General features: G+C 48.2%; 3 protein-coding genes, 1 long non-coding RNA gene and 3 other non-coding genes across 7 annotated transcripts; 2 read left to right on the forward strand and 5 right to left on the reverse strand.

Moving 5' to 3' along the window:
- The first annotated feature begins 4,382 nt into the window (after window positions 1-4,382).
- B4GALT5 (beta-1,4-galactosyltransferase 5) lies at window positions 4,383-44,085 on the forward strand. The gene is made up of 9 exons (XM_072879316.1): window positions 4,383-4,658; window positions 30,199-30,333; window positions 34,764-34,877; window positions 35,734-35,858; window positions 36,554-36,670; window positions 37,525-37,712; window positions 37,940-38,062; window positions 38,578-38,679; window positions 40,992-44,085. The coding sequence occupies exons 1-9, from the start codon at window positions 4,532-4,534 to the stop codon at window positions 41,137-41,139; spliced, it is 1,179 nt and encodes a 392-aa protein (XP_072735417.1). The 5' UTR covers window positions 4,383-4,531; the 3' UTR covers window positions 41,140-44,085.
- Window positions 44,086-76,007: 31,922 nt separating this feature from the next.
- On the forward strand, window positions 76,008-204,484 carry KCNB1 (potassium voltage-gated channel subfamily B member 1). Its single transcript, XM_072879167.1, has 3 exons — window positions 76,008-76,085; window positions 77,279-77,944; window positions 202,463-204,484. Exons 2-3 carry the CDS (start codon window positions 77,378-77,380, stop codon window positions 204,482-204,484), a joined length of 2,589 nt encoding a protein of 862 aa, XP_072735268.1. The 5' UTR covers window positions 76,008-76,085; window positions 77,279-77,377.
- A 31,838-nt stretch (window positions 204,485-236,322) lies between these two features.
- On the reverse strand, window positions 236,323-249,106 carry LOC140659415 (somatomedin-B and thrombospondin type-1 domain-containing protein-like). Its single transcript, XM_072879074.1, has 5 exons — window positions 248,813-249,106; window positions 245,086-245,280; window positions 244,065-244,143; window positions 242,068-242,244; window positions 236,323-237,279 (listed from the first exon to the last, which is right to left on the reverse strand). The coding sequence occupies exons 1-5, from the start codon at window positions 249,039-249,041 to the stop codon at window positions 237,162-237,164; spliced, it is 798 nt and encodes a 265-aa protein (XP_072735175.1). The 5' UTR covers window positions 249,042-249,106; the 3' UTR covers window positions 236,323-237,161.
- A 21,898-nt stretch (window positions 249,107-271,004) lies between these two features.
- LOC140659583 (uncharacterized) lies at window positions 271,005-275,360 on the reverse strand. Its single transcript, XR_012045162.1, has 3 exons — window positions 275,190-275,360; window positions 273,003-273,147; window positions 271,005-271,572 (listed from the first exon to the last, which is right to left on the reverse strand). It is a non-coding gene; the product is annotated as an uncharacterized lncRNA (long non-coding RNA).
- On the reverse strand, window positions 273,219-273,309 carry LOC140659696 (small nucleolar SNORD12/SNORD106). The gene has a single exon (XR_012045192.1). It is a non-coding gene; the product is annotated as a small nucleolar SNORD12/SNORD106 (small nucleolar RNA).
- On the reverse strand, window positions 274,216-274,306 carry LOC140659697 (small nucleolar SNORD12/SNORD106). The gene has a single exon (XR_012045193.1). It is a non-coding gene; the product is annotated as a small nucleolar SNORD12/SNORD106 (small nucleolar RNA).
- Window positions 275,361-275,377: 17 nt separating the features above from the next.
- On the reverse strand, window positions 275,378-275,466 carry LOC140659698 (small nucleolar SNORD12/SNORD106). The gene has a single exon (XR_012045194.1). It is a non-coding gene; the product is annotated as a small nucleolar SNORD12/SNORD106 (small nucleolar RNA).
- Between the last annotated feature and the right edge of the window lie 7,266 nt (window positions 275,467-282,732).

Raw genomic sequence — 282,732 nt, forward strand, 5'->3', positions numbered from 1 at the left:
AGCCTCATGTTGCAAAGAGACTTTTAGTAAAAAATAGAGGGAGCACATTGCTTTTGCAAAGCCGAGAGCTGGTCAGCATGCAGTCCACCTCAAGTCTCTGTCTCTCTCTGAGCACCACAGCTCAGGTTCCCACTTCGCTCACAAACCGTCTGGCAGCAGAAACTCCAGGGAAGATCCAAAGCAAACAGCATTGCCGAGCATCTGGAGGGCTGACACGGCGCGATGCTGACTGTCCTCACCTTTATAAACAGAGGCATTTTCCTAATCACAGGATGGAGTCTTTATTCTGGAAAGTCTCTACCACTGGTGCTGAAGGTGCCAGAAGCTCCAGAGACTGTGACAAAGTCTGCAAAATGCTAGTGAGGGCTGTGACATCCATGCTACAATCTGTCCTTCGCCAAAGTGCCAGAACAAAGATTATCCTCCCAGATTAGGTAGTCCACCTTGGGCCTCTGCGTAAAGTGACAATAAGAGATGTGCAGTCAGAGCGGAGCAGCCCTTTCATGACCATTTCTGACCCCAAAACTGAGGATTACATTCTCCACAGCAGCCCTTTTACCTGGCTGCCAGCTCTGGGATCAGCTCCTGTGTAGGGCTCTGCTGCTAACCCTGCCGGGCAGCACTCCCCAGCCCTGCTGGCTTCCCGCTGCCCCTCGGGAGCACGCGGCACTGCCCGTCCGAGACCTTGGGGCGCTTCCTCGGCAGGAGGGTTTGCTCCTTGCAGGGTCCAAGGCAGCCCTGGCCGCTCTGTCCCGCGGCGACTCCGGCGCTCTTGCGGCTGGGTGCAGGATCTGGCCTGCCAGACGCTCAGCCTGGCCGTGCCAGCATTCATCGGGAGTGAACCATGATAGTTGCCAGGTTGGTCTCCCACACACAGCACTTGAGCAACTGTGTTGGTGCCACTGTGAATATGGAGCTCCAACCTCTCAGACTGCGCATGGTGCAATAGTGTCCGTATCCTCCCTCCGAGCACCACGCTCGCGCCGGGGCACCCCGAAGCCATCAAAACAGAGCTCTCCTTCCAGTGATGCAGAATGCCTTTTATGTGGAGACACGCTCTAAGGGTGCAGCTACATCTTCTTGCGAGTGTAGGCGCACTGGCAGGACCTGTCCCTCCATTCCTGCTCATGGCCACGCACCAACAGGCCTTACCTTCCCCTTCACGCTGTTGGCAGAGCTGCGCATACAAGCCCTCCTTTAGGGTGTCTCAGGCATCATCAGTAGGCTAAACTCTGGAGAAAGTGGGTCTTTGCTCATCCACCCCAGGGTGGGAGGGCTGGAGTAGCTGGCGCAGGCTGGAGCACAGCAGGCAGAGGAAGATGGTGGGGCAGAGCCAGGACCCCCCAGGGATGAGCCACCCATACGCTCCCTGCAACAGCCCTGCTTGGAAGTGCTCTCACACCGAAGTCCTAACCTGGCCCTATGGAACGACCCCAAACTTTTAAACCCCTCTTTCTTTTTCATCTTATTTTATTTTATTGGAAGAGGGTGAAGGGAGGGAGAATGGCTTTGGCTGGTGTTTCTAACCCCTTAGCTAGGACGCAGCCGAGGGGCAGGGTAGGGAGAAGAGGGGAAGAGAGAGTAAGCAAAAAGAAAAGGGGGAAAGTGAGGTAGATTGACCGGGGCTGAGCTGAGCTCTGGGAGAGAGGGAGAGAGGAGGTGAGTCAGAGCCATGGCAGCAGGGCAGGCATGCCCCGGCGTGACTCCAGGGCTTCCCTGACTTCGCTCCTCTGTGACAGTCCTTATTGCGGCAGCCTGGGCCTGGGAGCAAGTTTCTGGGTGGCTCCTGCAGCAATGTCATTGCTAATTAAGTATATTCAAAAGGTTAGATTATTGTTTGTGACGATGTCTCACCTTTTACCATGTCTGTGCAAACAAATCATAAACCAAGCAAGAAATCTGCTTGGGTTTCCTTGCCCAAAGCATCCTTTTAGGAGCTGGATAAAAGCTGTTTTGCGAACAGCAAACCCAGCCACCACTTGGCCATGCAGTTCTGCTGGAGTATTGTGGGCTCCCAGAAATTAATAGGGCTCAGGATTTAATTTATATCAATGAAGGTGGTGGTGGAGTGGCAATCCTGGAAAACAAGAACAAGTACCAGTTTCCTTGTTCCTGAAGTTAACACAGCTCATGCAGCCTCTCCAGGGAAATCCCTGCTTTCTTCCTCAGCCTCCCAGCTCTTGAGGATCCTCTGTCCTTGAGATCCTTCTGCGCCTTGGCATAGTAAGAAAATTAATGCCTTACCTTTTAAAGAGTGATTTCTACTTTTCTGCTAATCCCTGCTCTTTTTTGCTTTATCTTCGTTTTTATCTCCTCCCTCCTCTGAGAATCTATATGTCTAACAGGAGTGTGTTTCGTTCCCATTTGTTGAACGTGGGAACTATTTTCTTTATTTGCCCTTACTGCATCCAGGCTGGAAGGGGGGCTAATCCTTCCCGGGATTACTGTGCTACACAGCTGTACCTGGAGAATCCTTTATCCCAGCGTCTGGCCCCAGGCTGACGTGGGGCCGGTGCTGGGCACCCCCCAGCCTGCAGCTAGGAAGTCACCAACTGGCTGGGTGGGAAGTTTGGATTGAGCAATGCCTGGTTGCCTGCTGGGTAGAGGCTCACCCCTGGGGTGCGGAGGCAGTCAGGGACACAGCGGGAACGTCCTGGCAGATGGTCTGTCCCCATCTCCCACGCCATGGCCCATCGTTCCTGGAGGTGCTGCTGCCTTCACTGCCCACCCTGGGTGGAGGCAGCCGGCCCCTACCTGCGTGCCTGGTCCACAGCCCCACTTCCCACCTTGGGCCTGGAGCCTGGACTTGGTTTTCTCAGCTCTATCTGTTGGTGAAATAAGGAATTAGCTCTCCCTCTGGCCTTCCCTGAACAAAGTCTGAGTTGCACAGATCCTGCAATCATAAATGAGGCAAAAAACAGCTCTTATGGGCTGGACTGGGCCCCATCTGCTCTGCAGCTACTTCTCCTGGCTCCCTGATGGGGATGGCGTTTCTTCTCTCTCACTTTTTCATTTTCAGGCACCTCCGTATCTCCTTCCAACTCCTCCTACACACAACGGAGGAACTGCCCACAAACATGTGCAAAACTACTTAATTACTCTTTAACCGACTGGGCTGCTGATTGCTGCTATTGCTGATTATTGCGTTGACCGTGATGACTTCGCTTCCTCTTCACTTCCACCCATCTGTGCCCATCACTTCCTCTCAGGCTGCGCCTCCTCCTGCACAATGTCTGGGGGGGCACCCAGAACTCGTCCAAACGGACCCCTGCTGCCTGGTGGGCTGGGGGGTTCAGCCCTTGCTCTCCTGATGGTGGGCGTCCCAGGTTCATTACTGGGTGTAACGAACCAATGGCTGGGTGCCCTGAGCCATTGCTGGGTCCTCTGGGCCATGGCTGGGTGTCCCAGGACCATGGCCAGGTGCCCAGAGCCATTGCTGGGTGTCTTGGGGCCATTGCTGGGTGTTCCTGGAATATGGCCGAGTGTCCCTGGATCATTGCTGGGTGTCCTGGGCCATTGTTGAGTGTCTCGGGGCCATTGCAGGGTGTGCCAGGGCCATTGCCGTGTGCCCGGAGCCATTGCTGAGTGTCCTGGGGCTATTGCTGGGTGTCCCAGGACCATCAGTGGTACCCCATGACCGTGGCCGTGTGTCCTAATGTCATTGCTGGGTGTCCCAGGACCATTGCTGGGTGTCTCAGGACCATCGGCAGGTGTCCCAGGACGATGGCCGGGTGTCCCGAGGCCATTGCCCGGTGTCCCAGGCCCATCAGTGGTGCCCCAGGTCCATGGCTGGGTGTCCTGAGGCCATCGCCCCATGTCCCGAGGCCGTCAGTGGTGCCCCAGGTCCATAGCCAGGTGTCCCAAGGTCACTGCTGGGTGTCCCGAGGCCATCAGTGATGACCCAATACCACGGCTGTCTGTCCTGAGGCCATTGCCCAGTGTCTCAAGACCATCGGTGGTGCCCCAGGTCCACGGCCAGGTGTCCCAAGGCCGCTGCTGGGTGTACCGGAGCCATGGCCGGGTGTCCTGGGGCCACGGCCGAGCGTCACGAGGCCATTGCTGGGTGTCACAGGTCGACGGCCGGCTGCCCTGGGGCCACTGCCCGGTATCCCAGGCCCATCAGTGGTGCCTCAGGTCGACGGCCGGCTGCCCTGGGGCCACTGCCCGGTATCCCAGGCCCATCAGTGATGCCTCGGGTCCACGGCCGGCTGCCCCAGGACCACCGGCAGCGCCGCAGGGCCGCAGCCGGCCGCCCCGGCGGCCCCGGGAGCGGGGCGGTCTCTGCCGAGGATCCCTGGGTGCCGCAGCAGCGGCGGCGGCGGCGGGAGTTTGCAGCCGGTCCCCGCGCCGCCCCGCCCCGCGCCGCCCGCCCCGCCCCGTCCCGTCCCGCCGCGGCTCATTCATGCGGCGGCGCTGGGCGCGGGCGGCGGCTCGGAGCGGCCCCGGCGCGGCGCCTCCCGCCGGGCCTCGGCGCATGTGAGCGGTGCGGCGGCAGCGGCAGCAGCAGGGCGGCGGCGGCGGCGCATCGGCCATGCGGTGGCCCCGGGGCCCCCGCGGCGCCTGGCGGCTGCTGCCCCGGCGCTCGCTGCTGGCCGCGCTCTTCCTCTTCTCGCTCTCCTCCTCCTTCCTCTACTTCGTCTATGTGGCGCCAGGCATCGGTAAGCGGCGGGCCGAGGCCCGGGGCGGGGGCACGCCGTCTCCCGCTGGAAACGCTGAGTAATCCGCGCCCGGCCGGCCCGGGGGCCGCGGCATCCCCGGCGGCCGCTGCCCGGAGAGGGGGCGGCCCGGGCCCCGCGCCCCCGGCGGCGGCGGCGGCTCCGCGGGGCTCGGCGCCGGGCAGCGCGTCTCCGCCTCCCGCCGGCGCTGGGGGAGAGCCCGCAGCCGGGGGAGGGGGGCTTTTTTTTTTTTCCCGGGGGGTGCCCGGTGCCCATTCGTGCCCCTCGGGGCGGGCACACGCGGGGGTGCCGGTCCCCGCTGCGTGGAGAGGCCGCGGGAGGTGCCGGCCGCGCTCCCCGCGGGGCTTCCCCGGGCTGGCGGGGCCCGAGCGGTGCCGCTGCCGGAGCCGAGCAGGGGGGCAGCGAGCCGCCTGCCTGCCTGCCGGAGAGTTTGTTTTGAAGAAGTGGAGTGTTGTCCAAGTGTTTGTGGTCTAAACTCGCTCTCTGGCAGAAATCCTACCTTTTTGTCAAGTGGGAGGATGAGAAGTGTGTATTTTAGAAGGAGAGCCTACTTGTTCCTATCTTCTTTTTCATAGTGGGCTTCACAGGGGACTGGAGCAGCCGTGTACCAAAATGGCTAGCACCTAGTGCCGGTGCCCGTGCGGCTGCGTACCCGTCTCCCGTGAGATACGGGAAAGCTTGTGCCTCGGAAAGCAGCTGTTGTCTTCGTACAGTGTATCTCGTTCCTGCGAGGAGCCAAGACTCGCGGTTTGGCCTTCAATCAAACTTTGACAACAATTAGTTTTTTCTAAAAGCAGTCCTTTGAAAACAAAAAAATCTTGCGAATGGGAGTTTCTCCTTGAAATGTCATTGGTATTGCTCATGCCATCCCTAGCTCGGACATCCCAGGGAGACCTGTGTGTGCTTTTCAAGGTGACTTCTGTGGGTTTTATTTACAGATTATGTCCCAGGGCTGCTGCTGGGCTTTGGGAGCCTTTCGCAGGGCTGAGTAGGGGTTGGCTGGTGCGTGAAGCCCTGCTCGTGGGGTTCGTGTCCCAGGCGCAGCCCAAGCGAGGACACGCATCCTGGGCCTCCCCACCGTGCTCCTCCCTGGCTTGGTGGCCCAGGGCTTTGCTGTCCTGATGGGCTGGCCGGTGTCCTGCAGGCTGGCCTCGGAGCTGCCGAGCCACTCTCTTGCATCCGTTGGAGGACAATTTCACACTGGTGCTAACGGGTGGCGCAGCTGCCGCCTGCTCCCTCTATAAACACAGCCTGACTCATCCTGTTCATGTGCTGCCATGGGGCTGGCAGTTCTTTTATCAGATGCATCCTGCAGCCCTTTGCAGGGCAGGCGCAGGGGGTATCCTCTTCAAGAGCCGTGGCGTGGCTGTGGACAGACTTCCCTGGGCCCAGAGGGGATAGCTGTACAGTTTCAGAAGGAAACTTCTCTTGTAAGGATGATTTTGTTTCGTTTTTAGAGTTGTCTAATTCATTTTGTGCCGCTTCTGTGGGTCACCGGTCCTAGAGGTGCTGGGGATGCTGTAGGGTATAAAATGCTGTTTAATACCCTGTGCCCAGAGGCCTTTCCCTACGGGGACCTCGGATAACACAGTGACACCCTGCCCCATGTTCTCGCTGTCTGTGATGCTGGAAGAGAGGGCAGAGAGGTGAAGGTGGTCCCTGTCCCCGTCTGCCCATGGGTGTCAGTGATGTTCTGAGTCATGTCCTCATCGGGTGACGAAGAGCTGCCTTTTTTTTTTTTTCCCCCCCTCCTCCCTCTTTCAGCCTAAAATGTTTCTGTCGTGAAAACGCAGCCCAGTGTTCCTGGGGTGGCTGGGCTCATCCTCCCAGCTCTTGGAGGGAGTTTGTTTTCAGGCCAGAGTGGTAAGGAGAAGCTTGGAGGAAGAGCGAGTGAGATAAGACACGAGCAGAGCTGGGGATTTTAATAAATCGACCATGCGGCGTGTGATGGAGAGATACTGTCAGCGGGTGGTCTGGGGGCCTTTGGCCTGCCCGCCGCTGCCTTGTGCGGTGGGGTAGGGCTGGGCTGGGCTGGTTTTCTCTGGCTGCTGAAGGGCCTGAAGAAGCCTCTGCCCTAAAACTATCCCTTGCAGGACATGTTGCGGAAGCAGCTGAAGAAGGACTTGCAGCTCATCGACTGAACCATGGGCAGAGGAGTGATTAATCCATTCCTTGATAGTACCTTAATTAAAAAAATCCAAATAAACGGGACCTGAAGCTGCAAGCGAGCTTGAACCAGCTGGAGACTGGGCCTTGGAAGGGGTTTCATCTGCTTGGTGCCACAGCTGCTGGGAAGGGACTCCTACAGCAAACCTCTGCTCATGGGGGTCAGCGGTGCCAGGGCTGGAGCCAGCCTGCCCTGCCTGGGCAGTGTCAGCCCCTCTGGGTTGGGAACGGCCCTGTGGTGGGACAGCAGCGAGGATCTGGGCATCCCTGTGGCAGGGTGTGCTGTCACCGTGGTGGAGGGCAGAACTGTGCCGAGCCTGTCCCTGAGCCCCTGGTTTGAGGGGGGAAAAATTATTTGGCATCGCTGAGGCTTGTTGTGTTTGAGCAGTGGTATGCCAGTGCCAGGAGAAAACTGGGACAGTTGCACTTCTGGGTGCTGTCTCAGCACATTGGCGTGGAACTGGCACGCTTGCTGGCTCCCTTGCTGGCTGGAAAAGCTGGAAAACTGCTCCTGGTGCCCTTTGGGGATGGGGAAGGGGAGCCCAGCTTGGGCTCCGGCCGTTGTGTTTGGCTCCTTGCAAACCAGGTAATGCCAGCGTGCCCTTGGTCTGCTTGAGACGGAAATGCAGGAAGAAGTTAATGTTTACTGTCAGCAAATCACCGCGCTTGGTACCCACAGGGAGCCCAGAGCTTTTGGGGCTTTTGCGTTGTGCCCTGGTTTATGCGATACCTGGGGTAGCTCCTCGCTTCTGTTGTTCAAGGTTTCCTCCTAGGAACTGACATTTTCTTGTGGCCGCAAGTTTGTGCAGAGCGATCCAATGTAAACAGCCAGCGCCGCCTCCCTCCCAGTGCTCGCATCCAATACCGGTGTGCCCTCCCCACACACCACCCTAACAATTTACATCCCTGGGCTTCCAAAGCCACCTTGGAAAGTAAATTGTCAGAGACCCAGCTGATGGCACAAATACAGCAGGCTCCCCTTTTATTCGACGCTGTTCCCTGGCGCCCGCTCGCTTTTGTCCCTGCCGTGGCTGGGGTGATTATGTGGGTCTGTCTCATCGTGGCCATTGTGCGTTGGATGAGGCGACCGATTGTTCTGCTCCGCGGTGAGCTGGGGCCGAGGCGCAGCGGGGCTGGTGGAGATGCAGCGGCTCCAGGAGATGCTTTTGTATCTGCACGGGTCCCCGCTGCCTGTCAGGGAAGCCCTGCGAGGCAGCAGGTACGAGTTGATGCTTGTACGGGTGGGGACGTTGCTTTTGCTCCCTGCCTTGCTTGGAGGCCTTGCAAGTGGCAGCAGCAGGGTAAAGGGCTGCGAGGCAGACCGTGCTTTAATTTTGTGCAATCGCACTGGCCTCGTCTTTGGAATAAGCAGAGCTTGGCATGGGGCGAACTGTTTTGTCCTGCTCTGGAATCCAGTGTGCACTTCAGCAGGGTTTTTTTTGCGAGGCTCGTTCTTGGCACTGAGGCTCTCTCCCTCCTGGGACAACCGCCCTGCGTGCCTCTTGCTTCTCCAGAGGGGATGTGGAGAAATGGGCTTGCCAGAGTTATTCTGTCTGTGCCTGGACCCTGGTGTTGGAGCAAGGGTCCTCCAAGGAGCTAAGCTACAGTCCCTGAAAACGTCTTGTCTTGCTGGTTTTGTGCTCTTTTAACAGGACCTGGGAAATCAAGGGAATTCCTTCCTGCAGCTGAAAACCGTAATGCTTTTACAAGCTGCTTGCACTCCAAGTTGCCGTTTCATCTTGATAACTCTCGCTGCAACAGTAGGAATTTCTCAGACCTTGGACTTGGTCCTCGTGGAGAGGGTGGTTGCTGTGTGGCTGGGAGGAGGGAGGTCGGGGCCTTCCCTGGTGCTCGGGTAGCTGCTCTTGGCTTTTCCCTTGTTGTCTCTCCAGATGTTGAGCCTTTTTATTTTATTTTTTAAAATGTAGGTTTGTACAGGAGTCTTACTTGGTTGGATCTGATGTAGGAAAATAATGCAGAGAATTTAAATTATTGGGTGAGAGATTGTTACCTTTGTGAGAGAGCTGTAATTCACTGTGGCTTTCCTTCCTCAAAACTTATCAGGAATTGCTCCCGACCAGTCATACAGGGCATGAGGTAGCAGTGTTAGCCCTGAATTATATTTATGGCGCAAGAACTTGATTTTGATAGGCAGGGGTCCTTTGAAACGCTATTTCTTCACGCTGCGTTTTGGTGGACAGCAGAGCAGTACTGTGGAGACCAACAGCTTCCTTTGCACAACTCGTTTGCTGCTTTGGTCCCTTGCAAGAATATTATATGGCCGAATGTGGCTGACCCAGTTTGGTTACTTAATGCCTCAGCCTGGCAAATCTTAGCGCTGAGGAGTTCCCGGGGTGAAGATGGCAAAAGATTTTGCTACCGCCGGCTTGCCCTAGATTGAGGGGACCATGGTACTGTGGGAAGTGGTTGAGTTCCTCACCACCAAGGGCAACAGAGGAAAAGTGGTGGCTGTGGTTCTGGGAAGGGCGATGGCACTGTGGGGGGACAGAGCCGGGGCTGGTGAGTCCGGGTGAGGGGAGTGGGGAGGTTGTATGGGGGAGTGGGCAGCTGCTGCTTTTGCCTTCTGTGCACTTCTCATGGGGACGTCGGCAGGAGGAGCCTGGTCAGACACAGTGGAGAGAGGTGCCGAAAGGAGACGGCAGTGCAGAGTCCCGAGCGAGGGGGCCGGGGATGCTGGCCGCAGTGGGGTGCTGGTGCCCGGCTCATGCGAGAAGCACACTGGTGGGCTGCGGTGGCCTTGGCAGAGGCTGGGCGCAGGTGTCCTTTCGGGTTTGCCAGTGGCTTGCTGGGTGGCTGGGCACTGCTCGAGCAGGGACAGAAGGCGAAGGCGCAGCTCAGAATAACAAAAGGAGGTTTGCACTGTTGTAGTCCTGGCTTTCACGTTCTAGGTCTTCCCTCTGCAGTGTAAGGGAGTGTGGTATCTTACTTTGAAAACACCAGCAGCGCTGCCCTCCTTCACCTTTCTCTCCCTGAAAGATCTGCCAAGCAGCATCTCACAACCTAAGGAAGGAACAGCCCAGTTCCTCAGCATATCTTGCTGAGGTTTTTGCAGTCATCAGATCTGACAGTGACTGGGGGTAGTAAGAAATCCTCGAGTGCTCCTTGATAGGAGAACTTGAGCTCAGGATCTCCTGTGCTATGTGTGGAAGGAGACTGGTGGCAGCTGTGGGAAATAGCTCCTTTGGTAGCACCGCTTCCTTCCAGCGCTGAGTCTCCTAAAAGGCACAGCGGCAGGACAGGGCTGCTCCTGTGCCAATGCATCTAAGGCGCTGGTGGTGCAGAGCATTGGTCGGAGACCATGTTTTGGTGAAGGCTAACAAATTACAAGGTTTCTTTGAGGGTAGGTGAATTACTAGGTTTTCTTTGCCTGTAAGCACCTGTGTTGTCTGTCAGGCATGTCTGGTTTGGGTTATTTTGCTGATGGCTCCCCGGATGTTGCAACTGCAGAGAGTATGCGAAGAGTTCATGTTTCATCCGTCTACCTCTGCAAGGCCTGGTTTGGGGAAGCTGGTCAGCAGTCACAAAAGGTTCCACGTACCAGTTCATTCCTGCAAATTAAATGCTTCAAAACTTCAGTGATCTGCAATGGATGAAACCTTAAAGCAAAACCATCAGCGCTGTTAGCCCAGACTTCCAGGAGACCTGATCTTCATGGGACTGGGAAGCCGTGGAACGCCAGGGCTTCGGCAGGAGCTCAGTCTCTTCAGGTGGCTGCTGGCTCTGGTGGAGATAAGGGCTCTGACACTGCTGCTTTGTTTCCTGAGCTGATCGTCTGCCTCTTTTCCAGGTGGACTCATTAATTGCATTAACTCAGGCAGCATCTGCTCTGCAGGGTACGATGAACACCCTGGGGACTGCTGCAGGGAATGGAGATAAGCAATGTGGGGAGCTGTACGTTTGCACTTGTTCCTATTTGAATGCTGTTACTTGTTGGTGAATTTTAATATCCAAGCAGCGCATGGAGTCTTTAAATGCTTAATTTTATTGAAACTTCTGGGGAACCTCACAAGGGTGCCACCGGTGACCCTCAACCAGTGGTGCTGGCTGGGGCCGATGTGCTGTCGGCTGGGTAAGGCTCTGCAGAGCCCTCTGCTCTCCCTCTGCCAGCACCAAGGCATGACTAGTCTGGAAGAGAAACTGGCACGCAGCTATACAGAGCGAGAAAATCTTTCCCTGAACAGCTTTATTTTTAAAGCATCATTGTTACAATAAAATGTGTGTCTACTTTGACAAAACCTTTACTGGGTTATTTTAGTAAAGTTTATTTTCATACTGGCTTTTCCTTCTCCTTTGCATTTGGGCTGTTGTTCTGACCATGGTTTTGTCTGACAGCATTTTGAATACTGGTGCGTTAGGATAGCTAATGTGTTTGAAGGTTTTTAGCACCTGCTGTAAATACTGTGGGTGTTAGTCCTGTTTTGAGAGATGGAGCAAAAAATGTATAGTGGACTGTGCTGCTGAAGTGCAAAAAACCCCCCTAAATCAGAAATTTGAGATGTTTGTGGGTGTGTTTTTTGGAGAACATGAAATTGAGAACATTAAAAATGCCAGGGCTTTTAGCATTACTCCAGAGCTGCTATTATTTTGAAAGGAAAGGGAGACCGAAAAGCTGAGGGGTCATGTCAGTTCCCAGCACAAAAACCACTCTTGGCCATCCTCATCTGCTACTTGGAAGGGTCCCGGGGTGGCGGAGGGACAGCAGGTGTAACCCCCGGCCCGGTGGGAAGCGTCCTCGTGGGTGCAGCTATGGTGTGGAGTGGGATGGGCAGGACGGTGGGACCCTTTTTCTGTTACAAAAGGAATTTTCTGGGGCTTGCTGGTTGTTTTTTTTTTTTTAAACCCAAAGTGAAGGATCGGGCTGTTGTGCCTGGGGGGCAGGCAAGTTTGGGGGATCCCTTGTGCTCTGTAGTGACTGCAGATATTTTGTATAAGGCCACAAGCTTTAGTGCACCTGCTCTGGCACTTTGTTTTTCTAAGGCATGTAAGTATGACTTCAGGGGTGCAAGAAGCTCGGTTTGAGCTCCTGCCTCACTCCCGGCTGCGTGTGGGAAGCGAGGGGGGTTAGCGCTTGCTTGGGCTGGGCTTTAGCTGAAAGTGTGTGGCCACATTGTGTGTGACTTCCTAAAGCTCATTTTTCTAGGTTTTTGATTTTGAGGCGCAAAACTAACGGCCTCTTCCCTTTGCAAGCCTCTGGTTGTGCGTGGCATCCCCGGTCTGACCCAAACCCCTCCAGAGCCCTTGCCCTGTGTGGGTCTCATCTCTGGGCCCCTCTGAGGATGCTGTGGGGGTGCTGGCCAGTGCCCCTTGCAGTGGGGGGACCCCATCTGGGGCACCCGTCCCCCCACCTCTTGCTGCAGGGGAGAGGCTGCTTCCAGGGGACGTGGGTTCAAATAGCACCATGTTTTTTTTCCTCTGGGTTGTGCCTCAGTTTCCTTGCTCAGTGGGAGCTTGCTGTGTTAGAAAACTGCTGTTTTCCTGCCCCGATGAGTGGGTGCACGTCTGTGCGATGCTCGCTTGGGCTGCATGCTCCCAGCCTGCTGCGGGAGGGCTGTGTGTGAGACAGCGCCCGCAAAGCTGTTCCCTCCCTGTGCCTTTCTAATCTGAAAGGTAAAGGTTGGGAAATATTTCTGTATGGAGGATGCCACTGCACACGTAATGGAAGAAAGCAAATACAGGCAAAAAGCCCTGTCGCACAGCTGTGGGTTGGACTATGGTATAAGCAGTCTTCAGCCAGTGTTTGTTTGCATATCTAGGGAATTTTATGGCAAAATAATTGATCGGTTTTACTTGAATGCTATCGCCATGGAACGATCAAAGGAACCTCTTGAATCCTGGCACTGCATTAGCCACCTCCTTTGCTTTGCAGAGGCTGGGGACCAAGCTGTGCTGAAACTTTAAATATGCTGATACGCTGCCAAAGGCTCCTGTGCAATGAGGAGGACAAGCTGGCGGAGGTCTGTGTGATGCCTGTGATAGGGGAGTGCGTACGCTTAATTTATGGTGTCTCCCCTTAGCAGCAGGTTGGGAGGGGCTGTGTCTCGAGCAAGGATTTTGGATGGAAAGTAGTGAAGATGGCTATGTGAAAGCTAATTTTTATAAAGTGCCTCTAAAAAAAAATGTACAAAGTGTACAGAATAAAAGAGGAAAGCAAACACTGCAGTGCACCAGGTCATCGAGTGCTAACTGATGGTTTTTTTTTTTTTCCTCCTCACCTACCTAGCAGGAAAAGGAAAGCATTTCAGATCCGTTCTTGCCTTTCGTGCCCTCTGCGTCAGCGGGCATGCTGGCAGGAGGCTGCAAGCTGTGGCGTGGGAGCCTTGGGCACGTTGCGCAAGGGCTGCTCTTGCTAAAATATCGGGGAGCGTGGCAGCAGCGTGGCCGGGGCTCTGCCGGGGCAGGGCTGCGGGGCTGCGTGGGGTGGCAAGCAAAGGGTGGAAGCTGCTGGGAGTCGGCAAGTGATGCACAGACCACAGGTAAATAAACCGGCTAAAATGGCTGTATTCCACGGCAGGAAAGCCCAGAGCTGTCGTAGCCAGAAACTAGTGCGGCCGTGCCCAAGGTGTGTGGCATTTTCTGCACTGGGGCTGCAGCAACCTGCTTCGGGAGAGAAAATAGTGGATATTAAGTTCCTGTCAGCCAACGGAGGGTTCCCTTGGAACTGGGGACCCCACAGGCGGGCGCAGGGTGGCCCCCGGCCACAGCAGCCCTGCGAGCGCAGCAGCTCCTGCAGGAGTGTGAAATGCTTCCACACATGCAGCTCTCTGTTATTCTGCAGTCATATTTTTTTCGCCTTCAGTGTTTTTCCAACTCATGTCTTGCTGCCAGAGTCCGTATTAATAATGTATGACTTTTTTTTTTTATGGTGCTTCCTTCCCGGCATCCCTTTCAGCTGCTGAGTCAGAGAAGATTGTTATAGCAGCAACCTCTGAAGTGGTGAAATGCCCCTGCAATGCTCAACTGCTGTCACTTATCCCAGCTCCTCTGTGGGCAGCCTTTTCCCTTGCCCGGCTCTGGGTGAGGATACCAATGCCAAAAGGCTGATTCCTGCTACGCAGCGGGTGACTAGCGAGATCTGCTCTGCTTGAGCCTTCCTGGCTAGTATTTGATTAAAGCAGATATTGCCTCTGGCTGCCTTTTTTTTTTTGTTTTGAAATCCTGTAAAGTTGTGTTTTTTGGTAGTTTCTTTTTTTTTTTCCTCTGATCTGCCAGAGACTGTGCTTTGGGATTGTGCCCAAGACTTTTTTTTTTCTCCTTACTAATTCTTAAACCAATTTTTTTTCTTCCTCCCTGCATTCCCCCCGAGATCTGTGCCTGGGCTTTTTAAGGTAATTGAGATGACAGAAGCCACATAACATGTTAACATGATTAAATTAACTCAGAATCCTTCCAGTGGCTGTTGAAACGTGCCTGGCTGCTGCAGGAAGCCTTGGAGCTGCTAATGCAGCATGGAGCAGGGATTTGCAGGGCTCCTGCCTCCGGGTTGGGATCAGCCTGCGGGGGCTCATCTCCCCATGGAGCCGATCCTTACCTGCTGGGTCCGAAACCTGGAGAGAAACAGGGAGCAAGAGTGCTTTTCAGGGAATTTGTCTTCTAATGACTCAAATAACAAATATGCTGTAATCTCAGGAGCAGATCTCTCGTGTCCCACATCCTAGCATGATTTTCTGTTTGAGTGGAAGTGGCTGCAGGGGGAATCGCTGGTGAGGAGCAGGATCACGCAGCCTCAGGCTGGGAGCGAGCATCATCAGGGCTGGGAAACAGCATCCTCATAGTCTTCCCTCACTCGATGTTCTGCCTCTGTGCGCTTTGAAGGACTCACCTGTAAATTTATACAATTGTCCCAGAGCCAAGCAGGAGAGGAGCAGGGCTCCTGGGGAAGCAGGATTTCTTCTTGCCAGACTTCCCAAACTGCCTTGTTCCCCCGTGTCCCGCTGTTGGGGATGGCACCAGCACGTGTGCACCCGCACTGGTGTCTGTGCTGGGAAGTGCAGAGAGGCAGCTTGGGACCCAGGCGGGAAGTGGTGCTGCTTTTCCTTGTCACAGCTGCCGCGAGCTGACCGGAGCAGCCAGACGGCGATGTCACCCTTGAGTGGGGTGTGCGTGTGAGGTTGACCCTGGCTGCACACCTCCACGTCACCCAGAGCCAGGCTCTTGCCTGTCCGGCAGCGGGGATAGTCGCTCTTGTCGTGGCGCGCTTCCCACTTGGCACCCAGGCCTTTCTGCTAAGGCTCTACCAATGCTGTGCTACCGATTCATTCCTCCCGAGGAAGGGGAAGCATGACTGATGCAGTGTGAAATTCCCCCAAAGCTGCAGTGCATCCTCCTTCCACAGTGCTTCTGGCTCCCTTGCTCAGGGTCAGGGATTTCTCTTGCCATGGATTTTTTTAGGGCTTTGCTGGCTGTCGGGGGCCTGCTGCCCTGGCTGCAGGGTGAGCCTGGAGGCACCCTACCTGTGCCCTCCAGGGGGGAGGTGGCAAACTCTTTCCGTGGGTGGCTTTTGCCCATTATGGGGCAAAGCTTTGCAGAAGGATCCCATGAACTTCTGTGCCTTGAAACCGTATGGGCTTGCTGGAGCGGCAGTGGCAAGCAGTGTGCCTTCTTGCTGTGGTTGCCATCTGCCCCGGTGCTTCTGCCTGCCTGGGATGTGCCCCCGAGGGGCACCTTCACCCTACAGGCAGCCCCGCTTGCCTGGCAGCGAAATGCAATGCCACCCACAACTACTGAGACGAGCGACTTGCTTCTCGGCTAACAAGATTTAGGTGGATTATGCTATGTATTTAATCAAGGGCTAAGCTCATTGCCTTATTTGAAATGGATCAAAGCCCTTGAAAATGCCGGCCTGGAGACCAGCTATTGAGCGAGAATATTATTCAGCCGTGTTTCTGTGTGGTGAGGCTTGCTTTTGAAGAAGCCGGGTAGTTCAGCAGGCAGGTTTCAGACCGCAGCAGTGACCAAATGCAAAACCAGATTGGAAAAGTTTGAAGCGATGAGGAGGTAGGAGCATCGAATGTTGTTAGTCATTCAGCATCCCGCATGATTTTGGGGAAAAAGGCTTCCTTTTCTAGCTTTCAATTTGCAACCATGTTTCCGGATATGTAAAACTCGTAGCTAGCAGGTAAGGGAGATACTCTAGCATTTGGCAGTCAGGCTTTCCCCTTCTAGAAAAGCAGCTGTGGTTTTTGTGTGAGCTTGTGTGGCTCTGCAGCAGGGACCAGATTCTCTAGCGCTTTCACAGGGGGCCCCGCACCCACCTGCAGTGGCCATCAGCAGCGTGGGAGCTCGCAAGGGTCTTGTCCTGGTCCCCACAGCAGCGTTGCCTTGGGACCCTGCAGGACTTTGGCTGTGGCAGCAGAGGAGCTTGTGTTGGTTGCAGAGGAAGAAAGCAGAGGATGCTCCTTGCTGCTTTTTTAGCCTAGAGGCGCTGGCTCCTTGCTCTGGCCTTTGCTGTGCTGGAGGCATGCTGCACGGTGGGAGCCCTCGTCTTGCAGCAAGAGCAGCTCTCCCCGTTTCCTGGGGTAGCAGGTTGCCGGCCGTGGGGCTCCCGCGCAGCTCGGCAGGGGCTGCCCGGCCCGCAGCTCGTCCCAGCGCGGGGCGAGGAGGTGTGGGCCCCTGCCTGCACCCCGGCAGCGTGAGCAGTGCTCGGGGTGGGAGGGTCCGGGGGGTAGACGCGGCAGCAGACCTGCTGCACGGGGTTTATTTCTGCGTGCGCGCCGAGGCGGGCGGAAGTGTTGCTGTAAGCAGATACTGAGGCAAGTTTAAAATTACGTTCCAGTTAAGAGCTGTTACGCTTGCCGTGGTCTGCCTGGAGTGGTAGGGCAAGGGCGTCCAAGGTGCATGGCTATCTCTTTCTTGCAAGATTAGGGGTTTTTTGCTGTGAGAGGTGTGTTCGTGCTCACATGTCCGCTGTGTCTGTGGTCAGCAGGCTGTGAGCGCACCCTGCGCTGCATGCGGTGAGCTGTTCCAACTTAGCTGAGCAAGCCATTGAAAATGTCAGCTATTCAAATCACCTTTCCTCTGTCTTAAAAAGAGTCGTTTATTCCAGTAACCACCTTCTATCTTGCTGCCATTTGACATAAGGAGGTCAGCCGCCGGTCACGGCTCTCCTGCTCCATGAATGTGACCCTCAGCGCTGCCTGCAGAACAGAAAACACCTCAACCAAATGGCTTGTCTGGAGGAGCTGGGGCTAGAGGACAGATAACCGTCAACTTCTGCTTTGAGGTGAAACAAACTGTGCAGTTCTCACGCAGCAGCGTAGGTGCCAGCACTCCTTGCAGCATCACCGCTCCTTCCCCTTTGCTTAAAGCAGCACTGGGGCTTTGCAAACTTCTGTCCCTTCCCATTCTCGGACCTCCTCATGTTTTTGCCTTGCTGCACGCTGCAGCAGAGATAACTCTGTGGTAAAGGCAGGGAGATAAGTTCGGCCATGTCCCCCCTGTGCTGCGGGTGTGGGGGTCCCTCCCCCTGGCTGCCCCGTCTCTCCTGGACGTGGCCTGAGCCCTCGTGTGGGGCTGGCCGAGCTTTGTGTGTGATAGCTGGGTGCAAAGTGTTCCCATGTTTAATTTATTGCGAATCAAACCTGCAAATGAAGCTTTACCTCGGTTCTCCTCCAGCCCAAGCCCATTGTGTGTCCTCCTGCCCTGACTTGCATTTATAATTACAGGTAAGGATTGGTCAAGCATCCTTTTGTGTTTCAGAGGCCTCGGCAGGCTTGCTAGCTTGCAATCATCCCGTCAGCGCCAGCTTTCTGGTGTCTTGCGTTGTATCAAATGGTCTTACAGTTTCTAGGCTGCAGCCGTGGGGTGTCTGCTGGTACCTGGTCCTGTTAAGCAGCTCCAGGGTTGCTTGTTCCATGAATCGGATTGGGAAGGGCCGTAGGGTAGGAGCAGGTGGAGGCAGCTGTTCTGGGGAGGGGGCTACTGGGCTTCAGGATGCTCTAGGTTAACCCTGCTTTTGCCTAAAAAAGAAAAAACACCAGTCAACATAGTAATTGTCTCATTTGCTGCTGCGCTGCAGAAAGCTGATAGCAAAGCAGGGCTCACAGTGGGTGCTGACACCAACCCTTTCCCCCCATGCTGCCCTCCCCCAGCCACCGTCCCCTACCCTGCCTTGGGCTGCAGCCGCTACGTCCCTGGGCTGTGCCGAGGGCACAGGAGGTTCTTGGTCATGGCTGGGGCTGTCGGTGTCACTTGCATTCGATGGGTACCAAAACCCCGCAGGTGGAAGTTCCCATGTGAGGCTTTGTCCTTCCATGCTGGCGTGGCAGCGGGCTCCTGGAGTCGGGGCTGGGGCGGGCTCCCCTGCCAGCTCAGCTCCTGAGCCTGCAAAAGGGCTAAAAACCAGCATTGATGGAAGAGGACTTTGCTACAGTCAGGGAAAGGCTGTACTTGCATAAGAGCAGCCTGTATTAAATTTCTCTGCTGTTTCCCACCTTTGCATGTGGGGCACTTCATCAGCACCTGGCTTGGGAGCGGGTCAAAAATCCCCCAACTTGCAGGATGCTGCTGAAGAGCTTTGTGGCATTTGTAGGGCTGTGTCTGCAAAGTGCTGCCAAGGGCTCTGCCGCGTGGAGGATAGGGGGAGCGGAGGAGGATGGTGTTTACCTGTAATACCTTGGAGAGGCGAACGTGACATGGACAAATCGGGTAACTTGAGTGGATAAACTGATGTAATCTAAAATCTTGTTATCCAGTGTGGAGGGAAGGGCTGGTACCTTGGTGAGGAGGAGGAGGGTGGGCTGCTGCATCGCTGGAGACTGGTGCCATGCTCGGTTGGAGGGGCTGGTGTGGGCAGGGTCCGTGGGAGTCCTGCCCTCACCGCCTGCCCAGCTCTTTCCCTGCAGCCCTCCCCAGCCTGGGGGTGTCTGCGATAGCCAACCCTGCCCATTTGAAGTGAGAGGATGTTTGCAGAGGGAGAGGAGAAGGTTGTTAAGCCCCTGACGAAGCTGCCTTTGCTTCCAGCCGTCCTGCATGGGGTCTGCTGGTGCCTGCCGAGGTGATGCCATGCTGCCCGGTGCCTGCGCCTGGCCCTGAGACCACCAAGGAGCCGCTCTGGTGCGTCTTCATGAGATGCACATCGAGATGCACACGTGGTATTTTGGTGCATTTGTTTAGCGTGCAAAGGAAACGTGCCATCCCCAAGACCTCATAGTATGCTTGATGCGCTTGCGAGTTTAACTTCCCGCTAGCCATGTGTGGAGTGGAGGCCAAGGAGACTTAAATGGGATCTGGGTGCCAGAGGGGACAGAAATCGGAAGCCGGTACCTCTGGGCTCTGTGTACGGCCACGGGGAGTTGCTTGGATAAGGACGGGGAAGCCCATGCCGGGATCACCGCAGCTTCGGGTGAGCGCAGGGACTTCCCTCTCTGTGTCTGAGGCTGAAAGCCCAGGGCAGGGAGATGCCATGGGGACTGGCACTGCCTCGGTGCAGGAGGTGGCCAGCGTTTGCTTTTAGTGGTCATATTTCCGAGCCGTCCCACCCTCCCCGTTTGCAGGCCAAGCGTCCCCTTGGGCTGCGGTGTCTCACCCTGCCTCTCCCATGGGATTTGGTCGTTCGGGAGCGTGCCAGCATGCTCCCGCCTTTCCCAGAGCCCGCCTCGTGCTGCGGTGGCGAAGCACCGGGCTGCTCCCCAGCTCTGCCTCGCTCTTGCCCACCCGGCTCCTGTTTGCAGGCTGTGGTAGGGGCTGGAGCAGCCTCTGGGCCCTGTGTGCCCACGCCAGCCCCCCGTGGATGGGCTTCCGGAGCTGCCGTGTCTAAACCCTGTTCCTGAACCCAAACCGAGGGACGTGCCTGCCTGTTAGAAATTAATTCCCCTCCTCATTTGCCGAGGGCCGCCTCCTTGTCCCAAGGAGCTTGTGCAGCAGGCAGGCTGGGGCAGTGCGGGCCGAGCCGGGGGGATGCCCCCCACACGGGCTGAGGAGGGCTGCTCAGCCCGGGGCTCCGGCCTGCTGCTCCCGGCCTGTTTATCTTTTCCAAGGTAGCCAAATGTCTGACTCTTAACTTGTTTGCAGAGCTTCACTTCTGGGCGCAGGCAGGCTGGAATTGATTAGTTTGTGGTTTGATGTCCCGTCCCGTTTCCCCCCCCCCCCCCCCCCGCCCTGTTGCTCGTATCGATGAGTGAGCGGTCAGATCCTTTGGTAAACACGCAAGTCTCTTAAAGAAACTGCTGCTGCTGTGTGTGGGGAGCTTAAAGGTGTTTCTGAGGCGGGAGGGATGGAAAAGAGGGGTTTGTGCTCATCCCCGATGTGCCCTTGCGCGTGCTGGTGCCTCTGCAGGGCTGTGAGGGGGGGTGATGCAGAACTACTTCGACTTGCAAGTCCCCAAGCCATTGCAGAGCCATGGCACCAGTGAGTGCCAGGGACCTGGGGCAGGAGAAGGCAGCGGTGGCCGCCTCCTGCCCGCGAGGGGATGGGCAGGGTGCTGTGTGCCCTGTGCTGCTGGGAGGCTGCGGGTGGCTGGGCTGGGTGCCCTGTCCCCACAGCCTGCTCGCAGGCAAGCGGCGCCAGGGGCTGGAACGCTGTATCGATGAACTTGCACTGGGTTTTTCCCCTGTTTGTATAAACCCAGCAAAACCCCCACAAAACCTGCAGTCTGGGGACCACAAGCATCCGGTCCCTTGCAGTTGGCGATGTCCCCATTGCCCTGTGGTGGATTCTGAACCCTGGTTACAGCTCAGGGCTGGGGACACTCTTATCCCTTGCTGAGCTCGCTCACTTAATAGCCTTGTTTCTGCTTATCTGGGATTAATATGTAACTTAATGGTAGCGTGTTAGGCACAATTCCCCGAGTGTGGTGCTTGTGGTAAAGGGCAGTGTGAATCTGGTTTCTGATGCCAGGGCACTTTATTCCCCCCCCACCCCCACCCCCGCCTCTGCTTTCCATGATAAGGTTTAGGGTTTTCTTATGACTGGCGCCAGGGCGGCAGCGCTGTTAGTAAATGTTTGCCATGGCTGGGCAGAGGGACGAGTCGTCAGAGGGAGGGAGACGAGGGCGATCCTGCGGGAAGCCACAGGGCACAGCGCTTCCCTGCCCTGCTGTCCCCGAGAGGGGTCTGGCATGTGCTGAGGCCTGGTCCCAAAGTGCATGGCAGAGGTCTGCGGCGCGGGGTGACGAAGAGAAGGGTTTTTCCATTTTCCCCTATTCAGGGCAACCCAAACTGCCTCTCGTGCCATCGCTTTTTCTGCTGACGCCCAGGAAGGTGTCACGCAGGCTGTGATGTGATATGTAGTCTCTTAGTTAAGTGCTAAATAAGTTCACAGATAGAGGGATGAATTATTTCCAATAAAGTCATTTCCTGCTCTGATAATGGAATTGGTTAATTTATTTACAGCAGCTGTATTACCAGTTTGCTTGTCAGGCGGAAGAAAACCATATCAAAAAATGTTAGGTATTCCAAGGCTACATAGCTCACAACAAAGCTAATAAATGTCTTAGGACATCAGAGTTCTTACAAAATCCCATACGTAATGGTCTGTATGCTGGAACTTCAAAGTTACATCCTCTTTCTGATAGCTTTTTTCGTCCTATAAAAACACAGTAGCTGTACTGACTGTTTGCAGCACAGTCTTTAATTATGGCAGACAAGAAGAACTCTGTAATCGTACTGCAGAGGCCAAGCTGCTGTGGGTCTTAATGGCACTGTATGGTGAAAGTACCCTTGGCAGGGAGCTCCGAGCTGCTGCCTTCTAAAATCTCGGACAACAATAATGCCACGTGATTGAAGAATTTCAGCTTGGAGAATTTTTTAGGAGTTGAAAGGGCTGGCGGGCTCTCCAGCAGACAAGCCAGGCTGATGTGTAGCGTGGAGGTGGGGCTGTGGCCGTGCTCCCTCCCTGGCTGCTGAAACGGCCGGTTTCCCAGGACCTGGCCATGTATGGAAAAGAAACCACAAAGGGACAGTCTTGGGGTATTGCTACAGGGGACTCTGTCTTAGATGCAGTCTCCACGGTGCAAATCATGCTTGCTGCAAAGCAGCCTTTACACTTTCAGGGCTGAAGCAGTTGCAGGATACTTTATTTTCACTAGCAGATACTGACAGCAATATTGCAGTGTGTGCTGCTGGCTCTGGGCTTTTTAGCCCCAGCGAGGAGTTGAAACACCCAGCGTCCGCTCAGACGAGAGCCTGCGTCTTCTGGTGGTGGATGTTGCCCTGCTGATAGTAGTCATCGTGGTGCTTGGGTATTACCAGGGTAAACGCCTTAGTACAGGCTGAGGGTTGCACTCGGCAACCTGCCTGGCACCTCCCGTGGGGTGGCCGGTGGCAAGTGTCCCCACCGGCGTGCCCTGCCCTGCCGAGGTTGGAGACACGAAGCAGCCAGCGGCTTGGCATAGGCAATCCCATCGTGGGGGTGAAAATCTCTGCCTTGGGTTTTCCCATTCCGATGGCAGGAAGCGGGTCCCCTGGGATGTGTGCATCATGGACAAACTAGGCAGGGAGCAGGACTTTCCCCACGCTAATTTTTTTCAGAGACAAACAAGATCTAAATAAGAGCTGGACCATGCTTTAGCCATAAATGGCAGTGGAAGATGTGCTGCAGGTCTTGCTGAATTGAGCGAAGAACGAATGCCGTCCTGGATGCTGTAAGCACAAATTCTGCGCCTGCATTGAAGCATGACAACAGGGAGGGCATATTGTTTCATGCCTGTTAACTGGGATGGTCCAGCCTGGTGTAAGAGGCAAGCCACTGACCAGAAACAACATCTCGGACCCTTGTTTGGAACAGCTCAGTTGCAGCAAACATGAGGCTGTACATGTGATAACCCTTTTTGTTCAGCCACGCTGAACTTGTAAAACATGCTTGAAAAATCAGGTCTTTGTCTCTTTTTTTGGGGATATCCTAAACAACGGTTCCATTCTCTTTTCCTCCATCAAAGTCAGGGCGTTAAAGCTTCAGACAGTGCAGCTTGTACTGTGTGAACTGAGTCAGTAAATCTGTGACTCTCTTAAGTTGTTTTTACCTTGACAATTTTATACTCTCCAGTGGGTATAGTTAATCTCCTGATTTGGAAGACTAACAAATCAATGATTTCAAAATCTATTTAAGTGGTGTGTGATGTATATAGAAATTTTAAATCTGAATCCAACCTGTCTTCTATTCTCTGCTGTGGCCTGGCTGTATTCTAGACTGCTTCAACTGGTGAAGGATAGCCCCGATGAAAACTCCCTACTGAATGCATTTCCTGGGCAGTACCACCCCATGTCCCCTTTATCCTGCATGTCCCAAGGCTGCTTGTTTGAGTAGGGTGCCCAGGTTGGTGGTCGGGGTTGCCTGCAGTAGAGGATTTCCTTTCTCTCCTGCAGCCGTACTGATTCCCATGACCTGGGAGACAAGGAGTTGTCCCGAGCAGCCCACATCCTTCCCTGCCCTCCTGCTTCAGCGGCAGCACTGGGGAGTATCTGCCTGCTCTTCCTCTCCCTTGCTTGTGCAAGCATTCACTTAATTCTTATTTATTATTTTTTTTAACTGAAGCTCTCCCTCTGTTTCCTCATCCTGATCCTACACGAGTGTCGGGCTCAGGCGTCAGGATTCCTGCTGCTTCGAGATGGTGTCCAGGATGCAGGAATTTCCACCACTTTGTCTCCTAATGAACCTGAGGAACAAACGCTGAACTGTAAATGTTTGCTGTTGGTAGCCAGCAGCAGCCTGCAAGTGCTGCCAGCCGGAGAGGTTAGCAACCATTTCGCTCCACCTGCTGAAGAGCCTTTTGTTGCGCATTTAACTGTGTGGTGCCCACAAGTGCTCAGTGAGTGCTGTGCTCTGCATGCAGAGAAATCTGCTGGCAGCTGATGCTCTTTTTCTCCTTGGAAGCGGCTGCGCTGACCCTGGCGAAGGGAGGCGAGATGGGAAGGGCAGGCTGGCCGTGGATGGGGAGAGCTGCCCATTGCTGTGAAGAGGGAGGGATGGAAAATAAACAGGAGATGCAGTCATGTGTGATTGCATCTCCTGAACTGCAATTAAAGTAGGAGAGTCTGAATCTCGCTAGGAAGGGTAATATTTAACTTGGGCAAATGCTTGTTATGCTCTATGCTCCAGCCTGCTTGTGTCACTACGCCCTTCCTCGCAAAGAGGAATTGCAGCGGAGCCCGGGAGTTGAGCTGCTCTTGGGATTTGCAAAGCTCTGTGTGATCTTACAGCCATACTCAGCATTACTGCCCTGGTGCACGGGTAAACTGTGTCTTCTGGTTTCCCCACCCACAGCACTGTCTGCGTGGAGCTGGGTACCGTGTGTGCCGGCGCTGGGCTGCTCGCTGCCCCGGTGGGGGTGACTGCGCCTGGGTGACCTGGGGCTCAATCCCACCTCCAGCCCTGGCTGCTGCCGGGGTGCAGGGCTCCTTCCACAGGTGCTTTGGTGCTGCAAACGCTCCGTGAGTTCCCTTGGCCTTCCGAGTTTTCCCATGTGTGCAGAGCATGTTGTGCTCCTCTTGCTGGGTATCCTAAAATCGGTGCAGTGTTCTTCAAAGTGAGTTGCACAAACACCATAGCTCAGCCAGCTGTGGGATTGCAACTGAAAGTTGCCATCTTAAATATGTACACTAAAAATGTAGGGACCATTAGAATAATCTGAATTTTCTTCCCCATTGCTGAAGCCTCTCCAGGGTCACGTTTCTCTTAAGACAGTTCAAATGCAAATTCCCCATATTCAGGTTTTGGTTGAGCATCACTGCAGTCTCCCGTCTTCCCCGCTTGCTTCGTGCACGTGCAAGCTGCGAACTTGCCAATCTTGGGGACGGGTGGTTTGTAATTACCAGCTCAGTGCTGCTGCTGCACTGTTAATTCTTAGGCCACTTATCGAATTATTCCTTCCTGTGCTATATATAGGCGAAGGGCTAAGTAACAGTGACGGCATTAATATTAAATTCTCTAAAACTAATAGAAACCTCATATTTAATTGTTCTGGCACTCCATATGCCTGGGGAATAAGGTGCCACTGGAAGGCTAGTAGAGACAGAGGTCTCATGGTGTATTAGCGAGGGGATGCTGTGAAATTTCCTAGTTAGGTTGTTTACAAGTTAAGACTCCCGTAACTGTCTATCTCTTCCTTGGAGGCTTAGTTTGATTAAACCCCTTTGTATTGCTAATGCTAGTGGAGCTGAATTGATGCTGGGGATCTGCTGGGAGAGCTTAACAAAAGGCTTAACATAGACAGGACTCTGCTGGTTTTGCTGTCTTGGGCCCTGCGGGAGGTGTTTGCAGCAGGCGGTATCTCCCAGCCCTGGCAGGGTGCTGCGGGTGACCTGAGCACCCATCCCCGCTGCCTGCAGGACCTTCACCCCTTCTGGAGTCTCTGTCACATCTCCCACGGACAGGCATCCTGCAAGCTCTGCTGGGCGCTTCCTACCCGCTCCAAACGTCTGGCAAAGTGGTTTGTTCAGCGGCAGTTTCCCTGGTTGTACCTTGATTTATGACTGTGTTGGTCGAGATCCTGGGGCAGGGCACGGGCTTGCCGTGGCTGCCCTTGCCAGGATGGGGTCCAGCTGCTCCAGAGCCCTGGCTGCCGGCAGGAGAAGGCTGCACATTGCAGCGAGACCACGATAAACTCAACAACAGCTCCTCTGCACTTCTGCAGTGCTGATGGACTAATGAACCAGGAAAAATGCTGAATGTGACAGAAAACCCTAAATCTCAAAGCAGAGGAAGACCCACTCCTTCCTCAGGAAAGCCTGGCTGCCGTGCTGGGCGCTGATACTGCTGCGGGTGTGCAGGGCTGCTGTGAACCACCTGGGCCCTCTTCCTGACCCCAGCCCCGGTGGCTGTCTCTCCCGGCATGGGGCTTGGGGTACCGTGCTGTCCCCTGTGCCGGGGGATGCTGGAGGAAGGTCTTTTCCGCAACTGGCGGAAGTGTGTTGGAGTCAGGAGCAAGGCATGTCAGGTCTGTCCCCTTCCTGTGTCAGTAGCTGGTGTGGATCATGCTCAGACCTCTTCCAAATCAACTCCCGAGCTGCAAATTACCCTGCTGCCTCTTCTAGTACATATCATCACAGTGAAATTAATTTTCCATGAGAGAGTCAGCTGTTTCTTGATTAGAAGTGCTCCGAAAATACCAACAGCGAAATGATTACAGGAAGCCTTCAACGCTCATTTGTATAATTGGACTTTACCTCCCTGGTTGAAGTTGTTGCATCCACTCCTGGCTTGGATGAGCACTTGCCCTCCCTGTTGCTTGTGAGCAGGGAGGCTGGGGTGCAGCATCCCAAGGGGTGCACCGGCCCTGGGGTGCAGCCGTGTGCCTCTGCTCAGCTGGTGGCAAGCTGTAGGTCTGATACCATGGTTTCCACATGTTTAAATCCCTGCAGGGTTGTCTTGTCCTTTAACAAACTAACAAGAATAATATTAAGGCAGTCGGGGCAAGCGGATTCTTAAATTTTGCTTGTTTTCTGTGTGGGTAGTGAGAGTCTGCTGGAAATGTGTAGGAAAAGGGGGAGATATATATATCCCCCAACAGCAGCTAAAGTCCCTCTCCCGTCCTTGTCCTGCTGCTCAGCGGCTGTAGCTGGGTTGTTATCACTACATCTATGTGGTCTGAAGTGCTGCGTACTCAAATGGAATAAAGGCAGAAGGCCAATGTAATTTTTGAGATCATTCTATGTGATTAGATTAGCAATGTCTCGCAACACAGAGAATTGCTTTCTGGCTGAACCCCGGTTCAGGCCGAGCGCGTGGCGAGCGCATGTGTGCTTGTTGCTCCGCTGGCAGAGGGCAGCGGCGGGGATGCTCAGCATCTCCTTCCTCGGCTGGTGGTGGCTCTGGCACTGTGGCGCTGGGAAATGCTGCCTCTCGGGTACAGAGGCCCTAGGCTCTGTAGGGTCAGCCAGGTCAGGGTTAATAAATCTAAAACGTGGCCAATTTGCTCATCAAAATTGAAATAAACTGAGGAGTGAGGTTTGAGTTTGGTACAGCGATTCCCAAATGTTGGTCCAGACCCAGCCCTGGCCATGGAGCTAACTTCAGCACCGTGTGGGTATGGGGAGTGAAATGTTTTCAATAATGTGTTTTAAATCCGATTTTCTGACAATGAATTTCATGTTCTGGATAAGCGTGGGGTTTGTGAAGCTTATCTCTCAGTGGTGGGTGGTTTTGGGAGCAGAAGGGGCTCTTGTCCCTGCGCTGGGGTTGGTGTGGTCGGGGGGGGTTCTCGGTGTTGGATGTGTGGCATGTTGATGGCACAGCTCGTACATGGCCAGGTATCTCCTTAATCATCTGAGGAGAGGGGTTAATATGTGAAAAGGCAACTGCTGCCTTAAACAAAGCCGGTGTTGTTTGTACTCGCGCTCCCCTGGGATGGTGGCTGCCGTGACAGTCTGTTCAGGATTCCCACTGCAGCTCCGTGCGAGTCCGACCCAGCAAGCCGTGTCATGTGGCTGTGGCGAGGCCCTGCTCCGTCTGCCCGCCGAGGGAGCGGGGAACAAACGGCGCTTTCACTGCGCCCGACAAACCTCCCTCTTCCTTAAATTAAGCAGGGATTGGATGCTGATTTGTGTGTCTCCTGTTCTTTCATGCTTCACCAAACCTGGTTCTGCTTTATCCAGCGAGTAGAAGGCATAATGAAGTAGAAAGCTAAATTACTTGTTCAGCATCAGCGAGTTACGCCTTGCCACTGACTCAAGCTCCACGCAAGCTGGAAGGTGCTTGCTGCCCCCCCTTCCCTTGTCAACAGCCTGGTTCTGATAAACATCTCAACTCCAGGGGCTTCAGCTACCCTTTGCTCTGTGCGAAGAGGAGAGCAGCTGTGCCCTGGCTCTGGATCAGCCTTTTGGGTTTCTGAAAAGGGGGCTGGGCAGTCTCGAACCCTCACTATTTGCTGATGGCCGTGGTGAGGCTGTGCAGCGCTGCTCTCCCTTATGAGTCTGTGCTCTGCTGTGCTTGCTTGGCTTTGGAGGATGCTGTTCCCGTTGCTGGATGCCTTGGTTTGTGCTGCCTCCTGGTAGGGCCTCGCAGTGCTTCTGGGGTGGATGCTGTCATTGGGGCAAGATGTTATAAATGTGTCCTTGGGAGCTGTATGCCCCACGCATCGACCCTTAATACGTCGCCCTTGCAACCCAGCTGTGACATGGGCTGATGAGCTGATGGAGAAGCGGCCCAACTTCCATGTCTTGTCGTGGTCATCTGGGACGCCTGCCCTCTGCCTGGCCTGCACAGGCAGGTCAGGCTGGAGCTGCCCTGTGCATCCTGCCCTAGACCCCAAAGCCGTGCCAGCCTGATCGCATCGCTTGCTTGTTCACCACTAACCCCTAAATAGCCCACTCTGCAAACTTTTTTTTTTTTTTTTCCTCAGGAACTCCCATTTCTCTGAGGCCTGGTTGGCAGCTGCCTGGCGAAGCTGGGGCTGTGACGGGGAGGGATGCTGGGGCTGGACCACTGGTGCTGGGAGGTGATGTGGTTTCATGCTGAGCTCCGAGCAGGAGATGAGTCCGAGTGCGAGCATATGAAGGTTTTAGGGCTGGGTATAAGGCTTTGCATGGGGAATTTCAGCTACATTTGTTTCTGGCCCATGGTTCCACGTTAAAATGTCAGCTTTTCCTCGAGCCTTATCCCCTGGGGGTCTGTTAGAGCGAATTCCCCATCTTTCTGAGCAGGAGCAGCCCTCCTGCCTCTCGCTGCCATTGCAACAGGAGTATCTTGCCAAGAAACTGTACCAGAGCATACTTTTATCTTGTAACTGTCACTAACCAACCTGATGGTTACCCTGGGCTGCAGAGCTGACCCCAGAAGAGGTGGGTGAGCAAAGAGGGTTTGGGTGCAGCTTTGGCTGAGGCAACTCCTGCTTGTTGCTGGTGTAACCGCTGGCTTAAGGTGCCATCGCTGGCTCTACCACGAAGGGTACATGTATGGGAAGGGAGAGGCTGGAAGTAGGCATTTAAAATTTGCATTTCAAGCCATTTAGTTGCCAAGCACTTAATGCAGCCAACCCCCTTCTTGCTGAGAATCTGGTGATTCCCCATGGTTCAGAGACAGGCTGGGCACCTGCAGTGCTTGGGCATGGCCTGGGGGCTCTGGGCATGGCGTGGGGCTCCATCGCCCTTTCAAATGTTTATTTAGCTGTGTGAAAACAAAATACGGTTGGGATTGGGAAATACATCTGGGCAGCCTTTCTGGAGGCTGTCTTGATCTGTGGGTGTAAAAGGGGAAAGCAGGGCAGGGAGGCTGGAGGCAGCGCGTCAGTGTGTGTACGGTGGGCGGTGTTTGGGGGGACCCTTACTCTCCGATAACGGTGCTGCCTCCAGGGTGCCCTGTGTAATCTGTGCTCCCCACCAATGACCGCACCTTCCTGGCACGGGCAGCTGCCAATTTCAGGCTACTGCAGCTTGTGATATGCCTGCTGTAGAAATGACCTGGCTGCTATGGATGTTTTCAGGTGACATTTCATCAGTTACTGCCCTCCTCTATGCAGGGTCTCTGTTTCCTTAGCCTGGTGCCCTCTTCATCCCTCCTGGAGTGTCTTTTGACCTGTTTTTTTAATTACTAACGCAGAATTGGCCTTTTAGATCTCCCCACCTCCCTATTTTCAAATCAAGATTATTTTTCCACTTCATTTTTAAGCCTAAAACTTCACTGCGGGGGGGCCGTGGCTGGCACTGCGATGCTGGTGAGGGGTGCTGTGGCATGCGTGGTGGCTGTCCTGCTGTCCCTGCGGGCACTGCCAGTGACGCAGGGCTGTGCTTGCTGCCGTTTGCTTTGGGGCCCATCCCTGCCGGCACGGGGTGACAGCTTAAACTGAAACCTAAGCTGGCTCTGACTGAGCGGTGCCAGGGCACGGGGTCAGCGGGAAAGGCGGGGGGGAGAAACCTGGCTGGGGGGCTGGCCCGGGGACCCAGGGGGCTTGTGCTGCAAAATGCTGCCTACCCTGGGATGCATGGGTTGCCGGTGGGCTCAGAGGCTGGCAGTGGGATGTTTTTTGTGGTGCCTGTTGAGGTACCTCTGCCAAACAAGTGTCAGCCCTTGGCGCTGCAGTCTAGGAGCGAACGCCCTTCTCCAGGCGTGCGGCTTAGTTTCCCGTTACAATGATATTTCCTAATTAAACATCCCTGCTTAGGCAACAAAAGGTACTGTTGTTTAAGCTGCAGTCCTGCATTACAGTCTGCATTGTCAGGTCTAGCTGGGTACGTTCCCCTTATTAACCAGCCGGGTTTCCAAACGTGCCTTACGCCTCTGCTTCCCGACTCTGTGCCCTTCCCAGCTCCCGTCGGGCAACCAAGGCACATGCGGCCCGGGGATCCTCCTGGTAGGAGGGAGCTGAAACCGAGCAGAAGGCTGGGAATGGTTCCAAAAGACTCCTATTTCTCTTTCCTATAAAAGCTGATGCTCATGGAAATACTCCTCTTTTTTTGCTCCCTTGCAGTGAACACCTACCTCTTCATGATGCAAGCCCAGGGCATCATGATTCGTGAAAATATGCGAACAATAGGAGCTCAGGTGTACGAGCAAGTGGTCCGCAGTGCCTATGCGAAGAGGAACAGCAGCGTGAATGACTCAGGTATTATTTGAATAATTGTTATTTTGATCAAAGGTTCCATTTCCATTGGAAATTGAGTTGACCTTAACCACTCTCGCGTGAAGGAATTCATTTATGCTGGTAAATGCAGGGTGGGAACTTTGATTAATTGGCTTCTTTTTTATTTTTTTCTATATATAAATATATATAACATAAAAATACAAATTATATGTAGAATTACTGTGTGTATATATACACTATATATATAAAAATTATATTCATTTATATATATATAAAAAAATAAAATTCAAATGCTTCTAACTTGTATAAGGGGTGAAAATCTTGAAAGGTCTCAAATGGTGGGATGTTGAGCCAAAAACTTCTCTGCTTTCCAGGAATTCAACTTGTTAGCTTCAACCAGTCTAAGGGTAAACACTTTCAAATTCAGTGCAAGGATCAGGTTTCGTATTTAAAAAATAACTTCCCGGGTGCACACGTGCACAGAGCCCTGGCTCCGTGCACGTGGAGGAGCCTGTGCTCATAAGCTCCACTCTTCCCATGCAAGGATGAACTGAGATGACTTGGCTGGAGATCTGCCACAACTAATATATTGAACTTTGGGCAGAATGCAGGGTGCAGAGTCGCAGGCTCCCACTCCCAGGCTATTCATCATCCGTAATATAAAGCTGATAAGAGTTACAAGGTTTGGTGTAAATATGGTACAGCAAAGCATAAACACACATGGCTGTGTGTAAGCCAGGGTGGAGCGTTGCCTTTGGGCTGGTGTGACACCGAGCGTGTACCTTCCCTGTTGACGTGTCACCGGTGCATCACAGTGGTGTGGTTGGCATCAGGCTGCAGCGGTGCCAGGGACCTCAGCTCCTCCGCTGCGGGGGTTATCAGTGGGGGCTCACAGAGTTTTACAAGGCAAGATTATTTCCTTATTAATAAAAAATACAAGCCACGTCCTTGCTGCCCAGCCCACTGAGGAGCGAGTGGTGCGGCCGCTGGTTCAGCTGTCTCTGACTGGGGATGGGCACGGGAGGGGAACGATCAACTTGCGCAAGAGATCGACGCCTCCTCTCCCCACCGAAGCTGGCCAAGGCTGCCAGCCCAGGCTATTTTTAAGGCTGGAAACATCAAGTAAAGCAGGCACAGGGTGAGGACGTAGTTGATCCCCTGAGGGGAGGAGGGTTAGATGCTCTACCGCTGCTGCTTGTGGTGGTGAGAGCCTCCATCCTGCTGCGGTCCTGGCCCTCAGGGCTCCGAGCCCTCCGAAAATCTGCTGCGTGCTCCTGCTGCCTGCAGCAGACAGGGAAGTGGTTACCACGTTAGCAGCAGCAATACTGGTACCGCTGCTGCTGAAACAACTGGCTTTCCTTGGGCCTCAGATCCATCCCAGCTCTGCAGGCGTGGGCTGATCACCCTCCTGCCCGAAGGGCTCTGGCTGCGAGGATGGTTTTAACATGTACAAGCACTATGCACCGTCCTTGGGCAACCTTCCCTGGCAGGCAGGTCAAAGCAGACGCATGATGGATGGCGGTGACATCTGGAAGGCACGTGGCGCTGCGGCCACAAGTATTATATTAACGCTGGGATCTTCCTTTCCCGGCTCTGTTTTTGGGCACCTCGGTGGGATCTGGGTGGGTGGCACTGCCTGGTTAGCGCATCCTCCCCACACTGCTGTAGGCAGCGTGGCAGTGTGATGGTCAGGAGAGCAAAACCCCCTGTACAGCTGCAGGGAAGGACCCAGCAAAGGCCTTGGCCGTCCCGGTTGTGACTCAGAGCTGCTGGGAGCAGCTCCTGGGCTCTCCTGCCCCCGTCCTACCCCGCAGGTAGCAGCGGGTGTTGCATCCCTGCACATCCCTGTATCCCCTCCCCTCTTCCCAGGTGAGGTGTGTGGAGCAGGGGCAGGGATGCTGCTGCCGGGGGTGAGCTGGTACAGGTCACAAACCAATTTGGGCAGGAGAAGACCCTGTGGCCCCTCTCTGGTTGTCCTTGCTGCAGCCACATGGCAGCTCCCAGGAAGCAGGAGGTTGCTGATGCTTTCTGAGCGGCAGCCTCTCCCGTGGGTCACACACGCCCCTGGCGAGGGGCTGGGGGGGAGCAGCTCTTTGTGCAGTGCTGCCTTGTATGTGTATCCTCCCGGGGCCTGTGGCTTTAATTTCTGGGCAGATTCCTTAAAAATGTGATATCTGGCCCTGAATGGCAAGGTGACCAAGCACAGGGGGTTCAGCTGCAAGCACAGTGTGCTTCTGCCCATTTGTCTGCATTTATTCTTTGCCTTTATCTCCCCAGCCCCTCCTCCCCCCCCTAAAATGAGGAAGTAATTTATAACTTTTTCATCATTTGCTAATAGATGCAGTAATAGGTTTCCTGTTTGGTGAGCCGAGAGGGGTCCCTTCTGTGCTTCCACAAGCAAAAAAGGCAGCCCTTTGTGCAAAAAAGGGGATTTGAGCTTCACAGTGTGTTGCCAGCTGGACTGAGTATTGAGAGCATCTCTGGCGATAGGATTTTAATGGGAATCTGGTTATTAAAATTTAGAGCAGTATCAAGCATCCAAAATAATACCTATCATACTTGAAAAGCCATTAGATTCTGTTTACAAGTCCATCTTGAGTCTGAGATAGTCTGGGTACCACTTATTTGAGCACATAAACAGTATTAATGACATGATGGTAGGTACTAGCACAATAAAGCAAGCTAAAATATCAGGCCAGCAATGAGTTGTCCCAATTGATTTAAATGAAAGATTTTGACCTTGCAGGTAAAGGCAACCTTCCCTGCTTTGCTTTAAAAGATTAAATTGTCACTAGGTTATTTTTTTTCTTCATATATCACTAATGTGATTATTAGATTTAGCCTTTCTGCTATGGAGAATATACTATGCTTATGCAATTTCTTAATTGTCCCTATCCTTAAATATGACTTAGATTCTTAACTCTTAATCTTAGCTGATTCATTCACTTCACTACATTGTAATTCTGGGTTTATTAAATTGCTCGCAGTATAAAATGTGTGAAACCTTTTCGCTATCAATATGTTCTTGAAACTAAATGTATGCTTAATTTGAAAGGTTATAGCTGCTGGTTTAAAAAAACCAAAATCTGACTTTTACACGGGATTCAGTAAAATAACTTAAAAATCTAGCTCCCTACTGTAAATCTACTGTTTGGTGATGGATCACCTGCAGCCCTTGTGTCCCAGGCTTTGCAGAGTTGCTTGGACAGCTCTCCAGGGGCGGCGGGGGGGACACTAGACCTTCTTTTGTCTCTGGGTGCCTGAATACCGGTTGGTTTGGACTGTGCTTGTGAGAAACCAGCTCTGCTCTTGCTCTGAATCAGACCAGTGAATGTCAGCCCCATGGCGTGCTCCGGCAGCCAGCTGCTGCAGGAATGCCTGTGCACGGTAAGGGAACTGGAAAGGATGAGCCCTTTTTGCCCTGGTAGGTCTGGGGGCTGCCCGTGATGGGACTGGGTGGCCTCGGCCCTAAACAGCCGCTTTCCAGGACCTCTGTGGGGTGTAAGGTTGGTGCTGCTGCCCTGGGTGCTGTGGGACCAAAAGGCCAACTCTCTGCTAAGCATCAGATGCTCGGAGAAAGTGGAGAGGCAGCTGATGCCTTACTGCAGGCAGGGAACTTTTTTCTAGTGCCTAAAATAAAGGTCATGCTTGGCTGAAGTTGCTGTATGCAAAGCTGGTGACTACTGTAGAAAGCAGAAGTTCGTGGTTATGTAAAAAGCTCCTTAACATCTACAGGTGTAAGAGGCTGGAGGGGTTTTACCCAGAAGGTAAAAGGATGCAGGGGAGTGAGGGGGCTGGAGAAATGTGCCGTGCTAGGCACTGCCGTGACTGCTGGGGCATGGGGGCTCCTCTGCTCTTGCGTGATGCAAACTGGAGGAGAAGCTGCGTGTAGTGTGATAGTTTTCATTGATCCTTTGAGGAGGACGCGAGGCAGGCTTTCCCTTTGTGGGCTGCTGCGCTGATGGTCCTTGCTGGCATTGGGACCTGCCTGGGGACTTCCTCTCTGAGCCTGCGTTAGGAAAGGACCTGCTGGAGGGGCACGTCCCTTCTCACAGTGCGGTCCTTCAGCGACAAAGTGCTCAGTAGCTTTTCCTTCCAAGGGCCGTGTGCTCCTTCGCTTTGAGCTGTTTGTGATACCTAAAGGTGACACTCAAAATTCCTCCTCTGGCCAGAAAATGTGAAAGTTTCTCTGGTATGGCCTCGTCTAAGGCAGCCAGAGCTGCTCCAGCTGTCCCACAGCCACCTGCCTGAGGATGGAGATGAGCACCCAGCTGGGTTGCAAGCCTAGGGCTCCTGCTGTGTGGGGACACCCTCATGCCATTGGGGAGGTCCCCAGCTGCAGGTGGCTGTGGAGTCTGCTCACAGTGGCACGGGGAGGTGGCTGGGAGTAACGAAGACCTGCAGCTCAAGTGTAGACTTTTCTCTTTTCTTTTTTTATTTCCCTTCCCCAGATTATCCTCTTGATCTGAATCATAACGAAAGCTTTCTGCAAGCCACAACATTTCTTCCTGAAGACTTTACCTACTTCCCCAACCACACCTGTCCCGAGAGACTCCCTTCTATGAGTGAGTAGCATCCCAATGGCCCCGTGCCCCTCTCCTGCTCCCCGTGGCGTTGGAGGGCACATCGTGGCATTCCCCCTCTTGCCGGCGTTGCACCTTTCCCCACCAGTCACCTGGGGATGAATGGGAGTTCTGTTCGGAGCCCGGTCCCCTCCTGGGAAATCATTGTTTACCCACTCACACAAATTAATCCCTGCTACGTTGGAGGCATGTATCCCTGCTGAAGCAGGAGCCCGTCGCTTGGCGAACGCAAACAAAAGAAGAATTGTGCAATGGGAGCCAGTGAAAAGGCTCGGCCAGCCCTTTTCCAGTGGCGAGGTGGCTCCCTTGCCCCTTGGCAGCGCTGCCGGTCCCAGCCCTGAGCTGTGCCGGGTACAGCTGGGCAGGGGCTGGTGCGGGAGACAGGCTGGACCCCCTGCAAGGGAGCTGCAGCCAGGAGAAATGCTTCCAGCAAAGCGATATTGCAGTGGAAAATTGGACTTTTGGGGGTAAATGTTTCCTAAAAGGGGGAAGTGGCTCTCTGCCAAGGTGTGGGGTTTTGTGTGTGCTGGAACCTATGTGGAGGAGTAAGGGGGGGCCCTGGCTGCTGCGGGTCTCTGATGGAGAGCTGCATCCAACAGTGGCCATGAAGGCTGAACAGAGCCCAGCTGCCAAGGAGATGGAGGTGTTAGGAGTCACGTCAGCAGCATTTTTTAATCATTTTCGTTGGTGCTTGGGGAAAAGAAGAGGCTGCCTGCATTCAGCGCTGGGGACAGCAGGCAGGGATGCAGCAGAGCGCTTCCCTGAGCAGGCACCGAGCTGTCCCAGGACCATGGCGGTTCCTGACCCCCTCCTCTGCTTCTCCCCTCTGTCTCTGCAGAGGGTCCCATCGATGTAAATATGAGCGAGATCACGATGGAGGATATCCACCAGTTCTTCTCAAAAGACCCTTCCATCAAGCTGGGAGGCCACTGGAAGCCGAGCGACTGCCTGCCTCGCTGGAAGGTAACCAGGGAGCTGGGGAGCCCCATGTCCCTGCTGAGCACGGAGGGTCCTGGGCAGGTGGTGGGAAGATGTTAATGGGAACATCTCTGATGTGCTGAAGGTCCAGAGTAATGGATATAAGGATCTCTGAAGTGTGGGGCCGCAGTGCCTGGGGGGCAAATGCTGAGCTCAGGGGCTGCTTTAGTGATGCATGAGTCAGCTCTGAGCTTCTGCACCGACTGCTAAGAAGTCGGGCAGGGAGCTCGCCTGCCTGCTTCCCTGCTGCTGAGCCTCCTGCTCTGCCTCCCTGTCTGGGGTAAGACTTGACCTGGAGAGGCAGGGTGGCACTGCTGGGGACTCCCATCCCCAGAGGGAGGTGGCTTAGGGCAGCGTGGTAGCAGGGCCTGTCCCCACTCCTGCTGTCCCCAGCGCTGGGCAGAGGCAGTGGAGGGGGGGCTGCTGGTCTCCCTCCCGCTCAAGGTTACGTTGAATTTCCCCAAAACAACGATTCCCCAAAAAGTGAATAGGAAATCCATGTTGTGGGAGTTGGAAGGGTTTCAGGCTGCTCAGCCCTACATGGGAGAGCCGAGACGCCACATTTAGTGCTGCTCCCCCTCATAACACCAGCCAGTCCTGCTCCCCAGCCCAGGGGTCGGTCGGTCAGCGGCTGGAGCTGCTGGTGCAGTGCAGTAAGAGCTATGTCCTCTCCCCATCAGGTGGCGATCCTGATCCCATTCCGCAATCGATATGAGCATCTTCCCGTCCTCTTCAGACACCTTATTCCCATGCTGCAGCGGCAACGTTTACAGTTCGCCTTTTACGTTGTGGAACAAGTGAGTGAGCCCTGGGGCGGTCGGGGCAGCGGCTGCTGGGGCGCGGATGTGCTGCACTAGAAATGTGTCTGCTGGAGCTTTGGCCGCAGCCAGAGCTGCAAGCGTTGCTCTGCTCTGTGTCCTGAGGCGTTTACCTACCGGATCACAGCGTTTAAAGGTTTGGGGGTCATGCTGCAATGTTTTAAGTTGTCCCATTCTGCCTAAAAGTGGCACAGCTGAGAGGTGTGCCCAAAAAAGACTGGTTTTATCTAAAAAACAAAGTAGAGATTCAGTTTTTTATAAGAATTCTGTATTGGAGGAGATCTTTTAAAAAAAGACAACTTTGAAACAAGTATTTACAGTTTAAATAATGCTTCTTTATTTTTGTATATCTCTGTAGTAGTTCCGGGGAGCATGCCCTAGGCACAGGACTGGCCTGACCAGAGTTACGCATTTCTTGTCTGGGCAGTGCCTAGAAGACTTTCACAAATGTAAAACATAAGACTGTCACTTGATGTGTACTTGAACCTGTCACTCAAACTATCTGGCTTCATCCACCCAGTAAATGTACTTCCATATTTAGCTCTGTCTTAAAAGAGACTGGTCAAAATTGAGTTTTGTTTTGGTTTGGGGTTTTTTTTTTAAGTGTCTGAGTAATAAAACTTTAGCATCTTTATTTTGGTCCTGCACAGTAAATTGAATATTTAAGTCTTGGTTGATCTCACTGGTCTGTCTGTTCCAATACATCATTTCCTTTTGCGGCACCGATGTGGGAGCTGGTTGCCCTCTGCAGTTTTCTAGACAAGACTGAGAATGCACATGCAGAGCATGAACTGCACAGGGCTCCCCTTGAGAAGGAACTTTCTCCCTCCTAGGCTGGAAACCAACCCTTTAACCGTGCCATGCTCTTCAATGTTGGCTTTCGGGAAGCAATGAAGGACTTGGACTGGGACTGTCTCATCTTTCACGATGTGGACCACATACCAGAAAATGACCGTAACTATTATGGGTGTGGACAGATGCCGAGGCACTTTGCAGCCAAGCTGGATAAGTACATGTATCTGTAAGCACTGTTCTTCCTCTGCACTACAATAATAGCTCAGGAGCCACTGTTAGGTTATTTTTTTTAAAAGGCAAAAGATGAACCTGGGTTTGCTTCTCAGGCTTTGTGCAAAGTGAACATGAGAGGGGAATAGAAGAAAGCATCCTCACAGTTCAGGCTTTCCCCATTGCAAGCGGGAGAGCTGCAGCACTGGCAGGCTCTGCCCTAACCCCTTCTCTCCCGCTTAGGCTCCCTTACAACGAGTTCTTTGGTGGGGTGAGTGGCCTGACTGTCGAGCAGTTTCGGAAGATCAATGGTTTCCCTAACGCCTTCTGGGGCTGGGGCGGTGAAGACGACGACCTCTGGAACAGGTACGGGCTCAGCCAGCGTCCCTGAACTCCACTTCTGATGGTGGTTCTGTGAGCCAAGCTTTGCACATACTGCGGGGGGAAGCGTTGTCACCTCTGCAACCGGCGCTGGGCTTGCTGTGTGTTTCACCCGGGCTGGGGAAGAGCCAGCCTGGCTGCCGTGGCTTGGTGGTGGGAACAGGGGCCACTCCAGCCTGCACAGGCAGTAGGTTGGAAGCAAACAGAGAAGTGCTGGTTGGCAAATTATTGGGTTTGTGTGCAATATCCCACGCTGCTGAGCTCAAACTGATCTCAGCTGAGCTTCTGAAGCCTTGAGGTGCCAAATGCCATGGGACTTACCTGGAGCCCAGGCTGGAGTGGGGAGGTTTGCATAGCTTATCTGCTGGGTAGAAAGGCAAAGCTGCGGTAGGAGCCCCAAGCACACTAACTGTGCAGCCCTGGCAAGTGCTGACGGCACAGCAAATGCAACGGCTGATTTTTTTAATTTATTTATTTTATTTCTTCCCTTTCTAATGCAGAGTGCAGTACGCAGGCTACTCGGTGACTCGGCCAGAGGGAGACACAGGGAAATACAAATCAATTCCCCACCACCATCGAGGAGAAGTGCAGTTCCTAGGGAGGCAAGTAAATTTTTTTTTTTTAAGAATCCCGAAGCCTTTCACAAAGAGTCTGTAGCATGTACAAGGCTCCCTGCAGCTGTTTGAGGGCCTTAACTCATGAAGGAAACTAACTGCGGGGAGACGGAGGCAGAGCACTGCCTGGATTCCTCCATCCTTACATTTTATACCCCGCATCCCTACAATGAGGGGTCCTTGCGTTGTGGCTGTAGCTGCTTGGATGCCATCCAAAAGAAGGGGTTGTCAGCATGGCAGGCTGGGGTCCTGTCCTGTATCTCCAGGGGGATGTTCCTAAAGGGGTGGCTAATGCCACATGTCAGAGGAGCTTCTATCTTTCTAGAAGAGCCTGATCTAAATGTTGAAGGAGGCATTGCTCAGCCTGGGGAAGGCAGAGGGCGGGGGCTCTCCTGGTGTGTGGCCACTAAAGCATCAGGTGTCCCTGGGAACACTAGCAAAGTCCAGTAGCAACACCCTGGGTCTGCCCTACAAAGGTGGTTGCTGTTGCAGAAGCAATGTCCCCCTGCAGTGTTGTTATTCGGTAGTTGACGCTTCGTCTTTTTTTCTCAAAAAGCTAAGTTCTCCCTGGAGCTTTCCAGGAGGGCTCCAACCCTTTCCTCTGGGAGCCAGGGTTAATTCAGGGAGTACAAGGGTTGGTCGAATGGCTGCTTTTGCCAGGGGACCTTGGTGGAATTGGAGTCTTCTGAAAACTATGCAACAGAAAACCAGAGAAATACCTTTCTCACAAACAACTGCAGGAACTAACACTCGTAGGTGACGAGCTGCTGGACAGCGCAAGCTCTGTTCTGCAGAGGGGCTCCTGGCCGCTGCTGGCCGAAGGGGCAGCAAGGAGGGTTTATGTTGCAGGTACCATTTGAGCTATCTGCTGGTCTCTTTTCACAGAAGACTCATTTTGGGGGCATTTTCCATTTGAGGTTATGTCATCTTTAGCCCTAGTTTTCATTTCTCTGTTGAACAGAATGCAGCCAGTAAGAGATGCTTCTCTCATTTCACTCTTGAAAAAGAGAAGTCCGTTTTGGCTTAAAACCCCATATTTAGTCAAACCCTTGAAGCGTGGAAGGCTGGGAGTGCAGTGGGATTGAGCTCTTTTTCCTAATGCTTCCCTGGTCTCCTCCTGGCCCCAGCCAGGAGCCCTGGTTCAAAGTCAGCAGGAGCTGTGGGCCAGTGCTGCGGGAGGGGGGGGTCTGTGGTGAAGGTGGCCAAGGCAGTGGTTTGCCCCAGTGAGGCCGATACCCGTGCTGCTGAGCAGTCCTGTGTGCACTGCTGCGTCTGGAGCCTGATGCCCAGTCTAGGCAAGGCTTAGCAATAGATATCCTCTGTGTCCTGCCTCTGAAGTCTCTGCTTCCCTCTGCTCTGCACTTGCCCACAGGCAAGTACTAACTGCTGCCATCTGAAAGCCCTGCTGCTTCTCCCACCCAAGCAGGGAGCAGGGGGACCTGACACTGTTCACTGTGGAGAAGGAAAGTGTTCATCAAGACACTAAGTGTCCTGCCCGTGTCCTGATGCTGTGACCTCTTTGAAGCCAGTTTTGGCATTTCCCTCTTTGCTTTGACCCAGTCTTCGCCTTCCTCCTGGCACATCCCTTCCCTGGTGCTTTTTCAGTCCCCAGGTCCCAGCCCAACTCCCACTCAACCTGGTGCTGCCAGGCCCCCGGAAAGTCAGTGTCCTGCCCTGCCGAGATGTTTCTACTTACATATTTTTTCCCTCCCCCCTTAGCCCTTACATCTCATCATGCTGCCCCTAAATTTGGTGAGGCTGTTTTGGTGCACCAGCTGCAGTTTCCTTCCCCAAACCATCATTCTTCTAGTTTTACTTCCTTGTCCCTCATCCCTTGGACTAAAATCATTAGTTCTGGTCTTGTTTGTGGTCTAATTTCTTAAAAAATGGAAAGGACCACATCACCCATCAGCTGCTTTTCTCCAGCCAAAACGTCCTGGTGAGGGCTTGGCAAGACTCCCCCCGAGCTCAGCCCCCTCCTGGGATCAGGACCCGCAGGCTTTGGGCAGGAGTTACAGGTGGTTTTGACTGCTGGGTGCTTGCTGGGCTGCCTGGTGGCACAGAGAGCATTTTGCTTTTCATCGAGCGATGGACTATAATTTTGTGATGTCTAGGATGTTTACCTGCCAGGAGTACAGAAACAAATGATGGTCATTTTCCTTAAGGGCTCAGAAATTTGTTGTTTTGTAGCTGCTGATGGGACTGGCTGTTTTAAGGGTGTTTTAGGCATGTTGGGTGGACTTTGCAGGGCTCTCTGGGATACGTGGAAGTGACTCTTGCCTCTGGTTCTCGTTGCACAGGTATGCCTTGCTGAGGAAGTCAAAAGAAAGGCAAGCCCTGGATGGCCTCAATAACTTGAACTACTTTCCAAACGTCACGTATGACGCCTTGTATAAGAACATCACTGTTAACCTGACACCAGAGCTGGCTCTGGTGACCGAATATTAAGAGGAGAAAATAACTTTGCTCTGCCCTTCACCAAGAAAGCACCATGCTAGACTTTCCTTTCCAAGGGTTATCAAGGACAAGCAACATTTTGTCTAATGAAGGATCACAGTATTTTGGAGAATAAGGCTGAAAGTGCACGCACAAATTGCCCTAGCTGTACCAATCCAGCCTGATACTCGTGCAGCGAGCTCAGCAGTCTCTTTTTTCCGCCACTTGCTTTCTGGGTTTCAGGACAATGGTTCGACCTGCTGCTCTCGTCTTCACATTCCTCCTCCAGCAATCTCCAGCACTGGGACTCACCTCGGATGCGCTTTTTCCTCTGGGAAGCGGCTCAGCTGAAGGACTCTGGCTTCCCGACGGTGAATGTCGGGAGCGATTCGGTCAGCAACTGCCCTGGTGGGAGATCAAACAACTTCTGATACCGTTCTTCTATGTCTGTGAGGTTTTTTAAATGACCTGCTTGAAGTATATACAACAGAATCGCTTCTTAAAGAAGTGTAAGTGTAAATATGCTGTGTAAATTGCCCCTTTTTATTTTTCTCCTATGGCTCAAATCCAAGCTAGAGGTTTACATATGGTCCCTCATTTTAGTCCTGAATTCTGTAAACACTTGTGTGTGCATCACTGTACTTGTGCAAGGTGTTCCCTTTTAAGCCAGTGAGACTGCTTGCATGATTTAAGCTGTGCATATGCAGAAATGTTCATGGGACAGGGCCCTAAACTTTCCAATCTAGTGGATGAGAAATACAGCCATATCATCGCTCATTCCAGAAACCACGGGGGTGGCTTTATCCAGGGAGAGTGAGGAAATGGGAATATTTATGGAAAAACTCCCCTGTCACTTTTGCAACATGATGTGCAAATGAATCCAAAAGCCATATGGAATAAAATCCCTGGCCTGTTGCTGTATATCCCACTGATGGCAAGTGCGAGCTTGGCAGATTGCTCAAGAGCTCGCATCCATGCTGCTGTGGGAAGCACAGCCCCAGGTTGGCTGCTCCTGCCCACGTGCTGTCCTCGGGATGGGGCAGCTGGCCACACCGCACCGAGCCTGCCCTGGACCGGCAGCACCCTGCAGTCACTCCTGTAATGTGACGGTATGGTTTGGGAGGTTGTTTTATTTTGTATTTATTGTGTAAATCTAACAGCACACTGCAGTGCTGTCAGTGAGAGCCAGGTAGTGCACTTGGTTATCACTGGCAGCACCTGGCAGCACTTGCACAAGCCCAGCTGGTGGGGCTGGTTGTTGCGGGTTAGTGAGAGAAATGAAGGACACATGAATCAAGCTCATGAAAAAATGAGGACTGGGAACCAGAGAGCTTGGTCTGATGCCCCATCCAACCATCCAAACTGGAATGCCCCCTCCCTTCTCCCATCTGCCATCCCCTCCTTCCCCACTGCCACTGTGGGCAGGCTGGGCTCCCGGCTCTCCTTCCCGCTGACAGTCAATCCAGTCCTTACACAGCACTGACACAGTCACTTTTACTGGACGTCTCTGACTTAAAAGTAAATACATTGGGGGTTGCTTTTTAATTTGTATTTATACATAACAACGGTGGGTACTTAACCTCTGAAGTACTTTAACTTTGGTTTTATTGCGTTGTTTGCCTTCGGTTTCCTTAACTTCTTGTGGTTTACATTGTTTTCTCAGTTCTGTGGACGTATGATCCCCATACACATCTGTTGTGGGTGTGACTGCCCAGGGCATTCCTACCCTGCATCCAGAAAACGTTAGTTTAGAAAACACGAGTTCTTGTTGTGTAGATCTTATCGGCTGGTATGAGAGGACAGCGAGCCTGCCCTTGAAAAGCGCTGATAAGTTTGTAACTTAGGTTTAAAGTCTTTGAATTTACATGTGCTTTAAACTTGCTTCCTGAGGGGATTCAACCTGATTATTTATAGACAGAGGTGAGGATTTGCTTTTTATGGCGCATATAGCAATAAAGACTTTCGCTTCTGAATCTTGATCTCTAATTCACGTGGACCCTTTTCAGATGCTGAACCCACATTGCCCTGCCCCTCTTTTCTTTCATCTTGAGACCTTGCTAGAAATCTGTCTTTGTTTAATGGTGCTTCAAACAAGGAATGTATTTCAACTAGTCCAAGTTCACTACCCCAGGAATCATGCATGTGTGTGTGAGTAGGTGTTAAACTACCTTAGTCGGGATCCTCAGCCTTCGATGTGTACCTGACACCCATCGCACCTTGTATTGAACAAAAAGCTGTTACCTCTGCTCAGAAATGCACTCTACGGTTGGCACAAAAGGGTCCATCCCCCCCCAGCAGTATCCCTCTTCATAGTTCCTTTGTTCTAATCACATTGAATTTTTTTCCCTTTTTAAGATGTGGAATATCTGAAAATGTGCACTGTTAATCTTATCAGCTATGTCGAATACTGTATAGTAAATGTAACTGTTAAAAACATACTGTCAAGCGCATGTGCTGTTATGGTGTAAAAATTCTCGTATTAAGGAGAACTTGTACATATTCTGGCAGCTGAAATTCAACAAGGCCACTCATTCACCCTTTCCATGTCAACACCATTGGTCAGCCCCACTGGAGGGCAGGTCCTGTTCGATGCTGATTACTTTTTTTTTTAATGAGCCATGTGGGTTTTATTTGCAAAACTATTTATTGATGGTTAATTATCTGTAAAGCTCTGCTTCTTTAAGGGAGGCACTGTCTGAGCAACAGCCACACACTTCGGGTCACTCACCATCAGAAGTGGCTTTAAACTCTAAAGTAGCTTTCCATCATCATGGCTTTTGAGCTTACTGTTATGTTTTTAAGAGGTGCCAGGGGGACATTTTTGCACTGAAGACTAGTGTTTTAAAACACACACACACTTCTCAGCAAAGCAATCCTTTGTGTCATTACATTTATTTACCCATGTGTTTGTACATTTTTGTATTTGTTAATTTATGAATGATTTTTTCAGTAAAAAAATACATATTCAAGAACAAAGATTGCAGTGGTTGCTTTTTTAATAGGAGGTTGGGGTGTGCTTTTTTATGGGAGGTGAGATCTGTAAGCCCAGAGGGGTAAGTGCTTGTGAGAGAGGTAAGTTTGAGTGGAGAAGGGGAGCCCTGGATGCTAAAAGCTGGTTAGAAGTTTCTCATTAGGGCTGACCAGAAGTAAATTGAGTGCAGAATGGGGATGCTCCCCAAGCTCTTACTACTCTGTATATGCGAAAGCCTTTTTTCCAAACATCTGCTTCATTGTAGTGCTGATGGAGGGGCTGGCTGCTTTGGGGGAGGTGGGTTTAGGAAGATACTTAGCTGGAGGTGGTGCAGGGCTTGGAGATGTCGGTGTGGAGGGTTGGTGATTAGATTTTTTGATCAACAAACCCAGACAGCCAGACAAGCTTCCTTGCAGCAGCTTTAAAATATCTTTCTCCTGCTCTGCAGCATACAGGCATGCTAGAATAAATAGCTGGCAGCCCTGGTTTGTTCTAGGCCTTGCCTTTATTTAGCTCTCTGTCTTCTGGGAAGCTTCCTCCCACCCACTGTGCTCAGCTGGAGCCTGCAGGGTGGCAGGCTCCTTCCAGCCACTGCCACCCGCCCAGGGATGACGGCCTCGCCTCCCCCTGCATTTGCAGGAGCGAGGGTGGGAGCCCGACTCGCTCCTGGCTGTGCACTGGTGGGAGTCCCCGACCTCAGTTTGGGGGAATGCCCACAGCCATGTTCCTCGCCGGGTAGCCTGGTTGTGGTGGTTTCATTGCCTGTGTCACCCCTGCAGCAGCTGGGCTGGGCAGGGGCTGGAGGAGACGGATGCATGTGTAGAAAGTTGGGGTTGCCCCTATTAGTAGGGTAGGGAAACCTCCAGCCTGCATCCTGGGTGCGTGTGTGGGACCCCCTCACTGAGGCCAGCTGCAAAAAGAAGAGCTGGGAGCACACGCCCTTTTGCATGGGCTGTGCCAGGAGGGTGCCAAAGAGAGGAGCCCTGTGAGGGACTGGCATGGCAGCGCAGCTCCAGCACAGCCACCGCTGCAAACCAGCAGCCGCAGAGCTGAGGCTTTCCTCTAGAGCAGCCCACGCCTGCGGGGGAGAACGCTCCCTGCTCAGGCTAGAAAATAGCTCAGCCTTCTGTGCTGCAAAATCCTCGAGCTTTTCTGCAGAGTGCATAAAAAAACCCCAACCACCAAAGCAGGGTGTTTTCTCCCGCTGCTTTCCCCGCTTCATCTCCGTGTGGCACAATAAACCTGCCCGGGATGGCCTGGGCTGGCAGCTGGAGCCACGCACGTCCCGGGGCACACGCAGCTGCAGGGCATCCCTGCCCGCCCGCAGCAGCCCCGACGTGCTGTCCAAGGCGATGCCCTTCATGGGAGCTGGTGGAAATGCTGGGCAGGAGCTTGGGGCAAGGGTTCCTCTCCTGTGTACGTGTATTTTTACGGCACTCCCCAGCCCCAGCGGGCTGGGAGGTGTGAGCATGGGCACGGACATGGGCTGGGGAGAGTCAGGGGCGCTGGTCCCTGCGCTGCAGTGACCACGAGGTAGAAGTGCAAGGCTAATGATGCTTCGCATCTCCTTCCCCTTCGGAGCACCTGCTCTAGAAATCGGGCTTTTTCTGAACATCTGATAAATACCACAAAAACCATAATGACTTTTTTTCCCCCTAAAGATTTGTGCAGCATAACCTCTTCCTGCCAGAGACAGCTCTTTACAGGCACCAGACTGGGGTGGCTGCGCCCATGCAACTAAACACAGGACTAGGAAAATGATGTGGCCCCTCTGGCCAGGCAGGTGGAGGTGAGTTGCTCCGGCCATACGTGAAAGGGGCTGGTGAGTGTCGACAGCGTCCGCCCTGGCAGGATGGGGCCGGGCTGTCTGCCCAGTGGACTGTGGCACAGCCCCGCTGCTGGCATGTGGCATCGACACGTCCCCTGGTTTCAGCCAGGCTCCTGCACAAGGTGACACCCCTGGTGAAATCTCAGTACAGCTTCAGAGGCTCCTCCAGCACTAGGTAGCTGGTTTTAGGTTAAAAGTTTCTAGTTGCAGCAATTTTCTTCCCCTTTAGGGTCACTAATTTCCTCCCAGGAACAGGTGCATTGGGAGACAGTGCTGTGAGCCACAGCCACGCTGGAGCTTCCTGCCGACGCGCTGTGGCTCTCGGGTTGGCCCCTCTCCCCTCGGCAGAGGGAAAGGTGACCACTGGCCATGGCCGGAGGTTCCACTGGCCCCCCGAGTCCCTGGGCTTGCTGCTCCGCGCATGCTCCCCACAGGAAGGGCAGGGTGTCCCTGGATATTTATTCTTCCCTTGGGCAAGCAGTAGGACAATATTGACTTATTAAAGAAGGGGTCTTGTTAGTCAAGAGGCAAGAAGAGAAGTGAACAGGAGCAGCGGGATCATGGAGGATTAACTGTCGCTTTTAGGCAGCTGCCCTTAGTAAATCCTGCTGGGGAGGACTTCCCAAAAAAATCCTTTCCTCTGAAAGACTCTCCCAGGTATGCAGTCAAGGGCTGCCAGCTGCCCCCGCTCCTCTCCCACGATCAGTACCTATAGCTCAGCCCCACGACCATGTCTGCCATGCCACTGCCTGCCCTTAGCATCTCATCTCCCACCACCCTGGTGCTCCCTTTGCCCACCCTGTGCCCTGCTGTGCCCCCAGCAGCGCCCACCGGAGCAAGGAGCCTTGGTGACATCCCTCCAGGGATTTCGGGCATCCCCTGGGCTGTGCCAGCACCCTCCTGAGCTCCCCTGGAGAGAGGAGAGTCCCCGGCCCCCGGCAGTGCCCTCCTGCACAGCAGCTTGGCTGCCAGAGAGAGTCAGGCCAGAGCTCCATGACATTCATCTGGGCTTGCAGGCTGCGCTGAGGAGCGATGAGCAGGGCCACAGGCACCAGCCCAAGTCATGGCTCCCAGGCTCTCCAGCACAGCTGATGGCACTGTGTGCCTGCTGAATTGATTTGGGATAAGAAAACAGCAAGAAGGGAAAAAAGCAATAATTCATCCAGTACCACCTGGGTGAAGCAAGAGCAAACACTCCCCTGTGAGCAGCAGGGACTCGGGCTGGTCCTTTACCCCGTTGACACGGCGGATGCCACCCCCTCCAGCGCTGGCAGGGATGCAGGACGAATGGGTGGGTGGTTGTGCCGCAGTGGCTGGGCCAAACAGGCAGAGCTGGTCAGTCGGGGATAACTATGGGATGCCTGGACATCCAGTTGAGAAATCAGCTCCTTAAGCACCATCTCGAGCCGCAGGAACAGCAGGCGGGAGGGCAGTTTCTGAAGGCCATGAATGTGGTGGCACGTTCGGGACTTTCTTGCACAAGCGCCTGCGTCACCAGGACTGCCTGCTCACTGGTGCGGCGGGTTCCCAGAAAACAGAAATGCTTCTTGGCCATAAAACTGCGAGTCACCTTGTGATAAGTGCCTCGCTGCAGGGACAGCGTGAGCCGTGGCGGTGCCCCGTGACCCGCGGTGGTGCCCTGTGACCCGCTGGTGGGACCAGGCGGATCGTCCCTCCCCTGCTCTGCCCAGGGAGGTGTTGGGGATGGGCAATGCCTCCTCGGGAGCATCAGAGTAAACCCAACGGCCTCAGCACAGTCTGTGCAGCCACATCTCGGCCCTGCTGCAGTTTGCATTTGCCTGCTGGACAGCCTGGGGACCCAGGACGGGGAGGTGATGCAGCCATCCTTGTGCTGCCCAGGAAGCACTCCCAGGCATCCAGGCTCCTGCCTCCCCACTCTCATCCCGGCACTCCGGCCCCTCTGATTGCATTAAAGCAGCTAATTGCGTTATATGGGTGATGGCCCGGGATCCATCACAGTGTACATGTGTGCCGGGGGCTTTGTTATCAATACCAGTGTCTCCAGCCCATGGCTGAGACCTAATCCCTGAGCCTGAGCCAAGACCTTCGTTTGACAAAGCAAATTCATTCATAATTCAGAGCTGCTTCTGTAGCTGGAAACCTTTCATAGGTGACCGAACGGCCTGGAGATGCCACGGCTCCCGGCAGCCAGCCCCAGGGCAGAGGGGGGACAGAATGCGCTGTCTTTAACAGAAATTATTTCTGCTGGGGTTTAGAGCCCATGTAGAGGGGGGTCAAATGAGCCAGGGCTGGGGTTTACAGCAGCTCGACGGCCAATAATTCTGTCTGGCACGGGTACAGGTGGAGCTTGGAGCTCTTTGCCTTGGGGGAGTGAGGGGGTTACTTGAACACAGGTCAGCTTTCTTGCCTGAGTGAATCCCTGCCAAGCTGCTCTCTCTGCTTCACTAAATGCCGGAGGCATTTAATCCCAACGAAAGCAACCACATGCTCTGCCGAAGGGGGCTGTACCCCCAGCTACGGAGCATGCACTGCGTGGCTGGATCTACCGCTCTCGGTCTCCTGGCCAAACCCCTGTTAGTCAGGCCCTGGGAGGAGGTAAAAAGGAAAAGCTGCAGAGGTTCAGCTCAGCCTCAAACCAGCCTGCAGGGAGGGGGGAACAGCCCCCAAGCCCCTTCACCCAGCTGCAGCCCTTATTGCAACAGGCTGCAAATAAGGCAGGTGCTTCAGCGCAACCCAAAATAGGCGCTGAGCAGTGGAGCTGGGGAGAGCAATTAGTGCTCCCACCTTAATGAGGAGCTGTGCTCCACAGGTCCCATCCTGCCCAGAGCAGAGATGGGCGGTGGGGCAGCGCCCCACAAGAGCCTGACCTTGCCCCTTCACCCGGGGCTAGCCTCTCTGGGGCAGGATGCTGGTGGGGCCGAGGGCATCGGGGTGGGGAGCGGGGGGCGCAGGCGGGGGGCCGGGCCCCGGGGAGGCCCAGAGGTGCTCAGCGGAGGGCTGGGGAGATGCTCTGCGAACAGCTGAGCCGGCCGACCCGCGCCGGGGCTACCAGGAGCCCACAGCTGAACTGCCAGGAGGGGGCCAGCGTGTCGGGCCCCGGGAGGAGGGGAGAGCCCCAGCCCCTCCACCTCCCAGCGGGGAGCACGGGGGGGGCCGTGCCGCGGTGAGGGAGGGGGGATGCTCCTGCGGGGCCCGGCGGTGGCGGTGGCAGTGGCGGTGCGGGGCCCGGCGGTGCGGGGCCGGGCGGTGCGGGCGGTGGCGGTGCGGGGCTCGGCGGTGCGGGGCCGGGCGGTGGCGGTGCGGGGCCCGGCGGTGCGGGCGGTGGCGGTGGCGGTGCGGGGCCCGGCGGTGCGGGGCCGGGCGGTGGCGGTGCGGGGCCGGGCGGTGGCAGTGGCGGTGCGGGGCCCGGCGGTGCGGGCGGTGGCGGTGGCGGTGCGGGGCCCGGCGGTGCGGGGCCGGGCGGTGGCGGTGCGGGGCCCGGCGGTGCGGGCGGTGGCGGTGCGGGGCCCGGCGGTGCGGGGCCGGGCGGTGGCGGTGCGGGGCCCGGCGGTGCGGGCGGTGGCGGTGCGGGGCCGGGCGGTGGCAGTGGCGGTGCGGGGCCCGGCGGTGCGGAGCCGGGCGGTGGCGGTGCGGGGTCCGGCGGTGCGGGGCCGGGCGGTGGCGGTGCGGGGCCGGGCGGTGCGGGGCCGGGCGGTGGCGGTGGCGGTGCAGGGCCCGGCGGCGGCGGAGCGCGGTCCCAAGGCCCCACCTGGCGGCGGGCGGGGGCAGGCAGCCCGCCCGGGGCCGGGGCTGCGGCCGCCCCGAACCCACGTCGTCCCCCCTCCTCAGGCACGGCTGCGGGCCCGGCGGCTGCTGGGGGCACCCACGCGCGTTTCCCCACCGACAGACGGGAGGGGAGCCGGCCGGCGGGCCACCCTGTGCCTGGCCTCGCAGGGTCCTTTCCCTTGAGGCCCCAGGAGCAAGGCCGAGTCCAGCTTCCAGCCCGGTTTGTCCACAGCGGCCGTGCCAAGCCGTCCCGCTGCCGTCCCCGCGGGGCCGGGTGCCGCGGCGGGTACCGGGCTGGAGCTGCGTGGTGGGAAAGAGCGAGCTCGGGAGGAGGAAAGCGGAGAGAGCCCGGGAGAAAGGCCCTCGGGCGGCGGGGGTGGGCCGCGGCCGGGGCAGCCTGGGGCTGGGGCAGTGAAGGGAAAGGAAAGCGCCGGCGGGTATCTTTCCATTCCCAGGAGCAAAAGTTTTCAGCCCGGCATTCCCGACGTTTGCTGATCAGGGCAATGATGCGAGGTGGACAAAATAAAAAATAGCTTGGGGAAAGACCGGGTCCAATTCCTGCGAGAGGGGGAGAAACCCCAGGTTTTCAGGGATATTTAAAAATGCAGAGTGAAAGCCAAGTGCGAGTCTCAGAGCGCGGAGGAGGCTGAGCCGCCGGGGCGTAAGCAGCTTTGGCTTTTGCTTCCTTGGCCGGAGATAAAGTCCGGCCTTGAGGATGCTCCCGGACATCCTTGTGATACTTTCCTGATTTCTCTGGGGGAGCTACCCCTGCTCTTGCAGCTGCCACTTACTACCAAGAAGAAATCATTGTAACTGTTTTTCAGTTGCTTAATTCCTTTCTTATGCATGGTGCCTGCCCATGGGACTGTCCGGTAAGGATGTCCCTTTCCACTGCCTCTCTGCGGAGCAGAACTGCTGGATCTGCTGTGGATTTTCTTGTCCCGTGACCAAAACCAGGGCAAGTTCTGAGCTGAAGAGAAACATTTGTCCTCAAACTCAGATATGATGTTTCGTGCTCATGCTGTTTTACCCTTCTATTTAATCCTTTTCTCTATTAATATTTATCAACATAACATTTTTCTTCTTTTAAACAAAGTCAAAGCTTTGCTTTAAAATACAAAAAAAGTAGAATAAAATTTTTTAAAGCTTCGACATTTTTCAGCTCCCCCTTTCCTCCTTCCCTGCCTGTTTTGGCCTAAACTGCACTCTGATTTTAATGAAACATGTTATTCTGTAGAAACATCAGATAAACGTGCCTAGCTCTATCGCTGTCAGCCTCCTGAAACGGAGAGCTGCAAGGTCTTCCTCACGCCAGGAGATGGACACAGGGAGGTGAAGCCGCTTCTCCTTCACAGGGATGGGCTTAGAAACCCAAGGGCTCTCGCAGCTGCTTCTGCAGGAAGGCACTAGTCCCAGCATCCCTGCTCTCCCGCTGGGGCTCAGCGGGGCTGGATCCCCCTGCCCTGCTCATCGCACCAGCCTTTCACAGCTGCCTGCCTCTGTCTCCCTTCCTCTGCCGCCGGCACAAGAGTGCTCCTTCCTCTGACTTGTGGAGAAGCACGGCGTCCTCCTGAGTGCCCCCAGGAACTGCCATGGCACTCCTGGCCCTTGGCCCCCCAGCAGAGATCTGGCCAAGCCCAGAAGGGAGCCGAAGTTCCCCGTGCTCTGACACCTTGTTTGGATAAACCGTTTGGCTTTTGGAGGGAGAGAGTGGGGAGCTGGGTCCTCCATGGCCGTAGGGTCTCTGCGGATGGTGTGAGCAGGTTTGTGACGGTCCGGCTGTCTGCCTGCACAGGAGGAGATTGGGGATATAAGTTGGGACAATTTGGGAAGGCATTTGGAAAAGGAGACAGGTGTTTCTGCATGTCCCATGAGTTTATCTTGAGAGTTTTTTTCCCCTGTGGGAAGTTCACAGGGAATAAAGTGTCTCTTGGAAAACCAAGGTGTCTTGAAGGCTTAACTTGCACATCCCTGCTCCCAAAGCCTGTGCAAGCCGGTGGCAGCGGCTGTTCCCCTGGAAGCATCTCCTGCCCCAGCTCCGGGAGCACTGGGTCCTCCCAGGTGCAGTTTAGGATGTGGTGAATTTTTAAACCTGATGCTGGACTCCTTTCAAGTACTGTCTCCGCTTGAGACGCTGCAGTTCATGTTTTTCTTAAGTATACATGAATATCACAAAGTCTGACAGTGGTTTATGTTGGCGGATTCCCACTGCCCTCGTGAATCTATCTTATGTAAATTAGATGATGTGAATCAGTTCTTTGGGTTTTTCATGTTCTTATTTGGTAAACTTAGGTTCGTGTTTTGGGAAACTCACCCCAGTGCTCTAGCATGGTCTGTGGGTATAAATTTACTTTGAATTAATGCTCATTGCCAACATTTTTCAAACTAGATATTGAATGAGAGAGGTTTTTAGTTAATATAAACCAGAGTCAATTTATGATGACAAAATATTGCTAGATGTGTTGGGGAAAAGACAATCTGCTGAAATGTTTGACTAAAGTCAAGTTGAAAACCGGAATGTTGTTCTTTGTTCAGTGGATTCCCAAAGCCCCGCTCTAGCAGGGTGGGGAGGTCGCTCGTCACCAGCCGCCTTTGCCAGCTCCCGGTTGTGTTTCAGGAGGAGGATGGAGACCGACGTTTTCAAACAGCCTTTGGCAGTCAGTGGTAGGTAGGGCCCTTCTGAAACTCAGCTGGTCTCTTTTGATGGTGGGTTTGTTTGGTGTTTTTTTCTTTCTTTAAGATATCTTGAGTGCAAAATGCGGTTATGGATATTTTGCTTGAGATGAATCTAAAAGTGCAGAGCCTTAGGCATGATGCTGTACTTAGATTAGTGACTTCCCACACTTTCTTGATGCAAACACCGAGGGTGGCAGCTTGGATGGGCTGTGACGATAGCAGCGCCCAGGCAGGAGCAGCTTCAGGGTCTGCAGCACCAGTCAGCGAATGGCTTGGCCTTGTGAGCTGAAGGTTGCTGAACCTTTTCTCTCCCCTGACACACGGTGCTTAAACTCACTGAGAGGTTTTGCAGCCTGAGGGGCTGGAGACCCAGCTGCTGCTCAGAAACACCTGGGTCCAGACCTCTGCTCTGCAGTGTCTGTCCGTGCCCCGTCGCTGTGTGGCTCAGCCGCTGAGCCTGGGAAGGCAGTGCGTGCTCTATGAAAAGGTCTGCTAGTGCTGACAACCTGTTCGCACATGGGTATTGGACTTCATTATATTTTAGTTCTCAAATAACTTGGCTAGCATGGGAATGCAGGGGTTTCTGTGGTCCTCGTTGCTCTCCTCACCCTTGCTCGAGGAGTTACTCTGCGAGAGATGGGACAGTCTTGTTAGCTAACAGCGTACGGTGACTTCCTCTCCCCTTCCCTAGGGCAGACAGAAGAAGACAACATACCTGTCTGTTTTTCCTTGGTTCTCTGCCTGAGGCAGTCATGGGGCTGTATGTGTATGGAGCAGGGAGAGATTTATTTGGCTGGGTGGGATATAACAAGATATCAGCATTACCATTGCCTTTCTTGATCGCTAAAGCAGCCTACAGCTAAAATCATGATGCTGATGCAGGTGTGCCAGGATTGCTGGCTGCAGGCAGGCCACTCCTTTGTGCCCTCACTCCCATTTCCACGCCTTCTGCTGGGGCTGCCAGGGCTCTGTCCCACCACGGAGTCGTCAGCCCTGCTGCGGTGAGCCCAGTTCAGCCTCTCGCAGGAGGCTCTGCTCCCTGCGGGGCATGCGGAGGGATGGAGGGTCTGAGGCCTGCTGAGAAATGTGCTCAGGAATCAAACAGCAGCCTCTGTTCAGGCTGGTACAGCTGTAGCCACGTGCATGGTTTCAACACAGGGTTTGAATGGAAAGGAGGAATCTCAAGCAATCGGATGAAAACCATAACCAGAAGTTATCAGAGGATTAAAATTGTGTGTATCAGAATACTTTTTCAAAACTCTCAAGGCTTGCAATATGCTTTGCACATCAGAGCCAAACGAGAGTTCACAATCTGAATCAGCACTCATCTGAGAGGTTCAGTAGCACTCAAGAGCAGATTCATACTCCCAGGGCTTGAATTTAAATAGTTAAATCCCCTTCCCTACAGTGCAAGTTTTCTTCCTTGCTTGCCAGCTGTCAGATCTTGTATTATTGTCTGTATGACATGCACTTATGAAATAAAGACATTAATAAGTAACAGAAACAATAACTTTTCCTTCTTTGCAGTGACACTGCTATGAACATGGAGCAGAGCTCCTCAGAGAGGCCCATAAATGTCTGCAGGAGGCTGTATGTGCTCTAAGCAGCAGCTCAGAGTTTCCAGTGTGAGGTTTTCCATTCAGAATAATCTAACCCATTTCTTATCCAAACAGGTACCCAGAAGAGTGATGGTGGAGCTGCACTTCTATATTATTTTATTTTTTTAAGGGGAAGGTGTGCTCGCCCTCAGACCCTTATTCAGGGCGGCCACTTTAGGCGTGACGTCCAGCCTTTGCACGTGTCCCTGCTGAGTGTGGCTGCCTCTGCCACTTTTAAGGGATTTCTGTAGTGTATTGAAAGATGACTGGGATCAAATTGTTGGCAGCTTCTGTTATAGTTTGGGTATTTGTGTGCTGAATCTCTGCACCAGACCGAAAATGAATTGGATAAGGCGGGGTGGCACTGGGGTGAGTCGAGTTCTGTCTCTGACACTGTGACCCTGGTTTCTGTCCAAGCCTCTGCGCAAGGTCCTGAGCCAGCTCTCTCTGATGGTGTGTCATGTTTTAACCCCAGCTGGCAACTAAGCCCCACCCAGCCGCTCGCTCACTTCCCCCCGGTGGGATGAAGGAGAGAATCAGAAGAGTAAAAGTGAGAAAACTTGTGGGTTGAGATAAAGACAGTTTAATAGGGAAAGCAAAAGCCACGCACACAAGCAAAGCAAAACAAGGAATTCATTCACTGCTTCCCATGGGCAGGCAGGTGTTCAGCCATCTCCAGGAAAGCAGGGCTCCGTCACACTTAACGGTGACTTGGGAAGACAAACGCCATCACTCCGAATGTCCTCCCCTTCCTTCTTCTTCCCCAGCTTAGCATGCTGAGCATGACGCCATATGGTATGGAATAGCCCTTTGGTCCGTTGGGGTCAGCTGTCCCGGCTGTGTCCCCTCCCAGCTCCTTGTGCCCCCCCAGCCTGCTTGCTGGTGGGGTGGGGTGAGGAGCAGAAAAGGCCTTGACTGTGTGTAAGCACTGCTCAGCAGGAACAAAAATGTCCCTGTGTTATCAACACTGTTCCCAGCACAAATGCAAAACATAGCCCATACTAGCTACTATGAAGAAAATTAACTCTATCCCAGCCAAAACCAGCACATGGTGGTGTGATGTGCTGCCATATGCTTGGACCATCCTGGGGAGAGAGGTCCAGAGCAAAGGCTGGGGATTAGCTCCCAAAGCACTGAAGTGGTAGTTGCTGTGTAGATCTGGGCACAGCAGTGTCTCAGCCATGTCGTTAAACTGTAAGATGCTGGAGAAGGGCAGAAAGCTTGTATAGGGCTGGCAGGACTGTCTCTGGGAGGGAGAAATTGTCCTCAAGGCTGTAACAGGCATAACAGCTACGAGTGAGTTACAAACCTGAAAGTCCTGAGTTAGAGGCTTGATTTTCTTATAATTTTTTTTTCCCGTCCTCCTCAGGCATGGAGGTGCCTTGCCAGGGGCTGAGCAGTCACAAGGTGATGGCTTTGCATGAGGCACAGAGGCAGGTCCCTTTGCCGTGGGATGCCACGGGAAGTGGGCACAGAGCAGAGACCGCTTGCTCGTCCGTGGGTTGGAGTGCTTAGCGTGAGCACCGTGGTATACCGAGTTAGTTGGGCTAAACCAGCGTGGTTTCATCTGAAAGACTTAATGCCGTACAGCTCTGGAAATCCCCTGGGTAAGCCCTGTGGCTCCGTGTGCCAAGGAGGATGCAAAATCATTCCCTTGGACACTACTGAAGTGGGGTGAAAAGAGCAGAGGGTTGGGTCTGGTCACAGCAAGTGGCACGGGGCCGCTCGTTTCTGTGTGGCACTTGTCCTCGCAGCCTCGTCAGCAGAAATGCCGAGCTCTGCCTGGAAAAGGTGTGCTGCAGCAACCAAACCTTTCAGCAGTGCCACGGTCCCCACCACCCTGATCACCAAGGAGCCAAGCCTGTAGCGGCCTCTCCCACACAGAATTCATCCCTCCCTGAAACATGGAAGTTGTTCCCTTGTGGAAACCAAAATATGAATATGCTGGGGGTGGTGGGTTGGGCTGTGTTCATCCTGCTGCGATGGCCGTGCAATGGCAGGTGCCAGATGGCCCATGTGCCACCGTGCTGTGTGCCAGCAACGCTCATTGCTGCTTCTCTGTGGAGGGAGGAGGGACATTTGCTGGAAGTTTTGGGGAATGTTTGTGGGGGTTGTTTTAACCAACCTGGTGTGGTTTTTTTAACCAGGAGTTCAAAAATGAGTAGAAGTGGGAGTCGAGAGCCACTGAATATCAAAATGCTGATGTATCAGGTGGAGATGTCCATAGAGTCAAGGCTTCACACCCTGCATTTAAAACAACACGAGCATTGATATGTTTTCACTCTTCATCTCAGGTAGAGCTGGGTACCTGACGCTGTCTGGCAATGATGGAGAAAACTGCGGTGGTCCACCTTCTCAAGCTGAAGACTGGACACATCTATGAGGAGGCCAGGAAAGCAGAGCAGGTGTGATGCCAGCCCAGCCCACGCTGACCGCAGGTCAGTGCCGGGGCCGGGGGCACTGCGCAGCTGCTCTCCTGCTCTCCCCCTTGGGCTGGGGCTGCAGGCTGACGGCCCAGTGGGATGCCGGAGATAACAACTCCCAAGTGGCTTTGCCCCTTCCCAGGTGGGAGACGTGCACCGGCAAGGTCAGAGCGGAGCTGTGGCCCAGGGAGGACAGGGGAACCTCTGACCCCAGGCTCTGATGGGGAACACGGCTCTCAGATATCACTGTTTCTGGGATTAGCATGGTCTACCACATGCAGATATTTTAAACATTAGCTGCTTTTCTAAGGCGGAGCAGCATGTGGGTTGATGGGCAAGCCTCCCTTATTCCCGCTGGTGGGAATTTGTCTTCTCCCTCTTCTCCCTCTCTGCCCGGAGCTGGCCCTCTGCGAAGGAGCCGAGCGTGGCAATAGATGGCACTGCGGGGACGGGCTGGAGCCTCTGCCCGCTGTGCCACGGCCCGCAGGGCACCGCTCTGCCGGGCTGAGCAGGGCTGGGGCCGCCGCTGGCTCCCGGCGTGCGTGGCCACATGCTCCGGGCTCGGTGGCCGAGCCACAGAAACATAAATTGCGCAAATCTGGTGCAAAGGGGCCGCAGCAAGGCTTTGCATTCCTAGCCGAACTTCTGCTGTGGCAAGACTTTATGCTAGCACCTGAATTTCTGCTTCTGTTTCCATGCAGTGCAGAAGGAGGCTGCCAGCATCAAAGAGCATCTCTGGAAACTTCTGTCTGTGAAAAGCCAGAGCGGCAAAGCAGCTGGGAGCTGCCCAGAGGAGCTGGGAGCAGGAGGGGAGCTGCAAGGCAGAGCCACAGCTCTGGTCCATGCAGGTAGATCTGCTCGGACGGGCAGAGAAGAACATGAGTCCTCTCTTGATGCTCGGTGCCACCAGGTTCAGCTGGAGCCTCTCCCTGAGCAGCCGCTGGTGGTCAGCACAGCATCTTGGCTGCAAAACCCCCCTTCGCTTTCACCTTGCTGGGTTATGGTCACCAGGCTGTTTCAACCCAAATATTCCTCTAATTTTCATTGAAATACTGTAATTTATGTGCTTTGAGGCACACAAAACCCACGGAAGAGATCCTCCACCACTGCAAGCTGTTGAAGCAGGTTGGGGCAGAGCAGCCCAGGATCTGTGCACGGACCTGTGCCTCGCAGCAGACCGTGCAGGTAAATGCTGGTTTCATGGTGCTGGGCTCTCAAGACTCAGCAGCTTAGGGTAAAAACCCAGGGATTTCAAAAAAATGAGTGTTGGATGCTTTTGATTTACTTCCTGAGCAGTAGAGCTTTATTTTGGGCTGGAATCCGTTTTGTGGAAGTTAGTGCTCACACCAGGGCTGAGGTTGCCATTTGCTGCTCTCACCTAGGCCAGATCCATACCCCACAAACCAGCTGAGAAGCTCCCATTGAGCTAGAGGTCCGGGGAAGGAGGGAGAGGGCTGTTGCCTGCAGTGTCATTAGGAAGAAAGCAATTAAACCCTTGGAAATAATCTGCACTCTGGTTATCCGCCTTCATAATATCCCTAATTGCCGGGGACAACCTGCTTTAAGACAGGCACTGAGGCAGATTGATTCTGCGTCGTGTTGGCTCTCCAGCACTTTGTTCTTTTTTTGGTTTGACCTCAGCAAATGCATCTTCCCCAGTCACTTTTTCTGCACGGGGGACTGAAATGCACTCTCATCACAAGATAGACCTGCTCGGCTCATTCACAGTCCCGGCAGTTTGCTGGGTGTAATCTACAGAAAGATGAAAGCTGCTTTATTCTTTCTAATGCATGACCAAGTCAGCTCACTTCAAACATGAATAATTAAAGGCCCACGTGCATTTGTAAATGCCTACATTTTAATTAAAAAGCAACCTCCTCCTTGAAAATTTAGGCAGCTAAAGTGGCATTGTGCTTACCAAAAGAGAATGAATTATTTATATGATATGCCCTGCTCTTTAAATTACTTGGGTTTAATGTACTGCATAGGCACTCTGTATTGATAACAGCGCTATTTTGCTTCCACTTAATCATCACAATTTTATTTATTTATTTATTAACAAGAACAAAAATACCCAACACTGGCCGATCTGATACTTCTCCGCTGCGCTGCTGATGGGCTGCATTTCCTCCCGGTCTTATGTCGCAATAATCGTGCTCTTGCTGTAAAGAGGCTGTTTCACAGCCCGCTGTAGTACTTGGTGCCGTGCGTGAAATGGGACGCTGGCGTTTGTCACCACAGTGGTGCTGATGCTGATTTGTGTTTTGCTCTTTGTTCTTTATGGGGGTTCTGCTGGTTCCAGTTCATCTACTCACCGTTTTAATAACTCTGACTCCTCTCAGGTGTTTATTTTTAGGGTAATGTAGGCCCTGCAGTTTTGTGGCTTCTCCTGTTTCTCCTAAAGCATCCTGCAGCCATGGCAGCAGTTCAAGGTGAATTAGAAAAAGCAGCTAGAAGCAGAGGACAAGCTGCGAAGCTGATACGTGGATGTAGCCAGGGGATGCTGGACAACACAGCTGTTCTGGGCTGGTGCACCTCTTCTGCATATTTTGGTTACCAATATCTCTGAGCTTCACTTTCCTAGAATTGAATTTACAAGAAAGGAAAACTTTTGGACAACTTAGGAGACTGTGTTCAAGGGGACTGGGTGCCTTGAATGGATGTGCTGCCCTGCGCCCGTGGTCTGCAGCCACTGCACTGCACGCACGGTCGTGTCGCTGTACGCAGAGCTGATGTGAGGTGCGAGGTAAAGAGGTTTGTACAACAGTTTTCAAGGGAAAAAGTGAGAGGTAAGCGTCGTCAGCTCCCGGGAAGTGTAACTCGTGCCCTGCTCTCCCCGTAGCAGCTGCAGAGGTCTTCCAGCCTCTCTTCTGCATCCCGGGTACAGCACGGGTACAGCTTGCCCCTTTCCTGGCTTACCTAACCCATAAATTGTCCTTTTTGGTATACAGCTGTCTGCCGGCACTCGCTGCACAGCGCGAGCACGCAGTGCTGCCGGGACCACTCGGCCCTGGTTTCATGGCATCACTGCACAGATTTAATGAGCACTTTTTGCCGGAGGCTTGCCCGGAGGAGGGGCAGCGCCGTGCCTGCTGAGCTGCTGCCTCCCCCAGCTGGGTCACAGACCTGGAAGCCCTGGCTGGGTGTTGAGGGCAGTTTGGATATGACTTTGATACAAAGCAGGAGGTTTTTGATAGAGCTGGGTAGAAGCAAACTTTGGGGCTTTGATTTAATTTATTTTTCCTTCCCATTTGGAATCAGACTGCAGAGTTACCAAAGTTATTTCAGATAAGGTCAGTCAATACTTTCTTGTGATAATTTAGAAAGATTTCATTTACATTTTGATTCCCCCCTTCATTTTGACTCTGTTTCAATGATCAGTTGTTGGGTTTTTTATATTTGCAGTTCAAATCAGTTGGGATTCAAGCTGCCCTGTTACTCAGCAGCCTCCCTGCTGGGATTGCTGGGTCGCTGTTAATGTGGTACCACACCCCGTTAGTAATTGCACGCTGTTCAGGCACAGCGGGATGCTGTGTGCAATCTCCGGACTTCTTCTCCACAGTCTCTTAGTAAGCAAAGGAATTTTGACTCCTGGTAAGATGCAATGAGCCACTGTTAATTCTGGAACAGGCAAGACTGTTTAGCAGAAGCTGCTTAGAAAACCAGGAATTGATGGGTTGCGGGAGAGGTGTTATTGCATTACAGCCATTTCTAAGTGCTGGGTCGTGTTTGATAGATTAATAACAGGTTTTGCTAGATTAAGGTAAAAGGACATCAGCTGGGAGGAAATGGAGCAGAGAGACCTGTGAATGCTGCTGCTGCTGGGGACACTGAGCTTCCAGGCTGGTGTGGCTATGAAAAGGCAAGCTGAAAATTGCTGAGTGCACAAAGTGAGGTGGTTCCAGGGGTGACACTGAAAACCTTAGCTGCCTTCTGAAATACCAGACCTAATTCTGGTCACTGCAATCCAGAAGACTCTGAGTGCTGTAAATGGCTGCTGAGGCATGTGTAAGATCAGTGTGCAATTGTAATGTACATGTGAGGTTCTCATAGAAAAATCACAGCTATGTACAGCAGGAAGGGACACAAAGACATAGCCTAATCCATCCTCCTGTATCAAGCCAAGATCAATGTCTAGACCATCCCTGACAGATGTTTAAACACCTTTTTCTTGAAAGTCTTAATGATGTCTCCACCCTCCAGTCTCCCTGGGCAATCTACCCCAGGGCTTTGCTGTACTTCTGCTTTGAAAGTTTTTCTCAATACCCATCGTAATTCCCCAATCCTGTTATTTTTTGTCTGATTCCCAGCAGATATGGAAAGTAAGTCATTGCTCTCTTCTAAGGGAACCTTTTATGAACAGAAAACTGTTACCCCACCTGTGCTCTGCCTTCCGTTTTCATGAGTTAACTGACCCGTTTCCCTCCGCCTCTCATTAGAGGCTGTTTTCTACATCTCTGGTCACTCCTCTTGCTGTCCTCTGGGCTCTCGCCAGTTGGGGCCGGTCTTTCTTGATGAACAGCACCCAAACTTGGATGCAGGACTCCAGCTGAGGCTTTAGTAACGGGGAAGGGAAGGTTTACTTCATGTGCCTCACATACAGCTTTTCTGTTTATGAATTCCAGCATGATAGCTGCAAAAAAAAGCAAACAATGTCCTGGTGACCCTTGAGGTTTGGGCATGGTGGAGATGAGGACCATATAAGTACATAGATGGATGCATGGATGAAACGCAGACTTTCACCAATCAGACGAAAGAAACTGAGCTTGGGGAAGTGGCACCGTGAGGGACAGACTGCTGCTAGCGTATGTGTGAGCCTCAGGCCTGCCCTGGTGAGGACCAGCGGTGGGTGCGGAAGGAGGGGTTCATTCCCACCCCACCGGGATGCACCCTGTGAGCACCTTGCCCACGTCAGGAGCCATGCGGTTGTTCCCCCTGGGGACACACCGGGTGGGCTTCATCATGCTGGTGGTTCCCAGCCCCTGTGGGCTCCATGAGCCACGAGGGTCTGAGCCTTTCTGCTGCTAGACTTGGCTTTCAGTGCTTGTATCTGGAGGCATATTTATTTAAGCTGTTCTTCTCATTTGCTTTTCACTTCTGGAGGAAAAAACTTTCTGTGAAAAGACGAGTTGCACATTTATTTTTCCTCCCTTTCAGCCCAAGTGTTAGGCAGGAGGCTGGTGAGTGATGCAAAGTTGGGCTCTGCAGAGGATGGCAGGGAGGCGTTCGGAGGAGCCCACGGTGGTGGCTGGAATTCCTGTTGCCATAACAACGCGATGCAGGCCTTAAATATAGAACCAGTTTTACCCCATAGCCCCTCTCTGTCCTTTCTTCTGTACCATGGAACACAAACAGGCTTTGCTTCCTTCTTGCTGCAACCTGTTAAGAGTCCGAAAGGTCAGAAATGGGGCCAACTCTACGGCAATGTAAACCCTGGTGAGTGCAGTGTGTGAGGTCGAGACCCACTGATAACAGCTTTGATGGTCCTGCTCCATTCAGAGCTTTGGTGTGTGGGCTCCAAATACTGGTCTAGCTCAGTGAAAATCCTCAGACAGGTTGGACTGAAAGAAAAAATCCCCTAGCAAGAGTGCAAAATATTTAACTGCTGAAGCAGCTGCTTCCCTGCTGCAGCTTTGGCCATGGCGGGTGGGAGCATTGCCGCTTTGGGGCTGGGCGAGGGGTAGAGCTGGGCAGGGACGGGGACAAACCACGCCAGAGCATCACATCAAGCTTACTCTGCGCAGGGACTTCTTGTAATTTTCCCAAGGAAAGCTTTGCTGAAGGAAAGGTTTTTTTTCCCTTCACAAATGCCATCCACAGGACTGTCCCCTCTGGGGTCTTCCTTCCTGTGACCCCTGCTGCTGTCCCATTCCCATGGGCACTAGGAGACCGCAAAGGATCAATGGCCATGCCCCTGCGTCAAGCACGAGCTGGCTGCACCAGGGACAGATCAAATAGCTGGGATATGACATTGTTATCTTTCAAGAACTTAAATATAGCAGATTCCTCCATGCAGGCAGCACCGAGAAAGTCTTCTAGAAGAGAGGAGAAAGGCTCAGTACTGCAGCGTGCCGTGGGGAGCAGGAGCGAGCAAGCGTGTTGGACAGCCGCGTGCAGTCAGTAGCGTCAAGCAGTGAGCGTGCAGCGAGTCTGCAGAGCGCGGCTCTCCTCCCCAGCGCGCTCCTGGTGATGGTGATGCTAACGAGTCCCGAAGAAGTCCCTTAGCCTGGGAGAAAGATCATCACATAGAAAATTCACCGGATGCCTTTGGTATCTCCAGTGTATGATTACACAGCAAAACCATCTGTTAAATTTATGTTTATTCCTCAGCAAACTGTATAGATGCTTTTAGAAATGCATATTTATCTTTTTCATTAAGTATTGGGTTTTATACCATAGACCAGGAGGAGTCCTAAACTGCGGGAATTATTTACTGGTGCAATATAGCGGGAGAGCTCCCAGGATCCTGACTCCACTGTAGTGTTGGTTTCATTCTGTCAGTTTAGTTAGTGTAATTTCATTCTCTTAGTTTATTATATTAGAAGGATATTTGGGTTGCAAAATCAAGCAGCTGATTGATATGGAATGCTAAAATTAAGGTTTTCCCATAAAATCCTAATTCCTCTCCCTTGTTCATCTGCAGAGAGGTGCAACCTGCAAATGTCAGATGAATCCTTTATTTTTTTCTTCTCCAATAACAATCTCATCCCTGTTAATGTTGTGTACTTTTCCCCTGATCTGGTCATTGAAAATAGCTAATTTTCCTGAAATTGCCTTTGATTCCTACTAGAGACCAACTAGAGATTCCTACCAGATTCCTACTAGAGACCAAAATGGTGTGGAAAATTCCAGCCTGAGCAGTTTTAATTTTGGCAAAGTTACAAGTGACTGAATACAGAATAACTTGGGTGGATCAAGCAGGTATCTTCCAAATACAGCAATAGAAGGCGGCTCTTCTGAATTGACTGTTTTATAATTTTAGATTTATTTTCCTCCTGTTGAACTCTTCTGAATTGGAGTTGAAAGACATCAGGTCACAAATCCTAGGGTTTAACAAGGAAAGATACTGCTTTGGGATGTTACAGCCAGAAAAGGACGTCAGGGTTCAATATGAATTGAAAATTGAGTAAAACAGCAAGGGCTTGCCTTCCATCAGCTGGTCATCTTCTTCCACTTCTCTGTATGCTTGTGGAGAGTTGTTACAGTGCTGCTTTTTAACCCAACTAATGTATTGACCAGTCCATTGGGATGAAGAACTGGTAGAAAAAATTGCACTCAAAAAATACCATTGCTGTACATCAGCTTTGTAGCTGTGAGACTGCAGCTCTGATGCTGAGTGTCTGAGGGTGCCTGGGGGGCTCCAGCATGCTGTACAGTCATTCTGAGTAACTAAACACTGGATACACTCAAAGAGAACTGCATCCTGGAGGCATATTTCAAGGGAAAACATAACTGTCAGAATCTATAGGATGTAACTTGCAATTAAGTTTGCACATTCATCCATTTTCTTGCAAATCCTTGGGTAGATGGGAACTAAATATAGCTAATGGACTCATGAGCTCAAGTACACACAATGCTGTGTTTTTATTTCTACAGAATGAGCCCCAGGGTCCAGGCAGAGGGTTGATGTTCCTTGACAGCAACATAATGAGTGAGAACTGGAAGGAAGATGCTCCAGAATGACTCAGCATCACGACTGTACGTATAAAGTGCATTAGTGCAGTATTTAGCTGCTGGAAAAAAGTCCTGTTGGAGTTTAGGCTCCCAACCCAAGCAGTGGTGGCCCAGAAGACCTGCACACAGCAAGGCTGGGCAGGAGATGCTCAGATGGGTGTTTAAAAGTTTCTGTTGTGTTTGTATTGGCATTTCGCAAGGGCTGGAGCTCTGTGCACAACCTGCCTGGCTCAGAGCACCTATGGTGCCTTCTCACAGCACCAAGGAGCTGCTGCCCTGTGCAGCTTTCCCCTGACAAACCATTTATGTTTGAAGTAGGGAAGAGGAGGAGACAGCTGATTTTATGACCCTTTATTCCAGACCTGGGCAGACCTATTTCTCTCTGACAGCCAAGCAGGACTTTCCAGTGCCTTCGGTAAGCCTGGTGGTACCTAGCGCGAAGGCACTGAATGACTAGGGTTTGCTTTGCCTGTAATTGCTGATGTTTATATGTGGTTCCTGCAAGGCACTGGCTGGAAAGTACATCTCCTCCCAGGCTGCAGCTTTCCAGCTGCTCAGTGCCAAGACAGCCTCCTGCTGTCTTTTGGGGGTGCTCCTTCAGGGTCTGGAATGGCTGCATTTAATCCTGGAATCCTGAGCAGGCCAACGGATTTGCTTGTATCTACAAAGTCACCCCCCCCCCCAAACTGTGCTTTAGTCCATATTAGGGCTGGAGCATCACATTTCTCCTGATCAAGCAAATGGTTGGGAGACTCAGTCTCAGGTTGCACTGTGAAGACTTGTAAAGCAAACTGCTGAAGTTCCTGGGATGGTTCCCCAGACATTGCGGCTCGTTTGTGCTTGTTCATATCCTAATTGATATTTTTCCACAGGGAAACCCTTGTTTTAGTCAATTTCTTGCAAAATTGAACTGGTCTTTCTTGGTTTACTAAATTGAAAACCGTGAAGATTGATGCCTTAAGAATAGATACTTTGAGACCTGTTGTTCACATTGTTGATTCTGACTTTACAGCAAGACAACTGGTGCACATCCTCTCTGCACACACATCGGTACATGATGATGCCAAGTTCTTCAGTAGGCAAGAAAGAGACACCAAGGGACAATGTTTCTAATGTCACATGCTCAGTGGTCTGGGACTGCCAGGGTGAGTCGTACCTGTCCTACGTTACTTCAGGCCTTTGCATGGCTGCAGTAGCACATGCTCCTTAAAGGACCCACTGATGGATCATTCTACAGGGACCCATCAGTGGCCAATGTCATGTCAGCAGCCACAGAGAAGAGGTGGAGAAGAGCTGCTAGCACCCAGCACTGCGGAAGCAGAACAGCTGAGCTATCCTCAAGTTATTGTTATGGAAGCTTCAAGGAAATCTAGTTTTTATTACAAAATAAAATTTATTACATTTATTACCCAGAAGAAACTATGCAAGCTCAAAAATTGTGCTTTTTACAATGCATCTTTATTGAATTCCCTTGTCTGCAGTGTTCCTGGGGGCTATTAGGTGCTTTAACTGGAAAAGCAGCTGCTGGGACCCTGGGCATTTGCTCTCAGAGGCGGTATGTTCCCTGCAGCCCCCAGCCCCTGGGATTCACTCAGCCCACATCAGCCTCTGAACTGCTGCCATCCATCTCACTTCCTCCTTTCCTCCTGAACCCTGCTTTCAAAGAGCAAAGACCAGGGCAGGAAGGGTTCGTGCAGCCACATGTGGCACCCCAAAAGTCAGTTCACATTTTACCAGGACATTTTCTGCAGAAAGGAGAAAAACAGCCATGCAGGACAAATAGCTCTGGGCTAGGAATAAATCATAGCTGCTTTATAGAGCTTAAGATCTATTGAAATGATACTTGTGTTGTCCTTGGTAATCAGAAGAGCTGAATTGCTGCTTGGCTTCCCTAAGCCCCCCCGTGCAGCCCTTCCTGTATCAAAGGGACTGATCTGGGCAAAGCAGGCAAAGATCACCCGCACACACACTGGGCTTGAGGAGGAGGCTTTGATGTGTTGCTGAGCAGAGGTATTTAATTAACCTCCTCTATTGATTTTGATGGAGAACCACCTTCACTTTTTATGTGCAAGAGAAAAAGAGACTGTCTGAAGAGCAGCCATCTGTAAGACGGCCAAGCGAGTGCTGGGATGGGCTCAGTTCAGTCACCACTGGTTTTCCAGTGCAAGACTATGGTCAACCTTTGCGAACATGCCAGAAAATAGAGACAGGGTGAGGGAGTTGAAGAAAACTGGAGAGAACATCTCCGCAAGCCTTACGTCCCCCCAGCAGGCAGGGTGGTCCAGGAGGTGTGTGAGGGGTGGAGGAACTTCCCTCTCCTCCCAGCAAGCGAGCAATGGCCTCCAGGCAGAGGCGGCACGTGCAGAGGACCTGCTCTGCAAGGGGATCGAAGGGAAGAGGGAAGGTGGACGTTCCCTGGCATCAGCTGCCAGGGCAGAGGATGTCCGTGCTTCCAGCTGTGGTGATCCCCAAGGCAGAGGTGTGAGTGGCCACCCCTCAGCTGCCTGACACAGCCCGCAGGGGGCCAGTGGCTGCCCGGGGCTATGGCTGGGTGCTCTGCCGTGTTCTGCATCCCATCAGAAGGGGGGGAGGTGGGCTGAAAATGCAGGCTAAGCTTGAACTTGAAAGGCCATCAAAAGATTTTGGAGAACAATTGTGAAATATTGAAATGGCGGCTTGCTCTTCAAACATGATGGTGGGTGAGAAGTTTGGGAGTTTGCTGGGATTTCCTGATTTACTGGGGCATAACTGCTTGAACTGAGGGCCTTTTAAATTTTGCATTGCGTTGGCTGGGTTGTTAATATTTAATGTATGGAAAAAGACAAAGGTAGGTAGCTGACAACTCTCTTAAAATAAAAAGCTCTATTATGATAATACTGAGGAATCTTTGCTATTGTTAGTACTTTGGTTACTGGAATGGCAGAATATAAATACTAGGAGCAGGGAGGGAAACTTCGCTGTGCCAGGGACCATGTGAATGGGGGGGGCAGAAGCTTGCAGTCTGAAAGACAAGAGAGGACATGGGGACAGGAGTGGCCCTGGTGCAGCAGTCCGCCTCAGCATGGCAGGTTTGTCCCCAATTAGTGAAGGCTGTGACCATGTCAAGTCCTCACATGTCATCACCGCACTTAAACCAGCCCTCCATGATGTGACTCTCTGGGCTGAGGACTCACGGCCCTGGGCTGGGCTGGGTCCCCCTGCCCCATGGGTGCGACGTCCTCTGCAGGGCACCTGTGACCTCCCTGCCGCTGCACGGAGCAGGAAAGCGTCCCAAGTTTGGGGTCGTGCTGCTGCTTTTTAACCTGGGGCCTTTCCTCCCCTTCCCTTCGGACCCTTGCCCTTCCCAGCCAGCAGAGATTTGACGAGCAGGCGGGTGGGGGTGCCTGGGACTGCTGCTCCCCAAAGGCACTCACCACCTGCAAAGCCACAGGAGTTTAGCCAGAGTGTGTCTTTTCATCTCTTTAAAACCAGGTGACAATAATTTCTGTCTTCCACGGTGGATCTGAGTTCTGCTCCCTCCAGAGCTGGCAGGAGCACAGGCAGGGATTTCAAAGGCCTCCCTGCCAGATCCTCTGCCCTTTCCACAGAAGAAGCCTAATGTGCTTCACAGAAAAGCCGCGTTGCAACTGCTTTTTGCAGAAAATAAAGCATTCACCAGAACTCTTAATTCTATGTTATCATGAGGAGATTGGACAGAAGAATGCTTTTTAGTGCACGCCAGTGCTAGGAGTTCAGACATGATAGCAAATCTCCATTTCTAAGTCGACCTTTTTAGATGTTTAGTCACACTGGAAACTGAGTCTCAACAGGGCAGGGACGGTTGGGTCAGACATTGTGGTAAAGATTTTGCTGCAAGGCTGTTGGGAATTTTGGTGTCTAAGTCTAAAGCAGTTGGGGGCAGGAGGTGGATTTGAGCCTTTTTGTGCTGAAGGACTTGAGCAGGCATCTCTGCTCATTGATGGGGTATTTCTAAAAAATTAAAAATCTGCTTTGCTCCCACCTTTTCCAGCTGCACCTTTGAAAAACAAAGTGACCAGTAAGGAATGCACTGAAAGATGCAGCACATGAAACTGCCTTTAGGAGAGGGTCTCAGACTGCAAATTGCAAGAGGAAGGAGAAATGTTCCTGGCTCCCTCAGAGAGGGGCCATCCAAGCATCCAAAAAATGTAATCTTAAGATGGCTCCATCCTCTGTTTTTCCTCCTGGTCAGCTCCAGATAACTCCTTGCTCCATTGCTGGCTCTTCCCAGTCCTGCTCTACTGCTCTGTGCTCCCCATGGGCACCGTGCAATAGCCTGGTGTCAAAATCTGGACCTGCAGCACCCTCCGAGCTGGGCACTGCAGCGATACCCGCTCTGCTCTCAGCACCCTCCGCTCCTGCAGAGATCAAGGAAGCAGAGCTGCACTTTCAGTAAGTTCTTGCAGTGTTTTCATTTTGTACGATTACATCCAGTTTGTTCTTTTTGGTTAGCTGGTGGTGGGTATTATTCCTCTGCAGAACTCACGCGTACAGCGAAAAGGGCATGTTTAGAAGAGCTCATTAAAATTCATGGGGAGTAGTGCTGTCCCATGTGAAGAAGTTTAATCCAAGACAGCCTTCAAGAATGGCTTATTGCAGCCTTCTGCATCACCCATAAACACTTTGGGGAAAAACAGGGAAGGAGAACAGAGTGTTAGATAAGCTGCTTTAAAATTATCTTCATAATCCTGTAAATTAAAATGTAGTATATTAAATACACATTACAGATGCAAAATAACCCAAGAAAGGCTGGAACTGACCCTTCCCAGAGACAACTGATGCTATTCCTGCAGCTGTGATGGCATGTCACTGAAATCAAAGCTCTCCCCCCTCTGAGGAACCAGCCCCATCAGTGGCACAAGATGCCCAGTCTTTCCTGCAGGACCTGTCCCCAGGGCAGCTAGACCCCCTTAGTACTAGAAATAACATTAAATAGTTGCTTGAAATTAGATTTGACCCCCCCTCATGTCACTTTGCAGCCATTGGCATGAAACTTCCTGACCCCAAAGCAGCTCCAGCTGTTAATGTTGAATGGCACAAAGGAGGGGAGAAGGAAGAGTGAGTTTACTCAAGGCTTAGGGCAGTTGAGATCAGGGAATGGCCAAGAAGGGCTGGGTTCATGCAAGTTTTTCAAATCCTGCCTATTTTCTGTCAGTTCCTCATAAAAGATGAGCAACAAAAACCTTAAACTGTTGGGTACCACCATCAGCCTTATTCTCACTGAGATGTGCGACTCTTGTAAAAGCTTCTGCCACTGATGGCAGGAACCTCTGACAAACGTGCTCCCTGTTAGCTGCAGTAACAGGGAAAAGGCAAACAATCTTGGTAGGAATCACTAAAGGATATCTCCTAAGATTTAAAGTACATTTAGCTGCTCATTCATCCCCCACCCCATGCAGCTTTTGGCAGATCGCTTTAATCCTTCTCTGTCTCAATTTCCCTCAGTCTGAAAGGTGATATTATGGTACTTTCCTCCCAGGAACCATCTGAAATTGCTCTCTGACTGCAGAGTCCTTTTAGGATCCACATATGCAAGAGCAGAGCAATTCTTACTCTCATTATCCTGAGAAAACTCACCATGCTTGAGGACATTCAAGTGGTGGCATTTTTCCAGCATTAGACCCCAAAGTAGATTTTATCTGTTGGCTGAGTTACGTGTTTGCTTTGCCTCTAAGGCTGAGCCCTCAGCCTGTGTTTGTTAAAGAGGAGCTGGGCAAGAGAAGCCAGGGATGGAAATCAGGTGACTGTGGGGGCAGGAGTGAATCCTAGCAAGAACACACTTCAGGTCACAGCTACCTGTTGCCACCTCCCCACATCAAGGAACCGTGTCCCCAAGCTCAGGTGGAAGCTGTTTAGGGAGGGAACCTGACTTTGCCTCCTCTGCTGCGAGGACGCTGTGAGCAGCCGCATCCTGGAGTGCCCTTCTGAGCCCCAGCTCCTCTGCAACATCACTTGTGTTTGCTTCAACCACGCGGGGAAGATGCTGCCAGGGACTGGAACCGGGGAGCTCTTTAGCAGGCCCAACTGCTAGCTATACTGCTTGGAGTCTCGTTGCCAAAAGCCTTTCCTGAAACAATTGAGATGGCATATTCTCTGTTAGGAGTTGGTGGAGTCTTTGTTCCCCCGCTGCTCTTTCTCAGCACTCCTGCCCTCCGCAGCAGGCGAGAGCTCCCCACCGCCTGTTGCAACATGCTTTGAGCAGGCTGGCTCTCCAAATGCTGGTTAAAGCAGTCAGGCTTCCTCCAACCCAGGGAGAGAAACAGCACCCATCACCTCTGAAAAGAGAGACTTGTGCGTAATGCGCAGGACTGGTGGCAAACATGGCAGGGTCAACGGTATTCATCTAGTTTCTGTTACACCCCTATTTATGTCTTCTCTTCAGAGCTGGGACTTCATCTTGTCAGCCGCTGCCCCATTGCATCTGCAGCCCCTCACCTGGCTGTGTGAGGGGTTTTCCCCACAAGCAAGCTCCCTCCATGGCTGGGATCCCTCTGGCAGCAGGGAGCTTAGGGAGGGCAGGCAGGGCCTCCTGCCCGTGAATTCCTGGGAATGACACTTCATCTAGGTCCTGGACCCTTGCTCTCCCAAAAGACTGCACAGTCTGCCTGCATGCAGCATGGGCACAGACCCCAAAGGGGTAAATGGCTGCAGGGCCATTTGCAGTCCACAGCAGTCCACAGCAGCTGGGTGGAAAGCGGCCCGGATGGATGGGCACCTGGTCACCCCTGCGAGAGACAGGTCACATCTCCACCGCTGCAAAGACGGGCCGACCCCTCTAGCTCTGCTGCCTTCCCTCCTGACTGATGGCGAGGTGACTAACGCGAGCCTCCAGCCCTTCAGGGCTAATAAATCTGCAGTTGCTGAATGACATAGCAAGTCCAATTGCTTTACAGAGCTCAGTCCTTAAAGCTAACTGTTAGATAACATATTATAGGTGGCTGTTTTTCCCTTGGTGCCAGCCCTGCCTGAACAGCACAAGACAGGAGGATAAAACGTCCCCCCGGCCCCTGCTGGGGCGGGGGGGGGGGAGTCCCACTGCCACCGGTCCCTCCTGGGCAGGATGGGGACCTGGGGCCCCAAGGATTTGGCCTATGGTATGATAGGTAGGAGAAAATTAATTTCTCAGGGTCATTTTGCAAATTCCCTAGCAGGTGGGTGACAGGGACAAATTGGCCCATTGAGGGCTTTTTATTCCTCAACCAGCAGAAAAGTTGGTGTATTTTTCCTCCCTGAAGTAATTGTATTTGTTCTCAAACCCGATGTGAACAAGACAGATGCAGCCAGGAGGTGATGTTTTACACACCCAACCACCTTAGGGAATAGGCTGGTGCTTCCACAGCTTTCAGTTAGTCCCCCAGACTCGCCCTTGCCGAGATGAGAGGAAAGGTGGGTCTGATGGAGCCATCACTGGGAAGAGGAGCCATGGGGTGTGTGCCTGTGGTCAGTGAGCACCGGACACAGTTAATAGATGCACGGGAGGAAATGCACATCCTGGGAAAGGCAGAAAGCTGGAGCCAAGGGGGATGGCTCTGAATGCGCTTTGTGGGAACCTGAACCAGAAACTTCTCTGATAAGCAATTTGCACTGGCGTGTTTCCTGCCCTCTTCCTGAAGGCAAAAGGAGCCCGAGGCTGACTAAGCACCAAGAGCCGTTCGCAGAGCGGTGCCAGGCAAGCGGTGAGGCATCTCTGGCCGGCCCCTCCTCGAGGCAGCAGGAGGGAAGCCTGCCTGCAACGCAGGGGACTTTGGGCACTCCTGGGACTTCAAAATGCTTCTGAAAAGTTTAGGTAAGCTGAAAATTTCAGCTTTTTACAGGACAGGGTCCCTATGTGGCTACTGTCATCCCAAACATGAGAGAGGGCTGCCCTTACCTGTCTTTTCTCTTCCATAGCTGAGACAGTCTTCAGAGACTTTGCCCTCTGCCAAGGGGCATTTGCCCTCTGGTGCCTGCTGAGACCTCTCTGCCCTCCTCCCTCCATCTCCCACTTTTGCAGATATCCAGTCCAGCAGCTCAGCCCTCCCAGATCCTTTGGTGCTTCTCTGAGGACCCAGAGAGCATGGCAGAGATCAGGCCCTGCTTTCTGGACCAACAAGCTGTTACGGACTTACAAATAGACATAAACAGTTTGGGAAAGGCTTTCTTTTACCACGGTGAGAGGAGGAGCTGAGCTGGTAGAAGGCAGGAGTGAATGGTGGAGCCTGCTGGGGGGACAGGCAGGGGCCAGGAAAGCCGTGGCTACCAAGGCTTCCCCCTTGCACGCAGAGCCCGCTCGCCCACGGCAGCCTCGGCCGGCAGCTATGGCTGAACTCCTCCAAAAGGGGATTTCAGCAAGGGAGCGTGTGATGATGGAGCCCAGCTGCTGCTGACATTGCCATCCAAGCTCTGCCAGGGTTTTTCGAGGAGAGCCTTGTCTCTTTAAGGTTAATTTTTGGATTGTATTTTGCTGTCTGCTTCCAGTATTTTTCCCTGGTATTCCAGTATTTCCATGCTTCTGGGCTCTCAGTAGCACAAACTACTCCGCACTATGTATCTCAGTTCTTTTTGCACTTTTCAACACTTGTTACAGACCTCTGCCAAGAAACCTGATAATTTTTTTTCCCATTTAAGGGAAAGGATTTCAGACTACAAAAGAGAATCTCCATTGTACCTAAAGTGTTTCTAGGCTGGAAAGAAAATCCCTGGAAACTAAGGGAATCCTTAAAGGGACATAATAGGAAACACTGTAACAGAGACAGCTTATTGTGTATGACTGTCTTTCCCACTCACGAGGACAAGTACAAGGCCCTTGGGCTGCAAGAACAATACGGGTTATTGTTACATCTTATAGCTCGTTTTAGAATATGAAACCCAGCATCTCCTCAGCATCAGGAACCAGCCAAAACTCGTGGGCCACCAAAGCTGCTGTGCCCATCTCTGCTGGAAACCCATTGTTCCACATACCATTGCTGTGACGGGGCTGAGCGCTTGTTTACGGGTGAGGAGCCTTCCTTTTCTCACAGCCCTTTGTTTCTCTGTGACCAGTAAAATGATGTAAATCAGCCTCCCCTCTTGCTTCGCAGGATGGACAGGAGGATGCCAGACTGTTGTATAGGCGTGGGTGTTTGTGAAGATGTGATACTTTTCCTTATGCACGCAGAGGAGTCACTGCAGATCAACAGAGGGATATTTCCGCATTTCGGCTCAGCCTATTTCCCTGTCATGTTGTAGCTGAGCAAACACTGTCTTACAGACCTTTTCTGCCTGGCAGGTGAAATCCAGATATGTATGTGTGACTGACTGCAAGCCCAGGAGAACGTATATTTGCCATACTCTGAACATTTCCCCTAAAGTACTTGAGGTTTAAGGTGTTTCCTTGTCAATAACTGCTGTAATACCTGGAAAGGAACAGGGTTTGCCACGGACTGCATTCAAGCATTTGGCTGGCTCCAGAGGCTGTGGAAATAACAAACCATAAATTAAGTTTGCAGAAGCTCAGCGCACAAAAATATCAATTGAAACGAATATCCAAACCAAGAGTGGGTTAGATAACCTTGGAGAAGAACGAGCAGGCTGCACACTTCTGCATACTCAGGCCTGCACTGCCCCTTGCTGACAAACTCTCCATCGTGGGACAAGAAATGCTGCAGGGAACAGACGTCCTGGGGGTGGAAACGTCCTCTCCTCTCCCCAGACTCCTGGATCACCCCAGGCACAGCCAGCTGGAGGGTCTGCCCTCGGCAGGGCTCCCTCTTGCAGCTTCTACCTGAGAGTCAAGTATGATTTTTCAGCACTGGCAGGACAGCGTGGGTGGAAGGGTGGGCACGCAGCAGTGGAGGAGTCTGTGCTTCCATGCTGCCCCTTCCCGTGCCCCCTCCACGGCTGGTTCTCCGGCCTCTTGGCAGAACACGTGAATGACATTGGCAAAGTAGCAAGAGTGATGCAGGAAGATACCAATGCCCTGCTAATAAACCTGAGTTGCCTCTCTCCCAGTGATTTAACTGCATTGAATCTGATGCATCTCCCTGCATTAGGCTACTTGTCATTTTCCCTCCCACCATCCTCTTCCTGCAGACGAGCAGCCTGCATTTGTCACAAGGGGAGATAATGTGCACTGGATGCCAGTGCTAACAAACAAATAACTTGCTCTCCTACAGCACCTGCCAGCTGGAAGTTTCAAAGCCCTTTGTAATCATTAACAGATTTAGCTTCCCAGCCCTGATCAGGGGTTTTCATCTCTGTTGTAAGAGGAGTAAAGTAGGGTCTGGTGGTGAAATGACAAAGTAAGAGAACTGAAGTGCTCTGGATGCTGAGTGTAGGTTTTCATGGGGTAGGGGGAGCTACTGCAGCAGAGGGGCACTGGGCTGAGATTAAGCTGGTGTCAACGGGGTTTATTCCCAATTCTTTCTTCCACCTCCCCTCTGGGTGATCTTGCTTTTCTATCTTTATTTCCCCATCTGCAAAAGGAAGGTAGTGACCTGCTTCTCCTTGTAAGAAATTCTGAAATATACAGATGATATACAGTTGTGGGAGGTACTGGAGAAAAAGGCCTGGCCACACAAGCACCCTTTGGGATTTCAGAAAGTCATCTCTAAGGAAGATGTGGACATTCAAACACCAAAGACAGTAGCATAACACTGACATTGTGTACACTGGGCAATGGGAGCCAGGTGGGAGATAAGCACAGAAGATGGGGAAAAGCAGCCCTGAGAGTCTTTTTGCCTGGTTAATCACACAAATCAGACGCTGGGCTCCTATTTTAGACACCTTGTAGTAGGAATTGTCACTAGAGTCCAAGAGCCATGGTCAATCAATGCAAGAGGAGAAAGGGCTAACGAGCATGGCTGTGTACCTCTGGTAGACCAGCCTAAGCAGGTGAACTGCATTAAGTGGTGCTAATGTACCCATTAAATGGTGCTAATGGAGCTCCAGGCTCCTGGTGAGGTTCATTTCCCCTGTCGGGAGAGAAAGAGGAAGAGAAGGAGGACAGAGCAGCAGAGGGATACTTTGAATGCTGTGCTGTTGCCTGGCAAGTTACCCTTTTCTTCATTTCTGCTGTGTTTTCAGGTTAGTAAATGCTCCTTTTTATTACATTTTTATCTCTAATCAGCAGCAGAGATCCACTATTATTCCTCCCATCTGTATCTGCACGTATATGCAGCCATCCTAAGAACAGTCTCTTTCCTCTGAGGAGGGGCTGCCAGGGTGAGGACGAGGGCCCAGTTCACTCTTTGCACGGAGTGATGCTCGGCCTCATTGAGCTCAGCTGCTGCTGGCTCAGCAAGCAGGGCCTGGGAAGCAATAGGGGCCCTGCTGGGCTTATCAGCGCTCTCTGCTCATCATTTTTCTCCTGGCACCAATCCCTGCTCCTCTTTTCACGGGTGTTACCACCGGGAGCTGGAGGATGGTGGGAATAGCCCCGTCCTTCCCCGTCCTCCTAAGGAGGGATGCTGCGGCTCTCCCCCGGTGCTAGGTCTGTTCCAGGCGCCTCCCCCGCTATAAATCAGCCCCGGGGCGGCGGGGCCCGGCCAGGAAAGCGTTAACCTTCCCTGCAATGCTGCATCCCAGCTCACGGTGGAGCTGCCTTCCTCTCTTCCACCCCCAACTTCCAATTCACTCCAAACAACTCCGGGACAGAATTGCAGGGAAAAGCCGGAGGTTCAGACTAGACTTGTTGATCTCCGTTCCCAGGCAGCAGAAGGAAGTACCGGAGCTTTCCTTTGTGTCTGCATGGAGAGAGGGCTGGGGGGGCGGGGGCAGATGCGGCTTCGGCGTTGACTGTGGGCAGGAGTGGGGAGCCGCAGCCGAGGGAAGGCCTTGGAAAGCTTCCTGCCGAGGGATCCGATTTACCTCCTTTCCTTTCCCTTCCCTTCCCCTCCCCCCGGGCTCCGTGGACAGCCGGGAGCGCGGCCGCCATCCCTCCGCCTTGAGGCTGCCCGCGGGGGGATGCGAGCGGGGCCGCCCCTCCTGCCCGCCCCGCCGCAGGATGTAGCCGCCCTCGGCCCCGCACAGCCCCGCACCGCCTCGCCGGGAGCCCGCAGGAGGAGGTAGGTGCGGGCCGGGCTCGGGCCGAGGGAGGGGAGCCTCTCCCCGCGTGCGGCGGCGGCGGCCGGGGAGCAGCCGCGGCGGCGGCCTGGAGGCAGCGGCGGTATTTCGGTTTTGGGGCTGGGGGGACCTGGATCGGCGGGGAGAGGGGCCGAGCCCCGGAGCTGTGCCGGCTGGGCATGGAGGAGCCGTTCCCTTCTGCGCCGGGGTTTCTCTTCGTGCCATCTTGTGTAAGCAACAGTGCTCAGGGCTGTCATAAGCCACCCGGCTTTGCAGGGAAGGCTCGGGGTTTTTTTTTTTTCCCCTTGTTCCGACTTTCGCTGATTTCCCTGTTATGCAGAGGTCGGCGTGGGGGGTGTGTGTGGGGCGCCCAGAGAGGTAGAGTGCGTCGTTAGAGCGGCTGGAAATACCTTCTTTTCCCTTCCCCAGCCCTTTCCTCGGGGAAATTTGCAAGGCTGGAGTTATAAAAAGCCTCCGCGTCTCCTTGCAGCCTGCACGGCTGGGCAGGGCAGGGGGCACGGCCGGCGCCGAGGAGGGGGGTTGCCCCGGCTGGGTCACGGGGGCGCTCGGGGTCCGGCGTCCGCGGTCCGGCAGGGCCCCTCCGCGGGAGGGGGTGGCGACGGCGGCGGCGGGGCCGGGCGCTCGGGGGACGGCGGCGGCGGGGCCGGCGCGCTCCCGGCCGGCCGCTCCGGGATGGGGGGGACGGCGTGCCAGCGCGCCCCCGGCTAGCGGCCCGGCGCCTTTCGGGGCGCACGGCTGAGCGGTGCTCGGGGGAAGCTCTGCGCCCTCCCCCGTCGGTCAGCGGTTCCCAGCCCGCTGCTAGCGGAGGCTCCCGGGGCCGCGCCGAGCCGCCGCAGCTCTCCCGGACGGCGGTGTGCGAGGGACCCTGCCGGGCGGCGGCGGGGCCCCGCCGGGGAGAGGGGCGCACGCCCGGCCGCCGCCCGGGGGAGCTCGGCGGCGGCGCCCGGGCCGGCACGTGGGAGCGGGCGGCCTTCAGCACCGCGGGCGCGGAGAGCGCCCGCCCGCCGGGGCGCGGAGCGCGGTTCAGCACCGGCAGGCGGACAGCGCCGCCGCCCCCTGAGCAGATTAGCGGAGCGGAGCGGGGCCGGCGCTCCCCCGCGCGCGGATAAGGCCGCGGCGAGGCGGCGGGCGCGGAGGTCAGCGGGCGGGGACCCACGGTTGGCCTCTCTTGCAGCTCTGGGGCATGGAGGGGAAGGAGAGGTGAGGAGAGCCGGCCCCCGCGCGCCCTGCCCCACGCCGCACCTTGGAGCGTCCAGCCTGAGGGGGACCAGCGATGCCTCTGGGGATGAATAAGCATGGATCTCGCTCTACTACCTCTTTGCCTCCGGACCCCACGGAGATCGTCAGGAGCAAGGCCTGCTCCCGCAGGGTCAAGCTCAACGTGGGGGGGCTGGCCCACGAGGTTCTCTGGCGGACCTTGGACAGGTTGCCGCGGACCAGGCTGGGTAAGCTCAGAGACTGCAACACGCACGACTCCCTCATGGAGATCTGTGATGACTACAACCTGGAGGAGAACGAGTACTTCTTCGACAGGCATCCCGGGGCATTCACCTCAATCTTGAACTTCTACCGTACTGGCAAGCTGCACATGATGGAGGAGATGTGCGCCTTGTCCTTCAGCCAGGAGCTGGACTACTGGGGGGTGGATGAGATCTACCTGGAGTCCTGCTGCCAGGCCCGCTACCACCAGAAGAAGGAGCAGATGAATGAGGAACTGAAGAGAGAAGCCGAGACACTGAGGGAAAGGGAAGGGGAGGAATTTGATAACACTTGCTGTGCTGACAAAAGGAAAAAGCTCTGGGACCTCCTGGAGAAGCCCAACTCCTCTGTAGCGGCCAAGGTAAGATCTCCACACTTCTTCTCAAGTCTTGTCTGTATTGGCTCCTGACTGTGGTGATGCTTACATGAGGTATTGCCCCGCTACCCTTGCTTTAGCATCTGGGCACTTGTGGCTGGATGGATGCTGTGGGTGAAGGGGAGAAAGGCCTCCCAGATGCAACAAGGTTTAATGTATCTTTCTTGGGCAGTTTGGAAGAGATCTGCTTTGGGCTTCCCAGGGGTGGTCTAGGCTGCTCAGTGTGGGAACAGCTCCACTGACCCCTGGGTCAGCATCTGCTGATTGCTGTGGCTGAAGGTTAGTAGACTTGTTATCCAGTGGCCTGTCTTGGTGCATTTTGCAATAGAGATTTCTTTGGGCCTAAACCTTGCATGTCTCCTACTGCTTAACCAAACTGGCTTTTAAGGAGGAAATCTGCTCAAACTCTTAGACCCAGGTCCAGTCATGAAATAATGCCTTCCTTTCTAGGGCTTAACTTAAAATTATGTGGTGAAATACATCTAGTTATTTGTATCATGCACTCCTAGGCTGCGGGTCTGCTAAAGCTAGCCTTTGAATTTCATCCTTTACCTGATTCCAGCCTATTTTAAGTCTCACCATGCAATACTGCTGCAGCTCTGTCCCTGTTGAAGTACTGCTTACTCCGAAGTTGTGCCAGTGCAACAGATCTATTTGAAGGCATTTGGAAGATAAGATCCATGTTAGGAGAAACCAATGTCAGAGTTGGCTCTGATAATTTAGCTGTCTCATGTTAGTCATATATTCTTTAGTGAGGAAAATCTGAGAACACAATGATTCAGTAACCATGGGGACAAAAGTGAAGGGGGAGAGGTTGAAAACTGTGGGATGAATAACTGAAAAGCATGCAACACTGAGCAGTAGGGACCAAAACTTGAATTTTCTATGTACTGGTGTCCTCATACTATGGCAAAGAAGTAGAAAGGGGCCCCAGCTACATCTTTAATGTCACCTCCCTGTTGTACTTATATTTGCAAATGCAAACCTTAGCTCCATCCCATAGGAAGTCTGGCTTTGGTGGGCTACTTATGAGAACAAACTACTTCTTTCCCTCTCTTTTCTCTTACTGAAATGTTGTGCATCATGAACCAAAAGCATGTACGAAAGTTTGGGGAAGGGATTTTATGAAGTGTGGAGCTAAATGGCTCATTCTGGCAGGGGAAGGGAGAGGCATGGTCGGCTGTTGAACCGATTATCACTTTTTTAATGACAAACGGAGCCCCGGAATGTCTTTTTCTCTCCAATGGCACAGATGACACTGCTGAATGCATTAATCATTTATAAGGCTCCTTTGGCACAGTCCTGGAATCCTGAAACACAGGCCCCAGGCTTTGCTGTCTGTGGCACAGACTCAAAATCCATTAGAGACTGTTGATGCTCGTGATTTATTGTATATGAGCAGGGGTCATTCTTGCCAAATAAGTGTCTTTTGTGATTTATAAATGAAATGCACTCTAGCTTCATTTTCTGAGAAAATTCTCAGAGTGAGTGCATTCGGCATTGCAGGCTCTGGATTAATTGAGACTGAATGGTAATGCATTATTATCCTTCCCATTTAAAGCTACGATTCTGTGACTTCATTACTGTAATGAAAATGGTGCTCTATGTTCTCAGACCTCAGATATTCCAGCAATTCCCAAATACAGATTTCTACTCATTTCAAGTGTAGCAAAGAAAATGAGCATGATGAACAATTAGCTTACTAGGCAGGGATAGAAGAGCTGCTAAGCCTATTCTTTATCCGATTTTCTCCCTGCTGGTAGATAGCTTTTCTCATGCCAGAGTATGCCCTTTGCTTTGATCACCTTCATGAGAATTCACTCTACATATTGAATAGGCTGGACCCAGTCTTCAACTTCTGATGGAGGGACTTGGCAGCCTGACCTGTTATCTGACTTAACCAGCTGTGCCCAGGCTCCGTTTCAGGCTGCATTTTCTAAATCTGAGCCTCTGCCGGATAGTTCCTGGCCGGTTTTCCTCAGCTGTCTGCTCAGAGGAGCACTTTTGCTGAGGCCACGGGCCTCCAGGAACTTCTGTCAGCTTTCCTAAAGCCAGACTCCATCTGCTTTGCTGGGTCTGGGAGCTCAAACTGTTTCTATAGAAAGGGAACAAAGTAAACTATGCTGAGGTTTAATGACTGTCACTGAAGGACCGAAAATAATTGGGAAAATGTGTACTACTCTCACTTATGCTTTTTCTTCAAACTTTTGCCACTCAATGTAAAGGTTTTTCCATTGAAATGTAAGAAATACAGGCTGCCTTCATGTTCTCTCTAAGAAGTCTAGAAAATGGCTACAAATGCAGGTTCTCCCCCAAACCTAACACAAGCCCTCTGTACACCATGCCCCGTTGTCTAACTCCCGCTCCAGCAAGGTGGGCTTTCTTGCTGGCTGTAAGTAGTGTTTGTATTTTAACATTTTCTGCACAATACCTAACCTGACTCCTCCATAACAGCTTACTGCAGAACTTCTCGTGGTTAACTGGGACCAGTTAAAGACTGAGAGCAAGCTGGTTTTTTTTTTGTTTGTGGTGTGTGTTTGGTTGTATGTGTGGGTTTGTTTGTTTTTTTTTTTAAAAAGGAATTATATGTGATGTATCTCAGGGTGGAAAACAGCATTCAAATAAGAGAAGAAGAATCCCCCAGACCTTAATTTTTGTTGCTCTTTTATGCACTGGGGATTTACACATATCTTTTGACTAATTTGTCTGGCTTTTAAACTAACCACCTCGTGGCAAGCAGTGTCTTATTTGTGTGATGCTTCACCCTGTACGTGACTGGAAAGAACACTCTTAGATTTTTATAATACCCACTCTTTGAGAGCCTCCAAATTTCTACGATGAAGCATCAGACAGCTGTTGAAGCCCCAGGCTTGCTGCCTTGTTGCCCAGCACTAGCAGAGGGGTGTTTGCTCCTTTCCTGTAATGCTGCAGTCCTTCGCAGCTGTAACTGAAGCCGCACTGTCCTTGTGCGAGGTGCCGTAGAGCCACGGGGCAGCACTCCAGCCCTTCTCCAGGGTCAGACTGCGCAACAGGCACCTGAACCTTTTCACCCATTGGGCCGTTTAACTTGGAGGCACCTGCTGTGCTGTACTCCCCTGTGCTTGCTTTGCCTGGTGGGAAAACCCCTATGCACAAAATTGAGCACTGAGGGACTCTCACTCTACCAAATAAAAAAATATTTAACAGGCAAGTTATTAAATAAAACTTCTCATTTATCTCTCTCTCTAGCCTTACAGGATATTTTAAAGAATCAGTTTCTCCTGCTTCCTGTGGCTTTATTTGCCTGTAATATCCCTGAGAAATACTCACTGCAGTCTTTGTGGATGCTTCCTCCTCTTCTTGCAATCACTTTTTTTGCATGTTCCTGCTTATTTTTATCATTCCCCCTATCCACATAGTTTGGTGGTTGACTTTTGTTTTTGTGTTTTTAGATAGTATTCTTCCTGTACTTTGTACTCGCAACATCCATTTTTAACCATAGAGGACTCTCTGGTGCTCACTTCTGTCTGGATTTACCCTAGATGAAGATGAGGTGCAGATATTTTCTGGAGTAGCTATTACAGTTTGTTGTATGGTAATTTTCCTTTCCTTGGGAAAGAAAAGCAGCTCTCCAGAAGCCAAGCAGAACTGCTGCTTTTTCTCAGGACTTAGTGTCCATGTCAGGGCAGCAGTGGCTAGCAGTTCTCCAGCAGTTCTCTGGTTTGGGCTTTTGATCTTAATTACTCTTTCCCTCACCAAGGCTAAGCCTGGGCAGCTGGTTTCTATCACCCACAGCCCAGCTAGCAGCCCTGGGTTTCCAAAGCAGAAGTCCTTCCTGTAGCTGTTGTTTTTTACTACCCAAGCCAGTTAGGATCTGTGGGGGTCTCCTGCCTGGTGAGACATTTGTGCCCCTTGGGAGAAGCAGCCTAGCTGTAATTCCAACTAGACTTCATGGCATCCTGAAAAATCAGACTGCCGTTGTTCCAAGCTTTCCAGTATACACAAATAACAAATTAGACTAACTCAACATCTTAACTAACTTATATGGTCTTAGAACTCCCCTGATCACCTGGACCTTTCCAGCAACTCTGCAAGAACATTGCCCTTCTTGTCTCTTTGGAGGAAAATAAATCCTTTTCTTCTTTTAGCCCTTACAAATTATTTCCCTGATCAATATTTGAGCAATTGGTGTTGCACGGGGGGGGGGGAGGGAGTCTGCTCGTCTTACAGACTCCTCTGCATGTGCTGGTTTCATCTATTTTTCCCTTGCTGTCCTGAAGACTGAGAAAAACACGATGACATCACCCACTTTGCAAAAAGCTTCTCTGCATATCTGCATGTCAAGTAGGATGTGCACTTCCTCTCCTCCTCATTGCCTCCACTTCCCACTTGTCCCTGTCCTGTTGGGAGCTCAGCTGCAGCAATTCCTCTGTTCTGACAGGCTATTCCTCATCCCTTCCCCTGTTCCTACTATGTCTTTGCCAGTGCAATAATATCACGTTTATCCTTGAAAACATGCAACTCCAATTCAGTAATCTTATTATGCATGCCTCTACATTGGTTGAACAGCTTTTCTCGAGCTGCCCACTGCTCTCTGCTGCTAATCCCTGGATGCATTGCTTAGGGATTGGGAAGGTTGCTCTGTAAGCTCTTTTCTTATTATTGTTGATAGTAGTGACAAAATAAGAATGATAAAGCCTCTTGGAGATGCATTCACTACATCTAGAGCATTCTTCCCCCACATGGGCTTTCTATTCCTGGCCCTCCCTTATGGCATGCAGTTTTCATTCATCTCTAAACCTGCCTGAATTTAGCATTCAGCAGAGGAAACCCCTCTCCCTAATTGCAGGGGTCGCATTTTAGCCATGTCTTGTCTGTCTCTGAGGCTCCCATCACAGGGCAGATGTTGACTTTGTCTGTTAAAGCCAGTTTGCCCATATTTTGCTTGTATCTGTGACTTTCATTTTTCTGATGTAGCTACTGCCTTGACTTTTCTGCTATATATAGGAGACATTTTCCCTTCGTCCAAAGTCGAGTCCTGCCTTTGGAGATCCTCAAAAGCAGAGCCTCATTCCAAAGCCTTTCCCCTGGGTTCAGGGATTTGCCACTTTGGTCTATAGCTTATTGCTGGGTTTCTAGCACAGCGCTGTCCTGTGGACACACAAACAATTGCTGTTCTGTATCAATCTCTCTTCATCCTGCAGCTCCTTTCTGGGTGCTTGTCTTTCCAGTGAACTTCTTAAACCTTTTGTCTGGGGAGCCCTAATTCCTACGTTCAGTTCCCTGCAATGCGTCCTCTGCTTCTGTCTCACCGATGACCTTCCCACAACGTATTGCTGTGCTGTCAGTTCCCAGAACCCCTCTGTATTACAGCTTCCCTAAACTCCCAGTTTGGGGGGAAAAAAACCCCTAGTAATATTGCTGGCCTGGTAATTATGTCCCATGATTCTTTCCTGGCTCTAAAGAATCTTACTGGGAGCCCCTGTAACATAGGAGACACCCTGGCCATGACATCAGCTTGTTAGTCTCCCACAACCCTAATGCAACATCCCATGTTATTTCCTGCATGGTACGCATCTGCCAACAACAAGCTTGTTCTAAGCTCTCCAGGCGGGATCCTCGCCTTTCAAAGGTGATCCTTTCTCCAGACCTGTTACTGCAGCCCTGAGCACCCCTTGGATACAGACAGGCAGCTGCCTGGCATTTCCTACCTGAAAATGGTTTGGGTTCAGCAATTTATGATCTAAGCCTGCAGGTTTGCAGTCTCTAAACAATTTTAGAAAAGGAAAGTTAAAATTGTTAAGCCTAGTAGTTCTTTTGATGTACTTGCCGTACATTCCATGAAGTATAGCGTGCATGAACATACATAGGCATAAGTCTGGATTTTTAACTTATCTAACTTTCTGCTAGGAAAGCCTGGAGCCAGTTTGTGGTCCTCCCTGAGCCTAAGCATCCACATCTGTGTGAGACTGCCTGCCTGTCTCAGGAGGGAAGCCACAAGCTTATGTGCTTGGGCTGAATTCCTTAGAGGACGTGTGCTATAGAAATATAGTCGATGCTATTTTTAAAGCACCAGCTCTCATTTGTACCTTTGAAAAAAAATCTCTCTGAGAAATTAATTCCCCTTGCTGCTCAGTGTTCTCCCATCCTGCTCAGTCTGCAAGCAGACATGGTTTAAGGTGCCAACATCACTAGTCAAAAATTTAGGAAATCTTGCAATGGGAAATCCCTGTTTTATTCAGCTGTAACTGAAGAGGTTTAGTAATAAGGGGATTTGGAAAAAGTGCTGGGCCTGATCCACCCAGGAAATGCCGGCGTGGTGTAATGCTCACAAAGCGTGGGTGCAGCTTCGGCTGGTACCTGTGCAAAGCACTTGCGCACACTGACGAGTCAAGCATGCTGTGCCCGATGGGTGTGCACTGACTGCAGTGGTGTTCAGAGCTAGCTATGCAGAGGCATTCTGGAGCTGTGTAGAAAAATCAATTCTTTTCATTTTTTAAAAACATTCTCTGTTTAACTTTTCTTACACAGTGGGATAAATATCCTTGCCATCATATTCCTACTTCTGCCTGTTCCTTCTTGATCCTGAAGATCACAATTTCCTTCTAATTTCTCTCAATGTAAATGCCCCCATGGAGAGGAGTAATCCAATGTTACTTTTACAACATGGGCGCTGCTATTTGTCATTGCTAATGGCAAAATATTTATGTCAAAGAAAGTTCACAGCTGATCACTTAGTTCATATAATAAACACAGTCAATATGATTTACTCCATGGAGATATCTGGCAGCAACAGAAGAGGCACAACGTGGCCAGTGAATGTGAGCAAGACATTAATATTGGCCTTCTCTGAAGAAGCTATATGTGGAAGCTATATGTTGTCACTGCTTCTATTACATTAAGGCAGACAACAATCAGACCCTTACTGTTATGAGAGTTGCCCAGTTTGTTTCCTAGATCTAGAGGCTCAGCTCCATCACAAGCTGTGTTGGCTTCCCACGTGAGGACTGGGAGCACTGGTACAGCAATAGCCGAGCTCAGGTTTGGAGGTCACTGCCCTTATGGGGCAAAACTGCTTCAAGGGCTGAGTGAGTAAATTGGCTCTGCGTTGCTGTGTGCCATGGACCTAGGAGATGGCAACAGGATGCCTGCCCCACACCCTATCACTTAACTGTCGTACCTGAGCTGCTTTAGTTTTGGCACCCTTTATCCTTAGGATGACCTTGCCCTAAGTTTACTCCCTGGGGTGATAGCTACATATTCACCTCCTGGCTTTTGCAATTACTCAGTACAGCAAAAGTAAACCTTGTAGTAACCTTGCCCCTTAGTTCGGCTGGTCTCTGGTTTCTCTCTGCTGTCTCCTTTACAATCTGGCACTAGCTGAACATGTTTACCAGCAGGACTCAGTGAGGTCTCTTTCTGATTTTTAATGAAAAAATTCTACTCTTTATTCTAGAGCAAGTCTGGAAGAGTGCTGAGAATCCCTACACAAGCAGTGTGCCTTTGTACCTGCTATAGCCTCTCCCAAAATGCTAGCATTTAAATATCCCAAGCATGTTTATTTTCTAGGTCTCACAATAACACCAGCAGCCCCAGCCCTGCTTCTGCAGAGGGTAAAACTCCCATTGAATGTAATGGGAACAGATGAGTATTATAATGTCTGTACTCATCAAGCAAAGCTCTCAAAGTGCTTTGAAAAGATGGATTACTTAAGGCCAGGACAAACCTGTGATATATGTATTATCCCCATCTTAAAGTGAAGAGGTGATCATTGCCCAAGGTCAGTGAGAAAGGCCAGGGCAGAGCTGGGGGGGACGCTGGCTTCCTCTGTCCCATGTCACCAGTACATTTTCATGGTGTAAGTGAGCTTCCAGCGGCCCTTGGCTGCTGCCTGTGGTGTGATATTAGAGAGGGAAAGGTGCTGGCAGCCCTCTGACATCTTATCCAAGGGGATGGAGTGAGAAATCAAACCTCTCTGTTTCAGCACAGGTATTCCTATTTATATGAGTCCAGCCTGGAAAACTTTGTCATGTTTGAGGAATGAGTGGTTACAGAAAAAATGGAAAGGTTTTCTCTGGTAGATCTAAAAGCACAAGGTCTGTACTGGGGCATTTTCAGTACTCTCTGATGCAATTCTGACTGTAGGGAGGGGATGATGTTAAACTGCATAGCAAGAAAGTATGTATGTTAGACTACATATATATAATTGTATTATGAAATGATATAATAAATCATAATACATATCCAATACAGTATATATCTATGTATGCACACATACTATATAAAATTGCCCCTCTGTATGGGAATTCCTTTGTACCAAAATTAACCTGTATATGGAAGGTATTTATTTGCAATTAAGAACTAATCCTAGCAACCAGCTCCTCTTTGAGCACAGCAAACGTAATGAACAACTCAAACATTACTCAACAGGGGTAGTATCTCCTCAGACAAAACAATTACTACCTTTGATAGTAACAGTATCTGTGTGAACGTGAGGGTCAGAGCATGGGCTTTTTGGTAGTTTGGGAGCTCCCTTCAGCCTGGCCTTGGAAGATGTATTGACATTTTTAGGAATATTCCCCCTTTCCCCATTCACAACTCTCTCCCAGACCTGTCGTGATTCCTGCGAGTGTTTTCGCTGAAGTTTGTGGCTATTCTGGTGCAATGATGTGGACCATTAGTCCAACGGCTGTGGATGTTTTGAGACTCTTCCTCTGAGGTCCTGGCACTGCAGTGTGGGGATGGTGGCCTTAACCTCAGCACTCTGCTGCTTGGTTGTGTGTCTGAAACCTGGGTTTGGACAAGAGACACTAATAGCAAAGCAAAAACCAAAGCACTTGTTGGTACCTGAATCTCGTATTGACAAACCTCATGTGAAAAACAGCATCCATCAGGCATCTACCTAATCTGATAAAAAAACCTTGTGTCACTAACAACAGCTGGGTGAACAGTCAAAACAAATGGAAGGAACAATTTATTTTAAAGTTCATTTTTTCTGCGGTATGTAATCAGTTCCAGTTATTATGAGTTCAACTTATTCAATGCTGTTTGGACTAGGATTCATGTAGAGTCTCTAGCCAAAAGCACAGATTAGTTTTGTTTTATTTAAGTCCATTTGCTCTTGCTCATTTTTGAACAAAATGGAGCTGTAAATCTCATTTGCAGTACATAAACAGCATAAACACCAGAAATGCTCTCTGATTGGTACTGATGGACAAAATGTTTCTAAAATGTGATCATACTTACAAAATTTTATTTTAGACTTAAGATTCCTCCTGGGTATCTCTTTAAGAAAAAAAACCCAAAAAACAAAAAAAACCCCAAACTCATTTTGCTAAAAGAATAAATTGAAGATGTGAGCAAAGAGGTCTGTCTCAGTCTCACTACTTAAAATCTTTTGTAGGGGGCACGAACTCTAGTAAGCATGCTTTCCATGACACAAGAAATCTCTTCCATGTGCTAGGTATGCTTTGCTTGGCTGGTTTCAGTAGTGTCTGATGGTAGTGTAAACTGGGAAAGGAAACATGTTGTGGCACAAAGCACCAGGAGCAGCTCCTTGGTTCCCTGAGGACCCTTTTATATGACTATGTCCAGTCTTTTCTTATCCTTTTCTGCAGTGATTCAGCATCTGCCGGTCCCTAGCTTTCTCTACCCTGGCATCTGAGTGCATCGTAATGTGCTTGTACTCCCAGCTGTCTTGTGAAGGAGAGCAGCACGATTATCCTGGTTTACTTGGAGAGGGTACAGAGGGACTCACTGGCTTCTCAGGGTCTGTGATGGAGCAACGAACGGAGTTGTAATCCACCCATAATCCCTGGACCACTTTTTTTTTTCTTTGGTGCAGCTGGATTCCAGCCGTAAGCATTCAAGAGGCAGCTGTAATACATAAGTCTAACGCTTCCATGAAATTGCCTAGGAATCCATCTCAGATTGGGTTTCTTCATATTTCTGGGAATCTTGCTTGTACCTGGCACATTCTCAGCTCTGAAAAACTTCATTCACATGGCTGAAATTTTTATGTTTGTTTCAAAATGTCCATCTATTGCTCTGCACACTTAACTTCTTTTGCATCCCATGCTTTTATTAACTGTAGTGATCACACATTAAATAAACCCTCTTTACTTCTCATAATTGGTGCATTTGACCACTTCCACTATTAGTAACTACTGTAACATCCTTGTACTCTTCCATACCTGGCCATTCTCAAAAAACTATGGGTTCATCAAGTGTCTGGATAGAAAAGGAGTGTAACTCACTTTCCGACGCAATGTTTACTGTCTGCTATCGGAAGAACCCAGCTTCTGTGGTGGAATAGGGAGCTTTCACTCCTTGTTTACTTATTTGTGAATTTTTGGTAAATCTGTCCTTCATAGCAAAAAACAAGTTAAATCTTTTTAGAAAAGAGGGGAAAAAAAAAGTGTTGTCTCCTCTCCTGTCAATGTGCCAGAAGTTTATTAATAATACATAATTATTATACATTGCATTTCTTAGCTCCTTTCATCCAAGGATCTTAAAGTGCTTCACAAACATTAATTAAGTAATCCTCATGACTGCCTGGTGCAGTAACTATTATTATCAATCTACACTTAAATATGACAATGCAGAAGAAATAGTAAATAAGAAAATCTCCCAGATACAGGCAAGAGCAAACCTGGTCTAGAAAGGTAAGGACTGGAGAAGATATCATCATTTTGTAGTTGTATTCTGTGTAAGTGAATCTACCAGTCTGCCTGTCAATGTATCGGAGCAGTTACATCTGAAGTTTACTGGTGTTGGACACAGGATGAAGACAGCAGTTAGGAGATTTTCTAGACCAACACAGTATTATCTCTGCAGGCAAGAGGAAAGCTACAACTGGCAGCAGAACTCGTGTCCCTGATTGAAAGCAGCGGAGCTGGTGGCAGAGGGCTTTCTCTGAAGCAGCCTCAGCGATGGGACTTACTGATCCTCGCACCCAGAGAGCCTTCATTTGTTATCCTTTGCAGGAGGGGTCCCCGAGGTGCAGCCCATCAAGTGCATGTAGTGTCCCATGAAGGGTCTCTTCAACCCTCAGCAGACCCAGCTGACCACCAAGGCTGTCACAGTGATGTGGTCTCTTCCAGTGCCTGCACCTGGAAGTGAGTGCAAGGGACCCAAAGCTGTCCGCCCAGTGCAGCTGGTCCCACCAAGGGGTTACCGTGCAGAGTGCGAGGACCTTCACACTTAAGCTTTTCATCTCTGACTGCTCCCCTGCTCTCTTCCCTTCCGCAGGGAGCCACTTCAGAGCTGCTCCCAGGCTAAGTATGCTTTTGCAGGGGAAGGAGCCTTTGCGCTGTCCCCAGCCAGCGTAGCTCTCGCCTTTCCATGCACGAAGCTTTAGGAAGTCCTGCACAGGGTGGCTGCAAAGCTCACCGTAGTTCTTTCCCCTCGGCCCTTGGATTGAGTTGCAGGAGCATCTGCATCTTATTATCTTGACTGGTGTCACTTAGGAATGGGTTCATTCTCAGAAAGAATAGCTTTTGCTAGGATAGAACAGAGATGAAAAATACCAATGTTCTGGCAGCAAATTCCCCCTCACTTTGCAGCTGTACCTCACGCTTATTGCCAGTGAGCTGAATTCAACTTAGGTTAGTCAATACGCGGTTATTCTTAGCATCTAATCTTCCCCAGGTAAGAGTCTGATTGATCTCAGCAGGTTTTGCAGCATGTAGCTGAGAAAGCCATGTCTTTTAAGTGTTACCTCTTACTATGAGGAAGGCAGGCTCACACAACAGCAGTTTTGGTTTTCGGTGTTAAGTACCTGCCAGTTTTTGCAACGTATTGAGATAGATTATGTCAGCGTTGGGAGGGACTACAAGGAGGTGGTGTGGATCCAGTTTCCCAGGAGTGCTGAAGACCCTCTGATACCGCGAGAGCTCTGATATGTCAACCTCTAGTTTTGCCTTTGGAGGAGATGCCAGATGGCACCACTGGCATTTACTTCTGGTTTATTTGGACAAAGTTGCGGGCTTAGTAGCTGACTCCAGGTATATTGAGTCCTACTTACTGTTATTTTGATCCTTCAAGGTAAACTTGAAGCAGTTGAGGTGTAGTGTGTGAAGTCTGATTAGTTGCCAGTGATCTGGGGCCTACTAGCCCTGTCTTGACTGAAGCAATCTTATCAAAGGGAGCTTTTCAGGAACAAAAACCTCACACATCCTTCATGCCACCCTTGGTACCAACAGACCCAACACTCGCTGTATCTGTTTTGACCCCTTCCTGACTCCGAGTTCCTCTATGGGGCTCAGCATGACAGGACAGAGCACTTCTGGGCTGTCCTGGTAAGGAGATATTTCCACCAAACACAAGATATGCTGCATTCTAGATCACATCAGGTATCAGAGTTCATTTTGATAATTGATGAGTTTGTGCTCTCTCTATCTGTGTTTATAAACAATGTTATTCTATAGGAGTAACTTTAGACTTCCAGCAATCCCAGGGAATGGTCTCATTTAACACCTGCAGCCATGGCCAAAGCCAGCTTTAGCATATGCAATCTACCTACTGAAATATGAGACTTTCATCATGCTCCACAAATGCATTGGGTCCCACTAGAGTGATGTCTGGCCTCTCTTTCTTCTCTGCTGAACGCTGGGGCAGGTATAATTCCATTATTTTTGCATGTCCATTAAGCTAAAGAACAAATTTGCTAAAGTTTCTGGCTATGAATGAATGGCCATGAACGAAACCCACTTGGCTTAGGAGTTATTTTTAAAGATGCTCTTAAGAGCTTCTTGTAAAGTGGCTGTGACATACTTCTTAGTTTGCACTATCTTCTGGAAAACTTGCTTTGTGGTCCGGATAACTTGGGCATGGTGATGCCTCTTCCAGGAGTTGCAGATGTAACTTATTTAATTCTCAAACTCTTTGTAGGAAGTTCCATCTTTTTGTTTGGTGTTTATATAGCACTAAGTGCAACACTGTCCTGACTCACAGCTCATGTATGCTGCCCCAAAACAAGTCATAAATATGTTTTACAGAGTAAACAAACTGCTGCAGAAAGGTATGGGATTTAGTTTCCATAATTACTAATCCCATAACCGAACTGGCCTGTTTCTTGAGGAGCAGTGGCAGAAGGATGGTGTGCCTCTGCCTGCTCTTCAACCGTGCTGCTCGCCTCGCCACCACTGTCTCACTTAAACTGGGATCCCAGTTTCCAGTAGGACTCCAGGCTGTGCAAAGCAGGGAGGGATTAAACAACCTGTTTGGCCTCACATAGAGGCAGTGAGCGGAGCAGATATGGAGAGAGAGTTATTGCTTTGGCTGTCCCTGCTTAATTCACCTAGGCTGGTTGCATCACAGGTTTTGTTGGTATAAACTAATCCTAAAGCAACTGGGAAGTGTTCCCCCAGGCACTCTGTGCCAGTTTCAGTACATGAGTGCATTACTGATACTTTCCACACAGATGTAATCTGTGGTCTTGATTTCAGCAGACCTAGGCAGGCATGTGTGTGCAAAGGAAGGATGAACAGCTAGGTTGTACACACAGTTGCTGTGATTTAGCATGCAAATCAGGTGGTTGGAATACGCAAATGTATCTTGTGGTTTATACAAGCAATTACTCAATCTGCGTGTGGAAAAACAGGATAATTGTGTGCAAATTAGACGTATCATTGCATAGAGTGCAGTTGCGTGTCTAAATGGTCAGCAAATCAGATCCTTTCTATCCCCTTATTTTACTATTAATGACTTCATATCCTAAGGGAAACTAAGTACTAAGTCTCTTCCTAACTTTAGTTTTTTTCCTTTTCCACCAGGTCTTTAAACAGTTCAAATCTCTGCTGTCATTTCATAACTTGTTCCCTACATTATCACCTACTTGCTGGAATATTTTTTTCCCTTAGCATTTTTTTTGGGGGAATAAGCCATAATGCTGGTAATAGGCTCCCTCTTCCTGCCCACAGAACGGTCTTTTGCATCAAAAGTACATTGCAGCCCCCTCTTTAAAAGTCTGTTTCTTTCAATAAAAGTCCTTCACTATTGACCTCCTTGCTGCAGTCTTTCCCAAAGTGTTTCAGGTGAGTCCAGTGGGTCAAAATTTAGCTCAATGTTCTTGCATTAGCCCCATGGCGTTGTACTGCTCCGGTATGTCTTCCCTCTGTGCAGGTGGGATGAAACCCCAAACTGAGAGAGGTGACGGTCTGTTGGGCAGAGACGTGGCTGATATTGGCAGATCAGGGGTCATGGCTTTGTTATGAGCTTTCTGCACAAAATCCAAAAGGTGATTTTTCTCTCTTGTGCCTCTGACCAACATCTGCAAAAGATGGAAAATCTCTCTTCGCTTTTCCCATGCTTGTCTTGATAGGACGTAAATCCTTTGGGCACCCCTTCTTTGCCCTGTGCTTGTACATCAGAGCCCTAATTCAAGGGGCAAAACAAACACAGTCTGTCTCTTTACTGCTCTGCTGGTACAGCATCATTTCTGCTTGTGTTCTTCAGAAGGAACACAGATAAAGCTTAGTCTGGCCAGCTGTCACCTTTTTGATTTAGTATCTTAGGTGGTCAACAGCTAATGATTAATCTTAAATGTAACCTCTTTTCCTTTCAGACTGACTCCTTAAACTGTTGGACGTTTCAATACATTTTAAGTAAAGCAATGATGCCCTGTGCCAAAGAACAGAGAGCAAGTATGGCAAAGCTCCAGCCTTTGCACCTGTTCTGGGTTGCTTTTTGTATGAAGTGCTGTATAATTGTCTTCTTCGTTAGCAGCCTGCTGAATTCTGGTGTGTGAGGGATTAAAAACTCTAATGAATATGGATTATTTCAACTATTTTCCTTTGGGACCCAGTACAGAATGGAGATTTTTGGAGCTATATGCTCGTGTAATAACAAGGAATTGAAAATGCCTTCCCCTGCTCTTTTTCAAAGTTATCTCTTAAGAGTGAGTATCAAAACAGACAGCTGATCCTCCTGCTCTGCCTACGATGCTCAGATCCAGCCGACCCTCCGGCTGGATTTGGCTAGAGGCGAAATGAAAACCTTGCTAAGAGTGGAAAACTTCAGCACGCGCATAACTTCCAGCATGTCAGTAGTCTCCTTGAAGTCAACAAGTCTTAAGCATCTGCTTAATATTAAGCATGTAGCAAAGAGGGAGCAAGTTATGGTGCAATTAAAGGACCCATTTTGCTGAGGAGGCCAGGAGCGTGTGCTGGATAAGTTTCTATGAAAATAAGGACATTTTCCTCCTTCAATTAAAATTCTTCAGTGCTTAAGCTTAATGTGTCATCTCCAACATCCAAGAGGCCTGGAAAGTTTGTTTCTGTGGAACAGATGTTCAACAATCTGCATTTTATTTTTTTGTCAGTTTGGACACTTTCTTGCTTCTGCTTGCAGAAATTGGATCCTTCATATCTACAGGCAAGGCTGTTCTCTGCCCTCTTGGTCTCTGTAGTGTTCCTTCTGAGGGGATCACAGAGCGGGAGTTTTCTTAAGCCCACTTTACAGGCAGGGAAACTGAGGCACAGTGAGACACTAGCAGCTTTCCCAACTCCCAGGTCAGGTTTGAACCACAGGCAAGTGTTTCCCACACCAAGTCAGCTGTGCAGGCAGTGCCAAACCACCCAGCTGAGCTGGTGCCTGTCAGACATGTGCTGTGCCCCCTTGGCTGGGGCTCGGAGCAGGCGTGCCAGCGGTTACCTCCCTCAGCTGGCACGCGAGGCTAATAAGCCACAGTGAAGCACCTCATGAGCCTGAGCCCTAGCATCCTGTGTGACCATTAAGGCCTCATCTGCTTTTTGAGGCTACTATTGTGACAGTGCTGGGCCCAGGAGATGCAAGGTATGGCTGAAATGGGGAAGGGAATCTGTATTTTCTCTAATTCAGCTGTGTGTCTCCCATTCAGATCAAGTCCTTTCCCCTCCCTGGTGAAAGCAACACTTGGTTTCTCTCTCCTGCCAGCATTGCAGGGCCAGTCTCACTGCAAGAGAGTGGGAGAAAGTGGGGAGAACCGCTTTTTGACTTAATTTGGAAATATCCTCCCAAACTGCATAGCAGAAACCCTCTCAAAGCAGAAATCGATTTAACGGCAGCTCTCCGATGGGCCGAGTTTCTCACCAGGGTGAAGGAGTAGGATGCCCTTGCAGGAGCCCAGTTAGATCAATATGCTGGTAGAGGTAGGGTGGGTTAAACCTTTCTGTTATTCTGAAGCTTTTTGCTGGGGAAAACAAAAGGACGAAACTCTTACAGGAACTTTTAACCAGCTCCTGAGCGGGGGTTCTGCTGTAGAGGCAGCAGCCGAGCAGTTCCCCCAGGGAAAGCCCCCGGCCCTGGGAGTGCTGCAGCCAGCCAGCAGTCAGCACACCCAGATGCTCTCCGGCCTGCGGAGAACATCAAGGTCTTTTTTGCCAGGTAATAAATCTCAGTCCTTAACTGGCTGCACAGTGATACTATTCCTCTCCAGGTGAAGAATCACATGGCCATAAAATTTTGTAATATAAACAAGGCAGATGTGGTCAGAATCCTATTTGGACAGATTTATAGCTTGACTATGGAGCAGCAACCTTGCCTGGGCTTTATGCCACCAGTAATTAATATGCATCCTGGGCTCTGTTTTCCTTCTGGACAGTGTACTCTTGCATGCTTGTGTTTTAGACTGTAAGCATGAAAGTCTGCTGTTTCCTGAGAAAGAGACTTTCCTGGGGAGGCTGTGCTGGAAAGCTATTGCCCTGCATATTGCATGGAAGTGAAAGACAGCAAATGGCCAAATTTGGGAGAGCAGCACTTCCCCAGTACACTTAAAGCCTCCAGGTTGCTGGCTGAGTCTGTGCAGTGATTAGCATAGAGAGTCGATGTTTGTCATAGTTTCTGCCTACACTGAGATGAAGAGGTTGCTGGAGAAACCTCATTTTGTCTGTTGACATTGGACAGTGACCTCCAGTTCCCTGCCCTGTCCGTGGGATATTTATGGGAAACAATGGTAGTGCCTAGGTGCAAATACCTACACCCGATCTTTGAATGCAATTTCTCTGCTGCTAATTTATTCCAGTCTAATTCAGCAAAGCACGTACACGTAGGCTTCGCTTTCAGCCTGTGTTTTCATAACGTGTGTACATCCCACCAAAGCTGACTAAAGGTGTGCTCACGCTCTCCTGAAGCGGATCAGTGCCACGGAAGAGCCGGGTGTCTGTTGAGGCAATCTGGAGCACTGTGGTGACACAGAGAGGCAAGGACGTCAAGGAGAGATTTATCACCAGCAAAACCTCCTAGCAACAGGGGTGACAGCAGGGTCCCTTTTGGCCCATGAAGAGGCGGGGGCCTGATGAGGATAGATAGTGTTGCCTCAATATTTACCTCCTGTCCTTGAATGCTGGGTGAAGCCATCATTTTATTTTCTCCTCTTGATGGCTTTTCTTGGAGTGGCATCGGTGTCCTTTGTTGTCCTCCTCTTCCAGGTGTTCACACCCAGAGGTGACCGCAGGAGTTGCCACCCCTTCGAGCTGCTCAGACTTGTCCATTTTCATCATTCACACTCAGGTCATATCTTAGGCATTCCCTTGCACCTCTGTGCTTCAAAAACTATTTGTGTTTAATACTGAAGGAATTAAAGAAAAAGGGAGACGGGAGGAAAGCTTATCCTATGTTATTCCAGGGGCCACGATCCCAGCACTGGATTTGGGCACAGACTTTCAACTTGGACAGTCCCCCACACATTAAATCCCTGCTCAGCATCATCCAGCTCTGTAGCCAGAAACTACTCGCAGTAAGGCAATTTCCCTTCTTCTCACACAACAGCTGTTCCCTCTTCACTATCCTTCCCATTTTCTGTAGGCACTCAGTCACAGTGCTCGTGTACAGAGCGTTTTGGCATTGTCAGCTCCCTCCCTCCTCTGTTGGTAGGGGTATAGTATAAAAGATACATCTAATTAACGACCAGTGACCTAGTGCCATTCTAAACTGTTGGTTATCAAGTAGGAGGCAAGATACCGAGCACATTAAAATTTGTCACCTTTAGGATTTGAATTGGAAACACGGACTGTTGCTTTGCTGGGTTATTTGTTTTATCATTAATGAGATTTCTCTGCACTTTTCTGTCTCTGTATGGTTTGGAAAACACATTTTGGTAGGCCAGCAATCCTAGAAACATAGGCCTTAACAACAAAATCGATATGGTTTCATTAGACTTAGTGCTTGGTGTGCAATTATGTTATTTTCTCAACAGCAAGTGGCTGTATCAGCTCAGGCAGGGAGAAGGGCTTAGCTGGGAGCTTGCTGAGGCTTGCCTGGGTGCGGACGTCGGGCTGCTGGAAGCCAGGGCTTGGGTTTACCATACACCAGCTTTGCACTAACTCCACACAGTGATGTGTTTGTGTGCACTATCGGTAAGACAATTTACTCCTCGATTGCGTATTCGAAGCCATGGAGACTGCGGACGGCAAAGGCTACCTTGTGTTTGTGATTGAGTTAGTCACTGCGGGTTGAATAAAAGTGTTCTGCAGCAAATGATTCCATCACAGGTGCTCTGTGACCCTACTGCATGTTATCCCAAAATAACGCGGTCATGCAGCAGTTTTACAGCACATGTATGGGCCAAATTACTTATTTTTAAAGAAGTAGATTAAGTAAAAGGACCTGGTTTTCTGATTAATGACTTAAGCTGTATTGATCAAATAATAACCAGTATGAAAGGCTGGTTGCCATGGGATTGTCTGATACCTCAAAAAAAAAAAGCTTCTTTGGGTTCAGAAGTCGATGGTATAGCAGCATTAATGCTAAGGCATGTGGTTTGGTCTTGTTTATACTTCCTCTGCTATTTACAGAGATCTCTGGTGGTTTATGAGATTTCACGTGAGACGGTAAGAGGCAAGCATGCGTTGGGATGCTCCAGAGTGCTGTGCTGATGAATAGCATTTCATGTGCTGGCAAAGGCCCGAGGAAACTCTGTGCTGATGGCTGCCTTCATATCTTCATCCCCACAGAGACCCTTCCCAGCACTGCCAGCATTTCTGGCAGCATTTGATCAAAGTCTTTAATTTGAGCTCTGTGTTGCAGGAAAAGCAACAAAAGCAAGATCCCTCCTTTACCTCCGGCAGAAGGTACGAGCTGCTTCTGTCCAACTGAGCCCACAACTAGGTCTCCTCACCAGGATTTTCAAAGCAGTAGAGGTTCATTGTATGGTACCGCCCAGGCAACCAGACTGTATGTGTATTTCAAAGCCTTTGGAAAGGTGCACAAAGTGTGGGTGGAATGGCAAGTTATTTGTTATTTGAGGTGAACAGCACACACTAGATTCAAAATGACCTAACAGGTCTAATTATAGAGCTAACAGCTGTGTTATAATTGAGATTTCCAAGTGAATGCTTCCCCCACTGCTGGGAGAAGGGTATAAAAGCGCCTCAACTATCAAATTTGCTCCTTTTAAATTTGTTTAGTGATATGAGAAGATTTGTATGGAGTAACGTGTCTATGTTAGTGGTACTAAGAATGGTGAAGGTTATAGGAAACCTGGAGATGTTACCTATGGGATCCATCTTTAACATAGACCAGCAAACTTCTAAGTCTCTTCCCACTGCCCTCGTGTCCCCTTCCCCATTATTAACACTCAGGGAAGCCCCAGGGAAAGGAGTTATTCTTAAAAGTTCATGCTCTTATATAGGTGCAAATCTTTCCTGGGTCTCACACCATTAAAGAGATATTTGCAGTCATCAAGATGATGGATTGTAAAGACTCCCGAGCTTTTCTGAGGAGAGCTACTCATTGACTGCAGAATGAGAGGGTATGCAGAAGGATTAGCACTTGATAAATCCATCGCAGGAGTACCAAGATGATATCACTTGGGTTTGGAATGTCCCGAAATAGCTCAACACTCCGGCAATTTTGCATCATTTATACACTCTCAGCTGGGTAATATGACTTTCTAGAAATGAATTAGATAAACTGAGCTGTTTTAAGAGGGTCTGTCTCTATTATTCGTCTATTTCTTAGCTTTGCATTCCAGTAGAAATAATAATTTTCCCCAGGGGCACCATTCGTTCATATGTTCAAAACACAGCCCCAAATGTAAGCACCAATAAAACTCAACGGTCTCTTAATTAACAACCTCAGAAAGCACCACATCAGGCAGGTGGATACTATCACCACTTTAGAACAAAGTACACTCAGAACCAGGTGCAGCTATTTACCAAAAGCTTCCAGAAAGCCTGCAGTAAAACTGTTTGTTTTTCCAGCATATGTCGTGCACTTGCTGTTATTTCTCTTGATGGAGGAAGCGATCTATGAGATGGTAAAAATATACAGCTTAGACCGATAGAGCTGTAAAATGACGCTAAAATAAACAGTAACCCAAGGAAATCTTCCTAGTTTACAGCTATACCTTGTGGGAGGCAGAAAAGGTTGTAGGTTATTTGAGGGGGTGCATTGGGCAGTGTCACACAGAGGTCTGGATGCATCTCAGCAGGTAGGACACCAGCTTGCAAGCCACGTGGGAACACACCAAGATAGCTCCCATGGAAAGCTCGTTGGTGTGGGATGGGAGCAATGAAATCTGTCCTTTGCGATGAACTCAGCTTTCATAGAAACCAGCAAGGAGATGCAATTTGTATTTTCCCTTCTGCAGTAATGTGCAGTGCAGAACAGAGCTGGAAATAGAGCAAGAGACAGACGTTTGAGCCTGGGAACAGCTTTTTACCTTGGGAAAGCGTTGGTGGCCGATGCCAACAAAAGGCAGGCAGAGGAAGCACTCGGCTGAAAGCGGGTGACTAGCAGGGGGGAATCAGGTGGAATTAGTTGTTTTGAGGGCAGGCTGCAGAGAGGCTGTGAGGCATAAACCACATTGATTGTGGACCTGGGGAGCCATCTGGACTGGATGGGGAAGGTCTCATGGACTGTCACCTGCAGATTTTCAGATGCAATGGTGACATAGTCTGTCATTATGTATAAAACTGCAACTCCAAAGTGGCTTTGAAGAAGTAGTATTCACTGTTTCAGACCCAGGGACAATGGTAAAAAGTCACTTTTCCTAAAATAACGGGCATGTCAAAACTTAGATTTTATTTATTGACCTTTCCAAAACTCCATAAAAAAATCTTTCCAGAAGTACCCGCTGCCTCACGCGTGGCTCCAGAGGCTTGGGAAGCGTGCGGGACCCAGCATGGCAGCTGCTGGTGTCCCTGGGAGCTGGACATGAGATCTGGGCCCTTGAGCTCATACATAACTCATTGGCGTGTTTTTTAAAAAGACATTTGCTCTGTCTTGTGTCAGCCGCACACTTCTGACTCTGTTGAACTGCTTATTCTTTCACATAAGCTCTGCCCTTGTTCTGACAAAGGATTTCTAGTAGTTTATTTTTCATTGCTAACAGCCTCGTAGAAGGTTATAGATGCAGACGTTATTTTCCTGGTAATGCAGAATTCCACTGTGGTGGGTTTTTTTTTTTTCAGCCTGTCCATCAGACAGATAAAACAGGCTCCTTTTTTCTCCACTGTCAGATTTTTCAAAGGCTTTTTCAGAGCAGGTGCATAAATTACAACAAAACTGAAGTCAGAGGAAAACTCTTAAGTCTGCACCCTACTGAGAGGGATTATGGGGAGTGGAAAGTATGAGTCATGACATGGCTACTTCTTTTAGACAGAGTTAACACAGCTCCAGGCAGAGCAGGGGAGAGTCCTCTGGAGGGGCAGCCTGTTCTCACCCCTTTAAAACACATTTCCCCTCCTGCAAATCTGATCAGAGTTTCAAAAAAAAAAAAAAAAAAAAAAAAGAAACAAGTTGGTGAGATGTACTTATCCTTTGATCTTTCTCTAGAGTCCAGTTTCTTGGCTTGATTTCCACGTATTTCAGTATGAAGAACATGGCAGCGTTTAACTCTATTTTGGCAGTTCAGCCACTGTGCCCAAGGATTTATCCTGGCTCCACTTTATCTCTGCAGACACACTTGCACACGGAGCCTGAATTAAATATCTAGGGCTAAAACTTTGCCTCTGATTCTCTCATCTTCTGTGTTATATCGAGTGCCTCATTGCAGCCGGGGAGGTGGCCAGTGCCTCGCCTGGAGTAAGAGCTGCTCTCCTGTACCCCATTCTGGACTTTCTGCTAAAGACTCCTCCCCTCGCACAGCACTGCACAAATATCAAGCTTTATAAATGTTAACTGAGAGGCTAAAGGAGCCATGAGGCTGGAAGTCAGCTCCCATAATACTGAAGCATTGTGTCTGCGGTTGCATTTGTCTCCCTCAGCCAAGGGAAGTGCAGGGATGTCTGACACACGGCACACATGCACGCACTGAACAGGGCAGCTACGACCGTGAAATCAGAAACGTTTGCTGTGAAATTGGCCCCTTTCTGTTGTGCTCCTCTGCAATCCTGTTCTTCGGTCTTTGTCAGTCAATGGGCTGTTTTCCCACTGGGAATGTGTGGGATCCCGGCATGCAAAGCCTTGGATTTCGTAGTTCCTTGTCGGTGGGAAAGGGAGAATGTGACAATGTTCACTCAAAACTGAGGGCAGGAGGGTTTGCTTTCCTACCAGCTCAGGTTGAGTTTAAACCTGGTTCAAGGGAGAGCAGATTTGGTTCTCTCTGTGCACTGACTAGAAGAAACCAACGGACCCAAGACGAATTTGTGTTAGAAAACAGCTGAAACGGACATTTTGGCAAAAGGGTTCACTTGGATCTGTGTAATTTTTGGATGTTTTAGTTAGAAATGAGCATAATTATGGATAAGACACGCTTGTTCAGCAGGGTCCTTGCAAGGATAAAGTTTTGGTTTTGGAAGGACTGTCTATAGATTTTCACAGCATCTCAGGCTTCTTCATGTGCATTTTGGATTTCATCAGGCTTTTTGTTTAAGGCATAGATGGTGCCTTCAGTTGACAGAGGTACATGCAGCATCAGAAAGATGTCAGCAGACTCGCTGAGTCCCAGAAGTCCCCTCAAAGTTGGAAGGAGGACTTTAACTCTCCATCCTTCAGCAACAGTAATGGAGTTGGGGTCACCTTGAGTTATCCTTATTAAAAAATTCAGGATCTGCAAACCAAGTGCATTGGTCACTGCATCGTAAGTGAACTTCAGATGAGGGGGGACTTGTGGCACTACCAGCTTGCTGGCATCAGTCTGGACCTTTCATCCCTCCCAAGAGAGCTCTTTGAAGAGGCAGAGAATAAAAAAATCCATGGACAGTCTATACTTCTGAAAATTTCTAAGGGAGCAAGGTTAACAACGGCTGCCTTAGTCTCAACTGTCATAAAGGCAGGTTACATGGAAATGAGAAAACAAGGCTTGTAGGGTTTGTATTTTTTCCCCAGGCAAACACAGGAGATGGATTAAACTGAGGAATACCTTGTTCTTCAGTTTATTCTCAGAATATAACACATATCCAGAGGGATATAATTTTTCCGTTAAGTTTACGAGACTATCTTTGTTAGATTCATTCCCGATGATTCACTTGTCACAATAAGAACCTCAGCCGAGAAACAAACCGCCGTGGCTCCTCCACCGCTCTTCGCTCTGCCGCTCGCTGGCACGCTGGTGCTGGGCTGCCCAGCAGAAGTTTCTGTGATGATGGCTGCAAATCCAGTGTAACCCGGGGAAATGCTCCTGGGGCATGTGGTGGGTGGGTGCCCCTGCCACCTGTGACCCCCCGAGGACTCCTCGCCATGAAGGCGATCCACTTCGGATTGTTGTTTGAGCATGCTTGAATTCCAGCTCTGCAATGAGGAGTGAGGCCGTTCAGCCTAACGCTGTTTTCCATCCCTTCCGCCACCCGACTGACTGTGTCACCACTGGTGGCAGCGAGGGGTAATCGCCCTTAGAGGAGAAACGCGCTCCGTGCAGCAACAGGTGCTTTGGCCTGACACAAGTAGAAGAATTTATGTGTTAGTTACCCAAAAGCCAGGGGGGTTAAAGCATTAAATTGTGATAGCGTGTGATGACAGTTATGGCGTCTTCCTTGTATTTGCACTAACTCCTCTGTCTGTGCTCTCTCACATTTATTTTCCCTTGCCTCTCCTCTCCTCTCCGTCCTCCCGCACCTGCATCTCCTTTATTTCAGTCTGGCCAAGCCCAGGCTGCTCCCATCCCCACAGCGAGGGGTTTGTGCCGGGTAGGGCTGCTCGCTCCCTGCTCACACGTTGGATCCTCTCACTTGATCACGTTAACCCCTGTCTGGTCCCACCTCCTTTCAGTACCACCCTCATGGGACTGTTCAAAATGGTGTTGCTAAAATTGTGCTGTGTTTTCCCCCAGCATGTGCTCCAGAACCCCACCTTCCTTTCCTATTGATATATAAATTTCCGATTACTACATATATTTCTTTCCTTTCTTTGTTGCTATATGAAATGCAGGTAATGCAAATTTACATAGAGGTTCTCTCTCCTCTTCCAGTTGTGAGTCCCGGTAAGGGGGAAGCTTTCCCTACTGCTTTGTGCTGAGCTGCTTGGGGGTTTTTGGGATATTCTTTTTGGGATGTAAATGTAGCTGGATTGTGTCCAAGGTTGAGGTGGGTCAATGTAAGGTGAGAAATGTCTGAACAAAATGCTTTGCGCTGTTCACGCTGCAAGGCAAGAGTTGTTTCTTTTTCTTGCTGTGAGTTCAGCTTGCTGTCCTGGTTTTAATTTTTCCCCATATTTTGTTCCCCTCTCCTCAAAGTCTGAGATGCCCCATCACCAGCAGTGCTGACCCCCGATGCTGCCTGTCCCCAGGGTGCTGGAGGGGAGCCCTGGGGCGAAGGAGCCCCAGAGCTGCCTGGCAGCCTCCAGGAACAACAAAACCTGCGCGTGCCTCTTACAAGGGTTGTTTTCCCTGTGAAGAACTGTCATCAGCGCTACATCTTCCTTTGGTTTTACAAGAGCAAAGAACCCAGTAAGATTTCACTACTTTTGGCTTAAAGCAATAAGGATGTAGATTTTAAGGAATATAAAGACTGTCAGAGACTATACAGAGACCAAGCGATATTTCTGACGTTGGCAAGGAGCAGATGTTTTGAGGAAAGCTGCCCCGCTGACATTTACACTGTCCCCAATCCTCCCTATCTAAACACGGGAGCAGGAGGGAGGGTCCCGGGGCAGCAGGGTCTGTGAAGAGGCAAGACCCTTACTCTTCAGATTTATGGTCCCCGAGAGATGCCCCTCGGACAGTGCTTCTCACCATATTTTCTGTAACTGAATTTTTCTATCTTTAACTGAGCTCAGGTAGCTGCCAAGGTTGTGATGGCAGGGCCTAGGCTTCGATGCACGAAGGGTTTTGGGGAGAGCTGTGCAGCCGGGCTGGCTGGCGTGCGTACTGGGCAGATGCTGCCTCAAGGCTGGCGTTGCCGGGACAGATAGACCCAGCCTAGCCAGAGGTGATGATACGGGCAAATGCGGTTGAGGAAGAGGTTTGCAGAAAGCAGAGCGGGACAGACACTGACAGGGAACCAGGCAGGCTGGTTTTTACAATTTGAGGAGACCTAGCCTAAAAAGCCTGGGCAAACCTTTCCCTCACCTCCACTTAGGCTTTAATACAAAAATGTGGCACAGACCTGCCCCAGGGTGATGGAACAGGAAAAAGTGGTGAGAGATGGTACTTTTGGAGTAGCAAGAGGCTCACATGAGCAGATGTGATGCCCACACGGGCTGTCACCCCATCCCTGGGGTGCTCCAGCCCCCTCAGCACACCTCGGGCTGTCGCAGCATCTTCCCTCTGTGCAGCACCCACGGCCCAGGGACTGGTCCTGAGCGTGACAGCCCCCAAACCGCCCGGAAGGTCGGGAGGGTGGCCACACATCAGCAGAGCAACTCTCTCTCTAGGTTTAATTTTCCCTTTCTGTAGATTCTTGCCTTACAAATATTTTATGGTTTTCAACAGCCCCACTAATGGGTCTTGCTGACAAATTCACAAACATTGGCATGATACGCTTATAATTAATATTTCCATTGCCTTAGGGATAGCCTTAGAGAGAGGGATTGCAGGCAGCGCTGCAGTGGGTTATTAGGCACGCAGCTGTACGAGCAGAGGCTGCCCGAGCCGTCATTGCACTGTGCACCCCGAATAACCCCGGTACTGCTGAGATGGGCGGGGGAGCAGGCGAGGAGACCCCGCTCGCAGGGTCTGCCTTGGCCACCAGCTCTGCTGCTGCCCGGGGGTCCCTGCCTTGTTGGACATGCGGTGGAAGAGCCTCAGCTCCCTCAGTGCTTCCTCTGCCCAATTTACTGCCTGTATCCCTATGACAGGGCTCATCCTTTTTGACCTGATGTCGTCACCCCGTTCAAACCCCTCCTGGAGAGAGCTGTGGTGCCCACGCAGGAGATCAGTGGCCATCCCAAACTGGTATAAACCATCCCAACTCCCCTCAAGCCAGCCAGGCTGCACCAGCCACCAGTAACTGATTACCTGGGGATCGCTGTCTTTACGTGGTTATATTATAGCTATTAACAGCAATATGTAACATGTTATCCATAATTTTAACCCAAAACTGTAGGCTACTGTGAAAGAAAAAGACTTCTTTGTCATTTATTCTAATTCCGGCCTGCGAGGTGTTAGAGATGTTAACATTTAATCCCTCTTTCCTTTTCGTTATTTACCTGTTGTGCAGCTTCTCACCTGGTGTTAGTGGTTCCAGCCCTGTTGCACGCAGTGGATTTACGCTGATTGATGCCAGCTCAGGATCTGGCACTGCATGCTAACACTTAGGTAGCTGGAAAAAAAAATGTTATTCGGTATCATTTTCAATGAGAAGGTCAAACAGTTAAAGATTATGATGAAAATAATTTTCTGCCAACACTTAGATCAGCTATACTGAATTCACACGTCGGAGCAATTGCGATGGTTTCCTTCGTGCTGACTAATACGATCATGAAGACTGTGGCTGGTTCCACCTCTTCAGGGCTTTATTCACCAGCTTTGTTAAGAGGATCAGTTGCTAAATTCAAAGTTAGACTTTATGAATCATATTTATTTATATTAAGGTAGTGCTTCAGAGGGCTAGTCCCAGGCCAGGAGCCTGCAGCGCTAGGTGCTGCACAGGCACCCTGGCCCAAAGGCTTTACTATTACTTTTAAGAGAAAAGAGAAGGGAAGGCAGGCGAAGGCGTGGGTCACCCCATGAAGACTGGGGAACGCCATTTGTCTTCTTGCCAAGTCTTCGTAGGAGATGCTGGGAATGAGAGAAAGGTTTTACTTTCCTAGATAGGGGAGCAGACTGCACCGCTGTGCTGCAGAGAAAATGTTTCCTCTCTAGGCTGGTGCTGAAACCAGCTATTAGTATCGGATGGACAGAGGGGTTTGTGTTTTATTGGCTTAGAGTGAAACTTTCATAGCAAAGCTTCTTTTTGAGGAAAAGATAAATGCTCCCAGCATTGGCAAATCAGTGCATTATCCCCTAGATTAATTACTGTAAAGTGAAATAAGGTGCTCATTATTTATTCAGAGCTTCACTAGAAATCCTTGGTGGATACTGAGCTCAGAGGCCTGACTTGATACAGAGGAAAGGACAAAGCCATCAAGGAGGCGTGTAAATAACCATGCTTGTTTCTGCATTAGTGAGGAGCTGAAGGGAAAGGGAACCGAGCGGCTTCCCCACACAGAGAGCAGGTCGGCCGCGGGACGGATCCACATGCGGAGCATGGGAAGAGCCTGTTCTCACAGGGAATCACCGCGCTTTCCTCTGCTCCCACTGCTGACACTGTTTTTTACACGTGTCACTTCAGTGGCACCTCCATAGAGTTCTCTGTGTTTGCAGGCAACTACTTTTCTTTTTTTTTTTTCCTTTCCCTTAGTAGTAGAGCAAACTCCTTGCTCTTTAACCAGCTAACTGGCCAGATCACCACTGACCTGGCACTGCAAGGCTGTCCAGCGGTGCAATGCTGGATGACTAACCTTTTCACATGAAAAAAAGCATGTGGAAAAGTCAAAACTCGTCACGTGTAAAGCCACTGAGTTCAGCAGTGCCACAGCAGGGATGAACTTGGCCTCAGGCAGTTACTTCTGCAGCTCTCTGAGCCTTCTGCAAAAAAATCAGCAGGCTAATTGACAGGTTTGGGTGGCTGCCGCTGCCTTGTTTGCTTTTGCCTTCCATGCCCGATCACGGCTTTGAAATGCTAATTCCAAACTTTTTGTGGTCCGTCAAAGGGAGTTTGAGTTATTTTGATGTATTTTTGATGTGCTCTGGAGCTTCACAATCAAACTTTGAGGTTTACTTAGGAAGGTAAGAACCACTCCCTGTCAAAGATGACAGCCGGAGGCAGAACAGGAAGGGGGTTGAGAGAATTTGCTGAAGCGTCCGCACATAGAGCTTCAGGGCTCACCAGGAGGTTCAGGCATCAGTGTCTGGAGGCTGGGGAGGTGTCACACCAGCAACCCCCTTCTCTGCCGGTGTTTGTGTGGGGGTAGCTGGAGTTGGGGTCCTGCGGTCGCACAGAGGGAACTGGCTTTTACTCCTTCCCCTGCTGCTGCTGCTGCTGCATTAGGGCATCGCCCCTTTTGCCTCCGTGCCCCACTGCACGCTGGTCTATTTAAACCTTGGGCTGCTGTGGGCAGAGCTGGCCCCGTGCGCGGTGGGGAGCACAGAGCCAGCCCTTGGGCTCTGGGGAATATTTTAGGCACTGGTGTAAGACAAATGAGAAGTGCCGTTCCTTCAGTGGGCTACAGAAACTGGGTTGTATTGAAAAGAAACGTTATATAAGGGGCTAAAATTAGCAGGATGGAAAAAGAAGTCTGCTAAATACTCCCGTCTCTCTGTTGACACAAGCAGACTTCCACCAGAAGGGGAGGGCTCCTTAATTATACTTTTCTGACGTATTCCGGAAATTAGGGATTGAGAGAGTCCGTGAGCTCGGGTTGCCCACCCTGGCGGGTCGCTGGTGGGGGGATGATGCGGGCAGCCCTGACCCGCAGCCCCCTTCCCACGTAGGGCCTGACTTGCCATGCCACAGCATGATGGGGCGGGAACAGATCCTGCCCCATCCTCAGTCGGAAGGAAACCCTGCCACCGGTACAGTCGGCATCCAGCAGGCAAATGGAGCCGGCATCGGTGGAGGTGGATTTTTGGAGGTAGCAGGGTGGGAGCCATTAATTGCTGCCCCAGGCAGGTTAATCATGGGTGACCATCCCTGTGGGAGGAAACAGTGGCTCGTTTCCCCCAACTAGGCACCCAAGCTAATGGATTTACTTTTTTTTAGGACCCTCCTGTTGAATTTGAGCCTGTTGTGCAGTACGGCTGAGGTTCATTCTACCTGCTTTTGGCTCTGCCCACTCTGCCAACAGACTGGCTTATTTGCTTTTCATGATTTATCCCCTAAGCCGTAACCTTAAAGACCTTCCTTGCCCTGTAAATACCAGTTGTCTTTTGCTCTTTATCTAGAGAAATGGTACGGGGATACGGGGTGGGCCCAGGTGGGTGCCGGGGAGACGTTGCTATTTACACTGCACTCCTCCAGGGCTGGGGAGCTGCAGGCTGCGTACACAGCTATTGCTCTGCCCTTGCCAAAAAGTCTTGCAGGGCATGGCGTGAATTTGGTCATTTCACTGAGCTGTGAACACAGCTTCAGCATCTCTGGGAGAAGGAGGGGATTAGAGCAGCGAAAGGACAGTGGAAAGCAAATCCTCTCCCAAGGGATGCTCCTCTCCGCACAGCAGCGCGGGCAGCTACATCACCCGCGGCTCGTGCCTGCCTTTCCGGCGCTGCCATGCTGCGGGAAGCAGACGCTCACCCCAGTACTGTCATGCCTGACAGAAAACATCCATTTTGCTGACACCCACACGCTCGGCATCGCAGGAAATCGGAGGCTTTATATAGAGGTGGGAACCACACTCCCCAGCCGCCCCGGCGCGGAGGGGTTGCCTCGCACATGTGCTCACAGCACCTTCTGAGGGAGGAGGAGGAATGCCGGGCTCCTTGCCCTGGCTCACAGGGAGCCCGGCCAAACGGTCCCCTTTGCAGGGCTGCTTCCCTGAGCCTAAAGGAGAGCAGGAGCCGCATACGGCAGCTTCCCCGCACGGCAAAGGGGCCTTTTGCCTGCGGTTCCCTCCCGCTGGCAGCAGACCAGCTCATGAGCTATTCCAGCCCTGTCTTTTCCCAGGGCCCCTGGAAGCATCATTGTTATAGCTACAGCTGCTGGAAAAATTTCCAGCAAAGCTGTTTTCTAACTGAAAACTGTATTTCAGCAAAATGAAGGGGTTTTTGCTGGGAGTGGGTTGATTTGGGTTTTTTTCCTTATAGACCATTTGGATGTTTTTGCCAAAAACCTGAAATTATTTGGAAATGCTTTTGCAGGGATTCATGGGAGGGGTAGTCCAGTGCCTCACATCCCTGTTGTTCCCTCTGCTCTGGGCTCCCAGGACAGAATATACTTTCCATGATGCACCACATAGGTTTCTGAAGGGAGGAAACCATGCAGTAAGTGAAGTTTGTTCAGAAGCTGTGGTCCAGAAATGAAGATTAAAGAGGTATTTGCACAAAACTCAGCAATAGCTGGGGTTAGATGCCACTGCCTGAGACAATAACAATCCCAGAGCTAAAGCTATAAGTTATTATAACTTGAACAAAAAATAGTTCATGTTTGTTGAGGGAGTCTATGGTAGAGCCTTGCTTGGTGCATGGGAGGTCCCACAGTGTTCGCAGTACCTTGTCAGAGCAGAGTTGGATGTAACGTCAAGGCGTCTAAGTATTCACAAGTATAAGTGTTTACCAGTAGCCATTGACTTCAATTCCTCTTTCACCCATTGCTTTGCTGGGATACTGTTAAGAGCAAAATGGGAGATTCACTGATGAGAATGGGCTGAGCTATTTTTAGCAGAGGCTCATAAATCACCTAATATCTAAAGTTTTTGTTTTGAACTTTAAATTCAGACAATGGAAAATAAGGCTCCCAGATCAAATAAACATTCTCTTTCTATTGATGGAAAAATAAACATGAGCTGCTTAAATATCTGTAGAACATAATTTATTAATCACATGAGGATGAAAAACACAAGCCCACTGTGATCTTAAAAAAAGTATGAGTCTCGGGAGTGCATGAAAGGCTGGGAGAGGTCAAGACTGTCAGAGCTGGAAAACGAAGCAGTTGTGGTTTCCAGGCTAGGATGTGGCACATACAGGTTTTTAATGTCTCCAGACAGCACTGGATAGGACAGAGCGGGGATGCAAACCACACCTGTGTCCTCTGCAAGATTTCCAAATTCCCATTCATGCGTCAAAATGGACGGTTGTAGCTGAGGCTCATTTTTCATATCATTGAGCTGTGCTGGCAGCCTTGGAGGCAGCCACGGTCTGAAGTTGCCTGGAGGTGGCAGGACAGGATCCTGGCACAGGCATGCACTGTACGGCTGGCACCAGCCATGGTCCAGGTCCCAGCCTCCTCCAGAAAAGCTCGCATGGGGATGAGCTGTGCTCCTGGGGCCGTGGGTAGCATGCAGTGTGCACGGAGCGTGTGGTAGGATGAGTAAGATGCTCTGGCTGAGAGGGGGTGCGCTCGCTCTCCAATGCCCTTGATGATATACCTCCTCTTGGACATGTATGTGACAACAAATGTCCCTCTCCACTAGACCCTGCCACCCTGGGACTCCAGGCTACGAAGCATCATAAATTCAGAAGAAAATGTTTGCCTATTCCCTTTTGTACAATGCTACCATCCTTAAATTTAAATTCATTTGAATTCAGGTTGTCTTGGTCATCTTCTAAGCATTTTACAAAGGGAATTGTTTTGAGGTGGTTCTTAATGTAGGAACAAAATAGTGCATATATATATTGAAAGTGCATATATGTATGATACCTGTATTTACAGGCATCAAATACCTGCTGACCAACTCCTAGCATATGGGCTCTCTTCACCCACTAGATCTACCTGGTAGTTACAGACTGTTCCTACAGTGCATGCATAGAGCTGCTTGGAGCTGCAAGTGCAGATTTGTATTTACATGGGTATTTGAACAGTCATAGGTAAAAGCTGCGTCCAAAATTGCAAATGTTTTTTGGCAAGAGAATACAGTACTATTTCCAGTTTGGAGTCATTCAACTTTCTCCTGAAAGCATATGCAACACCTCTGAGAGACTGCATTGCTCCATAATTTTTAATTATCACTCCCAATCATCATCCAATGGCTGGGAACCTGTCACGGGATGGTTCTCTTCTGCCTGTGACTGGCGTGCTTGGAGTAACAGCCCTGCGCTGGGAGGGCCAATCATGTCCTTCCCAATGAAAATCAACACAGGTTGTGCGATGGGAACTGCATGCTCGAAAAAGCAGAGCCAAAAAGTCTCAAAGCCAATGCCAGCCAATTCCCAGAGGCATGTCCCCGGGCTCGGCAGGCTGCTGTGGGACCGGGAGGCACCGCGGGCAGCACATGCTGCCTGTGGATGGAGGCGTCCAAGGGGAGTTGGGAATCCCATCTGTTCACTGCATCAGGCTGCTTGATGCCAGTTTTCAAGACTTTTTCTTTCTGCATCAGGGAAAGGCTGAATTGAAAAGGTGTTTTATCTGCAAAGAAGACTTTAAGAAACGACTAAGTCATGGGTCTGTTGAGCACATGATCACAAGCATATAAATCCATGAAGGAAAGAGCTTTGGAAAAATGTAAGTTAACCTTTACAAACCTGACTTTTCCATTTCCCATGGTACTGTTTTCAATCAATTTCTATTGTACTGGACCACGTGGGAAAAAAAAATAAATCACACAAGCCCTGAGAAAAAAAAAGCAAAATTAAATTCCAAGTACTGTGCTTTCCTTCTTCAGCAAAATCTCTACAGAGAGAGAGCTTTCTTTTGACTTTGGAGAGAACCAGTTTAGAAAATCGTTGGGATGTGGTTTCCAGTAGCCATAAATCCAAAGAGTTTTGACAGCTTTGTCTTTTCAATTACAACATGAGACTTTGCTTTGGTTGTGCTTACAATCAAGATCTGAATTTCAAAGTTCTCTCCCGGCACCTTCTCATTCCAACGCTTCGGGCAGAGTCTCTTCAAACAAAAACGCTCAAACTTTCTTTCTGCCACATGACTTCTCCAACTTTTCTCCCTCCTGCTGTGGAGATGCCAGCTTCGCAGATGTGGGACTTTTACAGACCTTTGAAAGCCTCTTGCATCAAATGGGATCTGGGACCTGGTTGGGAGCTGTCAGCATAAAAGACCTGGCAGAGCAGTGCTCGGTGCCAGCGAGCCAGCCAGGGCAGGCAGGGACAGGGCTGCCTGCACGGCCTCGGCAGGTACAGAAGGAACGGTCTGCATCTTCCAAAAGAGCGTCAAATTGTGAAAGATTAGTGGAGCAGCTTGCACAAAGAATCTGCCTGGGTGGTCATGTCCCAAATGCAAATGGGCACCACCTTTTTGTTTCGGTCCTGGTCTTATTGAAATAGGATGAGGTTGGGGTGGCTGTGTTTTTCCTTTTATCCAGCACTCAGATGCTAGTAACATGCCCATGACCCAAACAGCCAAGTCTACTGATAGCATGGCTCCTCAGAGACCCCACGTTCAAGTGCAGGGACTGGAGAAGAACGCACCACATGGGGACATGGTGTCTTTCCCCAGGTTTGGGTGAAACGTGGGCTCACAAGAACAGCGTGTCCCTGGCTGCTCAGAAATTCTTCCGAGGACCATACTGTGTTCCCGGCTCACCCTGGCCACGCCACAGCCCTGAGAGCGATGGCAGTGCCCGGCCACCCGCCACTGGAAGGAACCTGGGAAATAGGCTGTGGTACTTAGGAAAACTCAGCGTTTAAGTCCTCATTACTCAAAAGGTAGAGATCGATTTTTTTTTTTTTTTTCTTCCCCAAAACTAGAATAGACCATGAAATCCTCTGGCTGCCTCCGAGGTTTGCTCTTGCTGGGAGGGAGGGCTGACCTTTCCATGCTGCCCAAATCTGTACTCTTTCACAGAAAGCTTCTGCTTTTCTTCAGACTCCAGCATCTTCCCCAGTCCTCCTTTGCCCTCCCACTATCAGCAGGAGCCACATGCACATACCGTCCTGCTTCATCTTTTGAGCAACTTCAGATGCAGAATTTTGAAGGGAAAAAAAAATTAGTACTCTCAAGCTGGACATCTCTGTGACCTTGAGTTAGTTTAAATAAACAGCTGTCTTTTAAGGTCTTACCAACAGTGAAAACTTGTCTTTCTGTCTGCCAATGCAATTCTTATTACTGTTGGTTTCACCTCCAAAAGCTGACAAGCAGAAAAACAAGCTCCCTTCCTCCCCTCCCTCTTTCCCATCTGTAAGTTCAGGCAGTTGCAGGATGGCTGAATTCCCCCGCAGCCGCTTCCAGGGCGAGGGGGCAGAGGCAACCCGGGATGTTATTGGAAATACTGGTTTTAGAGAGAGACACCGAGATCCTCTGAAGAGCTGGGAATGATCCATGCGTGTGCAAGGCAGTGCACACTGCCCACCTGGACGATCCCTGCTCTGGCGCAGCTGGCTGGGCATGTGAAGTGGGTAATTTCTTTACAAAGTTCGTGATTTCCATCCACACCGAGGCAAAATTTTCTTGAAGGTTTTATCATGCCCTCATTTTTGAAATGGGAGAATGTAATTCAAAGGGAAGAAGTGACTCACCCCAGACTGCACTAGTGGGAGCTGCGGGGTCAGTAGGAGCTGACCCCTTGGTTTTCTGCCTCTAAAATATGTTCCTTTTCCTCCTGTACACATCTGCTTGCTGTGGCTGTTATGGTTTAGGGAAAGAACCTCCAGGCTGCTGTTTGATGAATTTTCATCAATCTGGGCAAGAGGAGAATAAAGGCTGGAGAAACAGTCAGGGAGGGGAAGAAATCAGGAGGGTCATCCTGGGGGGGTTATCCCAGAGAAGTTCAAAAGGAGCAGTTAGGGGGATTAAATCTTGGCTGACGCATGCCTGGAGCTATAAGAAAGGAAACTTCACTCCTGTTTCTTTTCAGGGAACCAGGGCTGTTCATTCTGCACAAATAAGTAGGATTTCATCAGAGAAATGCCTAAGTCTTTTGTCAATTTTTCCTGTTAATTGGGTCATCTAGTGGGGCCCCAAACTTTGATCCAGATCAAACAGGGATAAGTCTGGCTATCAGAAGCAGGAGCCAGTTTCAAAGGAACAAGCTGTGAGCTGGTATCACTGCTGAATCTGATGGAGCAAATAACCAAGCCATGCACAGAGCCCAGGACCTTAGGCCAAAAGACTTTAAATGAAGGCTTAAAACAAGAGGTGGAGATCTTGCAAAAGGAATTAAAGTAGATCTAAGGCAGCTAGAGACTTTGCAAAAGGAATTAAAATAAGATTAGAGCAAATTCTAATAAAGAGCTGTAGGCTTCAAAAAAAGGAGTTAAAGGAGCATCTGGAAGTTTCCCAGAGAGGCTGAAAGATGTCTTGCAGGCAGAGATGAAGTTTGTGCTGGGGAGGGGAGCACAAAGCATCCCGGCAGGCGGCTGAGCACAGATGCGGTTGTGCCAGCCCTCCCCCGGGACTGGAGAGTCAAGAGACCTTTGGCCATCATAGAGCTTGCTAACCAAGAGGACCTACAGCATGAAGTGAAGGAGCTGAAAAAGCACCTACAAAAGAGAAAGGAAATAGGCAAACAGAAATCAGTCCCTGGCTGAAACTGAGCCTAGAAGAAGTCTAAGTCCAGGCCAGGAATTTGTTGCAATTTTCTTTACTGCCAACCCACAGAGGCCTTGAGGAGAGGTCAAACTATCTCCATTCAAGCAGTCCTTGAGAGAAAAGAATTCCCGAGGGGACTTATTTGCTCAGTTCAAGATCACCGAGCGCGCAGCTGGCTGGAAGATGAACACCAAGGCCGTTTCCAGCCGCGAGCAATGGTGACCCGGCTCTTCTGGTGCTGCAGAGCTGGAGTGACGTCCAATTTAACATGAAGGTTTTAAGGTTAGAAAGAGGGAGAAAAGCAAGCCCACCTGAATTCCTTGACATTTCCAGGTGCCCACGGGAGCTTCCCAAATGACTTGGTACTCGATCAGCCCGGAGGGTGTTTACTGGGTTTGGGCTGCAAGTTGAGAGGACAAAGGGACCCAGGTGCAGTGGGATCTGCAGCAGAGCAGGGACCTCCCTCTCCTGAGAGCGAGAGGAGCTGAGCCCTGAGCCAGCCTTCAGTGCTTCAGCAGCCATGGAGAGGGAGGGTACTGCTGCCTGCCCTCTGCTTTGCTTTAGTCTTGCATAGAAAAACCTGCACGGGAAAGGATAGAAAGCTAAGGAAATGCATGAATGTGCTCTGCTCTGAGAGACTGTCGAGAGCTTTTGGGTTGAGTGCCGGCTGCGGGAGGTGGGAGGGAAGATGCTGCTAATTGCTTTCTTTTCTCAGGTACAGGATGGGAAATGTTTCCTTGCAGCTGATTTCCAGGACATGCAAACTCGGGCTGTGCCGTGATAATTAGGTGAAATGCCAGGGAGCACTGGGGCAAACCTGGGCACTAAGCCTTGGTTATGCTGTATGTCAAACGTATTGTACAGTATTTTGATAAAGATATTAGCAATTTATCATTTTTTACTGGTAATTAGATGCCAATCTTATACAAGGTCTCTATTCCTGTATAGTGAAATTTTGTGTTGTTATCTTGCAACAAGGGACCATCTCTGATTGACAGCACAAGAGCTTTGCCGCAACAAAAACTGGTAGGAGCTTGGCAATTAAAGCCTATAAATGGCATCTCCCTTGTATGTTAGATAATTTGAAGTGATTAAAGACAGATTAGCCAAGCACAACAACTGAACAAAGCAATGGATGGCAAGGGTGTACCCAGAGTTGTTGCATTCCTGCTGCAGGACCCTTTCTTTTGATGGTCAGGAGTGAACTGGTGTTTGAACCCCAGACTTGAGCCCTCTTGGCATGAAGGGATTAAGGTAAATGGAGAAGGCTGCGGGGCTCTGTGGCCCCATAGTTAAATGCTAAAATCCAGATTGATCATCTATCCTCAAACAAATGAAATCTGGCCCTCTCCTCTCCCTTCCAGCCCTGTCAGCTTTGCCTGCAATGTACTTTGGCAACACTCATGCATTGTTTGGTCAAAATAATTTCTAGCTGGCTTGTGAAATCCTCCCTCCTTCCATCAAGGAAGCAGGCAAGTCAAATGACCCAAATAACCAGTAGAAAAAAGTCTAAAGCTAAGCCATGCGGTGAATGACTTGTACAGCATTTTTGTAGCCACTACTCCTTCCCCACCTCTGTCCCTGTCTTTGCTGTCTGGGCATGTTTTGGACATGGCGTGCTGTCTTCTGGGAGAGTCCTACTGCTATGGAGGCCTTGTTCCCAGGGGCTGGTACTCTTGATTAATCTTTAAGCTGTCTGATAACTCTTGTCGCAAGAATTGCATTTAGTTGCTTGTCAGTCTGTCAAAATTTCCCTTGATGGCTGTTTCAGTTAACTTGCACAGATCTTATCTTCTGTTCTTCCTTCATGCCCCTGCGAAACTTATTAAAACAACAAATAAGCTGGGAACTTCATCTTACACGTCAGGGTGGCTGGTGTGAGAGCATGACTCTGGCAGCAGGGACTCCATCAGGAGGCTCTTCCAGGACTCAAGGATGGTTTGGGTGTTTGCATTTCTGACTCCCATTCCCACACTTCCAGGGAGCATTTTTTGGTGCCTGGAGCAGGAGATGGGAAGCCAGGATGGCACCTCTGCTGTCAGCAGCCTCCTGTCAGCCTAAGCCCCTGATCCTGGGCCAGATCCTGAAAGGCTTCTGGGTACCAAAAGTTGTGCACTTGATGGTGGCTTTGCTTAGGACCTCAGGTGGGTTAAATATCTGCTGATTTTTCTTAAATAACATTTATGGGCTAGTAGCTGTATCATTAACACCTAAATTTTCAGCAAGTCTGAGTAGCATGTGTGGTTTCTGTTGCATTTGTGTTTCAGGATGCTCACCAAACTCTTTCAAGCCCACGCTGCCACCAGCAACAGAGAAGTTGTAGGCTTTGAAGGTTCCTGCCCCCCACTGCTTTGGTGCAGCTCAGTGCTTTCTGAGCGCAGTCTCATGCCTCCATTTGCCTGTTGGCCTCATTCAGCTGAGTGACTTGTGGCTTATTGACGGTGCTTTGTGATGCCCTAATGAACGAGACGTGGGTGGGAGATGATTTGAATCGTGGTCTACCTGCAAGAGATGGAAATATTTCTTTTTTCCTTGCAAGTCTCATAGCACCAGGAAATACCTTTGTGGCAGCAAATGTAATTGAAGCAAACTCGTTAGCGCAGGACAAGACTGAAATATAGTAGTGTATATCTGGATTTCTTTGAATTTCTGGCTTATGATCCTTTTGTGGCCAGCCTCATTTGCAGTAAATTTGCTCCACAACAGGTTTCCGAACCGTTTATCTTAACATTGCAGGCGCACAGAGGGTCCCGCAAGGGATAGCAGGGGTAATTTCAGAGTTGTGTGTCTTGGGGAGGGAATGCTCTTCAGCTGTGTGTTAGGCAGCTGCTGTTAGAAAAGGGCATTTGCAAGGTTTCCATGGCAGCTGATTCCCACTGCTGGAGCTGCAAGCTGTGACTGGGGACACTTTAAAAGCACAAGAAGGAAAATCCAGACACCCTGCTCATTTGGAGCCTGCAAAGCCTGCAGGGCAGTTAGTGGACCCTATCTTGTTTGTGGCTCTCTGCCAGCTTTAGCTTTTGGAGCCGCCGGCAGGCAGGCAACTAGGAAGGGCTGGGGACGCAGGCGTCACGCTGGGTGATGCAGGGCCGTCACTCCCTTTGGAGAAAGGCTGGGCTGGACCCCATGGCCGGAGGAACCCCTGTCTGTGTGGAGGTGGAGGGGGGGCTGTGAGCATCCCTCCCCTCCAGTGTCTCTGAATTATCCACTATTTATTGCATGGGCAGCACACACGTCACATGCGCTTTGCACGGAAGGCAAAGCAGTTTGTCAGTGCCACTGGCATCCAGCGTGAGCAGAGATTACGATGAAAAAAGGAAGTGCCAAGCATGAAACAGATTTACTGGGGTTGCTGGAGCCTTTTTATCCCCTCATTATTCATTAAACTGGGCCCTCCAGCAAATATTTTTCCACCCACAGTGAGTAAACTTGAGATTTTTCCCTCTTTGCAGCTTGACGGGCCTTTGACGGCTGGTTCAGGGGAAGCTCAGTGCCTCGACAGGCAGAGGAGACCTGCAGCTCACCACACGCTGCCGGGCGGGAGGTAAAAAACCCTCTCGAGGCCTTTTACAGAGAATAGGCCACATTTTTATTACTGGAGCAACCTTTCAGGCAGCTCCCACCTGTCAACACCCCCAGTGCTGTTGGACCAAACAGAATGAATCCTGCTTTTCCAGCACAGCCATGTTCCCTCGCGGCGAGCTGCAGCACTGAGCGCCCGTGCGAGCCCCATGGTGTGTGGGGCCAGCGGCTGGAGTGGGTTGTATTTACAAGCTGGTGTGAGTAGCAGCAAGGAAATGTATTTAGTAGCATTGCATAAGCGTGGTATTTGCAGACACAGGCGAGTTCTTGCACTGCTGTCAAAGAGCAAAGCTCAGCTGGAGTCAATGCAAATCTCCACCTACTAAGGATCAGCCTGTGGTGCCAAAACTGTGAAGTGTTTTGATTTCAGGGCACCAGGAGAATATTTCAGCTTTTTTTTTTCTTTTTTTCATGCAGTTGGAGAGCTGAAGTAAATACTGGCATAAAGTAGCTGTCTCAGTGCAAAGGACTCTGCTGGACAGGCTTTTTGTCATCTAGTGAAATCGCAAGGTGTTTCAAGGGGGGCAGGTTATTTCTCAGTATGAGATGTGGTCACGGACCAGTTTTAAAGACCCTGTTCAGATATTCAGGTTGAGACCTTTCTGATGCAGGACACTGCGGGTTTCTGTAGGCTCTCTAACAGTGGGCACAGCCCTGCCGGGCTGAGGAGCGCTGGCAGAGGGGAGATGGCCTCCTGCCACAGCTGCCCCCTGCCGAGGCTGCCAGGTGCCCCTGTCCTCCCGGCCGGGGAGCAGAGTGTCTTGTACGTTGTAAACGCTTTCCTGAACCCTGCTCATACATCAGCAGTTTTGCAGAGCCTGCAGTTTTCCTCATTTCTAATGGAGTGCCCTGCACGTGGTTTTGCTCTGCAGGCATCGAGAAGCAGATGTGGGGAATGAAGCTACTTCGACTTGCCACAGGGATCTAAGTGGGGAGGAAATTGCCATGAGCTTTGAGTTTTTCTGTCCTTTTCCCCTACCGTAGGAGGTGCTCATTTGGGATGGATGGCTGGTCACGGTCTGTGCGTGGAGTTGTTCCTGGTGGATTTGAAATGGAGTGGGGAGAAAGTGCCCAGGGCTGTCAGACCTGGTGAGATGACTCTGTCTGCAGGAGTCTAGAGAAGTGAGTGAGCAGTGAGCAGAGAGGCAGGATCTGACCAAATTTAAGTGTGGTCCTTAACTGAGCAAGGACCAGCACCGGTCCATTTTCTTACCTGGTGGTAGCTCTCCACATCACCTCCTTCCTCATGCTGGTGCCCTGAGGCACCAAGTGGGGCTGTGTCCACTGATGATGGGAACAGGCATCCTGGCCTGAAAGCACGTCTCCTGCTTGCTTTTTTCCTATTCTTGTGATTCCTCTGTTCAGCCTGGATGTGACAGGTCCTGGGTTAAGAATCAGCGCTATGTCGGACGCTGTTGCCTTCTGTCTATGCAAGCAGCTGCTCTCATATCAAGCTGGTCTAGCTGGCGAGAGCAGAGATGTCACCATGGATTTTGATACCAGACACACAATGGGAATTTTTCAGAGCATGAATTGTTTTGGGGTCCCCGCTGTCGTACGAGGGCGTGTAATTCCTGAGGTCTCTGGTCAGAGCAAAGCCAGCCTAACTGAAACACACTGAAGGCAGGCAGTCAGATGTATCGCAATAAGCTGCTGCCCTAACACTGTTACGATTTATGAAATGCAGTGCCAGCCCCTCATTACCATCTTGTGCTCGTACTGTGCTGCTGGGTCAGGATGCTCTGGACTGAGAGCCCTGGGAGATGGGGTCTTCATCATGTGTTGGCATTTTCTGATGGGCATGGGGAGGCATAAGGGGCCAAGGAGGACCAAGCTCCCGTTTTGGAGCTGTTCTGGGGAGGGTGTCAGCAGCCTTGGAAAGGGGGAATACATCTTGTAGAAGCTCAGAGCCTGACAGCACTTTTGAATGTCACTCTGAGACTCAGCCCTGTCATAACGTGTACGAGGAATGGTTATTTCCCTAATAAGTGGGCGAGAGGAACAGAGCACAGGGGCCTGTGATCTTCAGCCTCTTGGCAGGCAGCAGCAGTGGAGAAGCCAAGGACCAAGTGGATGGCAGCATCCAGGTACATAACACATGCTGCATTGGAGCAAGAGGAATTCACTCTCTAAGGGCACCTTTCCGGCACACAACCCCTTTGAGCAGCCATGGTGACATGTGGCACTCTGGGCAGAGTGCAGGAGACAGGCAAGCTGGGCAGCGGCTCCTGTCCTGCCCCAGGGTTATGCTGCTCTGCTCTGGACCACCCAGTCCATGTCTTCACCTAGGTCTCTGTAAGGAATTAACTGGTCAGATTGTGCATTTTACACTGAATATTGGCTCTCGGGAAAAGGCTGAGCAGAAGTGGGGACCTTGCTGCCCAGTGCCATGCTCTTGGTTGCTCGGGTGCCCGCAGCAGGGAGCGGCCGCGGTAGGGCCGGCCGGCGGGGAGCCCCGGCAGGGCTGAGCCCCCTGCTCGGCTGCTGCCCCGAGACAGCCACCGGCTATTTCAGGGTCCAGCAGCCTCCGTTAAAAACTTCCTCTGCGTGAGCTACAGCAAGGTCCTGCCTTGCCTATCCCCCAAAGGGCAGGGGCACGTGGGAGGAGGGCACCGTTACCCCAAAACCCAGGCTGGGAGCACTTCAGGGCAGGGACCATCTGCAGTTTGGTGCCCGTTGGATCAGCCTCTGCTGTGCCCCCCCAGTGGTCCTTGTAATAATTAGTATTAAAAACATGTCCTGTCTCAGGACTGCCACCAGATCCCTGGTCTCCTCTCTCTTCCTTCGTCCTTGAAAGGGTGGACCCCCCTGCATTTGGGGGCGAGGGCAGCGGGGTGCTCTGTGTGCCCCACAGCCCGGGGATGCCTGTCAGCCCCTGCCTGCCCGCGCCCCAGCCCGCCGAGCGCCGTGCCACTGGCAGGAGCCAGCGCTCTGTCCTCTTGACCAAATTCGAAAAAGGAATTATTTACGTCTCCTGCATATTTCTGGGCTTGACTGCCAAAAATGGCAAGCAGCACTGGGGCACACTGATAGTGAGGTGGCTGGAGGAGCAGCACCGGCGGGGGACAGGCAAACAGACACCCACCAGCCGTTCCCCCCATCTAGTCTCTGCTAATAGTGGGAGGGGCAGGCAAGGGGAAGGGGCTGGGGGCTGTTGTGGGGACGAGCTGCTCAGAAATTACTGAAGGATTCAGTGCAGAGTCTTTTTTTCCCTGAAGTACTTCTTAAAAAAAAATCACCTTTTTTTAGCTCTCTGTAATGGATAAAAATAGCTAATATGTTATAAGAGAGACAGAGGCGTCCCTGCCTAAAGAATCGCTGTCCTGGTTTGTGTCCTGCGATGTTTGATTGCAGCAGCTCTGTCAGATGTCTGCTGAGGGGAGGAAGAGTCGGCTTTTAAAAGGAGGGTTTCAAAACACCAAAGTGATCAGTGATGCAAGTGCCTTGAGAAAAGAGCAGAAAAGATTCTGGAGAGAAATTGGATGATGTTTGCTTAAAAATGGTGGTTTGCTACATGTTTTCAAGCAAGCAGGAGGCTTCGGGGCAGCAAAACAGGAGCAGGGACCGTGCCCCCACCGGCTGGGAACATCCCCTGGTTTCGGAGATGTTCAGATCTTGTCCAGGGTTTTGTTAGGGTAGGACTGTGCCCCAGGAAAAGTGGTTTTACTGTTGAAGCCACGTAACATAGCTAAAAACTTTGGTTTTGTTCAGAAATCTGCCAGCAGAACCACAACATTTCAGTCATGTTCAAATTAAGATGCTTCGTGGGCCGTGTTAATTTTGTCTGAATTCCCCACTGGAACAGCCCAAATGAACTGATGGTCTTGTTTTGTTTAATTTTGTTATGTTAAATACAGATATTATATTTAACTATAATTTCCTTATTATAGTTAATATTCATACCATGCATATCAATCTTGTTAAAGCACAGTGTTTCAGTGAGTCAACTTTGTCTTGAACTTCATTCCGTAGGAAATTTCAAGATTCGAGGCTTTTTTTTCTTCCAAGGCAGAAGGATTTTATTATTTAAACCTATAATAATCAAGATTTCCTGCGGCTGGCAATTCTGGTTCCTGCCCACATGGCTCCATCGGTCCCCAGCTGCAGCGGTGCCCCTGTTGCTTTGCCGGGGCTGTTTCAGCGGCCGCGGTGCTGTGCCAGTGCCGCGGTGCTGCTAACTGGGGCAGAGCGGGGCGGGCAGGCCTGGGTCCGGCCGTGCTCGGGGAGATGGGCTCTGCCACACACGGACAGACACCCTTTTGTGTGGTCAGAGGTATTATCGCTTGTGGCTCGGTGGGTTCGCATCTAATCACACCGAGCTGCGTGCCAGCGTGCTGTGTAGCGGCAGTTATGGCCAGATATAGGTATGTGTGTGGTTTGGTCCCTCACCTCTATACATCCGTCCCCAAACTAGGGACATACGTGTTGATAAAGTCATGCCATCAGATGCCCGTGAAACCTTGCTTCAAGGACCACATGAAAAATGCACGGATGAACACTTCCCTGCCCAGACCACCGGTTGCATTCATGATCGTGAACTTTATCTTTTCCCTTTTCCTATAAATGAGAGTAGAAAATGCCATCCCCTGAAATACTGCTGAATGTCAGGATGCAGCGCACAGTACAGCCCTATGAGTGGAATTACTAATAACCTCCTAATGAGGGAAAATGACATTAGGCAGTCTTTGGCTGGTGCTTCCTTTGGATAATATAATCCAAGCGTGCAGGCTGTCAGTCTGCAGTCTAACCCCACTGCCACGAACAGAGAGATTCATTGGATATATTGGCATTTATCTCATAATAAAATTTGTCAACATCCAGAGTTTCTAAGGGCTTGTGCTGCAGAGCCTCCGTGCTGGAACCTGCCATGGCAGGAACATTAAACCCACAGCAGGGGTGCAAGGCATGGCACCGATCCTGCACCTGGGCAGGGAGCAGTCCCGCTGGGGACGCTTGCTGGCTTTGCTCTGCTTCTGTTCAGTCAGAGATAAAAATCCCATTACTTTCCATGGCCCCAGAGCGTGGGCAAAAGTGAGTGCCTCTGAGGTGCCATCTTCGCTGGGTTGACACTAATAATAAAGAATTAGTTATCCGAGGGGGTTAAAAAGCAAGCACAGCCATAGGAGACCTTCAGCAGCAGGGGAAAGCAGGGCAAGGTGGCTCCTCCGTCCCTGGCCATCAGCATGGTTACTGCCTGCTGCCCGTGATGGAACCCCTTTGTCTGCAGAAATGCCGTTATCCCACCTCAGGGGGCAACTGCTTTGCCGAGGCCACCCGAGGAGTCTGGCAATGCACGGAAGGGCCAGGGTTGCCCTGGGCGCTGGGTCCTCCCCTGTGCTTCCTCAGGGATGGTAAAGGAGTAGTTTTTAAATGCAAAATAGTCTTCCATCTGAAAGCACAGCTTTGCTGGATTAGTTTTAGTGAGACATCAGTTAAACTTATTTTTTGCACTTTTCTTTCTTCTTCACATAAGGATGAACCCTTTCCACTGTGTTTTCAGAGACGAGCGGTGTGAAGGTGTAGCGTGCTTATTCCCTTGGCTGCTTCAACACAGTGAAACAAACTGATTTGGCATTGCTCTAACAAAACCTTTCTGCATTTCTGTTCTGTGGTAAACTTAAAAAACGTGGTTTCCTCCTTTCAATTTGGATTGGAAGTTCTGTTTTTCCTAATCTGCCTTGTTGCTCTAATGGCTGACTGCACCTCTAATTCCAGGGAGCCCATCAGCATGGTATCTGGGCCTGAGAGACAGAGACCTGTCTTAGATAACAGCGCACAACTGTAATTATTCTCCTTGGCTGGCATGAACGACCAAATGTACTTGCAGTGCTTCAGCACTGTTACAAGATCAAAATCTGAATATCAATAAACCCGTTCCCGTCGGAAGGCAGCCCAGGGAGATCAGCGGGGCATGGCTGCTTTGCTAGGGCCAAACCTTCCACACGCAAGATCTGAACGGCGGGTCTGGCCTCAAACCAGCCATCCGCGTTCCCTGTGCTTTTTAGATGTGGAACAGAGAGATTTTCATCTCGAGAAGCAAAGGGAACATCCTATGAGCAGCCTCATGGCATGGCAAAAATCTGGTCTGCTCTGAGCAGAGGAAAGAAAAGCAATCCCCCTTGCCTTTCCTCCGTCCTCTCTGGGAAAAGCAGGGCTTGTCCTAGCAGAGGGCTGCGCTGTCCCGCGTCTGGGGCCCTGGCGTGACACCTTCCATTCAGTCCAGGGCTGGGCCTGGGGCTCCATTAGAGGCTCTTTGCTGCTGGAGGTGTGTGTGAGCATCCCTGGCAGATCCCTGGGGATATGGTTACCCTGAGGAAAGCAAAAGATCTCTAATCCATAAATGCATGTATGAACATCCGTGCTCTTGCACATGTGAATATGTCTGCACGCAGGCTTTCATGCACATGTGAGTGTATGTATACATGCCTACATATACAAACCCCATCCTTCACTTAGGAACTCTTCTGTTAGTTTTGCAAGTGGGTTTCTATGTTTATTTTTAAGTCCTGTTTTGATGGTAGCTATTTATCTGATGATCAGTTTTAGCTTGCAGTCTGTTATTTTGTATTGTGGATTTCTGCCACTTTCATTTATTGGGATTATGTCTCCTGTTAACGTGTTATTGCAACACATCTTTCACTGTCAGGATTCAGTCCTGTAGCTGTTACCTTTAGAACAAAATTCTGCAGATTTATCCTTCCTCGCTAGACTGACTGAAAACAGCCCCATCTCTGTAAGTGACAGGGGAGTGGTAGAATTTATTTGGAAAGGGGATTTGTTTGTTTAATTCTGGGGAGCACATATTTAACCATTACTTGAACCGTTCAATGTGGAACCTCTCCATCTGTGGCTCCCTTTGCTCTGTTCCTGGAGATGCATGCAGTTATGTAGCCAGCATTCAGTGGAATGTGCTTGAATTTTCTTTCTCCCGTAAGCTGTTCAGAACTGTTTTGCTTGAAAAATGAGATATGAATATACCAGTACTTGCTGCTCCCTGATGAGGAGGAAGATGCAGAATGGCTTTGATGGGATCCTGCTCCTGAAGCCAGGTCAGGAGCAAGCGCCACATGCTCAGGACGGCACCTTTTGCTCTTTGATGGGGACTTCTGCTCAGAACCTGAGCAGCCCCGCAGGAGAACAGAGGGATCCTGCCTGGCAGTGCAAGGCAAAGCATGGCCAGAAGTCACTGCATGTCCCCAGTGTGAGCTGGGCATGACCAGCCGGAGCACGCTGTTCACCAGCCTTTTGCTGGGATACCAGGAAGACAGCTGGGGCACAGCTGGTTTTCAGACTGTTTCCACATCAGCTGCAGCACGCAGATACTATCAAATCAGCCTCATGACTAGCGTGCAAGAGATAATTCAATTTTTTGTGGTCTTGTGGTCTGAAAGCCGAGGCATACCTCAGTGTTACTAAGACATTTCCTCAGTCGCTTCTTGCTGTCCAAGACCAGCGTGGTTAGATATGTTTGCATGTGTCTTCTGCCTCTGTGGTGCCTAGGTGTCCATAGGTAACTGGGTAAAACAAACCAAGGGGCTTAGCATCCTTCTAGGAGATTCCCAAACTTGGCTGTGTCCTGGAGTGTTTCCTTTCCCATGAAGTTCTTTCAGCTTGGCGGATCCCTGCTCATTCCCCACCAGACCAGTGAAGGCCAACATGGGGAGATGCTGAGCACCACCACGCTCTTGGTGCTGCTCGTGGCCCAGTGGGAAATCGGTCCTGGATCTCTGCTCAGACGGCTCCGCACGTGCCTTGTGATGCCGCTGCCTGAGGAGGCTCCGGCCGGCAGCTCCCGGAGACCTGAGCCCTTCCCAACACATGGGCTCAGAAACTCAGCAAACAAGAAGCAGATGTAAATAGGAAAGGCAGACAGAAATCCCATCAAAACATAACGGTGACAGACAAGCCAGGAGCAGCAATGAGGCTTTATTTACATGCTAATCAAATCAGTCCTGCTTTGTCAGCCACGTTATCTGGATTGAAAGAGGCTATAAATACACAGGAGCAGAAGGAAGCTCCAGAGAAGAACACATCTAATTCTGGTGCATTTTTGCTGTTAACAGAAGGATACGCACTCTATACAAGACCTGATGAAGAGTTTTTGCCCCTACAATGCATGAACAGCTATGCCTCCAAACCTCAGTCCAGACATCTGTACAGTGTCTCTTGTTATTTTCTTTCCCCGGCTGTTTGATATAGTGCTCTTGTGACAACCTGTGTCATCTTATGTCAGATACAACAGCTTGCCTTGTATTGCTGCTGCTTCTCGTGTGAGTTTATCACTTGCTCTAACATGGTATGGCTCCGCACAGCAGCCCTAGTGCATGGGAGCACATGGCTATGCGGAAATGGAAATGCATTTCCCTACCCTCCCTCCTTCCCCCTTGAAGCATTTCCATCATCAATCAGAGAAAAACTCAAAACTACAATGCTTTAGTGGGAAAAAGGTTTTCTAGAAAACTTTAATTATGAAAAAAATGCAAATAGAATTGAGGGCATGGGAGGTAACCAGCTGCAACCATAAAACAGACAGGAGTTTTTTTCAATGGACAATGTTTGGATAAATTTTTAACTTCTTGGAGAATTTCAGTATTTGAAAAAGGGTGTTTCCCATCAGGATATATTTCTTGGCAGAAAATATCACCGCTCCTCTCCTATTGTATCTGCTCCTATCGCATTGGCAGACTGAGTACAAAGGATGTAATGCCAGTCTTTGAAATGGGAATTTTGCCTTGACTTTAATGGGATTAAGACTACAACTTTGATTTTGAGGAAAGCCAATCTAAAAGGCAGTGGTGGATGCTGGTGAATAACAGGGCAATTTTAAGATATTTGACAAATGTTCATTTATATCCTATATTAGTTTGAGTAACAGGAGAAAGGGAGAAAATTGCTGCTTTCTTTGAGAACATATACTGTGAATCACTGTGTAGATGTCCTCTAGGGACAGAACAGTATGTGGTCATTTAAGATCGGAAAACTTAGAAACATGCATGGATGTCCCTGGCAGATAACTCCAGAACCTATTTCAGCTCGCTTGTCTCTGCATAATTTCGTCAGCAAGTAGGTGGGTACTTTACAGCTAAGGAATAATCTATCAAACTATAGCAAAACAAACACAGTACACTGTAGTGGCTGTGTACAAATGGACTAAGGACTTCAGTGCAAGTTGTCTGGTCTCTTGGACGCGCTCTCTTTAAAGCCTCCCATACGAAAACTAGGAGTACGTGGTGGTCTCAGCTTTGTTTAAAAGAACAAGAGACAGTGTCAGGTCCTCATGAATGCAGAAAAAGGCCTAAAGATACAACATCTAAAGGTTAAAAAAGCAGAAGGCAAATAAAAAGCCTAAAGCAACTGTATTCATGCCAGTCTCATGCTCTGAATGTTTAATGTTAACAGTATTTCCCTCCAGCTCTGATTCACCCAGATCTTGGCACGTGTGTGGCTGTCTGTAACGCCTAGTGCACATGCCGTCCTCTCATCCACTGACCTCCACCATGTGTTCAGAGGGCACTGGCACTGCTCGTCCCCAGCTGGGGGAAACTGAGGCACTGGCAGGAGGGAGACCTCCCCACCGCCCCCAGGAAAGCAACTCTGAAGTCGGGACATGAGTAGCTCCCAGCCCGGGTCTCTGCCCCAGGCACTCTCCCTGCACACTGCTCGTAAGCCATCCCTGGAGAGTCTGGGGGACTGGCACGGGTCACAGGCATCAAGTTGTGTGTTTGCTTCACCAACACCTTCCTGCCTTGCTCAGCCAATGGTTTTCATGATGTTTCCTGCCAAGGGGCCAGGCCCTTTCAGAATTTTTTTGTGCATGGGTTACAGGACTTGCAGAGCCATGAGATCCCCCTTTCCCCCATGGGTCCATGGACTGGAGAGCTGGAAGCCACTCACTGAAATTTTACCAAATCAAGGCTATGGGTAGGAGGACAACCAAATTCTTCCATGCAGATTTTACTCAGGTACTTTTCATGCCCATGTTTGTGAAACTAGACCCTCAGGTGTCCATCCTCTTTCTTCTGAGAGTAAAGGCTGTCTCCATTGCCCGAGACATTGACTGACCATCCTCTTCCTTCTGTCTCTCCATCAACAGGCTCAGCTTCCTGTAGCTCTAGTAGACATCCTCCGAGCCCTTCCTCCTCCTCCAGCTCATTTGCAGAGACTTTTTCTCTGCTTACTCTAAATAAAAATAGGTCAGTTGTAAGTAATTTATTATGCAATGATTTTACTATATTTTGCCAAACATAAAAATCATACAGTTGTAGCAAATTCTAGTTTTGGACAAGTAATGGTTCCACTCCAGCTGTTACAGCTCTTCATATAAGTTGCTCTTGAATGTTTTTCAGGCATCTCGAATATTGTTCTTCCTGCAATGAATGAGCAAGTCAATGAAGTGTCTCTCTTTCTTTAGAAGAACTGAAAAGACTGAGTATGACAAAAATATTAAGTGGTAGTGGAGATTTACATCCTAAAACTGTCTTCCAACTGAAAACTAATCAAACTTCCAATTTTCATTTGGGTTAGGTGAACGTTAGGGCTACCTTGAATCTTAAGAGCAGCAGGTTTGAGAGATGTATGCCTTAAATACCAAATTTTCTGAGCACTTAGGGGTACAGCTGGACACTGAATTGTGTCTTGGCTGTGGCCTGCATTTGGGGTCTCCATCCTCACCTTCCCTAGCTCCTCTAGCCGAGGACATTGGTCCTGCAGTGACAGCCTCTGCTGTGGTGCTGGTTCAGGGAGCAGACACCGCAGGAGGCAGAGCCTCCTCCCCCTCCATGTGCACACAGGCACCACAGCCTCGGGCTCTCCAGGACCCAATGCCCCGAGCCAGACTGAAGGGTGAAGGACTGCGGTTACCCAGACTGCGAGAAGTCTGACTAAGCCTAGTTTTTGAGTGTGTGGGAAACCTAAGCAGTGCTCTTCTCCTTTTTTCATATGTACAGAACAGAAGTGCAAACAAAATGGATTGCTATTTCCTCTTAGCCTCCAGGCTCAAAAAAATAGTCAGTGCAACTTGGAATATCCCATAGGTTCCATTAGAAATAAGAATCTGAGTACAAGTGCCTGCTCTTTTATCTGATGGTAGGACACGTTAGGTGGTGTTTCTCTGCATCCTTTTGTATGGCTTTGAAGCACTGTCCCTCCCTGGCTCCATTCTCTGTTCTGAGTACAAGTCGTGCACTCTGTGAATAGGATCAGAGTTTCCTTTCTGGACTGATTGATGAGCATAAGCAGATGAGAGAGACTCAAATCCAGCCCTGGGAACCAAAATGTGTCCATTTTTTTTCTCCTCATCTTTGCTTCACTTGTATGAACCACCTCCGCACCCAGAAACATATTTGCAAAATCTATTTTCAGCCTCACAAGGCAACATGATACATATCGGCTCACTTTTGTCAACTGAAAAGATGTTGATTGGTTAAAAATTACAGACCAAACCTTACTGGAAGTAAACTGTGAGAGCTTTATAGCCATTCATTTTTACCATCTACAGAGCTGATACTATTTTTACCACTAAACATTAAGATGTTCTTTAATGCATAGACTATGCTAATGTTCGTATGCAATTACCAGGAATGCACAGGCAAAGCCTATTTTGTTCTGCAACTGCAGTAATTAAATGCACATAAATTAGGTACCTTTTTGTGAAACAGGAGCGTTTGAAATGAAAGTTTTTCACCTCTTTATTAGTAAAAGCTGAGATGGCTTATTAGGGCTGGACAACTGATGCGAGACAAATCCATTTTTACTGGGGGCCTTAGGGGGAAAAAATGGTTGGTTTTGGTTCTGCAAAATTCTGTTATCTTTCAGTGCTGCTGATCAGCTTTATTGGGGTGAGGATCCCCTTACTGGTGTTCCCCTGTCACCCCATGGCCATTACGTATGGCGAAAGATTGGTTTCCAGCTTGCCCCACAAGACTCTTGTGGGAAACAGTGTGGAGACTGAGCTCTCCATGGGGCTGAAGGATGTCCTGGGTGGGAAGGACGAAGAGGAAGAGGAGGAGAGCAGCACTCCTGGTGTGCCAGGGGTTTTCTCAGCTGGGTAAGGACAGCGAGTGCCACGTCCGCAGGTCTGCTGTCCTGCATGGCAGCCAGCAGCAGTGCAGAGCTGGTGTTTTGCAGAGAACGCATCCCTTTTTACATGGAACGTGAGTTTTCTGTCCCCTCAGACACTATACATTCAAGCAGCAGATTGTCAGATTGTTATATCTCGTTGTTAGACAGGAATATCTCATTTACGTTGTTCAGTAAAGGTCACTGGCAAAAGAGGTTATAGTCTGTGTTGGTCTAGCAGTAAATTCTTTATTCTGCCTTAAACATTTTGTTGTCTGTGCCTCTCTGGAGGACTTGGGTGCCTTCTGGATAGCTGTTTGCTCACTGGAAAACAAAATTGCTGTTTTCATACAGAGGCAATAATGCTTCAGGGTATAAATTATAGTCAATAAAAACATGGCTGTAAAATATGCATCATGCTCATCCGGAGTCTGAGGAGCACTGGTGTGTGCTTTAATGTTATGGACAAGATTGCTAAAATTACAGCTGGCTTTTTATCTCTTGCTCTTATCCTGTAACATACACTCTTGTAATATCATCTGATTTTAATGTAACATTTTATGGGCAGTTGTAGTAGACAGTCCCACCAAATTAAAATCTCTGGAGCACTAAAAATCAGCTTTGTTTTACTTGTCGTTTTGAATGTTATTTCTTACTTATTCTTAATATAACAAATGGAGTCCTGGGGACAATATAGCCAATATATCCGCTGTCATTGACTAGGTCGTGCAGTACAAACCAACGGTCCATCTGCTCGCTCACGTAAGACAGGCTGGCCAGCTGTTTGGGGACACAGGCTGCCCATCTCTAGCGGAGAGATGTATCAGACACCATTTGGGTTTAATAGGAGGGTAATGGAGCAGGAGAAATTAAGGCTGCAGTGTCAAAGAGCCTTTACTTCAATGTGTTTCATGTCTGTTGGTTTCTGTGTGGTGGTCAGGTCTATCCTATCCCAAACGGGCAGCTGTAAAGTCAGAGGGCGTTTGTGCCTCCCCTCGGGACCCCGCTGCTTCTGGCTGTCTGCAGCTCTCGGTTCCCTTGTGCTCTTCTGGCTCTTGGCAGCAATGGAAATAACTCCTGTCTGCCCTGGTTGTTGGGTTAGCTGTCTGAATATATAGAGGCTTCCTGATGCATCTCACTTGGTTGAATTAGTCTTTCACTTTGCTCAAAGTTGAGTAAGCAAAGCTGGTGGAGATGCTGTGCAAGGAACAGGAAAAGTCAGGGAAGGAGATGTTGTCAGCCAAGGCATTGATATAAGAGACTCAGGATCAAGGCTTGATTCAACAAACTTCTTATGTAATTCTGCACAAGATTTTTATTGCCCTGTACATTGTCTTGTGTAAAACTAAGATACTGGCACTGTTATTCTGTAACGTGAAAGATTCCCCCTCACTCAAATGGAGATTGAACCACATCCATAGATTATGCACGGCAAAACGATGAGCACGGAACTGGCCTGTTCCTTTTGTTTGCCTTTCATTCCTCCCAGACCAGACCAAGGTATTTAAAGAGAAACAACCTTAAAATATGCATGTTTTAAAAAGGAAAAATAGAGCAGCAAAGCTGCTCAGACACAGCAAAGTGTGCTTGGTACACATTGTATTTTGGGAAGGACAGCTGAGCTGTGCTCAGGAAGACTGCTGTGCTAGAAGTCAAGTTCAGGAAACTTTGCTGCTCTGAAACATTTTAGTTGTTTTTCCCACGTAAAATCCTGGTAGATGTGAATAGGCTCTTCCTTCCAGCTGTGTAGGAATGAAAAGCACCACCACAGCTTTCCAATGTGCCCTGGCAAGAGCCTGTGGGCCTGTGCCTGCTCAGAAGGGAAGTTGCACACAGAAATTCCCATTTTTGTTTCCTCAAGGCAACACAGGCAAATGATAGGGGTAATTTTTTTGGAGAGGCTCTTGGACAGCAGTTACTGTGAGAGGACTCTAAAGAAGAGACAATTCTGGAGGAAGAGAAAAGTGATACTAACCCCCAAGAGATTTTGGGCTGCTAATCAGGTTCTCTCTGCCAGTCTCTGAATCATTATGATAATAATATAGTAATAATAGTAATAAACTGTGATCATCTGCAGAGGAACATTAACCATTTATCCACTATCTCTATTAGTTCTTCTACAAATTCATCATCATGGCAAGAAAAGTATAAAATATTCTCAGGTCATTAATTTCATGTTGAGATCATAATTCACTACTGTATTTTCTTTAATGCCAGAGATTTTTGCCCAAAGTGGTCTTGTGTGTGTGTTTTCCCATGTATTTTCAAAGTTGTTAATGCCCAAGGGACAAGGCAGTGATGTGGAAAATAGCCAGCCCCCATGTGATTTGATCTCATGATGATGCCACAGGCTTTCTGGTTCATTAAGGATAAAACAAAATTTAAGTCTAGTTTCAAAAAGCTCTAAGGCTTCTAACTCCTATGCAAATGCCTAACAGCCCATATCTATTAGTCCAACTATGAATTAAGTATCTAAATATCTTGTTGTTTCTTGGCGTACATGTTTGACTGCGGCTCCCTGCAAGGTAGAGCAGAGGATGGTGAGGAGGGACCTTAATTCTGGGCAGAGACAGGAGCTCATGCATAACCTTTTCTTTCTGTGGAAAACTTCATAATCCTCTGAAAGACTAAAACATACCAGGCAGGATCTAGCTGTCTGACCTCCAGTTATTTCAGCTGCTGCCTCTGAGGATTAACCCCTGTATCTCACTTTGTGCTGAAGCTGCTGTGAAAAGCTGGAGCCTGGCTGAAGTGAGGAGCCGTTTGGAAAGAGGATAGTGCTGCTCAAACAGGGCATCCTGAACGCCCCTCAGTCACTGTGGTTTCCATCTCCTCTCCCCAGCCTTTCTTCTTCTGCAAGGAAGGAATGAGGTCAGAAGGACCCTGGATATTTTCATTTTTTAGCTGGCCAAGAGGTCATTGCCCTTTCCATGCAGAGAAGGTTATGGGAGTTGCTGGCACAGAGTTATTTTGTAAAGCTTTTGACTAGAAATAGAAAACTCAGATAGACCTGTTCTGAACTTAGCATACACACAAAACCACTCAGGTTTCCATTTGTGGCCCAGATTATGATGGGCCTTTTCTTTTCTTTGTAAAAATGCCTCTAACTCAGACTTTGTAAACGGTGCAAAACAAAGTCATGCTTCAGAGGTCAAGAAATTTCTGTTTGAGTTTGGCTGGAGGATAGATCCAGGAACTGTGTGTGTCTTCTGAGCAGGCGTTTCTGAACTCAAGTGAGGGAACATTTAACTCCTTGCAATTAACTGATATGTTTTCCTTTGAGTGTCCTGTGGTGGTCTTATTTTCAGTGTCATTGCTTAAAAACATATAATAGCTCAGAGAAGACATTCTTGTAGCTGGGACAACTTTGGAGAGAAATTTTAGGGATTAAGTCCCAATCCTGTTGTTCTTTGCGCAGCCTCACAGTGGCTGGCTCACGGGGGCCCTGTGGCTCCCTGCTCGCATCACTTAGTGGCCATGATGCGGCTGTGGGTGGAGGGATGCAGCTCTTACCGGTGCAGGCCAGAGGTCCTGAATCTTCCAGAACAGATGGAAAGAAAAAAGGTTTTGTTTAATGCAAGGCAAAAAAGGAAACTTCTAGTCCATAATTGCTGCTCTATTTGTATTGTTTGCTTTAGACATTTAAAGCTTGTTAAACTCCTGTGAGGGGAATGTGATCAGTGACTTTGCCATCTTGCAATGTTTTGGCTGTCCCAAGAGCCACAAAAGAACTGAACTGCAAGCTAACAATCAGATCCCACCGAGTTTCCAAGCAATTCAATGCCCCCTTCTGCTGCCACAGCAGAGAGCACACAGCCGCTGCTTTGGGAACAGCAGACTGGTATGTTGGTGGCTGCCCAGCTGGTGTGTGTTCCTCTGCCCATGGCCTGGGTCTGAGCACAAAAGCTTCCCTGTCCTATAACTCCCAGGGCTCGTAACCATGTATGGTATAGATCTACTCTAATTGCATATTTCTGTGGCAGCTTGTATATATGGTTTGTGGCATCTCATGAGCAAACTTGATTGTAGCTAGTCATGAAAGTGGCAGAGGGAAGAAGGAATTTATCTTATCACTCCTCAGGGCACCCTTTGTGTTGAGAGAGAAAAAATACGGGGCAATGTAGAAGGAAAATACACTGCTTTCATTTTTAGAAGCGCAGGTTAGAGATACCATACAGTTCCCTGGCTCACAAACATGGAAGAAATGAAGAGCACTCTCCTTGGGGAATCAGGGGTTTCAGGTATGGATGCTGCAATGCCCAGAGAAGAAGATCTGCTCTGCCAAGACGTCGTTTTTAAATGGGCAGAAATGGGAGAGGGCTTCCATTTCCAGCTCTACTGGTGTTGGTCCCTGCCATTTTCAGTTCCCATCCTTCAGAACCTCCCATAGAGCAGACACGGAGTGGCAAACGGGGCCAGCTGGGAAGCAGCAGGTTTCCCAGGAGCACTGAGGCTGCTGTGCACTTGCTGGTCCTGCCCGTTGGTGAAGGTGGAGGCTTCACAGGGGGCAAAGCATTTGCCTGGGGAGTCTAGAAGTGGCTTCCCACAAAACTGTGCTGGAGAGTCCTGCAGGCGCTGAGCTGCTGCAATGACCCTATCCAGGGAGCAGCGTGGCTGGGCGGTGACATGTCTGGCTGTCCTGGAGGTGGCTGTGACCTCTCGGCTGCAGCATCTTGCTCTGTGGTGGCTGGTGGATCCTGGAGGACAATGTTCCCCGGGCTGCTTTTCTCTGTTCCCATGAAACAGAGCCCAACGCCAAAACTCCTGGAAAGAGAGAAGGACTCCCACTGCTGAACATGAGCTCAGGGCACGGGAGATAAATGCTCATGGCATCAATGGGGCTGCAGGTCCTCATGGAAACGCCAGTCTGCTTTTCCTTTAAGAAAAAAAAGTATGTGACCAAGAAAGACCATGGGATTGATAACCCCAAGTCTCCTCTTTTAAGATCTGGGAACAATCTGATGCTGTAGAAGTGCTGTTTGGGATCTTTCTGGTGAAATATTTTTGTTAAAAGATGACTGTTGAAACTGGAGCTGCTTATGCAAAAGTGTCGGTTTTCAGGGCTCCCTTCTTTGAAACAAGTTTAAAACAAGAGTTGAGGAGAAGCTTTGAAATGGGATTTTCTGATGCTTGATTCAAAACAGCTTTTATAATGAAACTTCAGCTAATTTATGCTAAAAATGAGTATTAAAAAATGAACAAATTTTTAAATTACAAAAAATATTTTGAATTTATAGACATAAATAATTTATATTATCCTGCTTACATGATTTATTTTTTTGATGTTCTAATTTGGACATAAATTTTCCATCACTCTCTAGTGCAAATTTAGTCTAGGAACTGGGCGGGGGAGGGAGGTGACACCCACTTCCTACCAGCAGCACTCTCCAGTTCATTGGTGGCTTGTGTCTGCTCCAAAGAAAAAGGCGTCTGAGTCTTCTAAAGCCCCTTCGTCACCGTGCTTCTTGTAATCTCTCACACATGCCCTGTAACTCTTGATATGTAGGCAGTTTGTCACTGGGATTTGTGTTTGTTTTGTACTGGGAGTATTGGTAATTGCTACAGCTAGGTACAACCACCTTGTGTGTCTGCATGTCTGATGGGTGGACTTCAGAGACACTAAAAGACTGTCAAGGCCAAAGGCAGAACATTTTCTCCTCCTGAATATGTTGCAGCAAGTCTGAGGGTGTCCTCAGGGAAATGATTCACCCCTGCTTGCAAACACTTTGTCATCCCAAATGCCAGCTCTGGAAATGCCACCGCTGGCCTCCAAGTGCGCTGAGGCCAAGGCTACAAAGCGTGACTTCATGTCTCTAAATGATCTCATTGTGGCACATTGTGGGACAAGCAGGGTAGGGACTTGCTGAAGACTGGGGCAGGTTTCCTCCTTTCTATCCCTTGTGGGAAAAGAAGTAAAATACCGTGCCAGCCCCAGGCTACAGCCTCCCAGGTACGTGTCCTGCTGCATGTCCTCTGCTCCTGGGGCTCCTAACGGGAGTCATTTCCTCAGGACCTTTGGAGGAGAAAGGGTGTTCATATACCTTGATTAATAATCAACCAAAGCTCTTTGGACCTGTTTCCATGGGGACCGCAGCATGGCTTAGGCTTACCTTCAATGTAGTGAGCATGGATAATAAAAGCAATGAAGATACTGCAGAGCAGACTTCCAACCTGTGCCTCCGTGGGTGGGTGCACCGTGTCGGGGCTGTTTCCCTCCCTGCTGCTGTTGCTTATGTGAGGGGCAAGTCTGGAGCTGGAGAGGGACCCCAGCAGCACACTCTGAGGCTGAATTTCCAAAGCCACAGCAGGGCTAGCACAGTAACAAATGATGGAAGGGTCATCATTTGAAGGATGCAGTGAATAGGCAGCAATGGCAAAAGGTCACTGGGGAGTGAAGTTTTTCAGCTGCTGATGCTGTGCTGTGATTGCTTTCACACCTAATCTGAACCAAGAAGCTTCAGGCTCTGTCTTAGCACTCCAGATGCTTCTGAAATGCATTAGCCTAGGAGTCTCAGGGCTGAAATGATTAGCCTGCTCATAATAAAAATTTGGGAAAACAGGAAGATATTCAAGAATTCTTGCTTAAAACGTCTGCTAAGACCCTACTTAATGCCCGAAATTGTGTTCTCAGTTGAGCAGCTCTGGTATGGTTGAAAAGCCATCAAATGAGCAGAAGTACTTTTTAATGGAGATGGGAAGGAATGAGCACAATTAACAGCTGTTGCTACAGACACTCTTGGTTCTGGTGTTCAATTTGTGTATTCCAGGTCTGGTTTTGTATGCAGAATGAAAAATTCTGTTTGTCTGCCATCTATACATTAACTTCCATTCATTTCTAGGAACAATATAGGGTGTTGCATCTGGTTTATGATCTTATAGTACCTCTTCTAGTCAGAACACAGGTGAGCTGAGATAGTCAAGCATTAATCCCCTTGTTTCATTCCGTGCCTGAAGAGGTGAGCTGGTGCTACAGAAAAAACTCCTAGTCTGCCTGATCTTTCTGCCCCATGATCTTTTGAATGTCCAGCTGATGTAGCATGTGAAGAGTGTTGGGTATGTGCCTGGAGGACTACCTCTGGCATTTTGAAGTGAGACAAATAGTTGAAAAAGCAAAAATTCTTGCATTTCAAGCATATAAATGGCAATATGCATGATGAACACAGGTGGAAAGTGCAGTAAGCAGTAGGTGTGAGAGGCTGCTCAGGTTCTGCAAGAGAACATCTCTGCAGTAGAGAAAGAGGCAGGCAGACTCAAAGGATGCCAGTGTGTTCCTCTCCCTGTTTTGATAAATTTAATGTCTCATCATGCAGTGCAAAAGCTGCTGGAGCTCTGTGAGCCTCCCAAACCAAATGTGCTCTGGATGTAGTTGGGGGACAGTGTTGCGTGCTCACCAGTCGTACACTGTGGGCAAGTGCCTGCCTAGCCAGATTCTGGCCTGCCTCGGTGGGGTTTCCTCAGGTAGCACACTCACCTTCCATTCCCATCCCAGCAGGGCTTTTCATGCCACTTCAGCAGGTCCACTCTTCACAACAGTCATAACTGATTGCCCTCACTGGTCGTGTTGCCCATGTGGCATGAACATATACCACAGTCACTTCTCAGAGAGACAGGCAGCACAGCATCGCTGTCAGTGACAACCAGCCTGATTGCACCCTGTCACCCAGCAGCATGTTCAGTGAGGTCCCTCAATAAATTGAAAATGCCAACAAATAGATATAGGGCCATTCAACATGTCTCCAAAGCCTGCAAGAAACAAAGCCCTATCTCAAGTCTCCTCAGGGTGGTGGCACTCCAGGACTTCCCCTACATTTCTCCAAAAGTTGTCTCTTCCTCCTACTCCAGCCTGTCTTCTTCTGAGCTGAGAGGCTGTTTTCATGCAGCACTGCTGAAGCTTAGCTCGGCTCACAGCTTCCAGTTTCTAATCCTGTTATCCAGGACCCTGTTGTTTTGTGAACAGTTGTCATGTGTGAAGAGCAGGCAAAGCTAGCAGATGAAAAAACTTTGTGGAAAGGAGTTTGCATTGTAGAAGTTGTGTGTTCTCCACTCTCCACATCTTCTTATTTCCACATCTCTTTTGCAAGGTGCACAAAATATTTAGCTGTTATGTACAACATAATATTGCACTGAAGATCTTTGGATGACACCCAAATCTTCTTCTAGAGAGGTAAATCTCATCTCACCTTCTGTCTTGAGGGTGAGTTGATCATGCCAGCAGCTAACAAGATAATAAAAAGCATCCTATTTCAGACAGCCTGGCTCTTCATCATCTTTTCAAGATCAACTCATTCCTCAAGGTCTGAGTAGCATCATGCAATGTATTCATGCCCCCGGCTTCACAGGAGCTCCCACATAAACAGACTAAACCAGAGAGAAAACAAAACAGGCTTGTTTTGAGTCAGGATGCTGCAAGGATTACATGTTGTACAGCTCCCAGCACAACTGGAGCACATATTTGGTTGAGGGGCTAGGGGAGTTATGGAAACAGAGACAACATGACAGCAATAAATTCCTTCTCACATGCCCCAAGCTTACCTCTCTACAACTCCACTGGCTTCAGAAGAGCTATTCCTGCTTCCACCAATATACGAGAGGAGACCCAAAGCTGGAAGAAACAATGTGTTTCCTTTGAAAAGCGATGCTAAGCAGCAAGAGCAGCTGGCTTTGGCAGTCAAAATAATAATAAGTTTGAGTGGTAGATTATTTACAGCATTTTGGCTCTGAAACAGTGGTGAATATAATATGAACACTTAGACTAGGCTCTGCTGAAGGACTGGCAATGACTGCTGCCTGTTAGGAGAGGAGCATACAATGTGCAACAAGTAACCAAGGAAAATCACTATACTGCATAAGATAAAATGTTCTCATCCTACTCCAGGGATCCAGCAGAATAAGTGCCTCTTTCAGCTTAGGATTAATGGTGTTATTTGGGCTAATTATTCTGGATATTTTCCTCTTCTTTTTTTAGCTTTCTCAAAGAAAGGAAAAGAACCTTTATTGGTGTAAAATGCTTTCATTTGAATCTTGGCTTTTTCAGATATTCATTTTCTACTCCCATACCTCCGTAGTTCATGTGTCATTAAATGAAATAATGAAGCCAGCAGGGCTTGTTATCTAATGATGATTTAAGGGCTGACTCTGACCTCACTCTTACACCCATTTTTCTCTACCCTTTTTCTGTTGACTGCAGTACAGTTGGTCCCAACTGGTCCCATGGAAATGATAAGATAATCACTTCAGACCTTATCCCAAGCTGTGCAATGAATTTGCTTTCAGCTACCTTGAATGGTTTGGAGCCAAGCCTTTAGTTGGTTCCAGGATCTAACAGTTCCTTTTAGAAAGTTGTCTGATAGATCACCACATTTTTTTGTAAACTTGTCCAAAACAATCTCTTCAAATTGGGAATATGATTTTTCCCACAAGGTTTCCAGTGTTCCTATTTTTCAAACACGGTTCTGAAAAGCTTTGAGAACAACATGTATTAACTATGGTGATTCAGCTCAGATCAGCCAGTTCTACAGGACAAAGAGATGTAAAAAATAATAGCTGTTGTCATTGTCCCACTCCCTCCCCCTTGAACTTTTTCCAAATATCAGTACGCTTTTTAGTTAGAAGGGACCAATTTATTGCCAAATTACTTGATCCATGGACAAGTAATATGGGATAGTGCCAAAGGCCCTAGGATTCAAGCTGTGGAAGTTGGGTTTTTTCCCTGTGTCCTGATTACTGTGTAACTCCTGTGCTACAGGAGGATAAAATTCTCTTTCTGTCAAACTGGGATTTTGCTAGTCCCTTTTCTTTCTTCAGTGTTTTGGGATTAGAAATGAGAAGTGCTAAATAAGTAATTAGTCATCATCTAACTAGGAGCACTACTGCAGCTTGTGCTTCTAATTCTGGTGGATATGTTTCAGGGAGAGGACTGAGGACCCCAAAGTGCTGCATCAGTCAGTGCACATGCAGCTTCCAGGGAATCCCATCAGGCTCTCAGACAGGATGGCTATCGACATGTTGGATAGATATGAAAAAATAAAGACTTGAAAAATATGTATGTGTGAAGTTACTCTGGACCCGTGAATACATTCAAAATGCGAGTCATGCTCTCTGAGAAAGGAGAAATCAGAAAAATCACCATTTAGTCAACTTTCTTGGCAAGAGAGTGAGTCCGATGGGAGACATCAACGTACTGCGAAGGCCCCAGGGACGCCAAGCCCCAGCAGTCTCACAAATGCCCACTGTGAAGTCAAGTCACAAATGCAATGAGTTTCCTTGAGCTGTTCAGCTGAGGGGAGCGCAGCGTGTGCAGGAGGGAAGCTCTAACCCGTGGGTGTAACTGCAGTAGGTGAGGGCATGGGGAAAGATGGGACCCTCTTCAGGTCCTTCCAAGAGCTGTCTCAGAGCCCAAAATAGTGCCCTAAGGAAGAGATTAGCTCCAGATATATTTTATGTTTGTAGGGTCTTTCTGTGAGTGTGTTTCCAGTTGTATAACTCAACCCTTTGCTCCGAGTTTATCCTGGAAAATGTTTGAAGTAAAACCTCAAATGATTCTGCCAGGTACAAAATACCCTGCTTTCTTCAAAGCAGTAAATCTAGCTAAAACTGAATTGCAACCCATTGAGGTGCTTTCAAACCAAGTCAAACCCGAGGATCTCACAGGCTGAGATGCATCTCTTCTTACAAAAGCTGGGAGGAGACTGCTAATATATAAGATTAGGTTTTGGTGGTAGTAAACAGGAATAAATAGCTATTGCTAAATAGTGAGATTTGGGACCCCCCAGCAAAAACTTGGCAGTGAGGAAACAATCTGAACAAACATGATAAAAATGAGTGCACAGGAAGTACTAGGCTGAAGGTTGTTCCTTTGAGTCTGAATGCTGAATAGATCCGTGCCGTAAATATTCGGTACTCTTGGGTCAAGTCTCCTTCCTACAGTCTATCAAATGGTGTTATATGGTGGCTGTTGATGTATTTTTGTGTCTCACTCAGCATTTTTAGTGAACTCAGATGAATGATGCTTCTCTGCAGAGAAAAGTCTGTCTGTCTCCTACTCCTTGAACTTTGCTTTTGGTGCATCCAGTTTAACATGGGGATGGTGGATGCACCCCAGTTTAACATGGGGATGGGGATGATGGATGGTTGTCTTTTCAGAAGGCTGATGGCACGTGGGAGAGGCCAATGAGGTGCAAAAGTTTCAGTTGTACTTAAGAAACTCAACGTGCGTGGTTTGTCCTGTATCCCTCCAGCAGCTGAGCCTTTCCATGCACTGTGCTTCTGTGGGAAACTACAATCCTATCTTTCAAAACTTTGCTTGTTTTCATAAAGGTCTTCTATTTTATTTTAAGGCATTGTTTTGTCATATGTTTTCATAGCTTCAGGTTAGCATCTATTAAAAGCTCCTGTTAGCTCCAGAGATCATATTGTCTCATGTGTATCGTCAAACAAACAGCATTGTAATATTGATGTGCCATTACCATGTCAAGGCAGTACTCTGAAAACTCATTTTTTTAGTGAATAGTGGGACAGGTACTTATTTAACCTCATCATGGCTTCTTCTGAGATGTCCAAGGTTTCATTAGACCTCTTTGAAACTGCTGGAACAAGAAGAAAACTGGGGAGCCTCCTCCCTGCCTCTTCTCTATGTCTGCCCCATGAAGCCCATGACACATGAGCACACATCAGACCTATTTGCCTATTCACATCAGGAATTCATTTTTGTATGGGACTTTTCAAAGTTTATTCCTGTCCGGGTGTAAAACCCCACCTCAGCACAAACATGCAATTCTGCTTCGGACGCGGGGAGGCTCCTCCAACCATCTGGAGTGAGGCACCCAGCATCCCTGGCCTCTGCATCAGACCTAACCTTCATTGAGAAAGCTCACAGATCTTCCCTTCTCACACCATCGCTGCTTCACTTCCCGTGCTGCTAGAGCTGCTGTCCTTCATTTCTGACCCTTGCTACGTAAACAAGCTCTGTGGTCTAATAGTTAAGGCCCTGTGGTTTTAGCCTGTTTCATTGCTATAAGGTCAGTGAGAATGAGATAAACCTGGAAGCTGCCGGCCAAGTTCGCAAAGGCTGTGCACTCAGCTGGGTGATGTTTCTGGGTCTGTCTGCTTCTATGTATGGAACAAGATAAATTTTTAATGCTGTATCCTGTCCAGGAGAGGAGGAAGACAGGGAGCTCCTGCCATCTGCCAGGAGGAGAGCGGTAGCCTCCATCGCTCGGCCTCGCCATGCCGCAATCAGCCAGCAGGAATGGAAAATGGACCCTGCTGTTTCCCACCGGGATGCAGAGGTTGTCACAGGCTGGCGTTGCGGTGTGCTCCGTCACTACTGTTGTCCTCCAACACCCAAGCATGACCACAGATGGACCCTGGGGTGGCTCCAGATGCCTTAGGCTGTGTGAAAGGATCATGCTCAAATGAATTTTCCTCTCCTCTCCTGCGGGAGAATTGGCTGGAAGGGACACAGCAAATTACTTTTGGCTAGACTGTTTCTTTAGCAGCCAGATAGAGAAAGAGCCCCAGAGCAAGATGGAGATTGTCTTGGGTTGCAAAGGTAGAGAAACAGCTTAACTGAGTCACAGGTGATGTCTCTGTTTCGATATTTGAATAATTGGCTGGCTCAGACACTGCTCTGTAAACAGGTGGTAAACACGTGTTCCCTGAAGTCAAAATGCAAAAATCAGGGTTTAAGATTTCTCCTCCCTAGAATATTAAAGGGCAGACCTAGAAATATCAAGTGTTTTGGAATAAAATCACATACTAATTGACTTTTACAATTAATTCCTCTTTTTATTCCACCTGTACTGGGAAAGCCATGTACTGAAAGACTTTTAGTATATTCCACTTCGGACTACATTATCTTGTTTTCTAATTTTATTAAGATATTTCTTGGGTACCAAATGAATCAGATAGAATATGCAGTTCTTGTTTCCTGTCTTAAGTATCTCATAAAAACTCCTGTAGGGTTTTACAAAGGATAATGTTCTTTCTTAAACCAGAGTATAAGATCATATAGATGAAGTATAATTCTCAGTTGAATCATGTAAATTGCTGCATAAATTTCTCCATAAACTTTTTATTAATGCCTGCAGGTTCTTAAGATAATGCCTGTAGCAGCAGAACTGATTTCTACCCACTTTGTCCCTACGAGTTTTTAAGAGACTTTTGTAGAGGGGGAGCTGGGGTAGAGCATCAAAGGAACTGATTCACATGAAATGGGAAAGTGCTGAGGCTCGCACTCGTCTTGAGTGGCTGTTCATGCCATCAGAAAGAGCATAGACATGCACAGAGACATCCCACTCCTCAACGGAGCTTGTAAGCCTACCGCCAGAGCTGCGCAGTCTCCAGCCTCCCAAACCCCCGTGCTGACTTCCCACAGCGGTATTTCAGGTCTGTGGGATTCCCCGTACAATGCTGGCCACCCACCCTCCTCCTCTGCAGGGTCTGGGGGCACGAGGGAAGGCTTCGGGAGCTAAAGCACCTCTGGAGGAATGACAGACAGCCCTACGTGACCTCCAGAATCAGTCCTGGCTGGGAAACCTGAGCCATTTTGCACCGGCGGAATGGTTTTCCAATGAGCCAGTGCAGAGCTGGCACCCGGGAAGGGAGCAGGAGGCAGGGGCTGGTGAGAGAGGGACGGGGAGGCTCCGGATGCGATGGTGCAGGGCCTTCCCGAATCCTCCTCAAATTAGAAATGTTTCACAGAAGCGTGTCAGTACCGACTAAGTATTTCATGGGAAATGTCAAATCATTTTGACTTTCTTGTTTAGTTTCAATAACATCAAAGGTGTTTCATTTTGCTAAGGTAAAAATGTTTCCCTTTTATTTGATCATTTCAATTTGTGTCATTTCGGCTTCCGAGTTAGATGAAAATACAAGCTTTAAAATGTGAATGTATAAGAATATAAGGTACATATGCTGTTTAGTCTTTTATAGTGGATTATGACTTTGCAGTTTTAGCACAAAACATTGTAATTCATCAAACTGAAACAATTCAACATTATCAAAGCATGTTATCTCATGTTCTCTGTTCTGTTGCTCCAAAGAAAACATAAAAATGACGGCTCTCCGGACTACCACAAGTTTCCACAAAACAGATTTTTCTGATTAGCTTTGCTAAAGTAAAGATAAATACAGCATCATACCTGTTGAGTTTGGAGAATTGAAAGCTCTAGGTTGTGCATAAAATCAGGGAATATCAGAGTGGGAAAAGTGCAGAGTTTCTCCATTGCTGTTTGTCCCTCTTTTCCCCCATCAGAAGTGCCTTTGGGAGGAGTACTGGTAGGGCTTATCAGCATATACCTGGATTTTTTTTTCCTTTACCGTGCAAAGGAAAACTGAATGATCTTGGAAATGTATTTTCAATGCTGCCATCGGCTGGCTCTTGGTTCAGGTTGAATCGATATGTGCTATTATTTCCACTTCACATGCTCCACAGTTCTCTGCTAATAACTTTCCCAGCTGCTACCTTCTCTGTACAGCTCTGTTGCCATTGTGCAGGTTCCCAGCTGGGTTGCCTGGGGACAGCCCGGCTCGCAGGACGAAGGGCCACTCCCGCAATGACCGCTCCATCTGACTTTATATCTGCAGTGAAAAGAGAGGATAACAAACCCAGCACTGCTTCAAAGCAGTTCATATAACGCATTAAAAGGCTGAGTGTACAGCGACCTTATAACCGTCTTGGCTATTAGAGAAAGAAACAAGCTGGAAAGCACTGCAACTTGGGAAGAAAAGAGAGTATTCAATTCCATGTCTGTTTTATTGCAGCTGGGAATATTATAGCACCTGCCATGCCAGGCTGACTTGGCTCTCGTGGTTTTCTCCACCACCCCATCATCCTCGCAGACTCAGTCGCATGTATCTTGGGGAGGGAATAGGGTTTTCCCCATCATGCAAGTACCATGTTGGAAAATGGCAGCTGCTCCTGGGGAGTCCTGCTGCTTTGTCCCTGTAGGAGCTTTCAAACGAAAATCACCATAAGTAACAAAACTGGTGGCCAATTTTTGCCTTACGCTACCAGGGTGGGACTCTGACTGCAGTGAATTTCCCCCAGTTTGTGCTTCTCTGTGAGAGACAGGAGATCTCCAGGGCTTCACCCACAAAAATGGGGATTCCTGGAGGTTCCTGGCACATACAAACTCGAAGCTGGGCCTGGGGGGAACTTTCAAGCCTGAGTGTAAATGGTGCTGAGGGGCTGTAGAACTTCATCTCTCAAACACAGAGAGCATTGTTAATGAAGGCAGAGTAAATTTACTTGCATACGAGTAACAATTAATAATTAAATATCCCTCCCAGTTGCAGCCGTAATGTAATCATGATGTGTGTTTACCACTTGGTTTCAGCTCATTGCGAACTGATGATTCTCAGGTTAGTCCTCCTGTGTGCCAACCTTATCTTCTCTCTGAAGGAAATTATTAATAAATTCTTATCTATCTTGGGGAAGCCATTCCAGATTTGTATTTTTTTAGAGTGTACGTATTCTTTCATTCTCCCTGCAAGGCCTTCCAGTCTTATCTAAACAAAACATCCCTGTTGTCATACCAACCATGTAAATTTGTGTTCACATATCTTTCTGGTTTTCTGCTTACTTTGTTTGTAACTCAACTCATATCGCTTCAGAACATAAATTCCTACAAAATAGGACAATGTTATCCTGCCACCTATCAAAATGATTCATTTCGTAAGTTGGTTTTTGAGGAAATGGATAATCCTCTAGCTCCCAGACTTCGAGCAGTTAGGAGGGTTTAGAAAAGTTGTGAGAGTTCTGAGTTTTGGTGACAGTGAGGACCAGGGAGAGGACCCCCAGGCTGTATTCCCCCAGAGCATCCTCAGGCTCTGGTCAGCCATTCCCAAGTGGTCCAGAGGAGAAACTGATTGCAAAAACCATCTGAAAAACCACACAAGCACATGCTGCTGCATACACAGTCCAGGAAACAAATAAAATCAGAGGGATAAAAAAAAAAGGGAGCATTTGGGATTTAGCCATGACTGTTTTTTGCAGCCGTCAATGCAGACCGCTAAGGCAACACAGTAAAAGGATATTGTTGAACTTTTCTGTTAAATTAGTTACACCTACTGTAATGGGAGGCTGGGGTGCTCTCAGGGCTTGGCCAGGCAGCTGAGAATTGAGAACATGAGCACTCTGCTCTCAGCCAAGGTGGAAATACAGATTTCAGGGTACCTAGAAGGAAGCAGGCAATCAAGAGTAATGGATTCTTTATTAATAGGACATTGATAAAGTCATTTAACCTTTGGAAGACACAGTGTCATCAATAGAACTGGGGCAATGGTCAATTTATCTCAGCCACAGATGCCACTTGGTGATGCAAAATGCAAGCAATGAAAGGTAAGACCTGGGCATAAGGTATTAATAGGGTGGCAGCTTCCAGAGGAAAACTCAACTCTTAAAAATAGTGTTATCGAAATGGCATATTCAATTTGCTTATCGGAATAGGATGAAATTCAGTCTCCACTGTTTAGGGCTACATATTCAGTATATGAATACTTAAAAAATATTTTTAACCTCCCCTCTGTGGCTTGCCTGCAGATTCACCAATGGCATGAATAGGAAAAGAACACAGCACTGAAAATAGCATTGCAGGTCCCAATCCTGCACCACAATGTGCTTTGCTGAGTCTCCTTAAAATCAGTCAAATCTTATTTTATTGCTGATATCAGCTGTACTAGCCAACCTCGTGGCAGACTGAGGCCTCAGAAAATATACATTTGTCTTTCCCTCTAAAAGAAGTCTCTGTTCATTCTACCATACATGGTAGAGATTCGTTGATCTTATTCTTGTTATGCACATGTGTATTGCCAGCAGTGCGATACTACCTCTGCAGAAAAGGACTGCCACTCTGGGGGGGACAACAGTGAAGTTTTATTGCTCCCAATGAGTTTATGTGTCCAGGCCTGCTTTATCCACCAGGATTTATTTTTGCTTCAAAGAAGTCTGTGAAATGGTTCTTGGCAGATGTGGGTAAGGAAAACGTGTCCTTTTGGACATGACTGGCACTGCATGTTTGCAGGGTGCTAACTACAGGCAGTGCTTTGCAGAGCCTGTTAATTAGAGTGATTTCAGTGTATCTGGTGGTCATTAGCATAACCAAGCCCAGCTGGCAGGCATAGTCCAGCTCAGGCTACAGTGGGCTCGCACAGAGAGAACGTGGACAGAAACCAGGTGGAAATGAAATAGAGGAGGGCGAGCCACTTCTTTGTACACCAAACTTCTTGAGTCATCTGCCAAAGGGAGTGACCAAGTTTTTATCAATAAAACATGGGCAACAGCAGAGAGATGCAAGGACTCAAGTGTTACTGGGAGGGGGAACAGATGGGAACTGGCAGGCTGCAGCAGCTGGGAGGAAGAGGAGCATGCAGCCCTGCCCAGTGCGAGGCAGGCAGCGCGTGGGAGGGAGCCTCTCTGCAGCCTGTCTAGAGGCTGCAGGTTCCTTGGCCAACAGTTGGTAGAGGAGGGTCCAGACATGTCAGCTTGGTCCCATATTGCTGTCCTTGGACAGCAAGGTATGGATGGGTCCAGCATGAGGTCTGTATTAAGGTAGAGGCTAAGATGGACAGACAGTCACGGCACGGTTTTCTAGGTTGTGTCCTCTTCATTCAATATGAAAGTACAAAGCTCTTACCTGGACACACACATGGACTGTGGTCTTGGTCACTCTGCTCTGTCACCACTTGTCTTTGGTAGAGGAGACCTCTTGAATGGATGATTTGGACCAGGATGGTCTTGTCTGAAGGCAGGATGTTGAGATGATATCTGGGCTCTGATCCTAGCGTTGCCACATCAGTTTAACTACATCTAGACTATGTCATACATAGAAGGGGTACACACAGAAAAGCCAGAAATCCTGGTTCTGACATTGTCCAAGCTGAGACCATGGACAGAGAACCCCGTAGCTCCCTTATGACCTGGGTGGTTGAGTTTCCATTCTTCTGAAACCAGAATACACCTGCATATGTGTATATAAACGGCTTTCAGCCTTCCTCAAACGTGAGCTTTTGCAACTACTCATATAATGCAGTAATATTAAATATTGCAGTCACCTGGCAGAGTCCGGCCCCAGGTTTTACATATTAACAACCAAACAAGCATCACCCAGGTTAGCCTGAATATTACATTCTCTCCCTTCTCTAGACAAGGCACGGCTGGTCCAGGCACTTCTGAAAGCTAACCAGGAGCCATTCAGTGGGGGAGCTACCATGGGCAGGCAGGTAGTTGTGGGGATAGATGGATCTGCACCTCCCAGTAAATCTCTGAATACCAGTTTCTGTCATTACACGTACTTCAGTTATAACCAGCCTCTCTGCGGTACTGCGGGGTAATTAATCATCTCTGTACTCATGATGCAGCGGGAGTGTTAGTGACTGCCCATAGAAAGAGTTTCATAACTTTGAGTACCTGTACCCATTCAGCCTTCCTGACCCAGCAGGCTCTATCACCTGCACAAGACTCGGCACCAGGACTTGTGCGTAACTTGCATCCTAGTCAGTGCTGAAGCACGCTGCAAAACAATGAAAAACTCAACTATTGATGTACAATTAAGGTTGATCCAGCAGAAAATTAGATTTTGCTCACATTTGTTCCCTGAAGCTGTACTGTCTGGTCCTGGCTGAGACCGAGGTAGCGCTGCTGACAACGTGGATGGGCTCATGAGCTCTGGGGCTGTGCCAAGACAAAATTCTTTTGGCTGGAAGTTAGTAGGAGGATTAATATGATAATGGATACATCCTTCAATTTACTTCCTTGAACTGGGTTTGGTGGTTTTTTTGGATATATCCCAGCATCCTGGAAATTCTCCATGTGGCAGAAGGACTGGTTCTCCTGAGCAATGCTTGTAGCCAACTGGCCTGTGTCCACTGGGTGGGAGAGGAGGTGGCCTCCAGGACAGGGGCTGGGCATGGCAGCCGGGCTGACCTAGCGGCATGTGGGGTGGTGAAGTTTTGGAGAGGTGAAACACAGAGAAATGGATAAATATTTGGTTCTAATTTTTTAGAACACTGAAAAATCTTAGGTTGGCAGAAGCCAAACTGTTTCTCTTCCTACCCCTCCCTTGCCCTATTTTCTCCCTCTCTTTTCTTCTCTCTGCCATTTTTCATCCTTTCATCATTTTCCCCTTTGTTTTCTCCTTATTTTTTATGGGGAAATATAAGGGATATGTTCAGTGAAAATAGAAAACACATCAAGAACTGCATGTGCTTTATAGATGTTATCATAAAGACACTACCGTTGCAACAGAGTGCTGGAGAGATGAAAACAAGAGTGCCATTTCAGCATCTTCCATAGCATGAGTCAGAGAGATTGATAGTTATCCTCTTGCAATTAGAATTTTTATTAGCACTGCCAGTGGCCCTTGGCGTGCTGTGAATGGATGCCATTTTCTTGGAGTGTTCAGTCTTTCATAATGCTTTAGAGAAAATAAAGATGGGCTGGAGTCACTCACCACATAATTCTGAGGGAAAAATCATGTTTTATGCTGCCTCAGGCTGGGTTTTCAGGCTCCAGACACCAGGCATGAAACCCGTTAGGTATCTGCACAGAGTAAAGCGCAGCAGAGCTCACATGTCCCCAGGGCTCCGGAGCACCAGGAATGGGCTGAGGCTCTGGAGGGATGGTCCAGCTCTGCTGCTCTCCCCATTCCTGAGCATTCCTGATCTGAATTCACAGAGCGGCACCTCCAACGTGGCCTGCTAATGCCCAGCAATCTGCATCAAAACAGCCATTTCATTCCCTAAAGGAACTTGCCCTTCTCTACTTTTTCTTTCCTTGGGGCAGACACAGACCCCAGACTGACCCAATGAGTGTTAAACAAGCCATGGCACTCTTCTGCAGGATGCTGTTTTTAAGCAACTTCATGAAAATCCTGCTGTAATACAGAAAAATTACATTTTTTTCCCTTTCTATAGGACTCATATTACTGAACCAGGGAGAGTCTAACACCTGTGCTAGAGTGAAAGAGGAAACTGATATATTTCCTTTGAGACTTTCTCCAGTGCTTTACGGTCTTCAAAATTCAACTCCTGAGTAATGCAAGAGGCTGCTCAGTACAACTTCACATTCACACAGGGAATTTCTGTGTCTTGCCCTGACATTTCTGGGAGGCAGGGGCAGCAGCTTTGCACGAACCACCCTCCCGGAGCTCACACCAGCCTGGGGAACACGACAGGGCGTTCTCCAAGCCTGCTGAAAAATGTGTCCTGGGGATCGAGCCCCCATGGTGATGCAGGTGCTTCCTGCTCTCTTCTCAAATACCACAGGTCTGGAGCACCCACTGGAAACAGAGCGCTGAGAACACCACCAGCATTTCAGCTGCTTTAAAATTACTGACAGGCAGAAATGCTGCACCTATGGTGGGATCTGCATTGACTTCATCAGTGTCCTTGGGGTGGGCTTAGGATCTGTTTGCCTGCTCGGCTGCCTGTAGCCTTATGACAACCTGCCCTGCAGTGCCTACGCCTCTTTTGAGAGTAGGAGGCAGACTGCTAAATCAAGCGCTCACTTCTGAGCATCACACCCGGCTTACGCGCCTGTGCCTGTACCCGCGTGCCTCCACGGCCGGCAGCTGCTGCAGGTCCCCAGTTCCAGCCCGTGACCGCTCGGCTGTGTGCGTGATGAGCGGGGTGCTGCGGAGGAAGGAGCCCTTGGGTGTCTGCACCCTCCTGGCGGGGATGGATGCTGCACAGAGATGCTGTATTACCTCCCTGGGTGGTGACACCCGCTGAAGGTCTTGCAATATGCCAACCAAACAAGCCTAAGCCAAGCATACAGACAAGCCACATGTAATTCAAAACAGGCCTGATTTTTCCTTTAAAAACCCATAATATGCAGGTTTATTTTCTGCAACTCTTCCAGGCCGGTTACCCCAACTGTTGGCAAACTGCGAGGATGGGGTTGCCATGGATACGCTCTGCACTGATTCACATGAAATACATCATTGCATTATCCCCGGAGTGGTGAAAGCCTTTCACAGCTGATAATTTTTAAGAGAATGATTCATCATTAAATATATCATGGCAACTCTGCATTGTTTGCTCTTCCTTGGAAGCATAATCTGGAAATAGGCAGCTTTTGGGATGCTCCTGAAGTCGAGAGCAAGATCGTGAGCAAGATGCCTGCTGCAGAGCACAGCAGTACTTGGATTTTGTTCAGCCTGTGCTGAGAGCAGGAGAGAGTCCTGTGCGGCATGGCTGCCCGCTTGCTCAAGGCCAGGTTTTGAGGAAGAAACACCCCACTCTGCATCACATCCCACCGAAAACCGTGGGAATTGCCTAGATGCTGGCTGGGATGGATAGAGGGATCACAGTTCTGCCACGTGGCTGCGAGTGCCCTGGGCTATAACAACTGTTACCATTTTTCGCAGTCAAATCTTGAGAGACTATTCTGTATGGTTAGGGGAAAAGCAAAATGTAATATAAGAGCCAGGTGTCTGTGAGGGGGCCGTGTCTCTCCCCTGGGTGCTATGCTGCATTCAATCCCCCTTACCACTTGGCACCAGCTAGGAAACCAGAGTGCCATCCGTCAGAAACAGAGCCGGGATGAGTGCGTGGCTGTGCATGGGGAGCTTCCCCTGTCCTCCACCACCCCTCCCAGCTCCGTATCCCCCATCCTCATCGTGCCGCATTGCTCCGCAGCCCTCCCAGCACCGCTGCCACACTCGGCCCTCCTGCCTGCCCTGCCAGGCACCTGCAGGGAGCAGAAGAGACCTCATCTCCTGCCACACTCCCCAAATTATCAATGAATGCAATCAGCCAGACATGGTTTTGAGGCACCAGCTGTGCTTCGGGGTCCAAGTGGCTCCCTGTTCATGGCTTGTGAGGGGAGGGAGGTTTAGAAGAGGCAAACTTTTTCCTCCAGGAAAAGCTAGCATGAACCTAGAGGTCACCGAAAGCCGCTTGTTATCACTGTGAGTAACGAGGAGGGAAGCCCAGACCTGGGACACATGGACAGACCTGGTACGAGTGATCTGGGGCAGAGACAGAAGTGCTGAGCCCTTGGCTGTGTATTAGCCCTGCAAGAAGGGATAATGCCAGCTCTCTCTGAGGGATAGACGTGTCTCGTTCCCTCCGGGAACTGCTGTGGCAGGTCAGGCACTGGCCTGGCCAAGGTCCTGCTGCCCTCCATGCCGGCCGGCATGGGCACAGGGATGAGCACGGAGAGGGATCAGTGAGCAGCGGGTGGGAGAGGTGAGTGCCACAGAGGAAAAGAAAGAGAAGAGGAAGGATGAGGGGAGCGCGGACCCATCCATCTGAGCTGGGCTTTGTGCGGATGACCAAGGGGAAAGCAGGAGCAGCCAGCACAGGGCTGGGAGAGCAGGAATGGGGTTGGAGGTCTGGACATTGCCCAGGTGAAGGTGGGATCTGCAGCCATGTATTTAGCATTTTTCCTCGTAACTTCTGTATATCTGAGAGCAGAGGAAGAGCTCCAGTGTCTCCTTGCTGGGTGGTGGGTATCTCTGAGGCAGCAGCTCAGAGGCACGTTTGATGTCCACTGGCTGGATGGGTGCAGAGGGTGAGGAGTGAAGTCAGCATCATCCGAATTTTAGCTGTGACCACAGGAAACTGCTGGGTCCCCAGACACCCTGGTTAGCTGAGATCAAACAACGAATTTGGGGTCTGCAAATATATGCAAGTGCCGTGGCAGACTGGCAATCAGGGCTTGCAGGCCGGTGCAGAGGGCATGCACACGAGCAGAAAATGAGAAGCAACATTGTTCTAAGATACTTTTGATACTTATGTGATTTGCAACCCTTTTTCAGGCTCCTTAGCCCACTTTAAAAACTACTTAGGTACCTAGGAGTGTTGAAGGATTCATAGTTGGATGTTCAGGTGTAGAGGGGTGGATCACAACTCTGAACGGGGTTACGTGTCCTCTGGAGCCACCCGAGATCTGCGAGGCAGCAGCTCTGGAGCTGGGGAAACAGGCACTACACTGACTGCTCTGGTTTTGAAATGGTGCATTGAGAGAATTTGCCGAGAACACAATAACTTTCTTTTTTGTAGGAAATGGGCCCTCGTCAAACAGCTGCCTGCACTTAGAAAGTAACCCAAAACCAACTCAAATGAACAAAAACTGGGCTGTGTGTTCTTGACTCCAGGCCAAAATAATTCTCAGTTATTCCCAAGACAAAACTGTTTCCTCTGTCCCTAAAAGCCAAAGACGTACATTTCATGCATAATTAAAGTAAGATTTTAGCATACATCAGAGCCTAGGGTTGTGTGAGGCACAAATGGGGCTTTCCAAACAAGGCTTTTGATTACCAGTCATTTTAAGTGCAGGAAATAATGGCACTTCTGAGTTCTCCAAGCCCTCAGAGAGGAATTTTTGCCACAACTGATGATTCCCGGTATATTAGGGCTCCAGTCAGCATAGCAGCTTCCTCCAGATGGATGGAAACACCGGGGGAGACTGGAATCACTGTTAGACCCCGAGCCCATGGGACGGAGACCCACATCATGCCACTGCGGCTGCCAGGCTCTGCCATTGCCCTATGCTGACCGCTCTCACCTAGCCTGCAGCAAACCAACATGCTCCATGAGTATTTTTGTACCTCTAATACCCAGTGAGTTTTCAATCTGTTAATCCCCGTTTCTATGCTTCTTTGAGAGCAGCCACTAATGGGTGAGGGATGGGGATAATAGTTCCCATTTGTGCCCCACTAACACTGCTGCTAAACCTCTCACCCTTCCGTCAGACACGGCATGGCTTTTCCCAGGAGACTTTGAAAGGGCTAGCTCTGCTTTTGCTGAGGCCAACAACAACTATCAGTATTGCAGCGATGGTAGGCAAAAACCTGACTCTGTTGTGCTGGGCACAAACCTCATCCTAGTGTCTTCTCCTGATACCCCTGTCAGGATACATCCAGGGCTCAGGGATGTGTTTGGTCCTGTGTGGCTGGTACCCTGCAGGGTAGCCTGCAAATTTCCAATGTTCCTGCTCCCATCCACACAGAAGTTGTAAGGGAAACACTTTGCAAGTGGAGGTGTCTTCCAGGACTCCTGTATGTCATGGGCTCTCCTACAGAGTATAACATAGTGTCCTCTGGCTTTGCTTTCTTTAGAGAATGGAGGGAGGACTTATTTTCATCAAAAAAAGACCGAATTTTCACCTTTTCCCCAAAACCTTAGAGCCACAAGAACTCAAATACAAGAGGACCAGCAGTGGTGAGAACTAAGGGTCCTGGCAAGGAGAGAAGGAAGGTGTCAGACAAGTGCTGCTACATCATGTCCTTGTTCTTTGGGGTTTGGGTTCATTTGAACCCCTGACCCTGCTTGCCCAAGGCAATAGTCATCATTTTTAGCCAAGTAAATTATCCAACATTTTCTACAAGGTTAAGAGACAGCGATTAGCGCTGTCTGTCCAGGCAGACGCCCGCTGGCAGCGGCAGCCCGGCATGGCAGCGTGCACGTGTGCGTGCTCCTCCGGAGCGGAGGGCGATGGCCCATGTCAGCACTGCCCAGGGCCAGCTGAGCCCCCTGCTCCACACGGCTCGCTCCCTTCCCCGGCAGCCCACTGCCTGCCACCAGCTTTTCATCGTATCACAGGTAACCCTCCCTTCTATCCGGGCTCATCCCAATCCTTATTAAGGGTTTGCTTCAGATAAGAGTATTGAGAAAACATGATCTCCTTTCCCCTTTCTTGCTCCCTCTCAATGACACCGTCCCCTTCCCGGTGAGAACGGGCTGCCTGTAAATCCAAATCCACTGCCTGCACTGGGCTCTCCCTCCTCAAACCCAGGCACAGTGCTGACCCCACGCTACCTCTCCTTCCTCCCTGCCTAATCCTCTCTGCCCTCCAGCTATGGCACAGACTGCTCACCCCCCACCAGACCTCCATCACCCCCAGCACCCTCAGCATCTCCGGGTGCAGCGAGGCTCGAGGGACACCTCATGGAGCCAGACACAGGGGGGCTTCCACCGGGGCGATGTGGATGGCGAAAGGGGAGCTGCTCCATAAATACGTGGTTTTCTTCCAGGCCAGATGAAGCCAGGTATCCCTGACTTCACGTAGGGCTGGGGGCTGAGCGGGAGCCCCAGGAGCCAGCCTGGGGAGAGGAGAGGCAGGAGGAGCTGATGGTGCTTGCCTGCTGCTGCAGGGTGAAGGCTGTAAGAGCTGTGGGTCCTGTCAGAGCTGCTCACTACAGAGGTGAACCCGGCCTCTGTTTCTCAGCCCATGGATGTCCTGCCAAGATGAACGACAGAAATGGGTCAGAAGAATTTGAGGCAAATGGTGGTGGTGTAGGAGACGAATGGGCAGAAGGGAGATGGACAGTGAGGGAGAGCTGCATCCCCTCCACTTCCCTCGGTCTCTTCTGATTAAGAACCAAAGCCGTGCGATTTTAGGTGGCTCTCCATCTGACTTATATCCATATTATTAATGCACCCATCTCTAATTCCTATCTCAACTCAGTGAGGTTGCAAAGAGCCGGCATGTGTTAGGCCTAATCAGCTCTGTATTAATAATTGATTTATGGAAGGGGATGTTGACATACACTGTACTTAGAATAAAAGTCGTCCTTGGGGCAGGGTGGAAGAAGATAGAAAAAAAATGGGTTTTCTTCTCTTGTGCGGAGCCATTTAGCATCCTGGATTTCAAAGGCCTTGTAAAAACTTCCATAAGCCGGTAACAAAAAAGTAGGTCACAATTAAGCTCTCAGTTTGAAAAAGAATCTGCTTGGAATGATACATGATGTGTGTAATTATACCGGGGATTAACTTAGCTGCAGAGCTATTCATCGGGAAAGACGCCGAAGGTGTTATGTGCTTTGCAAAGGCTGTATCTGCAGCTCGCACCCAGCGCCCCGTGGCAGGGGCCAGGGCACCTTCCCTTGCCTCTTCTCCAGCAGCACTTCCAGATCCTGCTGGCAGGAGCCACGGGGGTGAGCAGGGAGTTCAGACTGTCTGATCCACTCAGTCCTTGTTGTTTGGCAACATCTGCTCCCTGCAAAAACTGCAGGCTAATGGGAAATGGTTATGGCAAATGGTAATAAGGGTTTGTGTGAAATGTGTTGCAAAGAAATCAGATGGAGACCTCCCCTTCGTCTCGCAGAAAAACCCCGTGCCATTTTCTTGGAGGCAAAAATTCCTGTAGGCCATCACCACTTTGGAGAATCACCTAATCCATGTCCTAGATGCAGAATCTGCTGGTGGACCCAGCTAAGGAGGGCTTTTCTCCATAGGGAGCTCGGCAGGCAAAGTCAATAGGAAATCAGTATCTTAATGGCCAAATAAGACCTGGGCTTGACCTGCAGTCCTCTCTCAGGGCCATAGTAAAGCTTTGGTCATCAGCAGCTCACGTCTCAAGGGTTGTTTTGTCTCCTGTTTGTCAAGAAAACGAAACACCTTTGGAAGGGCAGCACTGTATCAGGCTGTGCTTCAGGGAGTCGAGGGAGAGCCATCCCTCCCCTAATAAATAGCAGAACAAATCTCAGTATCCCACCAGCTTGCCTAAAAGCATTTTCCCTGGCTGACACTTTGTCTACCTTGCAAGCTCGGCTAGCCCACGGGACAGAGGGATTTCCAGAGCCAACGGCTCCACAGGACTGCATGAGTTCCTCCCGGGGCAGGCCAAGCCCTTTGTCAAAGATAGCACATTAGCATGGGCAGGAGGGGAGGTTTCTTACAGCAATAGAGCTGAAGTGGCTGCCTCTGACATCACTTCATCTCTTAAAATGTTTCTGCATTTCTTTCTCTGGATTTTTTTCTCCTCCTTTAAACATAGTACTGCATGTCTGGTAGCTCGTTCACTGTCTGCTCAGAGCATGGCAAGTGAGAAGCACAAACACAGGGTCCTGAAATGCTGCATCGTGTGCCACTCTGTAAAGGAGGGATTTCCGGGCGGGAGAGATTTTGGGTTCCTGAACAGTGGAAGTGCCGTGTGTTGGCAGGGCATCGCTCTGGGCTCACCGGCCCAGCCTAAGGCGGCACAGGGAAGGGCTCTTTTGGAGGCATCTCTGCAGGGCTCCTACCAGATGCCTCACAAGCTGCACTCCTCATAACCAAAACCCGCTGGGTCTCAATTGCTCAGTGCTCCTGGTGCAGCCTTCGTGCACACGGCAAGTGAGAAGTGTAGAGGAAAATTCTCCTTCTCTGCTTCTGGAGATGCAGCTTTGCCCATAGGTATCTGTTTATACATGATCTAGAGTGCATTTTTAACTTGTTACATATTAAATAGGTATCACCTGGTTTGTAAATTAGGCTGTCCATTGAGTACCTGTATTGCTCTTTACACCTGCACTTGGCTGGATGTGGGTGAGCAGCGGCTTTCAGAGGTCAGAACGGGTGTGTGGTAAGGAGCACAGTACTTACATTCATTATAATCACAACTAATTCTGTGATTCTTCTACCTCAGTTAAGGGACCTGAGGGAATCCCTCAATTAGGACAATTGCTGATACAGTTATAATACCCCAGGTCCTCCTTTTGCAACCCGTAACTTGACATTTGCAATTGTTCACAAAAACAGACCATGGGTCAGTTAACTTTGCTTGAGCCCTGAGCTGCATTATCTATTGAATTCCTTAATGTTGTACTGTTTTTTCCCTTGGCGAATTCAGGAAATGGCATTTTGACCCGTTTGCTAATGCATCTTACTGCAGACTGGAAATGTTACTGGATGGTACAGGCATAGCTCTGAAGTACTCTTAAACCTGCAGTAGAATAGCACGCTTGAGGAGTGGAGGTGAAACGCAGTAGTTAGTGGCTTCATCTGTTTTGGGTGAAGGGCTTCGACAACTCTGGAAACCAGGGAGGAGGAGAGTGCTTCCTGCCCAGACCTGCTCCTGCTCCCGCTCCCATGGACAGCTAACACCAGCCTCTGCCCAGCTCTGCGGAGCTCGTGTTAAAAGCAGGGTTTGCACTGTTTCTCTGAAGTCTTGTGGTTCCCCATTTGGGAATTAGTTTGGGCTGATGCAGCTCACAAAGAAGCAGGTCTCAGGACTGTGTGGAAACTGAGCTGAGTCTGAGTCCATGGAGACGTGGCTTTGCACTCGCTGCCTCTCCATGCTGGGACCGCTGCGTATGACAGCCGGCACAGCGGCTCCCCGGAATCCCCTGAAGTGGGATTACTGGGGGCAAGGTGGGTTTAGTGATACGGACTGCTACCCACCAGAAAATCAGCAGTTTCCTGTTGGCACCTAAACTCTCAGAGCTGCCCAGGTAGTTTCCACTAAAGCACTTTGCCTCCAGAAGCGTATCTTTTGTTGAAATTCTTGATTTCCGTGGCATTTTGGCTCCACAGTCACAGCGTGCTGACTGTGTGCTAGCCCAAATGGAGTTTGGCCAGCTCTGCTGGGAAATAGGGGCTTGCATGAGAGGCCAGCCTGCACTGGAGTCTGCTTTCTGCACTAGCACCGAGTTACCTAGAGGGTGAGATGTTTTACCTGCCTGTGCTGGAGTGGGGATATCAGCAGAGATGTGTGCTGTGGAAGAAAACAGTAAGGGAGATACTGTTCTTGATGAAGTTGAGATGGTACAACTTTGATTTGGAATGACTTTTCTTTCCAAGATGCATCTTATTTTCTGTCACGCAGCTAACACAGTGTTTCTCAAGGTCATGATTTGGAACAAAATTTTTCAGTATTCTCAGAATGTTTTTATTTATCTGAAACATTATATTTTCAGAAATGTTGTGCAGTAAATGTCAAAATGTCCTTATTTCCTACGGGAAACAAAAAAATCTGCCTCTTGACAAGCTCTAGTCTTAGCGTGGAGTTGCTTGGTTAATGGCAAAGACCTGAAGCTGCATACTGGAAACCTTCAGCTCACTTCATTGCACACCAGAAAATTATATATAATTACATAGAGCTATTGTATGGAGTGACCCTTAGTCATGTTGTCTAAGCTGCTTATCGCAACAGAAATAAGATGTATATGGTAATCTTCTTATACTTACTGAGAAACCTGAACAAGGCCAGTACTGTGGTGGGGTCATTTATCTCTGGCTATAATAAGGTTACTATACAAGGAGATATTAATGTTGGAAAAAGCATGCTGGAGATTTCACGTTTAAGTCAGTGTAATTATTTCTGTCTTAAATAGGTGAACGTAGAAGGTTTTCTTAGTGGTTCATGAGTGAGTATCCACCCTCCAGAAAGGAAAAGGAATGAGGAGGGCATCCCCATGGGATATATGCCTGAGTGTCTTGTACAGCCAGGGTGATACTGTTCACTCTGTCTTCTCTAAACAAGTCTTACAGAACCAGTCATTCACTGTAGCATTAAAAGATCGTGCTGTCTGACAAAGAGGAATGCGTGGAGTATGTCTCAGTGTCGTTGGAGTAATGGTAAATGCTGATTTTCAGTAAAATTAAACGTGAAGATACAAGCTGGGACTCATAGATTGATGTTACATCTGGATCCCCCTTCCTTTCAAAAAGTGGCCAACAAGGCCATCAGAGGCCTCAGGATGCTCCCGTTCTCCCCACGAGCTCCTGGCAGAGGGTCCCTCTTGCACAGCTCCCCAGGCTCCTCCGGCACGGAGCCAGTGGGCGGAGTGGGGAGCCCGGGCAGGGCGGGGGGAAGTGGGAGGCACATCCATGTCCTGGCTCTCGAGGCACACGGTGACAGCAATTCTGAGTCCAGATGTTTTTCAGCCAAGAGTTAACTTTCTTTCAGTGCCTGGGTTTTTAAGAGGCAGTTGGAAAAATAAGAAGAGCCAAGGAAGTGTTAATGGTATGAAAGAAAGATTTACACCTTGTGTTTGAAACTTCAGTAGCAAAGCATTTTCCTATAGGGAGAAAAAATGTTCTAGCAAAAAAGCCTCTGTTTTTTCCCTGGGGAAAATACATCCTAGTTACACTAGTAATTCCCAAAGTGGGATCTACAGAGGGACTCTGCTCTGTGGAACATTTTTGGAGTTGTTCCTGGGAGGGCAGAAGCAGTCAGCAAGGGAAATTTTCTCTTACAGTACTCTGCATGGAAAAATTTGAGTCATTAGTTCTCCTAAGAGGGGTCACTTTCAGGCCTCAGCTGACGTGTAGGCTCCCCTCCAGTAAAGGCTTTTTTGAGACACAGCAGTGCCAGTGAAGTGAGCGCAGGAAGGGGTTGGGGTAGATCTGGGCCAGGAATGACCTCTTGGCCTCTCTCCTCCATCTGGCACCAGCAGAGATTTGCATTGGCACCAGCGATTGTGCAGTGCAAAACGGTTTTTAAACATAAATTTGGAAGCAGGCACTGGCCAAGTTCACCAGTGCGGGATATGATGGTCATGGAAACGGTCACAGGAACAGAGAGCAGAGGCACGGGGAAGGCATGTCACAGAGATCCCGTTAATACAGAAATCATTTTCCAGAAGAGCAAACCTGAGATTGAGCAATACATTCTTGGGATAAAATCAAAGCCATTAATCTTAGTTGTACTGAATACTTGCAGCTCCTATTCAAAAAATGCTTTAGAGAAAAAGTCCCTGAAACAGTGCTTAAAAGATGAGGGGGAGCCTCTGGTGTGCTTTCGTCCTTGCTTGCTTGCATGTTATGTATGAGAGAGATTTCTCCCAGGTTTTGATTGATACCAGGCCTATTGCTGCTGGCATGGAATAGCGGATCAGCTCTCCTGGGACACTGAGCTTATTAGGCATGTTTCTGGAGACAGGAGCTGTGTAAGGGAGGCAAGGGAAACCTGACCCCAGAGGCGTTGGGGTGCTGAATTGTCGCCTGAGCCGGCAGAGGACCTCCACTTGCTGGAAAGGCCTAATCCAAAATTGTTGCTCATTAGACTTTAAAAACACAGGATCACCAAGGCAAAGAAAGCATCCAGACTCAGGAGCCAGCAAGGCTGTGCACCAGGCAGAGAGGTATTTCTGAGCTCTCCTGGTCTGGCTTGATTTTTGGAGGTTTAGGGTTTGACAAAGCACACACACATACACACAAAACCCAGCCGCAGCATCCACCCTGCAATTCCTTTATCTCTTAAAGATAAATATTCTGCAAAAGGCCAGTTCTCCCACCACAAAGTGTCGGTGACCCCCTGTCTTCTTGCAGCACTCCCTTTGTCTCCTTCCACGGGATCTTGACAAGCAAGAGGCAGCTAACTGCAAACAAAAGGGAGAAATGTAGAGGCCTCATCTGTTTTTGATTGCTCAAAGAGATGATGATGAATTAGACCACTGGGATGATCCATTGCATAACCCATCTCTGTTGACATGGGCCAAACCTGACCCCCCCCATGCCCGTGCTTACAGCTTGGCTCTCCCTGCGGTGGGTGAGTCACTGTTCACTGTTCATTCATGAAAGTCAAAAATGGCCCTTGGGAAATGTGCCAAATCTTTCAGGAATATTAGCTCCTCGATTACTGACCAGTTTTACAGTAGATTCGGGGACAGGACGGACATACGGCATGCAGTGCAGTGAGCTGCAGTCAAAGAGCTGTGATGGATGCCACGGAGCTGCATCTGCTCCGTCACTGGTGTGTGCATCCTGCATGCTCTACAGCGGAGCCTACGCCTCAGAGCTTGGTTTCTTTCCAAAGGCACAGTGATGAAACAGCTATTGTGCTCAGAAATCTCTTTAAAAAAGAAAACACATCTATCCAGCCCTTTGCCCTTTGGCAGATGATTTGAGCTCTTCTTCACCTGGTTAACCCGGGAGATTAATTTTGTGAGCAGGGTGTCAGTTCTCATTTACCTAAAAGCTCCCGATACTCTTAGTGCTTGCAGATACTGCTGTTGTCATGGCAACAAGGTTATTTATGCATAATAGATACCTAATTCTCTTTTTTTTCTATGTTGCTAAGTGGAGATAGGGTCAGAGGGGCCATAAAATGGAGTGGGAAACTCCCAGCCCCATACACACATTCATAAACCCTCCAGACCTCCTTCCTCTCCTCTGGCACCTGGCTGACCTGGTTCAAGCCGCTGTAACTGCCCTCAGCCCAGCCCTTCATCTAGCAGGAGCAAGTGACAGCAGAGGGGCACGTGGGGCTGTAGCCAGAAGATGCCGACGTCCCTCTCAACGCGGGCTGAGACGCGCTGATCTCCACGCAGAGCAACCCTGTCACGAATCAAAGTGCCATTTGCCAAGCTGCCTTCATTCACCTGACCCTTTACTTAACTCGATTTGTAATGTATGCTTTATCAATACCGCTGTTCAATTATTTAATAGCCAGGCCACGAAGGAAACATCAACATCCCTATTGTCAGACCCAGGCTGATGAACAAGGTTCTAGGGCTACAATTTCGATTTAGTTAAGCTCTCCTTTAAATTCTTTCTGGGTTTCATCTGTCCATTTTCCATGGCAACCAGCAAGGACCAGAGGTCAGAGAGGGAAAGAGAGGGAGTAATTTCATTTAAATTAGATGAAGCTCTGCTAGCCACCGGAGCGCTTTGCATGTGACGGGTTTTCTACGAAAAGGGCCCCTTGCTCGAGGAGAGAGGTAGCGTGTGTCCTGACAAACCTCTCTCTGCAGAGCTTTGTTGTTTTCCTTCGCTGAGGAGCTTCTTCTCAGGACCTAAATCAATTCTATTTACATATAATATTGATTCCAAAGAGTGGAAAAACCCTCCACAGAAAGGAGAGTAAGTGGCTGCCCAGAATTCATTGTCAGATAATGATCCAATCTCCTGACAAATAAAAAGCTTCTCTTCACAGCTCACGCACGCTGCTTCGCTTGGCCTCGCGGGTGCTTGCAACTGCCTGCCTCCAGTAAAGCCTTCGCTTTGCCGGGGTTCAGACATCCCAGATGTTGTAACGCTAAGAGTGAGGCCGGGCAGTCGTGACAGCAGTTGCACCATTGCCTGCCTGCGAGTCTCCGTGAGCCCAGCACTGCACATGTTTGCTGGGAACTCTGATGCTGGACATGTGTCTGGGGGATCACTGGGACCCCGCTGGGTGCCTTTGCTGGTGCAGCTCTGGGTGCTGTTTGCAGCCCATACACAGCACCAGGTCCTTGGCACATGGCTGAGCACCGTGACCCGTGGCTGCCGCCGCTCCCAGGAGCTGCACAGCCCCCGTCCCTGCGCGGGGCTGGGAGTCACGCACCTCCACGAGCTCAGTTCATTGCCACTTAAAACCAGCGCTCAGCGTGGCTCAGCATCTGTTGTGTCGAGGTGTTGGAGCAGGGGAGCACAGGGAATTTCCCTGTCCTGGGCATCCTGGTGAGAGGGGGCAGAGGCAGGGGGTGAAGAGAGAGCAGCACTCTCAAATCAAGTGAGTGCTTCCCCACCCGTGTCAGAGGCTGTTCCCGCAGCGCAGATCCCCTCCCCGAGCCCCGCCGAGCAGGACCAGTTAAAATAGCTGCCTACGCCTGCAGTCGCTGAGCGGGAGTGAGGAGCCCTGTCCCAGGGAAAAGGAGGGCACGTGAAGCAGTAACAATACTTTCCTCTTATGTAACTCTTGCCTAAAATACTTCAAAGTGGGCTCGTAGATAAATAATTGAAGATAATACAGAATTAGCTGTCATTTTGTATGTCAGAAAGTAAAATTCTCCATTGCTTCTGTGCCGGTTAGGTATCGAAATCACCCCATTTGTGCGCTGAAATGAGGCCACATGGCTTTGGAAGCTGATCAAGAGAGCACAAAGTGTGCTCACATACATTGCAGCTACTCAATGTTTAGGGCAAAAAATATTTACTGAGAAAAATTCACAAGTAATTCTGAATAATGAATAACTGAGAAATTTCTAATTCGCCCACAGGCAGTTTGCAAGGATGGGGAGGGGGGAGAGGGGAAGCAACATTTGTCAGATAAGTTATTTGTGAATTAATCACTCTGATGCTCTCTGAAGTTGATGGGGTACTTGCATAAATAAGACTATTCATGGAGAAGACCAAGTCTTTAATGGTACTCTGAGAATGGTAAATTCATTAGCTGAAAGCACTGATTATGAATCAAAAGGATAGGGAGGGGAGAAAATCAAGTCATAATTAGTCGCTTAAATTGTATCAAGTAGCAACCAACTGATTTTAAACAAGTCCAAACAAAGGGGAAATTATTCGTTCTGATTAAGTCAGTCTCTCTTGCCCTTTTAAAGATTTATGAAGTAATGTCAATAAATTATGGCTCTTGGGACTCAACCTATAAAAACTGCATAGAAACACAATATAATACAACATCAGACAAGTGGGTTAGACACAGTGGAACAGAAATTAAATGCATATTTATTAAGGAGGTATATAATGAGTCTCATGTCACCCAAATATTGACCAACTCTCTCTAGCCTAAACCCTCCTCCTCACTCCTGTTGTTACCGGTTCTGTCTCTGGCTGCTCTTCTAATGCTGAAGTCGGACCCAATTTGATCACTGATAAACTTAATTACACTGCTGAAGGACTTCTTGTAAAACTAAGTCATCTGAATTAATTATGGTGCTGGTGAATTACGTAGCATACACATAAGGACCCATTTGGAGTTTTCCCTCGTTCCCAGTGCAGCATGGGATCTGGACTTCCTAAAATGTATTTGCAACTGCTGTCAAAATGATGCTGCAGGGACAGGGCAGGTCTGTGGTTTAGGGGTCTCTTTCTCAAGGCAATGTGTTGAAAGGACAGTGTAGGAAAAGCAAACAGTATTTGCTACAAAATGGTAAATCCAGGCATACCGGTTCTGGTGCCAGGGTGGTGGTGCTATTGTCACTATCATAATTATCGCTATTGCTATTAAGGAAGCATCAAGAATGAACTCAGTGCTCTCTCTAACAGACACTTTCATCCAAATTATATCATGGTGGGCTCCTAGCTGGGACAGAAATAAGACACAGTGGTAGACTCAGGGAAGGACAGACTATATTTAAACTAGAAAGTACTGAACCTCTTCCGGGTTTGATCCAGAGCTAGCAGAGCTAATAATGCCTCACAGTAAGACCAACTTTTATCCAGGATTTCCCAGCATTTTGCATTAAGGAAGAAATGTTCTCATGTGTGTCTGGGTACTGGGAGTGGCTAAGCCCAATTCAGCAAAGCACTTGAACAGATGCTTCAGCTTGGGTCCACACAAGTCCCACTGAAATCTGTGAGACTTAAACACATGCTTGAGCTATTTGTCAGAGACTGATGGGACTGCTCAACATGCAGCATGTGCGCTGGGGTTTCCTTCAGCTGGCAACCTCACTGCTGGAAACTATACATTAAAACCGGGAAAGGTTTATGAGCAGTCAGCAGTGTTGTGGTGTTAGCAAACCAGGGAGCAGCCCTTCTCCTGAGTCCTCCCTGGCTGCTGGGTCAGTCAAGCTTGCGATCATGTCTGTTAGGAACGGTGCTGAGATTTGCCAGCTCGTTTTTCCTCCAACCTTCAGACACCATTGGAGGGGACCGACGGGCCTTCAGGATGCAGAAGGCTCTGCTTCACCAAATTTCTCCAGTCGCCCAATCCTGCCCTGCTCTATTTTTGGTACTGATAAATCTCTTGTAGACATGCCCTTTGTCACAGCCTGTTCGCCAGCCCCTAACTCTGTAGGCTCTTCTCTGTTCCAAATGTAATTGCTCTTCAGCCTTTTTTTTCCTTTTTTCCTGCTGTCTGGAACCATAGCTCATCATCCTACACTTCTCATTATCTTAATTAAACCAGGGCAAATCAAGGGCCTGTTTTATAACCTGACGTTACCCTGTACAATTTTTTAGCTCAAAAGATGTGAATTAGCGCTGAGATATCTCCTCAGAGGAAATTGGCACCTCAGTTCCTTCGGCTTTCAGTACCATGGTTGTCTGAGGAGGGATGAGTAACAAACTGAGCTGAGCGCTCCACTGGGCCCCATCACACCAGGTCAAACCAGTCTTTTCCATAGCAGCCCAGTTCTTTCCCCCTGTCTCTGGTGCTCCTGTATGGCTGCTTTGGGTAATTGTATTGCAAACCACTAGATCTACTTCCTAATTCTGTTCTATTTTATTCTAGTCTAGTGTAGTCTAGTCTATTCTATTAATTCACTCACTGCTCACTATACTGGCTGACAGTTGTTTTGTTGGTTTTAACTGTATTTCTACATCCCAAGCTGCTATCTGCCAAGGCAACTGCAGCACCCAGGAGTTAGGTGAGAAAGCTGAGAGCTGTCCCCAGCAAGTTGTGGTAGATGGAGCAGGCTGCTGGGATGGTTCGCGGTGGCTTTCACTCCAGCCTTTGCAAGAGCAGTGTTCACGGGCGATGCACCGGGCACAGCTCGTGCCCCACTCCAAGCCACGGGCATGGGGAGGTACAAGCTGCCGAGCCGCAGCACAGGGAGGCTTCTCGGTCCCACTGCAGATCCCAAGCAATGTCCCTTGAACTGATTAATCCTCCTCCTGGCTCCCCTCTGAGCAAAATACTGTTTTATGTGATGTGGCATCTGAGGGCCGTTACAGGGAACAGGACTGGCATATTCCTGGTCCACCCAGTCTCGTGTTTTCAGTACAAACTTGCTGCTGACCTGGTAATGTTATTATTTGGATAAAGGTGGTTTAGCTTTTCTGTACTGGAGCTAGATGTTTTCTCACACTAGTCCTTTCCAGAGTCTAGTTTCTGGGAGGATCAGAAGGAAAAAAGGGGAGAAAATAATTTAAACCAACATTTTTTTATGCTGTTTAGGGGCCATGGCCCTCTTGTTCTTTTATGCTGCTAGGAGTAAGAGCATTTGTATCCCTTTACTCAGGTGTCTCATCTTGTCACGCTGGAAGTCCTTGGGTAATGCTTCCAATTTCAGAATGGGGAAATGAAATGAAGAAGGTGTAGAGGTGTATGCGGCCAGGAGAGGGTGCTGGGAGCCAGGTACCATCCCCACCATCCCCGGGGATGGGCACCCGTATTGACACACACAACCCGGTATAAATACGGGCCAGTCATTACATCGCAGTTCTGCATGTGTAAATGTTGATGATAATAGTGCTTTTCAGTCCTTTCAGGAGAATTATCTGCCGTTTAATTAAGCAATGTTTGTACAATATCTAGAAAGGGTCTGTTGTAAACATATGGTGTGCAGCTCGGAGTGCATCGGTGGGGAAGCTGCTGTTTACTTCGTACAGCAGTAATTGATCTTACACCGTGCTTCGCCTGTGCACGTCTCGAGATGAGCTATGGAAGAAGGGAGGTAGTACTGTTAGCACATCTGTTTTTCAGAAAAATCATGGGATTTACCCAGCCCCAGAGAGACCCTGAGGGCCCCCCCCGGAAGGCGGCATGTGTCTCCTGCCATCTCAACCCCAGGTCATTTCTCTGCCTAAGGAACAGTGGCGTTTTGTGGTATCAGGATGGTCAAGGGGACTACCTGGGCATTGAGATAATGGAGACTCCAGAACAGATTACTCAGAGAGTTTACTGCTTTGCTCTCCTCACATTGGTGGTTTTTATGCTCCAGTTTCGGGTCTTCTTTGGAGCTATCTGGCTGACCCACCAGCACAGCTCTGGCTCTGGGCGATGCAGGGGCTGCAGACCGAAAGCAGGGTCTACCCGGGAACTCCAGCCCGGGATAGGCGTTGGGAATTGTACCCGAGGGCTTGGAGAAACATTAAGGTGGTATTAGACATGAGTCATCAAACACCTTTCCCTAATGAGCTTCGGAAGTGGAACACCATCTGGCCTCACCTTCAGCACCTCAATTATATGAACCTCCTGCAACTGCATGTTCAGGGTGCCCGGGGAGGCTGCCTTGTGTAACAGGCTTAAACCTCCTCTGCTGTGCGGACTGCACGGTCCTGGGGGTCTGCTGCTTTGGTGAGAGCACCTGCAAGAGCAGGAGCATCCATACCTGCTGGGAGAAATCTGGTGGCTCAGCGGCAGCGAGGAAAGCACTTACAGACAGGCTGCGCTTAAAATACCTGTACCTGTGTCACAGCAAAGCTGGTGGGAAGCAGGAGGGGAACAATTGCTGAATAAGGAGATTTTCTTGCAATGAAATTACACCTTTAAAATCTCATGTAAAGGAGATGTTAGTTCCAGGAGCAAACAACTGACTGCTCTGATTTTACAGGGAAACAAGAGACTCAGATGGTATTAGACATCATTTCTTCTCGAAACACTGCCAGAAAATTTTCCATTTTTATTCTGAAGTGAAAATACATTTTTAAAACATGCCTTCCCCCCTGCTGTCTGGCCACTGTAAGACATTCAGCAATATTAGCAAAGCTGATGGCTGCTAAATGGCCTTCTTTCCAACAGTAATGAGCTGCATTTAATAATGAATTAAACATCATTAACCGGGGAAGTTTTTGGTGAATGCTTCTTTAATATCGTTGTGCAGCAATTATCACTGGAGTGAATAGCTCAGCTCTGTCCAGCTGCACCATTTGTCATTATTTGGAGGAGCAGTAAAATCACTCTAATCCAGGAGGGCTAATAACATTAAGTGACACTGAGTAAAGTTTAACAAGTGTTTCTGTTCATCATGCAGACCAGAATAACTAAGATGCTTTATCCTGCTCCACCTTGCTTCTGTATCTGGATGACCCAGCTAGCCTGGCTACGTTTCTGCAATCAATGAAAGCCCCTCTCAGTAGTTCATAGGCACATGAAGTTTCTTTATTAAAAATTGATACACACAATTAAACGATGATAAAAGATGATAATGGGAGTAATGAAGCTATTTGCTATTTGCAGTCTTTATTATACAGTGCCCTTCTGTAGTAATGAGACCTTCCAGACTTATTTATCATGTCTACTTATAGGGTCACATTCATGAAAACATGCTTGGTACTTTTCCAAAAATTCTTCCCCTTAAAATAATGGACTCTGGAAAAAAAAAATGAAATAACTATTTACCAGTATTTCTTTGGTGTTTCCTTACTGCCATAGCTGAGCAATATATTTTTTAGCAAATCATGTAGTTGCCAAAATATTCCTTTTCAGGAGAAGAGGGGGCATTGCACAGCTTGCAGCCATGGGGAATAGTTCAGTCTGCAGCAATGAGAAGTGTGACGCAGGGATGGTTGAACATTTTATTTGGGCCGTTGTGAAAGGAAGTGGTTTGTTGTAATATTTTCTAAGTGAAATGGTACCCCTCTCTTTTTTTGAAATAGTGCTAAGATAACTTTTCTGGTTAAAAAATATTAAAAAGTTTCTTAATTTTGGTAACCCAGAGCAAATCAAACTTTTTTTCTTTTGAGCAGGAAAAAATATTTTGGGTCAAGTCAAATTTTGTTTTTCAGTTTTTCAGCTTGGTCTCTCAGCTGAAGAATATGTTATTCGGCAGCACTGCTCATTGCATCCCCACCTCCCTGCCAGAGCAAGGGCTTCTCTGCTCTCCCTAGGGCTTGCTGGAGTGGGACAACACAGGCAGCAGACAAAAGACAGAGCCTTTGCTCTGACCTAAAAAAGTAGGAATAACTGTTTTTAAAAAAATAAATTATGGAATGGTGGAAAGCAGGGGCTGGAATGCAGCAGCGCTCCTGGGCTGGGCATGCACCTGTGATTTATGTCTCCCTGCAGCAGGAGAGCTTTCCACCCCTATTTACCCAGCTGCTCAGGAAAAGAGAAGTGCATTTGCAATGGCTAGGCTTGCCCCAGACAACGACTTGTGCTGTTCATAACTGCAGAGCTGTTGCATCTGTTGCAGCACAGGGGAGGCCACAGCCATGGTGTCAGGACTGGCTGCTGACGCTGTTTGACACTGGTGGATCCTGCAGCTCCGTTTCTGTAATTCCGGAGCCTATGGGTCTTCCTAAACCTTGTGCTGGACACAGCAGGAGCAGAACGAGCAGCTCACTGCACTTCAGCAGGAGGAGCTGTGGGGTATTTCTCACACCAGCAGCACCAGGCTCAGCTTCCCTGGCCGTCTTTTCAATTTGGAAGGGTGAAATACAAGGAGGAAACTCTAATGTGGAGGTCCCTTGCAAGGGCCTTTCTTCTCATAAGCTCTGCAATGTCATTGCTGTGGGACAAGTGTAACCGCAGAGTGATAACACCTATTTTAAACAACAGCAGCTTCTTGGTTTTGTACCTTTTGTGTATTATTTAGCAGGGATCACACACTGCAACAAATAGCTCCAATTGTAAAGTAGCTATAGCAACAATATTGCATTGTAAACAGATGTAGGCATCAAAATGTTTATGAAAGTAAATGAACGCATGTGATTTAACTGAGTTTTAGACATCCCAGACAACTGCAGCTCCAGGTTGGACACAGCCATGAGCAAACTATGTATGTAAAACATCATGAGAGGGTCAAATCATTGCATGAATCACTTGCCAGACTTCGGCTGGTCTCCAGGAGGGAAGGTGACATATTGCCGATCCTGTTCAAGGGACCTGTGGGAAACTGCATGCTGTGGTGGGCCAGGCGGTTTTCCCCAGGGCACCAGGGCTCCTCCGTTCCCAGGCTGTGCCGAGCACTCAGTTTAGTGCAAAGATTGCAGGACTGATTGAACTGTTGCTCCCGAGTGTTCCCAGTTGCAATGCAGTTAAAACCCGGGAGGAATGTCTCCATCTCTCCCTCACGTGCCCATCAGCACATTCAGCAGCAGCACAATCTCCACAGCGCAGAGTACCAGCCTGGGCAGAGGGTCACAGGCGCGTTACTCACCGCCTTGGCTCCACCAGCCTGAAGATGCTCCTGCCAAGGCTGCAAGTGCTGAGCCACTTGGGGCTCTGTGAAAACACCCGTTTACTCCCCGCTGGTATCGGGCGTGAGCACAGGCTGATCAGCTCCTTCTTCTTCCTGTTCGATGATCAAAATATTTACGGCTCAGTGAGTGGGGCTGGCAGCAGCCCCAAAACTTTGCTCTTGATAGTAAATGTCACATTTAATATTGATGATGTGGGCTACTCAAGTCACACTTGGATGAGTTATTAACCATTGGGAATGACATCTATAATAGGAAACTCCTAAAATGTGAGCTGCCTTATATGTGCACATAGCTTCTTATTTATAAAAGATATAGAAATCTAAACAATTCACTAAAAATATATGTATGCTCTTCATTGTTATATGGCCAGGACAACCCATCTGCTGTCCAGGCTGGTTTATTATTCACCTTAGTAGTGCATAAAACTATGTCCTCCAGGGGAACGGAGCAGTTATTTTATCACCTTCAGCAAACAAAGCACAGAGCAATGCCGCGCCGTGCCACCGGAGACGGGTCCCTTGCTGCTGTCAGACCCCACCGGCTCTGCTCCCTTGCGTGCGGTTCCCACTTCTCCCTTTGGTGAGACAGAGGGTGCCGGAGGCTGACGCCTCGCTGCCACAGCAGCGTTAGGGCTCTTGCATTGTCTTTTGATTGTGCACTGAAATTAAAATAAGCACCTTTGCGGGGATTCAGGCCAGCACTAATATACTGTGAATGAGTTGGGCTCTGCATTTTCACACCACTAAGAAATAGTAGGGTAAGTAGTACAGTGAATTTGTTAGTGTTCTGCTGGGACTTACCGTGAAAGAGACTCTGTACATTACCAGTATTATGGGAGGCAAGAAGTGAATATAAAGTTACACAGAATGTCAACATTTATAGCTTGTCATAAAAGGGTTTCTTATTATTGGGAGATAAATCCTCTTCTCGGGTATATTGGTGCAAACGCTGAGTATTCATAGAAATTCAGTAATTTGGTCAAACCATACTATCAACTTCATCAACTGCTGTGTTGATCAAGTCACTGAATTTTATGTGAATATTCCACATCCCACTGCATGACGCTCGTGTTACTGAGATGAGCAGTTATGCTGGGCTGGAGTGCAGTAAAAATGGTTGCTCATGAATCCCACAAATCCATTTTAGGTGCTGGTTTTCCAAGGCTCTCAAAACCAGACAGGGAGGATCTGTAGGGAGCTGTGTTGCTTGGACTGGGGAGGAGTGTTGCACATTGGGAATGGCAGCTTCAATAGAAAAGGGACTGAAAATGTGACCCAAACTGCTGTATTTGATGTGTTTTTGCATCTCCCTCAGCCAGCTAGCAAGTTTCCAAGGTGAATACATCTACTGTGCATTATAGCTAGGTTGAAAAAAACCCAAAGGAAGTACAATATTGCGTTATTCTTCCTGCTTGGCTTCCAAAATAGCAGTATGGATTTCAGGATGAGGGGTGGAAATGCAGGTAGTCATAGGGGAAGCTGCAGCTTCTTATCCACAGTGCAAGAAGTAGCTAGTCCTCTCCCTGTGCTTCTAAAGCTGTCAGAACTCACTTTGCTCCACTTCACGTTGCTCCTCTGGTTAACAAAAATGCAAACCCACAGCAGAGGTGACCAAAGCTGGTCCAAACTCGCTCCCCGTGCAACCCAGAGACCCCTGGCAGCTCCTCCTGCTCCTGGTGTGGGCAGCTCCTCTGGTCAGCTTTGCACCATTGATACAGCTGTGGTTAACACCTACCTCAGATAAAAGAAATAGTAACTATTTGCTCTTTTAACCTCCATAGTGTCTCTTAGCACGTCACAGACTTGCTGTGTGCCAAAGTCTGCCCTGACTCATACCTTCACCTAAGCTAAGAAAAGCCAACCTTTTTGAGCAGTAGCTATTAAACTTCTTTTACAGATGAGGAAACTGTGCACAAAGAGAATAAATTATTTACCCAAGGTCACAGAACAAATCCCAAATGCCATAATTAGGAAAAGGACCCAGATTGCCTAATTCCCCTTCCTGTGCTTTAACAGCAAGTGTTATTTTTCCTCCTCGCTGTGACTTACTCTCCCTTGGGCACTCCGTCATCCACCCCGCCCCACCCCCCGATCCCTTTCTTATTTGGTACCTATCCTGCTTCTTCATTCCTGATTCAGCAGTATCACGGTACACACCGAAGTAGTCGGTCTCAATGTAGCATCGTGTCTGGCAGAGTAAGATTTGCATTTGACTCTTTAGCAGTCTAAATGCAAATTACATGGTTGTGTTGAGGCACCAATTTATACTAATTTGTGCTCTGTTTTGCTTTGGTAAGAGCTACCTGAGAGACTACAGCTTTTTTTAACGTTTAATAATGACAGGGTTTTAAAAGCTTGTTCTGTAAAGTAGTGGAAGTGATTGTTTCATCAACCTAAATTGTGGCTGAGATAAGTTCAGTCTATGGACTGAAGTCTTTCAAACCCATGCACTTCCAGTCTCCTGGTCAATGTGAGGATAACTCTGATTATCCTGATGGCCTTGCAAAGGGCCCTTTTGCCTGTAATCAAGTTTGAAAGTGTCAAGAGCAGGTACTGCATCAACATGATCAGCAGCAGTATCTGAGTTAATTTTAACTCCTTGGTGCATTAGCCAGATGAGGTTTGTCACAGGACAAAATGTATGGTATGTTGCCAGAGTTTGCAGGTAAATGTATCATATTCCCTTGAGACACTATCAATCAAGAAAGAAAATACATTAACAAACCACAAAAAACTCTCTAGCATTTTTTGCAGAAGCAGATGAGAAGTTAATTTAATGTGCAAGAAAGGGAACACCCAAATTACAACCTGGATATCTTGAAGGTCTTATGAGAACCGTAAAGGTCCATCCCCCATCAGATAAAGGAGCAACTACCAAGCTTAGCAGTTGATTTCCTGCAGAGGAAAACAAATGTGGATAAAAGAGTCAGAAAGAGTAACTGTAAGGGGCAACCAGCATGAACCGGGTATGCTGTGAGGTCTTCTGGAAAGTCCCTGTCCAGGTTCAGCCCGAGGGCAAGCAGCTGTATTTCCAGCATCACAGTTAATACCCCTTTTTCTCAGCAATTCAAAAGCTTCTAGTGAGAAGCTTTAAAATGACTAAAATAATATTTTAAAAGTGTTCTTTCTCCCTATCTTTGCATCTTGCATTCAATGAGAGGAGCTTCTGGACCTGCAGACCTCTCACGCTCCAAGGCGCAGCAAAGTGGGGGGATTTTCCTTTAGCAGACACGACGGAGCAAGCAAGGCACACTAAACCTCCCGGGAGCATGCCGAAGTGCCTGGCTGCCATTCCTTGGGCTTCTGAGAGCCATCTCGAGATATGTTGGGAATGACAATGACATCCTGAGAGCAGCCAAAAAATCACAAGGAACAGCTGGTAAAAATGCTCAAACCTCTCAGTGCCCTTAATATACCGTAAACAAATCTGCTTCATTTAAACCACACACAAGGTGGCTAGGAGACTCGCTCCTAGATTTATGGGCTTTAATCGTTGTTATTGCCATTCCCAAATGTAAGAAATGTAAAGCACTTTAGGAACAAAAACCACTGTGAGGAAATACTTTAAGTCTTCTCAGGTTGTTGCTAATGTTTCAAAAAGACCTAGAGCTTTTCTGGAATCCTGTAAAGAAAAATGTGTCACAAAACGGCTTTATTTTCTGTTTCTGGCTGGTCAGAGCAGCAAGACAGCATGCCATCAGGGTGCTGTCACACACCGTAGCTGCTGCTCTAGTAGAGGAATTAAATATTCACACCTTTTGGCCGGGTTTTTTATCAAGGTTTCAGGTGCCTACCTTCTGCCATCCACTCCATTTAAGTAACGATGACCAAAACCCAACTCATTTCTCAAAGATTAACAGCTTGCTGGGAATATTTAATTGTCTGGAAACAGAACTGAAGGATCCTGCAGCAAGTCCCTCTCTCCCAGGGAAGCCCCTGAGGTCAGGATTGCTGCCATCATTTACAGGATTAAAATCCCAGTGTGTCCCAGTGCAGAGGTGGCTGAGTTCCAGTGGGGAGAAAGCGGTTCGAAGCCAAGGACACATGGTCTTGACAGCAGGATGGAAACTGTCTGGCTTAAAGTTGCTGTGAAATCGTCATGAGTTATTATTATGGGATCCTGACATCTCACAGCAAAGCAGCACTAAATTATTTTGCACTGAAGGTTTTTGTGTTCATAAGCACCTATTGCAGAAGCGCCAGGGACATGGGGGTCTCAGAGAAGGTCTAGCCCTTGGCTGGTGGCTTTTCTTGGGCATGGCAGCTCAGTGTGCAAGTGTGTGTGTTTGTGCAGATGTGTTAGGGAGGCCCTTTACCGCAGACGGGGTAACATTTGCTTCTGTACATGTGAAAGACCCTTACACCCACTCTCCTGCTCATTATCTTCATGCAAATTTGATCTTGTGTTCAGGGCATTAAAGTTAGCAGCAGAAACCTCTTGTATCTGCATCCTTGTCCCTCTCACCCTCACATTTCCATTCTCTAGTGCCTTAAGTGGTCGCTTAAAAAAACCCAGGTACACAGGCTTTTTCTGAAGAGCCACCCTGCTCCTTGCAGCCTCCCATGCCCCAGGGCTAAAGCTCAGCAGCACTGTCAGATCATTTCCCTCGCTGCAAAGCTTGCTGCAGCCCAGCAGAGCAGGGATTAGAGCTTGGAGTGGCTCCTCTAGTCCCAAATATGTGCTCACAGGGTATGGCAACACCTTCTCTTTCTCCCTTTTTTCCTATGGGAAAGGACTGCCCTGGTGTAGGTGTCCATCTCCTGAAAGCTCCCATCTGCCTTTTATGGTGACGTTTAGCTCTGCCCCGGCCCAGGATTTCTTTTGCTCCTTTAGGCTGATCTCTAGTCAGGTCTGTGATCCCATTTCTCAGGCATTTAACTCTTTGCCTATATAACGCAGGAGATGTACAGCCCAGCGCTGAGGTTTCTGCGAGGGCAGCCAGGTAGGACACTGCTGAGCTCAGGGTCCCTGAGGGGGATTAGGTCAGATTTGGGAGCTGTCGAGTTCAACAAGAGGTAGGCGCCAAGGCAGGCACTACCTTTGCAGAGCTGGCCCTCCGCCGCTTTGCTGCACCTCTTTAATTCAAGTGGTGACTCACAACCTGGAACTATTAGGTAGATGGCATATACAGTTAGTGAGTGGGTTTTTTCAGTGCTCATTTTACTTATTATATTATATTTTGATTTATAATTATATATACAGTGCATTCCTCTCCTGGGCTCCAGGCATCCTTGCCAAAATTAAAAAGTACAGTTAGCAAAACTAAAGCCAGCAGATGCTCAGAGCTCTTGGTCAAAAATAACCAGCCAGAGCGACTCTTTTTTCCACCAGTTCTTCATATATTTTCTGTTCTCCCTGCACTTCCCTTCCCACGCACCTCAGGACAAGGGGAGCAGAGCCCTCGGACCAACCTCTTGGCCCCACAACAGCAATGCAGAGAGCAACAAAACAGCTCCAACTCATTCCTCAAATCAGGAGCAGCATTTGCTGGTATTCCCAAGTCTTCCAAATTCATTTACTTTGTACTCCTGGGAGTTTTTAATGCCGGGAGAAGTGTCTGTGTAATGATTAGGTGGGATTTGCAAGTGCCTGTGAGAGGGGATCACCTCTCAGACTCTGGAAGCCTTTCTTGTTCAAGGAAATTCAGTTTGCTGTGAAAAGCATCGGGGGGCCTAGGGTGGGATTTGTAGGAAGATGAGGAAGAGCAAGTCATATACAAGGTGTCTTACACTGATATATTTGTATAAACAACACAGGTTATACTAACTCCAGAATCGCTGCGCTCTCCTTTCCCAGGGCAATGGCTGGGGTTGGTACTACCATAAGAGACGGAAGCGGTAACTCAAAAGCTGTCTTTATAGTCATCTGTAAAAGAGTCAGCTCAAAGGGCTTTGCTGGCAAAGGCTGTGCAGCCAACACAAACAAATCATCCCCTAAAAAGTCCTCTGTGAGATTTTTAGACAAGGTGAGGTAATATTTACGGATTTGCCTCTACAAAGTATGACTGACAGCTGGCAGGACGGCGTCCAAAGAGCCGGTCGGAGGGTTATTAAACCTGCCAGCAAAAAAGCAGCACAATTTCAAAATTATTTCAGGCTTCCCTTAGGGATCAAAGAGCAAAGCTGATACAGGCCTGCTAGGGTATTGTCTAGATTTAGTGCAAGGCAAGAAGAGGCTAGTGCTGCAATTACTGCTGGAAATGACTGATGGGGGAACACCTATGGACCAGGCAGCTGATTAAGGGAAAAAAAGCCTTGCCTTTCCCTATTACTGAAGTAAAAAGGAGACACAGGCCAGCTAGGACAGCGGGCTTTCATGGGAATGCTACGGCAGGGGTGAGTGCAGAGCTCTAGCACAAACCCAGCAGGTCTGTTGCAGTGCTGTGTCGCACGTCTGGGTATAAGGCTGACGAGTTTGATGGGAGAGATGCTAATTTGGGTGAAACTTGAAAATTTCATTGAAATTCCTGCATCTCCCTGAAGGCTGCTTGTAAAAATGTAACTTTTCATCAGCAAATACAGTAAGAAAAGCTGGTGCGCACTGGGTGTCATCCCAGGAGCTGCATCTCTAGATCCGTGCATGATTGTGTCTTGTCCCTTTGGGAAGGATATCAAACCACCCAAAGGCAGAGGAGGTCCAAGGAGGGAATGGGCCAGGGCTCCTTAAGGCACAGGTGGTAGAGTGGGGAGGTGCAGGAAATAGTTTTCTTGCCTGAAATAATTTTTAATAATTTGAAAATTTTCCCTGCTCAAATTGTGCAACCATTTTTCCCCCCAGATCCTACATTTTGGGTCTGAGTATTCAAAATATTTTATTTCAGTAATTTCAGACCAGGATATTTCAAACATATCCTTAGTTTATTTAAAATTAATTAACCAAATTAGGGACAGAAGGCATTTTGAGCTCAAAAGAGAGCTTTTCATTAAATGTTGTTGAAAGGGAACGTTCTGAACATGCAAAAATATGCATATAATTTTTAACAGACCATAGGAACCCAACTCTTGTTCCCAGAATGCTTCTGTTTTGATAAATGACCGTATTGTCACCAATGTTGCTGTAGTATTTCTGACCTGGTCAAGTTCAGAGCAATCACACTGATTGATCAGGCAAAAGGAACTGAGTTTTGTATGGCGGGGAAGGATAGTAGGAAATGGAGTCTTAAAAATTAGACTGGAGCTAAAGGTTGAACTGAAAATATGCTATTGTGTTAACTATGGGTGAAAAATCACACAGGTTTAAGGGCGTAATGTATTCTCAATGTTAGTCACGCTTGATTGTATTCAAATAGCTATTCCCCTCTACCATGTCTCTTGGTGCTCAGAGCCTCTAGGGACAAATTCCTGCCACTGGATGTGCACATCAGGCTCTTCTGGATCTAGGTTTGGGGAATGTCTGAGCAGGGATGAGATGGTGGAGCAGGCACTGTCTGGTTGGGGCTGTGTGGTTTCCGAAGTGAAACGCAGAGTGCACTGTGCTGTCCTTGTGCTGCCAGGCAGACACGACTCCTAAAAACAAACTCACATGTTGGGGCAAGCAGGGGGAAAATCTGACTGCTTCTGCCTCGTCTCTGCTCATCCTCAACATAAGTAGACCAGTATAATCCCAGGGACTGGCAGCACCTCGCCTTGTTAAATGCACTCAGCCACTGTCTTTTGCTGGTTTTTGTAGTCTGGGAATATTTGTACTGAAGCTGGCTGCTTGAGGAATAAGGTCAGTGCCTGGGCCAGACAACACCCAGCAAAGCTGAGTGCAGTAGGGCTTGTCCCTCTTACTCTAAAGTTTGTCCTTCAGCCACAATTTCTCTTCTCTTCTCACCAGTATAGTGCTGGTTACTGGGAGGTCAGACTTGCCACGGGTCCAGGGTAGCATTCATGTGCTCGGTCCTAGGGAGCGTTTTGCTTTCTCTGGTACGGATTTAGACTCTTGTTTAATAAGCACAATTATAGCTGCAGTTTTGGTGTGTTGATGAAGCTTCCAGATGGCTACTTGTGCTTCCTGAAGGCAAAGAGAAACTCAGCAGCTGGTAGTATCAAAATCTAACAGAGAACAATATCTCTGGCTCCGGGACCACCTGATTCCTGGAGATCTGCTTTTACTAGCTCGCTTTAAAAAATAGATGTTGCCTTTGCTGTGATATACTTGCTTAAGAATTTATCCATATAACAACTGAGACAGGAATATAAGAGGATTATAATAATTTCTCTGGCCTGTGTGGGAGGATGTAATTTCTGCTTTGGTTACTTCACTGATAACTGGACTCTTCAGCCGGCAAGCGATTGCATTCCTGGTGCAGGTTGCTGTAACAGACAGCGATCTATCTGATCCACGTGGTGAAATGATAAGCCATCCCGCTGTGATGGTTAAGGGAATCCAGGGAGATATTGCAATGTTGCACTGCTCTGGTAGCTCCCAAGCTCTTTCCATCCCTTGCCTGAACCCAAGGCAAAGGCAGCTCCGTTGGGTACCAGCAGAGCTTGACCCAAGCTCCTTGCCTGTCTGGAATGTCTGTGCCCTGCAGACACACTCAAAGTTTGTTCTGCTCTTTTATCCTGTTTTAAAATGAGTTTTAGGCACCCAGGGAATTAACAGTGTTGTTGCCCAGTAAAGTTGGTTTGTGAAACTGTTTTCTAGTTTTCTTTGTTCAAGGTTTTTTTGAGCAGACTGGAAAAATAAATTGATACAATTTCTACTGATAAGAAAAAACATCTCTAAGAATTCTGCTGATAAAAGCACCCTGTCAGCAGTTACCTAAATACCGCCTTGCTGAGATTTCTATTAATCAGAAATTTGCATTACCTCAGTTCCTATAAAATTAAAACCCAGCACTGGCTTTGTTTACAGGATGGTTGGCTCTTGGTCATGGGGGATTTTGGAAAGGGGGCAGAACGTGGCAGGGACACGACATCTGCTCGAGGAGGTAGTGGCCACCTACCAGCAATGAAACCACCAGGAGATGCACTAGCTGACAGTCCCAGTTTCTCACAGCAGTAGGCTCTAAGGTGGAGACAAAGCCCTGGCTCTTAAATCCATTCACAGAGACGTGATTGAGTGCCTGCATGTCGGAGAGCTTCTGGCTGCAGACATCAATGGAGAGAGGTGTAACTGACCCCGCACGTCATGGCATCTTCTGGACTTTGGCTAAAAGTAATAATAATGTTATTCTCCCCAAATGCTGTGTGCTCGGGTTCATGCCAGTCTGACTGCACTGATACCAGTCCCCCTCCGAACATCGACCCCACAGCCCACCTCCCTCCACTCCAGGCAGGACCTGCAGGGTATTCCCAGATGCATACTGACCACTGTGAGAGCCACAGGGACCTATGGAAAGAGGCATTACTCTGAAGCTTCCATAATTACTGAGATGGAAAGTTAATTAATTCCTTAATTATATTGAAACAGTGATCAGAGTTTTTAAAAATTAACCTCTTCTACCTGATGCCTCTAATCCAGCCCCGGCCCCAGCATGGCCCTACTGAAGCACAGTGAGATGCTAGGGGAGGACCCGAGCTCACTGGGCAGGACATCGGTGGTGGCGGGTGCCTTGGGGGCTGCAGGACAGTTTCCTCCTTCCCCACTATGGGCACACACCACATCAGGAGCTGGGAATAACAGGGCCTGGGTCCCTTAGTCCTGATGTGACAGCAGCACCACATGGGGAAGTTTGCAGCGACCAGAGCCATGGACCAGCCATCAAAAAAAGGTTCAGCTTGAACCTTGGTGAAGACCTGCCAGGTCCACATCTTGAAGCAACACAGATCTCCACCCAGAATACATGAAATTAGCTTAGGAAGCATGAGAGTTTCCTTTTTAACAATCAGTATTGACCTCTATCCCTGTTGCTTAGCTGTAAGGACACGTGTTTCATGTGTTTGCATCCAGCAGCAGCAGCCAGAATGGTGCTGACGGGTCTTGCCTGAAGCAGGGATCTTTGGAAAATCAGGGTCCTTCCATCCTCTGTTATTTCAACAACACTTGCTCTTGTTTTGGGCAATACAGAAAACCGGTGGGCTTGTTAGGCTGTGCTGCCGGCCAAGTCTTTTGCTGGCCCATGTGAATTGGGACGAGCAGCCCCCTTCATCCCAGACCAGACCATTCACTGGGCATTTGCCCCCCTTGGCCCTGTGCTTGCCACAGGCCCTGCCTGGCTTCTTGGCCCTGAGGAGCCAGCCTTCCTTCGTCTAGCTATTTTACTGCTAGCGTCAACATGAATAAACCATATTCCTTTTAAGCTACCTACAACTTTTGACAGCTACAGTGATGTAAATAAAGCAGCTAACGCAGATGCTAATATTAATTCGCATGACCCAGTTGTGCTTCACTAATAGTATCTGGGTTACCAGCCAGGCAAGGCAAGAACACAAAATATTTAGCCTGTCTCAGTCTGTTACACCAAAAAGGCAAGCATTTGAAGATATTAATTTCTAGAGCTAAACCTCAGAGGTGCCCTCCATTAGGAAAAGGCATGAGGAAGGTCTGAAAAGGTCACAGGAATCTGTGTTTAGTGATGGTTAGCAGTTAAGCCATGCTGGCCACGCACAGGGTGATACCAGCACCTCTTGCTATGCTGCAAATGTGCTGTGACATCCTCGGGTCAGGTCTCGTCCTGTCCAGGACTGGGCATGCATTGCACAGACAGGCTGCCGTGGCAGTCAGAGATGTGCTGTTTGCAGGATTGTGAGTTGTGGGTTTTAAAGTAATATTTACGATATTAGTTAGCAATATTAAGATTTCAGGATAATCACCCATATAGCGCTTTCTGGCTGCAGCTTGTATGCTCTTGCTCATCCCTTTGGTTTCTGCCCAGGAGCTTCATTGTCATTCAGCTTTTTCTGGAGCAATTCAAAGACTGTCAAGTGTGAGCAGTGTGAAAAAGTGTTAGGGGAGAAACATGAATGTTGTCATCCAACCTTACGCAGCTGAAACAAAATGGCTAGGCCATTCACATCTGCCTTGACACCCATGGCACAGCCTGACACAGCTGTTTGGCTCTCCAGTCTGTGTGGGTGCTCTGAAGGTTCACGCTGATGTTCAGCAAAAATGGTCCATAGGGGCACTGGGGCTGCTGCAACCCAGCTGGTTTTCGCTAGCTGTAGGTGTAATATTGCTTCTTTAGAGACTTGCAAAGCCCCTTCAGGAAGGCCAGGCTCAGGATCGGTGCCATTTTTATTTATCCTTAGCAGCCGTGCAATGAAAATACAGAAGTGCATGAGCAACTAGTCTTCAGCCTCAGCACTGCTATTTGCAAGAGCAGAGTTATTGCCATACGTACGTGGTCATGGATTTGGGCTCTCAGTGATAAAGAATTAGTAGGACAACTCTTCCTACAAAGAACTTACCTTGAATTTACTGAGAACAAGCTGAATGAAGACAGGGAAGCAGCCTTCGGTGTGTGTATGGTACAGGTGTGCTGTTTGTGTTTTCTGTGATAACACGACCGAGGCAGAATTGTGCTGCTCGCAGCAGGCTGGGAGGCTTAATTAAGCTTCTAGTGTTCTGTAAAGTTCATTTCACTGTTCGGTGGAGGACAGTTTAGGATAAGCATAATAGGATTACCGCTGCTATATACAGCCGCATAAGCCAGGAAGTCCTCATAACGGGCCTTCACCCAGTAGGAAAATCTTTTCAGAGGATGCTTTTTATAAACTGTGCAGTCACGCACGCTATGAGTGTTTGGGGAAAGGTATCCTTCCTTACGTAGGTTTGCCAGAACCAGCCCAGGTACCCCCTTTGGAATAGCACAGGTTTTGCCGTGCCAGGCGCACTGAGGTTTGCCACTACCGGTGCGAGTCGTGTATTTGCTATCCCGTGGAATGGTCTTTCCTTGTAAGCTCTTCCCCTGATACTAATCCTGGGACTAAAGTCCAGGTGCCTTCAGCCAGGTAAGCCCCAGCAAACCTCACCTGCCCGGGCTCACGCGGCACTGCTGAGCGCAGCTGCCCAGCGACTGCGGGAGGCGGATGGCTGCCTTCCTGCGGGAGTTACGAGATTCAGCAAGTCGCAAGGCAAGAGCAGGGTTGTGTTTGTGTGTGAATGGCTAATTCATCAGCATGTCTTATTAGGAGCAGAGACAAGACTCCTGTGCTACTGCCTACGAGAGCCAGAGCCCTGCTGGTCCTTCGGGAGCGGAGCCAGGCTGAGTCTGACGCTTTGTCACTAATCGGGAACAGCTACAAACCCTGGTAGTTTCGTGGCACATGGAGGAGCAAGCTGGACTGAAAACAAGATGTATTTTTCAAAGCACCCAGTCCTGACCTCTCACTCAGGCTGTCCCAATTGCTCTTAAAAGAACTGCCACCTGGGAAACCCACCTGCTTGGCTGCACAGGCTCGGCGTCTCAGCAGCCCCGGCAGCCGGCCGAGCCGCAGCACACGTGCGAGGTGGGCTCTGCACACCAAGAGCCTCCCGTGGCTCTGCAGCCCCATGTCCCGGTGCAGCGACCCGTCCTGCTCAGGAGCTGCCGTGCCCGTGGAGCTGATGCACACAGAGAGGGCTCTTCCCCTGCACCGAAACGCCCCGGCAGCACCAAACCGAAGGAGACGTGCCAGCAGGCACCCTTAGCCCCCGCTGTAAGCAAGAGGCCTCTTCCCACTGGCTCTAGTCACTACAGCATTTTAACGCTGTATTTTTTTAATGCATTTTTTTAATTCAGAGGTGATCAGTGCTTCAGTGAGTTTTTAGAGGAGGAGGCAGTTGGCAGAAATGTCAGGGACACCTTGATTACCAGGGGACATCATCTGGCTGGGTGACACGTGGTGCGGCAGGGCAGGGAGCGAGGCTCCGGGGCGGCAGCGGCAGCAGGTCTGCGGGGATGGCGCGGGGGAGCTGGGAGCAGCGCGGCAACACAGCCTGGCACCGGCCACAGAGCGGGCACATCCCGGAGCACTGACCTGAGAGGCACAGTGCTGAGCATACAGAGAAATGCCGGCTGGTTAGGGGCAGCAGGTATTTCTTGGGCTCCCCTGGCTCTGGAGAGCCGCATCCCTCTGTGATACTTCCACATCACCCCAAGAAGCAGAGGCAGAGCTCAGCTGCGAGCAAATAATCCCGCTAATGCTGTTCCCAACAAGGCCGATTCAGGCTGGTTTCCTTATCTTTGCCTTTTCTGCACAGCAGCAGGTAATTCATAGATAAAACAATCCGTGCTTATACACACATATAGACGCTCAGGAGCTATTCTTAATCTTTCCAAATCCTTTAATATACCTTATGTATACAGTTTGGAACTTGTAGATTTAGCATGATAGATTGATTTCACACACTATCTCAATGGAAAATGACATTAATAACTAAATTCTTATTTTTTTAGCCCTGGCTAAGCTAAGCTACTACAGAGCACTGAACTGTGGTAAATCTGTCCAGGGCAGAGCAGCAATGCAGTCAGACCAAGTTCTCTGATTGTGTCTGGTGTTACTGCCTGGATTATGTAAAGCCCAAGTTGTGGTACAGCCATAGGAGAATTTGGCCAAATAACTGCAGTTTGAGCATATGTTATTACCAATCAGCTGGAATGATTGTATTTATTTTTCACAACTCCCCCAAAATGGAGAAAATTGATGAGAATTGAGTGGGTCATGCAGATTGACAGGGGAAGTTGGTATGACAGTTTGAAACAGATGACTCAGTTTTTTTGCTTCATGGTTTTCTGCATGCACCGCCAGGAATTTCCAAGAGGTTTCTCCAGTAAGAGCACGCAGGCAAAAATACAGAATTTCCTTGTTAGCCGGCCCATAGTGAAACTGGACCCACGTGCTCATGTCCCTGAGCTGTCCTCTCCTCCCCAACACTCGTGCTCTCACCTTGAGCAGCTGGTGTTTTTAAGCAGCATGTACAGCGCTCACACGTGGAGCACACCATATGTTTGGCAGCCCCAGGAGCTGTGTCATTTGGCTCTCTCGCCAAGTGGCACCCGGCCTGGCTCGGGAAGCAGATGTCTCATCCCAGCCTCGGGACCCGTGTGGTACCACCGTGCCCGTAGGCATCGCCGAGTGCCCGCTTCTTTGCGCTACCCGAACCCCACCATGGTGTGAACTGGGAGCTTGTCTACACACAGACGTTACCCCGTGGCATCCAGAGGTGTGAATTAGGGGCACCCTCTGTTTTGCACAGATGGCACGGCTGGGCCTTCAGTTTGCAGAGCAGTTCAGGTTGCTTTGGAGCTACCTTGCAAGCGGTGGCCAGCACGAGCAGTGCAGGCTGGCTCCGGTGCACCGAGCCTGCTGCTTCAGTGACAGCACCCGCACTCTCGTGCTCCGAGATGTCTAACAAATTGTCTGGACTCCCCTTTCCTCGCGGGGACAGCGATGCTGGCTTGTCTCGCAGAGCCCTGGGAAATTTGTTGCTTGAGTGCTCATGAGACAGCCTCACACCACAGCCTCAGAGGCCGGGTGTGCTTGGGTACCGGCGGTTTGCATCTCCAGTCGCGATGCTGTGACTGTACGACCAAGCATAGAGCCTTCTATGCTTCTTGCCTTTGCCTTCAGAGGAAAAAATGTTTCCACTGCGTAAATCAAGCTGTGGCCAACCCAGGCTATTGTTTTGTCTATGTTTTTATGTCCCTTTCAATATACATGTCAGCTCTGCCACGTCCAGTCTGTTAGAAAATGCCTGGGTTTACATATTACCTCACTAGTCTTACTGTCTATCCAGCATTTTTTCCATCCTGCAGGCTCCTCACTCATTTTACATCACTGTGATTAAATCATTTGCTTAGGCCATTAGCAACGAGGCTTAGTGTTTTTATACTCCTGGCTCCGTAGGAGATGATGTGGGAGAGGGCTGAGGAGGGGGAATATGTTGACTTTTAAGTTGCAAGCTGGGGATGTCAGAATAGAGCGGCACAAGGAACGTATATTTTACGGTGCCGCTGTCGCAAAGCAACACAGCAGAACGGTGGCTTTGTGTCAAGAAACACTGTGCAGAGCAGTTTCTGCATTTATTTTTTGGAGAAGCCTGAACTAGGAAAAGAAAAAGCCCAGAAACCTCTCCCAGCAAGCGGACGCGCTTGCCTATTCTGAAGCTGTTTCCCCTGAAAACGCGGTTCAGGGCTCGCAACCCGTGGAGGCGGCACAGCTCCAAAGCAGGACGTGCGCAAGGCATGCAGGATTAACCAGTGGCCTTAAAGCACGGGTTTTCCAAGGCTTGATTGTACTGCTGCCTTATCACCCACTGGGGCTGCCATAATTAAGGCTCTGTCAACTTCCAGCAGCCACCTTTACACACTGTGATTTTCGTGGGGGTATAATTTAACCCAAAGCTCTTGCTTGGCAGCATGTTATTTTACAGGGTTACTTAAAAATATGTTTAAACCGTGTCAAATTACAAATTGGCCCCCAAAAAAATGCTTTCTTAAACTAAGGTCACCCTTTTAAATATAGGCATCAAAACTTGGCTGGTAAATTATCTGGGTACCTGTTGGGTGTGGGGTTTTCAGGGGCAATTAAGGAGCGCTCAGAGGCAAGAGCCTGTAACAGCACCAGTCTTTACTGTAGCAGCAGGCAACTAATAAACTCGTAAAAGAAAGCGATCAGGAGGGAGGGGATCTGCCTGGCTCCCTGTCGGGCAATTACCAGGTGATCCTAAGAACAGCTTGTCGAAGCCAGGTTGGTTCATAGCCTGTGCTCGGGACAGTCACATCTGCTGCTGGGGTCTATTTACACCAAGCACATCTGTGCACGCAGAGCAGCAGTGCCCTGCGCGTGTGGAGGCAGGGGAAAGGCTCCCTAACACTGTGCACATGCACAGAGTGACCCTTACGGAGGATTTTAACCGTGGCAGTGTAACAAGGGTTGGGTTTTTTATGTGAAGCCCAGATCTCTTGCCACAGACCCTCGTGAAGGCAGGGATGGGGTAGACCGGGGCCAGCGCGGATGTGCACGCAGGCACCCACTCGTGTGCACCCCTTTCCCCTGGCCCCAGTATCACATCCAGGCTGCGCAACCCATTTGGCAGGATTTGGCCACAGGACTGGAGCTCAGCTCAGGTGCTTAATGCGGGGATACACCCTGAGAGCCCATAAAACCCCTGTGCTGCGGGAGGGAAATCCCGGTGACATCGCACCTGACTGTACAGGAGGAAGGGACTCTTGCGTTGAGCCACTGTGCCACCTGGAGTCCGTCCACTCGGTGCTCACACAGCTGTTCCTCTGCCAAAAAAAGAACACTAATAGACTTATTTTCTTCAGAATAATAAAACAGAGAAACAGCAACAAAGCCAAGAACATTGAGATGGTAACAGCAAGAGTCTGGCTTAAATTCCCCAAAATAACATCAGATAGAGCCTGATTTCAAAGCAGCAGACACTGTGCTGCAAATGCAGAGAGTTGGTGATCGTTATTTTTTTCTTCAATAGAATTTTCTTTAACAGTAATACTTGGCATTTTTCTTTGAGTAACTGTATAGTTCCCTCCAAATTTCCCATTTCCACGTTCTCTTCTACGTTTTCCACCATCTTCACAGAGGGAGACTGGCTACAACTGTTTTCTGCAAACAGCAATTTTGGAGGGAGATACAAGGTCCAACCTGGATTCCTCTGAGCATCCAAACCTGGAGGGAGAAGTCTTGGAAGAGATGGGTGAGCCCTGCAAAAGGCACTCCAGACCCCTCTTTCCAGGCAGACCCCTCCTTCCAGGCTGCCTTTCATAGGGGCTGAGCATGGTCCCACACTAGTTTCAAGCTCATTTCTTTGGGAATTTTTTTTTGGTGCAGAGAGAGGAGGTTTTGCGAAAGATGGAACTAAGAGCATTACATCACATATTACAATCTTCAAAAATCCTCTGTTTAAGCGAGTTTTGCTCAGGCTGCAATAGTAGCATGCTCTGTGTATGAGCAAGGCTGATGATCTCCCACCCACGGGAGTGCGACGGTGCAGGGAGGGGGGGTCCCGCATCCTGCACCCATGCGTGCACGGAGCAAAACCCTCCCGGCGTGGCCGTCAGACATTGCTGCTGGCAGCGTGGGGAGACGCAGCCTTTGCTGTCACTTTGACAAAGCGACCCTGCTGCTATGTTGCTGCTTGTGTTAATAATATTTTAGCAATTTTCAAGTGTTGTTTTATTTGAGAGATTTGAAAGGTAAACTGTCAGCATTTCAGTTCTCCCCCATGGAGCAGTGAAATAATCCAGGAGCATGGCTTTGCCAGCTAATTTTCTTCCTTTGTATCTTCATTATCTCTCCCTTTGGTAACTGGGGTCTTTGTTAGCTTAGTAGTTTAACTGGATTTTGGAGCAAAATCTAGAGGCGTAGAAGGGGTTGAATTTGATTAAGACATCTTTAAATAGGAGCCATCCCTTCCCCTCCTGCCCTGCTGACAAATTATTCACGATTTTTTATTTGGTTTCCAATAGTGTCATCTCTTACATGCAACTTTAATACAGCCGGAGTAACTCTTCACATTTCCAAGAGCAGGGTTTCAGCCAGGATGCCCTATTTTTGTCTGGTATGGCATCCAACTTGCCCAAAGCCAGAATTTAAATGGGAATTTTTCAAGCCTCCCTTTGTGGGGCTGGTGGCAAGAGCAGGACAGCGGGGCATGACTGGGCAGGCAGCGACCGCCCTGCCAGGGTGGCAAGTGCAGAACCCAGTGTTTGCATCCTTTTTGGTAAGAAAAAGACTTTATCCCTCCGCCCCAGATTGTATTTTGGCAAATAGCATGGAAGGAAAGACCCTTGGTGAAACAGTGCCCTACTGAAGCGAGGGATTTCTGCTGCTGACCTCCGCTGGGTCAAGAGCAGGATCCTGTAACTGTGTCTCTCCTCCAGACAAGTCTCTGTACATGGAGATAAATAGCTGATGAGTGGGACTCACCACATGAACACTGCAAAATGCACAGAAGCTGCCTGCGTTATAGAAGGGTGTGAAACAAAGCTACTTTTTAATTATTTTCATGTTTCTATTATATTTTCATTTTAAATTTTGATTATTTTTAACAAGACTTCTCCTTTTGACTTCTTCAACCCTGAACTATTATTATTTTTTGCCTTAAATTGAATGTTCAGTAAGTGAAGAGTTTCAAAAGCTTCACAGAAAAAGTTCATAAATGAGAACGATTCTGAAGAAGTCATCCCTTCCTCAAAACACCATCTCCCACTGGTTGTCCCTGGCCGTGTCCCATGGGTGAAGAGCCTCTCTCCGTGCTTCAGTTCCTGCTCGGTGATTTTCCTGAGGTGGCACCTGTAATCTCTGGTCCTAAACTGGGGAGGCTGATGTTTAAGTCCAGCTGTTCACAGTGTGCATATCTCACCTACGTCTTCCATGGGGCCACAGATACGGTCAGCGCAAGCCTGGCTTGTCTGGGGCTCCTGTTAACAGCTTCTGGCTGGGAGCCTGCGCTGGCACATTTGCAGCGGCACAGGATGAGACCGTCCAGAACAGAGCATTATTTATTCCTTCTGCAAAGGTACGAAGCCTTAGAGGAAATGAGTTAACCCAACCCAGCATCTTCAGTCAAGCTTAGCTGCAGTAGTAGCAGCTCCATGCCTGGCTTATTCACCCCAGAAATAAGGAGAGCCTGTGCGCAGCTCTCTGCTTGCCCAGGGAAAGTGTCTGCTCCTTGCCCTGCTGATCTTAACTAACCATTTCCTAAAGCAGTCCACTGACTACTCAATAATCTGATATAGATGGTAAAAACAACAAAGATTTGAATCTCATGAAACCTTGCTAGCAAAACTCTGCAGAGAACAAGCTAATTCTCTGGAATATTGCAGGGAGCAATACATAAGGTGTTAAATTAAGAAAATAATTGTGTTCTGTAAGGCATTTTTACCACTGCACCTTCTTCTCCATGGTTACCCAGCTGGGCAGGGTGAAGTTGAACAGCACAGTAGAGAAGCTCAGGATTCACCACTTCATTTTTTTCCCTTGTGCTTTCACTGGCCACTCACTGAAAGTTACAGTTTGGGCGTTTCCAATCCATGTGGAAACCCTTCAGGAACAGGCTGTAGTTTTCATGCAAATTATACAACTGCATCTTGCATCCCATGAATTCATCCACAGCAAAAGTTGGGACCGGAGCACAATTGCTGCTGGTTTACAGAACTGAAGCAAGTGTTTGGTGTGTGCAGGGATGCCAGGGTGCTGCCACAGCCCCCAGCCCTGCAGTGAGCAGGAACACCCCCAGGCACCAGGATTCTTTAAACCTGGCTGGGAACGTTTTGGTTCCAGCTTATTTCTACCTACCATTGAAACAATCCAATCATCTCTTGCCATTGGATTTTTTTTTTTAAAAAAAAGTATGTGTCTGAAATGATCAAAGGGGCTTTTCATGTGATGGGGTGAGCAAAGGAAGCTCTCAAGGTCAAACCCAAAACGGCCTAATGACTCTGGGACTCGGATCTGACCTCCAGTAGCAGCAATGAGCCAGGACCAGATGAGCAGTTCAGGAACCAGAAAATGAAGCTTTTGAAGCCAATAATACTCTCTGGCAGTGAGCAATCAATTGACAGAGAAATGAGAAAGAAAGAAAAAAAAAAAGACAGACCATTCAGCGAGGCTGCAGGAAGGGCAGCGCCATAAAGCAGGACTATCTCATAAATAGAGCGGCACCTTTTTTCCTTCCTCTCTCCCTCCCCTTCCAGGGGAGAGTGGCCATGGGAACAGACACACTTTGTGCCCTCTGAAGGGGATGCAGGAGAGAGCAAATTGACCCTACCTGCAGCAGGTTAATTGGGACACACAGCTCCAGCATCGCTACCCTTACGATGCTTTTTCCTCTCTAAGAAATAAAGGAAAACAATAAGCCAATATTAGCTCCTCTGATGAGCCTGACTGTTTGGGACTGCCTTGGGAATTGCCAGCTCATTCCACGTAACGCACGGAGAGCCCTCAGCTGCTGGGGACTCTCATTCACATCTGTCTGTGCCAGATTTCAACCATTGAAAGGTTATTCCTAGTTCGCTTGGTAATTCCTATAAACTTATTTCCCTGGCATGCTGAGGGTTTTTTTTCTCTTAGTAGTTTTCCTTCTTTAAATGACTCCTGGTTTAGACTGGATTTGTTTTTCCCACTCGGCAGTGGGTTTCTCCGTGTGCTGGGCTTCCTCTGTGTCTCGTTTCCAAATGTGCTGAGCAACTTCTCACCAGACCAGGTCCAGCAGCTCGCACCAGACAGCAGGTGATTGTCACAAGTGTTGTCAACGAGAGATGCTGGATATTACGTGCATTAAAAAGCCATATTTTAATGCCTAGAGAGGAGCTGGGATCTTTTGCAAATCTTGCTCCGTTGGGGATTTTTGGCTTTTTGTGCTGCACCCATGATGAAGCCAAATGGCAGCACGGAAATAGGTGCCCATTTCTGCAGACACGCAGAGCACAGGAGACCCTGGGATCGCCTCTTCCAGCAGGGAGGCCGCGGGGTAAATCCCCAGGTTCAGCAATCAGCATTTTGCAGTAGTGTGAGCAATTTGCATGCCTTGTTCAGGACACAGTTAATAGCTGGGCTTCCCCATGGGCAAGCGAGCGTACGTGGAAAGGGTTAAACGCTGCCCTCGGGAAGGTGGGTCTTACCAGTTTGTTTTGATGGAAGAGCAGAGAGCTGAAGCATCTGCCAGAGCTTGTTAGGGATAATGCAACCTGATCGGAGACAGAGCTTTATCCAGCAGCTAAAGGAACCTGCAGGGTGGCTTTCCTCTGACCTTGCACCGGATTGCATGGTCTCTCCCCGGGGCACGGCCTCTGCAGACCCGCTCTCTCTTTCTAAAGAAAGTTATTGCAGAGGGAAGGGATGGATGCCTCTTCTGCAGGGACCGTGGCACTCGGGAGTTAGACGTGTCACAGCTCATGTCTGTTTAGAGGGACAGGTTTTTTTCTGCTGGCCAAGCAGAGCCTTAATCGAAAAGTCCAAACAACGCCAGAGCTGCTTCCGTGCAGTGACTCGGGAACCACAGCAGGGTCAGCCAAGCAGAGCCGCGCTCGAGAGGAAAACAGTGGGGCCAGACGAGGACTGTGCAGCTGAATTGCAATGAAATTTCAGAACAGAGACACAAAAAAGAAGTGACCTGGCCCCAGCCTGCACGCGGTATGTGTTTTGCAAACCCCAAAGCTGTCGTGCTCACGGTCTGCTCGATGTGTGAGGTAACGGGACCACGTGCCTGACAGAAAATCCCGAGTTTCCCAGGACATCAAAACCGCGCGTTTCCCTGGAATGACAAGTTCTATCTTTGGCAAACAAAACTCAGGCTCTTTAATATGCTTCTCCCCCAATGCGCCATGTTAGCGTGTGTTTGTTTAGCAAACAGTTACTAGGAGGCCTCGGTAGGATTAAAAAAAAAGTGATACTGGGTATTATTATTCATGGATGGAAGTGGGGAGGAGAAAGAAAAACAGTGCTAATATAACCAACAAGTTCAAGTAAGGTTCAACTTTGCTATTCTAAAATCTGCTGGTATGATAATGAGACAGTCAAATCAGCTCAAATTAAGAGCTCAGGAAGGCTCAGCCTTTCAAAGAAGTACATTCGTGACAAGATTAATTTCTGCCAGCCAGTATATAGCGTGGTATCATCCTATATTAACATAGAAACCCCAAACAAAAAAAAGGCAACTGAAAAATGCGCTAAAACCCAGTGAAGTGTATCATTTCCCTTAATCTTCAATGCTGGTCTTCGCTATTCTGCACATGGATTAAAATACGATGTACCACCTGGCACTGTTCAGCTGCCATTTACAGGAAACCTTGCCTCCTCCCCTCCCCTGTCTTCAATAAAAGGCAGCACTCCTCCATTTTTCAAACAATTTCAGGTGACTTTTGTTAGGGTGAAGGGCAAAAAAATCAGTAAAACAGCCACTAAAAAAACCAAACAACCAAAACCCCCTAAGAAACAGTATAAAAGCTAGCTCTGCTCCCTATCCAAATGGACAGAGTGGCTTTTTTTTTCCTTGTCTTTTTCTTTTTTTCCTTTTTTTTTTTTCTTCTTTCTGTTCAGGTCTAGTTTTCTGCAGTCCCCTGAGCATTGCAAAAGGCGTGGTAAAGAAAAAGTAAGTTCTTGTTGTAAATATACTTCTCAGGTACCCCGGTAGCATAAATGAGTCTCTGCTGCTTGTGAGCGCCCTGGGATGGTGACAGTAGCAGGGTGATCTCGGAGGTCTGTGCTGCAGAGGGATGAGAGAAGGAAGGGACTGCACTGTGTGATGTGTGTCTCGTTGCTGGCCTGCCTGTCCTGTGTCTGGTGGGAGCATGCTGGGATGCAGTAACATAGGAGAGGCTATCATAAGAGATTTCAAAGCTATCAGAAAGCCAAGGGCTATCTGGAGTAGGTGTTTATTTCTTGTGGTTTGGAAAGGCTTACTGTTGTGTCAATGTCCAGAAGTCAGTGAGCATGAGAGAGTGTTCCCAGATTGCCAGCCGACACTTCAAAGAGTTTGAGCTTTTTCTGAGCTCAATGGAGACTTTAAAATAATAAAAATAAATTTTAAAAATCTCCCAAAACAAAAAAAGAACCAACAAAGAACCAAGTATATATCTCCACGCTTCAGTTTCATCCTCTATATTTATAGCTAGAATGCATCAAAATTGTCTTATTGAGCCGAGATCAAACTCTCTTGTTGAAATGCTGATGTATAGCTGCCTTTTCTTTTGTGTTCTAACAGGTTCTGTATCTACGGTCTCTACTTACCACTTGAATTAAACATTCATACTAATATGAATGATTAATTACCAAGGATTAGCTTTTAGCTGCTTTTGTACACAGCTTGTATACAGTTGTTGCTATTTATTAAATATGTGATATCTAATCCAGTGTTTAGTGCTTACAAAGGGAAGAACCATCTATGCTTGAGATTAAAACACTTCATTCACTTTGTGCCAAAGCCCTCACCAAGGGCTCCATGCTCCGCTGTAGTTAGAGAAAACCCTTGGGAGCCCAGGCTTGGGAAGGGTGGACCCATGCGTGCACGTCTCCCTGCATCAAAGCCCTTCTGTCTGATACAAGGTCTGCCTGCCGAACACGAAGATAAGTGTGGGCATGATGGAGAGCAGAGAAGCTGATCAGGAAAACAAGAGGTTTTACCAGAATAAAGGACTAAGAAGTAGGAAGGTGCTGAGAGCTTGGAGGGATCCTGCAGAGATGTTTCCCACCACCTGCAGGTCTCTGTTGTCTCTTTTGCAAAAAGAGGGGTGCTAATATTCAACATCTTTGCAGGCTACTTGCAAGGAATAAAAAATTAACAGCTGTAATCCCTTGTGTGAGCCCAAGGCTTTCTCATCAGTGCAATATATGTCACCAAAGATCCTCTTACACCAGGCTGTAAGTGTATGAGCAAACTCTGGGGCTGTGCAGCCCAGGCAAAGGCTGCACCCACAGTACAGGAGGATTTGTCTCCCTAAAGGGAGACATCTCCCCCAGCTTGTGAGGCAGAAAAGTGCCTCAGCATAAATTTTGTGCCCTTGTTCCAAGCGAGAATGGAAAAAAACCCTCTGAGATCTGCTGGAGAAACCCCCCATGACCTGCAGAAGGAGCCCAGGTGCAGTGGTCCCAGTGAGTTAAAGTCAGCCCTTAGGAACAGGCTCCCGAAATGCTCAGACACTCAGGCAGCAGGGCCATGCCAGCGTCGAACGTATTGAACAGGTAGAGGATATTGCCACTGCCTTTCTATCTATAGGGATTTACTGTTCCTGCAGGCCTCCCTGTCTCTTCGTAATGTCATTAGTGTGGCTGATGCTGGTAACCGGATTTGCCACGTCTCCTAACACATTTCTGGAAAAAATGTTAAACAAGTCACCATTTTTGCAGACAAAACATCAGTTGAGCTCTGTTCTAATTTCCTCACTATGTGGCAACCCAGTATGGTATCAATGACTAGGTAAATCTCCCTGCAGCAAAACTAATTATACCTTTTGGTGAGAAAGCAGCAGTGGAACTGGTTTAGTCTTCCAAAAAATTCCACACTATAATATGCAGAACTAATGTGCCTCAGATTTGAAAAGAATTAATATCAATTATTTTCATGCATATTCATGAGAGGAAGACTGGTTTAGCAATCAAGCTAATAGTTTTTGCTTAATTACATTTAGTTGATTTCATGCTATCTTGGCACATTCCTGATTTAATTTAACCATTAAAAAAAACCCCCTCCCACAACTACTCCAGCAAACAGCAACACTTTAAGCTCAGCATCCCCTGTAAATAGTGTCTGAGGCTGAGCAGACTGCTTGGGACAGTGGGAGTTGATCACGAGCATTTTCTCTCCCTGGTGCAGGGTAAAATCACAAAAGCATCTTGAAAAGCAGTTCCCAGGAGTACACCAGTGCCGAGGGTTAAGGCATTATTTTTTTTTATTTTTTATTTTTCTGAATCCAAACTGTTGTCTACCTGAATGCAAGATAGATAGCAGGAATGGGAGATGTACCTGAAAGGGGAGCACCAAGCTGGAGGGAAGGCTTTCTCTGGGTAGGTGGTCTGGAGCCTGACCCTGATATCAGCTAATGACTTGCTGTGGTGCAGAGGGTTGAAGAGCAGGCGGGATGTTCTCTGCGTTGTGGGGGGGGTTTCACCATTAGGGTCTGTCTCTACTTTTCTTCCAGGGAAAGACCAGGCTGTGCAATACCGCACTGCCATTCCAACTTCTGTGCTCCAAGACCAGCATTTTGCACACCACAAAGGGTGGGAACATGCGAGCAAGATGAAGACATAGTGGGTCAGGCAAGAGGGCTGGGTAGGGTGATGGTAGGAGTGCTCGTGAGAGAGACCCCCGGGGGAGGCTGGCAGGAGGCTGGGGAGAGCAGCATGGCATGGCTGGAGCCCTCCTTGGGAGCGTACATCACCTGATGTGCGGGGCCTGAGCAGAGCACGCTGCCACGGCTTGAGGATGGCAGTAAGGTTTGTCTGCATGGATGTGCAGGGAGGACATGCAAACAGTTTGGGTCTGTCGGGTGCTGTCGGGGCTGGACACCTTGCAGTGCTGTTTTTCTACCTCCTCCCCCCCACGGCGCAGGGGGACGGGGAATGGGGGTTGTGGTCAGTTCATCACACGTTGTCTCTGCCGCTCCTTCCTCCGCAGGGGGAGGACTCCTCACACTCTTCCCCAGCTCCAGCGTGGGGTCCCTCCCATGGGAGACAGTTCTGCATGAACTTCTCCGATGTGAGTCCTTCCCATGGGCTGCAGTTCTTCACAAACTGCTCCAGCGTGGGTCCCTTCCATGGGGTGCAGTCCTTCAGGAACAGAGTGCTCCAGCGTGGGTCCCTTCCACAGGGTCACAAGTCCTGCCAGCAAACCTGCTCCAGCGTGGGCTCCTCTCTCCATGGGTCCACAGGTCCTGCCAGGAGCCTGCTCCAGCGTGGGCTTCCCACAGGGTCACAGCCTCCTTTGGGCAAATCCACCTGCTCCACCGTGGACCTCCATGGTCTGCACCAGGGGCTGCAGGGGAATCTGCTCCGGCACCCGGAGCACCTCCTGCCCCTCCTTCTTCAGTGACCTTGGTGTCTGCGGAGTTGTTCCTCCCACATATTCTCACTTGTATCTTTGGCTGCAGTTGCGCAGGGTTTTTTTTCCCCCCTTCTTAATATGTTATCCCAGAGGCGCTACCACTGTCGCTGATGGGCTCGGCCTTGGCCAGTGGTGGATCCGTCTTGGAGCTGCTGGCATTGGCTCTGTCAGACATGGGGGAAGCTTCTAGCAGCTTCTCACAGAATCGACCCCTGTAGCCCCCCTGCTACCAAAACCTTGCCACGCAAACCCAATACACTGCGGTTGCAGTCTTCCTGGGCAGAAGGCAAGGCCAGGAGAAAAATTAGAAACTTGAGCTTCCATGTGCCATGCGTTGGCTTTCTTTTTTGATTTTCCCCATGCTAGTGGCAGCAGAAGTAGGACAGATGCTCCCCTCTCATCTTCTCTTGAGCACTATCACTGCACTGATGTCTAAAGGCAGTGTATGCCTTTGAAGTTTGCCTTTTCAGTATTTTCATTCATTTATCATTTTCTTCTCCAAAGCACCATTTGCATCTGGGCTTTGCTCAGAAAGAAGACTGACACCATTTATCATTTAATAGGGCTTGATAGCTCTCTGACAACTAAACATGTTCTTAACAGCATTAAGGAATTTACAGGCAGCCATGCCTGAAGGCTACTTTTCTGCCCACTTTAGCTTAGTCAGCAGCAGTTGTAACTGCAGCTCTCTGGGTGCCTGTAGGCAAACGAAGCATTGACATATAATCACTAGAAGTATTGTATCCCCTTTTAAACCAAATAGACTTACTCTCTCAACAGATAAAATTATTACAGCTATAACTGAAATCAAATAATTAACCATTATTCATATGGGCTTTTCCAGGCAATGTCAAAATTAAGATCTCATATATTTCCAAAGCAAAATATAAATGGTTTTATCTTGATTTTGTTTTATGGATTTTATACTATGCAGTAATGCTTACAGAAGAGCATAGGCGTTTACATTCTCATGGCCTGTGGACACAGTCACCGGGGGCATGGCAGGGATGTGAGTGAGCGCGTGTGCGCAGGGGTCCTACCACTCCGGAGGGCGGATCTCCTGGTGCCAACGGCTCTCAAGGACCCTCTTGGGGCAGAATGCAGAAGTGGCGTGTAAAGTGCCAGACCAGGGAAAACCCTTAAGCATGGGTTTATACTCCACAGGGATCAGTGGAACTTAAGGGTTTTGGAAACTCAAGGTCTTACATTGTATCTTAACATGCTGCCACATGAAAAAGCAGATTAAAGGTTCTCTGTGTTTCCCTGGCAATCCTATTCCCAAGTTTGGCCTCAACTTCTTGTCATGATCCAAAAAGCAAGTGTTACATTTCGTTATGGCCTCAGCATTTTCTAGAAAAAACATCCTGCAAGCCCAATGGTCAGAATCATGACGTCAGAAGTGACCATATTCTGCGAACTCTTTCAGTTAATGAACAAATATGCATTTTCTAGTGAAGAGATGTTTCCTAAAACAAGTCCCTGTCAATAAATACCATAGACATGTATAGCTGCCATGAGCAGGAGACGTTATTCCCGTGCAGAATGAAGCGGGGAGGAGATTAAGGAACTCTCCATCTGTTTCTGCACTGTGCAGCACGTGGGATAGCACTCAAAATACACTGTGCTCCCTGTTTCTCAGAGCCTGGGGAGACAGAGGCTGGCATAGGCATGGCAGGATGGAGCTGGACAGGCTGACTCAAAGTATATTGTCTGCTTGGGGAAGGAGGGGGGCTGCAAGAAAAATCCCTTAGTAAATGGAGCATATGAATGAAACCCGGTCCTGATGCCAAGTTTATTCTGCAGGCCTTGATGGAGCTAAAAAAGCACATTAGACAAAACCATTATTGAACTTCTTGATTACATAACAATTTCCTCATCGTATTTCCAAGAATATTGAATCTATATTCAAACACCCTCCTACTTTCTCCCACACACCACCCCTTCTCCTTGCTATATCAGCTTCATTACTGAGTATGAAGACAGAAAAAGTATAGGGCATGTTGCCATGAGCGGATAGATCTCAGATGCTTACACTGAGATTTTAGAGCCATCTATGGGATTTGGACAGCCAATTATTATTAATTTTAATGGCCTTGAAAGTCTCCGGTCTTATGCCTTGACCTTAGTTAAGGTCTTTAGCAGTGCAAAGAACAGATAATCAAGCAATAAATATCATCAAACCTAAATGTTGGGTTAGTCCCTGGTGCCTAAAACTTACCCATCTCTGTGCTGTCTGGAGGTGGCATGCATAGTTTTGCTGCCCACAGACTGCTGCTACCACAAGCTCAAGAGAGAGACGGGAAATTTCTGAACAGGCTGGCTTCTTTGTGGGAGCCCTCTTCCCCCAGGGATGAGCACAGACCTTGCGAACACAAAGGATGAATCCCTGGGGCCACTCTCACCCAGCAAGCAGGATCAGGCCCACTGCATGGGGCTGTCTCCTGAGAGGTGTGTGGTAGAGGCTGCCTGCCTAGTTTTTGGGAGCATTTTGGAGGAGGTGGGGATTAGTGGCTTGCAAGCAGGGTGCATGCATCCTGCCTCAGGACGCAGGAGTTGCACACAAACTGGCTACACTTACTCACGTAATCAGCTTGCTTGTCTCATTTGCATGTGTAATAACCAGCATGTATGTACAATCATGCTAATCACTTCGAGGCAACTGCTTTAAATTCATTCAAAACCTTGCCCTGCCTGTCCTTGGGTTATTTAGCTTTCACAAAGGAACCATAGCAGCAATCCAGAGATTCACTCAATAAAAATCTTTGTCAATTTAGTGGAGGAGAAGTTTTTTTCTGGAATCGTGCCCATACATACTGAGACTTGCACTGCAAGCCAGTGCTGTCATTAGGAGCCCATCCAATACCCTCTGCAAGTCACCTAGAAAAGTACCTGATGGGGAATTTCACAATTTATGGTGCGTTGCTACAGGTGAAATGTAAGAATAAATACAGTAGCAAAGAGGAAGGGAACTACACAGCTTCTCTCATGCAATCTGTTGGCGGACATGGTCTGAAAGTTGTGCAGGGAGAAACTAGTCTTAAACCCTGTCAGCTTTATGAGCAGTTTAAGGAGTGTCTGTGATGCTCTGTTGTGAATACCTGCCCAGTAAGACCTGGCCTGTCAGGGCTCCCGTCATTGGCTCCAATGGAGCCCATGTGAGGACAGCGGAGAACAGCTCTCATGGATGTGGCACCAGAAGTACATGGATTCCCTCACCTTCCTCAGCCACTGATGTGGCCTGTCCTCAGGCCGGTCATTTCAGCCCTTCGTACCTCTAATTCTTTTTCCTATGCCTCCAAATTTGAGGCTGCAAGCTTTTCCATTGTTTTAGCTATGCATTTTATAGGACCTACTGCAGACATGGAGCATCCAAGTCAGAAGCTCTGTATGTGCCTGCAGTGATATTGGAGGTGCCTTCCCCAGCCCCCATAACAAGTCAACATATGCCAGATAAGCCAGCAGCAAGACCTAAAAGGGGGGTACAGCTAGCTCCATAAGTAGGAATATGCACATTTCAGCAGCACTCACAAAATCTAACAGGCCCCCAATGCTTACCTTTCCCGTCCCTGTTCCTTCTGCAAGCCCAAGCCTGCGCTCTAGGGACCTTTCTGTGCTTGAGCCTGTTCAACCTCAGCTCTTTAATTGCCAGCCCAAAACTTTTCAGCAGCACAAGGCCATATTGTATGTTTTTTAATGAGGCGTGAAAACTAGTGCTACAGCAGGAGGCTCTCTCCCCATGCTTGCTTCCATTTCACACAGCAGTTAGCAGCTGACTCGGCAGCAAGATTTTGGGTCAGTGCTCTGGAGCAGGGACAATGGGCACTTTTTTCCAGTGACCACTTGCCTAAGCAGCTGGAGCCTCATTCACTGCAGAGGGATCATTCCTGCTCAAGTCCAAATTTGTCCCATTGGCTTTTCTTGTTAAAGAGAAGAGAACCTGGAAGAGGAAAGGAAGGAGGAAAAGCGAGGAATTGTATGAAAAGGCTGCCTGCCACACAGAGCATCTCTAGAGGTGTTCTTGGTGGTATAAATGTCTTTCCTTCAGCTTTCTGTCTCTCATTACTGACAGTGGAAAATACGAAAGCTGCCAAGCTAGAGGTTCAGTATGGCCAAGATAGGAAACCTTATTAGACAGACAGACAGTGATTTCTATAACCTGAAATCCCAGACTGTAAGTACATTGGGATACCCTGTGCCACTGAATGCAGTGCTAATGCCGGGCAGCAGCAGCTGGATCTAGTTTTTTGTGGACAGCTGCTCCTTGGGTGGTTTTTGTTGGGTGGTGGATGCTACCAGGACAAGGTATGCTTTAGAGAAGGAGAAGGATCCTCTAAACCTTGCTGGAGATATTTCATTTCCCAGTTTTTTGTACTTTCCAACTGAAAAGTGCTTTGAATATCTGAGGACAGTCAACTCACATTTAGAAGTTTTTCTTAGCCTGACAAGATTCCCAAAGATGTATGATTGCAGTAGATCAATAAGGGGGAAAATCTGTATCTTAGGAGCACAGGTGACATCTTGCTGCAACTTGCAGGAGAAATGATAAATGTCTCTTTCTGTTTATTGCTTAGCTCCATGGCTAAATCTGCTAAACCAAAAACAAATTTTACCCTCAGATCTCCTAGTTTTTAAATTTATGTTCATCTGGCATTGCCTTGATCTTCAAAGCAGGAAGGTATATCAAAGGAAACAGAAGGTTTGACACCAATTACTGCTGCTGGATGCCATCCACTAAATAAAGATGGAGTGTTAATATTTACACTGAAAGTGAAGGAGATAAAACACACTAGGTACATCTAAGTCTACAAATAAGCCCTTCTGAGTATAGTGGGCAGAGATAAACCCAAGCACAAAATTTGAAATTACCATTGAAAACATCCCAAACACCTTCAGAAACGTTGGGCTGTAAACAAAGAAATGACAGCAAAAAACCTAAAAGAGCCTTCTAGGAAAGCAAATCAGGCTCCCTGCTTCTCAGGAGTATTACCAGGGGGCTTCAGGAGATGGTCTTTTGAAACAAACCACCATGCAGAAGTAGTTAAAGTCTGAATCTCTCCCACTTCGCCATGAGACACTCGGCTTACATGTCATTCTCTTGAGTCTGAAGCCATCAGTTCAAGCACTTTTCCCTGCGTCCCTCTGCTTCCCTTCATCCCATGGTTCTTCCTACTTTTTCGCACCTCCCAAGTCTTTCCCACAGCTTCTTTGGCTCATTGACCTGAGAATTCTCTCAACAAGGCAAACCCCCCATTGCACAAGTCATTGTGGGGTTGTTTGTATTTCAGCAGCAAATTTATGGAAGAGGAAGGTAGCAAGGAGGAGGCGAAAGGTTCGCTAGCACTGTGAGAGTGTACAGCACAGCTAACAACAAACATTCTTTTAGGCAACCTGTTTAAAAAGGAAAAGGAATCTTCCCAGCATTTTTCCTGGTAACAATTTAGTAACTGAAAGTGAGGCTATTCTAAAATTCCCGGTACTGGAGCATGCAGAGGAGGCCATTTACACCGTTTGCTTCTTCCATTTAATCCAATTTAGACAATGAAACCAGAGTGTTTAATGGAGCTAATTTTTATTTCTAGTCAAATCTCATTCTTCACATTAAATTACTAGGTCTGCAGTGTCATGTACAAATCAAAGATATATAGTACATTTTAGTGAGTTAGAAGGTAAATTATTTTATTACATTGATTTGGAAGGGCTTTTCTTAACAGCAAGTGGATTTTAAAACACTTGTGGAAATCAAAATTTAAAAAAATCCTTAAATTTGGATTTTTTTAAGGTATATGGGCTTTTCTCCTAAAGCCATAGCTTAAGCTTGCTGTATGAATTTAATTCAAGTGAAGCTTCCAGCCTTTGTAGACCATTTCTGCCTTCCAGCTTTGGAGAAGAGGTGAGGCTCTTCTTGAGAACACCACAGTGCTTCTGAACCGTATTGGATCTGCTTGTGTCTCCTATAGCAGCAAGGCTTGTTCCACTGTAGTGACTGTCCGTTTAGGGATAAATGTTCAGAAGTGTAATATTTCCTGACTGTTAGGATGTCTGTGCTGGGTTTGGCTGAAGAGAAATCCTGCAAGAATTTCTTTCTCCAGTGCCCGAGGTGGTAACTGTGGATATTCTGGTATTGCGAGGCTGGCTGAGAAAGGTCACTGTGATAAAACCTAAAATCTAGTTATATGGGCAAGGAAGGAGTGTGTCAGATTTGCAATTCATGATGCAGAACTCTTGTCATACATTTTATCATTCATTGCTTAATATTGTGTATCTAGTCATCATGCACATGCGTTACAATTGATTTCATGCTGCTTTTCTATCAAGCAGGAGAAAAGCAAGCATAAGGGACCAGCTTACACTGAAATGAATACATAAAACGTTAGTCACATATACATGTGTTTTGAAATCATTGCTGTATTTTGGCAGTAACCTAAGAAACTAGATATAATCCCACCCAATTAACAAACTACAGAAAGAATTCACTAGTAGAAAAAAACACTCCTCAAATTGTCTGTCAGCTCTAAAACCTCCCCAAAATGACTTTAAAAGAAGATATAATTAGGGGAACTGGAAAGTATAGCATTAACGTCTATATAAAACAGGTATGGAAGGACAGCCTGCCTACACCATCTGAAAGCTGCAAATACACTAATCTAGCACTTCATGCTTTCCAGCTCTGCATAGAGTTGGTGGCCAAGGATCTGATCAGATTTATGTGGGTTTTTAGAGAGGCTGCTCACTGCAGACCCTTCTCCTCTCATTGCACTCTTTAGCCCAAGAGCTGGTTTGATATGAGCTGTTAATGGGTGAGCTCTCCAGTGGTTGGACCTGCCCTGCTTTGACTGTCTCAGTGTTGTGCAGTTTGGTTTGCCTGGATGAGTTTGCTCTTTCCCCTGGTTGCAACGAGGAGCTAGGATGGCCAGTCGGTCGCGTGTAGAGTAGCTCAGAGCTCAAACTGTTTTAGAAAGCTTGGTAAAGTTTTCATGTATTTCACAACCATCAAGTTTCAAATTAGAGATGAGTCATTAAAAACAAGTGTATTAATTGTACGCTTATATGTAGTAGAATTGTACACACATCTCTGTAATTAACCATAGGCACCAAAAATTACAGATGTAACCATGCATTAAATGGAGGACATCACTGATCGAATCTTGCATTCGCAATTGCGTTCCTTCTTGCTTAGATTTCAAAGCCTGTTGTCCAGATGGGCTTTGTTGGGCACCTAATCAGTAGTTAATCAAAAGCTCCTGCTGTGAACTGCACCACAGCCCTCCCGGCATCCTAGCTGCTTGGTACGCATTCCTTGACTACACAGAGATGAAGGCACAGGAGTTGAAGTAGGTACTTTATCTCCTTTATGCATCTGACATAACTAAAGCAGCTTCCAAAATAAAATCACCGCAGGATGCATTGGTTATCTGACTTCAGTGTACTAAGAGCAAAATTAGTCTTGAAATGTGTAAGTGGAAATACAGCCATGTGTTAATGGCAATGATAGATAGCATAATATATTCTGAGATGAACTCACTGTTTTCTCTTTCCTTTCCAGATTTTGGCAATCATTTCCATCATGTTTATTGTACTATCTACAATTGCCTTGTCCCTTAACACACTTCCTGAACTACAAGGCGTGGATGAATTTGGGCAGACCACAGATAATCCCCAACTTGCCCACGTGGAAGCGGTGTGCATTGCATGGTTTACAATGGAATACCTCTTGCGGTTCCTATCCTCGCCTAAGAAATGGAAGTTTTTCAAAGGCCCGCTGAATGCTATTGATTTGCTAGCTATCTTACCGTACTATGTCACTATCTTCCTCACAGAATCTAATAAAAGTGTACTTCAGTTCCAAAATGTACGACGAGTGGTCCAAATATTTCGGATTATGAGGATACTCCGGATTCTAAAGCTTGCCCGGCACTCCACGGGTTTACAGTCCTTGGGGTTTACACTGAGGAGGAGTTACAATGAGCTTGGATTACTCATCTTGTTTTTGGCCATGGGCATTATGATCTTTTCCAGTTTAGTGTTTTTTGCAGAAAAGGACGAGGATGATACAAAATTCAAGAGCATCCCAGCTTCTTTCTGGTGGGCAACAATCACCATGACAACAGTAGGCTATGGAGACATCTACCCCAAAACACTTTTAGGTAAAATAGTAGGAGGACTGTGCTGCATCGCTGGAGTGCTGGTGATTGCTCTTCCCATCCCAATTATTGTCAATAACTTCTCTGAGTTCTACAAAGAGCAGAAGAGGCAGGAGAAAGCCATTAAGCGCAGGGAAGCTCTTGAAAGAGCAAAAAGGAATGGCAGTATTGTTTCCATGAACATGAAGGATGCGTTTGCCCGTAGTATAGAACTCATGGACATTGTGGTTGAAAAGAACGGAGAAAGCATAGCCAAAAAGGATAAAGTTCAGGACAATCATTTATCTCCCAGCAAATGGAAGTGGACCAAGAGAACACTCTCTGAAACTAGCTCTAGTAAATCTTTTGAAACTAAGGAACAAGGATCTCCAGAAAAAGCCAGGTCATCTTCAAGTCCCCAGCACCTGAATGTCCAACAGCTAGAGGACATGTATAACAAAATGGCAAAGACTCAGTCCCAGCCAAACCTTAATACTAAAGAGTCAAGTCAACCTGGAAAGCAAAAGGAAGAGCTAGAAATGGAAACCCTTCCTGGCCCTATGGTGCCCTTGCTGACGACTCGCGCTGATGGGGTCATTGACATGAGGAGCATGTCCAGCATCGACAGCTTCATAAGTTGCGCAGCAGAGTTCCCTGACTCCGGGAGGTTTTCCCACAGCCCACTCGCTACCCTTCCCTGCAAAGGTGGCATTAACGTGATTCAGGAGCAGAGCAGGCCAGAGGGGAGTGGTGCCAGATTTGTGGAAATGAACCCAAGCTCTGAAGGCAGCCACCGTTCTGCTTTTTCCATAGAAAGTCCCAAAAGCTCCATAAAGGCCAGTAACCCTTTAAAATTAAGATCTCTGAAAGTCAACTTCATGGAAGAGGACACCAGCACATTAGTACCAGCATCAAATGTACTGAGAATATATCCAGACCCTCTCAAGAGCAGGGGAGCTGCTGCTGCTGCCACAGATACTTCCTTACTCTCTGACAGATCTCTCATGAGCCCAGAAACCTCGATCTACACAACCGCGAGTGCGAGAACACCCCCAAAGTCACCAGAGACGCAGACAGCCATAGCTTTCAACTTCCATGATGCCGGTATACACAAATACATAGATGCTGACACTGATGATGAAGGTCAGCTGCTTTATGATTCAAGTCCACCTGGAAATGTGAGTCCCAAGTACAATGTTACAAACAGTGGCTATCTAAAGCAAAAGGATAATGTTTATAGAACAGAGAAGAACCATCTAGAAGCTGCTGCTTTACCCACCTCCCCTAAGCTGATAGGGCAAAACTGCATTTACTCTATGGAAGGTATCACTGGAAGAACCCAGGGCAATCAGGAGACTGTCAGACTAGAAAATCACATTTCCCCAGAAGTCCATGTATTACCAGGCAGTGGAGGACATGCTAACACACATGATCAAAGCATCTGAGATGGGCTCCAAAAGAACTTACAGAAAGTTTAAAGGAATGTCTTTACAGTCAACACAAAAAAAAGAGCTTCTGCATGGCATGAACTTGGCTGAAACAAGCCACCTGTTTCTAAAAGTCGGGGGGAGGTCCAGTGTGGGTTTGTGAAAATGTCCTTCTCTGAAACAACTCTAAAGACGTTGCCCACATCAGTCAAAAATAAGGATTGCAAATCATGATCACACATTGATCTCCTTTCATGTTGTCCAGTGAAGCCAATGTGACCAAATATCCATCCATTCCCCTTGAACGCTAGAGCTCCTTTTGGAAATATTAACATCTGATTTGCATTAGTTCCATAAAGGATGCCAAGGCAGCCAGATTTGAACTCTGGAATAAATTGCTGGGGTTGGTATAAAGCTATCAAAACCACAATGCTCACTGCTTCAGGGCAGCTGTTCCCCATCCACAGCTTTCTCTGATGGATATTATGTCTAAAGGTAACAGGGAACACTTGCATTATTGGAAAATCCAAGTGAAAACCATTTACAACAAATAATGGTCTAGAGAAACCAATTATTAAAATGCTCTGTGTGTGTTTAACAATACGATATCCTGTAGGACCTGACGTTTTCTTTTGAAATATCAGCAGGGTGAGTTGCACCACTTGTATCTAATTCCAAACATCCCCTAGGACATAGTGAAACTTGCACTTACCCTCTGCTAAAAATCGATACCTGCCCCAGGGCCAGCGCGTGGCCCTCAGGGGACCCACAGCCCACGCTGGGAAGGTGTGAAGGAGCCATGCAGAAGCAGGACTCTCCGGGGGCATCGCAGCCAGACCCCCTTCCCGCTGCCGGGGAGTGTAGGGCTGGAAGGAGAGCTCAGCTCTCGCCCTACCCCTCCGCGGAAGGGAGATCCTCGCTGCCCTGCCCCGTGGGGACGGCCGAGTGCGGCGGCGGTGCTGACGCTGCGGCTGGCCCCTGCAGCACGTGCCGGGGGTACCGGGACGGCTCCCCGGGCCTCCCCTTCCCACCCGCACGCCGACTTGAGGCGTCAGCCAAAGTCTCGCCCTTGGCGTAGGAGAGGAACCGGTCGGTCTGAAGCTTTTTGCGCCCGAGTGGCGCAGTGAAAGATATGCAAGCGTTACATAAATATGCAAAAAGAGGGATTCGTTAGCGACCCGCCCCAGGCCTGGCTGTGCTCTCTCTCGCGAGGAGGTCGGGCAGGAGAGGCTCCTGCAAAGCTGCGGCACGAAGCAGCTGCGAGAGACAGGAGAATCAGGCCTGATGTTTTAATAACATCCAGTCATTTTTAAAGGAAACAAGAAAAAAAAGAAAAAAAAAGATCTGACCATTTTAAGTGAACAGAACTAGCAGCCACCAGCCTAGGTTTTTAAAATATTATTGTTTCAATAAAGTTATGTCAAATTGTGTAGGAAATAATTTGTCTTTGGTTTTTAATCTCGGGGGGGAAAAGCACTTTACGTTGACTTTTTGTTGTTGTTGTTGCGATGCTGGAGTAGGATAGCAGAGTGTAACAATCAAGCACTTTAACCAAGCACTATTTTAATTTGTGCCTCCTGTCGTGGCCGTGATTTGTTACACGCCTGTAGCAAGTCACAACCTGTCCTGTGATAACTGTGATGGTAATCTTTTATGTTGTTCTCTGTTTCTACTGTAAAACTCAATTGTAAATAACTCTGTCAATAAGCGTTTCCTGACCTATTTCTGAGTACCTGCCGGGGCGTGTAACGATCTGCGTGCAGCAGGTCCGGGGACGTGCTGGGACACGGGACGCGGGAGTGGAGGCGCACAGGCGGGAGGAAGACCCCGAGCTGCTCAAGTCCGCTGCGTTTTGTTCCTTCCTATTGTAAAAAAAAGCTGTTGGTTAGTCCTGAATGTAAATGTCTGTCCGTCCAAGCTGTACAGTACTTCTGTCTGTAATCCGTAATAGTGAATGCAGCATGTACGGACAAAAGCAATAAGCACATATATGTTTTAGGAACTATTATGGGTTACGATGATAGCTTTGTTAGGTCTCTCCTTGGCACAAAACTGTACATGTGTTGGAGTTAACTCTGCTCTGCTCAGCCGACCCCATCCCCGGGCGGTGGGACGCAGCCCGAGGTACCCGCTCAGAAGTCGCCCTTGTGTCCCAGCAAGGCAAGACCCTGGGGAAGGCACGAGTAAGACCTGAGCCACCACCTCATGAATTAGCCCGCCGGCAGCGAAAGAGACCTCGTGCCATGCAGAGAGTGACGTGGGAGGTACGCGAAATAAGTTCAAGGCACCTATGCGTGCAAACGATACTCTCCGGAGTATTTACGCAGGGCCAGTTCCTGAGGTTCGTTAGCTTTTACTCTGCCTTCACTCAGCCAAAACCACCGTTCCTCTGAGTGGGCTCTTTGCCTGGTGAAGGACTTTAGGATTTGGCCATAGTAAATACAAGTGTACTTAGAGGAACCGATGTATTGCTGAGATACTAGTTGAGATTGAGTTGTCACGAAAAAGTAAAGTGACTTTCCAGCAGATAAGCTTTAAATACTGATTTATTCTGTGGCTTTCCGAGGCCATAGAGCAGCAACGAGAAATTTTAAAGAGAACAGTCTTAACATAATCTCTATGTTTCAGTGATCATTCATGTCTGCCATCAGCACAAATGTAAAAAGAAGAAAAATCAGGGAAAATTTTTTTGATAAAGTAAGTAATAGCGATTTCCAAGTTAAATATTTTTAGAGCTGATGCTTTCATGTGGAAAAAAAGTCATATTTTACATATCACGAAAGTGAACGTATTTAAATATAGCCATATAGTGTAGTATTTACCACACTCATCCAATTTGATGTATCTGGTTTATAGATGGCACTGACAAAAATGTATAGATCAACAATTCTATCATTTTTTAACTGATAATCAACTGGTGCAACTCTCCTTGTAACCAAAGGCCCTCTGTCTGCCTTGTGTGATCACTCATGACACACACCTTATATCATCTATTTAGTCCTACCTTTAAAGTAGCATTTTATTGAGTCACTTTTGAAAGCCAAATTCAAAAGTATCATTAAAAATCTACCTTTTAAGTCTGAATAGCCAAAGTCCTATAGATTTCTTATAGAAAGCAAATAATTTAAAATTAAGCATATAATATGCTTGAAGAGCATTTCTTTCTTATTTGTGTATGAAGATGTAGCTCTCATTTTGTGCCCAGTTAAAAAGGAAGTATGTTTAGTTTATTTTAATGAAATAAAGTCTGAATATGAAGTATGTATCTATATATGTGTGTGTGTGCATAATACACATATATATAATGTAAGCACTGGGAAATCTACTCAAACATAAAGCTATGGTAGACTAAATCTGTACTCATTACAAAAGGAAAGGCAGTGCTTTGAAAACATAATGCTCACCAAATCCTATAGGCACTCGAAAGACAATTTCATTTTATAGTTTGTTTGATACATGTTTCCCAAAGCTCATAACAGTCGGGGAAAATATGCAATATCTCTTGCATTTTGCTAAAGCGTGCAGTTTAATCACTGGTATTTGGCATTCAGGTCTGTGAATTTACTGTGCATCATGTATCAAGCAAGCTGACAGAGTTTCACCTGCTGCTGCAGAAGACGTCGTATCTGAAAGGACTATGTACGTGTGATGTCTGTGCTTGCTTGTATCTTACGCCATCAACATCATTTTTAATACATATATATATAAATATATAGAGAGAATATATATATATGCGGAAGGAATGGGTGCAGTTTTCTTAACCAGGAGGCAAACATCCTTTGAGTTTTAGCCTTGAACAGAGGAAAACAGCAGTCACATTGCAGTAGATTTCTCAGTGCCTTTTCTTAGAAACTTCACCTAAGCACACTTACGGAATAAAAAAAAAAACCCGAAACAAAAGTCTCCTGTGAAATACACATTTTTCTGAAAGGTTTGAGAGTCAATAAAGGTAGAAGAAGGAAAAAAAAAAAGAGGAAAAGAAAACCCGCGGAACGCACATTCCCTTCCTGAACATGCCGTGTGTCAAATGCCGGGGAATATCTGTCTGTGCAAGTCACGCAGAAACACATCCGAGGCGGTCGGTTTCTTTGGCAACTATGGCTGTGATAAACTGTAGCCTTTTCTTCCCTTGCAGCTAATAAGATACACATTTCTAAGGAAAACAGTATTCTCTTCTGTAAAATTGTAATGTATTGTTAATATTTGTACCTATTGTATATTTATGTCTTGACAGAATTATGACTGGTACAGTTTATAGTAAATAACAAGGGTATTTAAAACTCATCGCAAAGACAAGGTTTCTAAAGCCAAGTTCTCTCTCCGTCGGTAAGCTCCACATACCATGATCTCCAATAGTTTTTAACGCCTCATTTTAAAGCAAATAGTAGAATTACTGAATAAAGTAGCCGAGCGATGGAGACCACGTGGCACTGATGCCCTCCTGTGCAGCTCAGTCGGGAGCAAGATGGGGAGGTGGGCTTCCCCAGCGACTCCAAATTAGCTCCAACTTCTTCATGTTTGGTCAGTCACTTCTGCTTATGGTAATCAGACTGAACAAGTGTTACCTTAGGTTGCTTTAGGATCACCCACTTGGGGAGAATATGGCTTTAAATAGTTCTTGAACAAAGTACAGATGTTCTAGTTACCTCTGTACCTTCTGTTTGCCATTGTGTTGGCTTTATAAGTATCTGATGTATGGAAAAGTCATGTGACTTTCATGCATTCCAGAGTAGTCTATTTTTCTGTTCAGATTTAAAAAAAAAAGTTCTATATATAAAAATATAAATATATATCTGTATTTTTAGCAAATTTATAATAGGGCAATCAAGTCAGATTTCTTCTTTTTGTATTACAGAATAATATATTAGATGCTTTCTTGGTGTTCATTTACATAGCTGACTCCCTAACCTTTTTGTTGTCATTATTTTCTTTTGTTCTGAAAAAACACCTGCAACATCCCTCCTGGAAGTGCGTCTGCAAAAGATCACTGAGTTTGTCTGATGTTGTCACGTTTTTGTATTTTTCCTGTTTGTGGTACTTAAAAATAACCAGGGACTGGCTATGGAAACTAAGATGTTCCTTCTGAGAAACACAGAAGCGGGCCAGACCCTGCCCTTGCTTATGGCAGTGTAAATGTCAGCGAATGCCACTGGCTTCAGCGTTAGCCATAGCCTGGACTTCAGTGGAGTTCTTCCAGATTTAACGTCAATTAAGCTGAGAGCATAAAGAAGAGACAGGATTTGAATCTGACTGTCCTAATAATTACGATGGAGTTGGGATAAGCATCAACATTCGGGCTCTTATAAGGCAGAGACCTGACGATGCGCAGGCAAAGCTCCCACCTTTGGGGGAGTTTTTCCTGGGTTAAAACAGAAGGTCAAGAGTTTAATTTCCCACTGGGTTTTGGAATTTCTACTTTCAGTCCCAGAAAAAAACAGGAAATGAGAAAAAATTATGGGGGAATAAAAAACCTGAATGTACACGTTCAGAAAGGGACCGGATTTGGATTTGGTTACGGTAAAGTCCATCCATGTACCTGCTTACTTAATGATCTTCCTTGCTCCTTTATAGCTGTACCGTCACATAAATTGAATAAAAAGCCCATGAGATAAATGTGCATCCTGAAGCTATCTCATGACCTGTTGAAGTTTAGCACGACAAAGAGCTTCAGACTAGCCCTGGAGCTCTGCATAAACATTTCCTTTTGAATCTGCCCCGCAGTCTGGTCAGTCACCATTTTTTTTCCAAAGATGGAGTTTTGGTCCCATTTCCTTTTGTCTGCTTGTGTGATTATCTTATATGCCCACCACACTAGCCAGTAAACCTGAAACAGAGTTACTCTGGGAAAACATGTGTTTCAGAAACGAAGAACAGAATAACCAGCAGACACAGTTTTGTGGGGGATTATGTATCAGCAAGATCTATTTATACATGCGGGTATTAAAACTGGGTGGGATTTTTCTTCTTTAATTAATTAATTAAGAAAGCAATTAATGGAATAGCCCACCATATCTATCATCAACAATCACATAAATCCCTTCAAAAGGCACCTTCCATATCAGTAGGTTTGTTTGAACATAGTCGACAAAACCATAGAAAGCTTCTAGTCAGACCAGTCTTAAATTCACCTTTGCAGGTAGCCCTCCACAGGCTCTTGCACTGAAACTTTGTCTTGCCAGGCAAAGGAAACCTTAGGAAAACTGAAAATCTGCATTCAGGGCGTGTATCCCCTTTGTTGCTGGTGTTACCTAAGCCACAAATAAGTGTCCTTTGACACCAATGGTAGGGTGCCACAAGTGTTCATATCTGTAAATACTACTCAGAATTTTGCTTTGCTTGATTCTGGCTTCATCGCACAAGAAGTTTTCAGTCTAGAGGCTTAGAAGAGAAAGCTTCATTTTTCTTTTTAACTAGAAATACTACTATTGATATTCTGTAGGACTGAACAAGGATTAACCTTTGACATTTTTAAAGGGGTCTTTTCAAGACTGTAGAAACACTAGCTTCAAAAAATAATAATCAGGCTGGGCTCAGTACAAAGACCCACCCAAACTAGAGCCTTGTGGAAGCCAGGGAGCCAAATTTGCACGAAATGCCAAATTCTTTGCTGCTGTAAGTCAAAGCCCATTGAGGTCGATGGAGCTGTGCCCCATTTAGCCCAGTGGAGAATTTGGACCCGTATCTCTAAAAGCTAATAGAAAACTAAAGGCTCTGCATGACCTCAGGGATGGAGGTGTCTGTCCACAGCACCTATGAGGAAACCAGTGGGGTGGGGGAATGAGAAGCAGACAGGTCAGTGAAAGCCTGGGAAAGCAGGTAATCCTTCAGGCAAGAGGATGATAATCACGTCATCCCAATCTTGACTGAACATCCCTCCGTGTCAGCTCACTCTTCGTGGGCTTGATGCTGCAAGCAGTGTCCCAAACTCACAGATGACTGTCCCTCCAGCAGGACCACAAGCTCAGCCACATGGTTCAACACTCAGTCCTCGGTCCAGGGACTTATGCTGGGAGGACACTACTGGCAGATGGGCCATTGGTTACCTCTGATTGTGTCACAACCTCTGGTCCTATTGTTAATCTACATTTAAGACCCTCTTAGGATTCATCAGTTCTTTTCTACTCTCTGTATTTCATTTAGGAGCTCTGCCCATTTAGCCTCTTCTTCCTTTGGTGTTTCACTGCCCCTAAGTACCATTAGCCACACGTTGGCTCATGCGACCACTGGGATTTACTTTGTTTATATCAGTTTTGTTGGCTTGTGGCAAAGATGGAGAACATTTTTTTTTCCCTATTCTTTCTGGCTTTTTTGTGGTGGGTGCAGAAAATTGCTTGTGCTTTGAAACGTTCCCCACTGGTGTGTTTGGGGGGAGGGTGGGGGGGAGCAGCATCTCCATGTTACTTTGAACTTTGAAGCCATGATACTGCAATCAGAAAGGCCAGCCACAGCTACCAACCAAACTCGCTTTCCAATTAGATTAGCATTAAAAACATATACCCCAACTTACTGCAGCAGAATCCTGCTTTTTAATCAGGCCAGTGAAGCAGTTCCTGAATGGGGAGAAAACACTTAATGAGGAACTGTTGCAAGTGCTGTTTAATAACAACTCATGCCCACGGAAGGCTGCCGGGGCGGTCTGTCGCTGTGCTGCACATCGCGGCTGCTCAGCGTTTCACAGGGCCGGGGAAACAGCCTCAGGTCTCCTCCGAAAGCACAGGATGGCTGCTGGACTTGCGTAGCGGCCCAGGAGCCCCAGGCAAGGGCTTCCCAGTGAAACCTCCAAAGGGCAGCGGTGAGCATCCCTAGTCCTTAAAGGATAAGAAAGCTGTGGAGTTCCCTTTAAAAGAAAAATGTGATGTTTAACAACAAATAAAAACTGGAAAAATGTAAGTTTCCTGCGGCTCTGCTAGTACATGTGGACTGAATTGCTTCTCTAGCTGGAAATTGAAACTGACTGTGACCCAGCTTGAGAAAGGGCAGAACATATGACAGGTTTCTCCATTGCCTTGCTCTTCAGTTATTTTTTTAACCTGCGCAATGAGGAAGCAATGGGGAATCCAGTCCAGAGTGTCTAAGGAAGGGCAGCGCTTCACGCCTCTGCCTTACAGCCCAGCACATCCTGCACGTCTTGCACAATCTCTTCATTGGGCTATATTGGATCGGCCCAAGGGCCAATGCAGATGTTTTCTCCCCATTTAAGCAATGTTTCAATACCCTGGCATTTTGGGGTGATTACAGCAACATTAGCCATATACTAGTGTACTTAGAGTCTTACTTTTTTTTTTGTAACTTTGATTTAGTCATTCTTTGTTGAAGTTTATTGACCTCTCCAGTTGTTTCCTTAAACAAATTATTAAAAAAAAAAATCAGTGTCTTTATATGCATGTAGTAGTATGAAACTGTGATCAATGTGTGACATTCAGAAACTGTACTGTCTTGTAAAATATGTCCAAATGTCTAAGGATTTTAAAGCAATGGTCCCTTACTACAGACTACAGAAATAAATAAAAAGGTGTGGATAAAACCAAAGCCTTTATTTGCTCTGTTTCATGGTCATATATACTGGCCAAAAATATAACTACCATCAGCTGGCACTGAGTTTCTGCTTTAGCTCATTGCGTTTGACAGCAGGTTTAGACATATGTTATTTGCTCACGGATAAGGCCGTGATTCAGGAAAGCAGTGCCGAGCTTGACACCTCCTGTTTTAAGTCTGACGGATTCAGTGCATAAACCTGTGGGCTTCAGTCCTCACCCTCCATGGGCAAAATCTACCCACATCGCCTGTAGCCACGGCCGGGCTCAGGGACCAGGGCAATCCCCAGCCCCTCTGTGCAGGGACCAGGGATGTGCAGCACACGGGGAGATCCCTGTCACACACTCAGCGCCTGGAAATCGGCATCTTGATCATGCGATGGTGCAGATGCAGAACCAGACGCAGATGGGAGAACAACCGAGGTTTGGAGACAAAGAGCTTTGGGTGTGAAACTAGACAAACAGGCTGCTTTTGCTGCTACTTGAGGCAAAAACTTGGACTTTCTGCTAGAGCCACCGTGGTTTTCTTCTCCATTAGATTAAGCAGTGGGTTGGTTAAATTATGCAAGTCGTCAGAGCAAAGGTAACTTGAACTGCTCAGGAATATTTTCTTTCAGTTGATTACATCAACATTTTTTTATACTGAAACGCAGTTTCTGTAAGAGTCTTCAAAGCTTTAATCTGAACCCCCTGATTTATCAAGTCTTTAATTTATGGCCATTTAAAAATGTGAAAAGAGCAAATAAGCACACGTTTCTACCCAGACTGACCATTTGTGCTGTTCCGCACTCCCCGCACCCTCACAGAGTTCCTGCACATACAAATCAAATGAAAAAGACTAAGTGCACAGTTCTACATCTTATTTTATACAGCCACCACATTTGCAAATGGAAACCAGAAAGTTAAATGTACAAGTGGACAAATCTCACAGAAGTCCTGCATAGCATTTTAATGGCATGTTTCTGCATTTACTTGTGTTCATTTTCAGTTTAGCAAGATCTTTTTAAGAAAAATCTAAATGATCAATTGAGTGTTTCATAACAAGCAGTGACAATGACATCTAATAAGATTAAGGCACTGAACTTGAAGGGAAGTTTACAAATGAAGAACTAGAAAGTGGAGAAATTCCTATAACATATGTCTTCCTCTTCCACTTTCTGCTAATGATTTTTCCTGTTATTTGCCTGCCAGCCTGAGCATGCAAGCTCCTGAATTATAATCCAGTATCTGTAATTATACTGTCCAAGGAGGTTTTCTCTATGAATTGATTTGCTTTATCAAGTAAATTAAAATAATGCCTATCTCCTCAGGCGTTGTGGTTCATTATTGTGTGCCAAATCTATAGATACTAAATGTTTTTCTCCTAGTTATACTACAGAAACTTTACTTTGCTTTGCCTAGACCCTCCACCCCACATCCCCGCAGCCAAGTGCTTTATGCCAAGCCGATGCACTAGCAGGTTAAGCTAAGCCCCAAGGCAGCAGCACCATGCGGAAAGCAGGGTCTGTCCCAGCCACCTCACCGGGGGCAGCTCGGCGTCGGCAGGGCGGTCGCTGCCTGCTCAGCAGCGGCCTCAGCGTTACTTCAGGCACCAGCTGCCAAACGTTACCAGGGCCAACATCAGTAGATTTACTGTCCTACCCACAACATAAAGCATTTCCCAGACTTTACACAGATTAATGAAATGCAGCAGCCTGTTCACATTTCTAGTCTCCTCTCCTTCATCTCCTCCAGCCCAAATCCGCAGGCACTCTCTCCTCCCTGGCTCCATCAGCAATAACCTGACTATCTCTTCCTCCCCACTTGGATGGATTTTCCTGTGATACGTCTTATTTTGGCTAAACTGGGCACATTTTTGTTTCCTTCCTTGTTACACACCATCCTCTGATCCTACAAAACCACCATATCTGTTTTCCGAACACCCAGAGCAAGCCAATGTCTGCCTCGCACCAAGCCAGGCAACAGCCAATAATCCCAAAGGTTAATCAATCAAAACCATCTGGCGAGGGAGCACTCCCCCCGAGTCAGGGCACAAGAGCCCCAGCGGCCCCCCTCCGAGCACTGGTGGGGCTCCTCCAGCTCTCCCCCATCACCGCCAAGGGCAGAGGGCCCTGAGAAGGGCAGCACGGCTGCAGGGGCACACACAGGGAGCACAGGCAGCCCGCGCCGGTGCCTGGGCACTCCTTGCTGTGTCTGCACCAACTGCCTCCGCGGCCTGCTATCACGGCACTGTGTAGTGCTTTACATCATACAATTGAACACAAATATTGAATATGTACTATGGAACAATCTGGCAAGTAAGTGCTGTGCTTTGTTTGGCCATGGGCACTTTATTTTGTGACTTTTAATTAATTCTCTCTTTAATAAACCCAGTGGAGTTTTTCCGAAGTTTAACTTGGTGTGCAGTGCTGGACGTTGGACTGCTGAAAGTACAGCTTGTGCAGCATGGCCCTCGCTCCTAGAGATCTCACTGCCTTCTCCAGAGATGTTTCTGCTCCCATGTAATGTCATATTGTGTCACCGAAACCAAGGAGGATGTTTAGGCATTTCAGCAGAGATGAACATGAGGCAAAGTTCACATTTTCAATATATTTTGATCATTTCAGAAGTGTCAGCAACAATTTAAATAATTTACAAGTTTTTTGTAGGAAAATCTCTGCTTATAAAATATGGATTAGATTCTTCCATACTGTCTCTTTCTATTTACTTACCTTCCTTCCTACTTTCCATAAGGAAATTGAGCTACTAAGAGATGCAACATCATTATTATTCAGCAAGCAAGAGCATTTAGAGGTAACTTTGCCCCAGAGCATCATCTGCAACCATCCAAGCAGAAGCTGAGACTAATGTGTCACAGCAATGAAAGTTTGCGGTTTCTGGTTAGAAACATAAGCACCGAGCATTAACCTTAGCTTTGGAGAATAAGAGCAAATTTGCACAACATTGCATCACCCACTTTAATCCTTATATAATTAAACAGTGAATTCACGTCTCTGATCTAAAGGTAGGTTTATGTTTTGCTATATTCGTGCCATTTTTATAATGTTGGCAGACGTTGTTAACAATAATTGAAGCTAAAATGCATTGGTCTGTGTGCTGAACAGAAAAAAATACATCATGTAAAATGCTGGTTTCATGTCTTGACGATAATTAGTCTTAAAATGAACTGCACAGTGATGCAGCTTCTAGCACTCTCCCAAACAGTGGAGAGGCTAATGCTAGGAGACAGTCAGATGAAGATTGATCCAGGCATGAGAAAGTGTAAATTTAAATTATTTAACAAAGATGAATTCCCATAGATGTTCATAGTCTAGTTTTACTCCTCTTTACAGGCAGATTTAATAGCCAGATGATACAATAAATTGGAGACATTATTTTCTGAATCATGAGAAACTGGCAAAGCCAAAAAAGCCTTAAAAAATTAAGTCCCCAAAGTGCAGGAGTCTGAGGCAGAGCTTGTCAAATACCTACAGTGCTACACAAGTGTGCACTTACCTTCCGAGCCTCTGGTACAACTTAGTGCTCATGTGGCTGTGCAGAAACTGCTGCCTTTCATTGCTGTGACCCCATCACAACCGACACGGTGTGGATAGCTGAGCCATAGAGGAAGGTAACTGCAGCCACGCCAAGGAGGAGAGTGGACAGCAGGGTTTACCACCCCGCCTGGTAGCCCAGGACACCCTCACCCCCAGCATGGTGCCTCAGGCAACATCACGCAGGCAACAAATCCCAAGAGAGTCTCTCTCTCTCCCAGGGCTTAGTTAAAGCATGGGAGGATGACCCCTTCTCTAACCTGCATGGCTTATGTCCAATGTTGTACAATGGTAACAGACATGCCACTCCTGCTGTGCTCAGGTCACTCATTTGCATCGTTATGCAAATGTGCAATCTGCTTGTTGCTAGGACCCAAGTGCTACCCTGGGGCATCCAGAGGGCCCCGTTCCACCTTCAAGGTGACAGTGGCTCTCCAGCCTCAGACCAGCTGTGCGCTGCCCACCCCACTAATGGGAAGGTCTGGATGTCCCAGGTTTAAACACTCTAAATGGCAACTAAACGGAAAAGCAAATCACAGTACAAGACAAAGAATTAATAAATTAGAAAGTATATAAACCCTTTGGCTAATGGTATAATGCAAAAATGATTCATTCTCCTCCATGAGTAGAGTAGCCCACAAGTTGTCCCGTGTAGCTTTCCTTATACATCTTCCCCAATCAGCCAGTGCTGATCAGCTGGGCTAGGCAAGGGAAAGAAGTCTTAGCCTGATAAGTTATAGCAACTACATCCAAACTCCTAAATACACACTCCTGGCAAATAATGTGACCATAGCTCTAACTCTGTTTTGTTCTGTTCAGGTTTTTTTAATGATTAGTCATTAAAAGCCATGAGGCTGTTGGAAGACAGCTATTAAGTGCTATCTAATAGTATACAAAAAATGTGACCACTTTCTGAAGATCTAATTGACCAAAAGAATCCGTGGTTTTCTCTATTTATTTGTTTTTCACATCAGCAATATTGGTTTCCACTAACATTTTCTAGCAAACAAATATTTTTGAGGCATTTCAGTATGGAGGAGGATGGCTGCATGGAAAAAGCAGACCACCAGCTGCTCCACTGGGAATTCAGCAAAAAGGAACAGTTGATTTCCTACTAATGTAAATGAGCTTGTTAGCTGGGTTGACTTCAGACTGAGTTCAGCAGTTCAGAGCCTCTATTCCAGGAAATATAGGATTTATATAACAAAAATTAAGAGAAAGTGAAAGAAGGATTTTACAAGTGCTTGTTTCCCAGCTAAATGCTTTCGGTACGCTGGTGTCAGGGTAGATGAATGGAAGCTGAGATAGGATGCTGTGCTGACTGGACCAGAGCTGTAAGAAGATTTTATAGACATACTGGGGTACTTAAAGAGGATTTCCAGAACACCAAGCATCCCATACTGTGTTACAGTTTTCTTCATATATGCCTACATCATGAATAGTTTGTGCCATTGATACTCTCATAGCGTTCCAGAATAAACTCACAGAACAGCATTTCTTGGACTTTTTTAATGCAAAGCAAAAGGCTTTAAGGATGGGCTGTCATTTCCACCAGTGTTGCTATTATGAGCTTCTAGGATCACTTGATGGCCTTAACATAATGGTGAGGCCTGAGAACGCCTGAACTCTGGTCCTGTATTGAACCCTGACCCTTTGTTCCTGAGCACCCTTTAACAGGGAGAAAACACATCTAATTCACAAAAGTCATTTATTAACATTAGTTAGGGATCTAAGAACTATATAGTGTATTCAGCAAGATAATTAAGAGTGGAGTACCAGGTAGGAATATTGTTTCATGGAAAAAAAAATGCTCACAGTGAGAAAGAATAAACAAAAATATGTTACTTTTACCATATCTCATGTTATTCAGGAATTATTTTTCTGATTTATTCCCTAGTTCTTTTGTCAGGGAATAAAATCAGAAATCTCTTGCTCTTTTTTCCTCAGTCGCTCTTGCTCATCCTGCTCCCAGAACATGTACCCCACTCCTTAAACAGACACCTTGCCCTCCTATAAATAGTATGCTTCAGTACACACTGTGCAGTTCACCTGCAAAGCAACACCACTACCGACTGCAGAGCTGTATGGGAAGAAAAGATCGCTTTGACAGCAAATCAAGCATGTGAAAGTTAGAAAGCACCAGCACAGCAGTCGTGCCTTCGCCTGCTCTTCCGGCGGCTGGGCATGGCTGGGGGCAGGCTGCGGCAGTCGCACTCCGGCATAATGCATGAGCAAAGCGATGACAATGCAAGAATCGCACAGGAAAACACAGATTGGATATTTTCTGAAATTCAAGTTAATTTGCAAGAAATTTGCAAGGTAAATATCACCCAGGTGCACAAATGGGTAGGGGTGGTTTGGTTTCCCCCCCTCCAGACACACAGAGCTGCCCATGAGTCCCTGTTCAGAACAGTTTCCCTTCCACAGTCACTGTCCCAGCTCGTTTTGAGTCCAGCATCCCCCAAGCACTTGCTGAGAGCGTGAAACGTGCTTTCTTTAGCCTTTTCACAGTCTCTGGACTCTGAGAGACTGTGCATTTGCTTTGCCACCTCGCAGGGAGGGGCATTACTGTGTGCTAGCAACAGCGCCTGGCCTTCCCCCCGCGGGGAGCGAGCGGAGCCCTGCCACGCCAGGTGCACTTGTCACCCACGCTTGGCTCTCCTCACCCCACCCCAGCCCACATCAGAGGCCATGAATTACACCACAACAACCTCCCAGCATACCCACCCCTCCGGGCTGGTGTCTGGACCCTGTGCATGGCAAAAAGTTACAAACTCTGTTTCACAGATGAGGAATTTTACAGCAACTGAGGCCGTGAGGTGCCGACTGCCCGACTTCAGCTCACACTAATGCTCACTGCTTCTGAAAATTAACTTCTGAATGGCCAAAGCAGGGGTGCGAGTGACCCCAAAGACACCGGGTGTTTATGCCAGGAAGTTCTGGGGGTATTCCCGGGGGTGGAATTACAGACTTTCAGCTCCCAGGCTGCTGTCTTAAATATTAAGCATCCTTCCAGGAGTAGGAACCTAAAAAAACCTATATTGTAATAATGAGTCCACATTCTGGACGTATTAAGTCCATCTCCCCTATTGTATCTCCCTTATTCGCTCTCCCTTCAGAGAACAATCTCTCAAAAGCTTTGCAAAAGCTTTTTTCAATATCATTCCCTGCCTGAAACAAGAATTTTCTCCAGCATGGGTGAAAAAGCTGAGTGCCTCTCTTTTCCTGGCTGTTACTCAAGGTATAAGATCCATATCCCTACCACAAACCACGTTGGGACTTCTAATTGGGTTTTCCTCCCACTGTAACTCCCTCTACCATCTGTTTCTCTTTTTCTCTCGGATGACACATCCCTCAGTCACTGAGCAGTGCCACTGGGATGCCAACCCAACCCTGGAGACTCAGCCAGAGCAGCGCCTTCCCTCTTCCCCATGCCCCGATGGCCACCAGCCTCAGCTCCAGGGGTGAGGTGGGACTTCAAACCACCGCCTTCCCACCTGGGGACACGGAGGGGTTCAAATACCGGTGGATTGCCGTATTCCAGTCCACGGTCCTGGCTGGGTTTTAACTCCAGCTTGGCCGTAGGGTTTCTTTGAAAAGGAGACAGAAACCCCAGTGTCTCTGAAGTCCAGAGCAAAACTTGCATTGCTCTCAGCAGGGCTGGAGTCCCACCCTGCATTTTTATACAGCAGCAGAGCTGTTTAACCTATGACACAACTGATTTTTCTGTTTAGCTTGAAATCACCGCTGTGCTTGCAGCAACCAGAAACTCCCCATGTCCCCAGTGCTAACGAAGGGCTTTGGAGCCTCTCTGCTGAGATAATTGGTTGCCCCAGGCTTCAACAGGATCCAGCCACTGTTTTCCACTGCTGCATCTAAGGAGATTACTAAACTGTCGGAAACATGGCTACTTCTTCTGGCCTCTTTCCAGACCCCTAGTCATGTTAGAGTTGAGCTACTGCAAATGAAAACACATTAGAATTTTAAATCAGTACATAAGTGATGCTTGCTCATTGGGAAACTTGAAGTTAATGTTGCCTGCAGCTATTACTAGTGTTTTCAGAAATAATTCATTAGCTGCAAAAATCTTTCATGTCTCAGGAGATGAAATTAAAAAATTAGCTATTTTACTTTTCTTGTTAATTCCTTCCTTTCAGTCTCCTTCAGCACCCTCCCCTTTCCGGGCTGCAAAGTTGAGACATGAAGTCTTACAGATAAAGACCATGGAGACACATTTCAGATGAGCTCTTGGCCAGATACCATAAGATGGTACCTTCCACTAGTTCCCCTAGTAATACTTTACTCATGCGTAGGCTTTTCTGAGCAGGGTTTCTTGAACTGTCAGTCCCCGCCTCACGAACAGAGCAGTAGATAATTTTCAGTGGTGGCATCTGGCTGCCAGAGGCAGGCTCACCATACCTCAGCGGCTGAATACAAAAAGGCTGGGTGGATCAGACAGTCTATTCTGCTAAAGCCAAAGCAGAGTCCCCCTGACACATAGCCTAGCACTAAGCCGCAGGGGACCGAGGTAGAGGGACTCCTTTTACCTGCAGTGACTCTTAACAACTCAATTTTTCATGGGGTCAGGAAGACCCAAGAAGATTATTTTCTCTCTGTACTTCAGCTCCTCTGCTTTTGATCCCAGAAGAGAAGCAGCACACGTAAATGAATGATAGAGGGAGAGAGGAGAGTTTTGTAGATTTTCTTTCAAAGAAAATACACCAAGGGTTGAAGGCAAGTCCTATTGGTTACTCCACCAAAAATGCTTTGTTCAACCTCATAATGCCTGAGGAATGCAAAACTAAATTTCTTGCAATTTCAGGGCTCTGAAGAATTGGAGGTCTTTCTGAAAGTCTTGAAGAGCACCAAAGAGCTCTGTGCTGGGCAAACTCTGCACCTGCCCAGGCTGCTCGCTGCAAGCCTGGATGAACCTCCCTGTTTCTGCACAGAAGGGACACAGCTGTCTGAAGCCATCCCTGTCCGAGCACGAGGGAAACAGCCAGGCTGAGTCCAACAGAGGGTGCATGTTTTCACCCACCTGTCTCTCTCATACACATCTCAGCTTTGCTGACAAATTCAAGGAACGTCCTTTTTCCCAGGACATGAAGTTGCTTTAACACCTAAGCAAAACAATCAAAGATGTGAGTGATTTGCTTATTGTCCTGGAGAACACTTGGCTGAACTGCTCATCTCCAGCAAACATAATACACTCGATGCCATCTGCAGACAGCATCGTGTGCTGCTCTGTGTACCCATCATACCTCCATCTCAGAGCGAGGCAGCACCAGGGGGAACAGACCTGGCAAAGGTGACAGCTTCTGCTCTTCTTTGGTGGGTGCCCACCCACATGCTCAAGTGCTCCCGCATTCGGGCTGCCTGTTCCACCCCTTCCCGTCCGAGCTCTGTGCGCTGTTTCACCCTCCCGTTTCTCCCTCCAGACGCAGCGCCTGTGTCAGGTGGCATCTGGAAAAGAACTCTTTTTTTTCTCCTTAGTGGTTTGACACCAAAATTAGATTGGGTTCAATTGCTGGGACATTACCACCTGTGCTAATAGCCAAAATTGCTTTCAAAGATAGATTGCAGTGTTTTGAATTTGGAGAAAGATTGCTGTCCCTTTTAATTACATTTTTTGTCCGTAATGAGACAATTATAAGCATTTCAATAGCTCCCAGTCATCGGCCTTCCACTGTATGAGAGCGCAGGAGAAAAAGGCAGCCCCACCTCCCCCCTTCTCTTTCCCCTCCCACCCACTAATTTCTTTGAGCAATTCACAAGTGTGTCATGTATATTCATCTCCATCCTGGCAGAGATCCTAGCAGCACTTAGATTGCCCAAAGCGTCCTCACGTAGCCATTGCACTACTCCAGCTGTTGCACTTGAGGACCGAACTCCCGGTTCAGTGCCCTTCAGAGGGCAGCACGTGTGTAAAGAACAGCCGCACCCCACCTACTCACTCCTCTTTTTCACTTAAAGTATATACGTTTACCAAGCAATCAGGGGTGTTGAAACCAAATATTTCATTCATATGTGTAGAGAGAGAGAGAGAATATTGTCTCAGAAGTAAAATACCGCAGGAACACAGAAGCTGCCATGCCAGACCAATGCCGGGCTACCTGCTCTGGTGGTCTTTTCAGAAAAGTCAGTAGCTTCAGTGTTAGAAATGTTATTGAAAAATGAACTGGTAGCTCAGGTTCGTGCTATACGGTATCTGAGCACTGGAGGGCTGATTCCTTCCAGCTAGAAATCCTTTCAGCTCTTGAAACCTGAGCCTTTTAATCTTAAGCAGCATCAAATGTTATTATTGTAAGATTGCATAGCACTGCGAATAAATACTGCATTTAACATGCCAGTGTAATGAAGTACAAAGCTCTGGTCAAGAATAAAAGTTTATTTAAGGCAATATAAAAATATTGCCATTAATCCAGGGTTCTTGTACCCTACAAACCAGGAAGCTGGAGAGCAGCCATTGTAAGCAGGATAAATTTAAAGGCCTCCCCACATGCGGGCCGCCATGATATCTCTTTGCAGAGTGACAGGGCATCTTAAATGAACAATGAAGATGCTCCCACCTCCCATGGGTCTACCTCAAAGATCACAGTTAATCAGGCCCAGCTGAATGCATGGGGCGGTGTGCGTTTTCCATATGTATTCACAAAGCCTTTGCAGAAAGTTGGAGAAATTCAAAGAAGGAGGAGAGTTTCAGGTGCAAATCTGTAATAAGAAGCATTATTAACCCAGAGAGACATAAGAACCTTAAAGAGCAAGAGCTGATCAGGGTCTTCCCTGTGTCAGCCCAAAGGCTGAGCCCCTTTCCTCAGCCCCAGAGTTTCCAAAGGCCAAACAAGCCCTTGAGACATCTTAACATAACCCTGATGCACCCCAGCCACCCCCAGGATCTTACAGTACCTCCCTAAGAGTGGGGCCAGCAGCCTAAGCGTACAAAAGGGAAAGTAAGTACTTGTTGGCTGGATGCTACCAGCTGTTTTGGAGCTGGAATATATTGAAATATTAAGGACTGCAGCTGTCTGGTTACAGCAGATTGAATGGCCCTGCATCGGGTGCATAGAGGAAAAAGAAACCCTTCTAGGAAAGCAGCTACACCAAGCAGTGGGACCTTCAAAGGAATACAAGACTGGTTTATATGTGGTATACATAAATACATATAGATGTATACTGTGGTATCTACAGCCACATGGGCTGATGCTAGGGGAGCACAGAGCAGGGAAAGCAGGAGGAAGAGTGAGAACTAGACCAAGCATTAAGCTTGGGAGTGGGAGCAAACAGCGAGTCAGAAGCTCCCGGGACGCCTGCACAGCCCTGTGCCGCTCTGCCCTCGAGCCCCTCTTGCCCCACGCACGGCAGGGGAGATGCACAGTTCATGTAGCCGCAAACATTAGCCACGCTTGGGATTTCTCCACTGAGATACCCTCGGGATTAGCGTACCTGGCTCTGTGATGCTGAGAGACTGGGGAACAAAGAGCTGGGACTCCTGGAAACAATGAATTTCCAACGAAGCTGGAGGGCTCCGCTGATCTTCAAACCAAAGTCATCTCTTTTACATTTCTTTTTTTGTACAGCTTCTAGAAAATAAGTCTGAAAAGATTTGCTAGGGTTCAGAGCTCCCCAGCTGCAGCTCTGACACAATGACAGGAACTGCATATTAAATAGTTTCCATCAAAAACCCCAAGTGGTGGGGCCTAGACAGTTGTGCAAAACTCTTAACAACACCCTGTCCTTGGGGAAACTTCACCATGAGCCAGCTAGATCTAGGACTTACCATCTACCCAGTTACACATGAATCATTGCTGTCTGATTAAAGATGATCTTCCCAGTACTTTTCTGCCTCAACCGTGCTGTTTTGACATACTAGTTCAAGAGCTGTCACTTTAATTATAAGAATGAGTGGTGATGCAGAAAACCAGCAGTAGCAGCAACAACAACAAAAAAATTACAAATCCCCAACTCATAAAAACAGAGCTTTAATGAGATTAGTGGAGACGGCTGGAGGAGATTGCACACTGTATATATACGCAGGAAGAAATGAGCATGCTGCCTGCATCCAGAGCATCTCGCTGAGGGACTCTGAGCCCTTCACAAAAATGGTAAAGTTTACAACCCCCCTTGACAGCTGAGAAGATGATACGGAGAAGAGAAGAGCTGCACTCTCGGGGGCGTGCAGCAGGCCAGGAGCTGAACCGGGAAGCAGGGTCCAGGTCTCTCCGCGGTGCTGCAGCTGGCAGCACTTGTGAGACATCAAAGTGCTGAGGCTGATATCAAATTATTGACATTTCTAGCTAAGGAAGCAGGTAGCAATAATTAAGATTTGCTACTCAAACGTTTTTGGGGAGGAGTTGTTCTTTTCAAAGGAAATGGCTTCTTAGAAATAGAATTTCAATCTCCGTTTATCCTTCAAATTCCCTTCAAGCTGTACATGCTTTTATTTAAGAAAGTCTTCACAGCCACCAAAACTACCCAGTTTGTGTAACACCTTTCAAGTTGACCCAAGATTGTGCATTCGGGGGGGGGAAGCCTTGGTTTTGAGACTTGCATTTAGCAGGAAATTAAAAACATTCATTCTCACCAACCTTTCTCACTTAGAAAAACCTCCTCAAGGTCTTCTATCCAATCCTACTTCCTAAAAAAAAGAGGTGAGAAACAGAAGTGCTCTGTCCCCCCCAGCAAAGCTCTGGGTTTTCACAGCTCACCCCTCGTTAGCCACCATGACCCACCACTTGTTTTACGATCGCGTGATTCCTGTGACTTCAGGCAGTGAGCACCCAACCACATCAGCGACCTGGGGACTCTAAAGCTAAACCTGCTACCTAAGTGAATGAGCTGGGGGGGAAAAAAAACAACAGAGGCCCTCACAGCAATGAGTTTGTGACGCCCAGGCTCAGTGACAGGGGTTTGATACCCTCCACAACTGTGGGATAAATTCCAAGAAAGACAATTTATAATCCAGAGCTCATATTCTCCCAATTCTATTTACTAAAGCAATAAGAAATTGCACTTCCCATGGCACCCTGGGCATATTATTATACTATGTAATTTCCTTCTCCAAAAACCCAATTAACTGTACATGTCTGTACCCATTCTGCCAACTATATCATTTTATAATTTCAGAACAGCAGCGCAAACTGCCGGGGAGTTATCAGTAAGAACTCTTCTGCAATAATTAATAGATACAAAGATTAAAAAAAAGGAGCAAAACAGGCACACAAATTAACACAGTCAATTATAATGTAGCTATCTACAGGCCCAGGATCTTGTGTAAAACAAATCTCCTTATTAAGCTTTACCATCCCCCCCATGACAGAGGACAAGGAGGAGACTGAACATGAGCTGATTTGAGAACTGGTTTTGATTTCCCTCTGTTTGTGCTCAAAGGACAGAGATCTGAGAACAAGCAGGTGTGGCTGTAGTTTGGGATCTTAAATCCCAATCTCTGTCCCCCTTCCCTCTCACCTTTGATCAATAGGTGATGGAGTCACGCTGACAAAAACCTTCCATAACTGACGTCTCTCTCTTACCCTAGGCACCTAAAGCCTTTTGTGGATCTGGCCATTTTACACCCTTCCAGACCCCTTGTGAGTCCAGGGCGGACAGTACTGGCCCAGCCATGTAGCCATCTGCAGCCCCCTTGGAGACCACTGAATTCCATTGGGTTCCTGCCTGCACAACGCTGGGTGCTCAAAGCATAGAAGGCAGTTAAATGTTCAGACTTGCCTCAGAGCCTTTGGAAAATCCACTCCCACCCAGTTTTGTGGAAAGCCTCTGGTCTTAGCAATTGAGATTCTTCTGAGAGTGGTGGTGTTTGGTGTAAGATGGAAACACAAAGCAGAATACAGACTATTAAAGAAGAAATTCTGCCCCACTCTAGAAACCTCTGCAACTAATAAGGAGTTTGAACATCTGCTTGTCACACTGATGCCACATAAGACTTCCCCCTCTCACCGATTTCAAGTAAAGAGCTGCTTCTCCTAATCATCTCAAGCTCCTCGCTGAGACCCCAAACACACTGAAGTGGTAGGCTTTTAATCAAATCCTGACCACAGCAAATGAGAAGACAGCCCAAGAGACAGACGAAGGAGGGCCCTCTTCACATGCATTGTCTTTCCGTTTGGCCCAAGGCTGTGCATTTGTGGAGAGGGTTTTAAAGAAACCTCAGCCTGCCACGCACTCTTCCATGAAAGTGAGGTTACTTCCAGACTACAGACAGAGAAAACTGCTTTTGCATATCCATGAGTTAGAAGGAAAACTCCGTATTTATGCTACATCTATCCACTTCTTACCAAAGGTGCACAGGACTGAACAAATCCATTGCAGGCATACAAGATATACAGAAAACTGGATGATCATAATCCTGGAAAATGCATTTGCTTAATTGCACAACTTCCACATTTCCCAATAAACGACATCAATACAGTCATTAAGCCATTTTTACTGAAATGCACTAACATAAAGCAAACATATTTGTCATTGCATTTGCACAATTACAGCTGTTTAATAAACCATTCCCAATATGTAAATGTAGCAACCACTCCTTTGTTGTTGCTTTGGAAGCCGTTTCTGGGTACTTGAAATGCCGGACAGAAGCTCATTTGGAGATATATAACATTATAGAGCATTTCTCATGTTACCTATTAGCAGAGCAGTTCCTCCCCCTGTTCCTGCCCCTTCCCTAAGTGCCTGTTCCAGCCTGGCATCCTTCCTCCCCTTCACCCAGAAGGACACTGCCCATCACTCCCTGTGACGCTGTATTGGGTTTGCCTGGCAAAGATTTGGTAGCCAGGGGGGCTACAGGGGTGGCTTCTGTGAGAAGCTGCTAGAAGCTTCCCCCATGTCTGACAGAGCCAATGCCAGCAGCTCCAAGATGGATCCACCACTGGCCAAGGCTGAGCCCATCAGCGACGGTGGTAGCACCTCTGGAATAACATATTAAGAAGGGGGGAAAAAAACCCCTGCGCAACTGCAGCCAAAGATACGAGTGAGAATATGTGGGAGGAACAACTCTGCAGACACCAAGGTCACTGAAGAAGGAGGGGCAGGAGGTGCTCTGGGTGCCGGAGCAGATTCCCCTGCAGCCCCTGGTGCAGACCATGGTGAGGCAGGCTGTCCCTGCAGCCCATGGAGGTCCATGGTGGAGCAGATATCCACCTGCAGACCATGGAGGACCCCACGCTGGAGCAGATATCCACCTGAAGCCCATGGAGGACGCCACACCAGAGCAGGTAGATGCCCGAAGGAGGCTGTGACCCTGTGGGAAGCCCACGCTGGAGCAGGTTTGCTGGCAGGACTTGTGACCCTGTGGAAGGGACCCACGCTGGAGCACTCTGTTCCTGAAGGACTGCACCCCGTGGAAGGGACCCACGCTGGAGCAGTTTGTGAAGAACTGCAGCCCATGGGAAGGACTCACATCGGAGAAGTTCATGCAGGACTGTCTCCCATGGGAGGGACCCCACGCTGGAGCTGGGGAAGAGTGTGAGGAGTCCTCCCCCTGCGGAGGAAGGAGCGGCAGAGACAACGTGTGATGAACTGACCACAACCCCCATTCCCCGTCCCCCTGTGCTGCTGGGGGGGAGGAGATAGAGAAATCAGGAGTAAACTTAAACCCAGGAAGAAGCGGGGGGTGGGGGGAAGGTGTTTTTTTAAGTATCTGGTTTTATTTCTCATTATCCTACTCTGATTTGATTGGTAATAAACTAATTTCCCCAAGTCGAGTCTGTTTTGCCTGTGACGGTAATTGGTGAGTGATCTCTCCCTGTCCTTATCTCAACACACCAGCCTTTTGTCATATTTTCTCTCCCCTGTCCAGCTGAGGAGGGGAGTGATAGAACAGCTTTGGTGGGCACCTGGTGTCCAGCCAGGGTCAACCCACCACAGACACGTAAGACTTATTGAATGATCTTATTCCCATGACTACGTATGACTCAGTGCTGCTCAGGGCTCATATGGCAGTTGTGTGGTGAGGAACCCTTAAACATATTTGTTGTTTCAGGTTGTCCCAGGCAGTCAGCAGATGTGCTGCCCTGCTTCACCTCCAGCTGTGCTCCCTGCCCCTTCGAGGATGCCGGTGACGCGCAGGTCTGCTGCGATTGCACTGCTTTCTTCAAACTCCAACTCAGGGCAGCTGTAATGCATCATGACATGTCAATGCGCCATCATCTTTACATTAGTAATGTCAATTACTGATTTCTGTTATGGTAAACACTCCCCTCTCTCTGACACCCACAACCACATCAATTTTGTTGTACTTTGTTTTTTAATTGTCATCTCTGTTTCCAGGAAACCTCTGTTAACCACCATTAATATTGCAATTCTAAATGTAAAAAAAAAAAACCAACAACAAAAAAACCCTTAATGGCACTGAATGAATTCTCAAGCCCAAAGCTCCCATCTGCCATCAGTCTGTTTGTGTGTTGATACAGAAATTAAGCCATGCAGCTGGTATGCTAGAGAAATCTCCAGGTGCACCCTGTGAGCCTGCGCCCAAGGTTTGACGGTTAGGTGTTCATGATTCTACACAGGTAGGATCATCGCTCACGAGGAACAGTAGCAACCCTGGGGATCATTTGCATTTGAAGGAAAAAAGAAAGAAAAGCCCACCCACATTGAAAACAAACCAAAATCACAGCTCTTCCGGAAACGCCTCAAGAGATACAAATGCAACCGCACAGCCAGGCAGGGACAGACGGGGGAGATGCCCTACGCCACCAGCCCATCACCCAGGCTCACACACAGCCTTTCCTCTCCCACATTCAGCATCTCAAACAGCATGCTCTATCCACTGGATCCTTCTTCTGTCGAGTTTACTACTGACTTGCAGGCCAGTTGCTCTGTATGTGATATGAGAAGTACACAGTAAATTCTGCCCAGTACTTTATGGATTAAGTGTAATATAAATTTTGAACTATCGCTGGCAAATAGAGACCACTTAAATTCAAATTCGAACTAGCTCAGAGTTAAATACCTCTGGCCCCTCTGGAAGGGGGTGCTCTGTGTGCAGACACAAAGGAGCGGGCATCTGCCTCACCCTCTGAGCTGTCACCAGCCAGGGCTGTAGGCAGGGGAGATGCTGCCAAAGATGGACCTGTGCTTCTGTTGGTACCTGACCTATGGTTAACTTTACCAATGTAGGCAGTCGTGTTAAAGTCAAGGAAACTGCTCTTAAGAACTGCTCTAGAAATTCCCTTTAGGCTCAAGGCCTTACTCATTAAAATTGAGACTTTCAGAAACCAAACCCAAGTAAAGATCTACTGTATTATTAAAACAATGAGACTGGAGTAACAAAGCAGGCATGAACATTGCTTTATAGGACACAAAACTGATCTGCCTCTGTGTTCTCCAAGTATATAGTATTTTCAAAGAAAATGCTCATATAAGGAAGCAGTGTAAGTGGGTAATGAAGACTCAGTGACGCACACAGGGGCACTGCTAGGGCTGGCTGGGCTAGCATATATACTTACTTCTCTGTTTTGATGTTTGCTGTTTGACGGCAAAAGCTTAACCAGTTTTTGGAAGCTGAGATGTTTATGTTCACCAGGTCTTGCAGTACACACTCCACTCTTCTGTGGCAGAAGGTGGAAATTTTGCAGATTCTTTTCCATGACTTTTTTTTTTTTCCTTGTCTTTTTCTTATCAAAACTGTGTCTCACAGCCTGCCAGGGAGGTTTTCTCTGGCCTGCCAGTAACTCCCTGCCCCTGTCAGGGCAGAGGGGTGGTTTCATGTGTCTCTCCCAGCAGCCAGGGATCTCTGAAGACAAGAAGAAGAAGAAGAAATTGTGGCTTACATCAGAAGTGTTAATATTTCATAGACCCGTGCTGCTAGCAGCCATATGGCCATAAAGGGTCATTTTGTGCAGAGAAGACTGCAACTCATTTTGGCAACCTCCCAGCTGTTCGTAATTTCATTTCTAGGGGAACCTGTTCCTGCATAAAGCCCTGATATTCCCCCGACTGCCCAGAGTGCTGTCCCTTTCTCACAACACAGCTCCGTTCCTGGTTGTGTAGTTGTTAGAGGCAAAAGAGGCAGCCTTACACTGCATTTGTCCCCGCTCATAAAAGCGTGCCACCCTGGGTGGTGGCTGTGCTCCGGGGGCTCGTGTGCTTATGTCTTTTGGGGTTGGCTGTCAGTCCTCAGTACATGCTGTAACTAAGACTTTCCAGCCTAGCCAGCATAATAAACACTGGTGCTTTTCTTGGAAATATTTAAGCTTTTTTCCTGCCTTAGAAAAATGAGTGACTTATGACTTTGCTCATAAATTGGGCAGATGACATTAATATTCAGAGTGCAGCACGCAGAGGAGCTCAGCACACGAACCCATGTACCTGTCAGGATTTGCCCTAAACAGACAAACCGAGGAGGAAAAGCCAAGCAGAACACAAGCCCCACGGCTGTGGGATTTCATAACTGCACTTGATCGGCTCCTTCCACGGGCAATTACAGGCTGTGCTTTCACACTGCTGTGCCCAAACGAGCACAGTCAATGCCCCCCGCAGGGAGCTGAGGGGGAGAGGTGGGTGAGGTAACTCACATTGTGCCTGAGCATCGTTTGTGAAACTACTCACTCATTTATCCCCTTGAATTGAAATCGAGCTTTAAGCCACCCTCACTGTTAAAGCATTTCAGGGATCTGCTTCCATATTGCATCCAGCTGCTAGGCAGTTCAAACAGAGAGAGGAAAAATAACAGTATCCCTTTGTCACATTGCAGAAACACAGTTTCTCCAGCTAGTATCCTTCTAACACAATCGACAACTGTTTCCTGGAGATGCTCTCCTACATCCCACCATTTGTCCCAGCAGCCAGGATGCAGAATTCGGTCACGGGTGCTGCTTCAGGGGAGCCCACCACAGGGGAGCCCAGCCAACCAGATGTAGACGCACTTGCACTCAGAGGGGGAAGACGTCCGGCTGCGCTCTGTGCTCTCCAACAGGAGCTCCGAGCGTTCACAGACCAGGCTTAGCTTGTGGGTGAGCAGAAAGGCACAGGGTTAGGCAAAGCCAAAGCAGCGTCAGCTTTCACCACCAGCAGAATGGGCCGAGCAACTCCCATTTTTCAGACAGCCTCTGCTCCACCTGTTAATGGCTGAAATTCAGTGCAAAGAATAAATCAAGAATTGGTTAACTGGTCTGAGGAATATCATGAAAATGGAGGAAGGTGAAAGACCTTTAGTGCTGGCATCACCCTACAACACCCTTCCAGTAATTCAAAAGCACACAACTAGTAGTATGGAAAGACCACAACAGAGCTCAAGTAAAACAAGCTCCGAGCACAGCAGGTAACAGCAAGAAAATAATGCACAGAACCAGGGGGACGCTGACCGCTGCACAGGCATCAGCTCTTCAGCCCTGAGGATTAGGGAATGGTGATAAAAAGAAACCTTGCACCTCCTCTCCAGCATGGACCAGGGTGTGGAACTCATGGCTTTGGGGGAGCGTGGGGTCACACACTGTGCCTGAACTCATGAAAAAAGGGTAATATTGTGATATAAACTGCACCATGGTTCCAGCTTTCTCCCTTTCCAATACTCAATTAATACGTTTACAAGATGCAGCCAAGCACATCCTGTCCTGAACGCGTGCCTAGGTCCCACTAGTGTCACAGCGAGTTGTGTGTGTGTGTCACGGGGCACGAGCAAGTGTGGGTACCACAGACCAGCAGTCTGGAGACCCTGCATATCCCTGTGGATTTAAAAAGGTGGTGATTCGCAGAATACATAGAACAGCCTTTATAAGCGAATGTATTTCACCCAGCTTGAGAATGGGAGAAGCAGAGTGTTTAAAAAATAAAATAATAAAAAAAAGTCTCTTGCTAATAATTTGTTTTGTGGTTTTAAGCTGCAGGAGACATACTTAGAGAACAGAATAATCTCTGCTGGTTCAGACTCTCCTCTCCTTTCTCACCTCTACTCCTCCACTTGCAGTATCACAACTATCACCAAACAACTAATTTTATAACTGGAAAGGACTTCAGAAAAAACTTCCTTTAAAAAAAACAAAGAAAAAAAGAAAAATAAAAAGGAGTCACTGATCTTAATATTTAAATACTCAAAATACTCAAAATGAATGATAAAAAAAATTAGGTTTGAAAAGCTAAAGATAAAAGAACAGTATTCTTTATGAAGAATTATTGCTAACTCCCACCATTCAAGCTGAATGTGCTCAACTCCTCTGGCCACTGAGCAAAAGAAAAAAAGTTTGTCTTTAGAGCAACAAAGGTATTTAAGAAAATTACATTTTTTGTTGCTCTTTTTCTTTACCTTTGGCTCCTGAGCTTTCTGGGCACATTTTAAATCTTTTTTCCAAATGCGTAAGTGCTTTTTCCTTAAAAAAGGAAGCAGATCCTCGTACATTCAGATTACTACAGAAGCTGAGACCCACATATCATGACACCCGGGGAGCTGATAGGCCTAATGAAGATCCCATGGTGAAAAATGGTCTTTTACCACCTTCTGTTTTGAATGCAGAAGAAAACTGGTTGAATCACAGGCTGGACACTACAGGGTTAGGGTGAAGAAAAGCAGAATTCTCCCAGGGCCTCCCTCTGTCTCCATCCCATGACAATGAAAGATTTCTCTACAACAGAGGAAATCACATGGCTCCTTCAACCGTCGTCTTCAGCAGCTTGTAAGGTGGCCTGGATTTTTGCTTGGCTTTTCATCATTAAAAATTGAGATCCTCAACTGGAGAGCAGAGGGAAGTGTAGGAACATCAGTCGAGCTTAATTTTCCTTTTACATAAATCTGACTTGCTGGTGCTTTGGCTTTATTTGCTCTTCCTTTCATCTGGAGCCAGGCTGGTGCCTAGAAGGTGGAGCTGCGTCTGCACAACTGGCAGTTCCTCATTATTGGTGCCCAACAGGATGATTTATGGGACATGAGGACTGAGCTCCTGGCTTCATGTCCTTGCTGTGGGAGATGTTCTCCTGTTGATACCCAATGGTGAAAGGTTTTTAGCGTTGTCATGGGAACGGCTGTCATCTTCAGTGAACAGCCTCTCCTCAATGTGAGGCTGCCTTGCTTGTTTACTGTACAAAGCCATTTTTCAGGAGTATTTTGCCTTGGATTTCCATTAGTCTTATCTTTCCCAAAACTCAGGCTGTAGAAATTAGGGAGATTGTTATTAGGGACTTTATCATCATCCATCAAGGGAAACAGGCAGGACCCAGTATGTGTCTACATCATGAGCTCATCTTCATTTGCAGGGAAAGTGATCTGACAGCTTCATTATCTTCTACTTAAAAGGCTCTTGCTTGCTCTCCCTCTCTCACACACACTTGCATCTCTCCTTCCTTCCCCCAGGAATTTACCAACAGGATTTGTTTGTACAGTTACCCAAGGTGTGGAGGTGAAGCCAGCACACCACACAGGCTTTTTTAGGATGTGCTGACGCATGGAGACATTCGCAATGTCTCGTTTCATCAAGTGACATAGCCTGTGTAGAAATATAGCTGCTGTGAGGGTCCCTCAGGGGCTAATTCTTTCATACTCCTGCATCCCCAGGCTACAGTGACAGAAGCAAAAGACTGGAAGTCCTACCATGCCACTAACAGCAGCTCTTCTTAGGACCTCATGTTCATCAGCTCTCAGGGATGAGGCAGCAGCAAAGAAAACCCTGACCAACAAGTTGTTGGCCAAAGGAACAGACTATTTTGTACTTACTAATTTAGTATCATGGCTGTCTCACAAGCAGGACCCAAAAGAGAACACTATTGATAAATAAATCATTTGGGTCAATTCAAAATGATGGGTTTTTTTCTCCAATATTTTCCTCAAAACAGAAACTTGAAAACAATGAGGGGGTTCAATGAAATATTTTGTTTGACTCAGATTGTTTCAATCTTGAAATAAAATTCCAAAATCAAAGATCAAAACACTTCACTTAGGAGGTATAAAAACATTTCACCACTTCTAAATCTTCCTCTTTGCTCTGTCTCCATCTATGAGGACTAATCATCAAATGTGGCATGAATTCACAAGCAGTTTCAGTCAAGCTAAAATGCATTTTAGCAAACTTACTGAGAGCCTCCAAAAAATATAATCAAGCCCAGATTCTGTAGTGATCTGACCCAGAATACTATTTCTGAGCAGCCTACCCTCAAACTTCTCAACTCTCCACAGCTACCTTCACTCACTTAAGAGACTGATTCTGCAAACTTCCTACACATCAAATTTATACCAAAACTGGCTAGAGTTTCCTACAGTGTATGCCAGAATAGGACGAAGTATTATCAAAAGAACCTCTCTTAAGGCTCACTTATTCTCAGGACACTGAAGCAGGAGGGTAGTCAACTACTTTCAACAAAGGCTGGGGTCAGGGAGGGTGTTTCACACCACTTACTCATGGCAGGTGCCAATCACCATTTCCTGAAAGGTTCACAACAAAACAGATTAATGTCAGGATTAAATATTTGACAGCAAGTACTATGACAATTTATTAAAAGTCTTACACACAAATATAGTATAGCTAATGCTTAAGTACTCAGTAAATTAAAGGGATTTGCAATTAAGGTGCTTTAACGTGCCACATTGTTTCATTGATTAGAATGAAAGCTTTTCACACTTGACGCTATCATTTATAACTTTGCAATACAGTCTTTTCCTACCCAACCTGCTCTGATGTTGTAGGAGAGGGGCATTGGGGTGAATGCAACTTTTGGAAGAAGTTTTTTAAGCATTATTAAGCAAATATTGCATCCTTTATAGCTTCAGTACTCAAATCTGACAGCAGCTGGTAAGAGCAGGGATTCATGTTGCCCAAAGTTTGGGTATATTTTGAAAATGAAAAATGTTTCCAATAGCTGGCTCCATTCTGTTCCTGAAATGACCATCTGCCCCTTTACAGTCCTGTGGCCCAAGACGGGGCTTCTGCAGGACAAAGAAAATGTTCCAATGATTAAATGCTACTATGATTACATATCTCCACCAAGAAAAAGAAACTGGCTTCCAGCTTGATAGAAACTCCTCACTGCAAAAATCAAAATGATGTAGTCTAGTTATTTATTCCCAAGCCACCCCTCAGAGGATCGCATCCCTCTGCTCCCAAACCAGTGAGTGCTCCTGAGCAGGCCACAAGTTAGTTACAGATTATGTCAGACAGTGAAGCACAAGCCTTTTTTTTTTTTTCTTCTTTTTTGTTTTTAAATCTTGCTACTTCGGGATGAGATCACCCCACTGTGAGTCATTAATCCACAGAGACAGCTTGTAACACACAATGAAAAGCAGAGCCTTGCTCTCAAATCCCTACTGTACTGGCCAAGAGGCATCATGCGCTTTCAGGCTTCTCAGTGCCGTACTACACATATTCCTCTAAGCATCTCAAGCACGTATCCACAGTGCCCTTTAATATTCTCATGAAAGACCCTCAACATGGTCACTAGATGGGTTTCATGATGTAAATCTAGACTAGAGTTGGACTTGAGCATTAAAACTCTCTTCTGGAGCCACCCCCAGCCACTCACCTGGGTTTTGACAAGTTTAATTAGCTAGACGCTCGTCACTGCAGTGCTCTGCCACGAGTCCTTTCTGCAATTTTATGCAAGCAGATTCAGAACTATGTGTATATTAAAAGATACATCACATCCATTTCTGCACAGTGGTAGGTCATTGTGCTGGACTTCCACCTGTAAATCCTGAGTAGAACTGGACAGCAGCGACTTTTCCTCCAGTCTTACCTGCTGGAGCAGACGAGTCAGCGGCAAGATTGGCTGGAACAAATTAGGCACGTTCAGGCACTAAAGAAATGGCATGACAGATTAATCAATAGACACACACTGGGAGAACGTCTCCAGTCTCCTTTATTTTCATTTATAGAAAAGTATGAATACAAATCAGCATATTATAAAAAAATATTTCAAATATTTTCCAGTAGAAAATACAAGGCTATAGCTAGCCCTCCTGGTACAGCTGGGATGACTTCCTATTTAGAGCCCCAGGGCTGCACTGCATTTTTGGGCAACTCAGAGACGCTCCTTGAAACCTGAAGTCCAAGGGCCCATTTATCCCTGGTACCTTCTACTCTCACAGATTTGAACAGGCTCATTTCTAAGTTTTGCCATTATCTCAGCAGTGCAAGATCAACCCTCTGTAAGACTGAGGATCAATATGAAATGATGAGACCAGGGAGGGTGAAAACAAAAGGAAAAGATAAAAGCACAAGCAAGAAGCATTCACAAAGAAGTGCCATGAAAAGAAGGCACTTGAGTTAATGTATTTTCCATTGTTGATTCTTCATTGAGACTTTGGAAAAATAGTAATTAAACCTGGGTTCCTATGGTCGTCTTTGTCTGATTTCTTATTTGGTGGACTCTCGTTCCTCTCAAGAAAGGGGGAATTTGCAAGAAGTCATCAGGGTCAGACAGGCCTCTCTCGGTCAGAAGAGGCAGCAGGAATGGATGTGCAGAAAGAGACTGGCACTTCACAGCCAGCCTGATGTCTTTGGAAATCGAGGAGTACACACGGACAGAGAGGATTCAGAATGCCCCAGTGCAGACAGCAACCTCTTGAAATTAAGTGGCATAGCCTCTGGCACGGAGAAGTCATTGTTTTGGTTGTGGTTACTACTGCTGCCGCATGTTTGTGCCAGACACGCCATCACAGCGCTCGCTTGCTGGGACCGTCAGGAGAAGTTAGATGAACAAGAAGCTGTGAACAGAAGGACAGGAGCAAGTGTCCAGCTGGCGAATTCTCTTCCAGGTTCCCTTGCATCGAGGGTTCCCTACCGCCTGCCAGTGCAACAGCTGATTCCTGAAACACAGTCATAAGAGGGAGAAAGTTAATGTGCTGCACCCCCGCTGCAGGGAGGTCACTTGTACAATGAGGGCTTAAATCACCCAGTAAATCCCGTTTAGTTTGCTAATATTGATTTTCACACCATGGACGCAATTCTGCCTTTCTACTGCTGTAAAGAAGAAGCAACCACAGTGACCCCCATAGAATTGTAACAGTGTGAAGTAAAGCCACAATCAGTCAGGAACACTGGACTGGAAGAACCCAGAGCAGCACACACTGTAGATATTAAGTCCAAAAGGATTCACAGAAACATTCCCTTGAGGTGCCCAGCATTGCATGTAACAACTCACAAAGCACACCGACATCCCCATAACTCCTGTATTGAAACACTTGACAGGTTGCAAAGTGGGCAAAACACCTCTTTCTCCATTTTTCTTTATAACACCATGCTCCCTCTCAGCAGGCAGAGCTCTATCGCCACCCATAGCCATCGAGATGCTGAATAAATACCTAGCACGCAATACACAGCACAGGTCTGTGTGAGCAGGTGCAGGGACACGAGCATCTCTGGATAACCACGTTAGTGGAATGCTTGCCTAAGCTTTTCCGCCTTGCTAAGAGCTACACACTAACGTGGCTTCTGGATGGCAGCTGGCTGGAGGTACCAGACTCACAAGCGTTGGAACAAAGTTACTCACAGGCCTCTTAAGTAGAGGACAAAAAACCAACCAACCAACCACCCACCCCTTTTCTGCCAGGCAGTCCATCCATACATTGACCAGAACTGAACAGAGAAATATCCTATTAAAACAACCAAGCAGACACACAGGCCGTTTTTCACAACCAGTGGCTGCACAAGCAACGCTGGCCTAACAGCCACAGAAACTGAAATTTTGCTATAGCACTGTGCCCCTTCCCAGATTTTAGCATTCAGTGGTTTAAGGGAATTCCTCACATCAGTGTGTCCCAGCCCTGACCTCTGGAGAAGTACAAATACCACAACTGGATCAACTCTTGCCCCGTGCAGAGAGCTGCCCACAAAATAGTGGCTATTCAACAACAGCCCCCTACCTTCTGCTTGTTTTATAGTTCTGTGGAAACTGGAATTATTGCTCTAGCTCCACAAAGATAACCCTGCCCTTGGTTTAATGAGACGTCATGCTCCAGAGCAGGGTTTTATGCATCACATGTGGTTGGAAAATGCTCACCGTATTTTTCGTTTGTCTTGAGGTCATTTCAAAATACCAGAATCTGCACAGGATTAGGATCCCAGATAAAGCAGGCTGCGCACAGAGCAGTCTCATACCCTTCAAAACTCTGGGCTGCAGCTTTACCTTTAAAAGGCTTTACTCCTTAAACACATAAGCTAAACTTGCTTACTCTCGTCCTGCTGGTGGGAAGGCAGATACTGACTTTGCTATAAATCAAGACCATCCATCCTCTCTCTCCCTCCGCCCCATGAGCATGGACATAAACTGCTGCAATCTGGACATTTATGTGCTACAACCGCCACATCTTGCTCCAGATGATGAAGAGCAGCTGATCCTCCTAGACACCGGCTGAGTAACAATTTCACAGATGTCAAGTCTGTGCTTGATTTGTAGATCTTTCAGAAGATGATCCAAAATTAACAGATCAGTTTCCTGGCTCGATGCTCTGCCTTGTTTATCTCAAAACCTTCTAGAAGAAAGAAGCCAATGCAAGCTAGATTATCCTAGCTATCCTCACCTGATGGCCACAGATCTGGCCATAAACCAAGGACTCTGGGAAACCTCCTGAGCTTGCATAACAGGGGTTAAAATGAACTGGCGTCTTCTACAGAGTGGGAGACAGGTGGAAGGCACAGATAACAAGCATCTCTCTTTAACTTGAAGCATTTATAAGCCAGACTCCACTTAGACACAAGAAGATAATTAGGAAATACTCATCAAAATATACCAGCATTGCTGAGTTTATTTTAAACTCTGTCAGATGTTTTCCTTCCTGAGAGTCACTCTTGGAACAATATCTCGGGGAACTAAACGCTGGCAACAAGCTGCCGAACTGACAGGGCGAGAAGCAAAGCGCAGGCATGGCGTGGGTGGAACAGCAGCAGCTGTGCATGCTTCCCCACACAGCCTCAGCCAGCAGCCCCCGAGACCCAGGCCAGCGCACGACGGCACAGGTCAGCTGGCGTAACCACCGCTCTGAGGTTACTACAAACTGTCCACGTCTCCCGGCAGTTACACTGGCAAAAACTCAAAATGAGGATGAACTGAGTATGCAGCCAGAGACTTGGGAGCAGATCTAGGCAAACTCAACACAGGCTGCATCCTAGGCTCTGGCATCAGCTCTGGCCTCCCACCATCCTCTTTCTCAGGGAAGCAGCTGCCTTCCCATCTTCTTCCACCTTTCTTTACGAGCATCACATTTATGCCCTTCACATCTGGCCAGCGAATCCCAGCCTGAGGAGCTCACCATGCGACCCCCTCAGAGCACTGCTCCCTTGCAAGACTGCATGCTCAGATATGGCCACTTACTCTAACAGAAGGGAAGGCAGAAGCCTTTTCACAGACATTTCCCTCATCCCACTCAATGGCTGTCCCCACCAACAGTCCAATTTCTTCTGAGAGATCACGGAGGTCAGTTTTTTCCTCCATGCAACCTGGTAAAAAAAGTATATTATTTCTGGAAACAAATTAGGGGATAGCTCTGTTCATATAGAGAATACTTATAGTAAATACTTGCACTTGAGATGTTGGTATCAAGAAATTCAAGCAAGATACCCAGCCCTGGACAACAATCTCCTTGACCCACCACTGTAAGGTCAAATAGTGATAAAGAACACCAGACCATGCCCTGGAGGTTACCCGTCTAGGGGATGTGTGGGCGTTATCTGAATCATCCATGTGAAATGTAAGGGAGGCATCACACACACACACACAGGACGAGGAAGCTGCAGACCAGAGACGTCATTCACGTTCCACCTGCCAGTCGCACATTCATCTCTGACAAAGCTGCCCAGCACTGCTGGTTCAGAGAGGCTTAAAGTGCATCTCCATTGCCTTTTGTAGACAGGAGCTTTGTCCACTGCTCAGGCCAGCCCAGCCCAGCCCAGCCTGTCCTCCAAGCCTGTGTTACTACCCTGGCAATGAACCCAAGTGAACGCACACAGTACCTCAGCTTGGCACACACATAGAGAGCTCATACCTGCCTAGAAAAAGCCACAGACATGGCGTCATTTGACATTGTAGGTAGTATGCCAAAGGGGTAAAAGTTCACTGTGTTAAAAGTTGGCTTCCCTGCTGGCTCTCACATGTCTATAATGAAATGGACCCACCAGTTCATCTTACAGACCTCCAGCAAGACTCTGGGAACAATTTCTAGGCTCTGCTCAATTGGGATGGACTTAAACCATCTGCTGAGACGTGGGCTGATTCCCAACGTCAGTGAACCAGTCACCATTCACCCCAACTCCATTATCACTACCCCTCTCCAGCCTTCAGCCTGCCAACACCTGATGATCAGATCATCATTCCTGAAGGACACAGTCTCATTTTCTTTGTGCTTCCATTCTACATACAGTGCTGTTCACCAGATCAAGCAAATGAAAATGCCCCCCCCCTTTTGCAGCCCAATGAGGAAATTAATTCCTGAATATATTTTTTATTTCTCTTAATCTGATGTTCCTGTCTGGCTCCAGGGTTTTAGTAAAATAACATTATTGTAAGCTTTTATAATCATTTACATGCTAAATGCAGGTAAGAGCTACTCCTGGCCACACCAGTTAAGATTTTTTTCTTCTTTATCTAAAAGCTTTTAGAACCTTTGTACATAACAAGCTGAGGCAGGGAAGGAAAAGACTCTAACGTGACTTCCTCTTACCAAAAGCCTGAGAAAAACCCTGCCTAAAAAGGCTGTTATTGGCAGTCTTGGTAGTGCAATACATCGTGTGCTTGAGGCCTGACAATCCTAGTTTAGAGTTTCTAATTCAAATGAACCTGCTTATTTCAACATTTATATAAGTTTTAAAAATACCCCTGCCCAGCACCGATGGGCAATGATTTTCTCAGGCAGGGCTGCTACCAGTTTCAGAGGATGCCTTTAATAAACTAACAATGGGGTTAAGAGCATCAGCACAAAAGCAGTGCAGAAGCTGTGCCTCCAGTGACCACAGCAGAGGCTTGGGAGCCAGGACTCCTCTGCTGCTGGCTCTGCCACACGTGTTTCGCAGCTTCGAGCCATTCCCTTCATCTTTGCTGGAGTCTGCCCAATTTGTACAACCTGGGTGGTCCCCATCAATCACCCCAAAGCTTCTTCAGCTTTCCAGGGAAAGGATGCTGAAAGTGCAAAGATTTAACACTACTTCCATCCAACCTCAGGTGCCAGCACCTACCCCAAGCCCTAAGCCAGCTGACGCTTGCCAGAAATACTCATAAAGGGTCACCTGTAGAAACAAAATCCCCAGTGCTTAAAAATCAGAAACACATTTGGTTTTATTTGACATCTGACAGGACTGTTAACCTTAGAAGCATGGCTGGAGAGTCTTTAAAACAAAAAAACTCCACAACTGTGCCACTTAAAAGTCAGTGAGATTTAGCAGACTAAGTGCAGGTACTCAGTCCTGGCTCTGCCACTGGTTTAATACGTGAGCTTCACCAGGTCATTTCATCTCTGCAAGAAACTCATGGTATGCAACAAAGACCAGCTAATATATTTAGAGTGCTCCAGAGAGCTGCGTGCAGTGCATTATAAATCTGGGACAAGCAGATCAAGGGAGAAGAATGAAAAATTCAACATGAAAATAAAAGCTAAAACTCTTACTTTTTGCTTCCACTGCCATCCCCATAACAATGTAGACTTCTGGAGTCTAAAGCCGGATGCTGACACTCCACGCAGATGGTGTGGCCCTCCCTGAGATACTGCATCCAGTGAGTGTACGGGTGGTGGCTCTGCAAGCAGCCCGGCGTGATGGCCACAAGCTGGAATTCAACACAGTACCTGCAACCAAAATAACCGAGTAGGTTAGCTCAACAACCAGATTAGAGCCCTCCACAAGACTGGAAGACCCAGACTAAACTGCGTGACCATAGATCGCTAATTAAGAAAAACAAAAAAACCAAACAAAACCCACACAAACCCCCAAGGTCATAAAAACCACAACATGTGGTGTACCTGCATTTTGACAAGGATAAATGGGGAATAAAACTACTCTGCTGGTGTTTTCAACAGACATATCAAAAAATATCAGGTATTACTGGCATTTGTTTTTACAAATAGAGACACAGATTGGTCAAGCATTTGACTGAAGCCAAAAAAAACAACAGACGGGTCTTCTGATTCCAAGCCTGGTATCCATTTGCTGAACCACACTTCCTCTATCATCTACTCTCAGTTACTTATAATGGGTTTTGTAAAGCAACTTGTGACAGGAGCTAAGATTCAGTCTGTAAAGGTTTTCCTTGTGATGATCTCCCTCCTAAGAGACAGAGCGAGGTTGTCGTATCTCAGTGGGAGGACTACCAGATTGACACAGCACTTCTGCCCTGCTCAGACCTTTCTGTGCTTCTGATTTTAACCTAACCTGAGAAGAAAGCCCAAAAGAACTGGCCTTGTTTGGAGGGGAAAACCAAGGAAGTTCAGTAACCATCTATAAACACAGCAGAGAATTGGGTTCTAGTCTAGACTGGTTCTGTATCAGTCATCAGGGGGATTTCCAAACACCTTCAAGTAGCACACTGAACCATGTGAGCAGTTTGCTTCCTTGTCCTATCTGAGGGAAAGAGAGCAAGGATAAATACGTGTGCAATAGAGCTGTGCTCACATTTTTGAATTTTACAGGGAGAAGGCTCAACTAATGAGGAGTCCAATGGAAGCTCAGGGTGAACAGATGCTCTTTCCTTCAGACGCTCTTTCCTTCAGACGCTTAAGTGAGGGGGATGGATGCACCCATGCACTATGGAAATACTTGCATGTACAACAGCATGTGGGGAAATAAATCAACAAGTGCATGGCTGCTTCATGCTGCAAGAGCAGCTCTGGGAACTCCACACAGTGTTTACAGGAATGGCAGCTCTCAACAAGAAACAGCCAGGGACTGCAATAAGAACCCCTGGGGAATAACTAGCTCGCAAAGCTGTGTACGAGGGGTTACAGGGTGGAAGATAACCTTTCCCATCAGCACTGTGTCGCTGCTAGCGATGACCCCAACTGGGAGAGAAGAGGACTGGGAAGGCTGATGCCAGCTCCCCTGTGTTTGAGGCACCAGCCGGCAGGCAGAGCAGCACACACAGAGATGGCTGTGTCTCAGAAGGTAAAATGCAACAGAGCTTTCTGCACAACCCTGCCTGTACCTGTGCTGTGCAGCAGTGCTGCAGGGGAAAACAGGCAGTGTTACAGCAAGGGGGACTGAAATGGGAGAGGGATGTGCTTCCCATGCAACAAGATAGCAAACTCTGCCCCCTGAGAATTTACCCCATTTATGTAAAAAAGTGCAAACTGCACCAGATTCCACATTGGGAAGAGCTGAAGTGAATGGTCTTTGGCTTTTTGATGGCACAACCTTAAACAGCAGCGATGCCATGAACAAAAAGCTGAATTTCAGTCTTGTACTGGCCTTACATCAGGCAGACCCACAACCTTCAGGTGCACTGCAGACACTGCTGTCGCTGAGGGGAGAGCAGTACCCTGCTCTAGTGAAGTGCTGCACTTCTACTGGGAAACGCCGATTCTGATCAGCAAAAAACCGGGCCCAAAACTGCAACCAAAGAGACATTGAAGGTGGAGTATGACTGAGCCCCTGTGCTGAGCCTCCAACTTACCCTGCTCTTTCACTGCCATCAGCTGCAGCTCTTTTTTTCCTCGCTTTTCCAAACCCTCCTGTTGTTATTAATGCTGGGACTGTGTATATCAAAGAGAAAGAGTACATAGCGTAAGTGGCAATACTGCACTAAGGCTATTTACATCTGCAAAACAGTAAAGATGGGCCTTTAATGTCATACGGTTTTATCTTCAGCAGGAGAGAAAAACAATTCTAACTTCGTATTTTCATATTATCCGTGACCATCAACCATTTCACTGAAAGGAAAATCTGTATTGTTGCCAGATTTTTGTCTGAGCAGAGTAAGCCTACTTATCAGGCACACCCAAAAGACAGAGGGGGGAGGCAATATTCATTTAATACCAACTCTCACCAGGTTTGAAGAAGTCAGCTGCAGCCAACACCCAGACTGGACAGATTTTGACCCCAAAATACCAGCAAAAATGACAATCAGTTCTTCTAAAAATCAGTAAAGGTATGTCATGAAAAGTTGATTTGAACAAACTGAAATCAGGCTTTTTCTCCAGAAACTAGTTGGAGGACTCCTCTGCCTGCACTCTGCTCCAGTGCAGAGAAGTCATACCTTGCCTTTGATGGGTATTGCTTCTTCATGATTTTTTGCAGATGACTCATAAAAAAAAAAAAAAGAAAAAGAAAAAAAAAGTGCTCAACACCCACTTACAGAAGTTTTAAACAGGCATAAATCTACCACCTCTATCAAAATTGCCAGAGATTTACGCTTCTATAAGTGAGATCACAACAGGCCTATAGTATTTCACTTTTGAAACACAGCAGATCACAGCAAACGGCAGGCACTACTTTCAAATACGGTCCCAGGAAGGAGATCTCTAAGCCCCTGTGTGAAGAGCTCAGTTCTCAACACCAGACAGGCCCAGAGCAAACATGCTGCTGTCTGAAAACGACTCTTTTCAAATACAGGAAAGGAAGATCTGCTGCTCTGCTGACCCAAACAAGAGTCCTCCCCCCGATTACCCAGACACTTACATTTTCAGTGGACTTACTCAGGGACTGTTTGCACTCTGTTCCTTGCTGAGTCCAGTACTCCACGCAGCCAGCTCTCTCCTCCAGAGGAGGGCATGCCTCTCCTCCGTTCCTGGGCTCCTGGATGACGTGCCTCCTCCGAACACGATACGTTGTCTTGCAAGGCTCTGCACAGCCACTCCAGACACTCCACTGAGATACGACACAGGGGATAACTGGAGGAAGAGTAACAGACAGGGATGTGGAAGGTTACAGAAATTATGCCAGTGACGTGTCTTCTCCAGACATAGCTCAGGACAACCCTCCTTATTTCACACCTGTCCCACAGTTGTGTTGGGCAGTTCCCGGTAGCTCTGCTCCCAGGAAATTACCTGCAGAGAAGCTCCAGCCATCCAGGCTAGTCTACGTGGAGCCAGTCACCTCCCTCTCCTACACCACTGCAAGCCTCCCCTGCAAACTGGGACCTGCACTGGATGAACTGAGAAAAGTTTTAAAATTAGACAAGGTCAAATTGAGTGATAGGGGAAGACAAGGATAAAGAGCAGGAGGAAAGGGAGGGTGTTGTAGACCCTAGATAAGGCCTGAAATCTTACTGACTTCTCCTGTGAGATGTCACACAGCAAATGATGACCAGCCATGCAGTTTGGACCATTGCATGGCAGGCTGGAGTTGAGTTCAAGAATCAAAAGGAAATACAATGGCTTCTACTTTGTATGTGTTGGAATCAATCCCAAAATATTCTGAGGATGTGACTCGTGATTTTATATTTTGGGAACCTGCACTAAGTAATGCTTCAAAAATCTTCACATGATTGAGCATCCCTACTTGCTCTCACCTAGTATCCACAGTGCTAAACTCCTAAGCTTTGGCCTCCATGCAGCTAAAGAAATGTCTTCCTTCAGCATTCAACATCCCATCCATTCAGTCTGAAACACACTGGTACCTTTCCCTGTGTCACATATCCCCTTTTGTGATCTCTTCCCCATGAGCATGCCCATAGCTGAGTTTCATAGGATTGAATCTTTGGAGAGAGCTATCAAGAATAACACAGGAATCATTCGAGCACAAGAGCATTCAACTTGCTGGTCTCTCTCAAAGGCAACCTGGAACCATAGCCCATGATATACTTGATCAGTTGTACTTAAACAACACAACCAAACCATCAAGAACAATACCTTTGGAGAAAAACACTTGCAGGTCAGCCTAGATTCATGTATTATTTTTTCCCCCCACACATGGCTACAGGGGGCTACAGTCCCTCTCCTTCCATTTCTGTGTCTTGTGACTGAGCTGGGCCAGCGTATGACAATACACCACACCAGCACTTCCAAGGACATCAAACATCGGTCGTACCAGTGAATATGCATCTTATCAGGTTTCCTACCTTGCTGGTTCAGCCACTGGGTGCCTCATGCACACAGTGACCAGCTAAAGGCCAGCACACACCACCTTACATACACTAAGAGAAGCGCTGCACTTGCAAGCTGCCTTCCACCAAAGTCCCCGTGGGTACTGAGGAGGCAAACTACTCAAGGACAGAAACATTCGACCCATGAGGCTGAGCTCAGGCCCAAGGAATTCCTCAGTTCTGCGTCCAGCTCCACTACTAGTCTATCACTCAATGTAAAGATGCGGATGAGCCCATTCACATCCATTAAAGAGTCCCTATGCTCAGCACCTTACAGTAACAGACATCTGCACTCTGTTTTACAAAGGCATTCAAAAGCCTGAGTCCCACTGATTTCATTGGGGCACAAGCTGGTAAATGCGATTGCAAATCCCAGCCTTTCTGAGCAGCTCAAGCTGATACTTCAATTTATTCTCCCGTGGAACACAGGTAACCCCTAATTACTGCATTAATCTCATTTGAAACTGCCCTTGTCTTCAGAAACTTTAGGAAGGTCTTTCAAACGCCATTGCTTTTCTTCGTTGTCTAAAGTCACCACAATCAGCTTTTTAAACCTATTCAAAGATTAGGAATTAGATCAATTATCTAAGTAATTGAGACATTTCATATATGCAGCAACGCACGACAAAAAAAGCCTGTGCATTGGATTGTAGGCTACCCAACGTTATAATCCTTTTGTGCATCTGATTTATTTGGAATATTCTGCTCTCTTCTGTTTTGTTTGGTGTCAGATATTAATGCCTTTGCCTTAATATTTTGCTTTACAAGTCAGTTTGATAAAGCAGCTTTTTAGCGGTGGGAGAAGGAAAACTACTGAAAAAAGGCCAGGCTACGAAGGCAACACAAGTCAAAGCAGAACTGGGTCCCTTACAGCCAGCACAAATGAACTGCAAGAAAGAATGCCGAAATATCTCGTCCTGCCCAAAACCAGCTTTCTCGCCGTGAGCAGGGTGCTGTTATTCCTCCGGCGAGCCACAGGATGGCACCGGGCTGGGAGAGCGCAGCGCCGGGCCCCGCCGGGCCGGCAGCAGGGGCTGCAGCTGCGACCCCGGCACCGCTGCAAGGCGCCAGCACAGAACGGGAGCGGTGACTGCCCTGCGCCATCCCCTCACGGTGCGCAGCGAGGGCCTGCAAACGCATTTGTCTTATTACTCTTCTGTACGGTGAAGAACAGACGCGAGGGGTTCCTGCCTATCCCAGTCATCCCAGATGACTGCCGAGAGCAGCAGGATTCAGACGCAGCGGTGCTGAAGGAGCACCCAACGGCCCAACCGTGTTCAGACATCAAGGGCACTGGGGCACCCAGCACCAGCCAACAGACCCCTCCCCTGACAGCCCCAACAGCAGGACAGCCGAGGCGCGCCCTCCCTGCAGACCTGGGGTGCCCTGCCTCAGGCGTATGGGATCCCGTGGGATCCACTTTTATGCTCGCTGCACTCTGCTGCGCTCAGGAGTTGTCCGTCTCCAGACCCTCCAGCCTGTCCTCGTTCACAGACATAGCTTGTTTAAATCACTTTGGAATGAACTTATTTCCCACCCATTTTCCAGCTCTCTGTTGAAAGGAAAAAGGCAATTAAATCATGGGAATGTCTGCCCACCTGCCTAGAGCGAAACTCTGCTAAGGCACAGCTATGCAGGTTTAAAAAAAAGGCATTACGTGAGTGGGTAAGACTCCTTGAGGATGCTGTTTGTGGGAAGGGAATATGAGATTGCATCACTCACTGAAGTAACTTATCTCCTTAATTCACATCTGCGCTTCAGCAGAAGACGTTTATGGAGGGAGTGCTGCCCTGCTCCCTGGGAAGGCAGCGCTGCCCAGGGACCCCGGCACTCAGCGGCACGGGCACTGTGCTCGAGGCTCTCGCCGGATCAAATGCCGGAGCTGCGGCCACGCGCTGCAGCTGTCGATGCCTTTTGCAGGGAAGCACCGACTACCAGGAGCAGCAGATTTGATCCCATCCATGGTAATTCCATCCACAAGAGGGAAAGGGATCGGGGGATTCTGACTCAGTCCGGAAACGCCCCGTTTCACATTTCTGTCCTGTACAAACACGCAGCATCCTGACGTGCCCTGCCAGCTGTCTGCTCCAGGGGGACCCCAGCACCTCTGAGAACCACAACCGAGGTGGGGAGCGAAGGGTCTCCGCAGCACCCCCCCTTCGGCCACCCGCATCCCCGTCTGCGCCCTCTCGCTTTTCCCACGAGCAAAGCGGAGCCCGGCGGCGCTTTCAAACGCAGCCCGGCAGCCGGAGCCCCGAGGGCCGGCAGGTGCCGGCCAGCGCGGGAGGCGGCGGGGACAGCCGGACCCGGGAGCAGCCGCGGCCCCGCCGGCCACTCACCTGGGCAGGCCTCGGCGTAGTCGTGGCAGCAGTCGAGGGTGCGGGCGCACGCCTGGTCGCAGTAGCAGGGCCCGTGGGAGCCGTCGGGCCGCCAGCCGGCGCCGAGGCAGGCCGGGTCGCGGCCGGGGCAGCACAGCCCCCGGGCGGCGCAGCCGGCGGCGGCGCGGCGGGGCAGGGCCGGCAGCAGCAGCAGCGGCAGCACGGCGGCCCAGCGGGGACACCCCGCCATGGCGGCGCGGCGCGGCGCCTCCACCGACCTTCGCTCCCCGCAGCCCGGGCCGGCTGCCGGCTTAAAGGCGCCGGGAGTGGGCGCTGAGGGGGAAGGAGCCGGCCCGCCTCCCCCGCGCCCCGGCCCCGCCGCCGACCGGGCGATAGGCGGCGGGGCGGGCCGGGCGGAGCCCGGTGCCGCCAGCCCGGACGGCGGGGCTGGGGCGCTGCGGCGGCGGCAGCAGCCCCGTCCCGGGGCCGCTCGGTGTCGCCGGCGTCCCCATCGTCCCCATCGTCCCCATCGTCCCCATCGTCCCCATCCCGGGCAGAGCCGCTCCCGACCGCCTGGCACGGGCAGGTATGCCGGGGCGGCGCCTGGGCTGCCGGCGCTGGGGGCTGCACAGCTACACCCAGGGCCCCAGCGACGGGCTCACGGCCACGGTTATCCTTTCCACAAATATCCTCTATTTTCCTGACGCTGCCGTAATGTTTCTTTGCCCTAACCTTCGTGGCATCTCATGGTGTCCATGCATCCAACAGTTCCATTTCTGCAGACTTTTAAAACTAGAGCGTGTAATTTCTGAACTGACTGCTGGCACTTACCAGCCAAATTATCAAAAAGATTATCATCAAAAACAAATGGTAAGAGACCATTTTTTGCCAGATTTGACTCCAGCATACCTCGGGAGCCATTGAAAACCTGAAAGTACTTCATTCTCAGTACAGCAGCTTGTAAGAAACACGATCCAGCTGGCTATACTGCCCCTCTACAGAATTACTCTGAATTTTCTGCTTACTTTCAAATGCAAGAAGCTTAAAGTGATTAGAGCCACTCCTGTAAATTATTTAGCTATTCAGTAGGAAGCTAAAGGCCTTACTGTAACTTTTTATCAAACAGACTTGCTCTAAAATATTGATCACAACAGATGTTATACCTTGCTGAATACTGAACTGGGATTTATAAAACCCACCCACTGATTTTTTGCGACTGGTTATGCTATTGTACTAACAGTGGGTATGGGCAGAGTGTTCCCACTTCAGGGAGACTGCAGCAAAGATGCTTCTAGAAAAACAGAAAATTAGTATTAGAGGACAGGCTAATACCTTCATCATGTGCAATGCTGGAGGCATGGGAGCAGAGACCTGGCACTGCACCGGCTCAGGCATAACGTGGTAGAATGTCCCAAAAAAGATAAGAAATAAAAGGAACTTCAGCTTCTTTGTATGTCTATAGAGGCCTGTAGCAAAGGACAGATGTCTCATTTTCTTGGCAGCGGTAAGATATTGTCACCTTGGAAATCGCACATGTAACAAATCCTGCAGTGGGCAAGAGGCAAAAAGGCCAGTAGAGGAAAGAGAAGAGCCCCAGAAATAAGAGGCCATGGGGTCTAGGAAGCAGGAATTTAACGATACCAGGTGTTAATTCCTGCCTCTGCCAATGAGTCACTCACTATGTGACCACACGAGTAAGTCATTTAATCAATGTATGTCTCATTCTTGATCTAGAAGAGGAAGAACATTCAAAACGAGATTGCATTACTCAGCTAATTAGTCAACACAAACCAGAGGCTTGTGCGGCTCTTGCACAATTAACTGAGGGGCAGTAACAGAGAACACTTCCCAGGTGTTTCTGTTGCCAGCACTGACGCTGCCATGCTCCAAGTCCCCCTGCCAACAATTGTTGGGGTAGGAGGAACACATTCACATTATTCTGAGACACAGAAAACTGACTGAATGAAAATTAGCTTTAGAAAGCAATGCGTCCATGTAAAGATTGCAATTTTAACTGACCCTGCACTATTAGGAAAATCGGATCTGGGTCCAGACATATCAGTAGGGTTTATATTCAATCCACCCCCACCTAAAGCTCTTGGGAGCAAGCTTTGTTGCTTATCTCCCACTCCCAGTCTGAAAGCAGCTCTCCCTTGTTCTGGTTTGACATAGCCCTAGGGGATTTTTTAGGGTTTGGGTTTTTTTTTTCCCCTGACAGGCTCCAAAGATGGTAATGTAAAAGAAGACAAGGAAAACATGGCCCAAGCCAATCAGCCCAGCAACAGATTTCTTACAAGACAATTGCTGATTGTAAAAGTGGGACTGTTGGCCCTATGAGGAATATTGGAGCCAAGCAAGCGTACTTTACAGAAAGGAAATGTGGCTAGTCCATCTTACAAGGAGAGGTTCAGGAGCAGAACAGCTTGCAGGGCTGTCCTTGGCAGTGGAGATTGTGCCTTCCAACCTATGGGGAACATCAAGAGGCAGCTCACTAGGACACATGGAAACGCAACTATATCTGCTTGTTCAAACCCAGCTGCTTTCCCTGCTGGTCACGCAGGGTTCCTGCCCTCTCACTCATTTTCCTTTGCTTAATTAAGCTGCACTGTGCTGGAGCTGCCACTGACCCAGTTCCCAGAGCCCCTCCTGCTCCCTTCCTTAACTCTGAGGGGCAGGAGGACGTTGCAGATGGAATGTCCCTTCCAAGGGACAAAGGGAAGCTTACTCTCACTTTAATTCTGGGTAGTTAATCAGTGTCCCTGCCTGCACCACAGGCTGATCCACCCATCTGTGGAATGGGCAATGCTCTCCAATACCAGCCTCTTCTTTAAACTCTATTTTGCCATAACTTTCCCACAAAAAAAAAAAAAAAAGGATTATGATTATGTAGCCTGGATAGGATTTACCAGGTTTTTAAATAGGATTTACCCTACTCCCAAGTGTTCACCCCTTTGTCTCTATGCCCCTATCACCTGATAGTTTATATGTATATTGAAAATGCATTAGGATAGCAGTATTTTCTTTGTTCTGTGTTTGTACAGCCCCTTGCACTTTATGTCCCTTGTGCAGGACTTGGATTCTTGTGTGTTCCAGCAATAAGGAAACTAGCAGAGCTATCAGTATGCAGGACAAAAAAAAATGGTTCTGGTTTAGAGTGTCTGATTTTGCTTTCCATTGTCACAGCCAAGTCTGTAAAAGCATAGAAGGAAAGAAGCCAACCAAGTGATCTGATTTCTTGGAGCTGATTTCTACAGATATGTGAAGGCCACAGGGAGCTGGCTGCCAGCTAATTCAAACCCTTCTCCCAGGCTATCACAAGGGATGCTCTGCTTGTTCATTATGTTTCAGCAAGAAGCACCACCAGTTCACACGAGCTTTCCAGAACATGATGCAAATCAACAGCAATGGCAACAATACTTGTCCAAAAGAAGGCAAAGGTCAGTATTTCCACCTACACTTCTGCTGCTGTGAACAGGTACCAACTTGAAAATCAATTTCTGCAGCAGAGTCTGTCCTGTGGTCTGCTGCCTTTCCTATCTCATGCCCAGAGCTGAGAGTATGCAAGGGCACACTTTTCCAGGCTTTGCTGGTGAGAGTTTTAGCACATGTGGTCCTAAACAGACTATGTTCTCCTGGGCATAGAGGAGCACGGGAGGAATTCCAGTTGCACACAGCAACTTTGTTCTCAGCTTTTAAATATCAGCAGGGAAGCAGAGAAACCCTCAGAAACTTTAATGTTTTAAAAGAAACGCTGGGGCAAATGATCAAGCTTCCTACAACTAACCTGACAGAAGCAGCAAAACTCCAAAACCAGGAAACCCAGCAAGAGGCTGACACCTTTTGGGATAGTTGATAATCAGGGACTTTGCTGTAACCACAGATAGCAATTGTACGAATCAAAACTGGATGCCAACTCTCATCACCCGTCCACCCTTTGGAAGCTGAGCTCCCAGCTTGTAATTATGTAAAAACCTTCCAACCCTTTTCTTCCTGTCCCATCACCCCATTTCTGGGGATATCCCCCTTCATGAAATGATGCTTCAGCATCCTCTGAAACAGGCTGTTTCATTTTCAACAGTATTTTTATTCAGACACAAGCTCTACATTTCCTCTTATTCTGCTCAGGCTGCTCTGGCTGAGCAGCAGCATTTCCTCTTACGCCCTGCCTGCCTGAACTGGAGACAAAGTGCAGCAGAGGAGAGGACCACCAACATGAATCCAAACAGAGACTGAACTGCCCCACACTATTCTTAACTAACTCTCCCTTTCAAACTGTCCATTATGCTTCTGCCTGACTGATCAGGCAGAATAGGGGCAAGCTGGCCTCACGCCAAGGCCAAAGCAACCACTGTGGTTTTGTGTTCACGGCACTTATCTGATTCTGTAGTTTGCTGAATGTTTTCCCATCCCAGATCCTTCGCTCTGTGTGGCAGATATGAAAAAAAGCCTCCAGCTCAGGAAAAGCAGGGAACATGTGCAAGAAACACCTGGCTGTCTCTGAGGATTTACCCTGCCTGGCTATTCCACCGAAGCCATTCACCTGAGGTTTTACTGTTTGTTCAATTCAAGTGTTTAACTCCCTTCCCCATGCCCTGGCAGTAGGAAATCTTTGAAGCATCTCAGCCCTTCATCCCATCCTAGCCCTGAGGATGCTGCTGTCCTAGTCCTGCCAGCCCCAGCTCTCAACAAACGAGGTCAGTGCACACAGCTCTTTCCTAAGACAGGTCAAAGACATCCTTTGCACAAGCTAGTGTCCTCTTACTCCTTCTCAGAGCTGATCTAACCATACCAGAGCAGAGAGCAGAAACTGGGATTTGAGCTCAGACTGCTGCTGATAAAAAGCGGAGCATCTATTCATCCACTAGAAAAGCTGCATCGGGTCAAAACAAAGTCCTATCTCCCCCAGTATCTGTCTTCAATAGTGGCTAATAGCAGATGCCCAGGAGGGAATAGAAGATAGGTTGAATGTATAGACTTATTTCCCCAGAATGGTCTCAAGCTTCTGGTAATTTCATCTCCAGGATTTCCTAATAGGTAGTGCCTATGCCTCAGTCAGTGTCTTACACAGATTCTCTCCCATCTCATTTTGAGCCCATGTAAACTTTCAGCATCCACAGTCTCTCATAGCAGTATGCCACGCTACACAGGGCACGAAGTTGCTTTGAACCTACCATCAGCTAATTTAATTTGAATCCCTAGTTCTTGTATTGGAAGAGACAGGGAACAATGAATTCTCATTTACTTTCTCAAGGCCACTTGGGATTTTATAGATCTCCACTGAATTGTCCCTTAATCATCTCTCCTACAGGCTGAAGAACCACCCTGGCAGGAGAGGCTGCCTGGCCGGCAGTTTGAGTCAGGGAGAGGTGCCACCATCCCAGACTCTGCCTCAGCAGCTCCTCCACTGATCTCTCTGCCATAGTTGCGTTTCTAACATACAATTCCTCACTCACTCACCTCGCAGGTCCTGCCTCTCTCGAGTCCTTCTTTAGGTTAGCTAACCCTTGACAACAAAAGAAATCACTGCTGTGGATGTGGTCTTGCTTTCCCATGCACCTCGCTCACAGTAAGAATTCATGCACTTGGGGCCAAGATGAAAACAAATTCACACAGGCAAATAACAAGCTCTTAGTGCTGAGAAAAAGAATAGAGTCTCATATGTGAAAATATCCTAATGCAGGAATTAAGTTTTTTTCTTTCTTTTGACAAACTCAAAATAATAATAGTAAGAACTAGAGGAGCTGGCTGATTTGCTTTCACACCTGCTCCTGCTTTCTTAAAACGCCTGTCTGCCTGCTTCCCCCAGGCACCCTGTGCAGAAACCCATAATTAAAAAAGTGTTGGGGGGGTCAGGAGAGAGAGGAAGACTAAGCACTGAGTCTTAAAAGAGGCTTATTTGAGAAAAGATTCAGGTGGAATTTTCTTTTACCAAGACCAGTAAGCAAAGAACACATCTGCAGGGATCCTAACACTGCTTTACTTGGAGGAGTTTCAAACTGTGCACCGCGATTCTCTTCTTCGCAGTGTCCTTTGAGATCTCAGAAAAGAAGTGAAAAGACCTTTAAACAGCATTCCCCTTCTGTACACATCTGCTAGTTTTTAGCACACAGAGACATGGGAGAAGAGTTGATACCAAGCAAGATTCAGAGATTTTCCTGAAGAAAATCTGAAGAAAAATCAGATTACGAGCCCACGTATTTGAGATTCTTCTGTCTTTTGCCAAAGTAGAGAAGAACATTGAACCAAATAGTCCTAAACCCCACCTGCAAACAAAGCCCACCCAGGAACAGTCCTATACTCTGACAAAGGGATGGGATCTCATTAGGCCTGAAGGGAGTTTTGGCCAGCACACCTGAACTGGGCTATTGACACAGGGACCAAAAAGTGTCTTATCCAGAAAAAAAATCCCTTCTTGTTAGATCTGGACTTTTCTGCATGTGCTCTGGAGACAAGCAACTGCCACACACCTCTTCAGATGTGCCTTTGCCACCCTTGTAAAACTCACCCTCAGCTGGCTGCAAAGAGGAGAACCACATCAGCTTCCCAGACAAAGTGTATAGAGGGCACTAGCAGAGGGCAGCAGTCTTCTCCAGAGCCCCACTGTATTTGGACCCCACAGAGCTAGGTCCAAAGCATCTGCAGTTTTTCAGCTCACCATTTTGTCCCCAAGACTCTCATGGAACTGCTGAGAGAATCCACACCATGGCAGAGCAATTATGGCTGAGCACAAATTGGATTTAAACCCCAAATGCATTCGCCCTTGATAAAGGCTTCATCTCATCACGGCAGAGCTAGTGTCTCCAGCAGACTCCAACACACGGGAAGAATGATCTGGTTCTTCTGCCTTTTCCTCTCTCATATATAACACTGCATTATAAGACCATGGGGGGAAGTCAGGCTAGAAGAGAAGTAGGGAAGTCCCGCTCCTCTCATTCAGATGTGGCCATAGGCACAGAGAACACGGGTACTAGCCTTCTCCTCCTCTCTTCTGCCAAAAGCCACTACACAACCCCATCACATACTGCCTCTCAATAGAGAGCAGGGCTATGACTCGCCCCAGGGCATAAAGGAAGCCAACTCGTTGTCATTAAAAAGCTATTATCTTTAATGAAAGCTGGAGAAAGTTCAAAGTAGCCAGAAGTCTTATTTAGAAAATAGGAAAGTTAAATATTTTAATAAAAAGCTTTTAGTGGTTTTCTCTGTGGGTCTTTTGCTTTCCCGGAGAAGAGAAAAGGAAACCAGCCAACTTTTCTGAGCTTGGTACTTCCAGTGTTTGGACCAGTTTTCTTTTTCTTTTCCTAAGAGAAAATAAAGGAACAATTTGCGAGAGTCTGAGCCATGAGAGGTGACCCTATGAACAAGGTAAGCCATATTCCTTCCCCTAAGCAGAAGAAAAGCCTTGAACAGGTTTGCATTCAAGTCGAACCTGAAATGTTCCCCAAGTCTGTGAAGGCCCAGGGTGACACCTGACTCCACAAAGCATTACTGGGAATCTTTTAAATCCAGAATAACCCCATTACAAGGCACACTCTCTAGCAGAAGGAACTCAATGCCTAAAATCTTCTATCAATTCCGCAAGCTACATGACCTTCTCCCACATTAAATCAAAAGCAGTGCCTCACTTTTCAGATTCCTCCCAAGCTAGCTCCATTCTCATGCTTTCACCAGCTGCCTCCACAGACAACTGCTTCCTCCTTCAGCCCTTGCACCTTTGCGTCCTCCTCCAGCAATGCTTCTCCTGCAGCCCACGCCATGCTGTGAGATGGCTCCAGGAGCGGCAGGCAGCAGCAGCCTTCCCTCCCTTCACTGACCCGGACTGCAGCTCAGTGCCTCCTGCTTATACAGCTCGTGGGATTTTGCTGCTGGTGTTAAAGGATGGAAGACATCAACAGGCATATGTATAAAACGGTCAGGGACTTCTCCCAGCAGGTCTTTCCTCACTCCAAAGAACTGTGGCTCAACTAGAAGATGAAGCTTTTTGTCTTCAGACCATTTTATTCCCTTCCTATGAGGAATTTCCAAGGGTACATGAGGTGCGACAGAAGAAACAAGAAGTGCACACATACCCCAGAAACAGCAGCCCAGTTCACACTCCACAAGATCAGTCTTCCCAGTCACCATCAGATCATCCTCTCTCACATAAGTTGATCACTTTGGCTAATGTGTTCTCAGCATAAGAGCCTGGGACTCCAAGCCACCATTTCTCCTTCTCTTTAGTCACAAGACAACAGTTGCAACTTGGCATCGGCCAGAATCCAGGCCCCTTTATTTTTTCACAAGTGGCTATTTATAAGATTAAGATGAAATACCTAAAACATCTTCATTTTTTGTAACTGATAAATCTAAGAGAAACATCAAAGGTTTTTTTACAATGGTCTTCCTAAGAGAGACAATGAAAAAAAAGGATATTGTCCTTCCATGCAGCATAAGACTTAGGATAAATGAATCCACCCACAGCTAAAGAAAACCCCATTTATTTATTTACTGAATTGTCAAGTCAGTTGAGCTGTTTTATGAGTCAGCAATTGCAAATGGGTCATATGCAAGTTGCAGCATCAGGCTCCAGGGTGACACGGCACAACTTGTCCCCTGAGACCCTGTACAACACAGGAACGGTTGGGAATAGTCTTCAGTACAGTTTCTTCAATGCAGTTATCATCCAGGCCATGCATTTTTCACTCTGCTAAATCTTTCCGCAGATGTTAGGAAGAAAAGCAAAGCAAATGGAAAGCAAATCCTAAAGTGATATAGACACTGCTTAAACAGAACACTGAGATGTCTCTCTAAATTCAAGAGCATGCTTAAATATGGTACTTGAAATATTACACTGCACACAGACGTAACTGTTCTGATTAACCAGGCTCTGTAATGAGCTATACAAGCTGCAGAAGAAAGCAAATATACTTACTATAACTGGTCCTGTTTTTAAGTTGCCAGTTGATTGCACATCCTAAGAAACCTTGGCTTTAAATACATCTCTCCAATAAACTGAACACGCATTAGTATGGCTTGGCTAAGATAGGCGAAATTTGAAAGACAATTGGTCTAGTACCAATGTACGTTTCAGAAATTTAAATTGCCCAGTTGGAAAACGGGTTGAGTATTGCCAACATTAGCCAAGCTTTTAGCTGACACTGGTAACTACATTAACAGAAAAAGCAACTGATTTCTGATTACACTGTCTGGATCTTTGCGGTCCAGGTGCTGCCTGTATCTCACAGTCACACTGACTTTGTTTTATACATGTCAAATTGTCAAGACGCCAGAGGTCAGAGAACAGACCCCAGTTTAATCTCTGCTGTGCAGAGTTCCTGAGGTCCACAAAGGGAAAGACTCCTGGTCTGATCCATGCCTCTGCCTGCCAGAGATAATCTGAGTGCATTGCATCTCATGGATGCAATGAGTCAGACACATCTGGTGCAATCTGCCTACCAACTGGCATGGAAATTACTGTTTCAATGTTGTAAGCAAAGCCTGATCCTGCTGGGTCCTATCTACCAAATAGGCCTCATTTGTGCCGGCAGTTCCCTGTCATCACTGGGTCTTTTAACTTGACCAAGCATTTGTAGGACTAGACCCAGAACAAATGAGTCCTAGTTTCTGGGCCTCTCCTCAGCTTTGGAGCGATATTGCCTCTTGAAGTATACCCATTTCCCCATTTTTTAACAGGAAAAAGGTAGTAAATTAATAAAGTTACAGCTAATCTACAAAGACGCAGATGTTTATTTGCAATAGGGTACCACTTAGGTGATGAAACCAGAGGCCTTATCTACAATGAATATATTTCCACAAGAGATTCAAGGCCACCCATCTGCACAAATTCAGTCTCCGCAGGTGATAGTGAAACACTTCACAGAACATTAAGAAGCAGCACAGAAATATGATGCAACATAGAGCTAAAAACCAAAGCATTGACCCAAACTCACAAAAGTCAACTCTCAGCACAGAGGGTCCTTTTGTGACTTGCATTTCTGAGTGCAACTAGGAAGCAGCATGCAGTAATAACAGGGATGAAAGTAAACAGAACCTGTAACGCTACCTCACCTATTTAACAGTTTTATTCAATTGATACAATTTACATGACAGAAACGGTCACATTTATTTTCTTAAATGAGAGCAGAAACTGTCACGGGCATGGGAAGGCATTGACCAGTCAAGCATTCAAGTTCCTTGGGCAAAACCAAGGCACAGGGCACTCTGTACTTTGCAATTTAATAAATGTAAAGAGAAAAAGATTTTGCTTTATTTTACTTGGAATAAGGTGCACTGATTTTTTTTCCTCTCCTCTAGAAATTAACTTTTTTACTATTTCAACACTATTTCAGCTACACCCAGGTTTGAATTACAGAACTCTAGGAGAAACGTAATTTACCTCCTCAAAGCACATTCCTCTTTTCAGTACCCAGGCTCCTACTCAGATCCATGAAAAATGATGCCATAAATTACAACATGAAGAAAAGTCTTGTAAACAACAAGATAAAGAAATTAAGTGTGTGAGGAAAACATTTTTTTCCCTTCACTATTAAAGTGTGTTTTATATAAACAAGCTGTAAAATTCCACCAAGGTATTTCCAACGGAATTTAGTTTTCATTGCTAAGAAACTTGCTATATTTTTCTTATAGTAACTGTAGGAAGTAGCATATTAAAGACCCCGTAGTGGCTTGTGGAAAGATACGGGGTAGAAAAGGTTTGATCTAAAACAGTTCAGGAGATGGAGATCATGTTTCTAGACAGCATGTTCAGAAGACTGCAGTGTGGAAGTCCTTTATTTCTTATCAGTAAGGATAATTGCATGAAAACAGGAGTTTCCTGTTATTCTTATATCAGAAGGTGCATTCTTTTGTTGAGGAAAATGACAATTAGTCAGCATGGAAGTTTTAACAGTGATACAAGCAGAGGATGTTAAGGTTTGAGAGAATGAGTTACGTCCTTGTTCTGTGTTTTTTGAACTGTTTTTGCCCTGGGACCTCACAACAAGTTTACACAGGCAGACTACCAAGTCCACTCTCCGGATCTTCTGCTAGGATCTGCCTTTTAGTCTATTGCCTTCAGGATGTGGGCCACGAGTCCCTACATATTTTCTACCGTGTGGAGATCACTAGCAATTTTTGACAAGATTAATTGTGCTATGGCTGGTAAAGGAATGCATTTTGCTGAATGACCAGAGCTGCCTACAGACCTCACAGCTATTGTTCAGTAGCTGGACCAGGATTTTATCCTAACACATCACAGAGAAACAAGTTAAGAGCTTTTTTGGTTTCTTTTCCCAAAACTACATTTCCATGGACTTAAGTGACCTGGCCAAGTCGTTTTAAAAATTAAAAGTGCTGTACATTTCTGTTCCATCTGCAGCATAGCATTGCTATCAACACTGACTCACAGCCTTGAAGAAAACAGTCAGGTGTAGACATCTGGATGACAGAAGAGGTCACTAGACTTTAAATAATGACATTCTGAAGGGACTTTTAATAACATTCCTAACGAGTCCAAGAAATTGGCATTATTAGCCCAAATCATCTTAATAGTATCACCGAATATTCCTTTTGTATCTCTGCCGATAATGAAAATAATGCTTAATAGTATTCAACATTGCCCAAGGAAAGGGAACCACAAAAGCAGCTCACAAGCATCACAAATCTAAGTCGTGAGGAAAATTCCACGTGTGAAATTCATGTTGATAATCATGTCTTGAACCCACAGTGATATTCAGTGCTTTGGAAAAGGAGATGGATGAAAAATGATCCACAAAGACTTTTTCGATGCCTGGCCCCATCCATGCAGCCAGCTTGTAGCCACTGGACATTGCTCACATGCCATCCCCTCACTGAAGGGGCTGGGCACAGTGATTTTAATGGCTGTGGCCAAGACACTGAGGAATCCATATTTATGGCAAAAAATCTGAGTTTCTGCCAGCCCTGATTAACTGAATTGGTGACTTCAACTCAGTTCATAACAACTGCATGGCTCCTTCTGCCTCCGTATACCCTTGTGACAAAGAGCCTGATGAAGCCTTAGTCTCCTTGGATGTCAGTGCAACATCTTCTTCTGGCATTCAGGGTTCATTCACTGACATTCCAGTCAATGAATCTGGAATATATTTTTGGAAATGAATTGCATTCTTTTGTTTCCCTATCTGTATCTCAGATCTCCATCAACATAGAAGGAACACTTTCAACAAGCAGGTCAATCATAGATACTTAGACACACATAGGCATGCAATTGGCTTCAACTACTTCTTGGCCAACCTCAAAATCACCCTTACACACACCCTTTCCTGGTAGGTCTTTCACTTGTGTGCTATGTGCTCACTGTTCATGCAGAAATACATGGACAATCAAATACCTAATTTACTTAGACTCATAGAATCATTAAGGTTGGAAAAGACCTCTAGGATCATCTAGTCCAACCGTCAACCCAACACGTCCCATGCCTACTAAACCATGTCCCAAAGTGCCACATCTACACGTTTTTTGAACTCCTCCAGGGATGGTGACTCCACCACCTCTCTGTGCAGCCTGTTCCAATGCTTGACCACTCTTTCAGTAAATAAATTTTTCCTAATATCCAATCTAAACCTCTCCTGATGCAACTTGAGGCCATTTCCTCTCATCCTATTGCTAGTTACTTGGGAGAAGAGACCGACCCCCACCTGGCTACAACCTCCTTTCAGGGAGTTGTAGAGAGCAATAAGGTCTCCCCTCAGCCTCCTTTTCTCCAGGCTAAACAACCCCAGATCCCTCGGCCGCTCCCTATCAGACTTGTGCTCCAGACCCTTCACCAGCTTTGTTGCCCTTCTCTGGACACGCTCCAGCCCCTCAAAGTCTCTCTTGTAGTGAGGGGCCCAAAACTGAACACAGTATTTGAGGTGCGGCCTCACCAGGGCCGAGTACAGGGGGACGATCACTTGAGCTATTACCAGTTTCCATGGGTATGTTTGTGTTCAATAACTTGGTTGTCCATGCAACAGCAAATAGACTGACAATGCATGTTAGATGTACAATAGATGACATCTTGCAGCAGGGAATAGTTGGCCTACATGGTCAGTCTGTTAGATGGGAGTTGTCTGAGGCTCAGTTTTGCTTCTTCATATCAGTTATAGTATATCTATCTATCTATATATATATCAGTACATCAGTTATAGGACTCACATCCAGACTACATGTTCCCTTTTCCAATGGACTCACTGCTTTGAACACCAAAAATTGAAAAGAACTGAAAGCATGAGGTGTTACAGATCAGACTGAGAGCTATAGCTTATTTGTCCCCCCAGTGAACTAGGCTGAGACAGAAGAGGCCACCACAGGACCCCCCCCCCGCCCCCGGAATTATATTTGCCCAGTAAAACATATTACCAACATTCAGCATGAAACCAACCCCCTACCTACAACCACTGCCTTGACTTAGGTACAAAAAGCTCAGCTATGGGAAAATTGTGTAACTGCTGCTTATTTAACCACCACCTTGAAGGCAAAAACAAAGCAAAAGTTCACCCCATGAGATCTTTCCACCTCCACACGCTCAGTGCTCTGATAATACAGGTCTCTCAATTAGACGACATGAAGATTATAAGGCTATTACTAAGGGACCAGATTCACTATTGTAATAAAGAAAATTTTTCTTAGCCCTCCTCTAATCCAGAGGTTTACACAGCTGCTGCGGTTCCTAGAGAGAACCCCTCTTACACAGTTTCCATTTAGGCTCTTTCTCACCATTATACCAGCATAAATCTGGACCACGTTAGCATAAAAACACAGGAGCTGACCCAAGTGACATCTCTTACCAGGACTACACAGTCCAGCTGTTCACAGTCCTTTTCAACATGGTCCAAAGGGACCAAAACCAATTTTTGCTTCTACAAGAAAAGTTACACAGCCAACTGATCTGCTTTAGATAAGAGGCCCCACCTCACAACTAACTTTGAGAGCAACTTGGATGAGTTACAGCTCCAGAAGCGAAGAGCCAGAGCACCATGCATACACATACAGAGCTCATAGGATATGGGGTGTTTCATGCTGTTCCAGCTCCTGAGGTCTTTGCTCCCCATATGAGGGAAATGAAGATGAAGAAACCCTGTGAGATCCTCCTAACACTTCCATCGCTACAATTCTCTCTACAGAGCTAACCCCACCATCTCTCAGGGATCCTATATAGGCCTAAGGATCAAGCAAACCTACAGGAAACCACAACTCATCAACAAGCCTGTCACCTGTGGCTGAACCCAGTGATGCATTCCTGACGGCCTGAGAGCTCCTGTCTTCTGTTAGCCTTGCAAACCTCTCATGTGGCTTTGTATCTCCCTCGTCCCAGCTCCTGAGCCACAGTTGGGGGAACAACAAAGCTGTGATGGATAGACAGACTCCCGTCATCAGACAGCAGGAAATTCTGACAACACCTGCGTATGGGTGAGCTTTCCTTTTCAGTGTGAGGGAAAATCGTTAGGTTCATCCATGGATAAGTGCCTTTGTCAGATTCCCTGTCACAATTCAGACAGGGAGAAGACAGCTCATGGGAGACTGTGGCTTTTCCATCTTTGTTTAAAAAAGAGAAAAAGGAAAAAGGGAGAATGCACCCATGCAACTTCCAGAGGCCTGCAACACAGAGTAACAGAGGCACTCCCTTGCCGCTTGGGAGAAGGCTGCATCACATCTGTCAGGCAACAGGCTGTGACATCCTTTGTGCCCGCCATGCCCAGCCCATGTAGCATGGTGAACTCTGCACCCAGCATTTGTGCTACAAGTCTGGCAGTCACACACAGCCCTGATTCTGATTTCTGTCACTGAGGAAATCCATCTGTGCTTCCCCCTGCTCTGCTCTATTCCTGCAAGTACTTTTCTCCAGAGCAGCAGGGAAAAAAAAGGTCAGGAAACAACCAGCAAGGAGCAGACTTGTATCTGCTATATAAACTAACAAGATGACTCAGAAGTTGACCCCTCCTCACCAAGCCTTCCACTTGCCAAAGAGCTATGTAACAGCAGGTCTACCTGGTCAGCTCTGCTAGGAACAAAAGCCAAGTTTGCATTAAAATTAATTCACCAGGTCACTGTAACTCATTTTGAGATGTGAGACCTTGTCAGCATCCCTCTCACCCCCACTGATGTTGCTACTTGCCTTTACAGCCAGCTACCTCACTCACGAAGACTTCAACACCACTTTGGTACACAGCATATCATCCAGGATCAGAGGAAAGACTGGCAGCCAGTATGTGTATGTGTCATAGTGACAGAGAGGGTTTACAGAGGGAAATCATGACCAGCAGCACAAAATATACATCACCCTCATGATGCAACAGCAGCTGTTGTGAACCATGTGCCCAATGTACAGGTTTAGGTACGCTAGGAACCAACAAGAGATGCACGTTGCTGTTAGCACCTTTGGAAACCACCTTTTTTCTCCAGTTTTCCTAAGCCCTACTAAGGCATTTCCACAGCAACATAAATTGCTGACTAACAAAACTTCTCAGACACTTCCAGTCCTCTTCTGTAGATTTCCAAGAAAATTGCACCTATAAATATCCTGCTTTTAAAAAGTGACAGTGAATACTCAAAGGAAAAGTCTGCTTTGAACTGCTGGTGTCAAGGGCCTGATCCACATCCACTGAAAAATGGATTCACTCTCAAGACAGACCTTCCCCTGTGAGTGCTTTATCTCACGGAAAAAATAAGTTTTTATCTCTTTTTGGTAGACAAAATTCTTGCAAGCATGAATGGAGACTAAGCCAGTGTAACAATTACAGCAACACTCTCACGAGCCTGCAGATCGTTTGCAACCACTTGCATGAGATAGCAACCATCTTTCTTCATCAGCAGGCCATTAAATTCTTCAGCTGGATTTGGGAAAATTGGTAGGGGTAAGGCAATGACTACCATTGCTGCAGTTGTGCAGCACAAAGAAAGTGCACATACTCCAAGCTGCTAAACAAGGGCAGAGGTAGAGCTTAGTATTTCTTCTTACTGAGAAATGGTATCCAGAAGTTAGCTGCTGCCTACAGGCCAGGCTCTATCCTGGACCGATGTGCAAGCATTCCAGTATCCGTGGGAGGATCAAAAGCGCAAGCCTCACCCTTTCAATTAAAGAGCAGCCCTGAACCAGAAGCAGTAGGCTGTTGAAGACATTGTGGCCACCCACAGCGGGAAATGCGAGCATGTGTGGAGCAGAAAGCGTGTGTGTGCTACTCTGGGCCAGCCCCTGGGTGCTGACATACCACCCCACCTTCAGAAAGCGGCTTTCAGGAACGGGCTTCAGGGAATCCATCTGGGCAAGCAGCACCGTGTGGGGCTGCATCTGCTTACCTACCACCCTCAGGCACCAGCTGAGCCTCCTCATCCTGCTGGAGGGACACCTTCCACCCTGTCCGAGAAGGAAAATGTGCCTCGCTTCTTTGTGCCGTTAATACTCAGACCACATCTCCTGAAGTCTCTCTGGCGCTGGACATCCTCACTGAGGAAGGTTACATGAACCCGAAGGAGTCTGTGCAAAGAAGAGAAATGAGGACAGCCTCTGGCTTTAATACTGGCTTTCAGAAAAGACTAAGGAAGTCAAGCCTATTCTCAGCACTAGAGGGAAGACTTCAAGGTGACCCAGCCAGCATTCAGCATTCAAAACTGAACAGAGCAAGTGACAGGCACAGTGAAGTGCAGACTATCCAGCGGACATTTTTCTAAATATAACACTGAAGAAATCAGGCAGATTCTCAGGTAACACAGACAGAAATGGTCCTGAACCTGTTTCCATGATCCCAAATCAGTCTTTGGGAATATAATGGAATTGCTTCGATTTACACTATGAATATGGTCTAGCACAAAGAATATTTTTACCCATCACCAAGACAACTTTGTTACTACCTGCAAGCTGCCAGGTGTTTCCCATCCACATAATGAAAGACTTGAGCCCATTTCAGTCACTGGAAGGCCTGTGGCAGGAGCTACACCCAGTCCTTGCTAGCCTCCTGTTGGCACTGAGCAGAGAAACAGGTGAAGAGAATTTCTGTAGACCCCAGAGGATGTGTTTCTGTATCACGAAGAGAACCATCTCCAGCACTTTTCTCCAGAGTTTAATTTACTATGGAACAATCTAGGAGGCTTTAGCACCAGCCTCTGGTGGGTATCACGGGGCAAAGGGGAGCTTTTGGTGGTGTGTGCTGGGAACCTCAGCAGAAAGCCAGAGCTTTCACCGTCCCCTCTCCATTCACCCTGTTGAGAGTGCAGCAGTCCTCCCGCTACACAGTGAGCTGAACCTGAGCATCAGCCAGGTGGTCTGAGCAAGAAAAAGTCACAGCAGGGAGCATACAGACATAAACTGCAGTTTTCTGCAAGATGAAGGCTGTCAGAAGACAGCCAGTGCAGTGCCAAAGGGCCTCAGCCCTATCTGCACCCTGTGCCCAACACTTGGATGGGAAAGTGCCTGGGAACCCTAGGTGCTGTAACACAAACCAGCAGTTCCCACAGCACCAAAACAGAGACTCGGGCTGAACCACGACACTTGGCTTCACCCCACCACTGCAAGGGATCTGGCAAAAAGGGTGGAAGAGGAACAGAAGTCTATAGTGCAGAACATCTCTTTAAAACACTGGATGCTGTAGGAGAAAGAAACCCTCTGCTTCAAAAAAAGTCTTCCCCTTACTGCCTGTGGGGCAGTCTGAGTGTCCCGAAATCTGGATCTTCCTAGAGCAATCGCAAAGCCAAGTTTTGCTTCATTGCTGTCCATGATAACATCTAGCCTGTCAACACAGCTGATGTGTCAGATAACTTCATCTATCACTGAGCAGAAATGGAGGCAGAGGAAATAATGCAAAGAGTAGAAGCAGCAATGAGTAAATGGACTGTGCTATCCCATAAGCTAATGCAGCCACTTAACAGATGGGTCTAAAAAGAATATAATAATCACCATGCAGTCAAAAAGATGCCTGGGTCTTTGGGAATATAAATGTTAAACCTCCAACTGTGTATGAAAACACGTCTATTAAAAGCAACATCAGACAGAGAAATAATGTGTGCTATTTTCCTCTCAAATGCTCATGGCACCAAGAAACAGAGCTGTCTGAGAAAAGTAAACATTTGCTTAAACATACCAGCCTAGTGAGTGACTCCAGATTTCAGTTTTAGAAAGTTACAGAAGTACATACAGCATTGTCTGTTCCTGCTATAATTGATGGAACTGACAATTCTGTATTTTTCCCCACTGCCTTGTTCAGCCACTTCACAGCAGCAGAATATGAGCTCTGGACATGCTGTGATTATCCTTTGCTGGCCTCCGAGAGCCAGTAGGGAGCTCCCTGTGCAGAGAAGAAGCTGTAAGTGAGCCTTTGTCCAAATCATACCTCCTGGCCTTCATCTCCTCATTCGAAACACCTAGCAGATGCGCTCAGGGGTTGACCAGTGCCTGCAGAAGTCAGGCAAGCAATGGGGCAGCAAATACCAAGGGCAGCTCTGAGGAAGAGAGCTGCAAATTGCTTTAAATTCAGTGTTAAACCCCCTCCCCCAACTTTTATCAAAGGGCTATATTAAGAGATTTTCAAATGGGGTGATCTTACCTCCATGCTTGGTATAGACAATAAAGTTTGTTTGATGGTTCCTCTATTAACCAGGAGGCCTGCTTCATTACTTGGCTGTAATGCAGTTGTACTAGTAAGTCCACTGCAGCTCAAGTTTTTGAATAGCTTATGGTTACTCACAGGAAAATTGCCTGAACTCATAGCATACCACATTGCTGACAGCCCATAGCTGGCCACAGTCAAGTTCAGCCAGCTTTTCCAAAGGTGTATGGAAGAGCAGCAGAAGGTAGAATATCCCGTATAACAGAAAAAAAGATGCTACGGTAGTAAAGAAAATGACCCACAGCCTGTGTTTACCAGCTCGCCTACCATATATCCTCATTTTTCTAAAACTCTGTCCAGACAGACTTTTGGTAAAGGCAGCCATGCTCACATTTTTGAGCTGGTGCATGGGAATTTGGAGCAAAGGCATGGAAGGAGTGCTAGGGGATGCTCTCTAGACCCAAACGAGTTCCAGAAAAAACTTCATAGAGGCAGATGTAAAATGAAGCCACACCTAAGATGCCCAGCTGTTTGTAGGCATATCAGAAACTCCAGCAGATGAAAGCTTTGGAGCAAAAACCTATCAGTCCAGAAGATGTCCTCCTCCTCTAAAAGCCTCTGACAAGTTCAGATGTTAGTTTCAGGATTTGTCTCCACTTTGTCACACTTCTTGTTCTTACAGATAATCGAATGACCACTGGTCCAGAGGTTCATTACAGCACGCTGCTATAGTGACAAGGTGAAAGAATCCTTACTATATACACACAGAACCACTCAAACAAATGGACAGTTTGATGCAGAAGCCCCAGCTGGCCCTTGCTAAGCTCTGGGCAACGCGTGCACACAGCACCCCCTACAGCTGGCAGGTCCGGGCAGAGGAGAGCGCCAGGCTCAGGTCGTCCATGCGGTTCAGTTCCTCCACCTAACTAGCCCCTGCATCCAGACTAGAGAGCATTGACAGGCTGCCTACAGTGGATCAGTTATCTTCAGACAGTTTTGTCTTCCATCCCTATGCATATATGCAATAGCAACAGTGCTTGAATCCTGACCTGAGCAACTTTTCTTGGAGAGGTAATAAAACATGTTCCAGCTACATCTGTCCTCAGTTCCCACTGGACCACCAGCACACACTCTACTCCCTAAAGTATGCTTGCTGGTAGGCATGCTCATTAGATTATGAAAGTAATGATATTAGCAGCAGTTCTGATCCCTCATCAATATGTTGTTTCAAGAGATTATGCTGCTTACATTAATTGAATGAGAAAAATCTCTACCCAGTTTAATGGAAGACTGCTTTAAATGCTGATTAATAGCTAATTTTCCATCATTGCTGTTTCCTACTAAACATACGTGCCAAAGGTCACTATCAGCTCAGATACCAAATCCTCTCCAATAACCACTGAAATGGTTATTTATGCTTTTAAGTAGCAGAAATACCCTCTAAACTTGTAGTTGCTGTAAATAACTTCCAATCCATTAGAGTATTAATTAGGCTGTTGCTATCAGGCAGTAAAAATAACACAGCAATACTTCAAATGCTGCAGGAAATAATTCCTTAAACATTTCCTCAGCCTGTTACTGTGCCTCACTTTTGCCCTTCAGCTACTTCAAGCTGAATTGTCACCATAGGGCTAGCCAGCACACTGCAGCCGCTGCACACAAGCACCCAGCTGCCTTCAGGCAGCAGCCCCTCGGTATTTAGCATGTATAACCCATCAGTTACAGACTTCCACAGGCTCAGAACCAGCAACACAGGAACCTTCAACAGCTGCCAGGTGACCCTGCTCCTCAGGAACCTAACAAGGCTGCAGGGGGATTGGTTTCTAACCCCATCCCTAATGCACGTACCTGCTGCTGCACTACATCCCAACAGCAGCACATTAGGAATAGCTACTGCCATCATTAGGCCTGGGGTTTGAATCTGAGCCTGCTGAGACACTGCAGGTTAATACATATCCCAATTCTTCACATCAGCTTGCTCTGAAGGGGCTATTTACTTCATTTGCATTGCCAGTGGGGAGTACAAATGCTACCAGACCAGGACCTGCATGAGACATCTGCCAAGGCCTGTTTCACTGTGCATCATGCAGACACCACGCCTGACTGCCAGGCTAATGGGCACAGCAGATGGAGCCCACCTTCTCCCTCCATGCAGAACACTCGCCACCATTCAACCCCCCTGCAAGAGGGCAGACTTCGCACAGCACAGGTACACTGACACAGATTTATTTTTTTTTTTTTACCCTTTTCACCTCAGGCCAGATGTGTAGAGTCAATTGATCTGGGATGTGAAAGTCAGAGGTTGTGCTGGTTTTGGCTGGGCTAGAGTTAGTTTTCTTTACAGTAGCTAGCATGGGGCTATGTTTTGGATTTGTGCAGAAAACAGTGTTGATAATACAGAGATGTTTTAGCTGTTGCTAAGTAGAGCTTACACTAAATCAAGGACTTTTCAGCTTCCCAGGCTCTGCCAGGTGCAGAAGAAGCTGCAAGGGGACACACCTGGGACAGCTGACCCCAACTGACCAAAGGGCTATTCCATACCATATGATGTCATGGTCAGTATATAAAGCTGGGTGAAGAGGAAGGAAGGGACAGATGTTCAAGAGTTATGGTGTTTACCTTCCCAAGTCACCGTTACACATGGAGCCCTGCTTTCCTGGAGGAGACGGCTGAACACCTGGCCTGCTGATGGGAAGCAGTGAATGAATTCCTTGCTTTGCTTGCATGCACAGCTTTTGCTTTACCTATTAAACTGTCTTCATCTCAGCCCACGAGTTCTCACTTTTGCCCTTCCGATTCTCTCCCCCATCCCACCAGGGGGGAATGAGTGAGCAGCTGTGTGGGGCTTAGTTGCCAGTCAAGCCACGGGGTTAAACCACAGAGGTACAGGAAGCAATACATCCCAGGGCTCGACTACCTTTCTCTGGTATTATATAAGCCTTTAGCTTCCTCTAGTTTAGTGGTTCCCTACTCCAGCACATATGTACAATCCATATTTAATTATCCTGCTCTGCAAAGCTGGAAGTTTGCCAAACAGCATCCAGGGGAAGGCTGCAGGATCTGAATGAACATCTGTCACCAAGTCTCTCTAGCTAGAAGCACAGTCATTCCTGCTAGCTGAACACACTGCAAATCCTCACAGAAGCTGACATCAGCTTCCCTTCCTTCCCAGACTGCTGTCACTTTTCTCTAAGACTCATGTATGGAAGAATTTGCAGAGCCACAGTGACTTACCTGGGAACATGCTAATCTACACCTTTTACCAGGCCAGCTAAAATCCCCACTGAATTATGTTCTACACCAGCTGCTCCCCACACAGGATCTAAGGGAGAACCCTTGTTCTGACAGAGGCAAAGTGCAGACTACACCTCTCCCTTTGGCCCAGAAGACAGACCTGTTGTCAACCTTTAGCACCCATCTGTTACATAGAGAACTGTGCCCTAATGCTGTTTCCTGCAGCACAGCAGTAGCCACAAGTCTCAGCTAAGCACTTTTACTTCAGGGTGTGTGAAGCTATTACTGCCTTGAGATCACGTCCCTTTCTAGCTTGATTGCTTACATTGAGCTGCCTGCTGCCTCACTACACAGAAGCCCCATTGCCATCCAACTCCCAAAAACAACTAGGAGATCCAGAAATTGGCTGTTGAAGGTGTGTAAAGAGAATTTCAATCACCAGCTGAATTCACCCAGTACTCAGATTTTATTAAAAATAGGCTCTAAACAGTACAGAAACACACACTGCATTGCAGCATCCAAGATGCCCCTTCCCCACTTTACGGGCTGCCAATGATAGATCACTAAAGCTTTCTGGATGACGGGGGAAGAGCCAAGCCTCTCCTTACACAGAAGGCCATCCTCCCATACTTGACAACTGCTGACTAAGTAGAGGCTTCCTTACTTTTAATGATTGTGGTAGGATAACATTAGCTGTCAGGTGCCGAATGCAGCCCTTGCAGACAAACACATCCAATTACACTAAACATGCAGCAAGTTCCAGAATCCATTACAGTTAAATGCCTCATACCAAGGGAAAGAAAAATATAACACCCTCCATCTGTAAGTTGGCAGGACACCAGTTTATCACTGCTGCTGAGAAGAGACCAGAGCTGTAGCAGTGCGATGCAAATGCTGTAGCTTGGAGAAGGGATTACAGGCAGCAGCATGGAGAGGGACGTTAGCAGAAGACAGCTTTCTGCTAGTACACTGACGTCACAGCAGGTCCCAGGACAACTTCTGACAAATCTCAACCTGTCAAGAAAACAGCCAACATTTTGTCAGTCCACTCTACTGCAAACAACAAATATAAAGCTTTCAAATCATCCCCAAAATCTATTAGACAGTGAGGGCTGCTCTGCAAACAGCAAAAACTTCTTCACTGCCAGGCACTCCAAATAGGATGCACTCTTAAAACTGTATTGTGGGAGCTTTTATAGTAGTACTTGATAAAAGCCTGGGGGAGCTGACTGAGCAGAGTGCCAGAGTAACATATTTGGTCAGCTCTACGAGCTTCACCATCTGACACAGACCACTCATACTCCTTTTAAATTCAAGAGTGCCATATAGAAAGGTCATTTATGCTCTTCATAGATACAGGCTACCAAGGAGACTTCAGCCTCCTTGGAGATGCAATAGCTGCACAACAGACACCTGAACAGCAACACAAGGCTGTAACTGAATGAAGCCAGTGACAACAGCTGTTTATCCAATTAAGGTAAGTTCTGTTAAGCACTTTTTCTAGAGCATTAGTGAAATCCTAATCAAACAGCCAAGTTTTCAGAAGATGTCACATTGTTGATCTTCTATAAAAATACAAAGAAAAAGAACACCAAAAGCAATCCCTCTCCTGCAAATAGACATATTGCTGGAAGCTGACTTTCATCCACACTTCTCCAAGGCATTGAGAACCTCCCATTCAGGGCAGAGGGGAACAACAAAAAAGAAAGATCAAAACCAAAAGCTCCCCAACTCTGTAAGAAGCATCTCATTTTAACACTGCTTAAATGGGTCAAAATAAAAAAGCTATGCTTATGCCCTTAAGGTTAAATTGAAACCTGTCAGAGCTCTCTGCCATTTACTTGAGATCTTTTGAAAACAATAATTCTTTCACCTTTGATCCTCAAGTCTTTTGCACGTCAGATAGTTTCATACAATCAGCGTTAGTATGATATGTGCAGACAGCACCCTCCAGTGCTGCCCACCCTCAAAGCATGCAGCATCCATGTAGTTCCCCTGCAACAGAGGTGCAAGGACATGTAGCCTCAACATACAGCCACATGAGGAACTGAAGTATCATCTTGCATCTGTGGAATCAGTCAACCCAGCTAAAACAAGTTTGCATGAGCATTGCCAACCTGGTAGGGAAAAAAGTCTGAAGTCATCATGACAGATGCTCTTCAGCTCAACATTAAAAGGCAATCAATTACATTTGAAAAATCTTGATGTCCATAACAACTGACAAGGTATTAATCCCTGCAGGAAAGATGGTAAAAGGAAACTTAAGTATTTCAACAGGTGTTGATACTCAGGTCCAACACTTAAAAGGGCCCCTGCTGCAATGCTCAAATCTACACATCCATCAAATCTCCAGGGACACTAACTTGTCAAAGCATTGCAGAAAGGTGTTTTTTCCCTTTTGTTTTTTATTTAAACCAGTGAACATAGGCAGATCAAAGACTTACCACTCTCCCCTGACAGAGGTGGGAGCACATACAGTGGAGCAAACCCGGCAACTGCCATCATCACACAGTTCATCACTGCCAGCTACATACAGCCATCACATCCAGTCTTCAAGAGGCTCAACACCCCCTCTGCCTTTGCAGAGCCCTGTGAGTAAAGCCAAAGGGAATAGTTAGCACCAGGCCCTGCCAGGGTGCGGGACACAGCAGCACTTCCCTGCTGGTGCATCAGACATGATCTGGCTTGAGCAGTGAGAAATCAACACTATCGCTCTGATGGGGAAAAAATTCAGTCATCACTTACACCAGCAAGTCCCCAGGAGTTAGGTGGCTGCACACCCACAGCAGCCGTGCCACACTCCCACCTCCCCCAGCAGATCCACAGGGACTGAGTGAACTAATGGCAGAGGAAGTGGCAAAGCCATGCACACATATGGCCACCACTGAACACTGAATATCTGCAATCCCCTCACACTCCCCCAGTTGGCCAGCAAGGGGCAGGGCAGAAGAGACTCAACAGCACCTCTTCTTCCAAAGGGACACACTTCAGCAAGGATGGTTCTTGTCCCTCACTGGGGCAGCTGCTCTGAGCAGCAGATCACCTCCATGTCTCCATGCAGCGTGCCCTTAAAATGAGCTCTCTGAACACAATGCATCAGGGAAACAAACAGGACAGAGCTGTAAACCACTATCCTGCTCCAGCTCAGCCCGCACTGGTGTGGCTTGCAGATTCTTTGCCCTGCTGGTTCCTGTTCACTAGCCACACCTGCACTTTGGACATGCTGGAATAGGAGCAACATGAGGCACAAAGGACTTTGTTGCAATGCTTATGCATGAGGAAAACCTCTTTGTTTTCACCTCTACAATAGCTAGGCTAATGCTCAAATTTACACATCAGTCAAGTCTCCAGGGACAAAGACTTTTGGAAGCAACTCCCTTGCAGAAAGGCATTTCCCCTCCACCCCTTTTTTAATTTAATTTAAACCAGTGATCAACAGTTACTTTAAGGACTTACCATTCTTACTTGCTAGAAGTTCAGGCATGGTGGAGCAAACCAGGCAACTGCCCTAGTCACACAATTCATCGCTGCCACTACAGCCATCACATCAGGTTTCCCAGAGGCTCAACATCCCCTTTACAGCATCCTACGAGTAAAGCCAAAGGGAACAGTTAGCACCAGGCCCTGCCAGGGTGTGGGACACAGCAGCACTTCCCTGCTGGTGCATCAGACATGATCTGGCTTGAGCAGTGGGAAATCAACACTATCGCTCTGATGGGGAAAAAATTCAGTCATCACTTACACCAGCAAGTCCCCAGGAGTTAGGTGGCTGCACAACCACAGCAGCTGTGCCACACTCCCTCCTCCCCTGGCAGACCCACAAGCAATGAGTGAATTCACACAAATCCTTCCCCAAAAAGAGCTGGCTGGTTGGCATGTTCAACTGGCACACGGGACAGGGGAAATACTGCAAGAGTCCAGAGAAAAAACACTGATGTATAGGCTTCTGCAGCAGAGCACAAGACAGCAAAGCACAGAAAAAGAGGAGGCAGACAGATAACAGGTTATGCACTTTTGCAGGCCCGGCCTTTATGGCCATGCGAGGCTTCCACCTTCCCAAGGCGAAGGCAAGGGGTCGCACACTCAGCAGTAAATACCACCCAGTCGCCAGACCCCAGGCCACGAACACCACGTGGCCCATGCTGTGAACACTACCGCACACCTACCAGCAAGGGGCAGGGCAGGGAAACTCCAGAACCAGCCCCTCCTCCAAGGGCCCACCGCAGCCAGGCCAGCTCTGCCCCACACCGGGGCTGCAGAAGAGCACCCCCGTGTCTCCAGCGTGGCCCGGTCCCCAGCCCTCCGGCCACGGGGCACCTGACAGAGGCTCGGAGCTGTAAACCCACCACCCTTCCTAGGCTGCAGATTTCTCGCCCTGCTGCCTTGCACGCAACGGGAGTGAGACGAGGCACAAAGGGCCTGGCTGCAAGGCTTCTGCAGGAGGGAACCCTCTCTGTTGTCAGCTCCACAGTGTCTAGGCTAGCGGTCAAACCCACACATCTGTCAAGTCTCCAGGGACACCAACCTGGCAAAGCATTGCAGAAGCAACTCAGTACCGCTTTTGAAAAAGAAAAAAAATATATATATGTGTATTTTTAAACCAGTGAGGAACAGTTACATTAAGGACTTACCATTCCCACCTGCCAGAGGCTCAGGCATGGCAGAGCAAACCAGGCAACTGCCCTCATCGCACGCCTGACCCTGCCGCACCGGGTCTTCCAGAGGCCCCGCACTCTCGGCCTTTGCAGCGCCCTGCGAGTAAAGCCAAAGAACAGTCAGCACCGGGCCCGCAAGGGCACGCGACACAGCAGCGCTTCCCGCTGGTGCATCAGACATGATCTGGCTTGAGCAGCGAGGAATCAACACTGTCGCTCTGACGGGGAAAGAATTGTCATCACCTCCACCAGCGAGTTCCCGGCTGCCCGAGGGCTGCACACCCGCGGCGGCTGCGCCACGCTCCCGCCTCCCCCGGCGGGTCCGGGTGAGCTCACGGAAGACCTCCGGGCGGCCGCTCATCAGGAAACACCGGAGCAGCCCGGAGAAAAGCAGCTGGGGACGGGGCCCCCGAGGCTGAACAGAGAAGAGGCGGCCATGCCGCCAGCCCACGCGGGCCCAGCCGCTCCCTCAGCGGGCGGGCAGGGAGGCGACGCCGGCGGCCGCCAGAAGCCCGCTCAGGCAGGGAGGGCCACCAGGAAGGGGCAGCGGGGGAAATCCCAGACCCACCAGCCCCCCGACCACGCCGGAGCCCAGCCGAGGACACGCACCCACCTCAGGCACGCCGGAGCAAGAGGCCGATGAGGCGCCCGCGAGGCGCTTTATAGGGGCCGCGGGGCCCGCCCCGGCCCCGCCCGGGCTGAGGCGGGAGGGCGGGCGCCGGCGCCATGTCGGGCGGTGCAGCTCGGGCTGCTCGCGGGAGCCGCCCTCCGCCCTTTTTTTCTCTCCCCGCGGAGGGGCCCCCGATGGTAGGGGAGGCGATGGGTTGGGTTTTCCGCTCCCCGCTCCGGCGGCCTTGGAGCCGGTGGAGGCAGCGTGAGGTGCGCCCGGCAGCGAGGGCGGCCGGGGCCGCCATTTCGTGGTGGAGGGCAGGACGGGGCGCTGGGCGCGCTCGGCCGCGCCGCTGCTCCCTGGCCCCGCTCACCGCATGGCGGTGCGCGCCTTCAGTGCCTGCAGCCCGCCCCAGGGCCGCCGCTGTGCCCGGGCTCCACGTGAGGAGACGGGTGAAGGCGGGCGCGGCGGGTGGGTGCAGCCGGTTCGCCCGTGCCCGCGCTCGGAGGTGGGCCCCGCGGCGTGCCCGTGGGCCGGCGGCTGCAGGCCTCCCGCCCGGCTCCGGCACCGCGGAGCGGCCTCGGGTCCCGGTGTGGGTGTCGGTACAGGCGGTATGTCACACTGCAGGGGAGGCCCGGAGATTGAAACCGGGCAAGTGCTGCGTGTGCCCGGGCTTGGGGCATCGACATGTGTAACGTGTGCCAGGATGGGCAAGTATGGCTTTGTGGAAGTTTAATTTCCTCTTTATTTTCTTCTTAGAAAGAAAAAAACGGGTTCAGAGATGTTTAGTGACTCGTCCAAAGGCAAGTGGCAACATCCAGCCTTAATCCAGAGCAGGAGCTCCCAAACAGCTAATTCAAGGACTACCTGCTTGCACAGCCGTGTTTCTCCCGGCTCAGGCTCCTTGCTGATGTGCGGCTGGGTTTCAGCTCAGGTTTGTGTCACTGAGGGGATGCATACTGCAGTTTGGGGAACACATCACAGCAGCAGTTCTTTTGCTTTTGGGTGGCCATAGACAGGCAAAATGTGCCGCATTAAATAGTTTGCCACTGAGTAACATGAGGAAAGGAATAGAGAGCAAAGGATGTGTCTTGAATGAGAACAGCCTGGCATGTAACCCGAGCATTGCTGTGTGCAGTGATTTTATAGCTATAAATTCACCTTGGAAATGGGGTGTGAAGCCAGTCATCCGTATGTAGTGGAGATCTGACATATGACATCCTTGAATACACATTGAAGGTATTTTCAGTGTCTTGCACTCACATGGAGTGCATGCATTTATTAATGTTCAGAAAGGTCAGCCAAGCACTGCGTTTCATCCTTCACTAGTGGTCACTGTATAGCAGGAGGTGCCGCTGTATGATTCAGGAATGTTCTGCAGCCATGACTCCCCCTCCCAGCACCTCCTGGGGAAGGTAGGAACTTTTGTCACTAGAATAAGACCAACTAAAGAGATGGGGTTGAAATGGAGTCAAAGTTAAAGAGGCAGGGGGACAGGCAGGGGAAGGCACAAAGCCATACACTAGTTGTACATCGGCAGGGTGGTCTTTTGGGCTAAACACTGGAGTTGAACAATCCTGAGTTCTGCAATAAGTAGCTCTGGTCTAGACTAGCTCAAAATCATGTAACTGCTCCATGCTTCGGGTTTTTCTGTTTGTAAAGTACACACTGGTTATGCCAAGGCACCAGGTAGAGCTGTTCAGTCACTTACTCGGAGCTGTATGAAGTGTTAGCATTGTGTGACTTGTCACATGAGTGCTTCAGCAAACCAGCTGTTACTTTGGTATCGAGCTTCTACTAACTAAACAGGGATTCAGTGACAAGGGAACCAGACCAAGCTGATTGCAAGGTGAATACATCCTGTGGGACCAATAGAAGGGATAGGTCAAGGATGGGGCTTGAAATGTGATGAGAACAAGAAAAGGCACATGGTCAATTTGTCAACTAGTTTGCAAACATACAGCCAAGGCTCTGCAAATCTGCCTAGAGAAGCCACATGAGATATTTTAGACACTCTGAAACGAGTAAGCCTATCTTGTTTTATTCACCTCCTTGTCTAGTAGTACCTACAGACATATATACTGCAAGTACATATATAGGCCTTATAGGATGTTTGGAATAACACTGCATAATTCAGCTACCATTAAAATGCTTTTTCCAAATTAAATGTGTTTGTAGGCAACTAATTCTTGAAAGCAGCTTATCAAACAGGACTTGTGGAATAAATCTCAATCCCATTAATCCAAGTTCCAGAACACCAAAAGATGAAAAGACAATCAAAGGAAGGACATTTTAAGAGGATTACAGGGAAAACTAATCTTGTTACGCTGCAAACCCATGTTACATGTACAACGTGAAAGGAACTGTAAATGTGATTTGTGTTGCCTGGCTTGGCAAGGAAGGAAAAATGGGAAGGTCTGGGATGTTAAACAGCTGCAGCAGAGCTTAGTATTGAATTTATTTGATTTCAGTGGGTTTTATTCTCCTTGGCAGAACAATGTTGAAAATCTCTTTAGCTAGATGAATTCTTCATCTCAGTCAGAGCTCATTGCAGCAAGACTCCTTGAACTGAGGAAGTTCCTCAAGAGGTGGCAAAAGTCGGAACATACTCAAGTCCCAGTTCTCCTTGTTTTCATTTGCAGAGGGACCTCTTCTGTGGGGCATTGCTGGCCAGAGCAGCCAGCCCAGCAAAGCTTTGCTTCACAGCCAATTAGCAGGACTTTTGCTTGCATGACACACATCTCCCACTGGACAGCTACGCACTTTTCTTGCACGGGGGCTGCAGCTGCAGGCAGCAGCATGCTGGGCTGGGCCTCTCCAGTCTTGTGTCCCTGTGGTGCTCTTGTATGAGTCATGCAGGAGCAGTTACTCTGTCTGGCCTTACAATAGTGGCCAAAGCAAAGGTAAAAGGTTAAAGGCAGTTAGTCACGTGCATTTTTTTAACAGTACCACAACTTCTGAAGAATGCTTTTGTATTATATGCCAGCCTTCACAGGGAAGTGTTTTCAGCTTCCTCCAAATGCCAACACTGAGTGCTAGCACAGAATCATTTCTTTTCTCTAGTGCTCAAGGAAGGGGAAACTTGATGAAAGAAGTGCTTCTGAATTGCTAAACAAGACCTTGTTAATCTCATGGGATGATTAAATATTTCACATGCCAGCATCCAAGTGCTACATTGTTATGTTCAGGGTTTTTTTAAATCAGAACTGAATATTAAGAAATCCAAACTTTAATTGGGATGCAACCTCTGACTTCCTGACATAATAGCCTAAACTGAAAACCCAGCACAAGATGCCTCCAATACTCAGGAAATTTCTAATACAGATTGTAATTTTCCAGCATAAAATTTTGTCAAAGAATTTTAAAAAAAAGGTATGCATCAATAAAGCCATGAAAAGATCTCTTTGTACTGTTGGGTCAGCAACTTCACTGGAGTACTATGATAATCAAAATAAAACAGTCAGCACACTGACAGGGTATTGAAAAAAATCTTTGTGAGCATTTGCCAAATATTACACACTGGTCTTTTGGAATATGAAAAATTCCAAACATAAAATTCACAGAATGGATTAAAGGGCAGTAAGAGAAACTGCCATAGTTTAGATGTGGAGCCAGAATTTTTCTAGCCTGCAGCTAAAACTAGAAACAAATGAAGACTGTGAATGACCCAGCTGAGTTTCAGCAGAAGAGGCCCAACAGGGAGATGTATTCAGATTTAACAGTTTAATAGGCTTATTTGCAAATAAATTAAGTTCTGGGTTTTTTCTTCCTACAGACTGTCAAGGGTTTCCTTCCAAAAATGATAGAAATGCGTCATGGCTGCATTGTGACTGTAGCAGGAACTTCGGGCCTGTTTGCAGCAGCAGGTTTAGAGGTCAGTAGCTGTGGATCAGCAGGGACACAAAGCCCTCTTACAGAGAGATCCCAACATTCATTTTCTGGTGAGCACAAATCTTCCCTAGAGGTGCTGCAGTTTTTTAGGGTATGACCATTGCAGCGAGTCAGGGTGAGCCAGAGCACTCCACCTGCGGGACTGGGTCCTTTGCTGATTTTATGCATCTGTTCAGGTTTAGCCTTAAAATTGATCAAAATATTTTAAGTTTTTCCAAGCTCAGATAAAGCATTTAAAACATGGAAACAACAAATGCCTGTTAGATGAGCAACTGCCTTGTTAACAGCTTTGCACCGAGGATACAGCAATTTCTAATGCTGTGTGACACCAGTAAAATTTTGCAAAATTACTGGATAGACTCTACAGAAACATTTTTGGAGTGAGAAGGGAGCTTTGATGGCTTACAGATTACTGTCTTTGATTATTAGCAAATTAATTTTACATAGGCATTGATGAAACACACTGCTCTGTCAGAAAGAGGTGGAGCAAAAAGAAAGGAAATTGCAGACCAATATGATGTTAACTTAAAAAAGTGAGTTTAGAAATGTTTACACCCTTCCGTATCTTGCAAAAATAACTGCATGTTTTTAGGCCGTTTACACGGGACAGGCTTTTCAACTGCAATGTTGAAAGAACATGTGCGGGAACTCAAATGTATTACAAGACTTTTCAGTTTAACTCAGATGGAAATGCTTTGGTTCAACAGATAAACAGTAGTTTAGGTCATCTGAACAGTGTATTATTAGCTACAATCAGGAAGGCACCACAAGCCTTGCTAGTGGCTTCTTGGAATCAGGAGGTGTCGAGGTAGGCAGCACAGGACGAAGAGAAAATGCATCTCCTAGAAGCTGACCTGTTTTCAGAGCGGTACCTGGAGTGGTCTTTCAACAGCACCATTTTTTCCATTGAGGATGACAACACCCCAGGGCAGTGAGGTGAAGAGCACAGGACCCCATGCAGCCCTGACTGCAAGTACAGCTCTATCTCTGACTTTTTCCTGAGTTTGGAAAAACACCTCATGGAACATTTTGTTGAAATGCGTGTCTCTCTAAGGAAAGGAAAGATACTTCATATACCTCATGGATGCAGGAATCTGTCCACCACAAGTCAGATAATCTTAAAGCCTGCTTTAAGAGATGTTACTCTTCAAGGAGTAGGGGTTCTTGGAGAGAAGGGGAGGAGAGGAGAGTAAGCATCTTTATGAAGTAACACCACTAGTAGGAAGGGAGACATGAGCATGCCACATAGCTAAAGGCTAACACAGCTTCCCAAAGGAAAGGGCCACAAAAAATACTGACAGACAAGAAAATGGGAAGTAATGGCAGCATTCACAAGGAATCTGGAAACATCCCTCTGTGAACCACGAGGTTCATTCCCTTCCTGGGTAGCCCAGAGGACCATGGGCTCAAGCACTTGCAGATGCAGTATGTGTAAGCTTGTGCACATTCAGTTTGAACACTTGTCACATGCTGGTTTGAAGTGGGATTAGCTTTGTTTAATGTCCAGCCTAAACAAAAATGCACCACGTACAGCATGTGGCAAAAGGCCATTAAAAATCAATGAAGTTATATCCAGCTGACTGATGAACGACAAGAGGTCTGCATTTGACCCAGTTTACGTATGACTTTAATCTAGGTACATCGTCCCTATCTGCATACAATTATGGACCAGCAGAATGGGGAGGGGTTAGCAGTAAAAGCTCTTAAATAACCTGTTTTCTTTTAAATGAAAATCACCATTGGATTTCTACGTCAGCCCTTTAGCACATGGAAATACAAGAAGTTAAAACACTCACTGAAAACACCAGTTACCTTTGAAGTTAGTACAGTACAAGAGAAAGCACAACAGAGTTATTGCTAACAATGCTTAGGAGAGAATTATTTAAATGTATTTAGCCTTCGTGAGTTTGAAGTAGCACATTTTCTTCAAGTTTTTATCCACTTTTGTAATTAAAATAACTTGGTGGCTCAACATTTTAACACATAAGCTCCTCTGTATCTACTTAACAAGCTTTAAAGGGAATTTACAAACTTTTCATGCAAATGCAGTGGCAATTTGTAGGACAGTTACACTGAATCATATTTACAACAAACTACTGGTGGATTTATTTTTCTGGTGGTGCCTTCCTTTCCCAATTGTTTTTTCTAGGCAAGAGCTAAATAGTAGTCTCAGTTAAAACCAAGCTACTGTGTGAAAACAATGAAAGCAGTAAGTATTGCTTTGGACCACAGTATATATCCCTATTGTGATGTACTTGATTGTGGCTTTAAAATGTTAGAACAGCAGTTTGGGAGATTGCACCCACGATAAAATGGGGAATAGGGATTAGTGTCTGTAGACATGCCCTGTTGTCCTCAAACAGATTTTGCATTTGGACTTTGACATGAAACATACCAGAGGTTTTGTCCCTTAACGTAGGGTTGGGATTGCCTTCTTTGGGAGCACCAATCTCCCTTCGCGGGGGGGAGCAGCATTTAAACATAAAAGACCATATTTTGGTTGGAAATAGTAAAGATAAATGGAAGAACGGTAGCAGAGAATGAAAGTATTGAAAGCATACTCTGTGAAGGGTATTTTCTGCGCCATTAACATGGGACATTTAAAGTCTAAAACATCCTCTATTAGCAGGTTGCTAAAAAAATACTGTGAAATTGGAAGTGGGAGAATGAGCAAAGTTTAAAAGCACTGTAATTTTTTCATTTCTAATCAAATACAATTTTGTTGCATTAGGATACTGATAGTAGTATACAAAATAATTTGTTTTGTTGGAGAATAAAATACACTCTTGGATAAGTATCATTTGCCATCTGTATGCTTTTATTCAGTTCTAATCCAGAGGTTAAATGAATACCCTAGAGATTTTAATTTGCTGTAACAACTTAGTTTTTTTTTCCCCAGCCTCCTTCCATGGAATGTTCAGTTTTTTGCTCAAAAGCTTGTGGGTATTAAATAAGTGTACGTATCCAATCAGCAGATAAAGGGAAGCAATACAGCATGTCACAGCCACAGAAATGAAG

The sequence above is a fragment of the Ciconia boyciana genome, chromosome 14 (genome assembly GCF_034638445.1).
Source record: "Ciconia boyciana chromosome 14, ASM3463844v1, whole genome shotgun sequence".
NCBI lineage: Eukaryota > Metazoa > Chordata > Aves > Ciconiiformes > Ciconiidae > Ciconia > Ciconia boyciana.

Coding starts and splice junctions, on each gene's coding strand:
- B4GALT5 (XM_072879316.1), top strand. CDS start 4,532: ATGCGGTGGCCCCGGGGCCCCCGCGGCGCCTGGCGGCTGCTGCCCCGG. Junction 35,859..36,553: donor ACTGCCTGCCTCGCTGGAAG/GTAACCAGGGAG, acceptor TCTCCCCATCAG/GTGGCGATCCTGATCCCATT. Junction 38,063..38,577: donor GACGACGACCTCTGGAACAG/GTACGGGCTCAG, acceptor TTTCTAATGCAG/AGTGCAGTACGCAGGCTACT.
- KCNB1 (XM_072879167.1), top strand. CDS start 77,378: ATGCCTCTGGGGATGAATAAGCATGGATCTCGCTCTACTACCTCTTTG. Junction 77,945..202,462: donor ACTCCTCTGTAGCGGCCAAG/GTAAGATCTCCA, acceptor TTTCCTTTCCAG/ATTTTGGCAATCATTTCCAT.
- LOC140659415 (XM_072879074.1), bottom strand. CDS start 249,041: ATGGCGGGGTGTCCCCGCTGGGCCGCCGTGCTGCCGCTGCTGCTGCTG. Junction 244,144..245,085: donor AGAGTGCAAACAGTCCCTGA/GTAAGTCCACTG, acceptor TGATATACACAG/TCCCAGCATTAATAACAACA. Junction 242,245..244,064: donor GATGGCAGTGAAAGAGCAGG/GTAAGTTGGAGG, acceptor TTTTGGTTGCAG/GTACTGTGTTGAATTCCAGC.